At 54.1% G+C, this 218,651-nt stretch overlaps 61 protein-coding genes and 3 non-coding genes across 64 annotated transcripts; 28 read left to right on the forward strand and 36 right to left on the reverse strand.

Annotated features, from left to right (window-relative positions):
• Positions 1 to 936: 936 nt before the first annotated feature.
• On the reverse strand, positions 937 to 2,635 carry COL26b_005914 (uncharacterized protein; the record flags this gene model as incomplete). The annotated part of the gene is made up of 3 exons (XM_053178749.1): positions 937 to 948; positions 971 to 2,158; positions 2,447 to 2,635. The coding sequence occupies 3 exons, from the start codon at positions 2,633 to 2,635 to the stop codon at positions 937 to 939; spliced, it is 1,389 nt and encodes a 462-aa protein (XP_053037220.1).
• Positions 2,636 to 8,359: 5,724 nt separating this feature from the next.
• On the forward strand, positions 8,360 to 9,806 carry COL26b_005915 (uncharacterized protein; the record flags this gene model as incomplete). Its single annotated transcript, XM_053178750.1, has 2 exons — positions 8,360 to 9,718; positions 9,789 to 9,806. 2 exons carry the CDS (start codon positions 8,360 to 8,362, stop codon positions 9,804 to 9,806), a joined length of 1,377 nt encoding a protein of 458 aa, XP_053037221.1.
• A 2,070-nt stretch (positions 9,807 to 11,876) lies between these two features.
• On the forward strand, positions 11,877 to 13,364 carry COL26b_005916 (uncharacterized protein; the record flags this gene model as incomplete). Its single annotated transcript, XM_053178751.1, has 2 exons — positions 11,877 to 13,259; positions 13,335 to 13,364. The coding sequence occupies 2 exons, from the start codon at positions 11,877 to 11,879 to the stop codon at positions 13,362 to 13,364; spliced, it is 1,413 nt and encodes a 470-aa protein (XP_053037222.1).
• Positions 13,365 to 14,731: 1,367 nt separating this feature from the next.
• On the forward strand, positions 14,732 to 15,352 carry COL26b_005917 (uncharacterized protein; the record flags this gene model as incomplete). The annotated part of the gene is made up of 3 exons (XM_053178752.1): positions 14,732 to 14,870; positions 14,937 to 15,166; positions 15,215 to 15,352. 3 exons carry the CDS (start codon positions 14,732 to 14,734, stop codon positions 15,350 to 15,352), a joined length of 507 nt encoding a protein of 168 aa, XP_053037223.1.
• A 959-nt stretch (positions 15,353 to 16,311) lies between these two features.
• COL26b_005918 (uncharacterized protein) lies at positions 16,312 to 17,647 on the reverse strand (the record flags this gene model as incomplete). Its single annotated transcript, XM_053178753.1, has 3 exons — positions 16,312 to 16,824; positions 16,882 to 17,405; positions 17,470 to 17,647. 3 exons carry the CDS (start codon positions 17,645 to 17,647, stop codon positions 16,312 to 16,314), a joined length of 1,215 nt encoding a protein of 404 aa, XP_053037224.1.
• A 912-nt stretch (positions 17,648 to 18,559) lies between these two features.
• COL26b_005919 (uncharacterized protein) lies at positions 18,560 to 19,606 on the reverse strand (the record flags this gene model as incomplete). The annotated part of the gene is made up of 1 exon (XM_053178754.1): positions 18,560 to 19,606. The coding sequence occupies one exon, from the start codon at positions 19,604 to 19,606 to the stop codon at positions 18,560 to 18,562; it is 1,047 nt and encodes a 348-aa protein (XP_053037225.1).
• A 13,443-nt stretch (positions 19,607 to 33,049) lies between these two features.
• Positions 33,050 to 34,193, forward strand: COL26b_005920 (uncharacterized protein; the record flags this gene model as incomplete). Its single annotated transcript, XM_053178755.1, has 3 exons — positions 33,050 to 33,351; positions 33,419 to 33,796; positions 33,851 to 34,193. 3 exons carry the CDS (start codon positions 33,050 to 33,052, stop codon positions 34,191 to 34,193), a joined length of 1,023 nt encoding a protein of 340 aa, XP_053037226.1.
• Positions 34,194 to 35,480: 1,287 nt separating this feature from the next.
• Positions 35,481 to 37,256, forward strand: COL26b_005921 (uncharacterized protein; the record flags this gene model as incomplete). The annotated part of the gene is made up of 4 exons (XM_053178756.1): positions 35,481 to 35,594; positions 35,646 to 36,067; positions 36,123 to 36,701; positions 36,761 to 37,256. 4 exons carry the CDS (start codon positions 35,481 to 35,483, stop codon positions 37,254 to 37,256), a joined length of 1,611 nt encoding a protein of 536 aa, XP_053037227.1.
• Positions 37,257 to 38,231: 975 nt separating this feature from the next.
• Positions 38,232 to 45,029, reverse strand: POL2 (DNA polymerase epsilon catalytic subunit; the record flags this gene model as incomplete). The annotated part of the gene is made up of 3 exons (XM_053178757.1): positions 38,232 to 44,164; positions 44,211 to 44,353; positions 44,419 to 45,029. 3 exons carry the CDS (start codon positions 45,027 to 45,029, stop codon positions 38,232 to 38,234), a joined length of 6,687 nt encoding a protein of 2,228 aa, XP_053037228.1.
• Positions 45,030 to 45,821: 792 nt separating this feature from the next.
• On the forward strand, positions 45,822 to 46,514 carry COL26b_005923 (uncharacterized protein; the record flags this gene model as incomplete). Its single annotated transcript, XM_053178758.1, has 2 exons — positions 45,822 to 46,197; positions 46,276 to 46,514. 2 exons carry the CDS (start codon positions 45,822 to 45,824, stop codon positions 46,512 to 46,514), a joined length of 615 nt encoding a protein of 204 aa, XP_053037229.1.
• Positions 46,515 to 46,983: 469 nt separating this feature from the next.
• COL26b_005924 (uncharacterized protein) lies at positions 46,984 to 48,000 on the reverse strand (the record flags this gene model as incomplete). The annotated part of the gene is made up of 1 exon (XM_053178759.1): positions 46,984 to 48,000. The coding sequence occupies one exon, from the start codon at positions 47,998 to 48,000 to the stop codon at positions 46,984 to 46,986; it is 1,017 nt and encodes a 338-aa protein (XP_053037230.1).
• A 629-nt stretch (positions 48,001 to 48,629) lies between these two features.
• Positions 48,630 to 49,652, reverse strand: COL26b_005925 (uncharacterized protein; the record flags this gene model as incomplete). The annotated part of the gene is made up of 1 exon (XM_053178760.1): positions 48,630 to 49,652. One exon carries the CDS (start codon positions 49,650 to 49,652, stop codon positions 48,630 to 48,632), a length of 1,023 nt encoding a protein of 340 aa, XP_053037231.1.
• Positions 49,653 to 50,515: 863 nt separating this feature from the next.
• COL26b_005926 (uncharacterized protein) lies at positions 50,516 to 51,871 on the reverse strand (the record flags this gene model as incomplete). The annotated part of the gene is made up of 2 exons (XM_053178761.1): positions 50,516 to 51,616; positions 51,680 to 51,871. 2 exons carry the CDS (start codon positions 51,869 to 51,871, stop codon positions 50,516 to 50,518), a joined length of 1,293 nt encoding a protein of 430 aa, XP_053037232.1.
• A 2,523-nt stretch (positions 51,872 to 54,394) lies between these two features.
• Positions 54,395 to 56,091, forward strand: COL26b_005927 (uncharacterized protein; the record flags this gene model as incomplete). Its single annotated transcript, XM_053178762.1, has 3 exons — positions 54,395 to 54,698; positions 54,760 to 55,132; positions 55,185 to 56,091. 3 exons carry the CDS (start codon positions 54,395 to 54,397, stop codon positions 56,089 to 56,091), a joined length of 1,584 nt encoding a protein of 527 aa, XP_053037233.1.
• An 824-nt stretch (positions 56,092 to 56,915) lies between these two features.
• COL26b_005928 (uncharacterized protein) lies at positions 56,916 to 59,600 on the reverse strand (the record flags this gene model as incomplete). The annotated part of the gene is made up of 2 exons (XM_053178763.1): positions 56,916 to 59,353; positions 59,582 to 59,600. 2 exons carry the CDS (start codon positions 59,598 to 59,600, stop codon positions 56,916 to 56,918), a joined length of 2,457 nt encoding a protein of 818 aa, XP_053037234.1.
• A 1,243-nt stretch (positions 59,601 to 60,843) lies between these two features.
• Positions 60,844 to 62,638, reverse strand: COL26b_005929 (uncharacterized protein; the record flags this gene model as incomplete). Its single annotated transcript, XM_053178764.1, has 3 exons — positions 60,844 to 61,872; positions 61,921 to 62,441; positions 62,512 to 62,638. The coding sequence occupies 3 exons, from the start codon at positions 62,636 to 62,638 to the stop codon at positions 60,844 to 60,846; spliced, it is 1,677 nt and encodes a 558-aa protein (XP_053037235.1).
• Positions 62,639 to 63,523: 885 nt separating this feature from the next.
• Positions 63,524 to 65,428, forward strand: CCT6 (T-complex protein 1 subunit zeta; the record flags this gene model as incomplete). The annotated part of the gene is made up of 6 exons (XM_053178765.1): positions 63,524 to 63,565; positions 63,622 to 63,716; positions 63,771 to 63,792; positions 63,848 to 64,084; positions 64,141 to 65,140; positions 65,190 to 65,428. 6 exons carry the CDS (start codon positions 63,524 to 63,526, stop codon positions 65,426 to 65,428), a joined length of 1,635 nt encoding a protein of 544 aa, XP_053037236.1.
• Positions 65,429 to 65,756: 328 nt separating this feature from the next.
• On the forward strand, positions 65,757 to 67,071 carry COL26b_005931 (uncharacterized protein; the record flags this gene model as incomplete). The annotated part of the gene is made up of 2 exons (XM_053178766.1): positions 65,757 to 65,873; positions 65,947 to 67,071. 2 exons carry the CDS (start codon positions 65,757 to 65,759, stop codon positions 67,069 to 67,071), a joined length of 1,242 nt encoding a protein of 413 aa, XP_053037237.1.
• Positions 67,072 to 67,417: 346 nt separating this feature from the next.
• On the reverse strand, positions 67,418 to 68,427 carry COL26b_005932 (uncharacterized protein; the record flags this gene model as incomplete). Its single annotated transcript, XM_053178767.1, has 2 exons — positions 67,418 to 67,952; positions 68,261 to 68,427. 2 exons carry the CDS (start codon positions 68,425 to 68,427, stop codon positions 67,418 to 67,420), a joined length of 702 nt encoding a protein of 233 aa, XP_053037238.1.
• A 576-nt stretch (positions 68,428 to 69,003) lies between these two features.
• Positions 69,004 to 71,682, forward strand: COL26b_005933 (uncharacterized protein; the record flags this gene model as incomplete). The annotated part of the gene is made up of 2 exons (XM_053178768.1): positions 69,004 to 70,020; positions 70,072 to 71,682. The coding sequence occupies 2 exons, from the start codon at positions 69,004 to 69,006 to the stop codon at positions 71,680 to 71,682; spliced, it is 2,628 nt and encodes an 875-aa protein (XP_053037239.1).
• A 343-nt stretch (positions 71,683 to 72,025) lies between these two features.
• Positions 72,026 to 72,728, forward strand: COL26b_005934 (uncharacterized protein; the record flags this gene model as incomplete). Its single annotated transcript, XM_053178769.1, has 2 exons — positions 72,026 to 72,202; positions 72,393 to 72,728. 2 exons carry the CDS (start codon positions 72,026 to 72,028, stop codon positions 72,726 to 72,728), a joined length of 513 nt encoding a protein of 170 aa, XP_053037240.1.
• Positions 72,729 to 74,354: 1,626 nt separating this feature from the next.
• COL26b_005935 (uncharacterized protein) lies at positions 74,355 to 76,735 on the forward strand (the record flags this gene model as incomplete). Its single annotated transcript, XM_053178770.1, has 3 exons — positions 74,355 to 74,584; positions 74,658 to 75,864; positions 75,911 to 76,735. The coding sequence occupies 3 exons, from the start codon at positions 74,355 to 74,357 to the stop codon at positions 76,733 to 76,735; spliced, it is 2,262 nt and encodes a 753-aa protein (XP_053037241.1).
• Positions 76,736 to 77,095: 360 nt separating this feature from the next.
• Positions 77,096 to 77,570, reverse strand: COL26b_005936 (uncharacterized protein; the record flags this gene model as incomplete). The annotated part of the gene is made up of 2 exons (XM_053178771.1): positions 77,096 to 77,334; positions 77,483 to 77,570. 2 exons carry the CDS (start codon positions 77,568 to 77,570, stop codon positions 77,096 to 77,098), a joined length of 327 nt encoding a protein of 108 aa, XP_053037242.1.
• A 2,431-nt stretch (positions 77,571 to 80,001) lies between these two features.
• Positions 80,002 to 81,283, forward strand: COL26b_005937 (uncharacterized protein; the record flags this gene model as incomplete). The annotated part of the gene is made up of 2 exons (XM_053178772.1): positions 80,002 to 80,677; positions 80,742 to 81,283. 2 exons carry the CDS (start codon positions 80,002 to 80,004, stop codon positions 81,281 to 81,283), a joined length of 1,218 nt encoding a protein of 405 aa, XP_053037243.1.
• Positions 81,284 to 82,322: 1,039 nt separating this feature from the next.
• Positions 82,323 to 83,073, forward strand: COL26b_005938 (uncharacterized protein; the record flags this gene model as incomplete). The annotated part of the gene is made up of 2 exons (XM_053178773.1): positions 82,323 to 82,496; positions 82,579 to 83,073. The coding sequence occupies 2 exons, from the start codon at positions 82,323 to 82,325 to the stop codon at positions 83,071 to 83,073; spliced, it is 669 nt and encodes a 222-aa protein (XP_053037244.1).
• A 401-nt stretch (positions 83,074 to 83,474) lies between these two features.
• COL26b_005939 (uncharacterized protein) lies at positions 83,475 to 84,690 on the reverse strand (the record flags this gene model as incomplete). The annotated part of the gene is made up of 4 exons (XM_053178774.1): positions 83,475 to 84,149; positions 84,207 to 84,330; positions 84,392 to 84,441; positions 84,514 to 84,690. 4 exons carry the CDS (start codon positions 84,688 to 84,690, stop codon positions 83,475 to 83,477), a joined length of 1,026 nt encoding a protein of 341 aa, XP_053037245.1.
• A 1,061-nt stretch (positions 84,691 to 85,751) lies between these two features.
• Positions 85,752 to 86,700, reverse strand: COL26b_005940 (uncharacterized protein; the record flags this gene model as incomplete). The annotated part of the gene is made up of 6 exons (XM_053178775.1): positions 85,752 to 85,892; positions 85,921 to 86,046; positions 86,097 to 86,195; positions 86,249 to 86,360; positions 86,477 to 86,602; positions 86,666 to 86,700. The coding sequence occupies 6 exons, from the start codon at positions 86,698 to 86,700 to the stop codon at positions 85,752 to 85,754; spliced, it is 639 nt and encodes a 212-aa protein (XP_053037246.1).
• Positions 86,701 to 87,264: 564 nt separating this feature from the next.
• On the reverse strand, positions 87,265 to 87,352 carry COL26b_005941. The gene has a single exon. It is a non-coding gene; the product is annotated as a tRNA-Glu (tRNA).
• A 207-nt stretch (positions 87,353 to 87,559) lies between these two features.
• Positions 87,560 to 89,983, reverse strand: COL26b_005942 (uncharacterized protein; the record flags this gene model as incomplete). The annotated part of the gene is made up of 2 exons (XM_053178776.1): positions 87,560 to 88,029; positions 88,081 to 89,983. 2 exons carry the CDS (start codon positions 89,981 to 89,983, stop codon positions 87,560 to 87,562), a joined length of 2,373 nt encoding a protein of 790 aa, XP_053037247.1.
• A 3,601-nt stretch (positions 89,984 to 93,584) lies between these two features.
• COL26b_005943 (uncharacterized protein) lies at positions 93,585 to 94,542 on the forward strand (the record flags this gene model as incomplete). Its single annotated transcript, XM_053178777.1, has 3 exons — positions 93,585 to 93,612; positions 93,806 to 94,118; positions 94,170 to 94,542. The coding sequence occupies 3 exons, from the start codon at positions 93,585 to 93,587 to the stop codon at positions 94,540 to 94,542; spliced, it is 714 nt and encodes a 237-aa protein (XP_053037248.1).
• Positions 94,543 to 95,701: 1,159 nt separating this feature from the next.
• Positions 95,702 to 98,785, reverse strand: COL26b_005944 (uncharacterized protein; the record flags this gene model as incomplete). The annotated part of the gene is made up of 3 exons (XM_053178778.1): positions 95,702 to 95,996; positions 96,058 to 97,025; positions 97,076 to 98,785. The coding sequence occupies 3 exons, from the start codon at positions 98,783 to 98,785 to the stop codon at positions 95,702 to 95,704; spliced, it is 2,973 nt and encodes a 990-aa protein (XP_053037249.1).
• A 3,410-nt stretch (positions 98,786 to 102,195) lies between these two features.
• On the forward strand, positions 102,196 to 102,774 carry COL26b_005945 (uncharacterized protein; the record flags this gene model as incomplete). The annotated part of the gene is made up of 2 exons (XM_053178779.1): positions 102,196 to 102,722; positions 102,753 to 102,774. 2 exons carry the CDS (start codon positions 102,196 to 102,198, stop codon positions 102,772 to 102,774), a joined length of 549 nt encoding a protein of 182 aa, XP_053037250.1.
• A 1,097-nt stretch (positions 102,775 to 103,871) lies between these two features.
• COL26b_005946 (uncharacterized protein) lies at positions 103,872 to 104,420 on the forward strand (the record flags this gene model as incomplete). The annotated part of the gene is made up of 2 exons (XM_053178780.1): positions 103,872 to 103,891; positions 104,090 to 104,420. 2 exons carry the CDS (start codon positions 103,872 to 103,874, stop codon positions 104,418 to 104,420), a joined length of 351 nt encoding a protein of 116 aa, XP_053037251.1.
• Positions 104,421 to 106,740: 2,320 nt separating this feature from the next.
• COL26b_005947 (uncharacterized protein) lies at positions 106,741 to 112,125 on the reverse strand (the record flags this gene model as incomplete). The annotated part of the gene is made up of 3 exons (XM_053178781.1): positions 106,741 to 106,864; positions 106,916 to 108,656; positions 108,789 to 112,125. The coding sequence occupies 3 exons, from the start codon at positions 112,123 to 112,125 to the stop codon at positions 106,741 to 106,743; spliced, it is 5,202 nt and encodes a 1,733-aa protein (XP_053037252.1).
• Positions 112,126 to 116,339: 4,214 nt separating this feature from the next.
• On the forward strand, positions 116,340 to 117,250 carry COL26b_005948 (uncharacterized protein; the record flags this gene model as incomplete). Its single annotated transcript, XM_053178782.1, has 2 exons — positions 116,340 to 117,183; positions 117,240 to 117,250. The coding sequence occupies 2 exons, from the start codon at positions 116,340 to 116,342 to the stop codon at positions 117,248 to 117,250; spliced, it is 855 nt and encodes a 284-aa protein (XP_053037253.1).
• A 1,014-nt stretch (positions 117,251 to 118,264) lies between these two features.
• COL26b_005949 (uncharacterized protein) lies at positions 118,265 to 119,222 on the reverse strand (the record flags this gene model as incomplete). The annotated part of the gene is made up of 2 exons (XM_053178783.1): positions 118,265 to 118,279; positions 118,323 to 119,222. 2 exons carry the CDS (start codon positions 119,220 to 119,222, stop codon positions 118,265 to 118,267), a joined length of 915 nt encoding a protein of 304 aa, XP_053037254.1.
• A 79-nt stretch (positions 119,223 to 119,301) lies between these two features.
• Positions 119,302 to 120,126, reverse strand: COL26b_005950 (uncharacterized protein; the record flags this gene model as incomplete). Its single annotated transcript, XM_053178784.1, has 1 exon — positions 119,302 to 120,126. The coding sequence occupies one exon, from the start codon at positions 120,124 to 120,126 to the stop codon at positions 119,302 to 119,304; it is 825 nt and encodes a 274-aa protein (XP_053037255.1).
• A 352-nt stretch (positions 120,127 to 120,478) lies between these two features.
• COL26b_005951 (uncharacterized protein) lies at positions 120,479 to 120,925 on the reverse strand (the record flags this gene model as incomplete). The annotated part of the gene is made up of 1 exon (XM_053178785.1): positions 120,479 to 120,925. One exon carries the CDS (start codon positions 120,923 to 120,925, stop codon positions 120,479 to 120,481), a length of 447 nt encoding a protein of 148 aa, XP_053037256.1.
• Positions 120,926 to 121,027: 102 nt separating this feature from the next.
• On the reverse strand, positions 121,028 to 121,726 carry COL26b_005952 (uncharacterized protein; the record flags this gene model as incomplete). The annotated part of the gene is made up of 1 exon (XM_053178786.1): positions 121,028 to 121,726. The coding sequence occupies one exon, from the start codon at positions 121,724 to 121,726 to the stop codon at positions 121,028 to 121,030; it is 699 nt and encodes a 232-aa protein (XP_053037257.1).
• A 570-nt stretch (positions 121,727 to 122,296) lies between these two features.
• On the reverse strand, positions 122,297 to 123,574 carry COL26b_005953 (uncharacterized protein; the record flags this gene model as incomplete). The annotated part of the gene is made up of 1 exon (XM_053178787.1): positions 122,297 to 123,574. The coding sequence occupies one exon, from the start codon at positions 123,572 to 123,574 to the stop codon at positions 122,297 to 122,299; it is 1,278 nt and encodes a 425-aa protein (XP_053037258.1).
• Positions 123,575 to 124,444: 870 nt separating this feature from the next.
• Positions 124,445 to 124,532, reverse strand: COL26b_005954. Its single transcript has one exon. It is a non-coding gene; the product is annotated as a tRNA-Glu (tRNA).
• A 665-nt stretch (positions 124,533 to 125,197) lies between these two features.
• On the forward strand, positions 125,198 to 126,218 carry COL26b_005955 (uncharacterized protein; the record flags this gene model as incomplete). Its single annotated transcript, XM_053178788.1, has 3 exons — positions 125,198 to 125,265; positions 125,319 to 125,494; positions 125,545 to 126,218. The coding sequence occupies 3 exons, from the start codon at positions 125,198 to 125,200 to the stop codon at positions 126,216 to 126,218; spliced, it is 918 nt and encodes a 305-aa protein (XP_053037259.1).
• A 262-nt stretch (positions 126,219 to 126,480) lies between these two features.
• Positions 126,481 to 127,491, reverse strand: COL26b_005956 (uncharacterized protein; the record flags this gene model as incomplete). Its single annotated transcript, XM_053178789.1, has 2 exons — positions 126,481 to 126,888; positions 126,979 to 127,491. The coding sequence occupies 2 exons, from the start codon at positions 127,489 to 127,491 to the stop codon at positions 126,481 to 126,483; spliced, it is 921 nt and encodes a 306-aa protein (XP_053037260.1).
• Positions 127,492 to 127,936: 445 nt separating this feature from the next.
• COL26b_005957 (uncharacterized protein) lies at positions 127,937 to 128,665 on the forward strand (the record flags this gene model as incomplete). Its single annotated transcript, XM_053178790.1, has 1 exon — positions 127,937 to 128,665. The coding sequence occupies one exon, from the start codon at positions 127,937 to 127,939 to the stop codon at positions 128,663 to 128,665; it is 729 nt and encodes a 242-aa protein (XP_053037261.1).
• Positions 128,666 to 128,879: 214 nt separating this feature from the next.
• On the reverse strand, positions 128,880 to 133,176 carry COL26b_005958 (uncharacterized protein; the record flags this gene model as incomplete). The annotated part of the gene is made up of 2 exons (XM_053178791.1): positions 128,880 to 132,996; positions 133,058 to 133,176. 2 exons carry the CDS (start codon positions 133,174 to 133,176, stop codon positions 128,880 to 128,882), a joined length of 4,236 nt encoding a protein of 1,411 aa, XP_053037262.1.
• A 597-nt stretch (positions 133,177 to 133,773) lies between these two features.
• Positions 133,774 to 136,166, reverse strand: COL26b_005959 (uncharacterized protein; the record flags this gene model as incomplete). The annotated part of the gene is made up of 2 exons (XM_053178792.1): positions 133,774 to 135,679; positions 135,739 to 136,166. 2 exons carry the CDS (start codon positions 136,164 to 136,166, stop codon positions 133,774 to 133,776), a joined length of 2,334 nt encoding a protein of 777 aa, XP_053037263.1.
• Positions 136,167 to 138,050: 1,884 nt separating this feature from the next.
• COL26b_005960 (uncharacterized protein) lies at positions 138,051 to 140,256 on the forward strand (the record flags this gene model as incomplete). The annotated part of the gene is made up of 4 exons (XM_053178793.1): positions 138,051 to 138,177; positions 138,233 to 138,511; positions 138,574 to 138,903; positions 138,959 to 140,256. The coding sequence occupies 4 exons, from the start codon at positions 138,051 to 138,053 to the stop codon at positions 140,254 to 140,256; spliced, it is 2,034 nt and encodes a 677-aa protein (XP_053037264.1).
• Positions 140,257 to 141,334: 1,078 nt separating this feature from the next.
• On the forward strand, positions 141,335 to 143,727 carry COL26b_005961 (uncharacterized protein; the record flags this gene model as incomplete). Its single annotated transcript, XM_053178794.1, has 3 exons — positions 141,335 to 141,718; positions 141,775 to 143,025; positions 143,077 to 143,727. 3 exons carry the CDS (start codon positions 141,335 to 141,337, stop codon positions 143,725 to 143,727), a joined length of 2,286 nt encoding a protein of 761 aa, XP_053037265.1.
• Positions 143,728 to 144,753: 1,026 nt separating this feature from the next.
• On the reverse strand, positions 144,754 to 146,190 carry COL26b_005962 (uncharacterized protein; the record flags this gene model as incomplete). Its single annotated transcript, XM_053178795.1, has 2 exons — positions 144,754 to 145,318; positions 145,403 to 146,190. 2 exons carry the CDS (start codon positions 146,188 to 146,190, stop codon positions 144,754 to 144,756), a joined length of 1,353 nt encoding a protein of 450 aa, XP_053037266.1.
• A 4,272-nt stretch (positions 146,191 to 150,462) lies between these two features.
• On the reverse strand, positions 150,463 to 151,042 carry COL26b_005963 (uncharacterized protein; the record flags this gene model as incomplete). The annotated part of the gene is made up of 3 exons (XM_053178796.1): positions 150,463 to 150,621; positions 150,677 to 150,744; positions 150,853 to 151,042. The coding sequence occupies 3 exons, from the start codon at positions 151,040 to 151,042 to the stop codon at positions 150,463 to 150,465; spliced, it is 417 nt and encodes a 138-aa protein (XP_053037267.1).
• An 877-nt stretch (positions 151,043 to 151,919) lies between these two features.
• On the forward strand, positions 151,920 to 153,306 carry COL26b_005964 (uncharacterized protein; the record flags this gene model as incomplete). Its single annotated transcript, XM_053178797.1, has 3 exons — positions 151,920 to 152,116; positions 152,173 to 152,271; positions 152,337 to 153,306. 3 exons carry the CDS (start codon positions 151,920 to 151,922, stop codon positions 153,304 to 153,306), a joined length of 1,266 nt encoding a protein of 421 aa, XP_053037268.1.
• A 1,503-nt stretch (positions 153,307 to 154,809) lies between these two features.
• Positions 154,810 to 156,144, reverse strand: COL26b_005965 (uncharacterized protein; the record flags this gene model as incomplete). The annotated part of the gene is made up of 1 exon (XM_053178798.1): positions 154,810 to 156,144. One exon carries the CDS (start codon positions 156,142 to 156,144, stop codon positions 154,810 to 154,812), a length of 1,335 nt encoding a protein of 444 aa, XP_053037269.1.
• Positions 156,145 to 166,451: 10,307 nt separating this feature from the next.
• On the reverse strand, positions 166,452 to 168,026 carry COL26b_005966 (uncharacterized protein; the record flags this gene model as incomplete). Its single annotated transcript, XM_053178799.1, has 2 exons — positions 166,452 to 167,494; positions 167,585 to 168,026. The coding sequence occupies 2 exons, from the start codon at positions 168,024 to 168,026 to the stop codon at positions 166,452 to 166,454; spliced, it is 1,485 nt and encodes a 494-aa protein (XP_053037270.1).
• Positions 168,027 to 172,113: 4,087 nt separating this feature from the next.
• COL26b_005967 (uncharacterized protein) lies at positions 172,114 to 173,970 on the reverse strand (the record flags this gene model as incomplete). Its single annotated transcript, XM_053178800.1, has 1 exon — positions 172,114 to 173,970. One exon carries the CDS (start codon positions 173,968 to 173,970, stop codon positions 172,114 to 172,116), a length of 1,857 nt encoding a protein of 618 aa, XP_053037271.1.
• Positions 173,971 to 174,454: 484 nt separating this feature from the next.
• Positions 174,455 to 176,959, forward strand: COL26b_005968 (uncharacterized protein; the record flags this gene model as incomplete). Its single annotated transcript, XM_053178801.1, has 5 exons — positions 174,455 to 174,565; positions 174,631 to 174,932; positions 174,981 to 175,320; positions 175,372 to 176,310; positions 176,363 to 176,959. The coding sequence occupies 5 exons, from the start codon at positions 174,455 to 174,457 to the stop codon at positions 176,957 to 176,959; spliced, it is 2,289 nt and encodes a 762-aa protein (XP_053037272.1).
• Positions 176,960 to 177,573: 614 nt separating this feature from the next.
• Positions 177,574 to 178,714, forward strand: COL26b_005969 (uncharacterized protein; the record flags this gene model as incomplete). Its single annotated transcript, XM_053178802.1, has 2 exons — positions 177,574 to 177,679; positions 177,906 to 178,714. 2 exons carry the CDS (start codon positions 177,574 to 177,576, stop codon positions 178,712 to 178,714), a joined length of 915 nt encoding a protein of 304 aa, XP_053037273.1.
• Positions 178,715 to 180,637: 1,923 nt separating this feature from the next.
• On the reverse strand, positions 180,638 to 180,719 carry COL26b_005970. The gene has a single exon. It is a non-coding gene; the product is annotated as a tRNA-Leu (tRNA).
• A 6,882-nt stretch (positions 180,720 to 187,601) lies between these two features.
• On the forward strand, positions 187,602 to 190,333 carry COL26b_005971 (uncharacterized protein; the record flags this gene model as incomplete). Its single annotated transcript, XM_053178803.1, has 2 exons — positions 187,602 to 187,608; positions 187,671 to 190,333. The coding sequence occupies 2 exons, from the start codon at positions 187,602 to 187,604 to the stop codon at positions 190,331 to 190,333; spliced, it is 2,670 nt and encodes an 889-aa protein (XP_053037274.1).
• An 8,942-nt stretch (positions 190,334 to 199,275) lies between these two features.
• On the forward strand, positions 199,276 to 199,983 carry COL26b_005972 (uncharacterized protein; the record flags this gene model as incomplete). Its single annotated transcript, XM_053178804.1, has 1 exon — positions 199,276 to 199,983. The coding sequence occupies one exon, from the start codon at positions 199,276 to 199,278 to the stop codon at positions 199,981 to 199,983; it is 708 nt and encodes a 235-aa protein (XP_053037275.1).
• A 2,129-nt stretch (positions 199,984 to 202,112) lies between these two features.
• On the reverse strand, positions 202,113 to 202,691 carry COL26b_005973 (uncharacterized protein; the record flags this gene model as incomplete). Its single annotated transcript, XM_053178805.1, has 2 exons — positions 202,113 to 202,355; positions 202,413 to 202,691. 2 exons carry the CDS (start codon positions 202,689 to 202,691, stop codon positions 202,113 to 202,115), a joined length of 522 nt encoding a protein of 173 aa, XP_053037276.1.
• Positions 202,692 to 210,695: 8,004 nt separating this feature from the next.
• COL26b_005974 (uncharacterized protein) lies at positions 210,696 to 211,704 on the forward strand (the record flags this gene model as incomplete). The annotated part of the gene is made up of 2 exons (XM_053178806.1): positions 210,696 to 211,130; positions 211,198 to 211,704. 2 exons carry the CDS (start codon positions 210,696 to 210,698, stop codon positions 211,702 to 211,704), a joined length of 942 nt encoding a protein of 313 aa, XP_053037277.1.
• A 123-nt stretch (positions 211,705 to 211,827) lies between these two features.
• Positions 211,828 to 212,785, reverse strand: COL26b_005975 (uncharacterized protein; the record flags this gene model as incomplete). The annotated part of the gene is made up of 3 exons (XM_053178807.1): positions 211,828 to 212,078; positions 212,140 to 212,486; positions 212,538 to 212,785. The coding sequence occupies 3 exons, from the start codon at positions 212,783 to 212,785 to the stop codon at positions 211,828 to 211,830; spliced, it is 846 nt and encodes a 281-aa protein (XP_053037278.1).
• A 1,077-nt stretch (positions 212,786 to 213,862) lies between these two features.
• On the reverse strand, positions 213,863 to 214,927 carry COL26b_005976 (uncharacterized protein; the record flags this gene model as incomplete). The annotated part of the gene is made up of 1 exon (XM_053178808.1): positions 213,863 to 214,927. The coding sequence occupies one exon, from the start codon at positions 214,925 to 214,927 to the stop codon at positions 213,863 to 213,865; it is 1,065 nt and encodes a 354-aa protein (XP_053037279.1).
• A 1,889-nt stretch (positions 214,928 to 216,816) lies between these two features.
• On the reverse strand, positions 216,817 to 217,685 carry COL26b_005977 (uncharacterized protein; the record flags this gene model as incomplete). The annotated part of the gene is made up of 3 exons (XM_053178809.1): positions 216,817 to 217,011; positions 217,081 to 217,470; positions 217,533 to 217,685. 3 exons carry the CDS (start codon positions 217,683 to 217,685, stop codon positions 216,817 to 216,819), a joined length of 738 nt encoding a protein of 245 aa, XP_053037280.1.
• Between the last annotated feature and the right edge of the window lie 966 nt (positions 217,686 to 218,651).

Genomic DNA, 218,651 nt, shown 5'->3' on the forward strand with positions numbered 1-218,651 from the left:
GCGGTGGTGCGAAAGTGGCTTCAAATCTAGGGAAGATAGAAGGTGTCCCAGTCACGGATTATTGTTCTCTTGTCACAGATGAATACTCTGCACAAAAGAGGCTAAGGATCCTTCTTAGTTTGTGTGACTTCTTCGCGTAACACTCAGCTTTCAAACTCCTTTTCAAAGCACAAGAAGGGGAACTCTCATTTGGATAGCAGCAAGGTACCTATGTAAGAAGAAAACACAACGACATGACCAAACATCCAGTTTCATTGAGTCCAAAATGTGAGGCTTTCCATGAGTTAGACCTGGCAAGTATCCTTCAGCAAATCTCAGCCACACATCCTAACGACGTTCCCACGCCGGCCACCCCAGCAATCTGAAGAATGCTCAGCACAACATACCCAACGCCCTCACCAGCCACTCCACCTGCCGCAACAGCGTAAAGAAATCTCTCATGCGTTCTTGGGGAGTATCGCTTCCACAGATGTGCAGCCACAGCTCCGATAGTGACCGTCAAAGTCACTGAGGACCCTGGAATGGTCATCGCCAAACCCACAAGTGACATGTTCGGAACCCAAACTTGAAAAGCGCTCAGGCTTTTGTGACCGACAAGATATCGCTTCAGGGCAACACTCCCCATCCCAAGAAGCGTCATCAATATAGAAAAGATCCAGCTGGACTGAGATATGGGAAAGGTGTCCATGAAGATTGCCTGAGTGACGACGCGCCAGGATGTAACCGCTGGAAGGGTGAACTGGCAGGTCGTTGCCTCGGCATCGAGAATGCATGGGAATGCCTTTGCAAATAAGAGGAAGATCGCTGGCGACAGGAACACAGCGACGAAAGTGCCAATCATCTGCGCATGCCATTGGGGTCGTGCCGGAGTGCCGAGCAAGAAGCCAGTGCGGAAGTCTTGACATAACTCACCTGCCTGCTGAGCAGCCGCCGAGCTTATGACACATCCTGCGAGGTTGATCCGAGCTACTGATTCATAGCCTCGTTGGTGGATCTCGTGGCGCAGGATGCCACCTGTGATGAATTGAGAGCCCTTCGCAACGGTTGTGATGGGTGTTGTACCCGAGGCGCCATAAACCTGAATGACGACAAAAGACCACATGAAGCCGAGAGCAAGATTGAGTAAGTTCAGCGCTGGCGGGATACCGAAAACGTATTTGAGAGCCACAAGGGAAAAGATGACGGAGACAAGTGTCAATGATGACCACTCCCACCATCGCACTTGATATGCGGGAGCGACAGGATCTGGGATCTCGCCGGCGATATCCCCTTTCTTCAGAACCATCACTGAACCTGCACTTGCGTCTCTTCGCCGAGTGAACTTGGCTTGGACATTCAATATACCGTACTTCGCCATCCGTGCAAAGTTCTTTGCCTCGAGGAGAATTGTCGTGAGAGAGACGCCAAGCATCATGAATGTCGCGGGCCAAAGCATCCAGTAACGTGGGGAGGGGGTGGTGCTGAACTGAGTCGGAATGAAAGCGTTGTATGTGAGAAGCTCGGGATAGTCAGGTACATAGGGTATGCCAACGGCAGCGCCTTTGTGGACAATGATCGGGCCCACCACTCCCCAGGCGAGTACAGTTCCCAGTAAATATGATAGTGCCGCGTTCAAGTCAATGAGGGCACCTATCCCGATCATGGAGGGTGACCACGACCACGAGAACCAGCCCCAGCTGATGGCAGAAATGACAGACCGTCCTCCCCATTTGAAAATCCACCACAAGGGATTCCAGGTGTAAAAAATACCAGGCGCATATGAAGTAGCCACAGACCAAATCAGCGAGAAGACGAAGGACATGCTGATGGCCTTGACGTGTTGTCGTGCCTGTCCTGTGCTGCCTTCGATCGAATGCAGCGTCTGAATCGTGATCGCAGACGCCGTTCCAAGCGGGAAGTACAGGCTGAGTTGACGTGCAAGGCGGAGGATGAATAAGTTGCGCAGCGGCACGGTAAACCCAAGTCCCCAGAATCCTGCAACAAGGGCGAAGCAAATCATTTTTCCAAAGTCCGACTGCGGGGTCGGCCCCAGGAGATGTAGTTGGTACATGGCAGGGACACCGCTCATGAACATGAAGCCAATGCCGATGCATCCTAGGGCGGCGGCTTGAATGATGTTGTTCTCATGAGGCCCGAAATCACCGCTCAAGAAGGGAATCTAGTTCATGGGTAAAGCTTGGTTAGCTGGAAATTACATGGCCGGCCACATGGGTGAAAGCTCATCGTACCTTTGACTTTTCCAGAGCTTTGCAAATAGCGTAGCCGAAAATGGACGCAAATAAAGTGGCATCAGCGCCAAATCCGGTCATTAGACCTGCGAGCTCCGGGGATCATGATTAGTGCGGTTTCTCTGAGGCTGGAAATTCCATGTTGGTCACGAACCAAGATAAAGGTTTGAGCAGTTAATGACCGAGCCCAAGAATACGCCTGTCGCGACGGCACGCACCGTCAAGATTCTTCTTCCATCGTAGGGCTTCACTCCAGGAAGAGGTTTGAACTGATCCTGCTCCTCTGTGACGCCTTCAATGACGCTCTCGGCTTTCTCAATATTGGTCTCTTTCTTTCGTTCTCCATCATCCTTGAACCCAGTGCCGTCGAGCTGGCTCTCAAATTTAACTCCTGAGTTGGAACGCATATTGGGGCTTTGAGAGTTGCTTGCCATCATAGCGCATATGACAGTCGAGAGTAATGGGTTGCCTACAGGGTTTGATACCAATCCGTAATACCTTTTGAGAAGATTACTTTTACAGATGTGGGCGTCTTATGCACAGTCACGATGATACTCAAAAGATTCACAATCATGCTCAATGAGAGCCGGTGCATCAAGTGTATTATTATCGACCAGTGCCCTACATCGTTATCTCGCAGGCGGCATGATAAGCTGGTGAGGCCAACCAAACCCCGTGATAAGTTCTGCATTGCGGCAACGACTGTACTTTGGCTCCTGACTTCCCGTTGGAGTCAACAACAACGCTGCGTACTTGCGTCATGCCGTTCTGGAAAGGATCTTGTGGCTATCAACGCATCTGCATGGGCGATTTGACGGCAATAAGATAAGCTATGTGCGTCCCAGGTTTATGATAGCCAGTCCGAGTGTGCGCTAAGAGAAACCAACTGAATTTAGGATACCGGTTTTCACGGCAGCATGATAACAGCTTGGGGTGATCAGTTGGCTTACACGGTGTTCTTCGCCGTGCGTTCTCGTTGACCCGATTGGGTTAGATCGCCAACTCGAACACGCGTTGTCACATCCATGTAAGGTTATTCGCGGCCCAAGTAACGGTGACCGTTTCCGCGTTTTTGCCATTTTATCTATCGCATATCGGAGGACATGGATCCAGCCCGGATGTTTGCCTAGAACTATGCCTCTTAGTGTCGAGGTTTTCGATTTTGGTCTTTGCCGGTATTCCATGTTTTGCGACTCAATTCCGCACGCCATGTACTGCAAGGATATCCGCTGAAAGTGGGGATTCCAAACCAGGGGGCAGGGTAGCTCCGGGGAGGCAAACAAACAATGTAGAATCAGTTGTTTCCCCGCATTCACAATACTCCTATCTGGGCAGTGCCAGGTTCGCGGCCGAACTCTTATCGCTGTTGAGATGGCTATGTTGGTCTGTGATTCATCATGAACCTTGGATTCGCCTACAGCTACATCTCTGAGCAATTTTGTGTCTTCGCGTAAATGTGTATGAAGACTCTGGTCATCTGTCACACTCCTGGACCATCACTCGCCCAGCTTGGCACCCTTCCGTCATTATGTACGATCCCGCACCGGCTAGACCTAAGAAAACAGACATTACTCGAACGAAAACGGGTTGTCTCCAGTGCCGACGTAAGCGAAGAAAGGTGCGTTGTAGTGAGATGACAGGATTGGTGTGATGCAAAGCTCATTGAAAGTAGTGTGATGAACAGAGACCGGCTTGCCGGCGTTGTTCTGCATCATCAAGTTCGTGCGATTATGAGTTTGGCGCCTTCGAGTTCAAAGACGCAACACAGTGGGCTGCCAACAAGGTCCGCCGCTTGAAGATGGCTGGAAGTTCTGCTTCAACCAAAGATCAAGCTGTTGGAAAGCTGGCGACACGAGACCGCAAGCGGTCAAATCCTATTCATCCAGCTACATTCACAGTCAATCAGCTTGATACAGCGGATGCGGTACGGCAGCAGACAAGCACTGCTCCACTGCCGCCTACCCCACCAGTCCTTGAATTTGATGAGCACAACACATCATTGGTGTCCGGTGACCGACAGGAAGACATCAACTCAGCCGCCAATTACGACATTCATGGATGGCGTAGAGACGACTCAATGGATCAATTGTCACCCGAATTCTTCCTCGACGCAGAACAGCTTCTGACGTTGTCAATGACCGATTTCATACCTGTGTCTCCAATATTGCCAGGGGATACTCAATGCCTTCCGTGGGACTTATTGATGCCGTCTTTGCTGCCGTCCCCAACTTCACCCACAAGCCAACGTGGCGAGGGTTCCTGCTCTGCGTCGACGATCTCATCGCCGGACAATCCTACACCACCAGATGAAACTCTTCTGGCCTCAGAAACCTCCCGCCATGAGAATCAATCACCCTACTGCACAGCAAATCGGACTCTACGACGTGGATTACTTCCAGCTTCTTGGACCGGCCTTGAGAACCAACCAGAATTGCCATCTACGCGAAAGCCGGCTCCAATTCCCGTTGAAGATAGGCCATACCTAGCCCACTTCAGGTTGAACGTGATGAATAATCTTCCCGTCCGCCTCGACAACCTGTGGAAGATGATGCTCTACAACGCCCCTCTCCGATATGCAGCTATGGCTTTGGCGGCTGCCAGTCTCGCCAACCTACATGGGCATCACTCATCCGATCATAGTCAATGGGTACTAGCACCGATTCATTCGTCTAGAACACTCAACTATGTCAGCAAATGTTCAGAAATTCTTGAAACGCATCCAGACATGTCATGGGAGGCTCGTTTAACCATCATGATTCTAGCTACACTGTACGAACTAGAGACTGGGACGATTGTCGATCTCAGGCGGGCTCTCGCGGTGCTTGACAATGGCATCCGCAATCATCGCAGTCAGGTCCTTTCGCTTACTACCGGCAAAGACTTGGGACGCATTTGGGTACACCTCAGATACCTTGAATTGGTCTGTCGAGGGCCTCAACATCCTCTGGGGATCGAGTCGGCCAACGAGTCACTCCTCGTGGAACTTGTACCAAGTTTGGTACATCCAGCACAAAGGATCCAGGTCATTGGATGTCAGGCGTCAAGGATCAGTCAGCGGCTGCTCTTCTCGAAATGCTTCTATGAAAGGGGGGATTCAGCCGCGGAGACATTGAGTAAAGTGACGCAGTGGTGGGAAATCTTGAAGGGTACCTCCTTCGGAGAACCTTCAGACGAACAGACGGAGCCCGATACTGTGCTCCCAGATGAGGAGCTGTTCACAGAGCTCAGAAATCTCCAGTCTACCCTGGCTGGATGCGAAGCTCCGGAAGGGATACTGTCTGCTCTTTTACCCGACTCGGAAGCATTTTACGCCAGACCTTATGCGCCTCTCCGCCTTCCGACTCATCAGATGGCCATGACGTGGGCTGACTATGCATTCGCCCAGCTACTCTGTACCGAGAGCAACGTTCAGAGACTTACACAAGAGGTAAGAATTGCTGTGGACAATAAAGCGGACGCATTTGATTGCGCTCCCATGAGGAGCAACCCATGGCTGAATTTGTTACTTCGGATCACCGACGAACTCGACCCAGTTGAGTGTCAAAAGAGAAATACGTATAGAATCGGGATCTTCTCAGTTTTGTTTCAGGTTTCCATCCTCGGGGCCGGTAGGATCGGCTTTGAGGCCCTACAGCAGTTCATCCAGAGGTCGATGGCTGTCGGCGTGCTTTACGAGGGTCCATTCACGCCGTTGCACTCCGCCAGATCTTGCAGCCAGGCAATACTCAGGTACATGGCTGCCAAACCTGGCCGCGCAATATTTGCAGCCTCCTTTACATATTCGGCCTGGGAAGCCCGCGAAGTTCTTTTCTCCAAAGGCGGTGGGCAGCACGTGCTTCTGTGTGGCAGAGAGGCCGATGGTCGGTATCTGAACGACCTCATTCCTGTAGATGCATAATTTGAGCTCTGATTCATGTTCTGAAATGACATCCTAGCTCATTAGAGTTGAATTTGAGGCTATCTCCCTACATAAAAGTTCTTCCATGTATCATTCGATATTTTACAGTGCAGGTGAAAAATGGTTTATTACAATTTACAAAACGTCCAGCGCCAATAGTGACACCCAAATAATAGAGACAATTGGTCACGACAAGGACAGCGGAGACAACAAAAATAACGAATGCGATTCAATTAGAGTCCAGCCGCAGCCGAAGGATGCAACGTTTTGAATTTGGCAGTAATGAAAACATCTTAATATTGGAAAGATGTAACTGATCACCCATATTCGCGCCCGTGTTTGTCAACTCTCACTTCGCATCTACGGAGATACATGGACATAGCCTGTGCTCCCATTGATGCTTATCAGAGTCCCGAATGGTCTGGAGGCTTCTTGCAAATAGTTCAAAATGCGTTGGGCCTCGGCAGGGGGTGCCAGTTTTGGCATCGTCCGGTCAGCCAGCGATGTGTCGTTGGTGAGTTGGTTGTGTATTGTAGGGTAAAGTGCGACCTTAGTGACAGTCCCGTTGACGAACTCGCTATGGGCAATGAGACCATCATCCCATTCGATTGGCAACGAGACCCCGCGAAAGTGAAGCCCGAGGCTGTAAGTAAAAGAGCCGAGGCTGTAGAAAATGGGGCGACCCTGGTATATCTCAATGCCCCTGAGATGATGCGGCCCATGTACGAGCACCACATCCGCTCCAGCCTCAATTGCGGACCGACTGATGTTGGTGATATACGATGCGGGTACCGTCGATGCAGGAGGGAGAGGGATGATTGAGTCGTATGCGCCCGAGTCGCTCTCATGGGCGTGGAGTGAGAATACGGTGGCGTCCGAAGTGGCCTTTGCCTCCCGGATTGAAGAAATAATCCCGTTGAAGTCATCTTCGTTGGTGTTCCAGTCGAGTTTGGGAGTTGTCTCATTGGAGTCTGCACGCCGCCAAGAAGACCAGAACATGGGGCTTTGGCCGGTGTACAGTGTCACTTCTGCGACATCGTCCGTTAAATCCGATTGTCCCTGGGCACGAGCGATACGAAGAATGTTGGAAAAGGCCTCGCCATCAACAACTGTGGTCAGCGATGTGCGAAGAGCACTGACACCAGGTCGCGGGGCAAGGTTGTCCGAGGGCTCCCCGGCGCCAGCGACCGATTCGGGGGTGTGGGTCCCGGCGGCACAGATGAGAGAAAGGCGCGTATTACCGCGCTGGACGAAAGAGGCATTGCGAGCTTCCGCCAGACTAGCTCCAGATCCAGCGGATGTAATGTTGGCGGCTTCTAAGTTGTTTTTTGTTTCATGATAACCGTCGAATCCATAGTCCCAGACGTGGTTATTCGCTTGAGAGGCCAAGTTGAAGCCAAGGCCTGCAAGGAGGAACGCCTGACTGGGATCATAGGTTGGCCCGCCGCCAACGTTTCCATAGTCATTGTCGCCTCCGTTCTCCGAGGAAGGATATCCAGTGAAATCTGCGTCACGGAAAAGTTGGCCCTCCATGTTGAAGAAGGCGAAATCCGCCGATCGTGTGATGTCCCACAATACATGAGTTCGGGAATCATTTGTGGTGACGACGTCTCCAAGAAGGTCTCCAGTAGCCACCAAACTCCATGCATTGTTGCTGATAGATGCTGCCAAAGTTACCGGGAATGCTAGCTGAGCTGAATGTAAGATTATCGTGATAGAAGCAAGACGGTTGAGACCATCTTGCAGGGATCCCAGCATGGAGCCCACGCGTCCAGGAGACATCTTTGTCGGCGGTGCAGGATTGCAAAAGAATATTGATAAAGAATGACTGAGCGATCGAGAATCAAATTTTCTTGACATGGCTACTAGCTACTGTATGTATATTTACGTCCTCTTGGCTGCTTCGCAAAGCTAAGCTAAGCCCGATCGCCAGACGAGACCGCGTTCTTGTTGCCCGAATTAGGAAATGGGTTTAAAGCGTCTCCACAACCGATGACGAACCGTCATTTAACAACCCTTGTCGCGCTATGAGTGCCGGAATGCTCCTGAAGAATAACGATGATGTCTGAATTTGCGTGCAGTCTCAGAGGCGTATTTATTCCTCTGGCTGTCCATGATATTCTGTGACTATTCATCATGTTCTCGATTCATTAGATCCAGGCAACTTAGTCTCTTTGTTGAACCACTTCGCTTCTCTCCCGTCAACTTCGCCCTTCTCGCTAACCATCAAGCCATGAAAAGCATCTTCCTGGCCCTGGCCTTTGCCAATCAGGCAACCGCAGCTATATTCCCGTACATCAACATCACCCTTACTCCAAATTTGACTCCTGGTAATGGAACGAAGAGTCTGAGTGGTCAACTCACCACGGACATCTCTTTCAAGAACAACGAGACAGTGGTTGTCCTTGCGCTCACTATTGCTGGCCAACCGTCTGCGCAGTACGATTCGGAGTCTTTGACCGCAACCGATGGTGCTGGAAACCTTCCTCTCGTCACCACCGATGCCACCGGGTCTTCTGGCCTGGCAAGCCGGTTTTGGATCGCTACCCGAGACGTTGTCCCCCCTGTCGCAATCTCCTTCACCGCACATCCCCGTGAAGTCAACGAGACGACGAAAATGGGTCCTCTTTTCGATATCAGAGAGAATGCTGGTGGCATTCTCGGATCAATATGGGCTTTGGTCCCTGCCCCCGATGACGCTTCCACTAAATTTCAAATTGCCCTGTCCTGGGACCTGTCAGCCTCCCCCTCAGGGACTAGAGGGGTCTGGACTTGGGGCGAGGGGCCTCAGCCCGTCACTATCAATGGAACCACAGACGATCTTTTGAGTACGTTTTTCGCTGTCGGGCCCGTCCTCTCAAGCTCCTCTGCATCAGAAGATAGCCAGTTCAACATGTACTGGCTTGAGCAGCCACCTTTCGACGTAACCTACCTCGCATCATTCATCAAAGACTTCTACGATTACTCGGCAACGTTCTGGCAAGATGATGGCACCAAGCCTTACAAAGTCTTTATCCGATACAATGAGAACGTTGGAACAGGAGGCACAGCCCTTTACAACTCCTTCACGTTCGGGTGGCACGATCGCAACAAAACCACCACCAATGACACTGAGCTACTGCTCGCTCATGAGATCACCCACAACTGGCCTTACATCTACAACGGCAATCTTTCCGACCAGACCCGATATGCGGAGGGCACTGCCGAATTTTACTCACTTCGCAACCTGTGGCGCGCGGGGCTGCTCAGCACGTTGGAGTACGTGACGGCAATGAACACCAAGTCGATTGCCTACTACCAAAACCCGTCAATCAACTTGACCGACCAAGAGGCGGTGGATCAGTCTTGGACTGTATCAACGGCACAAACCGTTCCCTATGGCCGCGGTCTCATCTACTTGGCCAATGTTGACGCTGAGGTGCGCGCTCGCTGGAACAATACTCGGAGTTTGGACGACGTAGTTGTTGAGTTGATGAACCTCTGTCGAGGTGATGACTCCTCCTGTACAACAGACGCCTACTTTGATCTTCTCACCAAGTATGCTGGTTCATCAGCCGTTGATGAGTACAAAATTCTGGCGTCAGGCGACCCGGTAATTCGTCCAACAGAGGGAAGCCTTGGTCCTTGCTTCGAAGTGGTCCAGTCTTATACTAATGCTACAGAATGGACATGGCAGTTAAGAGATGGATTTAATCTCGACGACGACAAGTGCCGATTGTAGCATTTTCGTTTCCATAGTCAATAGGCATAGTACTTTGCGAAGACCTATCATATGGCTTTCCCATTGAAGTCAACAATATGCCATTGCAAGCCTGTCATTAGCAATCTATTAGGTTCCCATATATTCGCGTGATAACCGATGCGTCCTCACTGTGGTCTCGAAGGATGTTCACACATCATCTCTCAAGTGTAACTGGCATTTTCTCGCTTATGGCTTAAAATTACTTCCCAAAAACATGGTCCCGCTTCTTTCAGACATTCGCTTCAAGCCTTACAAGTGCCACGCCCATCCTCACGATAGCGACAACAGTGGCCTCAACATCTTTGGTAAATACCAGCCGAAATAAGCCTGCTTTGGTACTGCCTGCGAACTGAGGTACGGATTAGCCACTTGACTCATTTCAACAATTTTACTCTGTAGCTTACCTTTCCTGGATTGACGCCAACCCCTGAATCCACAAGATGTTTCCACAACTGCAACTCGAGGTCATCTGCGCCCTCAAATTGGTTGATCCACCTTCGAAGGTCAATGTAGATGAACAACCCCGCAGTTGCCGGCTGAAACGGAATCTGGTGTCGAAGGAGAGCTTCCGATACCTTCTCATAGGCCTTTGCAAGCCGGCTTTGGTATGTGCGTACATAGTTCTCAAAAGCCGCCTCGTCTCGAAGCAGGCAAGCGGCAAAGCTATCGGAGAACGAAGTCGGCCAGGTGAACCAACTATGATATGCCAAGATTCATTAACATGCGTCATCCAGGGACCAAGCTTCGAGATTCGTTGAAAGAGACTCACGAGATCCTAGCCAAAGCCTTTATCAATGATTCATTTCTAGAGACAATAAATCCTAGTCTCAGACCGCCCATTCCCAAATCCTTGCTCAAGCCCCAGAGGCTGTGTACATGGTTATCTGATCTCTGATCTGTGGCGCCCAGAACTGAGGTGAAAGGCTCCCGCTCGCTTCCAAAATGCGACAGGCCGTATATCTCATCAACCACTAGCTGCAAGCCCCGTTGACGGCACGTCTCGACCAAGGCGCGGAGGGTTTGGCTGGAGTAGCAACGGCCTTGGGGATTCTGGGGATTGCAGAGAAACACGGCACGTGCCCGACTACCGTGGATACCGTCCGCTGCCATGGCAATGGCTTCGGCAAATTCTTTAGCAGAAGCGGGACCAAAAGGATCTTCGAGGTGGTCTGTGGCGACTTTGACTACCTTGATTCCATTCCGCACTGCCAAGTCGAAGTCCAGCATGAAGAATGTCGGAACTGGTATCAATATTGTGTCACCTGGGTCTGCAAGAACCCAAGCGAGCATGTCGATTGCTGAGCTCACGCCATTGGTTGCGAAAACATTCGTGGCCTCGATGGGAAATTTTGGGCTGAAGAATTTGTTGTACATGTTGGCAACACCGTGCCGAACGTCTTTTGAACCATGAAGGGGGCCGTAGTTCAGCAGGGAATGAGCATCCATACCGCGGATCGCTCCGTCGGCGTATTCTTTCATCCAGTCGCGCATAAGGTTGTTCACAGACCCAGAAAGATCAATGAACCCATCTGGTCTGCTTTCTGCGTCGTACTGTGGCAGTTTCTTCACTTCCCAGAAGTAATCTGCCCCTTCGCCTAGGGTGAAGCTTTTGGTGGCACGTTGGGATAATACGTCGGAGATTGGAGCCATTGTTGCTTGACAAATAGAAATTGGTTCAACTGCATTGTCAAGATTTCCCCCAAGTATTCTGGCCCTGGTTACAACGTGGACAAGCGATTCAACTGAGGGGTGATGTCGACCAATCAACAAGAAGTACCCGCGATCCAATTACTAGATCGAGTCAACGGCTGCGCTCCCGCATAAGTGATAGCTTATCATGGTGTTGTGGGGGACCATTCTTGATAATCACTTACCCCCACGTCTCTTGATACTGAGGACACCTTTTTTGACGACAGGCTATCTTGTGGACTCCAGGCTTTTGATTGACGTTAAGGTTCTTTCGTCGCCCACTACACAAATTCTCACCTAAACGGGCACTTCTCAAGCTATGGCTTGCGCTCACTGTTCAGAGTTCTTTCTCGACGTATCCGAACAGACAGCCCAAAAGGCGACGGCATGTTCGACCTCTAATGAAGACGAATGGCATATCGTTTCGTCTTCTAAACTGGAACCCGCGCAGCGTTCAAAGCCGGAGGATAGCGACCTGTCATGTATCTTCGCCTACCAGCTTATTCCAGGCCGCGGCGACCCCATCTATCAAGCAGCCGTAGGAATATCGATCAAGTCAGGCACCATCACCTATGTTGGCAAACAAGCCGACATTGACGATGAGCTTGCGGCTGCCCCCAGAACCCACGTCGCCTGTCTTATGTCCGGTCTCTGGGATTGCCACATACACTACTGTGGCATTGGCAAAGTCGACTATCCCGAGATAATCCTCAATCATCCCGCTGCGGCTGGCGCGGCCATCGCCCGCGGCTTCTACGATACTCTCATGTCCGGCGTCACCAGCGTGAAGGAGCTCTCCGGTTACGGCCTCGAAGCGTACGCTGCCGTCAAAGCTGGTTACATCATGGGACCAACTGTTTATGGCGCCGGCGCTGCCCTCGGTATGACGGGCGGGGGTTGCGATGCTGTCACTCTACCTCTCGATACGGTGTGGTCGCGGCAAGGTACGGATAATGCCGGTCAACGACTTTGGCCTGGCCAATCCATTTTCGCGTTGGCAGATGGTGTTGAAGAGTGCCGAAAGGCTGTCCGCCAGCAGATCCGTCGTGGGGCGACTGTCATTAAGGTGCTAGCCACTGGCAGCGTGATGAGTGTCAACGAAGACCCCAGCTTTCGGTCTTACTCTGACGAAGAGCTTCGGGTTATTGTGAACGAGGCTGCAATGCAAGGGAGGACTGTTGCTGCCCATGCCCATGGCAAGCAAGGCATCATCGCTGCGGTGAAGGCTGGAGTTCGGACTATCGAGCACGGAAGCTACATTGACGAGGAAGTTGCCCAGTTGATGGTTAAGCACGGTGTGACTCTGGTAGCCACCGCCTACATCACTCATGCCGGTCTCAAGAAGCTCGATCGCATGCCCCCTGAGACAGCGGCGAAACTGAAGCACATAGCCAGCATAGCCCACAAGGCCTACCGTACAGCGGTCAATGTGGGGGTAAAGATTGCTCTCGGAACCGACATTTGCTCCAGCGACCCTCGGGACCTTCTATCCCCTGGGCACAGCTGTGAAGAAGTCTATTTAGCAACGAAGGCCGGCTTAACTCCACTACAAGCCATCGAAGCTGCCACCATTAATGCTGCGGAGACACTTGGGGCTTTCACACCAAAGAAGGGACTTGTGAAATTAGGATGGGACGCTGATCTCATTGCTTTTGATGCTGATCCCCTGGAGAACATGAAGCTTTTTGTAGACCGCGACAATGTTAGATACGTTTGGAAAGGGGGAAAGCTGGTAAAATCACCTGGGAAGATATTTTGGCCACCTGGCAGTACCTAGCTACGAGTCTGGATGCCTACGAAGATATGACACATCATACACGAGTCATATTCCGACATCATATTTGTCTTGCTCTCTACACGGCGACACTTCAACGGCGCCTCTCATTGGAGAGGTGGGATGCCTGTGGTCTCGCCGTCGGCCGCGGGTAAAAATAGGTAGCCATTTTTCTTAATGCTCATTGACCTGTCGACAGGCGCCCCCTTCATGCCATGCCTTATCTGTCTGCAGCAAGGATCGGGAAAAGGCTCCAAATGAAGTTCGACATCCTACGGTACATGTATAGTTGACAAGACTGCCCAGCCTCCAGACAGCAGTTCAACGCGTTATCTCGTAATTCAGAGCATAGACTAGGATGCCATCCTCAGAATACTCCACGAGCCAGAAGATCTCTTCATCCGGCCATCCAGTCCGTCCAGCGACACCTGATTGAGAATTTGCGGAACTTATTAAGCCTGATGGTCCAGCCGGGCCTGATCAGTAGGGCCAATTGTTGCGTAGGGATGCCGAAGTGTCGGCGGGGTACCCGTTAGGATTGGCAAAAGGCTTCCAGCCCTCCGGCAGTGACGGGAGCATCTAGACACGCAAGTCAAGTATTGATACTATGGATCGGCGAGACGGTGAAAGCAGTTCAGAGATGCACATGCAAAAGGATATCATGAAACCCTTCACCTTGGGTGTCTGGGATGGTGGTGTCTCCCCCGCAACTGGATGTTCTGGGCTGAGAAAGATCGGGCGAGACGCTCGCCGCAGATCGTGACAGCCTGGGTTGAACCCTGACGTTTGGTCTAGACCACTGCAAAGGCGGGGTAAAGAGTGACCGGAAGAGACCGAGGGTTGTGGAGGCTTGTCAGATTTGAACTCAGGGACTTGGACAAAGCTTCATCCATCCATCTTTTCGGGCTTTTTCCTATTCTAATTCTAATTCGTGAAATTTGATGAGTGACATCATATCGACATACCCCCTTGCTCTTTAGCGGAAGCAATGTTCTATGTGACGATGCAGCTCGTAAACATCGCGTTGAGGCGCAATTTATAGATATTGCACGGGGCTGCGCTGTGAAGAGGCCATCTCAATCTAGATTCAATTGACAGTCGCGTCCAATAGCCGACGGAATGAAATAAATGAGGAACACGCTATCCCAAGTATCGCGACATTTGGGTCTCAAAGAAGGGGTCCAAGGGAAAGCTTGGTGTAAGGTTTCGAACCTACGAAGTGGTTCTGTGAATTCTCCTCGAGATGAGGGGCAGCCCCATGTCGATCAGAGACGCGAGGTCTAATAAAGAGCATTTATCCCGCGAAGGAATACCGCGATTGCATTTGCCTCTCTAAAGTAAACCCTTCCAAATTCTTCACTAAGATTCATAGCAAGACACATCAATCAAATCTCTCCAAAATGGTCGTCGAAAAGGGCAACAGAATCCACGTCCCCGCCAGCGAGATCACTAGCAAAAAGGTCACGGTCGAATGGCAGCAGAGTCTCAAGATGCATTCCCAAGACTACTACTCTGTTCCTTTCTTCAACAAAGACAAAGGTGAGAGCTCTCTTGAGTCTCTGCGACAGCTTCATGCTTATGATGCCCCGGCTAACTCCACAACAGGAGATGAACAGAGCGTCCTCTTCATCCAGACAAGTTATCTTGACTCTTTCAAGAATAAGAACATCCGATCCTCGGCCGGTTGGTTCAGTTACATCTTCAGCTTTTTTTCCAGGAATGCCGACGACGGGGATTACACCGTCATTGTCGATGATTCATTTCAGTACGGCCAGAACTCCGACCAGACCTCCCGGTGGTTGGCGTATCATGACAAGGGCATAACAGCGTTCCAAGTAGGTTTCTCGACTTGCTAACGGGCACGAGCTGATATTTATTCATAGTGGCGCTACGTCGCAAGCCTTCAGTCTACTGTGGGCTCTGCATTGGCTGGTTTTGGCGGCGGTATTTTCAAACAGTACAGTGGCGTTGACGTCGGCAAACTCTCTGGCCTGATCGGTGACCCTCTTCATAACTTTTAATCTCGTGCTGCTGGTGATTGGTGTGCTCGGTATCTGTCTTTGCTTCGAACCTTTGCTTTGGTCTTGTCGATTCTTCGTTCACTCGCAACTATCTTGTCGCCTAGGTCACTGCTTTTTCCCTTCCTTTCCCGGGGCCAATGTCAGGCTTGGAGCGATGGTTAGGAGGACTCGATGTGTAGCGTTTTCTGATTGTCTATGGAAGGTCCATTGGGGGATCGCAGTCAGGAGGTTCGAGGCAGAAAATCAAATAATATGAATAAGCTTTCTCTAGGTAATCGAACCTAACGCAAGCCAAGTTGCCCAAAATATGCGCTCCCCGCACCCTAGAGGTTGCAGATTGTTGTATCCATGTCTCTATGGCCCCATCGCACGGCACCGAAGTCCACATTTATAGCCTTGCCACGGACAACTTGGGCACTGATGCCTCGACGAATTTCTCTCCAAATGTCGTAGGTTCTCGACAAAAGGGTTCAAAATTTTCATTGAAGATGACTCCGCATTATTCAGCTCCAGGACGTTACTGTTTCCCACAGACTACAACAAAGTCTTCCACTTTTGGATTCCTCATCTTCCACCAATATTCCCAGATGCGATAATGATTGTACATTGGTGTCGCGCCCGAAGGTGTCTGGAAAGATAATACAAGGTTAGCTCACGATTGAAAAGCGACCAGGGAATCAATAACCTTGTGGTAAGTTGCACAGCTGGACGATAGAAACGTTGGATTGCCACGATTTTCTCGAAGCCAGTCATTGTATCTCTTCTGTACTCCTGGCTCGGGGTGGATCGCGTATGGCATGTGTTGAGATCGGTGCCTAATCTCCCTCAGAACTTTACAATGCCATTTGCATTGTATCTCAACCACTGTGGTGATGTTTGACCAGTAGTTAGTAGAATTGGGTCCCAAAGTGAGGAACAGGTTTGGGAATCCTGAAACACCAACACCTGAGATGAAATCATCAGCGACCAGAACAGATCTCAAAGGCGTCTTGACACTGACTCCAATATGTCTCAGGATAGTCTCTCCATTTTTGAGACAGAGATTTTCCGTCTCCTCCATAGATCTGAAAGTGGCCACCCGAATCGTTCATGTCGAATCCAGTCCCCCAGATGAGTACATCGATCTCGCGAGTGGCTTCTCCAGTACGATCCTCTTCCTGTGTCTCAAGGTATGATCCGGTAGGTCCAGCAGCTCGTTCTTCGTCTGACAGTGACTGCGGAGTCTTCGATACTATGGAGGTTGCAGTGATCCTGATGGGCTTCTCGGTGACCAATTCCACGTTATCTTTGTTGAATAGAGAATACCAGTCATCCAGAAATAAAACCCTCTTGCACCCAAAGTCATTCTTGGGTCGAAGCTTTTCTCGTGTTTTCGGGTCTTCAACTTCCCTCTCCAAAAATGAGAGACAAGCGTCGTGCATGGAACGATTTTTCTTGGTCCCGTTGATCCACATGCCCTTGGTTTGGTCGAACTGTTGAGAAGGTCAGCATGGAGATTCAGCGTACTGTCATATCGTTTTGAGACTCACGAAAATGAACCAGCTAACGTGATATAGCCACAGCAAAGGATAGCAGATCTTGAACAACAGCTTCTTCCACGGCGGAATCGCATGGTTGTTGCGGGGAAGAACATGACCACAGCTCCTTTGGAAAACGTACAGCTTCTCGACATCGGGCTGTATATTGGGTGCGACTTGGGCTGCGCTGGGGCCCGTACCTATCAGACCTACCCGCTTTCCTGTGAGGCTTTTGTCCTTGGGCCACTCAGCAGTGTGCCACTGCTCGCCTTGGAAATTGTCGATACCCGGAATGTTGGCGTACTTTGGGCGATGACAGCCCCCACCGTTATCGTAAATTACGTTCGCAATCCAGCGTGTTTTGTCACCTGTTAACACGTCCTCGACGAGAACTTCCCATAGTCGATCTGATGTGTTCCATCTTGCCTCGTGCACAACAGTGTTGAAAACAGTGCTCCGTTCGAGATGGTTTCTGCGGGCGAAATCAACGTAGTACTGTTGGATCTCCCTCCCCTCCGCAAACTTCTTCGTCCAACCTTTTTTTCAAGCATTATTACCATGATCGAATGATTAGATGGTTTGGGACGCCAAAGAACCTACCTGGGTTGAGAAAGCATCTCATCACGTAAGCATGGCTGGGAATGTCACAAACAGCGCCCGGATACTTGTTCATCTTCCACACTCCTCCAAAGTCGGAGTTCTTGTCAATGATGATGAATTCGTTGTGCCTCAAAGTGCCAGTCTGAATTAGACGATCTCCTAGGGCGACTCCACACATGCCGGCACCCACGATCACGCAAAAAATGTGTTTATCAGTTACCGTAGTCATCATGAGGTTGTGGGATGCGATACAAAAATGTGATCTAAGTGCTGGGTAATAGGAATAATCTTGAATATGAGCGCCATCAACTGGAAGGAATAAATGCAAAAGATCAAGTCATATGAATACAAACTTGTCCGCGCATGTGTTATGATCTTTGGCTAGATAGCACTCAGCATCCAGTCTAAGTGCTCTACAAACACTCACTCGAAATCTGCTTTGATAAGTCATGAGAGCCTCAGTATGGATCAGGCAATTTTGCAAGCGGTGACTTCAGAGCAATCACAGACGGCATTTACAACCAATTGGGAAATTTCGCGTGGTCGGATTCCGGCCGGGTTCCAGGTTCCCGAGGGTAAAGCGGGCTTATCGAAAAGGTCGCATGGAAAATCGGAATCCGAAGGATCAAGCCCCACCCACGCCTCTCCTACTGCAGTACCTCGCCGTGCCCCTCTATGGTTTCTAGTTTGGAAAAGATCCTAGATAGGTGAGAACACGAAACGATGAACCAACCTCGGCGTAGATCACAACACTCAGAAAAATCAAGAGTTAGGTCTTCGGTGATGGCGGATAGGCGTTTCCCAATGCATGCTATGGTAAACGACCCCTCGCAACGAAGACAAATGTAAGATTTCAAGAGGGAATTGTTTACGAAACATTCTGTGTAGTCGTAAGGAATATTATGTCAAATGGAAGAGGAAAAGTAGTGGTCTTTTTGGAGCCCAGCAACGGCAGATTTCAAAAGCGTCAAATTTCATATACCCTTTTCAATCCCGAGCCGCTTTCTTTAGTTTGGGCCACAATCAGCAGCATGTGTACTAAAACTCAGACAAAGTACTGATTTCGATACGGAGTAGCTGTTTGTCTACCCTAGCTATGACGTCGACTTTTGAGAAGAATTTCAAAGTCCGGATCAGGGGCCACAAGTGCCTCAAACTCGACATTCTTCGGCCGGCCACTTTTCAAAGTAGTCTGAACATCGTACTCCATCAACAGTTCTGCCATCACTAGCTTGATGTTGAGGTGTCCCAGATACCTACCAGGGCAAGCATGTCTTCCAAAGCCGAACGATAGGTCGTTCTTTCCAACACTGTAATACATGTGCTTGTTCTCGTCGCCCGGTCTCTGACGTAGCCTATAGTATCGCAGTCCATCAAACCTCTGAGGGTCGGGGTAGTAGGCCTCGTCAACATGTATGGATGCTGTGTTTACTTCGATTTTCGTGCCCTTAGGTATAAAGGTTCCGTCTGGAAGTGTAAGATCTGCCGTAGCTTCTCGCTGAAATGTGCCTAGGAACAGCGTATCAGCTACTACGTTCATCACATGACGCGACAGGAAGTCATTACTCAGATCACCTGCAGATAGTCTTTGACTTTCTTTCATGAAACTGTCCAACTTCTTCAACGCCATAACAGCATCTTTCGTGAAGAACCCATCATGATCTCGAGACACCGACTGAATCTCTTCTCTCAGAATCGGAATGTATTCGGGATAGGTGGCCAGGTCATAGACGGCCTGGACAATGGATGCATGAGTTGTGACCGTCCCAACCGCTATCAGTGTCATTTGGTAGAGGACTTGGTCATCCATTCTCGTGGCAAGATGGCTGTTTTTGCCAGAGCTAAGAAGGTCCAGCATGGAAGGTGGATTCTCGAGGCTGTCGCCCTTGTGCTGGCGGGCTTCCATGGCCTTCTTGACATGTTTCTTGGCGCAGGCCCATTGCGAATTGATCTCTTTTCTTTCGGGTAGGAACCAGTAAACCATTGGCCGCAGCATTGGGTGCCATTGCTTGATCTTACGGATGCAGTCGAAGGTGGATAGTACGTAACCCGTAGAATAGCGGATCCAGTCATCGTTTTGACTGACTTCAGTGCTGAGAAAGACACGGGCATCGTTACGGCCTACGATTTGCAACATCTGATCGTGAACTTTTGTTCGTTTCCATTCTAAGATTGATCCGTCAGTTTTCCAGACTCAGCCTGGCCGCACAATTCAGATGCTAGGTCACCGGAAACGTCGTACATACCAGTGTGGTAGCCAAAGATTCGCCCCATGTTTTCTTTTACTATTCTGTGCAGCAGAGGTGTCAAATGAGCTTTCTATCTTTAGTAATTCATGTTTACCAAATATCCTGCAGCTTTTTACTCACGCAAGGAAGCCGTCATGCCGCTTTTGATGGCATGAATCAAGAATTCGGGAGGTCCTCCGAAGTTTGTGTACTCTTTTTGCATGTCCTGTTCCAAGTGTGAGGTCTCACTGTGAGCCTACAAGGCCAAACTCTACTCACGTTATCTATTGAGGCTTTGAAGCTAAGATGAGGATGACTTTTGAGGCCATCGAGAAACTCGGGTGGAATAACCACCTTGATTCCTAAACAAAATTAGCTAGGCTCTTGACGATTTTCATGGAACTAACCGTCTCTAGTATCCATGCCGTATGTTGTATCTCGAAACTACGACTTTCAGTTTTGAATGGCTATGATGCTCAAGCTGTAGTATCTTACCTGCTCATATCCCTTCCAAGCCACTTCGCGGGGGTGATAGCAGTACTCCAAGGCCCGAGATCGCGAACTTTTTATAGTATCGGCCATGAGGATTCGCACCTTTGGTTTTGGCGAGCAGGCCCATCGGAGCAATGAGACTGCGACGTAGATTGCTAGAACAATTGCCGCCAACCCTGCACGTGGCGTGACAGATAATATATCGCAGATAATCATCATCGTGTGTTAGAAAGACGCAAAAAATTGATTCGGACAGGAGAAACGGATGTTGGCAAATCTGTCTCTTGGGGATATGTTGCCTTTCGATCGAAGGGATATCAGCTTGTCGCCGTATTTGTGTGGTTTCTGATTGAATGGCATTTACCACACCCTTCCTTGAGTTTACTCTGGCCGCATTGGTGTTGAGCGAAGGTACATACGTACTGCCGATCCTCCACATTCGGCATAAAATTCCGGGAGACCCGTGATTGACGGCGGGGTGTGGATGCAAAGATCCGATGCAAGGGACCTTTACCACGCGGGACGTCCTCCGAAGCTAACGACGTCGGAGACTTGATGCCGAACTTTGGAGCTTGTGTCGGGTGGTCAAAAGGATCCCACACTCGACATAAGAAAAGGGGCCAATATTTGGTCATCAAACGACCAGGATGATTTACCCCCATCTAATCCCGCAAATATGCTGACGACTCCGGGAAGTCTCGCTGGCAAGACGGCTGTGATCTCCGGCTCTTCGGCTGGTATCGGTGCATCAATTGCAATCGAACTTTCTGCAAGGGGAGCGTCCATAGTTTTGAACTACCCACATGCAGGGGAAGATACTGCGTGTGTCGAAGTGGGACAGCGATGTAAATCGCCTTGGATCGCTGTGTGCGCCGACTTATCGACAAAGGAAGGGCCGGAAGCTTTGATCCGAGCAGCCGTGGGCCGATTCGGTGTCATTGACATTCTGGTCAATAACGCCGCCATCGTACCTCATTTCCCAACCTGGGACTTAGTTGTCGAGACCTGGGATGAGACCTTCCGCCTCAACGCTCGCGGCACATTTCTCCTTACCAAGGCTGCCCTGCCACATTTGACACCATACGATCCGACAACAAAGTCACGGCTCTCGGGGAACAAAAAAGGGGCCCGAATCATTTGTATTGGCTCTGGATCAAGTCGATTGCCTCAACCGGAACTTCTTGCGTATTCAGCATCGAAAGGCGCTTTGGATTCTATGGTGAAGGTGTGGGCGAAGGAGTTGCCTCCCAAATACGGATGCACAGTAAACTGCGTTGCGCCCGGTCCTGTCAATACAGAAACCTTTCGAAAGGGCGCCGCGGAACACCTTGATACCATACTGGCTGGCTTCTCGAGGGAAACTCCCTGTGAAGGGGCGGTGGCGGACCCGGGAGACATCGCTTGGACTGTGGCTTGGCTGGCAGAGGAGAATTCAAGATGGATAAACGGCCAATGTATTGCAGTGAATGGAGGACTCTCCATGCTTTGAACCATATCATCAAATTCGTATGATAGAGCAGCCTCATGAGTTGTCGGAGACTCGGGGATTCGGATAATCGACACGGACGCTCTCAACTGTCTTCCAAACCATGTATCCGTAGTCCAATTTTCTATATAAATCACCAAGTAATTATGTTTTGCTGTCGATGAACAGAACTCTCCTCAGCTCATCATCATGGGCATTGTTGCAGTAGCTGGTGGCCTTGGCGATCTCGGCCGAACCATTGTCCAGTCAATTGTTAGTCGAGGAAAACATCAAGTTCATATACTTTCACGCAGCGTGAGTGCCCAATGTATCAGTGGTTTCAGATCAAGGATGTTCTGTGCGATCATATTGCGTTGACGGTTCATATCGACTTACCCGCCCGTCTTAGGCCAGAGACCATCACATCGCCCCCGTCGTCAAGATCAGCTATGAGTCTGCTTCAGAGATCAGCGACACTCTTCAAAGGCTTGGAGTAGACACCGTCGTCTCCGTATTGAACCTCCATTGGATTGGAGCTGCTGACGCACAGATCAATCTCATTCGCGGTTCCGCAATGTCAGGGACTGTCAAACGATTTGTTCCAAGCGAGTTCAATATCAACTACCATTCGCCAGCTGAGTATGTCCTAAACTATTTTCACTCCTGCTCTTTCCTTTGATATTTAATTGTCCTTTAGGAACATGCCCTACCAGCCGCGCAACAAGTTCCTTCAAGCTGAAGCAGAGCTTGATCGTCACCCGAAACTTCGCTATTCATTGATTCGCAATGGATTCTTCATGGACTATCTAGCGTTGCCATATCTACCTACGAGTTTGAGCAGCCAGTTGTATTGTATTCTTGACATCCCGAGCCAGATCATGGTCATTCCGGGTGTTGGGGACCAACCTGTAGTATTTACTCATACGACCGACGTGGGTACGGCAGTGGCCTACCTCTTAGATGTCGCGGCGGATGAATGGCCTAGGGAGATGAGCCTCGTGGGTGATAGAATGACATTGAATGAGCTAGTAGCTCTTGTGGAAAGCAAATGGGGTAAGTGCTTTCTAATTTCGTTGACTCCGTCGTCTTTTGGGCGCAAAGACACAATCTGCGTGAAATACTAACCAGCTCTGCAACAGGCAAGCCTTTAAGGGTTCATCATGATAGCCTTGAGACTCTCCGACAAAATGTGACGACGGAATTGCCATCAAACAAAGCTTGCTATCAATTGTTCCCCTCAGGCAAGGAAGATCTCAATTCGGTCATCTGCACGCAAATGATAGGTATGGCATCGGGCCCGGGAACTAATCTTCCCACCTTTATGAAGACTTTGACGTTCAAAACGCTCGATCAGCTTCTTGAAAGCTGCTTGCTGATAACCTGTCGCGAGGATGGCCCTAGAAATTCAGTAGACGATGTATGAGATACATTCGTCGATGTCAATAATTATCTAAAGTGGTATGGAATTACAGACACATCGGAAGCTCTATATTGACCAAAGAGTTTCATATGTACGCTTCAAACGCCTGTGACAAGTGCTATATGGCGACTATGTCTCCTTTGGCTCTTCTGCGGAAGCTTCCGTCACCTGTACCATCGTCACTATTCTTCTACCTTGCTTCAAGTTCACTTTCTTGATTCCCCGTTCCTAGATTCTAATGAAACACATGACATCTGATCTTCATCTCTTGCAATTTTAATATTGGTATGGCTGCATCATTTTCTAGCTGGATAAGAAGCTCTGGACTGAATCTAGAAGTGCGTCTAGGCCGCCAACGTTTGCCGCCAGTTTGAAGATGTCTCGGCTTCTCTTCGCCTTTTCGTCCTTCAAGCCTACTATAGTGCTTGACACATCTTCATCACTTGGCCCGAAGACAGTCACTCTTTCCTGCTGATCGAAAAGCGGAAGGTCAACCTTGTTGTTGACGAATGACAAAAAGCTTTCTGCCAAGGCTCGGGCAACAGTCCAGTTCTTTTGTTCATAAACCCCGTTACAGTTTCCCCAAAGAAGAGCGACGTCCAGAAGATGATTTGCCTTGCCTTCGTAAGGCCCGTTCCATGGATTGTGCTCATTGAACAGTCCTAAGACTGCTCGTCCAACCCAAGCTTCGCTGAGCGCTATTGCTGGTGCGAGAAACATGATATCTGTAATCAGATTTATTATGTTCTCAACAGTCAAAGAGTCTGGAATGTTTCCCATGAGCTTGTAAGTCTCTATGACGATAGCAGCTCGTTTTATGCCAAAAGAGTCCTCAAGGTGTTGACGAAATGCATCTCCGACGCCCGGCGGCCGCAAACCAAGGTTTACCTGATCAAAAATTGATCCCTTAAATGTGGTCAGTGAGAGCAACGTATCCTTCGACTAATACTTACATCAAATTCACTCTGCACTAAGTATATTTTCTGACACCAAGTCTTTCCAGGAAGGACCAACTCATTGTTGGCCAGGTTCGAGAAGATTGGCTTCTGGAGAATGACGCTATTATCGATGACGGGCCCCAAGCGAACAACATCGGGAGTCATTGGTACCAGCTTGTCGCTAGGCATTGAAAGCAGCGCTTTCAATCTCTCATTCGGTGACATACTAGTCAATCCAAGAGTGTCAATAATCTCACCATACAGCACCTCTGCCTGCCTCGTCGATCGCGGTCTCATCATGAGAAATGTGCCGCCCAGAAGCACAGCTTGTCTAAATAAAGGCTATTCGTGACCAAGCAGGTAACAAAGCGAAGCTAAATTCAATGTTTAGAGAAAACTCATACCCAGCCATTCTTCGGAATGCTTACCAGCACCAGCACTCTGGCCCACTGCCGTAATATTGTCGGGATCCCCTCCGAATCCCGAGATGAATGTCTTCAACCATCCTAGCGCAACAATCATATCCAGCAACCCCCGGTTAGAAGGAATACCTGCCGCTGTAAGCCCCTCGGAAGATAGGAACCCGGCTATACCCAGACGATAGCTGGTGTTTGAGTCTCAGCAATGATCTTCATCGAGAATCTTTCGCTGACGTACTTGATGTTGACTGAGATAATCGGTTGGTTCATGATCGAAGAAAGCTCAACGACCTTACTTTGGTCGTAGTGTGAATAGCTTCCAGAGCCGAAAACGAACCCGCCACCGTGAACATACACGACAACGGGCAACTTGTGGCCGCCTTCCACTGGTAATGTGACATTCAAGTTGAGTCCATGCAAATCTGACATGGGCGGCTTCTCAAAGCCAGGGATTTCCATTTGAATGAAATGTTTCTCTAATTGTTCTGATCCGGGAGGAGTGAGAACAGGCGGGCCATGTCGAGTAGCATCGAGCTTGTCGAGAGATATCGCCAATGTTGGTTCCGCAAGGCGATGCTCAAGAGTTGCATACCTTAAGCCAAGGTATTGTACTACTCCCTTATTGAACCTTCCTTGGATTTGACCAAGCTTTGGGTGCAGAAGTGGGTTTGGCTTTGCCTGATGTGACCAGCTCCTGTCACTCATTATAGCGTGCCACCTGGTGATGTTTTCCTCAACTGACGCTTTCCTAATAACAGTTGCATGCGGTTACGCATCGCAGTACAACATTCCCGTCGATAGACAATACGGCATCCGAACAACATCTCAAATCATTGGGAAGAGGATCACATGGAAAGAACTCAGCGTTTTTGATGAGGATATGGGTGGGAAGTACAGGGCAGAGCATCAAGTCAAGGTCGGGAAATGGATTGCCGACGGCACATTGAAGGCCATTGAAAGTCGCACGAAGGGAATCGAGAATGCAGCGGAAGGTCTCATTGACCTTTTTGACGGAAAAAGCTTTAAAGACAGTAGACAGCTATCTACGTTGAGAAAGGTTCAGACACGGGGAATTCCCTAACTTCCACCAGTTCGCATGCCTGCCGCCTCGTGATCGAAAACATCCTTGGCGAAACTGACCTCTGGCTGCGCATAAAACAGCTCCCAGTCGCTCTGTTGCAGAAATGAGACATCAAAAAATGCAGGTGTAGCGAAGACACCTTGCCCACCGTACTGGTCAACCCCATCTCTTGGCGGTTCAACCCGATTGGAATGCCCCGTACAATGTTGGTAGTTATTTTCAAGACCATGCCTAGCGCTAAACCTTGACTCATCTCCACCCGTGGCTAGCATAGTATTATCGACAGAGTTTTGCCTGCTTCTGTGATAGTCGGAGGCATAGACAGCCTTTTCAGAGAAATCGGTGTAAAGATTGACCAACGAGGTACACAAGCGCTGAACTTCTAAGATTGAGTGGTGAGACTTTGCAGGACCGTCGAGACCCTTCGCAAGATCCTGGAGAATTTTGAGATCTAGTGCGTCCAAAGATTCGATGACGTTGCGAAACACGAAGTAGATAGGTCGGAGAGGGAACAATGGCGCTACCCTACATTCCATGACTTAGTTCATAGCATGAAAAGGACTTGGCTTGAGCAACTTACCATGCCAAAGAACTGAGAAACCTATCCGGTTGCTTCACACGTGATATTGTGTCCAGAAGACCTTTTAATGTAAGAAGACATCTGCGAGATACTTCTAAGCACTCTTTGTTTGACGCATCATCGTTAGCTGTGGAGCTGAGCCGGTTGATAGTAGTCATCAACGAGTAATAGATACACTCCATTGTCTGCCACTCGAATATCAAGAATTCATCGGGTCGAGAAGACTGCAATTGCTGAATTTGATAAGGTTTTATTTAGCTTCGCGGGTTATAAAGGCGTAAAGCTGATAAAACATTTTGAATGGTATGTGACTTACAAACTTGATCTGATCCCGTATCAGTCTCATCTTGTCCCTGAGCCTACCAACGCAAGAAGTGTCTATCCTACCAGCGGCTCGATTGGGCCCTGCGCATTTCCTCGTCTCGAGTATGATACTTCTCGAGACGAATGAAATGGACAGGAGAGTCTTGAGCATGGCATGTCCCGCATTTCTTTTCGTCAGAAGACCTTCGTTGATATCTAGACTGGCCAGACACGCAGGCTGATACATGTTCGCAGAAAGTGAAGTGTCGAAGATGAAACATTTGATATAGGAAATTTGCAGCTCGGACAAGGAGTCATCATCGTCAATGTCTAAATCAATGACTGCGCAGTCTTTCAGTAACACAGCGACTTTGCAAGCTAAAGTGTTCAATTTCCAGCAGTGTCGCATGTTGCCCGTGTCTTGCATGAGCATTGCCTATTCTGCGTTAGTGACGACGTCATCGTATGTTGTGTGGAGATTGATTCGTACAGCGGATAGCAAGGCGTTAAGCAACGGTACATCCGGCCTGGGAGTGGTGTCAAGATACTGAAGCGCAGCCACAACATTGTCGCGAAATCTCTGCTTTGAGCGCGCGAGCTGTTTCTGCATCCGCATGGTTGCCGGAGACTCCAAGCAACTGATGAAAGCATAGGCCGCGTAGTTGACACATATGATGAACTGCGCTCGACGCTGGTCGTGTACGATGCAGTCTACGAGGTCGAGTGCGTATGTCTCCACGGTAGCTGGCGAAAGACAGCCAAATGTCTCCATGAAATACTTGACTGAATCGTTATGGCTCCACTCTATCGAGGGCGTTAAGTTAAATCAAGACAGTAGATGCAGATAATCTTACCTTTCAGCAGCATGTGTAAGAACTTGGATACATGCTGGGATCGTAGTTGTTGACTCGCTGGTCCAAATTTGTGTGAAGTCCTGGCTCACGCATAGCCTTTCTTGCCAACGAGATTGCTGACTCGAGCACCTCTTGTCTTTCACTACTCAGATTGGGCCCGGCCCGTCTTTTGGGTGGCTGGAGATAACGATCAAGATCAATCGAGGCAAGCATACGATCTTCCGGCGTCTGGGCCTCTTCCGCGGCTGCACCATTTTCCTCGCGATGCTCGGAGTCAGGCGGACCAAAGGTTCGAGATCGTTTCCTAGGTTGAGAACTCTCTCCGTCCTCAACGCTGCGAGCCTGTGTCGACAACGCAGCACCTGCATCTCCCCGCCCATCATTGAAGGGTGAGGCTGGCGCAAGGTCGTCTTCGGGTGCAACGGAGATGGATGTTGCACGTCGACGCCGTGGCCCTCGATCTGCAGATGGCTCCGTATCCAGTGATGATGTCTCCATCGTGGCCGCAGTTGCTGTCTGTGCTGGCTCGGGAGGTGGAGCTGCTACAAGCTGCCTGCCAAGCATCTCTTCCAACTTTCCCATGCGCTGCAGGACAGCCTCGATGCTGTCAGCCGTTTTGCCTTGGGCATATTGCCGCGGGCGAAGTCGTGTGCAGTTTGCCTTGCCATCAACGCAATTTGAGCATGGATCCTGTCGGTCACATCTGACTTTTCGTTCGTGGCAAAGGTCGCACTGTGACAGGCGTCAGCAAAGATTCAATTGACAGACGCCAAGTGAGCCATTGAGGGGACGGACCGCTGGGAGAGACCGGGATGACTGAGAGTGCATCATACTCCACTAGTGGACAAGGAAGAAGGGTTCTGGTCAATAAACTGAAATAACAATCCCAGATAATACGGTCGTGCTTTGCAAAAATGAACGACGTGACTTGAAGAGAAATGAATGAGATTCCATCAAGACTCGGCCAGGGCGAACAAGTCGGTTGTGAGTAGGCCATTTCGCTCTCATTACCTCACCTAGAGATAAGAACAGTGATCTTTTGCCCCTGTTACCCCGCATTCCAGGCGTGCGTTAGCTTGATCAAAGCTAGTACATGATCCTGGCAAGACACGCTTAAAGCTGCAACACTTATCTCGCCTGATCTAGAGCGTATTTGACAACAACAGGAATAAGGTGATAATGATCAATCATCAGTGTGCGTGACATTTCAGATCACTATCATCATTTTGGCGCCGTTGAATTTGTCCAGAATGAGGGTCACTGGTGCTAAAAACATATGTCTCATGCCAACATTGAACCCTACCTTTCCCACTGTGATAAGGATTGATGCTCGACTGCATCCGCTCATCATCACCAACAAGAGCAACAGATGAGCCAACCAGATCCTCCCGATTTGACATCATGATTTATAGTTTCCTCCTTTGAATACAATTCAAAGAAAATTATGCCAATTCTCATTCAAATCAGAAATAAAGGTCCATTGAAAATGGCTCGAGGCAACTTTGGCTTAACAAGACAAGATCGCCGGCATGCTTGCATTTCCAAAGCGGGGCGGAAACTCGGTTTCCAGAATCCGAGGGGCCATGAGCCTGAACACAGGCCGGTATCCGCGTACCTCGGCCCCCGAGTCCGTATCGATCATCGATTTGCGCACCAAATAACATGCCTACTTCATGTTAAGATACAAGTCTTTCATTCTCGGGGGCAACCCTTGACCCCGTCACTGATTCTACTCCAATCCGAAGGATCCGCCATCATTATGCTCAGTTTTCTCAGGTCATCCCCGCCACCTAGACTAAACAGAGCTGCCGATAATCCCATCTTTTACGAGGATGGGAAGTCATGCCTTGAGTTCCGCAAAGGCTCGAAATACTTTCTGCGCAACTCGCATCCACCTTACGATGCCCTCAGCCCGTCAATTGTGAATCCCCCATTCCACTTCCATCTCTACCAGTCGGAGCACTTCAAAATTGTCTCCGGGGAGTGCCACCTCTACAAAAATACCAAAGATGCCCCCTGGAAGACGATATCGGCCGCAGATCCCACCGCCCCCAGAACGGCAATCATACCAAAGATGGAGTTTCACACACTTCAGAACGCATCGAGCACTGATCCGCTCGTTATCGATGTAAACCTAGCGCCTGAAGATTTTGAAGGCGAAGAAAGGTTCTTTCGTAATTTCTTCGGGTACTTGGACGACTGCAAGAGAGCTGGCGAGACCCCGAGCATCTTCCAGTTGATGGTGTTCTTGAAGCATGCCAATACTCCTTTGGGTTTGAGATTACCGACGCGTTGGCTGAGCCAGGTTGCAAGTCGAGCTTTCTTGAACATCATGGGTTCTATTGGCGAGTGGATTTTAGGATATGAGTCTAGTTATAGGGAGTACTATGTGGCTCGTAAAGGAATTTGAGAACATGATAGACAGCGCCTTCATATTTTAACAACCAGTTGTTGGGCTCGGAGCAATATTCGCATCTTTTGTGAACGTGATTGCCATTGTATGATCCAAGTCAATACCATTTTCTGGCATTTGCGGTGGAACTGTAAAACCAACGGACTTGGCGAAAATAGCAATCACAACGGCAAGAGAGATGACAAAAAAGAAGCGGAAGATCGAAGCCTGAGCTTTCACGTTAAGCATGCAAGCTACTCGCATACTGACCACCCGAATACTGCATTCCGCGGCCATCCAACATGTCCGCATCTCCCCCCGTGGCTTTGGGGATATGAGTCCGCTGTCCACAGCAAAGACAATTCGCCGTCTATCCGCTGAAGTGTGATATTTTGGGCCAATGCGCGCTAGATAGCCGTCACCTCCAGCTGATAAGAGCTTTCCGAGTTTCCGAAGATCAAAACCCTTGATTGTGTAACTAAAGCTAGTTTCCAGCATTGATATAAGCCTAGCAGCGCCTTCCAGTACATTGCTGCCAGTCCCTGACGTATTTGGTACTGGAAAGGTTGCGGTATTTTCAGAACCATTCTCATTTTATGCAATCTCTGCCAAACATGGGGATCGACGGAACTGAGAAATTCCATACACCCAAGACAAAGGGCTCGGGCGGTTCATCAGACGGTAGCATATCACTTTCCATCCCCCCCACCAGCGAAGACTTTCTAACAGGATCATCCAATCAGTCCCGCATGATGACACTGCTCGTCCATCCTCAGTCGATGATGGAATTCTAGTCGACAACTCATTTCGCAAAGACCTGAATTGGCTCGGGATTCTCTCAGCGGGCTTCAACGTCAGCAACAGCTGGCTCGTCGTCGCAGTCACTCTTACCATCTCGATTGGGTATGGCCTTGCAGTTACAGCCTGGGGTGTGATTGTAGTCACGACTATCTTCAGCTGCATTAGTATCACACTTGCAGAATTGGTTTCTGCGTATCCGACAACTGGTGGACAGTATCATTGGACTTCGATCTTGGCACCGAAGGCTGTAAACAATTTCACGGTGGGTCTGGACTCGTGCATTTGCAGATGGCTTCCTTGCTGATCGCATATATCAGAGCTACACTTGTGGGTTCCTGAGCTGGTTCTCGTGTGAATTGCCATGTCTGCTTCCAGCACGAGCGCTGTTTGGCCTTGCATCCACGCCCTCATTTTGCATTGGAACCCGAACTTTTCTCAGAGCTCTTGGATGCCGTTTCTTTGCTTTCAGGGTGTCAATCTATTGGTTTGTCTCTTTAATCTATGCGGGAAAAGACTCTTCTCACTATTCTATACTGGCGGATGTAAGTCCACACATGCTTCGGTATCGATCGTATCTCACCTTTTCTGAACAACACAGTCTTTCTAAGTCTAGGGGCATTCTTCGCCTTCTTAATCACTACGCTGGTGATGCAGAAGACCAAGCAGCCCTCCTCTGTGGTGTGGACCGAGTATACCCAAGAATCCGGCTGGTCTGCGGGCGTCCAGTTTCTCATCGGCCTGACGGCACCTGTGCTGGCATTTTGTCCCATTGATGGCGCCGTACACCTAGTCGAAGAAGTCAAAAACGCTCGACACGTGGTCCCTCGCACCATCATAACAGCCTCCGTCATATCTTTCGTCACCTCTCTTGCCTTTCTCCTAGCGACGTTGTACTGCATCACCGACTATCCCGCCGTCCTTGCCAATACGTCCAACTTTCCCCTTTACACCATCTGGCCACAGGTTTCGTCAGGAGATTTGGTGCCCGTAATTTTCACGTTGGTGACGATTGTTCTTCTGTCTATTGGAAGCGTCGTCTGTGCTCAAGTCGCCTCCATGATGACGTGGAGTCTCGGGAAAGACGGCGGTTTGCCTTTGGGGAAACATCTGTCGCAGATCAACGAGTCGCTTAACGTACCAGTCAACTCTCTTATCCTGGAGTATTGTGTGCTGTTTCTTATTGGATGTATCAATCTCTTCTCACAACAAGGTAAGTGTCACCAACTCTTCATACGTTAACATCATTGGAAAGTCTAACGTGAGGCGCAGCTTTCAACTCAATCGTTAGTGTGACAGTCATCCTACAGCAACTTACAATCGCATTTCCTACTTTCTTTATTATCTGGATTCGCCGCAGTAAGAAGGCTCTCCCTTGCTCTCGAACCTTTCATCCTCCCAGCTGGGTTGGTTGGGTTGCGAATTGTGTAACGCTGTCATTCACGGTGGTCACATCAACTTTCTTCCTGCTACCTAGCTCCCGCAGCGTAGACAACAGCAACTTCAGTAAGCCCTCCAAGGCTTGACATTGTCCATCGCCGTGAGGTGCTGACATATTTGCAGACTACGCTTGCGTAGTGGTGGGTGGTGTTTTCATCGCTGGAATGCTCAACTGGTTCTGTTACTCAAAGAGAGTGTACCAAGGTCCAACAAACGTTATCTTTTATGATTGATGTCAGTGTTACTCCAGGGTTTACCTGTTGGAATGGCATTAATCATATTGTGCAATATCATGTTTAATTGATTAGAGCAATCTGCATTCGATTTCGATACCTAGTAAAGTAAGGTAGTTTCGACGCGAACGATCAAATTTCGATATTTTAGGTATCAATCTAGTCGTGTCAATTTCTATTGTTCGCTAATTTCGTGTAAATGACAAGGGAAAGTCTCTCTTCAACGGTAGTACGGTAGTATTCCGGCTGTGCGTAGTCAGTCTCTTGTTGCCGTGTGGGGATGTCGTTCCCAGCGTATCGCAACATTGGATCACTCCACCAAGTCTCAGACGCTAGATATCGCGAACGATTTTGATTCGTATGTTCAATTGCCATCAAACATTTTACAGAGAAGCCGTAGTCAGAACGACTCAGTGACGGATCCAGGCGGCTAAGGGGAACAGACGACCGTACCCGCAGCAGACCCCGCACCGTGTCATGGTGCGCTACCCGACCATGCGGAACACCTGGACGGAACCTCCCAAGAGATGTTCAAACTAGTCTGGTTTACCACTATTTCTGCAATCCAAGTCAAAGCTACCCTGAAAGCAAACCGGGAACAGGGTCATGAAGCACCCGACGCGGAAAGAATCTCGGCGGCCCGGTGCATAGTCGCGTCTCCGGTGGGAGAGAGGGGGAATTGGGGCTCCCACGGGGAAGCATCTGTGCCAAGCGGTCATCCCACGGCCGTTTCGGCTTATGTGTGATGATGAGGTCGCATACAACCGGGAGCTACATCTACATATAAATGTCATCCGCGTGTCCAGAGTAGTCGAGCTTCATTCCAGGCTTCATCTGACTTCATCTGCATTTACACCCTTTATCCTCCTGTGAATCTCATACGACCTGCCGGACCCGATCTCATCTTCCTTTATTCGTAATTAGTAAAACCTTCAAAATGCTCGGCAAGATCGCTTTGGAGGAGGCCTTCGCCCTCCCGAGATTCCAAGAAAAGACCCGCTGGTGGGCATCTCTCTTCGCCGTCGACCCCGAGAAGCACGCCGCCGAGATCTCAGATGTCGCCGACATCAGACTGAACTACATGGACAAGCACGGCGTCGGCTTCACCATCCTGTCGTACACCGCGCCCGGCGTGCAGGACATCTGGGACCCCAAAGAGGCTCAGATCCTGGCCAAGGAGATCAACGACTACATCGCCCCAGAAGTCAAGAAGCACCCTAACCGTTTTGGCGCGTTTGCGTGAGTTCCTGCCGATTTTAGCGTTGGGGAAAAAGAAAGAAACGGCGTCAAGCTAATACGGTACCAGCACGCTTTCCATGCACGATCCCCAGGAGGCTGCAGATGAACTCAGACGCTGTGTGACACAATACGGATTCCTTGGCGCTCTCGTCAACGACACTCAGCGTGCCGGTGCTGATGGAGATGACATGATCTTCTATGATGGCCCTGAGTGGGACGTGTTCTGGTCTACCGTGACTGAGTTGGATGTTCCCTTCTACCTGCACCCCAGAAACCCGACCGGCACCATCCACGAGAAGCTCTGGGCTAAGCGCTCATGGCTTATTGGTCCCCCCTTGAGTTTTGCGCAGGGTGTTAGTCTGCACGTGCTTGGTATGGTCACGAACGGCGTCTTCGACCGCCACCCCAAGCTCCAGATCATCCTCGGCCATCTTGGCGAGCATATGTGAGTTTCCCAACATTCCAAGCATCCTGAATGCCTCAAACTAACGATTGCGAGCCCCTTTGACGCTTGGCGCATCAACCATTGGTTTGAGGACGTTAAGAAGCCTTTGGGGTTGTCGTGCAAAAAGACGATTCGCGAATACATCCAGGACAACCTCTGGATCACCACCAGCGGCCACTTCTCCACAACGACACTCCAGTTTTGCCTCACGGAAGTCGGGGCCGACAGAATTCTTTTCTCTATTGATTATCCGTTCGAATCATTTGCGGATGGTTGCGACTGGTACGATGCTCTTCCCATCAACGTTGTTGATAAGAGGAAGATTGGACGGGACAACGCCAAGAAGCTGTTCAAGCTGCCGGCGTTCAAGGACAGCGAGGCGAAACTGGCAAATTAGAATATGGAAATATCCAAGACTTAGTTATGGACGGGTTTTGTGGCATTAACTGCAGTTTAGAGAAATATCCTTGCTTCATTGAGTATGATGAGAATTCCAACATTTTGGAAACTCCCTCCCAAAGTCCGATAATACATGACCGCAAAATAAACATGGGATTTATAAATTCGATCAATAGTCCCATTTTTAAGAAACCCTCCCATCAATGACCGGCTTGCACATGTTCGTCGTGTACAACCCCCTTCAAGAGAGCTAGACACGTCATCATGCGGCGCCATTCCTCCAGCAGCACAGAGCTTGTAAACGATGACTAGCCATCTCTACCTGCATGCTCTTACTGAGCCCACGTGCCCAAAATCCTTCAACCCCAAATCTTCGTTATCAACCGGGGCGCAGTGACGTTGGCAGATGATGTGTGGGGTATGGGGTCCGGAATTCGTTAGGAACTTCCGTAGTGGGGTTCCGTACCGGCAGCAGGGAGATCCAGCGCCCCCCCCGGAAGCCGGCAGCCGACCCCATCCAGAAGGCTTGTCTGTGTAAGTCACCCCTCCAAACCCCAGATTTTCCTTTTCCCATTACTCCATGAAATTCAAGGGATGCGATTTCGCCATTCGTGCTAGTCGTTTCGCATTTTCTAAACACATCCCACCATGCCTCGCCCCAAAGTCCCTGAAAGCCTGCGCCAGAGGGCCGCGGAGGCCTGCAGCTTCTGTCGCGAGGCCAAGAAGAGGTGCAGCGGCACCGCGCCGTGTACGCAATGCGTGCGCCGCGGGCTGGAGCGGGATTGTTGCATGACGGAGCTGCCGCGAGGGTCGAGGACAAGGAAGATTTCAAAAAGCAGTGCGAGCGGAGGGACGAGGAGGTCCCGCGCGACGCCGGCGCTGGATAATGAGTCCATCACGGTTTCGGTGAGCTCGCCGGTTTCACCGAGGGATCGGTCGCGGAGGAATGGGAATGGGCAAAGACAACTTCGTCTGTCGCCTCCCGCTTCTCAGCAGGAGGATGAAGAGACGAGTATGAATGTTGACCCGCGGCCTTTGACGCCGCCGAGGGAAACGCAGATTGCGACGGATCCATCCTTGCTTGCAAACCCGTCGCGAATGCTTCGAAGTCTTCACGGTGAACAAGGTGCGTGAGGTCTCACGATAACTTCCCATACATGCTCACGCTTCATGAACAGTATACGTGGGAGGCGCCGCAGCGATATCCTTCCTCCAAACAGTCCGTCAAGTCGTGGCTGGGCAGATCGGGCCCTCTCCGTTCTCACACAACGATGACACCGAGACGATGCTCGAAGTCGAGTCACCAGAAACACGCGCCACGACCTCTCCAACGGCAGAAACCGCAGTTGAACTGAACGTGCAGCAAAAGCTGGCGTATCTGCATTGTTACTACTCTGCAGTAAGTAAACTCCTTCTCATATTCTCACACAAGCAACTCACCACGAAATAGACCGAAGGCCTCATCGACATCTTCGACCCGAGTGAACGCCAGCAGCTCTATCACCTAGCTCAGAGCCAGTCGTCAACAAACGCATGCGACGACCGTCCCTCAACACCGCCCAACATCCTTCCCGATCCCATCCGGGAAATGGTGATAGCGATAGGCGCGCAGTGCAGCAGTGCGTCCGAGGCGCAAACCATCGGCCGGAGCTGCTTCCGACGGGCCCAGCGCCAAGCATTCGCTGAGCTCCTCGAGGACCCCGACCTTCACATGGTCCGACTCTTCCTCCTGATGGCCTTCTACATGCTGGGCGAGTGCCGCAGGAACACGGCCTACATGTACCTCTCCATCGCCGCCCGCGCAGCCCTCGCTCTCGGCCTTCACAGTCCCAGCTCCTTCATGGGCAAACCGGACCAGAAGGGCCAACTCCGGTACGTCGTCCTTTCACTCTCAACCTCCCTCACCAATCTAACCAATACCCACCAGATTACGAGTCTGGATCAGCGTCCGCATCCTCGACAAGCTCGTCAACTCCCTCCTCGGCCGCCCCGCCGCCACAGCCGGCGTCCAGACCGACATCCGCGCCGCCCTCGACCAACTACCCCCCCACCCCGACGACTACGCAACCCAGTGCCTCACCGCGACCTGCGAGATCGTTGACATCATCAACGAGATCAACAACACCCTCTACCACGACAAGGACGTCTCCGCCACCATCGTCGAGCACCTCCTCCTCAAGATCGACGCCTGGAAGCGCGGCCTGCCCCCGTCCCTCAAGGGCTCCCTCCACCACCACCACCAGCCGTCCGAGAACGCGTCAGACTCCTCCTCGTCAACCCAGCGCGTCGCCATCGCAAAGATCCACGTCTCCTGCTTATACTACTTCGCCGTAACCCTCGCCACCCGCCCGATCTTCATCTCCTCCCTGAACAGCAACCGCCCCGACGCAAAGATCCACCACCCGCCTCTCGCCGCGGCCTGCATCGACGCCGCCGTGTATCTCGCCCAGACGTGCGCCGATGCGCTCAAGGCGGGGTTATTGCAGCGGAGCATGTGTATCATGAAGTATGTCTCTCCCCCTTGTCTATCCGTGTAATCCAACAATCACTAACCACCACCAACAGAGCCCTCGTCTTCGCAGCAGGCCTCGTCCTCGGCGTCGAAAACTTCGCCAAGTCCGCCATCGACATCGAGACCGACCGCGCCTTCCAGGGCGCCATCGACGTCCTCGCCTTCCTCGCCGCCCAGAGCCACCAGGCCGCGCACTACCTCGAGATCCTCACCTCCCTCTCCAACGCCATCTCCGAGCGGCGCGCCAAGCCCGCACCCGTCGGCGGCAGCCGCTACGTCTCCAAGCTCTTCAGCCTCGACCCGCCGTGTTCCGTCAGCAGCGGCAGCAACATGTTTTCTCAGAGGCACCAGGGCGAGGATGAGACCGGCTTCTGGCCGCTGATACGGTTCGAGCAGGGCGTGGTCGGCGAGGGCGGTACGAGCGGTGGTGGGCTGGGCGCGGGGGACCCGGGTAGCTGGCCCGAGGTCCAGCTTGACGATGATGATTTGAGTATCGACTGGGAGAGTCTGAATATCTTTCAGTGGGATAGCTTTCCGTTCAACGCGTGAGGTTAATGCGCAGCTGGAGTCTGGAGTTTCTACGAGGACGAGGTTTATGACATCATGTACATCTACGACTATATTACGATCTATCATTCTCACCGAATGAACCAAATCACGAATTAGACCAAAACCTTTCACAAGCCAAAATCTCTCTTACACAATCCTCCAAGACACGTAGAGCAGTTCATCCCAAAGTGACCACCACAACAACACCCCGCATCCGAAGCACCTCACGGGATCTAAAACCCCAACATCCGGCCCCTCCTCCGACCCATCCCTCCCCGAAAATGAAATCTGACGGATTCAATAGATAAACACCCAAACAGCACCAACCGAAACGCAGCTCCCGGCGCAGCTTGCGGCGGGTATGGGTGGTTCATCAAACACCACCAGCACCAACCTAAGCACAGCCGGATGGCGGGTAAGGGCGCGAGTGCGAGCCGTCGGATACCGCACCTCACCGCACCCCGCCTGCATACTGTACCATCGACGTCACCAGCAGCGATAAAGCGAACGCACGAAAGCCCGAAGCGCGAAGGAACGAGCGGGACAGCTGTTGTGCTCTCGGCTCCATCGTTCCAATCTACCCCAGCTGATGTGTTCAATTTGACGGCTGCCAGCCTGCCGCACTTGGTCGATATCCGCTTCTACCCGCAAGCCGCGCCCGGTCTCCGGCTCGAATGGTCGACAATGGTGGAAAAGGCAGTCTGTCAAATTAGACCGCGACCAAGACGCGAAGCAGCTCCGTGATCCATCCCGGTCACCACGGGAAGCCCGCCGACCCCGGGCCCGGATGAGAAAAGTGGGACGCCGGGCATTTCAACGGCGCTCGACACATAACGGGTCGACACAAAGACGTCAAAGTAATGAGTAATATAACAGACAAAATCTTAGAAGTTCATGCATTAAATTTGTATTCAATATCTCATCAAGTCCCCAAAAAACAACCATGAACGCCGTGTATATGCACACCAAACCCCCTTACAACCCCTTCTTCAGCCCCTCCGTGACCTCCCCCAGCATCCTCAGCCCAAAGAACTTGGCCACATTCCAATAGACACCAACCTTCCTGAGAATCTCCTGCCTCCTCACGCTCTCAACCCACTCTCCGGAGCACGTACAATGCTCCATAAACTCATTCAGCCGGAGCGCGCCGCACTTGGTGCACTTGAGATCCTGCGTGCTCCACTCCACCACAAACGCCTCGACCTGCGCCAGCAGCATCTCCTCGATGGCGTTGCGGTCGTACTCGGCCTCGCAGAACGTGCACCGCCACGGCCGCGTCTCGGCTCCCAGCCGCTTCCCGTCCGGCCCCACCTCCGGCAGCAGGTCCTCGTCCCTGCAAAAGTCGAGGTCGCGCGCCATCGTGCAGCTGTCGCACGAGAGCTGCAGCAGCTTGAGGCTCTCGCTCGGGTTCTGGAAGGCGCCCTCCTTGCTGAACTCCCTAACGTCGAACATAGCGAGTAGCTCCTTCCGCAGCAGCCGCGCCTCGAGCGTGATGTTCTTGTCCAGGCTGAGCACCTGCATAAGGGCCTTGACCAGCTCCAGCACCGCGTTCCGCGAAGACAGGTGCGCGAGGTGGCTGCCCGGGAGCTGGGGAAAGGAATAATCGCCCGCCAGCTCGGGGTGCAGGAGCTCTCTCTTCTGCAGGTTGACTAGGTTGGCAATGTCCTTCTTGAGGGGCTTCTCAAACTTCTTGCCGAGGATGATCTGCCCCTCGGCGCCCTCGGCTAGTGACTTTTGCGGGAGCTGCGTCAGCCGGGGCGTCGAGTCGAACTCACCCTGCGGGCGCTTGAGGCCGTGCATGAGCTGGATGAACTCAATGACCCAGTCTTGGAACGTGGGTTGCAGGCGTATGGGTAGGAAAGTGGCCATCTGCCAGTGCATAACCGTGTCGAGCTCCTGAACCTCCGCCTCGACGACCTCCTGGCACGCTTTGCCTCCGTAGTTGAACTCGTCGTACCACACCAGGTAGTCCCAGTACTCCTTGATCTCGAGATCGATAAAGTGAAATAGGGGTTTGCTCTTGATCGACTTGATAATGTACTGACTGTAGGCGTACGCCGTACCAACCTCCGCCTTGGTCGTCTGCAGAAGCAGGCGGTTCGAGTTGGCAAAGACGACTTGTGATCCGACACGGCGAAAGTCAGCCATGAGCTGCTGGAAGGCCTTGCGGGACATCATCTGCACGTAGTAGTGCAGCGCTCGGTCGTACAAGAACGAGTCCGGATTCTCGACCCAGCGGACAAGGTGTTGGACCATGACGTCTGCCATGGTATTCCCCTTGCACGCCTCCTGCCACCAACTCTTGACCATCTCACGAAGGACGAGGACGCCCGCGTTGGCAAAGGTGCCTTCGGACGTGATGACTTCTTCTCCGGCCGCAGAGTCGCCGGCGGGGTTGAAGGAGATGGAGTCGGCGCCCTCAAGCTCGTTGATCAGAGACGAAGTCAGAATAGTGTTGATGGCAAGATTCCTGACTTCCAGGTCAATGCAGACCGAGGAGAACGTGCCGGGGTTGTTGACGGAGGGCATCTGTACGGTTTGCAGCGGCCCCGTGATGTCGTCCTTCTCGTAGCCTGCGTGATCGGGGCGAGGGCTGCCGGACCACCAGAGAACAATATTGTTGTTCTGCAGACGGCGGGCATATGTAATGTCGATGAGGAAGCGGGGATCTTCTCGCTCCAAGTTGCAAAGAGGCACATCACCGTACCGGGCAAGGGTCGTCAGATGCAAGATCCAGGACCCCAGACCGAGGTAGTGTCCCACGAGACGCTTCGCTACGACGGCTTGCCAGCCAAGAGGCGGAAGGGAGCTGTCGGCAGGATCGTACTTGAGCGGAAGCACAGGGAAGTCGCCCAGGATCGGCACGTCAGTGATAAGCATATTGCGCTGTGACGACTGAATAACCATCATCTGCGGTCGCAGCTCGTCCTTTCTCATCTTCTTGACGACGTCGCTGAGCTCCAGGTGCGCCTTTCTCTTGGTCGTCACTTGCGTGATCTTGAAGGTGAGCTTCTCCTGGTATCGGAAGCAGTCCTGCCAGTTGGTGCCCTCGGCCTCCTCTGCGCGTCGACCAAGGAGTTCCGTGTAGATTCTGGAGACGTTGGGAAGGTCCTGTCCAGAGTCTCTACCCTTTTGCAGAATGATAACGTGTGCCTCGTCTCGTGTTGTTGAGAAGACTCCGAAGATCTGCTTGTCGCCGGCAGTAACGTGGGAGATGTAAATGTACGCCATTGGGGACGAATCGAGATACGTTCTGGGCTTCAACGGTCGCTTCAGGCCAGAGAGGTCGAATCCTTGATCAAGACCCTTTCCGAGCACAGCGTGCTGCTGCTCGTCAATTGTGCAGAGGTTACCGAGCTGGAGGACGGCCCTGATGTTCAGAGGAAGATGCTTCTCGTACACGCCCTCGACACTGGGGTGGTTGAAAAGCAAAGAGAACTTGTCCGCCTCGGCAAAGTAGGTGTCTTCGGGGACCGTAAGCTTGAAAAGATGCACAGAAGAGTGCCCGTTGGGAAGCGTGTGGTTGACTTGCTCCACCTCGCAGCCCGGGATGTCTACGTCCGGCATGTCGCCACTCTTCAAGTTCAAGAACACCTGCCGCGGGACCTTGATCTTGAGGGTGTGAATCTTGGCATCAATGAGGACGTGGGCGTTGACAACGCCAGGGGTCTCGGTGGCCTTGAGATGCAGAAGCTGCCAGGTGTTCATGAAGGTCATGTGCGCCTGCTTCATGAACGTAGCCTGGATATTGCTCTGGTTGCCGCGTCGGTCACCGAAAAGCTGTCGGCGTCGAATGCGGGCCTGCTTCTGAATCTTCCACTTTTGCTTCTGGTACTGGAGGAAACCGACATAGTCCTCTGAAGGGGATGGCATAACCTTTGGCAACGCAGCAAAAGGGTCTGCGTTCTCGGCGGGCTCTGGAGACTTTCTCTTTTGGGCGACAGGCGCCGGCTGCGAAGAAGCCACTACGGCTGCTACCGGCTTCGGCTTCAGCAGCTGGCTACCAAAGTCTTCCATGTCGTTCAGGTTTCGGCCATTGAGGTTGGTGATGTCCTCTAATGGGCCCTTGGTGAAGAGATCGGTGAGCTTCTTCTGCTTCATCTTGTCCTCCTTGATGTTGATCCTCCTCTGAAGCCAGTCCGGATGCGGCACGCGAGGGACGGGGTTGCGGACTTTCTGCAGCGCGGCTGGGATGGTGATGAGTTTCTGAATGACTGAACCCAGACGTTCAAGATAGTAGTCCCAGTCCAACAAAGCTCTTGGGTCCGTGTCCGCAGGCTCCTCCTTCAACCACTTCTTCAGGTAGAATCGTTTGGTGGTTTCCTCGGCGGAAAAGATGGCGACCGGCACGGCGCGCTCGGTGACTGGAGCATTCTTCGGCCTGGCGCAGATGATAAACTTGCAGTTCAGACCCTTGTCCTTGACCATCTGCTCGCCCAAGAAATCGGCCAGCCGCTTGGCCGTGGTAATGGACGTCGACTTCTGGCTGCCATACTCTTCGAGCGTCTTGGACATGCTTCTGTTTTCTGAAATGAGCTCCATGAGTTCCTCGTCCGCAAGAGTCACACCCTTGCTGTGCAGCACGTCCAGCCACTGGTTGGCCACCTTGGCGACCGCAGTGTAACATTCTGCCAGCGTCGTGCCCTCCAGGAAGAACTTGAAGATTTGCTGCTGGAAGATCTTGATGAGCTTCAGCTCACCTCTGCGCTTCACTTCGAAACCCTTCAACTCAGCCAGACTACCGTCGTCGTTGAAGACAGCGTATCGCTTCTTCAAGTTCTTGTCCTCCTCCTTCGACGTCGGCAAGATCATGGCCTTGTAAGGGCCGTCGACCTCGAAGAAGATGGAGTTGTCGCTGTGCGTCTCGTACTTGAACGTCTTGGGGTCCTTGAGCGTCTGGTACTGGTGGTTGGTGAACTGCGCGTGAACCAAGTGGTTCAACATGGTACAGGGGTAGGACACGGTGACTTTCTTGCCGTTCTTGGTCTTGAACGCAAAGTTCTCGGGAAATGTGGCTGGAAGCATACACCAGATACCGTCGGTATCCAGTTCCAGGGGGCGACCGAGACGCTCAACAAGGCTTCGGGCAAGTTGAATAATCGTAGCTCCCGTTAGGCAGGTCACGCCGGCCATCTCCATGGAGTACCAACGAGAGCCCTTTCTCATGACATAACCGTAGAACGAGTTCAGAATGACCTTGTGGGCAAGCTGCAGGGAATCGAACAGAATGATCATCTTCTTTGCCGCGTCCACCTCGGAGGACGTCGCGCCGGATGACTTAAGCGACTCCGTCTTGCCCTTCCACACCTTCGCCTTGCCTTTGTAGTCGTAGCGACGGTCACGGAAGTCGCGCACCGTGTTGATGTAGAAGGGGTTCTCGCGCTGGCAGATGATGGCCTCCTTGACAATCGTCGTCGAGTCGTGGATTTTGTGGTAGACCTTTTGCGAGTAAAGCTGCAGTCGTTTCCTCAGAAGAGCCGTCTGCTCGTCGGGGCTCAGGTCCTGGAATGTTCGCATCGGCGAGTTGGGCCACTTGCCCGGGAACTTTTCGTTTTCCAGTGCATTCCTGATCATGTTGTACTCGTCGCGCTTGGCAGGTAGGTACTCTCCTCTCCAAGCCCACGGCAATCGCCTGTCGCAAGTCTTGCCTGGCCTGTTGAAGTCGCACGCGGCGCAGTCCGACTCCTGGATCATGGAATCAGGCTGCAGTCGATTTGTCGTCATGATGTTGGGGTACATGGAAGCAACGTCGAGATGGTAGATTAGGGGGCGCTCGCTTCTGTTCGGTGTTTCCTTCAGTGAACGCAGTTTTTCCGCAATCTGTTCCTTGATCTCGTCGTAGTTGACAATGTCGTCCATGGACTTCTGCTCCTCGACCGTGATACTGAACTTGAGCGCAGCGTCCAAATCTTTCAAAAGCTCGTCTACTGCACCTGGATCGACTGCAAAGTTGACGGGAATATCTGCGCGGAAAACACCAGCTTCGATACTCTCAACGTGACCGCCGACGTACGTTTCTGAGTCAAGCAGGTGTCCTTCATAAAAGGCTTCTCTTGGTGCCACATGCTTGTTCGGCAGGACAATCTCCTTCTGGTACGCCTGGACCATCAACAACATCTCGCACAGGGTACCGGTACCTTTCCTCAGCGTGTCGTCACCGCCCAGCGGCAAAATCGTGCAAAGCGAGAAGATGAAGGGGTGGACGTATTTCATGTACAGGTAGTAAGTCGCCACTGCATCGGAAACTGAGTACTCTGCTAATGTCTGCGGGCGTTCTTGCGCGTAGGGTGTCATTAGCTCGGGATCGAGCTCGTCGGGGTCGTATCCAAGCTTCGCGACGGTAACTGCCTTCAAACCTCGAGATCCCTGCGGCAGGTAAGAGTCTCGATTGACCCAGTGGAAACAATCCATGTGCACGCTGTAGTTGCACTGGTACTGATCCTCGCTGTTCTTCTTCCAGCCAATCTCCTGGTACATGTCGATACCGTTGAAACTGGCTCTCGCCTCGACAAACGGCCAATCGAAAAAGTCACCGTTGTACGTCGCAATGACCGTGGGCCGCGCCTCCTTGATGTGCAGGAAGAATCGCTCGAGAACGGCCTTCTCGTCCGGCTCGTTAAAGATCATAAAAGGGCCGGGGTATTCTGGCTTGGGGGTGTAGTCGAAGTCGCCAATGTCTTCGGAAATGATCTCTCGGTTGGTGATGAGGAACCCCTGGCCGTCAATCATGTACGAAATCATCATGACCTGGTCGATGGCAGCGTCAGGAAACTTGAGGGGCAGCTTCGTCGTCTCGATATCGTAGGCCATGACCACGGGATCGGCCATGGCTAGCCTGTCTTCGTTGATTGTGACTTTTGTGACGCCATGCTTGACGTCCACGAAATACCATTTTCCCACCCGAATATCTACCAGGGTTAGCGTCATCCCGCTCGCGTTCGGAGTCAGACCTACCCATATCTATCATTACTCTTACATGGTACGGTACGTCGTACTCTCTAATATCGACAATGAAGTCGCTGGCGTCGGCAAAAGAAGCATTAGCTCGTCTATCGTCATCTCGTGAGTCGTCAAAAAGGTCAAAATCGCCGTTCGTCCTGTCAGATAGTCAGCAAAACCGCTCTCCCCACCAAAACACATACTCGCAGGGGCCAAAACATACGTCACAACCTCGGCATATGCGTCCATCGCATCCACATTCTTCCTGTTCTTCGCCGCAATGGGCATGATATCCTTCCTCGCCGCCATCAAGTCGTTCACGTTCGCGAACCGCAGCTCCAGAAACGTCCGGCGGTATCCCAGCAGGTGGTTCGGCATCTTCAGGTCCTCCTTCTCGACGCGCTTGATCGTCTTGACGACGCCGCCGCCCGGCACACGCTTGATCCACTCCTCGACCTCGCTCTCGCGACCCTTCTTCACGGCGATCAAAAAGTACGGATCGTACTCGACCGTCGCCTTGAACGTCTGCCCGTCGTCCTCGAGGAAGTAGCAGTCCAGCGCCGCGCGGCCGCTCGGGTTGCGGTCGTCCTCGACCGATGTCGGCTGCACGTTGACCAGCCAGCCTTCCTTGCGCTTACCGCCCTCGTGCCGCGCGAAGCCCATGTTCTCGTCGATCTGGTGCGCGAGCCGCGTGCGCTCCCACTTCTCGTCGGCCGAGGTGGCTTCGTTGCGACCTGATGCGGCAAAGGTGCGCGTTGTGCGGGCGCCATGGTATGCTTGTTTGCCACCGCGGCGGAAGCCCTTTTGCGGGCGCCGGAGGCTTGTGTTGGGCATCGTGGGTGTGTCTATGTGGTGGTCCTCTCTCTCATTCGGTAGCGGGGTGTATTCGACGGCGGGATGCTAGGACAAGATCGATGCTGAACTTTTCGTATGAGGTGGACTGGACGTCAAAGGGGGTATCTCAGGAGTTGTGGTGGCTTGGGGAACAAAAAGGGACGAAGAAAACAAATACGGTATGGGTATTGTCCAACACTCTGGAATTGGACGAGTGGGAGTTTGGCAATTGTCACTTTTGCGTACGTCTGGGGGGGGCCGGATGCACAACTTTTAGGTAGATCGCGGGCCGGGGTGGATGGTGGTCCAGAGCGACGGCCAGACGCGTTTCCAGGCGCGACTTTACGCGACGAATGCACGTCTCAGTGACGGACCCGCAATCAATTAAGCCAGCCGGCTGGCCAGGGGACCGGGGTGGGTGCATCTAGGGCGCTTCCATTGGGGAATTAGGTAAGCTTGTTCCAGTCCCGGACCTCAGCTTCAGTGCCGTCTTAATGTAATCGACCATGAAGGTTTGGTGTTTCAATTGGTGTTGAATAAGTTTTTAGACTCTACCAACTCCAAGGCAACTCATGTCTCTTCATCAACTTGTCAAAAGAAAATAACCAAATCAACTGTAACCCCAAGCCATCCATTCAATCGCATGGGGTGCCTCTGTCTCCCACCCAGACGCACAGACCATCTCAACCCAGAAATCCGTGGACGTCATCTCAGACCACGAACAGATTTTGAGTGAGTGAGAGAAGCTTAAGTGAAAGGCCGCACCGTGTTAGCCAAACCCAGCACGCAACAATGGCGCAAGGAACACCAGAGCCCGTCAGCATCCCAGACCCTCGTAAGGACGGAAAGGAGGGAAAGAAGCTGTACCTCTGGTCGAGGTCAACCCAAGGGCCCGTGGGCGAGGGCGCACCGGGCTCAGAGACATCACCACCGACGACAGCAGCGGCAGCAGCAGCAGCGCCGAAGCCCGACCCCAAGGATTTCCAGGCCAACTTCCCCGTGCAGGAGGGCGCCGCCGCGCAGAAGCCCACCACGGCCTGGGAGGTCGTCAAGAACATCAAGTCGGAGGATTTCACAACGTTTGCGCAGGCGCCTTGCGCGAGAGACGGCTTGCTCACGGGTATCGCGGCGGGATTCGTCGTGGGCGGGTTGAGGTTGGTCTTTAAGGGTAATGCTCCCCTTTCTCTTACATCTCATGACGCATCGGTAAGACGCATATGAGCTAGAGCTGACGCATATCTCATAGGCACAATCGGCAAGGCCTCAAACTGGGCCGTCGGCAGCTTCCTGCTCGGTGCGGCCGGCCGCCATGAGTACTGCCAGTACGAGCGCCTCCAGGAGCGCATCAGGATGAAGAGGACGGTCGAGGTCTACCAGGAAACCATGGCCGAGAAGCGCCGCAAGGAGGCTGCGGCGGCGTCGGAGCAGAAGAAGGCCGAGGAGGTCGTCAAGGCAAGCCAGAAGGCGTGGTATAAGTTCTGGTGAAAAAGCAAAAAACACACGTCAACCCCCATTTATGGAGGATCTCTTGCAAATCCTTCCGTGTACGAGTATCTCTTCTGCGAAGTGCAGAAGGCGTCGGTGGCATTGGGCATGACGCATGCGTCGTGATGGGAAGATGTAAAAGCTTTGTATCATCTCCAGTCCAATTCGTGTTTGGGGTATAAAAGAAAGACTATATCAATGTCGTCCACCCAGACTCCCTTGCTTGCTAGTAGCAAAATCGCAGTGGCGCTTCTCCTGCGTCGATGAAATAAAGATACCAGACTGGTCATCGTCTAATGACAGCGGTACACCCCAAGAGCCAAGCAGCGAATACCTCAAATGCAAGCCATGCCGTCGCCGCCGACGCCTGTGCCAGAATAACAAAACCATGTAAACGCCCATAAACACCGGCCTTCGTCCGAGCCATAAGTCAAGACTTCTCCAGCACAACCTCGTCGTGCCCACCGGCTCATCCATTCGTCACAATCGTATTCGGCTCCGAGTCAAACCGCACCCTGCGCACGCCGCTTCCGGAAGCTGGCTTCGTGTCAATCTTAACCCCCAAGCCCGCGCCGCTGCCGCGTCGGCGCTGACTCCGCCGGGCTCTTGCCTCGCTCTCCTCCCGCTTCTTATACTCGGCCAGCTGCAGCCGCCGCTTCTGCGTGCGCGCGTACGCCATCGCCGCCGTCGGCATGAACCCGACCCCGTTGATTCCCGTGCCATCGTCGTCCTCGTCATCCGGGTCGTAGATAGTAATCTCCTCCTCCTTCCACGTCAGCGCTGCCCTGACGGGATCCACAATCTGCATCTCCTCGTCCTCGTCTCGTGGTGCTGCCTCTGCGGCGTTCTTGCCCTTGCGGCCTTTGAGGGGCGGCGTGCCGGCTCGTCTGCGTCCTCTAGCCTTTGCGTCTTGTAGCCGGTTGAAGAAAGTCTGTGGTCGTTGCAGGCCCGGTGTGGCCGCCGTACTCGTAGCGGTAGCCGTTGTGCCGTCGGGGGAAATCTCCGCAGCAGCCTCTGCCTCAGGCGCGGCCACGCTCACACCCGTCGTCGGGGCGAGGCCCGGATCACTTCTGACCTCAGGGTCCGGAACCGCGACCGGCTCATCCTCGTCGGCGTCCTTCATCTCCAGCTCGGGTATCTTGACTCTCTTGCGGCTCGCAAAGGGGTCGTCGTCGTAGGCTCCGTCGCCGCTGTCACCCAGGTCGCGAGTCGGGTCGTAGGGGCCCTGGCGCTGAGGTTGTTGGCTACTGCCCTGTTGCTGGGCTACCCCGCCCCCACCACTACCACCACCACCACCGCTGAGCGCCAAACCACGGAACTTGTGCACCACCTTGCTGCGCGGGCTCGCGCTCCCGTCCTCGTCGCTCTTAGCATCCGGGAGCTGGAAGGAGAACTTGGCCGTGGTGTAGATGGGCGACAGCGGAGGGGCCTCTTCGTCTCTCTTGCGCTTTGGCGTCGCCGTCGGGGTCGGGAAGGCGTCTGTCATGATTGATGGATCGCCCCGTCTGGGCGGTGTTGAAATGGGCGTCTGACTCGTTGGGGGTACTCCAAGATTGTCAGTTTGAAGAATGCAGAGCGTCGCGGTCGCCGTGAGTCTTGAACCGCCTAGCCTGTAGAGAGGTTTTATTTCGACCAGGGGTATCTCGTGTGTAGAAGAGGAAAGTCGCAGTCGGTGAGGGAGTTGTCGAGAGGTTGAATTTGGCGTTCGTTGAGTACGTTCGGCAGTTACACTTCGGGGCGATCCTTCCTTGGAGGTTGGCAGTCCCTGCGCTAACCGTTGCGTTGGCGCGATAAGCAGCCAAAGGACGCTAAGATAAAGCTAGCGCCCCTCGGTGAGCTGCGCACCCTGCGAGAGCTCGTCTTCGTCCCATCTTTTATGCTTTCATCTCCATCATCAGATCAGTCACACCGGCTATTTTTTTCATGGCACACGGGCGTGTAACTTATGAGCCGAATCAGGCGCTTACGAATTCCCATCCGCAGGCCCAAGCATCAAGGAAACTCACCAAGGTCATGCACGATGAAGATAGCGTCTGGCGGGTGATTACGAGGCCAATACGTTGATATCATTACTTTCATCCTCAATTCTCATCAAGCTTCATTCCCAGCACTCAGTCAGTCGCTCCAAGCCTTGTACACGATGCGCGTTCCATAAGTCTCGCCCTTCTTCAGCAACATCTGGCTCTTCCACCCGTCCACATTGATCGCGTTCACCCACCGGCTCGGCTCAACACAGAATCCGCTCCTCTTGCCCCTCGCCGGCGCGCCCTCGACGGCGGGCACGTCGATGCCCTCGCCGGTGTAGAACTGGAAAGCGGGCTCGGTGCTGAGGACCTCGAGGTTGACGCCGTTCTTGGGGTGCTTCGCGTGCACGTGGAGCTTCAGCGGCTCCTTGCGCGTGTCGATGGGCACGGAGTCGGGCTTCTCGTTGACGATGAAGCAGTCGTCGACCTCGGGGCCGTCGACGCCGAGCTCGAAGGCCTTGCCGCCCTCGATGCCGGGGAACGGCGCGGGGCCGCCGGTCGGGATGCCGTTCTCGCGGGGCAGGTAGGCGTTAGTCGCCAGCGTGGCGATGGTGCCGGCAAAGGTCTCGTCGCCCGTGAGGTTGAAGTAGGAGTGGTTCGTCATGTTGATGGCCGTCTCGTCGGCCCCGTCGACCAGCTTCGCCTCGTACTCCATGCCCAGCACGGAAACCTCCTTGCCGTCGACTTCCTGGGTGCCGGCGGTGTAGATCACGGTGGCCTTGACGGTGCCAGGGAACCCCTCGTCGCCGTCCTCGCTGGTGAGCGAGAACTCGACGCTCTCGCCGCCCTTGAGACCCTCGACGCCGGGGATCTCGCGAGTGCCGACGGGCTTGGGGCCCTCCCACACACGCTTGCTCCAGGGTTTGTTGCCGCCGTGCAGGTTGTTGCCGCCGTCGTTGGCGGCGAGCTTGTAGGTCTGGCCGCCGTTGAGCGACTTGAGCTGTGCATTCTCGAGGCGGTTCGCGACCCGACCGACGGTGACGCCAAAGTAAGGCGAGTTGTGCTTCTCGTAGAGGTCCTGGGTTGGGAAGCCCTGGACGATGTTGGTTCCCTTGACCTTGAAGGACTGGAGGATGGCGCCCAGGGGCAAGAACTCGAAAGGAGCATCAGTCATTGTTACGGATGTAGGTGACGAGGTCGTGGGTGAGAGGCAATGGGGAATCCAATCCGAGTATTTGGGTCACGAATTGCCGGATTCAGGTAATGTTTACGACGTGTCCAGGTGAAATCACGCAACGCGGTAGAGGGGATGTGTCTTTTAAGTGTCGCAAATCTGCCTTGCTTCACTGGGCAACGCGACGAGAGTTGCAATTCAGGCTATTACTGCTTGTATTGCGCTTGTTGGCGGATGCAGTGGGGTGGTTGGACGAGGATTGGAGGGGGAAAGTGCTGAAGAGAGATGACGGCGTCGGCGGGGCACTCGCTCGTGGCGGGGTAAATTGGAGACACAAGCATGGGCACTCGCCCGCCCAAGCTTGCTCGTACTGCGGAACGCGCTCTGCTCACGCAACCATGGACGCCAAATCGGCCCCGATCAAGCCCCTAGCCCCGTCTCCAGCGGCCATGCTGACGTCTGACTGGCGCGTTTAAGAAGCCCACAAGCAGCTTTGAGCCGTCGGAACCAGTTGTTGTGACAGATGGATAGGCAGACGTACCTGGCCCTTGAGAGGTTCGCTTCAAGTGCGGATTCCCACCAGACTGGATATCGGCTCTGGCCGCAGGGAACTTGCCAAATGTCAGAGAGGACCCCCAATCAGAAACCAAATTCGCTGGATAAAAGCTACGCGTGCCGGGGTTCCTAATGGCATCCGACTCCATATTCATTACCGCCTCGGCCGACATTCCGCGATGACCCCCAAACATCATGACAATGCGTGCGCCAATGGTATATAGTACAGTACAACCTGCAGCAAGTGCAGTCAGCCAAATCATGCTCCAAGTCCGTGAGAAAATGCTCCTCTGTACGAGCGCCGGTGATCAATCCGACTCTTCATCGTCGTCGCCGAGGAACGCCAGGTCCGCACGCGCCTTGCCACGGGCACGCGACGACACAACTGCCTCTTCCTCTTCATCATCATCACCTTCATCGTCCTTCTCCTTCTCCTCGCCAGAGAGCTCTGGTTCCACAACCTTCTTCGCCGGCTGACCGCGCGCCTTGCTCCTTGACGATCGGCCACCAGCACCCCAGTTCTCGTTCATTTCCTGCACCGCCTCCAAATCGGCCTCGAGCTCTCTGCGCTCCTTGATCTCCCGAGCTCTGGCTTCCGAAAAGCGGCCGTCCATACCAATGTCCTTCAGCATGCCTCTGAGGTGCTTGATCTTCGCCTTTGAATTGTCGCCGTATTGCTTCAGCTCGAAGCCCCAAATCTTACGAATGCCGCACTTGACCAAGTGAGACTGTAGCTTCTTGATTTCAGCGTCGTCCGGGTTCTCCGGCGCGGCCGCCTTCTTCTCCTTCTTTTCCTTCTTCTCCTTTGGCGCCTTGGGAGCGCCGGCTTCCTTCTTCTTGCGCTTCGGCTTGGGCGGCTCGTCTATAACGTCAGACAATTCGCTGGTCGTGTCATCATCGAGCGTCGGGTGTTCTTCCTTCTTCTCGTTGGCAGCTTCCGGCTTCTCGGCAGATTCCTCATATTTAGCTTCGACAGGTGACTTCTCCTTGGCCGGCGCCTTGGGAGAAGCCTCGAGCTTCTCATCTTCTGCCTCGTCCTTGTCACTCCCGGCCTTGTCATCGTCACTCTCGGGCGGGGTGGACAGCGCATCGGAGTCGCTGTCTTCGACCTTTTCTGCTTTTTTGGCGCGTCCGTTCTTGGCTTTGGAGGGTTTCGCTTTGACGGAGCTCGGCTCCTCATCAGAATCGACGGTGGCGCGCGACTTCTTCCGTGGGGCTCCCTTCTTCTTGGCTTTGGGCTTCTCGACCTCCGACTCTTCGTCCTCAGGTTCCTCCTCTTTGGCGGCAGATGCACGCTTCCTGCGCTTCGCTGGCGGGGACGTCGCAGCCGACTGACGTTTTCCCTTTTTCGGTTTCGCGACAACTTCTTCCTCGGGTTCCGGGGATCCGGGCCCGGCGAGTAGTTCGTTCTGCCACGGGGTTCATCAGCTGCTGTAGATCGCAAGAGCACTTGCGCGCGCCCTGCCACTTACAGCGAGTTCCTTGATCAGCTTCTTGCTCTTGTCCTTCCATTCGCCCGTAGAGAAGAATCCATCCTCAAGATCGAGGTCGCTTTCGACGCGCTTGCGAATGGTGTTCACAGTGAGCTCATCCTTGTCGGACTCGAAGACCTCACGGACGGTCTTGAGAAGCTCCGTCTCGATCTTCTTGTCCGAGGAAGCCATGGCCTCGCGTGATAGGGATAAACAACGAAAAATGTCCCTTTTGTTCGAACAGAGAAGCTCACAGGTTCTCGATTAATGAACGTGGCATTGATACAAGTGTTCCGGCAGAGCACGAGCAGCTCTTCGCGGTTGTCGTCGCGTCGCAGAGAAACAAAGCCGGCGCGCTTGCCCGCATCTCAATTGAAACCGGGGAGCTGCTGCGACTGGCTTAAGTGGGGCTCAAGTCACCCGACACTGGTCTGAGCTTCTCGCTACGTACCTGAAGCTCTGGAAGCAGCGATGGGAATGATTCCCAAGTCATGGAGGAAACCTTGAGCGCTTCCAGCATGATGACATGCACTCATGATATTATGAATCTTCAGTGCCCCCATAAATTGAAAATATACTGTTACATGCCTTATGATTGCTTTCAAGGACAATGAACCAAGCGATGCACCATCAGGTTGGCTTGAAAGAATACAAGCAGTAGAAGATGATCAATTGAAATCACCTGAGAATATCCGTCTGATTAGATTATGAGGAACTGTAAGGAACTAGAATCTACCAACGAAGAAAATCAGTCTTTCCATGACCGGTGCGAGGGTCAATTCGGGCCGGGAACTAAAGCAACCCGCCCAAGGAAGTTTTGGTCCGGATTCCCGGGGAGAAAATGGGCCCTTCGATGCCAGCCTGCGGTCGCCCAACGGAGACCTTGTGGGCTGGATGATTGGGTTGGAGCGCTCTTGGGCTTCTGGCGGCCGCAATTGGCCAGCAAGACGGGTTAAACGTTGAAAGGTCGCTCAGCTGCCGGGGCGGAAGCTCCTTTTGAGGGCCTCTGCAACTTGTATCAACCTGGTAACACCTTTCTGGCTGGACCCGTTTCCTTGGATGCGGACTACGGTTCACAGATGACGGCACGCTTGCGTTATGTTTGGGGGGCCCGACAGGTCAGGGTTCACCTGTCAGACATGAGGCTCCCTTGTTGAAGATTTCCAGTCGTTGGCGCAGTGGATGGAAGGAAAAGTTCAGAGGCATCGTGAACATTCTGTGTTTTATCGCCGATGTGGTGCCCACTTCCTCGGCGCTGGCCTCTCCACCGTCGAGCGGGTATCGTCAAGGTCCTGGAAGTACCGGTACCTGATTTATTCGCTCTCTCCCTCGAGGCATTGGGCCTTTTCTGGGTCGTTGCAGTCGGGCGGCTGAGGAGATCCGGCTCAACGGCCCTGCAGATTTATATCGCTCACTATGAGCTCGGCGTGATTCCCTAATTGTCCGGTGACCTCCTCGGTAAGACGAGCAAATGGGCATCTCAAGTTGGCCAAAGAGAGCAGATGCATATGCCGGAGGAGGACGGAATGGCTGGAGGGGTCCAGAACGGGCTGCGATTAAATCAGCATAAAAAATGACAGAGACGTGGGAAGCAGTGACAGACCGGAATTTGGCCCCAGGACTAACACGACATGGGTCCACGCCAAAATTACGTAGATGGCACCTCAGTAACGCCAGGCCCCAGGTTAGTTGGTCAACAACTTTAGATACAGGTAAGCTAATCTGCAGTTTGGCTGCGTAAAACATTTCTCTGAGAGTCTCGCCGACGCACTTTACCTATGAACCTAAGGTAGCTTTTCCTGTACGTACATCACCTGCTTTGCCCAACCTGCCCAGCAAATCACACGAAGCAAGCAGGTACCTCTACTTCTGGGAGCAGCAGCTGCCCTGTCTGATTACCCGTTGTCCTTGCCTCCCGTCCCTCCTCTTCAACACCCTCAAAACCCAAGGCACTTTGTCACCTCTCACCGCACACCTCGCATCTCCCGTTTTCTTCTACTGCCACCCTGGCTCGGCCCAGACAGAACGAAGCTCCGTCACTTCAGTCAACAAACGGGTAATGGGACGTTACGAAAGCACGTTAGCCAACCATCGACTAGCCGCCCTGTTCCGCCTCTTTCCATCCAGCCATCCATCCCAAGCTACTTTTCTTCTTTTCCTTTCCTCCCAGACGAAGACCTCCTCCACCACGCTGTATTGCACTTGTTGTGCTGGCTTGTGTCACCCTCCACGCACTTGGTGTTCTCCTGGGATTCGGGCAGCCCGATCACTGTTGTTCTCTCCATCTACATACCGCTGTCTCCTCCCGCTGCTTGCTTGCTTCATTCACGGCTCCGGCTTGAGCAAGCGAACCACCCCCAAAAAAACCAGCTCCCCACCAGCAACAAAGCTAGGTAGGTAAGCTTGCATCTATCCCTGGCTCACAATCCCATCGCTTTTGGATTACAGCGACAAACACCCTGGCTCCTTATTGCGTCGCTTGCACATCAGGCACCTCATAGTGCAGGACACCAGCCGAACCTACATTTACCCCTCCATTCCCCCGCAAGCTCATCCCAGCCTGACAACGACTCAGCTAACACCTTTCCCACCGCCACAGGACCACTAAGCTAGCTGCTGCTGCTCCCCAAATTCCCACCCGAACGAAGGAACCCACGATTTTCTTCCCTTCCCACCTTTCAACTCAAACGCACCGCCGGGCAACCCATTCCCACCATGCCTGCGCTCGTCGACGATGACACCGCCCCCGGGCGCCTCTTGCTCCTCTCCAACCGATTGCCCATCACCATCAAGCGCTCCGACGATGGCAGCTATTCCTTCTCCATGTCCTCTGGTGGTCTCGTCACCGGTCTCAGTGGACTGTCAAAAACCACAAGCTTCCAATGGTACGGCTGGCCTGGCCTCGAGGTTCCCGAAAACGAGATCGCCGGCATGAAGCAGCGTCTCAAGGACGAATACGATGCCCACCCCGTCTTCATTGACGATGAGCTTGCCGACAAGCATTACAACGGCTTCTCCAGTGCGGACAATCCTCCCGAATCTGCCTTCTGCAACAGTGAAACTGACAATTCGCTCTACAGACTCCATTCTCTGGCCCCTCTTCCACTACCACCCCGGTGAAATCACATTCGACGAGAGTGCATGGAGCGCCTACCGCGAAGTCAACCGCCTGTTTGCCAAAGCCGTTGTGAACGATGTTCAGGATGGCGACCTGATTTGGGTCCACGACTACCACCTCATGCTCCTACCCGAGATGCTGCGCGAGGAGATTGGCGACTCCAAGAAGAATGTCAAGATTGGCTTCTTCTTGCACACCCCCTTCCCATCTTCCGAGATCTACCGCATCCTACCCGTCCGCGAGGCGCTCTTGACGGGTGTTCTTGACTGTGATCTTATCGGATTCCACACATACGACTACGCTCGCCACTTCTTGAGCAGTTGCTCTCGCATCCTGTAGGTTCACACCTGGGACTTACAGCAAAGTATTGCGACTAACATTTCCCAGCGGAACCCCAACAACCCCTAACGGCGTCGACTACAACGGCAAATTCGTCACCGTCGGCGCATTCCCCATTGGTATTGATCCCGAGAAATTCGTTGAAGGTCTCAAGAAGCCAAAGGTCCAGGAGCGCATCGATGCGCTCAAGCGCAAGTTTAATGGCGTCAAGCTCATCGTCGGTGTTGATCGTCTTGACTACATCAAGGGCGTTCCCCAGAAGCTCCACGCACTCGAGGTCTTCCTGACAGAACACCCCGAATGGATTGGCAAGATCGTTCTCGTCCAGGTTGCCGTGCCCTCGCGTCAAGATGTCGAAGAGTACCAGAACCTCCGCGCTGTCGTCAACGAGTTGGTCGGTCGGATCAACGGAAAGTTTGGCACAATCGAGTTTATGCCCATCCATTTCCTTCACCAGAGCGTCTCCTTCGACGAGCTCACCGCTCTGTACGCTGTCTCAGATGTCTGCCTCGTCTCTTCAACGCGCGACGGCATGAACCTGGTCTCGTACGAATACATTGCGACTCAGCGCGAACGTCACGGTGTCATGATTCTCTCCGAGTTCACTGGAGCAGCCCAATCCCTCAATGGTTCCCTCATCGTGAACCCGTGGAACACGGAGGAGCTCGCAAACGCCATCCACGATGCCGTCACCATGTCTCCCGAACAGCGCGAGACGAACTACCGCAAGCTCGAGCGCTACGTCTTCAAGTACACCTCGTCGTGGTGGGGCCAGTCATTCGTCGCCGAAATGACCCGCCTATCTATGGAAACAACCCAACAGAAGACCCTGAGAAACATTAGCGGCAACGTCGTCGGTCAGGTCAGCAAGGCTTTACAAAGCGCCGTCGAGGGCGTCCAGAACCTAACAGTCAAGGATGGCGAGGAGAGCAAGCAGGAGAAGCAAGAGGCGTAACGGGCCGCTGTAGGCGGCACATTTGACGAAAGCATGATGAAGAAAAGAAGAAACACATACATACCCCAACCTCTTAAACCACACACACCCAGCAAATACTCGTCACGCCGAAACATAGCTGTTTGGGAAATGGTAGCACATGAGCGAGGCGAAATCACCAGTTAACGTCAGGTTGGGCAGAGGGCATCGAGCCAAGCGGAGTTTGTTTTATTACGGGATCTTTCCTCTCATGCTATCGTGGGAAGGAGAGGGTATTCGGGAGTGTTAGACAACACAGGAACAATATCTCTCTTGTCCCATTTGTATTTTCGAGTTTATGTTGGTTTAGCATTAGACTATCTACCTACTGAAGGAACGGTTTTAACCAATGCAGCTCAAGTGTTGTTGTGAGACCACGCCTCCTAAACCCCATAACGTCAGTAAAGACAATTTGCACGAAACAACAGCGATCACCATAAGCACACTAGATAACAACGACACTAAGCAGGGAATTGTTTCATGTAATTGAATTTGTTCTGATGTCAAGAGGTATCTAAAGGGGTAAAGTGACTCTCTCATGTGAGCACTCGAGAGAGACACACAAAGAATAGAAGCAAGCGAAAGGGCTGCATTTGAATGGTAGCAAAAAAAGAAACACATCCGTGCCTTGGAAGGAGCAAAAAAAGAAACACATCCGTGCCTTGGAAGGGGGTTGGTGGTGCTGTAAATCCATTTCCGGGGAAAACGCCCGTCGTCGTGAAAAAGAGACGTTCCAACATCAATGCGTACACAAGCCTGGGAAACAACGCAGAATGTGTGTATACACACACAAGGTCGGAGGGAAATCAGTAAGGCGAGTCGACGATGTCGTCCTTGCCCAGCTTGTAGCGGCTGCTCTGCGGGGTTCCGATGCGGCCCGAGTCTCTGCTGCGTCCTCCGCCCATGCTCAGTCTGGCCCATCCGGGGCCGGCGATGCTCTCGCGCGTGGGTCGCTTGAGGCCCTGCTTGCCGACCATGTTGACCTCGTTGGGCAAGGCGACGATGACGTTCTTGTCGGAGCCGAACTTGAAGTCGTCGGCCTTGACCTCCTCAGCGTAGCGCTTGATGAGGTAGGGCGCCTTGGCGCCACGGAGGACCTTCTTGAGGTTCCACTCGACAATGTACGGTCCCGTGGCCGTGATGATGCTCTTCTCCTCTGCGTCCGTGCCTGTGTTAAAGCGCGCGGGGGTGAAGGAGACGGGCTTTCCGGTCTCGTGAGCGAACTGGGCCACGTGCTCAGGCGTAAGAGCGAGACGGCGCGGCTGAGGCTTGGAGTCGGCAGCGAAGGACTTCTCAAAGCCGAGCTTGCCCTCATTCTTGCCTGACTTCTGCATGGCGTCGATCAAGAGGATGTAGGTCCTGCAGGTGGCAAGAATCCAGCGACCGTCGGCGGAGACGTCGAGACCGATGATGGCCTCACCGAGGGCGGGAATGTGCGTCTTGGCGTTGATGCCCAGGCGATCGAACAGGCGGACGTCTCCCTTGTTGGACGCGACGGCAATGTAGCCCTTCTCTGTCGTGGAGATGGCGGAGAAGTCGTTCTTGGAGGCGTACTGCTTGAGCTGGGAGTCGACAAGCTTGGTGCCGGACAGACGGGGGTCGACACGGTAAAGGGCGTTCTTGGAGATACCCAGGAAGGTGGGCTCATGCGTCATTTGGGCGTACTTGTTCTCTGGCGCGAAGTTCAAGACGGGAATGTCCTCGTGAACGTTCCACTCGTCGACGACCTTGCCGTACTCCAGGTCCATGCGGTAAAGCTTATTGGGGTCCGTCTCATTCTGCAAAATCATGTTACGGTCCTCGTTGTGAAGCATGACCTTCTTGGGACTGAACAGTGTGCCCTTCGGCGTCTCGACCTTGGAGATATTGGTCGAGAATTCAAGGTTGTTGTTAGGCGTGTGCTTGAAAACACCGATCTTGGATCCGCGCACGACAAATGATCGGTCGTGCTTGTAGCCAACAGCAAGCTGTGAGTTAACGTTACCATCCTCGTCCTTGGTAGCGACGTCATCCTCCTCTTCATCGCTATCGTAGTGCTCGCTGCGCTGGGCATCATCCTCGGCGTCTTCGTAATCCTCTTCCTCCTCCTCTTCTTCCTCGGGGGTATCTTCCATCGTTAGGTCGTTGAAGGCATCCGTGATGTACTCCTGCTCCCTCTCCTTGATCTTCTCCCACTTGGTCTCGTTCAATTGCTCCCACAAGGCACGGAGAAGAGCGTCTTGGAACCGCTCCAAAGTTGGCTGGTCTTTGAACCGAAGAAGCCAAGAGTAAGCCGACCCATCAGGGGAGAACTGGTTGAAAATAAAGGACAAAAATTCGAAGTTGAAGACGGGGTTGATATCGGCTACGATAGGAATGCCGAGCCAAGCGCGGTCCTCGCTCTCGACCTGCAGCCAGTACTCCCACTTGCCGACCTCCGTAACAGTGGCAGTGACAGCGGCATCTTGCTGGACAAACGAGCCAGAGGGGAAGTCGAAGAAGTGCAACTCTGCCTTCTCGGCAGCATAAGTGCTGAGGGCCTCAGGAGCCTCGGCAGACTTGGGCGGGGCCGTGTCCTTCTTCTTCTCAGGCATGATAGGCGTCTTGACGGGCGTTTGCTCTTGTTCGGCGGAGGTGTTTGCGGCCTGGGGCGGGGTCTGGGGCACAAACAAGCCGTCGGAAGAGTCGATCGAGCGCGTCAGCGTCGGGCTGTGAATAGGGCTCGCCGGAGGAATGGGATGCTCCTCCTCAAACTCGAACTGGTCGAGGTCGGCGTCTGAAGCGGTAGTGTGTGGCTTGCGGTACTTGCGTTCGTATTGGCACTCCTTCGCGATGCGGTCGAACTGGGAGACTTGGCCGGGAGAGACGACGTTATCGCAAACAAACTCGTAGACGTCGCCGGTATCACCACTCAGATCACGCCAGGCAAGGATCTTGTCACTGCCGTCACGAAAGTCGACTCGGAAGTGGAGTGCCTCGTCGAGCAGGAAGGTCTTCTCGTCTCTCTCGGCAGCGGCAAGTGCGTCGATCTCGGCGTCTTCTCCTTCCTCCTCGGCCAGAAGCTCAGCCTCGCCTTCCTCGTAGACTCTCTGGATGACGAGCTGGTACTGGAAGTCCTGTGCGGTGCGTCGGATGCGGGCGGCGGCGTCCTTGAAGATGAGTTCGGAGTAGCCCTTGGGCGAGAGTGGGCGGACGAGGTAGAGTTGTCCTTGGGGGAGTTCCATCAAAGACTCTTGGTTACTGGATCCGAAGATGAGCTTGCCCACTGTTGAACGAGGTGTATTAGCGAAAATTTCGTATGAAGTGTGTGTGTAGTGCAGATGTCGCAAATGAAGGGAAAAGTGGAAAATGTCGGCCAACCTGTTGGTCGCAAACGGAGATGACGAACAGGCCCAACCAACAAATCTCACATGGAATTTGCGGTCGCGGCACAAGAGCAAACAGAGTGGCAGAACAGACCGTTAGCAACAGGTGGGTGGCGGGGTAAACTTACCGTTTCTGAGGACAAACATTTTGAGAGCTCGAGAGGGGAGGAGGGGCTCGGTTTGAGAAGGGAATCAGTCGCGGACGCAGTTGCTTGTATTTATGATCTTCGCAAAAGCAAATAATTCCCGTCGGCGTGGAATGAGAAAGAGGAGGAGAGAGCGGAAAGTGCCAGGCCTTGGCCACGAAATGAATAGAGAGAGACAGATCAGGCACTAAAGGTACGACCGGGAAGGAAAATGCGTCATAACAAAAAGGTAGCTTTCCTGGGTTTGGGGGTCACGGTCGTAGCTGCTGGTGCTGCTGCTGCTGATGGAGGGGACGAGGGGTCAAAGGTGGCTTGTGGCGGTGCACGTCCCTCTTTTTTTCCTCCAATTTTTCTCGCCACGGCAACCTGCGGATACGTCAGCCACAGCGGCAGGGATGTCACGGGGACCCTTGGAAGCCGGGGGTGGGTGGTCCTGCTTGGTCTGGGCCTGGGCCGAACAGCACCTTGGAAGGTAGGTACCTACCGGCGCAAGCCGTGAGTGACAGCAGCACCTTCCCGCCGCCCGGGTTCCCTCCCGTCTGCTGCAGACTGCAAGAAACTTGGATCTTGTACCTGCTTGCAGCAGGTGCACGAAGTATATTTTCCTTTTTGCTGAGTAAGATACCGTTTTCCGGCTCTCTGAAATTTGATAACGCAGTTATCATTCAGCCATGTCTTGAAGATTTGATCCCTAGCGACCTGAAAGTATGTGACTTCCCGGGAGCTTCTAACTCCAGAATATCAGCTCACTTTTTGTTTGAGTTGGGGGGATCTCAGCCGTTGGATGCACTCATCTGGGTTCTCAAACTCAGACTAAGCCATTTTGTTTGTTTGTTACCAAAAAACACTTCATCATCCGAGTGGTTCGGGAAGCTGAAAACTAACCACTTACTGATGTCGGGTGTCTCTGTCAAAGTGACATTTTGATTGTGCATTGAGGCTTATAGAAGGTTGAAGCTCGCCACGTCCTCCCCAGGGTGTTCCTCACCAATATGAGTTATCATAAATGAGCCGTGAAATTATCCATCCTCGTTCCTGGAAGTGCATTTGCGCATGTTACACCTCAACACACGTGTTGATACTGTAACATGGTGGGGCTCATCACTAAAAACCAACAAAAAAGAATGATCCAACAGCAGTTGTTCAAAGTCAGAAATCAATCTTACAGTGGTAATTCATTTGAAACGAGCGCTGTAATGAATAAAAACATGACCAATTACGCCCCAGCCCATAGTAAAGACAGCCTATAGCTCATCAGCGACAACCGGCTCCTTCTCCGTTTGCTCAATCACCTCCTGGGCACCCTCCTCCACCTTCTCAATCATAACCGCCTCCTCCTTGACAGCCTCAGTAGAGACGGCAAAGTCCTCCGCAATTAGCTTGGCAACATTCTTGCCCATGAGCGCGCTGGTCTCCATGCAAGAGATGAAGCTCTCCATGCCGGAGAGGTAGTACAGGCCGTCTCTCAGGATGGGGTCCTGGAAGGTGACGCGGGGATACTCGATAGGGTAGGAGTGGAAGACGTGAGGGTGGTACCACGAAATGGGGTCGACGGCCTCGGTCTTGTCCTTAGAGACGATGGTTTCGGGGACCTTTACTCCGAGAAGCTGCGAGAGGAACTCGGCGGTGACCTGCTTAGGAGAGAAGATCTTGTAAATGAACTCGTCCTTGAGGGTTTCTGGGTTTGTGGCCGTTCTCAGGGTGCTGATGGAGTAGAAGCCGGCCTTGCCGGCCCCCTCAGCCCCAGCCTTGGCCTCGTCGGCAGGGTTGAGAGTCGTGAGGACCGTGTCGGGCGCCTTGGACCCGGGCTCCATGCCAAAGTACTCGGGCGACAGACGGAATGGAGAAGCGAACAGCGTGACATGGAGCTTGACGTAAGGAATCTCGTCAATCTTGTGTTGGAACAAGTCCTCAGCAACGCTGATGTCGCTGTATTGCCAAGGGGTGGCAATGACGACGTTGTCGAAGGCGACGGGGTATTGATCCGCCTCGACACCAGCATCTGCGTGAGAGTCCTTGGCCGAAATAAAGTACTTGGAGCTTGTAGGGCCAGTCTTGACCTCCATGGAGGTTACGGTAGTGTTGCGGTTCACAGTCGCGTTAGTCTTCTGCAGCATGGTGTCGAAGATTTGCCAGTTGCCGCCAATGACTTGCTTGGCGCCCTCAGGCGCCATGGATACCATGGTCTCCAGACCATGTATGTACTTCAGGTTGGAAGCATAGTTGACGCGAGTTGCAGCTTGGATGATGTGGTCAGAGAACAGCTCGCCAATCTACATCAGGTGAGCGAGCGATCTAGTCTGACGCGTGTGATGACTTACATCATTGTTGGCGAGGAACTCCTTTCCAGTAACCGAAGTCGCCTTCAGAAGGTCCAGCTCAAACGCCCTTTGGGTCAGAGAGCGGAACGGGAAGTGAGGCGCCTCATACAATTGCAGGAAGGTATCAACGGTAGACTGGACGAGCTTCTGCGCCTTGTAGGGAGCCAAGCCGTACTTCCAAAACAGCTTGGCCAGGTTCCACCATTGCCAGGAGCTGTCGTCCTGGGTGTACACAAATTGCTCGCCGTCCCAAATGCCCAGGAAGCCGTCACTGCCGGACTCGGGCTCCTTGAGGGGAAGGCCGAACCGCCTGCTAGCATTGTAGAGAATCTGATTGGCCTCGATGAAGATGGACGCGCCCAGCTCGACTTGCTCAAGCGGGTTGTCGTAAGCTTCAACCGTCAAAGTCCGACCGCCGATGTGGTTGGTCTTCTCAAACACGGTGATGTTCACTTCAATGCCGTCTGCCTCGGCATACTGTTGCAGGTAGTAAGCGGCAGCAGAGCCACCCGCGCCAGCTCCTGGAGGAGGATTAGTCGCTACATTTTACAAATAATCCAAATACTGTTGAGGCCGGCGGTGCCTACGAACCAATAATGGCGACTTGCTTGACACTGCTGTCAAAGGCGACGATCTCGACCTCTGTCTCGGTCGCGGGCACGCCAGTTCCCGTCAAGCTGAGCGCGGAGAGCACAGCTGAGAGCTTGGACCCCCACATGATGTATTGTTGGATTATCAGTCAATCTCGAGCTTTAGAAGGATTATATGAAACAGCAAAAGCAAAGAGTGATGAAGAATTGAAGAGAGATAGATGCAAGATTTCAATACATGTTTTTGGGGGATGAAGAGGATGAAAGGGGGAGCATGAATGAGATTCGTAATTCGTACTGCCCGGGAGGTCCCCCAAATGAATTAAACTCTGGGTGAGTAAACAAACCGCCGCTTTATTGGTGTTACTCCTGTGGCTCCCTGCCGGACCGGGGTGATGCGTGTTCAGGGGAAGCGGAGGTCGATATGGGGCATCTTTCCGTACGAGAACAGAACAATTCGTGAGTTACCCTTCACCGACGATTTACCAGACGGACTTGGTTTGACAGAGCTGTGCCTCTGAGAAAGGCTGTCCTGGCGATGAAGCTCTTCCCAGCTCCTGATAAAGCAGCGGCTCATAGCTTAGTGGTAGAGAGAGTAGAGGTTTCACTCGGGTGGTACCCCAAGACCCCCAAAGTCCCTGCTCCCGCCTGCCGTGCTGCAGTAGCTATCGGCCACCCACTAACGACGCACAGACCATAGAACATGCCGTCAGTATCTGCTGACACATGTAGACTCCTTTAGATGCATATCCCTCAAAGGTCGATTGGGCATATGCAGCTAAGAAGAAGTCGCGCCAACGAGAAAGCACTCAGGCACTGAGCCAGCACCTTCCACCACTAGCTGACCGCCTGCCACCTCAAGGCAGAAAAAAAGTCACCACCAGAGTCCCGCATCTGAAGCTCCCCGGACCAGGCCAGGTCAACCCTCGAGAACACTCCACGTCAGGTCGCCAATCCAATAACCTCACCGATCGATACCCCCCTCACGAGCCTCTCGACGACCTCCAGCCATCATGTCTGCGGCCCAACTGCTCAACCCCAAGGCCGAATCCAGGGTGCGCATTGCCCTTTTTCTGCCGGGCCTTGTTTGTGTTGCTAATCAGCAAAGTAGCGGCGGGGTGAAGCCCTGAAGGTCAACATCAGCGCTGGTGAAGGCCTGCAGGATGTCCTCAAGTCCAACCTCGGCCCTCTGGGCACCATCAAGATGTACGACACCAAAGAATCTTTCTTGTTGCTATAATGTTTGCTAATGTCTCCCAGGCTTGTTGACGGTTCCGGCCAAGTGCGATATACCGCCCTTCCTTACCCCTGGACCGCTGCTAATGCGCGCCGAACAGATCAAGTTGACAAAAGATGGAAACGTTCTCCTCAGGGAGATGCAAATACAGAACCCCACCGCCGTCATGATTGCGCGAGCTGCGACTGCCCAGGACGATATCTGCGGTGATGGTACGACGTCAGCCGTTTTGTTGATCGGTGAGCTTCTGAAGCAGGCGGATCGCTACATCTCGGAAGGACTGCACCCTAGAATTATCACGGATGGTTTCGAGATTGCAAAGAACGAGGCTTTGAAGGTGCGTCTTCTGCAGATGGTACGAAGTAAAGAACGTGGAACTGACTGGATACACAGTTCCTCGATGGCTTCAAGCTCGCCAAGGAGGTCGACCGCGAGTTGCTCCTTTCCGTCGCCCGCACATCGCTGTCTACGAAGCTCAACTCCAGCCTCGCTGCCAAGCTCACCCCCGATATCGTCGACGCCGTGCTCGCCATCTACCAGGCCCCCGCCAAGCCCGACTTGCACATGGTTGAGATTATGAAGATGCAGCACCGCACCGCCTCGGACACCCAGCTTATCAAGGGTCTGGCTCTGGACCACGGCGCCCGCCACCCCGACATGCCGAAGCGCGTCGAGAACGCCTACATCCTGACGATGAACGTGAGCTTGGAGTATGAGAAGACCGAGATCAACTCTGGATTCTTCTACTCTAGCGCGGAGCAAAGGGACAAGCTGGTGGAGAGCGAGCGCCGATTCGTCGACGCCAAGCTGAAGAAGATTGTCGAACTCAAGAAGGAGGTTTGCGGAAACGACCCCAACAAGAACTTTGTTATCGTCAACCAGAAGGGTATCGACCCCCTGTCTCTGGACGTCCTGGCCAAGAACGGCATCCTCGCCCTGCGTCGCGCCAAGAGGAGAAACATGGAGAGACTGCAGCTCATCTGCGGTGGTGTTGCACAGAACAGTGTCGAGGACCTGTCACCCGATGTCCTCGGATGGGCCGGTCTCGTCTACGAGCAGACCTTGGGCGAGGAGAAGTACACCTTCATCGAGGAGGTCAAGGACCCCAAGTCCGTCACCCTTCTCATCAAGGGCCCCAACGCACACACCATTACCCAGGTTACCGATGCCGTCCGTGACGGTCTGCGCAGCGTCTACAACATGATTGTTGACAAGAGCGTTGTTCCCGGTGCCGGCGCTTTCCAGGTAGCCTGCGCGGCGCACCTGAAGAGTGATGCCTTCTCCAAGACGGTGAAGGGCAAGGCTAAGTGGGGTGTTGAGGCATTCGCCGATGCCCTGCTCATCATTCCCAAGACCCTGGCTGCCAACGCTGGTCTCGACATCCAGGATGCCCGTAAGTGTTTTTGTCCGTCTGTTATTACGCTTGAACTAACACATTGCAGTTGCTGCCATGCAAGATGAGCACGCCGATGGTAACGTTGTGGGCTTGGACCTCGCAACGGGTGAGCCGATGGACCCCGAGCTTGAGGGAATCTTCGACTCTTTCAGGGTGCTGAGAAACTGCATCGCCTCCAGCTCCAGCATTGCCTCCAACCTGCTGCTGTGCGACGAGTTGCTGAAGGCGAGACAGATGGGTAGACAAGGCGGCCCAGGCCCCGGTATGGATGGACCTGAGGAGTAATGGGTTTACCGGATTTTCGTTGTAAAGTATTGGCACGGTAGACAAAAGGCGTTGCTCTTAGACCTGTCAAAAGCTTGAGAACTGGAATGATATCCATTTACGAACAAGCCATGAGAATTTTAGCGTGCAGTGCCTGTTTTATGCGTTTGAACTGGTCCATGAGTGAGAGAGCTAGCTTAGGATGTTGTTGACCCCTCGCCCGCCACAGGTGCGATAAGATAAGCCCCGCATCGAACATTTTCGACGGCCAAAAATTCTTGACCCCACGTACGGCAGCAGCCCAACCCAGCAGACCAAAAGTCACATACACGCAGGCAAAGGAAAAAAGATGGCAGACTACGACAGCGATTCCTCGCAGGAAGAATTTACCGAGACCAATGTTCTACTCGGATACGCCACGAGCGACGCTGACGAAGATACCATCAGTCGCCTGGGCGGACGCCCTGTAAGTCCTAATCGCAATCCCTCTGATACCCCTCCAAAAAGCGCATCTCAAACTGACACTGCTTCTTCCACAGGAATGGCTGAACCCAGAGAAACCCGCCTCCGCGGCGCTCGCGCGCTGCAAGGTCTGTAACGACATCATGGTCCAGCTTCTCCAGCTCAACGGCGAGCTGCCGGAAAAGTTCCCCGGCCACGAGCGCCGCCTCTACGTCTTCGCCTGCCGCAAGCCCACCTGCCGCCGCAAGCAGGGCAGCATCCGCGCCGTCAGGGGCGTCAGGATATCAAAGGACGCACCCGCCGTCGCCGCCAAGAAGGCCGCCCCCGCGCAGAAGGAGGCCCCGCGGAAGGAAGAAGAAGAGCCCAAGAAGGAGGCCGGCCCGGGCCTCGGCAGCGCGCTGTTTGGCGGAAGCGCCGGTGGCTCTGCCGGAGCGAACCCCTTCGCCAGCAGCGCGAACCCCTTCAGCACGGGCTCATCCAGCAGCAGCCCGTTCAGCACCGCCGCGCCGGCGTCCAACCGCTTCTCCAAACCCGCCGAGACGAAGAAGCCCGAAGACACGGCCGCAGACGATCTCCCCAAGACCTTCGCCGAGACGCTCTCCCTAAACAACCCGCAAACGCCGTCGGGCCCGCCGCCCGCCCCGGAGCCCTGGCCCGAGGCCGCCGCGCAGCTGAAGCCGTACCGCCTGTCCTACCTCGCGGACGCGGAGTTCGAGACGCTCGACCCGGAGCCGGCGGCGATCCCGCAGAACGCGCGGATGGAGGTCGACACGGACGGGCCGGGCGGCAGCAGCGGTGCGATGGACACCAAGGACGTGTTCGAGTCGTCGATGGACGCGGTGTTCCAGAAGTTCGCGGACCGCATGGCGCAGAACCCGGAGCAGGCGATCCGGTACGAGTTCGGCGGCGCGCCGCTGCTGTACTCCAAGGCGGACGCCGTGGGGAAGGCGCTGACGGCGAGCGGGGGCCGGATGCCGCGGTGCGGGAACTGCGGCGCGGGCAGGGTGTTTGAGGTGCAGATGACGCCGAACGCGATCGCGGAGCTGGAGGCGGAGGAGGTCTCGCTGGAGGGCATGGACTGGGGCACTATTATTGTCGGGGTGTGCGAGGCGGATTGTCAGGAGAGGGGGGTTGAGGCGGGCGAGGCGGGGTATCTTGAGGAGTGGTGTGGTGTGCAGTGGGAGGAGCTCGCGAAGCGATGAGCGTTTGGTTTGAGGCGTGATGTCACACAACGGGGGATGGGAAAAGCATTGTTTATAGACACGTGGCAATGAACAACATCATACGACACTCTTAGACAGATCTTCTTTGTGGCATGTCTCATATTCGGGGATATCCTCTATGGCTCTCCCAATTCCAAAGTCACAATGAACGCCGGTAATTTTGCCGCCATGCTTCTCTTCCAGCCCTGAACTCCATTAACGGAGCCGTCAAGCAGCCAAGGGTACCTCTTTTCTTCTCTCTTTCTCTTCTTGAGAAGGTAGAGTTGATTCATCCTCTCACCCACAACATCCAGAACTGTTGGCCCTCAAACCTTTTTTATTCTTCTTAAGCCGTCTCCTCCCATGATCTGCGGAGAACCCTCGAGAACATGTCAAAGTTGACGTCCTCCCTGATCTCGGCCTTCTTGGCCTCGTTCTCGGCGTTGCGGGGGATGGAGACAATGCCGTTGTCACCGACGGTCCAGCCGGCGACCTCGGAGGCGAACTTGGCGGTGGCATCGGCGCTGAGGCCGAGCCAGGACTCGAGCTGGGAGAGGGAGACCTCGCGGAAGGCCTGGGAGACCTGGCCGGCGATGTTTGCGCGGATGAGGTCCTCGAAGCCGGAGATGTCGGCGATGAGGTCTGCGCAGAGGTCGTCGCCGTCGATGGTGTTCCAGAAGCGGGCGTACTGGGCGCCCTCGAGCTGGGAGTTGAGGGTGCGCAGCTTGGTGACGGCCTCGTGGAGCTCGCCCTGGGCGGCAGCGGAGGCGTTGATGAGGTGGAGGGCCAGAGTGAACTGGGGGGAGGGGAACTGGGTCATGGCCTTGACGAGGATGTTGGTGACGACCTCGTCCTTGATACGGTCGGGGTTGAGCTGGTACCTGTTGGCGGAGAGAAGAGAGACTTTGTTAGCCGATGGTCGTATTCGAAACAGTGCTGATGAAGATGAAGGTTGTTTTCCGGTGTTCGTTCAGGTATCACCACGGTTTGACTTCATTTGCGACGTTTGGTCGGTTCATGACGGAAGCCGGACCGGCGCAATGTCAGGTAATAGGAAACGTTTATGGTCATCATGTAAACCGGCGCAAGACCAACAAGATTGGGCAAGAGTAGAAGAGACTTGGTTGTTTCGGTTCGGAGGCGAAAGGGGGCCAACGACGACGAGGACAGGAGAAGGGAGCAGACTCACAGCTTCAGGAGTGTGCGGTTGGCATTGCAGTCGCTGGTCTTCTGCTCGCACTGCTCCTGGAGGTACGCCTCAAGGGTGACGACGGCCTCGGGGTTGTAACGCTCGAGGCCATTGATGATGTTGACAATGTAGTCGGGCCGCTCGGGCGGATCTTCGCCGTTCAACATGGCTGCTGGTTCTGAAGGGGGGGAGATGTGGTTGTGGTGGGCGGGGGGTATCACGGGGGTGTGAGGTGTAGGTCGAGGTCGGATTCGAGGTTCGTTCACGACGTGGAGGGGGGGCGGGCTTCGTGAGAGAAAACCGCCTTGGTGGGGCTGCACTCTTTTTCGCTGTGGTTTGGCTGGCCACACACACGCGCGCGCACACAGCAGCGGCAGGGAAAGATTTCTCAAGTTGTGTGAAAGTCGCTTGATGGAAGGGGCTTAGCGCCGGCGACGGAAAAGGGGTACCGCCGGTGTCCTCAACTCTGGAGACCCACTTGTACCTGATGACTAAGACGCCTTTCGGGAGCTTGGGCCTTCTGTGTTTGGATGGCTGGTGCAGCGTCATTGACTGAGGCGCTGGGCGTGCAGGGGACGAGGACGGAGCTGCTGTAAATGCCGACCCCAAAGTGACTTGTTTATCGACATGAAGTAACGCCGTTTCTGATTCTTTATTCACTCAAGACCTTATCCGAGCCACGTCATTCGTTATTTCAAACGGTATGATTTTTGCAACGGCTTTTCCCTGTTGATACCGCCGCCATGCCCAGCCCATCCAAGAAGCGGAAGCTCAACGACCAATCCTCATCCGGAGTGCCGTCGAGGGGACTGGAGTACTTCTTTTCAAAACAGAGGCAGAATGGAAGCATCACGCCCAAAGAAACGCCAAAAGATGCACCAGAGGCCACGCCGAATAATCACGCAGTGAATGGTGAGAATTCGGAGTTGACGGACGAGGAGCTTGCACGGAAATTGCAAGCCGAGTGGGATGCCGAAGTCCAGAATGAGAGAGCTGCCTCAACGCCATGTCCTGAGCCTGCAAAAGAGTCTACTCCAGTAGAGGTATCTAAAGCTCAGGAAGTACCATCAGCTGTCGCCGAACCGTCCAAGCCAGCTGTCGTGCTACCGCAGGCGCCCAAGAAGAACACTCTGTCACTGACTTCGGTGGCCAACGCGGAAGACACCGCATCAGCGACGATTCCCCTAGATCAAAGTCCACTGACGTTTGACCCATCAGAGTTTGCCCCTCAGCTCAAGGAGCAGTGGGCATTTGAAGGAGGCCATGCATCTTACGCATTCCTGACAAGATGCTTCGTGTTAGTGAACGGCACGCAAAGCCGGATTAAGATCGTCGACACCTTGGTCAACTCCATCCGGGTTCTGATCGAAGCAGATCCAGACAGTCTTCTACCCGCGGTTTGGCTAGCGACAAATGCCATTTCACCTCCCTATATCTCCTTGGAATTGGGTCTGGGTGGGTCGGCGATATCTAAGGCACTGAAGCAGGTATGCGGCTTAGACGGTCGGGCCTTGAAGACAATATACGACAGGTATGGCGACGCGGGCGATGTGGCATTTGAGGCGAAGAAGAAACAGAGCTTCACACTGCGTAAGCCGAAGCCGTTAACAATCCAGGCTGTTTACCAGTCCTTGGTTAAGATCGCAAATAGTCAAGGGCAGGGCAGTGGTGAGGCCAAGCAGAGAATCGTTGATCGATTGCTTCAAGATGCGCGAGGCGGAGAAGAGAGCAGATACATTGTGCGGACTCTGTGCCAGCATGTGAGTAAAGCCTCTCTTCACAGACGTCCCCAAAACTGACACGACCCTCAGCTACGAATTGGCGCTGTGAAGACGACTATGCTGATCGCCCTTTCAAGAGCTTTCCTACTCTCGCGTCCGGCAGGAGCAGAATTTCCTCTGCGGTCTGCGAAAGACTTGCAGAAACTGAAAAAGGATGAGTTGGCCGAGGTATGGAGCAAGGCAGAAGAAATCGTCAAGGCATGCTTTGCGCGGCGGCCGAATTACAACGACCTCGTCCCGGTTTTGCTAGAGATTGGCGTCTGCGACGAGCTTCTGATCCGCTGCGGCCTGACACTGCACATTCCTTTACGACCCATGTTGGGCAGCATCACAAGAGACCTCTCGGAAATGCTCACCAAGCTGCAAGGGAGAGACTTCGCATGCGAGTTCAAGTATGATGGCCAGCGCGCACAGATCCACTGCGATGAGAAGGGAAAGGTCACTATCTTTTCGCGGCACCTAGAACTCATGACCGACAAATACCCCGACTTGGTCGCGTTGATGCCCAAGATCCGCGGCGAAGGGGTAGACAGCTTCATCATGGAGGGTGAAGTTGTGGCGGTGGATAGAGAAACCGGAGACTTGAAGAACTTCCAGACACTCACGAACCGCGCTCGCAAAGATGTCGCGATTGGAAGCATCCAGGTCGACGTGTGCATGTTCGCGTTCGACCTCATGTTCCTAAACGGGCAGCCCCTGCTGGACAGACCGTTCCGAGAGAGGAGAGAGCTTCTCCGCTCCATGTTCATCGAGGTTCCACACCAGTTCACTTGGGTCAAGAATCTGGATGCCACATCGCAGGATTCCGATGCCGTCCTGGATTTCTTCAAACAAGCGACAGACATCAAATGCGAGGGCATCATGGTCAAGATCCTGGATAACCTGACAGACATCCCGTATCAAGGCGACGACACTGCCGAAGCCGACGGAGAGACAGTCGAAGAAACCAAAGCGCCCTCCAAAACGAAGCGAGGGAAGGGCACCAAGGACGAAGAAGCCCCCAAGAAAAAGGGCCGTCGCAAGCCTTTACTCGCAACGTACGAGCCCGACAAGCGCCTCGACTCGTGGCTCAAGGTCAAGAAGGACTACAGCTCGAGCTTCGACACCCTCGACATGATCCCCGTCGCGGGCTGGCACGGCCAAGGGCGCAAGGCCAAGTGGTGGTCGCCCATCCTCATGGCCGTGCGCAACGAGGACACGGGGTGCCTCGAGGTGGTGTGCAAGTGCATGTCAGGCTTCACGGACGCATTCTACAAGGCGAACCGGGACTTTTACGATGATGGCGAGGCGACGGGGGAGGGGCGCAACACTCGGGGGCAGAAGCCTGCGTTCGTGGAGTACTCTGGCCCGGAGCCGGATGTGTGGTTCGAGCCGCAGGAGGTATGGGAGATGGCGTTTGCGGATGTGACGTTGAGCCCGACGTACACGGCTGCTATTGGGCTGGTGAGCGAGGACCGCGGGCTGAGTCTGCGGTTTCCGAGGTTTTTGAAGAAGAGGGAGGATAAGGGGCTCGAGGAGGCGAGCACGAATGAGTTTCTGGCTGGGTTGTGGAGGAAGCAGGAGGCGAAGGCGCCAGTGAAGGAGGGTACCGCGGCGGGAGATGAAGATGAGGAACGAAGAAGTTATTGGGCGATATTGTAAGCATTTGAAGTCGAAGATACCAATATCAGATATGTCAAAGACGAAAGACGGTTATGGGAGGGGATCGTCGGAGCTGGCTTGTCGACTTCCGAGTGTTCGGAGATAACTCGTTGTACCTCCCACACTAGCCTGCAATCAATCATCGCTTGATCACACCCACCCAGAAGTTTAGCCAAGATCATTTGGGCAAAAAGATGACGCAGGTCTTCTGCCCGCGTGGAGCTTCCTGAAAGGGACCTGATTGCCGGACGTGTTGACGGATAAAACGATGGCCATGGGAATGGATATGCAGCCGCCCGTTTATTTGGAGACAACACCCATCCCACCTGAGCCGACCACCAATATGACGACCGCCGACGGAGAGCAGATCCAGCCGGAGACGTACTTTGTGAAGCGCACGGAACACTGTCCCAATAGCGATTTTCCTGTGCTAGTGTATCGTGGAGTGTTGGGCACTGGCGACGAGCTGGATGAGGATGAGGTATCAGAGAAGTTGCAGCAGTACGGATGGGTGAAGAAAGTCGGTCATCTAGATCTTCTACTTATCTACCATCAACTGACGAGGTGTTTGTTTGGCGTAGGGGACTTGGGGAACGATCACGTTGAAACATTTCCATCCCAACACTCACGAATGTTACGGTAGCCATTCATCATTCTCTCTAGACACATTCAAGGTCTCTCTCACTGAGTTACATCCAGGCATCTTCCAGGGCCGTTCTGAGCTCGTCTTCGGCGAGGGCGGCTCTGATCCCGCCGGCAGCGGCGTGCGGTGCTGGGTGCGACCCGGCGATGTTGTTGTCGTTCCGGCCGGTGTGGCGCATGCTTCCGTCGCTGATGAGAAGGCGGCACCGGGGGAGAAGGAGTATCGATATGTTGGAGTGTATCCTGAGGAATCTCCGCAGTGGCGGAGTGAGATGGGGAGGAAACCGTTACAGGAGAAGCAGGGTCTAGTCGAGGAGGTCGAAGGGGTGGGTTTACCGAGGATGGATCCTTTGTATGGAGTCGATGGGCCGTTGATAAAGATATGGAAGGCTGCGAGGGGTTAAGATTTGAATCGTACATTGTCTAGCTTCAATTTGGAAAGCGGGATTCATGTTCGGCATTGAACCCTTTTCTGATTGTTGGGTTTACGAGACATGATTTCTGACGAATAATTTACTTCAAGGGAAGAATAATTCTGACCAAGATCAAGTGTTCTGGTTGCCATGTTGGGGTCGAAACTATGCCCGTGAATGGGAAACAAACGTGGTATGCGTCGGCGCTTCATGTCCGTAGACCTGAAAGGCTTAGAATGCATTCGGATGCTTGAGTAATTAAAGTAGTCATTATTCATGCTGCTTTCCACAGCTCATAACTTCATGCTGCGAATAGTCCTTGTGAGCGGCGACTTTGAACAAACCCTTGTGGTTTGTTCAAAGCAAACAGTCTACACGGCTGTCTTATGATCCGACCTTTGGCCGTCATTCAGTCAGGTCGGCCAGCTGCCGCCATTGCAGGCCTGCATCGCCAGGTGCTAGAAAAGCTCCTGCCGATCCGAACGTGAGATCGGAGATGCCAAGAGCTGTTCGTGCAAAAGATGACCAGAGTTGATCCTGATGGATCGTCGACTCTGAGTGTGTCGGTGCCGTTCTCGCTGGACGTTGCAGGGGTGATTGCACTCAAGCCCATACGTCCATCGGGTGCAAACGCCAACGCCAAGACCCTCGGCATGTCGTTCCTTAATATGAGAACGTCTTGTAGCTTCAGCTATTCTCACTTGGTTGCGTTCATTCTCTGAGCTATCAGACTGAAGATTGCAACCGAGCTCATGAAGAGCACGGCGTTGTAGAACTGTAAACAGAGTGTGAGCAGAGTACCGCCACATCTTCTTGTCGTTGAACTTACCGCTTTCCTCGATACTTCTCGTTCTTCATCATCGGATCTTGCCTCGATGAAGAGACGACGAAGATTGGGTAACGTTGCCTTGACGACCTTTGTTAGAAATACAACAGTCAAGAGCTTCGAGGCTGTAACTTACCATGGTGATCCTGGTTGTTTACTTTGAGGTGAAGAGGGGTTATGATTATCGGGTCAACGAAGCCGCCAGATCGAGATTAAGATCTATAGATTGCTTGCTATTCACAAATAGTGTGATTTCTCTCTTGAGTATCAGAAAATAATCGAGACTCTGGTGATGAGAAAGTGCGGGAGGGACTGATGTAAGAGCACCAAGAAAGCAGGTACCTTGGTATCTCTGACGACGAGCGACCCGATACATGCATGCAGCTAAAGTGGGGGTTTCCAGGGGTGAGGTCCATTCACTTAGCGGGAAGGCGGCGCCTCAGCCAGGCATTGCCAGACTGCCAGGCTGGCCAGGCCGGGATTAAGGTTACGCTTGCCTGCGCAGTAGGGGGGCATTCCACTGACAGGTACTTCTTCGACCACCTCATCTTCTTGGCGAATTCCGACTAGGTGCACTCGCTGCATCTCCCGAAAACATTGACGACACAAAGAAAGCACCCGCCTGTCACATCGCCGACGGTTTCGTGTCGGATGAGCTTGTCCAGGTCCTGATCGGACTGGCCACCTCTCCCACTCCCCCGACCCGCTCCTGACGCGAGTTCACCGTTCCATCTTCCGTCCTACCACCGCACCCATCGAGCCCCTCGACGACACGCAACACACCCAGCACCATGGCGGTCAATCGCATTCGTGGGGCCTTTGCTCCCCCGAGGAAGGGAGAGACTTTCGAGCTGCGAGCAGGTCTTGTCTCTCAGTATGCTTACGAGCGCAAGGAGTCCATTCAGAAGACCATCATGGCAATGACGTTGGGCAAGGATGTCTCAGCTTTGTTCCCCGACGTTCTGAAGAACATTGCGACTGGAGATCTGGACCAGAAGAAGCTCGTCTATCTATACCTCATGTGAGTTTCCGCAGGGTCGGTCGCTATCACCAGCGACGACTGTGTCAAAGCAAGTTGCTGACAGGGGCCAAAGGAACTACGCAAAGTCGCACCCCGACCTCTGCATTCTTGCCGTCAATACCTTCGTTCAGGATTCCGAAGACCCAAATCCACTTATCCGTGCATTAGCGATCCGAACGATGGGATGTATCAGAGTCGATAAGATGGTGGATTACATGGAGGAACCGCTGCGGAAAACGCTACGAGACGAGTCGCCCTACGTTCGCAAGACAGCCGCCATTTGTGTAGCGAAGCTTTTCGACTTGAATCCGACCATGTGTATAGAAAACGGCTTTTTGGAGTCCTTGCAGGAGCTCATCGGCGACCCGAACCCCATGGTCGTCGCAAACTCGGTTCAGGCCCTCTCAGAAATCACCGAAACCGCCCCAGAGACGAGAGCCCTCGTGGTGACCCCAGCAACGCTCAAGAAGCTCTTGATGGCTCTGAATGAGTGCACAGAATGGGGACGCGTCACGATCTTGACCACGCTGGCCGATTACCCCGCGGTGGACGTTAAGGAGTCCGAGCACATTTGCGAGAGAGTAGCACCCCAGTTCCAGCACGTCAACCCTAGTGTCGTTTTGGCTGCTGTCAAGGTCGTCTTTATCCACATGAAGGCGATCAACCCCGAGCTGGTGCGGGCGTATCTCAAGAAGATGGCGCCTCCCCTGGTTACGCTTGTCGCCTCCGCTCCCGAAGTTCAGTACGTCGCTCTGCGCAACATCGATCTCCTTCTCCAGGCCAAGCCCGACATTCTTAGCAAGGAGCTGCGTGTTTTCTTTTGTAAATACAACGACCCCCCCTATGTCAAGCTTCAGAAGCTTGAGATTATGGTCCGGATAGCCAACGACAAGAACTTTGATCAGCTTCTCGCAGAGTTGAAGGAGTATGCGTTGGAAGTCGACATGGACTTTGTTAAGCGCGCAGTCAAGGCGATTGGACAGGTCGCGATCAAGATTGAGAGCGCCAGCCAGAAATGCGTCAATGCGCTGCTGGATCTGATTGCCACCAAGGTCAACTATGTTGTGCAAGAGGTCGTGGTTGTCATTAAGGATATTCTGCGTAAATATCCCGGCTACGAAGGCGTCATTCCTACGCTATGCCAGCACATTGATGAACTCGACGAGCCTACCGCGAGGGGATCGCTTATCTGGATCGTCGGTGAGTATGCGGAGAAGATTAACAATGCGGATGAGATTCTTGAGAGCTTCGTAGACGGCTTCATGGAGGAATTCACACAGGTTTGTCCTTCTTCCCTCTACATGTTGATTCCAGCGCTAACTACAGAAGACCCAACTTCAAATTCTCACAGCAGTTGTCAAGCTCTTCTTGAAGAAGCCTGGCAATACACAAGGCCTTGTACAGAAGGTATTGCAATCGGCGACGACCGATAACGACAATCCCGATATCCGCGACAGAGCTTATGTCTACTGGCGTCTGTTGTCGGGTGACTTGGACGTCGCCAAGAACATCATTCTCTCACAAAAGCCTGCCATCTCCACAACAATGACCAGTCTTCCCCCTGCCCTCTTGGAGCAGCTGCTGGCTGAGCTTTCCACTCTTGCATCTGTATACCACAAGCCACCGGAATCATTCGTCGGCAAGGGTCGTTTCGGAGCGGACGAGATCCAGCGGGCGGCCATCCGCGAACAACGGCAGGAGGCAGCCGAGAACCCTATCGCCGCGTCGGTGGCGGCAGCTGCCAACGGCAACCCTCCGCCACAAAACAACATCGAAAACCTGCTCGACATCGACTTCGACGGTGCTGCTCCTGCGTCTGCTGAGCAGAACAGCAATGTCAACACTCCAGACAGAGTTGCCAGCCCCTCAGGTGGCGCGCCATCAAGTGCTATGGCTGATATGATGGGTCTGTTCGACGCCCCGCCGCCGCAGCAGCAACAAGCAGCTGCGAACCCCATGAGCCCTGGAGCAGCAGGAGGTGGCGGCATGAACGACTTGATGAATGGGTTCTCCGGCCTTGACTTTGGCAACACGGGATCAGGCCAGCCCCTGCCGGCGGCCATGCAGTTGAACCAGACCCAGAACCCACCCGCACAACCAAGTGAAGGCAACGGAAAGAAGACGAATGAAGACTTGCTGGGGTTGTTTTAGATGTAGGACTAATGGGGGCTGTTTCGTCCGGAGTCCAGGCATGCTGTTTGGAGCAGCAAGTTTCAAATAGGTTGATATATGACAAAGAACGAAGCCACGAAAAAGCCTGCTTCCTTTTTTCAACTTTTCATTGACATTTCCCGCAAACCAAAACGTATATACTCGAAAAAATGGGTGTCTTGGTCCAAACACCTATCGCGCCGTCCGAGAGATCCTGATGATGTCCACCGTTTCATGATATCCGAACCTCGTGCCGCATCGTCAAATATGCCATGTTTCTTCCCCACAACCCGTAGACCGTGGAGAAGTGAAGGAAGGGGCTGGGTATGTATTTTAAGAAAAACGTTCCTCCTTTTCCCATTACTGCGCAACGCCCTCCACCCGTCCGCCGACCGTGCCGTCCAGAGGGGGACCATCGGCGGCGGCGGCGGCGCGGTCGCGCTCCCACTCGGCGGGGGTCTGGCACTTTGCGCTCCAGGCGTGGATGCGGGCGATCTCGTCCTTGAGGGCGGCGTTGACGAGGCGGTGGCGCTTGAGGGACGTTTGCTTCTCGAAGGCGGGGGAGACGATTAGCGAGGTGAAGGATTGGCCGCAGCCGCCTGTGTGAGGAGAGAGAGAAGAGGTCAGCTGTTGCGTGGCAGGTCATGTTGGGAGGAGGTTGCGCGGATCGCGGAAGCGGCACCGGCGCCGGCGGGGTATGACGTTTTGGGTATCGTGGGAGGGTGGAGGGGGGGTGGTTTCGCGTACCGGACATGTCTGTGACTTCGACGTGGACGGCCTGCAGGCGCTGGGCGAGGGCGTCGCGGAGGGAGGACTCCGTTATTTGGTCGGCCATTGTTTCCTTTTGACGGAGAGTGATTGTTGCGACTGCTTGGAGCGAAAAGGGAAGGAGGAGGGAGGAGTGAGGCGCCGACGATGGGTTGGGTTGGGTTGGGGGGAAGGAGAGGGAATGGTTGTCGAAAACGTGAGGTGCTGGGGATGTTTCGGTGATTAGATTGATAAGATGGTGGGGTTTTCCTATCGGGCGCTGGACTGAGGTGCAGCTGTGAGTGCTGTCAGCGCCTGGCCTGTCGGGTGGGTTCCACTGCGGCGGTCTGGCTCGGTGGCTTGGGCCGTGCGGGTTGGATTTGGGGGTACGTATCTTCGGTGTTGCCCCGAGATGTTTTCTCGTGACAGGGGTGTGCTTTGTTTGCACGACATCTGATGCTTGGGAAGTTAATATTGCTGCGTTGGATATTATTTCATGGCTGTGTGTATTTGCGGAAGGTGCTACTTCACCTTGAGCAACAGTCCTCAAAGCCATGGACGGCTCCAGTTCTCCCAACCGCTCCGAACGCCTATATCAGGGTACGGGACCCGAGATGATCACCTTGAAGTCTTCGCTTCAGAAGGTCTCTTCGAGCGTCGTCTTTCGCTGAGGATGGAGACCTTTGGCTCGCATTCACGTCTGGTTCGGCTCTCCAGCATGGTTCATCATGACTTGTTCAAATGTTTGCGTTCTTGAAGAAGACGCTTCTTCGCCTGGACGGTGTAAGCGACACCCGTCCCGATGCCATTGATGGAGATTGGCCGTGGCCGTGATCAAAGTATGAAAGACCGCGGCAAGGTTGTAATCTCATTGGTTTGATGTGTAAATACACTCAACAGACTTTCCTTGAAGAGAAAAACGAGAACACTGGAGATCGAACCGGAAGGCAGAAAAGCAAGAGGCAAGCTCCTTCCCCAACCTTGAAGGCCTCGAGGCCGACGCGATCGAAGGCAGGTGCCTGTGAATGGCCACATCCAAACTTTTCGCTCATCCTGGCCAAGGCTACACAAAGTACAGTCTTGGCCAAGAAGCACCTGACAACCAAGCCCTTCCAGTCAGGTAATTCGTAACACTGCATCCAAGCTTAGTTAGACCCATGGGTTGGGGATGCAGCCATCCAGTAGCCTGCCACATCTGCACAGCACAGCATTAAGCAACAACAGCACTACATAAGGGTGCTGCGGCTACTGTTCGATCTTCCTTGAAATATCCTGTAGATCTACTGGCAATTGACTGATCCAAGCAACCGGTTCTTTGCATGCAAGCGAATTGGACCAGCGCCGATCTCTCATTTCCTTCACCGGGAGAGGCATAAACCTGACTGACCATCGACGAAACTTGACGGGTGAGAGAGACAATATCCACCACAGACAATCCAAGTGCCTCTTCTTATTGGTTCCGAAGTTGTATGATGTAATCAAGACAGAACATCTAGCAGATACGACCATTCAAGCATTGGTACTTGTGTGCCTTGCTTTGTGCAGCTGTTTGATGTGATTCTAAATCCAGAAAATCCTGTGAAGTATTGAGGATCCTGAACAAGCATCTTCATCTTGTCTAAGGTGACAGCCCGGAAAGCAGACAGATGTGTGGAGACTTCCAGTAGGTGTGTAGATAGTACTGAAGGAGAGAGAGAATGCTCAACCAGAGACTGTGGACTCTGAAACCAGCGTCCAGCGAAGATCCGGAGCATAGCTCTCCTGCCTTCCCTCGCCCTCACAGACCCGCCCTGCTGTCTTCTCGAAATAACATCACATGAGCGCTGCTCGGCCGACAAATTTACGAAGGGCCTTGAAGGGTCGAGCAATCCGCAAAAAGATCCCTTATATTGTTCCCCAAGCGTTTTCAAGATCACCCGTAACTCCCTCGCCCCGAACCTGACGCGCAGCGAAGCGTAGCGGAAGGAGCTACGCTTAGGGAAATAGGCTGGAAGATGCCGGTCATTCAGTGCGTGTACATCCGTCTGGTCTCTTGATCAGGGTCCAGAATGTGACAGGAGGGCTTCGCAACGGCAAGCGCCGCCAAAGGGCCAGAGGCAACCGTTCCGGTACGCGGAGAGCTGCTTCTGGTTCTTTCCGCATTTTCATCTGAGTGGTGCGTTGGCAAAGACTTGCAGGCGCAGTGGAGAGAACATGCTAGGTTCAGGGCCCGCATCAACGGAAATGCGAGTCTCAAAGCCACGACGTCCTTCCACCACTGGATGGAGCGTCACAGCAAACAGTCGAACAGGGGTTTCGGCCACCAGCCCTGAGAATGATAACCCAACATTCACCATGTCCAGGACGGTGCCGTTCCCCTTCTCCCGAACCTTTTTGCAGTCTTCGTGGCATCGGTTTTGACCTCATCAACCAGCCTGACAATACTGTTCATTCTCACGACACCGTCCACTCTGACGACGCCGCCCATTCTCACAACGTCACCCCTACTCTCTCCTCGTCATCTTCCGCCAGCTCTCTCCATGGAGAACGATGCGTTTGCAGGGGCCCTCAACCCTGGCCGTCCAGAGTACAAGTACACGGATCGTGAAGGCGGTTGTTCGAAGATCAGTGAGGAGTTCGACAACTTCCACCTGCCGTTAGATGGCCAAGTCGAGTGGGAGGAATCAGAGAAGCTGATCAAAGAGGGTGTCGACCTGATCAGAAGCATCCAAGACGGCAAATACGCCCTAAAGAACCACGAATTGGTAGACCCTTCAACTGTTCGGCTCTTTCCTGCGGTGAAAGCCAACACCAGCCATCTGCCCGGCACCGAGGAGGACGCAATCAAGGTTGACGTCCGGCATTGGACTAATGCAGTGGACGAGATCATCCGGGCATCAGAGTCCCAGCTGCCCAAGAAGGTGTCGTGGTGGCTGAGCGAGTCCTCAGGCAGTGTGGCCGGAGTTAACAAGGCCAACACAGCGACAACGACACAGATTGCCATAGACAGCATCTTGTTGGCTATTCGCAACGTCATGGCAACCCAGCAGGACGGAAACTACAGCACCCCTGGCACTAGGCGGGCATCCACCGCCCGTAGCCGGCGTTCTTCGGCGGCGTCTTACCGCAACCGCTCGCCAATTCGCATGACTACAAGTCGCGGCAGCCCGAGCGCAGCCGGCGGTGGACGCGACGGTGGAGGTAGCCGATCCCGCGGTACGCGTGATCGTGAGCGGTCAGCTTGATAACCTTCGGAAGTGGGCCAAACGCGAGCCCGTAGAACCGCCAAAGCGAGGTCGCGGCCAATCTTCCAAGTTTCCATCGGTCGGCGATAACCCCAACATCACGGGAATTCGCAAAAACGCTCGTCAGGCAACTCCACTGAACGCTGGCAACTTGCACCTGCTGAAGCAGGGGTTCGGCTACATCTTTCAACACCGTATCCGATGTGTTGAGCTCACAGACAGCATTGGCTCAGTCTTCCTCGAGGCCCTAGGCCTCAAGATAGACGAGTTTACAACTTCGCCGGAGCTCTTCCGGCAGGCTCTCAAGTCTGGACCCATTGGAGCAGGCAAGCTGCGCGTCACTGCCATAGAACAGCATCAGCGCGAGCATATCATTGCGGCACGTGTCGCCTTCCGCGACAGGGCTCGACGTGGCGTGCCTGACAACATTGTCAGCGAGGGGCCCCAGCCCCGCCCTGCGGACCACTATAGGAAGCATGAATTCACGGATGATGAGATTCCGCAAATGGAGGAGTTGATGTACGGCGTGTGGCTGAGCCCGAAGAGGAAGAAACGGAGCGTCTCTCGTGAGGAGTAAACTAGGATCAGCTTCGTTCTTGGGGAGGAGTTGATAGGAACAGTATTGCGGACAGTAGAGAGGACAGTATTGCGGACAGTAGAGAGGACAGTAGGGAGGACAGTAGGGAGGACAGTGGAGAGGACAACAGAAGGAGAGAAGAGCAGACGGGTTTACATGTTACTCATAGAGCAGACCGCGAGGCCTCCCTGGTCGTTGCTGAATTTTTACCTTTCACTTGGCTCAGCGTTCAGATACCCTCTACTTTCTCCATCGTGATAGGCGTGATGCTGCGAAGAGGATTGCGATGGTTCCATTCCAATGTCATCCATGGAGGCGCACCGGCTCGGTGTGGGGCCGAGATCAGCTCCGAGTACACCTTTTCAGCAGGGCTAAAATCTCCTCCGCTGAGTGCCTGCATGAGGGCAGATGAGACTAGGTTGCCTCTTTCTCAAGTCTAGGTTAAGGCACTAAATGAGTTCAAGTGATTGATCCTTAGCTTGGTAACTCGGAATATCTCAGGTCAAAACCCTTGCATTGGGGGACGGCCTCGATTTCTGGGAATGACCTGCTTGCCAACTCGCTCGCCTCACAAACGAAACTTGGCAGGGCCAAAAGGGAAGGAAAGATTGACGATGGGAAAGTGATGCACCGTCTGCCTTTTGGCCCGTGTTAGCAAATCCAGACGGGTCCCAGGTTCAAAGTCCCCGCCACGTCGGCAGTTGTTCGGGGGACGTTGCAGTGAATGTGGCTTGGGGTCACATGCGGCAGTGGCACAGCACCGTGCCTATCGATAGAGAGATAAGATAAGACAGACGGGTCGCGATAACATAGAGGGAGGGGCCGTCAACAAGCGCGCTCTCAGAAGTCGGCCGACGGACCTAGACGCGTGCCGATCTAAATTGTACGGCCAGATTAGCATCGCGACCGGGCTGTCACCTCTCACAACGACCCCCGCCTCCGGCCGCTGACAGACGACTCCCTCCGGCGGGGAAAACAACAGCGTGTCTCTGAACTTTCGGTCAACGGCGAATAACAAAAAGGGGGGGCTACTGCGGCCATGGAGGAAGCGCACCGCAAAATCGAGCTGCAGTCCAACGAGGACCTGGCATACCTGCTCGACAACGTGCGCCGCGCCGCGCAGGACCAACTCGACAAGGCCTTCCCCCAGATCGAAGGGAGCAGCGCGCAGGAGGACGAGCTGAGGGCGCCCATCGAGCGTCTCGTCAACGAGGTAAGGGCCCAACTCCACCAAACACAAAAAACCACAGCAAATCCAGACGGAAAAGACACTAACCTTCTCCCACGAAAAACAGTACATCAACAAGACATTCACCTACGCCGCCCCGAACCTCTCCATAAACGGCCTCGACGCCGACCCCGCCGTCTTCCTCTCCCCCAACCGCAACCCCGACGAGCCCGAGGAGGCCTACGAGCCCTGGGACGCGCGCCTGCGCCAGCGCGTCGAGGACCTCGCCCGCGAGGAGGAGGACCTCCTCAACGAGATCGCCGCCCTGAAGAAGAGCGTGCCCGGCGGCGTCGCGGCCGCCATCACCCAGGACTTCAAGACGTCGACCGCGGCAGACGAGGCGGCGGTCGAGGCAGCCAAGAAGGCACGCGAGGACGAGCTGAAGGCGAGGGATGCGGAGGTGCTGCCGCTGGACGAGGTGGAGAGGCAGGGCGAGACGAAGGCGGCGTTCGGGGGCGCGGTGGAGACGCTGGGCAAGCTGAAGAAGGATATGCCTGCGACCGTGGCCAAGATGGAGAGGGCGAGGGTCGCCGGCGAGTATACCGTCACGGAAAGATCGTAGGGCGGTTGGGTTCAGGAGTTTTCGGCGTTGGGTTATACCACATGAAGTCTGCCGACGCGTTTCTACGCGTTAATCGTCAAAATCTCACTTCTATCTATGTTGGATCTGGTTGTCACGAAATATGCTAATTCACGACGAGAAGTTAAAGTGAAAGCGATAGTATGTATATTGTAGATAAGGTAACATTTCAGCCAAGGCCAACGCGTGTATGAGCGACTCTACAACAGAAGCTCTTATTTTTAACCATCCCCAAGCCCGCTCCAATTTCATCAACTCTCATGCAACAAGCCTCGCCAACGCCTCATCTTTGACTGGTGTCGTCCAGTATCAATAGCGCCTGGCCCCCAAAACAACAATCTCCCCGAGCTTCGACTCAAGCATGGCAATCTATCAGGAGACGCTTATGCCGCAGCAGGGGCCTTGGCGGGGTCGGCAGCACCGTCAGTGGTGACGGCGGTGCCGGCGGGGGGCGCGCCGCCAGCGGGGGCGGTGACGGTCTCGCCGCCCTTGTTCTCGATGACGTCGCCAGCGGCCTTGGGCTTGGCCCACCAGGGCTCGTTCGTGAACTCCTTCTCTTGCCACGGGCCGGCGTCGCTCCACTCGCAGCCGCCCTGACACTCGCACTTACCACCCAAAGACTTGGGCAGGTTCTCGGGCGGGATCTGGTTGAGGAGCTCCTTCTGGTAGCCACCGCCGAGGATGTTGATCTTGGAGACGGTGACGGGGTCGAGCCAGCCCTTGATAACACTCCAGGCGGTGGAGAATCCCCAGGGAGCGTTGATGATGTAGAGCTTTCCGAGACGCTCGGGGTAGTAGTTCTGGGAGATGACGGAGGCCTTCTTGACGTAGTCGTAGACCTGGGGCAGGCGAGTGATGGGGACTCCCTTCATGTCCATGATTGTGCAGCAGGTCTCGACAAGGTGGTTGTACTTGCGGGAGCAGGCGGGGAAGCGGGGGTCGGCGCACTTCTCGTACTCGACAGCAAGGTTGGTCAACATGCGCTCGGCCGTGGTGATCTTGTACATGGCGGTCAAGTCGATGCCACCGTAGTGCTCGATGTAGACGGGACGGCCATCCTGTTGTGATCGTTAGCGAATCTTGCCTATGGACCAAAGGTGTTTCTCAATTCGAACCTTGTCGGTCTTGTGGTAGTACTGGGGGTAGTACTTGAAGATGTCGGCCTTCTCGGGGTAGTCCCAGCCGGCAATGGTGTCGTCCAGGTTGGTCGTTTTACGCCAGGTCTCGAACTCGACGAACCTGGAAACGGAAGGTTAGTCGACGGTCTTGTGAATCGTGGAAACACGGCGGGCAAGCTCACATCTGCTTGGAGAGGTTGACATCGAACTTGCGGGCGCGCAGGAAACGCAGCTGTGTATGCCATGTTAGCCGGGACTGGACACGCAATCCTTATCTTGCGGTCTAGCTTCCGGGAAGTCGTACCAGAGTCAGGGTATCGAGACGCTTAGAGTAGCCCTCAGACTCGAGCATCAGACGCAGCTGGGCGACCTGAGCCTTCTGCTCCTCGGTGAGGTGGCCAGGGTGACCGGGCTGGGCCGTCGGGGCGACAGTCGGGTAGTCGAACTGGTCATACTTGGGGTCGAGTTCGGTTTGGGCCATGGTGGGGCTGTGTAAGGGTCTTCTTCACGAGGAAGAAGAACGGTGTAGAGGGAGGAGGTGGTTGTGGTTGAAGAGGGAATTTCCCAAAAAGGCGGGGTTGGAAGAAGAAGGGAGAGGCGGTGGTTTTGAATCAACACGACGGTCAGTCAGTTGTTGTTCCAAGGAAGAAGAGCACAGAGAGGGCGACCGGGATCGTAGGTGTTCAGGAGAGAAAAGACACTGGAGCTGGCCTGGCTGTGGGGAAGGAAGAGAGATCTCCTGCACAAGTGTAGGGGCGGCTTGAGAGGTTGAATTAAAGTGCACTTCGCTGGCCGTATGCCAAAATTCGTCATAGCGACCGGTCCCGCACGCTGTTGCCCCTGGTTGCCCCTCAAAATGGTACTAGCCAGCCTACACCGCACTTGCGCACCCGCATCTAATAGATACGAAGTACGTATGCTCTTTCCCATCAGCTCCATGAGCATCGCCCGCCACGACACTTACGTAACCCACTAAACCGCCGCCCACGCGCGGCCAGAGGCGCTGTAGATTGGTAGATTAGTGCATCTCGGCGAACGGCACCCAGCCCTGCCAGTTAACCTGGAACCCGGCCAGCCAGCGTGGTAGCATGCAGTGTTGCAGCACTGATTCGTTGGGCGACATGAGTCGAGCAACTCGAGTGGTGGCAGTGGCACGGAAAAAAGTGGCTGACTGGCTTAATTCCGGCCCTATGAGACATCGGATGGTTCTCAACGAGGTCGCTGTTGGGACGTGACATATGTCTGCTGGTGGGCGGTTCGCTGCGCTGGGACGATTCCGTCCGTGGTGTTGCACGGAACATTCTGTTAGGCTCAAGACACCATCGGCAGCCGGGGTCTTTCACAATCCGGACTATGTATTTGATGGCTAAGCCACGCTCATTAGGCCGGTTGCCCGTCATTTAACCCTGGGACTCGTTTGAGGCTCTCAATCTCCGGGACGGCATCATGACGAATCTTTTAGGGGTTGGAAAATCCGCACACGAGGCCTCCTGGCATTGCTGAAAAAATCATGAAATCTTTTAATTGGTATCAACTCTCCGACTAGCCACCGGCCTTGGTCTTGTCCTCGTCCTTTTCGGCGCCCTTTCCGTCTTCCTTGTCTTTGCGCTTCTGAACAACCTCCCAGTTGTAGACTCTCGCAATGGCAACTTCCATGGTCTGTTCTCTGTCAATGGCGGTGCCCTGGGCAGCTCAAGGGTCGTGAACGTACCGTAATCTGCTCTCTCAGGAAGTCCAAGTCCTCCTCGCAGTTTGATAGACTCAGTTTCGCCGTCGACAGCTTGGATTGCAGCAGCGTCTCGGCCTCGTCGATGGGGTACGACAGCATCACGTTGGCCTGGCTTCGATCAGCATCATCATTACGCCTTCTGTTCAGAGAAAACGCACGCCCAGCCAGATGTAGACCTCGTTCGTCGGCGGGATCTTCGCCTTGGAGTATAGAGTGTCGTTCAGCTCGAAAGTCGTCTCAATCGGTTCGTCCTCATCCTGCGCAGTGTCAATACCCCCTATCTTGTTGCCCTGCAATTGGTGACTCCGACCTGTCTGAGCTTCAAGAACTGCACGGAGTCGAGCGTCTTCTGGATGTCGGGAATCTTGTCCTTCAATCCAGCCATGCGCTTCTGAAGGTTCAGCTCCATGAACTGGTATTTCCTGCGCGCACACCAAGTGTTACCAAATTGTCCTGTCGTGTGCCCCTCTTTCGTCGTTTTGGTGTCCGTCCCGATTCGAAGTGCGGGCGGGCGCTCGCCTATCGCTGGGCGACTCACGAAATCATCTCCTGGAAGTTGCGCAGAGTGGGCTCGACATCTTCACGGGTCGTGACGTAGTCCTCGACCTTGTCGACGAACGGCGCCTTGGGGATTCCTCGAGGGTTGCTAGGCGTAGCATCCTTGCTGCATACAGAGAAAATCGGTCAGCTTCGTCGAAATGACTGAACATAAACTGGGGGCAATTACCTGGCCATCTCCGGCTTGTTTCCCTCTGCCGACATTGTAGAGATAAAGAGATGGTGCTTCAGCGCATCATCTGTTGGTTGGAAGGAGCTTGCGATTTTTCGCCAACGGTGTGGAGGGGAGCTGCAGTGACGGTCCGCTACTCACCCGATCTACGGTGGCCTGTTCACCGAGGTGAGGGGTACCTTCCCTGCCACCCAACTTGACTTGGCACGGGCGAATGGTGGGGTAGCTAGCTACCTTACACAGATGCCACACCGAGACACCGAGATGTAAATGGTCGCCTCAAACACTTCTATACGATTATCCTGTTCGTCAATGGGAATAGTGGTTTCAGATTTCTTGCAAGTGCGCGTTAGCTTCTTCAGCTGATTTAGCACCATGGTAAGTAATTAGACTTCGAATCATCAACCCACTGCCGTCTTCGTCGTCATCTACACGCGCATCGTTGTTTCAACTTGCATCGACTCTTATCTTTCACGGCCTCAAATATCATTAACCCATTTACAGCGCTGGAAGCCATCTCCCCATACCGCCTGGGAGCAACTCATAAGCTTATCCGAAGCAAAAAATAGTAAACAAAGGCAAGAGAAATGGTCATGTTCCGAAACCGAGAATCGAACTCGGGGCTATGCCTAACCTCGCATCGAAGATGAGAGGGCATCATGTTGGCCACTACACCATATCGGATTGAATTGTTGAAGACCTGTACCGTTGCGGAGACTTGTGTGTGGTGGAGCGGGGCCGCAAAGCCTGCACGATCCACGAGTGTCCCGCGATTAGGGCCAGGAGTGGAGGTGGCCGGATTGAAGTGTTCATTGGTCCCAAGATCTTTCGTTCATCATGATATTCTACAAAGCCTTTCATGCCGCCGTCGTATAGGTCTAATGCCCCCTTCTATTCCTTATTCTCAACCCTGCGCTGCAGAATGTGTCTCGCGTTCGCGGGGGTAAGCGTGTCGATGATCAGCTCTTCCAGCGTCTTCTTCGCCTCCGTGTTATCAGTGAACACCCTATCGCTCGCCTCCTTGAGCGACAGCCCTCCCTCGACAGGCTCGGTCGGCAGGTTGAGCAGTTTCAGTGCATCGACCAGACTAGTCATCGACGCGACGCCGTTGGGGATGTACCTCTCCACGAGGGCAAAGATGGCGTTCACGTCGCGGGTGAACTGCGCTGCACCGAACGCCGTGAAGCTAGCCCTCATAAGAACCTCGCCCCAGAGCAGATCCTGCAGTTTGTCGAGGGTGGAGCGCCATGTGCGGCGGAAGGCGGCGGTGCTGAGTGCCTTGACGAGGAAGTCGAGGTTGCGCTTCAGGATCCTCAGTGGCTCGTCCAGCTCAGGGGTGACGGCCAGTTGAGACGGGTCGACTGCGGCAATGTTAGTCCACGCTTCAGTGTTGGTATCACAGGTCCACTTACCCTCTGAGCCACTATCGCTAATGGTCGTCCACTGCGTTCTCGTCGCATAGGCCCTGAAGGTCTTGTAATGGGAGTCGGCAAGTGCGTTGACCAAGAAATCCTGCGCCGTCTTACGTCGCAGACTATACGCCGCAATCGTCTCGTCGAATAGGATGCCATCGTCCGTATCAGACCCGACGGCCGTGGACGTGCGATCCTTGACCTCTTCGTAGCTCATCTCGCCAGACATTCTGGAAGGCTCGCCATCTTTGGTCGCGCGTGATTGAAGCTGGTCCCACAGCGTGACGAAGAACTCCTCGTTGCTCCAGTCTTTGAGGGTGTTGACAACGTGATCGGCACTCCCGTAGACCTTGCATAGTGATTCGAGAGCGCCCGTACCTTCGAGAGCTGCGAGCTGTTCTTTCGTAACGCCGTGCAATGTCCTGCCGACGGTTGATGTGAGCGCTTGGTAGGCCTCGAGAGACCCGCGCAGGCGATCATGAAACTCGTCAAGGATGTCGAGCTGGATGCCGATCAAGAAGCGGATCTTGTGCTTGAACGTCCGGACTCTCTCGTACTGGGTCGTGATCGATCTCAGCAGGTCAGTAACCCGCACAGCGCCAAAGGTAGGCTTCGTCTTTCCGGTGCCAGTATAGTCGTAATCGATGTTGCGCGCGTCTGGTGTTGCCATGATGGCCTGGAAGCGTTCCATGGCGAATGCCTTCTCCGCCTGGAACCAGGGCTCGAACCACTCCTCCAGAACCTCGGACGCAAGACCAGGCCAGCCTTGTTCCGCATTTCCGCCGTCGTAGTTGAACTTAGAGCGGATGTTCTCATCAAAAGTCATAAGCTGGCCCATGAGACTGCTCAAGAATGTCGGGTTATTAGCAGCATCTGCGGTCGCGGCCTTGACCTTTTCCCTCATGACAGGGAGCATGCTCGTGATGAAGGCGCAAACTGGATCGACGTACACCAAGCTGTTTCCAGCAGGGGTATCGCGGAGCTTCGCAGCCAGAGTGAAGCCCAGGTTATCCCTAAAGAAGTCCTCCCACTTTTCAATGGTCGCCAGAAACCAAGGGAAGCAGTGCGTCCCTATCGCATCAGGCTTGCTTGTTGGTTTGTCGCTCATGAAGTGGAAGCGGAACTCTGATACGAAGATCTTGCTCATGACGTCAAACGGAAGAAGGCTGACGATTGACTTGTTCAGTATGACCTCGGGGATTTGCAGGTCGATCAGCTTCTCGAAGCATGCCAGCCATTCGTCGTCCATCTCAGATGTCGGATCAACCAAGGGCCACGACCTCTTGCTCAGTATAGCCTCTAGCTCGCCAGACATGATCTTCTTCATCTCGTCCCACAACTTGTCAGCGACGTTGCGAACATGGTTGACGAGGTGCACAGCAGCGTCGTCCGCCGGCCCAGATAGCTCCTCCAACCGCCTAGACAGCTGCTTCAGCTTCGAGTACGGCTCCAGCGCGGCCTTGGGGCTTTCGGGGAGATGCGACCGGGCTTCAGCCCTCAGCCTATCCACATCCTGCAGGAGTACCAGGTATTTTTGCGCCAGCTCAATCGTCTGCAGCTTCTTCATGGGCCTTTGCAGCCTGGCAATGGCCTGGTTCGGCGCATCAGATGCTGCGGCGATCTTGACACGGACGTCGATGCTGTGCTGCAGCTCCTGGAAGTCTTGTATACGCTGAGCGAGCGAGGACTGGCGATCGCCAGCGGTGCGGCGGGCTTCGTCGAGCTGTTTGACGGCGTTGTCGAGCTGGGACTGGAGCTGGCTGCGCTGGACCTCGACATTGGCGATCAGGGAGTCGAGGTTCTCGAGGTCGGTGGTGGATTGTAGCTTGTCGTCGAGGAAATCTTCGACTCGAATGTCTAGAGCGCCGCCCGTCTGGGCGCGCGCATCGGATATAGTTGCCATAGCGGGCTGGTCCGGTGTGGTGTTGCGACAGGGCGAGTCTGGATATTGAGATCGCAACGTATGTATGGTCTGAACAATGACGTGGAGCTTGAGCTCCGCTGTAGTGGGGTTATATGCATTTGTCGAGCTGTGTGCTTATGTACGTTATTTATGTAATTAGCCGATGTTCTCCAAACACCTTGTTGAATAGTGATGGGATGAACTCTTCACTCTGGGATCAATACGGAGGAGAGGAACCTTTGAAAATACTATTTGAAGTCTTGAAGAAATTAAGAGGACAAAAGCTTGACAAACCTCACGCTAATTCAACCTCTTGGGTTGCATTCGACACTTGTGTGTCTAACATTATGTCACCAGGAAGGACAGATGGCCCCAGAAGGAAGACTAACGGTAAAACTTTTGAACACTGGATCCGACTGAAAAATGAGAGCTGGACGTAGATTCTTGGTAGATGAGGACTGCTGCGCTGACCTCAAGCGCAAAGACTGCCCCACAATTGACGCCAACACGGGACGGAGCGGGCATGTGATATTGAAGCAGGCCGGGACCGGTAGACCCACAGTTCGGACCGGATGTGTGGAGGACGTGAGACACCGGAACCGACCGAGCTATAGCAGCTGGCATAGAGCTCGATGACCTTGTTTTCCAGGGAGCTATGCCCGAGACGGTCTAATTTTCCTGTGTCTGCGTGACTGTATTTCCTACGTATTTAACTACTTACATCACGAGCGATAGTGACGATAACGACGACGACGAAGACGAAGACGACGATAACGACATTAGTAACAAAAAGTCACCGGCGCCCTGCATTCCCTCCGTTAGAGTTCCAGGACCATATTGGACGACCGACAATAATTTCATCGTATACTCTCGCTCCTGTATGCCATTGGAAAGGAAATAACCATCTGATTAGAGTGGGTTGGACAAGGCTGGCCGAGGCCACTGCGGAGACTGCTGGCGATCGACCCGCGGATCGTGAAGACGACACTGGAGCTGCCGGGGGAATGGTCTGCATTGCAGATCCAACTTTCACTTCCGCATCGAAGACGATGTCCGCAATCTTGTCGACTGAATGGAAGCCGAAGCAGATGCCAGACTTTCGATAGATCCTGGGTCAAGAGACAGCTCAGCAAAGTGCACAGACTGAAGTTAGTCACCAGCCACATATTATTGTCAACAGACGCAGCGCTTCGGCACCTCCAACATCCGCCAGCCCAGCAACAGTCAGTCGCAAAATCTCATAAGGAGGCTTGGTAGCGCTTGGTGAGATGTGGCTGAGGGTTTTCACGGGGTGATAGTGAGTCACCATGGGATTGTTGTTGCACTGAACAGCTGGCTAGTGTACTGTCTGTGTATCCGTGAAGGAAGCTGAGAGACGCAGGCAGATTGCGTCAATGGCTTGTGGCTTGGTTCTGTGCGAACAGATGGTGATGGCGGCCCTTTGATGCTGTCAAGTACGCCTAAAGATAGCGATGTTATGGGAGATGGCTGGAAAGGTTGAACACATGGACTCCCGAGATCTACACAAATCGGGTGCCGGCGAGCCGGGCATTTTAAGCCAGTGGAGGCAAGACAGCGTTAGCGCCCACCAACATCCGTCCATGCGGGATCGAGAGACAGCAGTCAGCTGAAGTGACAGATGTCGATGGGATGGAAGATATTTTTGTCAACGGGCATCTTCGAACGATGCGTGAGAATGGAGATCGTTGACCGCCATCAGAGACGCAAGCGGTGTGTTGGGCAACGGCTGTCCGACTTTGTGTGGTGGAGTTGATAGGAAACCGATGGGTCTCGACGATGGATAAAAAAGCACGGAGCCGTCTGGGGTTCCTGCGAGAGGGATCCGCCCAGCAGGGGAGCAAGTCGACTGCGTATATCGTCCAGAAGTGGCAAGCTGTAGAAGATAAAGTAGCTGACCGTGTCTGTGGCAGGATGCGCCGAGTCTGTAAGGTCCCACGAGAGGATTCTTGGCCCGTCGTGTTGGGTTATGGGATCCGAGATTCAGATGCAGTCGCCGTGCCAACAAGGGGTGGGCAAAGACGGACGGGCTTGGGATGCCGGAAACAACGCATCACCAAGAATCGACGACAGCGAGTCGAAGAGGGAGAAAAGCAAGGCAACAGCTGGACCCATGCTCCGGGTGTCATCTTCAAATGCAGGAACCCCCGAGGCCTTGTTCCCGCGTCGAGTCGTGTGCATGCTTGGATTGGGTTAGGTGAGCGGCAGGCTGAAGCAAGCGACGGACAAACAGGGAAAGCTGCACGATGCGAGGCGGTTGGCGGCCACAATCCCGTGGTGGTGTCGTTACCCGCGTCGTTGAAGAGGAGCTGAGTGCAAGAGAGAAGAGAAGAGGACCTGAATTGCGCCCGAAAAGAGCTTGGGCTAGAATTCGATGCCAGGAACAACAGGTGCGCTAAGATGCAGACTTAGATTTGACGGGGGGTGAGCGCCTGGACACGATGGGCACACCTGGCACGGGATGGGGGGGACCCCTGGAAGAAGGGAAAGACGTCACCCAGCCACCGGGCTTTTTTTGCAGTTGGCGACAGGCTAGAGTGGGCCCCCGCCTTCCAAGTCGGGCAACGCAGCAGCCACAGCAGCTAGGGAAAGGTACGTACCCAACGCCTGGAAGGCCACCCCCGGACGAACCTGGGAGCCAGAACAGCGTCAAAGTGGGGCTGCCCAGGAACCGCTGCAACGCTGTGAATCGCCCGGACAACGCTCTCCTTGCGCCACGAGTAAATAGAGGAGGTTGGCGTAGCTACGTAACGCCTTGCAACAACCGCACTTCCTGTCCATCTTGGCTGCGTTTGGGTCCTAAGTGGGATGGCAGGACCAATTGCACCTCATCCTGGAGCCTTTTTTCCCATCCATCAAGATCCATCCATCACCCTTTTTCTCTCTTGCCCATCACCCAGCCATCTGAATATTCACCTCTGCAACCGCCTCTACGTACAAACCTCCCGTCCATCCCGAATCTGCGGGCACATCCCGCCTTCAAACTCTGGACACACCTTTTTTTGTGCGGGAACCTGATCCAGAGACAAAACTAAGTCCACCCTTCCCTCCCCTTGAGCTCCCCAGCCATCCCAATATCCACGAGAAGATCTACCTACCTACCTCTTCCCGCGCCCACCTTTGAAGACCTTACCCGTCACATCCACTCTACACTACACTCACTCAAACACTTTGCGTCCTTCATTCACCGTCAATTCCAAAAGAGACAGCATCCAAAAAGTGGTAGTTTGTTTAGTGTCTGACATACAGGAAAGAGTCTCCATCGCCTACCTCGCAGGTCCAACACCGTCCCGCATTCCTCGCGGTGTTCTCCAGCGGTTCGGTTTTTCTTCAACCCAGCTCTACATTCCTCACTCTTGGCGAGGTATCAACGCCATTCATTCCCGAGACCTCGCATTCCTCGCACCACGAGTCGACTCCCCGCGCGATTAGCCCTTCCCCAGACGACAAGGAAAGACAAGCAGCGTGCCAACGCTGAAGGTGCCTGGACCAGAACCCGACCGTCGCTCCGCTATCACGGAGGACGGGCGAGGGTTGTTTGAGACCTCTCGTTAGAGTGGAGGAGTAGGAACACAGAGTCAACATGGCGAAATTCCAGGTTGGCTGGTATCGTGAGTCCACCCCTCCCCATTCTGGAAAAGCGGCAGCTTGAGCTAACACTTCCACAGGGTTTGTGCCGTTCCTAGGATACCACCATGTCTTGATGATCTTGATCGCAATTGCCATCATCCTTCTTTGTAAGCTCCATCGGTCGCCATCTCCAAGAACCATCACTAACGCACCCGACAGCTCTATTACTGGCAGGCTGCTCATCGTCATCACCTTTGATCCCCGATATCTTCCTCCTGTCCCTGTACTATGACAGTTACACTGCCGTCCCCGACACGGCGCAAGTAGACTACAATGTTCACACCGCCATCGAGAACATCGCTGGCGACGCCCGTCTCGCCGCTCGTGTCGGCTACTTTGGTATCTGCATCAGCCCCGACGGTGGCAGTTGGCTTTGCAGCAACAATGCCACTGCTCTGGCCAATGAAGTCTCCGTCGACCAGGATCCTCTTAACCTGATCTGGCTCGCCGCCCAGTTCAAGGACATGATTGTTTTCCCCTACCTCATGTGAGTCCCCTCTGCTAACCACCTCTGAAACCGCCTACTGACAACCACCAGCATCATCGCCATTATCTTTGCCTTCGTCTGCTTCCTGCTTCTGGCTACCTTCCCCGGGTGGCACGAGGAGGAGGACTCTGAGGGCTCCGACCGCGAAGTGAAGCCCTTCCCCTCGCGACCCGTCTCCCAGATCTCCCTCGCCATCATCTTCATCGCCTCCATCTTCGTGCTGGTGTCAGTATTATGGCAGCACACCGCCTCCGTAGCAGCTTCCATCATCGCTCAAGACTTTGGCAACGGAGCCGTCAAATCCGGTGTCGGATCGTCCGCCATGGTCCTCGGTTGGTTCAGCTTCACACTACTCATCATCGTCACCATCGGTCTGCTAGTCATGATCCTGAGTATCCGCGTCCTGAGCCAAATGGTCGGCTAGTCGCGCCAACCGAGTTGAAGACATGAACAAGATTTGACGACGACGACAAGATGTGTAGAAGATGGGGCCCGAAGCCCGAAAGGAACACTTTGTACATGGGGAGAGCGCGATTTTACGCCTCACCGAGACCCATCAGCACATTCATCATCGTCCAGCACAAAAAAACACACCAAGCATCAGGAACATTGGCGTTTTCGTTTCGAATTGTGTTTTTGTTTTTATACTCTATTTGCTGTTTTGGCATTTCAATTTTTTGGGCCGGCAGGGGGCCCACGACACCAGGAAACATGTCGAAGTTTCCATGGGACCCCCCATGTTTTTAATGTTGAACGCTCCCTCGCAAGCGGCGGATGAGCAAAGAAAGAGAAGAGAGAGCATGAAACGTATAGACGATATCAGCAACGCCGCGCGGGTCTTTTCAGCCACTTCTCGCTCATGACCCTCAACTCTTACGACGACGACGATACCGAGGCCGTGGCACACGGTCACTTGAACTCTTTGGATTAGCACCCAAGGGTAATGAACGGGACGAGTCGACGAGAGAGGATTGTGGTATGTGCAGCACGAGAACAAGAGAAGACCGAAAAGAGAACGGCATGAGGGAAATGAAGGGAAACAAACTTTTTTTACTTGGACGGATCAATGGGATGGGAAATATGTGTAGGAGTATGTCGACCATGATTACGGGATAAGAGTGTCATGGCCTCGAACCAAAGATGAAGATGAGATGAGAGGAAATGAAATTGAACATGCCAAAACACACACACACCTCGTCTCATTCTGCTTGCGGTGACTCCACGATAACCTATCCCTTGAATAATGATCGACTTTTTGACTACGTGGAGAGTGGACAGGGAAACATCACTTAGAAAGTCACTGTGAAGCCAATTAGGTAGCTTTTGTTTTTGCACTTTATACAAGAAAAGAGTCAATCGACCAATACAACAAAAAACCCCGCGATTCAACACGCCCAAAACGCCATGTTTACCCAATTGCCTTGTCCCGCCGTGATATCTCATGCTTGACTGTTCCTCTTCCCCCCTCTTTCTTCTCTCTTCTCTCTCTACCATCTCTCTCTCTGTTTTTAAACGTAATCGTCTCCTTCTCGCTCCGCCATGCACGCAACGCAGCAACGCTTGCTAATGCACCAACATGACATCTACACAGGCCTCTTGAAAGGGTGCGCCTCCGTGTTGAGGACGTAGTCGTCGAGGCTGATGAGGTCGGGCTCCGAGTACAGCAGGTAAAAGTACTTTAGCGTCTCGGCGACCCAGAAGCTCTCCATCTCGTCGACGGGCTCCGGGGAGCTGGAGAGGATGTTGTCGACCGCGCTGGCGCCGTGCTCGGTGCGCGTCGCCTTGATGATGGCCTGCCACATGTTCCAGCCCTTCTCCTGCCAGATCGGGTCGCCGGTGATGCGGTACATGTACCACACCGATTCGATAGCTTCGGGTCTGGGTGAAGTGTGAGTAAACAGAGCAATGACAGAGTGAACGCGGTTTAGGGGAGACTTACCGGAGGATGTAACGTCTAGAGTTGATGTTGACGAAGCCAGGCGGGATCTTCTCCTCGTCGAGCATGATCTTCACGTATTCCTTGTGGGACTTGGGCTTGGGGTCAGGGATTTCCTCCTCGTACACGGGAATCGTGCCGACAATGCCTCCGCTAACGGGAGCATCGTTCGAGACGGTGCCCGAATCCGACGCGTCGCTGTTGATGTTGAGCTTGTCCTTGAGCGAGTTGCTGGCCTTCTCTTCGGACGTGCCCTTGCGGGGATCCTCTGAGGCGGGGGGAGCTCTCTTCTTCAAGAGGTGCTCATCCACGTTGGACGGCGACTTGTTGAGACCGGGCTCGGGGGCGGGCCACTCGGTCTTCTTGACATCGTTGACCTTCTTCGGCTGGTCCTTGGGGACCTTGACATCAGCGAGGGGGTCGACCTTCATCTCCTCCGCAGGCGGGGGCATGGCCTTGTCAACAGAGAGTCTGTCGACCGCGGCTGCTCTCCTAAGCTCCTCGTTCTTCTTCTCCTTCTGTCGCTCCTCCCACTCCTTCACCTGCGCGTCGCGCCAGGCAGCAGAGGGGTCAAGGTGCTCCCACCAGAGAGTCTCGTTCCAGGGGCAGCTCTCGAGAGACGCGCAAGGGACGACGGAGGCGCCCTCGGGCATGATACCGGAAGGCATGGATTCGTACGCCCAGACGCAGCCATCAGTCAGCTTCTTGGCGATTTCCAGGTCCTCGGGTCTGTCAAAGATCTTGCTTCCCAAACCAAACATGCCACCAATGAAGCAGGTAAGGTGAGTGACCTCATACTCGACTCGGGCATCGTACTCGGGGTCACCAGCCGTGGAGACCTTTGCGGAGAACAGAATGTCTCTCTCCTTGGGGACCATGGGCCTGTAGAGCAGCCACTTCTTGACAGCTGCGACTGTCTTCTCGTGCATAATCTTGTACTTGGGTTCAAGACCGCCAAGCATGAGATATTCCTACTACATTAGCTCAAGCTCTGGGAAAGCGCTGTGATGAGAAGACTCACCTTTGGGAAGTATTCGTAGGTTGAGTCCTGGCTTCCACCCATACTGTACTGCTCGTATCCCCAACCGCCGGGCGCAAGTCCCTGAGGGATGCACTCCCATTCGGATTTCTCCTCGGGAGAGGTGGGAGATGGTCTACGACCGCTGTTTCCGGGATACAAAGGCTGCTCGTTCACGATTGGCTTCGGGAAAGCCTCCTCCTTGTCGACATTGGCGTTCTTCACCACGGACTCCCCATCCTCGGTAACTCCTACAGCCCGCTTCGAGAGGCCTGTCTCACGAGGTGCCACGGGCTCGTCGCGCTTCTCGTCCACGGCAGGCTTGTGGCCTTCGGGCTCTTTCATGTGCGCAGCAACGGCCGCGGCGCTTGCAGCCGCAGCCGCAGCCTGCTCCTCCTGGTAGCGAATGGCCTCCGCGGTCCTGTTGCAGCCTGAAGCGTCGAGTTGCTCGGGGAAGATGCCGTTCAAGGTGGTGCCGCGGTTCTGGAGATCCTCGAAAGCGTCGGTGATGCGCGCAATCGCATCGTAGTACTTGTTCTCTCCGGTCAACTGAGCGAGACGCGTGAACTCCATAGTCATGGAACCCAGCTCAGCGACGCCGACGTTGCCAGCGCGGTGCGGCTGGGAGGCGTACTGGGGCTGCCAGTTGTAGTACAGAATGGGCATGCGGTTAGGGGTATCAAAGACGCCCATCAGGATCTCGGCCAGCTCAACGGCCTTGTCCAGCAAAACGTCGTAACCACCCTTCTTTCCTCCGCTCACGTCGTACGCCGCAAGCAACCCGCCCAGATATCTTATAATGGTTTCGAACACGGGAATGTCGCGGCGCGTGGGGCTGAAGGTGAAGTCGATGTCCTTGACGGCCTTGGCAGCCTCGTCGAACTCCTCCTTCATGCCCATGATCCAGAGGGTGTCGAGACCGTCTACAAGCGTAGCAGCCCAGCCACAGAAGGGGTCACGATAGCGAGCGCTGACGGGGGAGAGCTCGTCGTGCATCCAGGCGTACTTGCGGTACCCGCCCCAAGAACGAACCATCTCAGCCTTGATCTGCGCCAGGCGCCTCTCGCGCTTCTCCTTGACGGCGGTCGTCTCGGGCTCGAACTTGTACTGGATCCTGGGGATGTCCTTGGGCTTGCCGGTCGGAAGGGGAATGATCTTGTCGGTGGGAACGGGAAAGTGCTCCTTGACCTTGTGCCAATGGATCTGGGAAGTCGTCGTGGAGGCGCTGGACTCGGCGTTGTCGGCGTTGGGTCGGCCGGGAGGCTTCTTGGCGTGGAACTCGTCCTCGGCCGGGATCTTGGCGGCTTTCGTGACCTCGGGCTCGTTGTCGGGGTTGTAGACGGGCATCGTGGGCGTGTTTGCGGACTTTGTGGGAATGCCCTTCTTGGGGGTCTCGGTCTTGAGCTGGGGGATCTTGACGACGGTCTGCTTGGCCGTCTGCCGCATGGGGTTCTGCTCGGGCTCATCCTCCTCCTGATCGTGAGCGTGTTCGCTGTCCGGGGGAGGGTTGTTGTTCAGAGGCTTGTTGGCGGGGGGTTCGTTGACGGGAGGCTGCTTCGCGGGCTCGGTCTTGCCCTTGGCAGGTTCATTGGGCTTGATGCTGCCGGTATAGCCTGTCGCATCCCATTCAGGGTTTTTGAAGACTTGGTACAGCATGAAAGCCATGACAAAGGCCACCAAGAGCACATAACGGCTCCTCCTGCGGGGCATCATGATTGCTTGGTTGCTCGCCGGGGCGAGTCTCTGGGGCGCAAACTTGGGGGAGTTGGGTGTAAGATCGGTCGCGTGCTACACTGCAGGTAGCGGTTCGACCGTCGATCGAGGACCCAGGGGTCCAGGGAAACGAAGAGCGGCAAGGATGGCAGTGAGTTAACGCAGTGTCATTTCTCGGTATTTGGGTGATGGTCGGATTCGAAAGGGCCCTTGAGCAGGCGGGAAGAGTGATTCAGTGTAAGGAATGGAAGAAGGGAAGGAAGGAGAGTAATTGGAGTGTGATTGAGGCAAGGCAAGACGAGGAGCAGGAAGAAAAGATACGTAGAGAATTGGATGGGATGCACGACAGTTGAGGTAAGGTGCCTACGGTAGGTCAGCAAGCAGGTAGGTGGCATGTACAGATTGGCTTTCGGCTCCATTTAGGGGGGCACACGGAGCTGCCAGGATGGCCAAGATGAACTTAAGTGTTCTAGTGCAGCGCCTCTGAGGGGAACGCGCTACGGATACAGAGCAGGGCAAACTAAGCCTTTAGGTAATATGGAGGTGGGAGGTGGGAGGTGGGTGTGTGGATGGCACGCGCATGAGCAGATACAACGTTCAGCAGCGCCGACAACGCGGCACAGAAAGTATTTCGACATCAGACCAGCACTGCACAGTTATGTACATACGCAGTAGGGCGAACAGGCCGCCCGCCACCTGTGCGCCGTGGGAGGTGGAAGCTGCCCGAGAGCAGCAGTCAGCGCACATGAGGCGAGAGAAGAGCAGACGGGCCGGGAGAGGCTAAAAAAGGCACGACAGTTTACAGACGCCAAGACGCGAGATCTGAGCTTTCCCCGTGTCGGATTGAAGCATCTGGCTCCAGCAGGTCAGGGGTTCAAGACGTCTTTTTCCCAGTGGTGCTGTGCAGAGGCCCGCACCCGTACACTGGTATCCGCCCTGTATGTATCCAACCTTTGTACGACCGGGTTCTCCTTAACGATAGCTGTCACGGATTCGAGATTGCCCGTATGGATGTCTGAAGATCCTCTCTGTCAAAGACGTTTCAACCCGTCTGGCCAACTCTGTCAACCTCTCATTGGTGCAAAGTTTCGCCCTCAGCCGCAGATACGCCCGCCACTTGTCTTGAAGTCAAATCATTCTCAGAGTGGAAGCCAAGTAGGGAGAGAAATTACTAGACACTTTTTTTTTTCCTCTTGTGCACAAATGTCTCTGTCCTTTGCCCCTTGCTTGCTCAACCGATTGCTACCCCAGACACACATGGGCAACTTACTGAACAGTACAGAGTAACACACAAAGAATGGCGCATGGCAATTGGCTCCCGTGGCGGGTCACACCTTAAGTGATGAAAGGCCACGGCGGCCCTCCCAGCTCGCAGCCAATCCGATGGCAGGGGACCGGCGCACCTTAACAGCGGGGCGGAACGGATCCAGATGGACCTTATTTTTCCAGGGAGTCGGTGGGCAGCTGCTCCTCCAAAAGTCGTATCCCAAGATGGATGATCCTCGCAGTAGATTGCACCAACCTTTGGGTACGAGGACGCTGGAGTCCGAGGATGATTTTGGGCAAACTATTCGTCTCGACTATCCAATACTCTTAGTAGGTAGGTACACAAAAGAGACAGAGGCGTGCCCATCAAGTCACCCGACCTCCTTTACTACTGTCTGTAAGTAGGTACCTAAGGAAGCCAAGCCGGATCCCCGCCGTCTCTTTAACCGTGCTATTGTCTTGGCACGAACAGCTGCCAGAGCTTCTGCTTCCGGCAACCCATTCAGCCCTCTCTCTGTCTCCTCCCAGGCTCTCTCTCTGAGACTCTCCACATCGAGCCCCCTTGCGCCCCTTGGCAATCAAACGACGGACAGCCGAACAACAACCGGTTGTCAATCGCTTCTCCTCGGGCCAGAAAGAAAGCCTGTGCGACGATCGCAGTCTTGTAAGCGCCAGCCTCTGTTGACGTGCAGTGCAGTGACACGAGCAGCCGCAGCAAACACGCTGACCGACCGGCCGGCCGTGACACGGGGGGCCCGCTGTTCAGAAACGCCGTCTTCAAGCCGAAACACTCGAGCCTCAAGACATGACTTCAGCGTTCCCGCATCGCATGAGGCGCGATTGACTGGAAAAAAAAAAGAGACGAGCCGATAAGCAGGTGCTGGACAGGTCTCCGCGGCATGCAGAGAGAAAGGGAAAACACGAGACGAAAAGGGAAAAAAAAGAAGGTTTCGGGTTCCTGTCTTTCATCACCGCCCCGAGCAGCAACATTTGCCGAGCATCTCCAGGGTCCCGCCCCGTCTCCACGAGATCTGCCTTATTAAGATGCGAAAAAAAAGAGACAGTCCGAGAAGTTTAAAGATTCCGTCATTCCGTTGCGCAGGTGCATTTTTTCGTAGTCAGCACCGCCCGGAATGCAGAGGGCCCTGCATCATACCCCATTGAGAGACAGGTCGGTCGGCTGCCGGGCCTCCGATGCCAACCTCCCCAAATATGCGGGCGGAGCGCGAGTGGTTCAAATCGGGCAGGTTACCCTCCGCCCGCATTTGCCGGGCCTGCCGGAGGAGGGGAGGGGAGGAGGGGCCCGCACGCGACTACCATGTGACCTGCAAGAATGGCGGAAGAATTCCAACGACGGCAGGAACGTTAATTGGACTTTGGGGAAGGTGGTGTTCCCAACCGGATATTTACCACACTGCGACGTGAATATGCTTAATTGATCAGATATAGCACGAAGTCCTCGGTTCGACGGTTCTCGGCGGCAATGGCTCTCAACTCATGAGACAGCTCCTTCCCAGATCTCCCTCCTGCAACCTCCTGCGAGGCACCACATTATTGAGTTACGTTTCTTGAGAGCTTCTGGGAACGGTGCCATGGCTCCACCTGATTGAAGTTATCGTGAAACTCAAAGACACTGGGGACTTCTAGACAGTAGATACCAAAATGGTTCATGGCAAGAGAAGGTCGCTAGGGTTGTGCAAGAGTGGTGGCAGGTAGCGATGACATGAAAATGTAGTTGAATGAGTCTCCTTAGGTATTCCATAGATGGGCATCTTTTCAGACTTTTGGAGACAAGCCTCGTCATGAACCCTGGGGGCTTTTCTAAAACGAGCACGGCATTTAAATTCTGCTTCTACCTTGATGATCATCAAAAAAGAGTTTTACTAGTCGGGCAGTGTCCACATACGCGTGTTTCCTCTCAAAGCGGCTATCGTCGTCGTTGTCGTCATTATTATCATCACTACCCCTACTGCTTTCTCTACTGTTGTCGTCCGTATAGAAGCATTGGGTTTACTACGATACTGCCGAGTAGCTGACTGACACTGCCCAGCTAGCAAAACTCATCAAAAACGCTTTTCATCAATCTAACGCTTCTCAACTCCTACTCGATCGCCAGCGAATGAGCAACAAAATCGGCGGCCAATATGTACGACGACGAGTGGAACCGACTGACTCCCAACGAACAGCACAAAAGGCGCAGGGAGCACGGAACATGGCCCGCCAGATTCCTCAAAGCCCTCCGGTTCAAATTACACAAGAAGCAGTCCCCGGAGCAGAGAATGGGTGCCACCGGCGAGCTCACCCGCCGCCGCCGTATCCAGCTTCACTTCCTGGAACTGTACTTTTCTCCGGCCATGGTCGCGAGGATGCGACTACACTTTCAACACTTTGCCGAGTACCAGCTGTCACTCTCTAGATATGTCAGGTACCGTTGTAAAGACATGCTGCCCCGTGAGTTTTGGAACCTGCCGGCCAACTCGCCGAGCAGAATGACGAAAGCTCGGCTTCTGCTTGTCATCAGCCTGGTCTTCCATCCGGATGTCAGCGCTCAGATTGCTTCCAACATTGAAGAGTTCGATGAAATTGCAGGTATCGAGTGTACGGACGCGTTCATTGGCGAGACTAAGTTGCGGGATTGGTTGAAGTACCTGCTTGACTACACCCTGTCAGGGTTGGCTGGCGCAGGTTGTCCCTTTCTCAGATATGATGTAGGCTCCGGATAACGGCGCATCTTTGTTGCACATGCTGACGATTGATAATAGAAAGCAGCGTGGTCTAGTACTGACGATGAGGGGAATCCCAAGGAGCTACACCCGGGACCTAATCCGGACTTTCTCAAATTTCTCAGGCCTGTCGCAGTCGATATTGAGCAGATAAACTTGAAAGGCACAAACATTCTTGAGGCATGGAGGAGTCATCCAGTCACACGATCTCTGAGCCGCCTCAAAGACGGGCAGGATGAGTTGCGACACGACCCGACTAACTTGGGGCAAACATGGACGCCCGCAACACCAGGCACCAACTGCGTATACACCAGTACAAACGAGCATTTCCTACGCGAGACATGGTACCGACCTTTCATTCCCTTGAACAGAGAAATCGAAGAAAACCAGATGACGCCCGGATTCGTCGATGGTGCTATCACAAGATTTAGCCCTCTCCGAGAGTACCTCTGGACAGCCTTCCGAACGCACATGGTATCTCTAAAACCACCAGTAGAAGAGCTCCCGCACCTCAGAGCTCCATGGACTGCCCGAGATCGAAAAATCTACCGAGGGGTGTTGTTGACCCGGTACAACAGCACTCAGCCTGCGCCAGCGGAGCTGTCCCACTACATTGTCCCCGAGGGCCAGGAGACAGCCTGGGGGGACTTGTCGCTTAACCATTGGGTCGGAAATGCAAAGGCTTGGGATCATTATAACCAGATACACGGCCAAGGCCATCGCGAGTGGCCTCATGTGGTTCATGTAAAAGCATATCCTTCGCCATCACCCACAACACATCAAACTTGCACAAACATGTGGCGAACGGCTTGGAAAGATGGGTTTTACTCAGAGCACAATCGTGACCAAAAGGCAATTATGTACTTGAGTTCGCAGTACAAAGCCACGTTTGCCGTTTCTTTCGAGAGGACAACAACTGGTCCCCGAGCCAGCTGAAACCACGCGAGCTTACCAGGTTTCAGTGAAATAGTCGCAGGTGGGAGTGAGATACAATTCAACGCGATACCGCAAAATGCGGCTCAGACATCAAACTACAACAGAGGCCCTAGAGCATGTCAGAGCATGTCTGCCGTTTGACTCAAACAAACAGCTTCGGCATGGCACGCTTCAACGACAGGTAAGTGTCTCGCGAGAATGACCCCAAACTATCGAAAATGGTATCAGTCCGTTCCATTTCCACAAGTTTAGAGCTAGAGCACCTGTGTATGCGGGGGTGTTCCAGCGGCATCGCTGTTGTTCATCTAGGCCGTCGGTCTTGGCCTTAGGACAATACGAAGCATCAGCAATGCTGGAACACATCTCGAACGGCCAAAAGGATTGCACTTAAGTTCCAAACAGTCCAAAAGCGCTTAGCCCGCGTCGTCATTACGGTTAAGATTGTGCCTGCTGCGAAGCAGGCCTCCTCTTCGAAAGGAGAGTCATCGATCAAGAAACCGCCCTATGAAGACGACGAAGACGACGATGGCGACCAACCTAGGGGCACCAAGAAGAATAAGTTCAAGACGTTGCGAGGCCTCAAGCAGGATGCCCCAGAATCCGAATTTCGACTTCGGCAAGAGGCTCAAGGCATGGTCCAACCAATCCACGGACTAATGACTTCGCTGCGGCTTTCCATACACAACTCGAGGGTGTTCGGTCAGGTGTAAGAGTGTCTGTTCTTCTAATGAATGATACGAATAATCACTAAGGAACAGCCAAAGATAACGGAGGTCTTACCAACCAAGACCTCGCTCTATAGCCCGCGCACCTAAAGCCCCCTCCCCTGGCTCCACGGAGCCTGAGAGGGGACGGACTGCACGAGATCATGTAAGCTATCATACGCAAATGTGAGACTGAACCCCTAAAGAACAGTGGTAGATATAAAATATCCCCTGACTAGTATCTTGAACAGCATGGGCAATATTGTCCATGCCTTGAACGCAAAACCCGGCGCTGTCGATGATACTAAGCTCAGAGGAGAGGCAACCTACATCAACAAAAAAGGACCTCCTGCCTCAAAGAGCACCGCTTCAAACCTCCTTTCTTCATTCTCCTCAAGGTATTGCCCCCATATCCCAGGGTATTCAGACTACAGTGCTTGCAACCCGACCGGAAACCTCCAGGAAAGTTGCCAGGCCCAAGCAGACCAGGCTGAAAGCACCGTAGCTCGCGTTTCTGTTTATAAACACACACAGGTGGAGAAAGGAATCATAGATTGGCTGTGGCGAAGCGTTCTTCGCTGGTTATCAAGTCGCGCCCCCTTTATATAGACACGTTCGCTCATCACTTTACACAATATTTATCCCCTGTTGGTTGGTTCCTTTCTCCAAGAGCATACAAAGCCATTCAAATTGCTGAAGTAACGAGGTATTTCAATACAAATGTTTACCTTCAGAGTCATCTCTTCAAAACAGCAATAGAAGTTTCGGTTGTGATAGGCGAAGGGCCAGGTCAGCGGTGATGCTCTTTCCACAAGTACGAACCAACCAGCTCTCAGACATCAAGAAAACAACCCCATTCTAGTCCGTCGCTTTCCTCCCCTTTCCCCCTTCGTATTCTGCTACTTATCCACGTCCTTAAACCACCCGGGGCAATCCCGTATCGCTCAGGTATCTCACACCTTGTCATGAGCTTAGCTCGGTGACTCCATCCAAGGCAAAGCCTTGAATCAGACGGTCTCGACGAATCATTTTTTGTGCTGCGTAGAGAACATACGCCACGCAAATTCCTTAACTAGTGAGTCTAAAAATGCCACCAATCGACCGTCCCGATTATCGATCCCTTTGCTAGGAGAAATTCCATCTGACACCAGTGTCTGTATAAAACCACGCCTAAGTTCTCATAGAAGACCCAGCAAAATCAAAATATTTGTATTACCCGTGGTCTGGCATCAATGACCTTAGCTTGACAAGTAACTTGGCAATAGCCATGACAAAAGCCCCATCTACAATGTTCACACCCACGAAACGTTCCACCACCGCCACCCATACTTGTTTTCCTCCGTATATCTGACCCCCTCTCTAAGCGTACTGAACAAAAAGTGGTAGGAAACATTGATATTTACCTGAGTAGCTATAACCTTCTCGAGAATCTCAACCAACTTACACTACCACGCATGCAACCCAACCCCCCTAACCGCAAGTCCGCAACTCAGAACCTTCATCATCTCACAAAGTACCCCAACCCAAACGGTATAAAAACCCCACACCCTCCCCTTCTTCCTAGAATCTTCAGCATATCAGTTTTCATGCTCGATCGGTTCCTGCTGACCGAAACAATCCCACAAGCCAAGCACAAAATCACCCGCATCGTAAAGACAGACAAGCACCACCTGACATCCCGACAACCCTTTCATCGTCCATCGTTTCTCGCCAGGGATACCGTCCAAATCCCAGATCAAACACCACAGACGACCCATAACCCGAGTTGAACCTCCACCCGCAACGAGATACCTTGAAATCATCGTGCGGACCCATGAGACCATCCACCAAAGGGTTCCATTTCCTCGCCGCTAACCCCTGAGAAACGATTAGTCCGTTTCGCCGCTTTATCGCATCTTCTTGGTTTAGATCTCCGTAAGACGGGCTGGCTCAGATGGCTTACACGAGACATACACACTCACAACAACACCATCACAAGGCATCTCACAATGCGCCAACCAACTCCATCAATATATTACCCGCCTCGATATATACCTCCCTTTCCCCTTGCCTCGGTGCACATCCACCAAACCTCTCCATCCCAAATACAACCAAGCAAAGCTCAAAAAAAAGCGCTCCGCAAAAACAGCAAAAAATCCCCCAAGCCCTTGCCATGCGCCATCGCTGCAACAACGAGCGTCCAGTGTTTTGCATACAACGAGAAGAAATGTTTCACCGCTACCTCGTGGCCCAAGCCACGTCTCCCCCTTCTTTTCAATGTTTCCCCTCCTCCTCTTACTTGTTTTCACCATCGGGTACTGAGTTCCCCTCGCGCTCTCCCCGTCAACTAGACGTCTTTGCCGCGAATTTTGGTGTATAGCCCGGTATCGAAAAAGTTGTAGTTGGGATCCAGCTCGCAGAAGGGGTGCTGCGAGAGCAGCACGTCTGCGGTAGGCCGCTCCAGTGGGTTTCTATCGATTGTTAGTCTGGCATGCTGACAGAAGAAGTCGCAAAACACTTACACAGTGAAACAGTCCAGCATAAAAGCAATCGCCAGCGGACTGATAGTTTCACGGACCTCATCTGGGATAGGCGGCGTCTCTCCGTTTGCAATCTTGTAGATGGCGCCAACGGCTTCCTCCTTGGACCAAGGCCGTCGACCGGCAAACATCTCCAGCACAACGCATCCCAAACTCCAGATATCGACCTTGGCGCTGTATCCCTTGCCCTCGGAGCGGATGACCTCAGGCGCCATCCAGAACACGGATCCCTGCATCGAGTTGGACTTGTCATTGCCGTAGATGTTGTCTGTTTTCTTGGAGATACCAAAGTCGGAGATCTTGCAGGTGCCATCGAGATCCAGCAAGATGTTGTCGGCCTTGAGATCGCGATGCAAGATACCCTCTCTGTGGAGGTATGCAAGACCAGACAGCATCTGCCTGGTAAGCGACGAGACTACCGATTCCTCAAACTTGCCGTGCTTCCGCAGGCAGGATCCGATACTGCCACCGGAAATATACTCGAGGAAGATGCTGATAGATGTCTCCTTACGCTCGCAACCAAGGTACTGGACGATGTTGACGTGGTCGAGATGCTGCATCGTCTCGATTTCCTGGTCAAGAGCAGCCACCAACTCCCGCATCTTCGCCTTGTCGCCCTGCGCCGCCTTTGGGTTGACCTCGACTTCCTTGACGGCCAAGAACTCTCCAGTCGTAGCATTCATACCGAGGTAGACGCGACCGTAGGTACCCTTGCCGATAAGTTGACCCTTGAACCAACGGAACGTAGTCTGGCGCTTGGGCAATGTATCCTGGGGAATCTGGGGCATGACCATGCTGCCTCGTTGATCGGGCCGGATCTGCACAATGTTGGCGTTAAACATCTTTGTGCTCTTCCTCCTCATCAATGCCGATGTGTTCTGGCCATTTTGGCCCTGTTGCGTTGTTGTGGTAGTAAACCGCTTGTTGGCCTCGTGAGCACCACGAGCAACTTCACGGATGGACTTCATACGGCCGAGACCTCCAGAACGTCTCACGCTGCGTTGAGCGACCGAGGCTACGGAAGCTGGACGCTCAAGCGCCTTGAGAGTAGACTCATCCGAGCCCAGGGTATCGCTCTCGTTGTAGAATGACCGATTTGCCTGGCCCATAGCCACGCGCAAGCTTGGTGGAGGAGATTGCGGAAGCGCCGAGGGTCCAGGGGCAGCTTCCTTCTCCTCGGACTCGGAAATAGGAGACGGGGGCGATGCATCCGCTCCTCCCTCTTCGAGCACCGGCTGGTCAAGATCCAAGTTCGGGAAGAAGTCGTCGAGGTTGTTGATAAGGGCATCGGTGGTGGGACGGTTTGCCCAGACGTCCTTCTCCACAAACGACTTTCTTCGGCTAAGCTTGCTGTCTTCCGACTCCCATCCCTCTGAACCAGGTGTGTTGGGCGTCCTGCGTGAGCTCTTGCCGCTGCGAGCACTCATGAGAGCCTCGTCTTCTTCACCCTCCTTGCTCGAGCCGCCGAACGACTTGGGCGAGTTGAATGATACAGAAACCTTCTTCTTCGACTTGGCAGTGTTCACCGTCAGGGTCGGTCGTTTGTCGTTGGCCTCATCAGGCGAATCATCGCCATCGAAGATGCGCGTAATCTTGGTAGGCTTCTTTTGCTGGCTGGTCAGAGGAACGGCAAACAAGCCATCATCAGAATCGTCACCAGAGTCGTCATCACGCTGTGCAGGAGGCTTGTCAAAGCTGACTTCCGTATCGAGGAAATCAAAGTCTGGCCCATGTGATTTGCGGCGAGGGGGCTGGGGTTGTTCAGTCGGGGGGATTTGGGGCGGGTTGAGGGAACTGGGGCTTATTTCACGCGAATGTACCCGTTGTGCTGTTGATTTGATTTTAGCGACCGTACCATTTTGAGACCTCTTCCTTGACAGCGGAGTCCCGCCGGGAGAGTAGTCAGGCACGACGAAGGGCAGATTTCCACGGCTCCATGTGAGAGAGCCAGGTGAGCCAGACGCCGTGCGAGGACTACCTTGATCCGAGCAGGACTTGCCAAAGTCAACCGACGACATTGCTCCCTTACCTCGATCTGAGTAATCGCCGCTCATGTTAGAGTGCGACGACACTCGCTTGGGCGACTTGGACCTGCGGTTGTTCGAATGGCCAACCGCCCCAAGGCCTCTGCCCATGCCCACGAGGGCTGCACCAATGCCACCAACAGGCTGGCTGTTTGTCTTCTTCTTTTTGTCCGGATTTTGTCCGGGAAGCTCCATATCCTCAAACAAGGTGGATGGTCGTCGCGGTGCCGACGAAATGCTGCCGTCGGATGACCGCATGGCGTGTCCAGTCTTTCTGCTTAAAGAGTTTGCCTTGAGAAGAGTAGCAGAAGGGTCGCTTGGCGGCGCAGGTGGCTTCCGCACAGGGAACAGTACTTCCGGCTTCTTGTCCTCATAAGGTGACTGTCGGGGCTGATCAAAGTCGACTGTGCGCCCGTGTATGCCGTATGGGGTGGAAACGCCTTCCGGCGCGTTTCTGCCGTCCTTCATGGCTGCTTGTCTTCTCTTCTCGAGGTATTCGCGCTGCTTGCGTTCCATCTCGGCACGGTATTCACTAGCTTCCTGTGCGAGCATCTTGTCATCAACTCTCTCACCGGTCAGTGTGTTTTGCCTTGATGTCGGCGGCGACGAGCTGGATCTCGTCCTCGATAGACCGTTCAAACGGTTGTACGCCTCCTCGTCGAGGGACGTGTGTGCCGGAGCGCCATTAGCCTGGCCCGAGCCTTGGGGCACGTAACCGGAAGGACGGATGAAGAGCTTCAAAGACCCTGTAGCATCAGCTCTGACCTTGCGTTGTGTCGTCAACTTCTGATCGTCGAGCGGCTGGTCGTGGTCAAATTTGCCAAGCTCGGTCAAATATATTTGAGAATTCAAAGCATCCATCAAACCAAGGCTGCTGCAAACAATCTGTCGAAGATCTGTTGCCGATTCGGCTTCAGTAATGTCGCACATGCGGTAGTTGTAACCATCCATGGTAGCCAACACATACGTTCTGCCAGGGCCAGAACGTCTCGACTTGTCCTTCTCATGCAGGAGATCAAGCGATGTCTCACTGTTGTTGCCAAATCGAGAGCCGAATGAGTGAGACTTGAAGTTGAGAGCTGGTGACGTCGGTGACTCCACATCGTCGGGGCTGGGGAAGGCACCGTCTTCCTTTTGCTTCTTCTTCCTAGATAAGAAGCTGAGAAAGCTCTTTCCGTCCTTTGCAGATGATGGGGGTTCGGTGCCAGCCGAGCGATCACCATTGGACTCCTGAGGCGATGGGCGCCCACCATCCTGACCCAGTCGGCGACTCTCTGCGTTACCGCGAGTGGCCTGGATCATGTCCGCGATGTTCATACCACTGCGCAACATCTGGCTAGCCTCGGGAGGAATTCCAGAACCATATATGGCAGCGTTGGAGGACAGAGAGTCGGTGCTGTTCCGTGACCGATGCCCAAATTTGGCTGAGTGCGGAGAGGCTGAAAGGTTGCCTGCCGACGAGGGAAAGAGGGACGCGCTCTGCGGGTTTGGACTCCCATTGGGGCTGTCGGTTCGTAGAGGCGGCGGGCGGAAGCTGTCGCCGGGCTCGCTGGCGTTCGGGCTGTGACGCCGGCTGCCGTCGATGTCGATTTGCTTCAGGATGTTCCTGTGGTTAGAGTCTGAGCTCATTGTGCTGTTGAGCGTAGGCATAGTAGTAGACCTGGTCTGCGAGAACCGTCGTCCGCCAAAACCAGGACCAGGAGCCTTGATCGGCGTCTGCCGGTCATCAGTCTTCGAGAGTTCACTCGGACGAACGATCATACTCACGTTGGGAGAGTCTGCGCCATCGGTCCCTGCGCTGGGCAGGTTGTTGCCGTGGTTCACAGACTCTTTCCTCCCGTGCGAAGATACTTTCGATGGGTCAGCCGGCAGACCCTTGACGATGTTGCGAATGAGCCGTCGCATTCTCTTTCCTTCCTCTCGCTCTCGTGGCTGGTCCCATCCTGTCCCGCTGTTGGTGCACTCGACTGCCAGTCTCGGATACACCTGTTGGTGCATCATGCCAAAGTTCCCTCGTCCTCCTAGGCCGCTCCCGAGCTCGAGGAAGTGGGTTCCGTGGATGTTGAGGCCCTTGAACGTCTCCTGCCAGTCCTTTGAGAATTGGTTGGATGCGAGAAACAGCAACACCTTGTCCAGCGGCCACTGCGCAGCCAGATCCGGGTGAATACTCCAGGTGGTGGCGTTAGACTGTTGCGACAGCCCTCGAGTGTGCATAGCCTGGGCGTACATCCTGTCTCGTCCAGTAATGTCGTCCTGGGGTGTTGTCATGGTTGTGTCAGCGCTGGTCTGGCTGTTCGTGGGCCACGAGCTTTGCGACGTTGCAGAGAAGGTGGATGTCTCGTCAAAGCCGCCCAGGCCTGGTATTCCAACTCCTTCGCCATAGGTATCGCCTTGCGGTATGTAGGTCGCAGACATGCCGCTGCCATGGTCATTCGGGGGAGGCGGGGGCGGGATCGATAGTGTCGTGCCGGTCGCAACCTGGGCATGCAGCTTCGGATTGTAGGCCTGATGTTGTCCTGGCGGGGGAGGGGGTACGTTGAAGCCGTTGCGGCCGTCGTACATTCGTCCAAAGGCGCCATGCCACGGCGCCTGGCCTGCCATCGCACTCCCCGGGGGCGGACCGGGAGGCGGCGGGAGCATCATGCCGCCGCCGCCCGTGGCGCCGGGAGCAGAGGGAAAGCGCGGCGGGGGAGGAGGTATGGACATCATGTTGCTCATCTGGCCCTGGACGGGTGGTGACATGGGCGGCGGCGGCGGAGGGACCTGGAAGGGCCTGGAGGAGTCGGCGGCGGAGACATGTCGTTGGTTGTTTTGATACATGGCTTGTGGTTTCGGAGGCGGGCCAGCTCGGGTAGCTGGCCTCGCGGCGTCGGGGCCGAGGAGGAGAGGAGTGGTCGGGAGGCTCGTGGGGATTGAGCTCGCGGTGGCGGCTCTTGGGCGAGCACCGCCGGGGGAGAGGAAGCTGGAGTTGGATGCCTTCGTGTGCAGGGAGGGCGGCGGGAGTTTGGGGGTGGAGGGCTGGTAGTTGGAGGGCAGGTTTGTGAAGACGAGGCCGTCGAGGTTGTGAATCTCGTCTCTAGATCGTGGGACACTGGGAAAGGGACTCGAATTGCGGTCGTGGGTATCAGATCTGGTCGCAGAGCGCTGGCGCGAGCTACCACTACTCATGGTATGCCCAGGTAGGTACAGTGCCAATGTCGTGGTTCCAGTTCGGGTTACCAGCAGCAGATAGCGTCGCCGTTGGCAGGGCCAGTCCCGTCGTGGTAAGGTGTTGATGGATGGGTTGGGATGGGATGGGTACGCGGCACATGGCAGGGGTGGTGTGGGCTGCTGCAGTGGGCGGCGGTGGGCCTCAGACCGTGGTCATGTCGGTCGGGTTCAATCGACTCGTCCTTGTCGGCTGTGTCGTTTGCGGTCGCTTGTTCTTCGTCGGGCTGTCGTCGCGGGGGTATTGTTGTTGGTGGTGTGGTTGGTGTTTGGAGCAAATGCGGTTTTGGGGCGAGTAGGTAAACCAGCGACGGGATGGAGACTTTTTTTTTGGAGGGGAAAGGCAGGAGGAGGGGTGGGCAGCCAGTGGTATGCGCTCCAAGGTAAGGTAAGGTCGCAGCCTGTCGGTCGGGTCGCCTTGTCTGTGTTCTGTCTCTGTTTCTTGTCTCTGAGAGCGAGGTGAGACGGGTTCCGCAGAGGACGAGAGACAGCAGTAGCGCGCTTAGAGCGATCGGGCCAAGGTGGTGTGGTGTGGTCTGGTATGGTATGGTCGTCTGGAGACTGGGGTGGGAGGTTGGGACTTGCGTCTAACAGGCTACCTAACCAACGCACGGCACCTTAGCAGACGGGAGAGTAAGAGAGCGTACGCAGGTCTACCTGTCGAATCATGTTCGAAGTATCAGGTATCAAGCATCGTCTCAATTGCCCAGATGCAGCTTTAGCGGGGCGGATGTGTGCCGTGCGGGCGTCCCGGCCAATCAAGACAATGTGACGAGACGTGCAGGTCCCTCGAAAGCACAGATTACCAACTTGCTGACCTACATACATACATACATGATGCTCTCTGTATTCAATTAAGAAAGCTCTTCTGATAGCACATCATCGATGCGACCGGGGACGAGAAGGCGAGGTGTCGGTCGACAATTTAATTGTCGTGGAGTGCCTAAGTGTTGCACCTGTGCGAGCCACTCGTACAATCAATTCTACGTCTCGCAGAATCGAACGCCGACAGGAATTCAGTGTCACCACCCACTTCATCTTGAATAAAACCCCCAATCATCCTTCTCAAGCCACCTGCCTGCCTTCGCCGTTGCTGCGCCTGGCCCGCCCCGGTCGTTGCGACTCTTTCTCATTGAACCCGGCTTCGGCCGCGCCTCTATGCCTTGCCATTTCCTCTCTGCTGTCTTTCCAACACATTTGACTGCCATCCCAATTCGACCACATCCAGTCCAGCCTCAACTTTTAGTTCAACGCACCAACACAAGACGGAAGACACAGTATTCTTACCCACCGGGCCAGACCCGACCGCAATGCTCCCTCTGCGACCCGAGGCAGGACCCCGTCTGGTTTATTTCGCCTTGCATGGGGTCGGCTCAGGCGCGTCCCACCATACGCTCCTTGCCGCACACTAACACGAGCAACTCATCAAAGCCTGAATCCGCACTCACTCTGCGCAACCCATGAGCCTTCATTTAATTCCGCGTCCAAAAGAGACTTTATCGGTTTGGGAAAACCTCCTGACCTGAAGAGTTTTCCCACAAGCAGAGATGTTGACAGTTGTTCTCTTTCGAGTCTTGCTCCGTCGATAAGATATGGTCAGGAAGTTGACTCGTCGAGACTCCAGAGGCCGGCCAGACTAGTAGTAGATACGGGTCAAACCCCATCTCAATAGAAGATAGCATGTTCGGATTGACAACTCAATTGTCTGAACGTGGCCTAGCGAGGGGGAAGAAAACTCTTTCAACTCAAGTCCTTCCTGCGAAAGACCCTTATCCGTACAGCGGCGCTAAACCCCAGCCACCTCGCACAACTCAAAAGGCACCAAATCGTGCCTGGGCTAAGACAAGCGGGGGAAACGCATCTCGCAGAATGCACCGCCAAAAATGCAAGCAGCCGCCAGTGCCTCGTCCTGATTCGCCAGAATCCGCATTTCCAGCAAATGGAAGCCCACAATCAGCCCAGCTCAGCTCACACCGCTCTCGGTCTAGCGGTATCCTGCTTTGCTGCATCTCGCCCTCTCGATAGCCGAAGATCCCTCAAGAATGCCCAAGTCTGTCCTGGGCTTCTTTCAACGGGCACTCGGTCTGTCTCGCCAATGCGCAGTAGCGTGTGGAGATCCCATTTTCAGCCTCAATCATCCTTCAACGTCGTCGTCAACATTGCCGTCGTTGTTGTGAGACCCGTGTAATTTCCAGTCAAATACCAACCTACCTTAGGTATGCACACCAAGGTACTGCCAACTTGCCTATATCACGCTCAGATATACCAGGAGCAGCCTGTCACACCGGCAAACGGCGCCGCCAAACGACGTCATCCCCCACCGCTGAAACCCCTGTCCTCAAGCCGCCCATCCTTGATTCAAACGATTTGTGTGTACATCGTCGACCACATTTCCCAAACCCGCTCTTCTCGTGACAGCTTCAGAATACAGATGCAATGCCTACAATCCACACTGGGAAATCCGATCACCATGCGGATAACTTCCCCAGCAACCAACACTCGCCCGTTCACACAAAAAACAACGTCGAAACTGAAAACAATCCAATGTGGCCGTGCATGAACCCCCCTCCCGTCCAACGCACGTCACAACATGAGAAGACTCTAAATGCGCGCCGGCCGCCTCTCCCTCCGCACCGCATAACCAAGCAAGGCCACCGTTGTCATGGGCTGCACGCGGCTGCACCCTCGGCCCGGAGCTGTAAATTGCATGAACATCGGACGGGAGAGGTCGGCCGACGAGATGCCTAACCTCGAGAGACTGCTGTTGTCTCGTGCCTGGCAGGGACCAGGCTTCGAGCGTGGTTGTTTCGACGCCAAGACTATGACAATGAACAACTCCGTCCCCTTGTAGAAGCCAGGCAATGGATCTTCAGAAAGCCACATGGGGAAAGGTGACATGAGACCCGTATGTATTGTCAATTCCTGTTGTACCTGGATCGTTTGTTTAGCTTTGATCATTTTGTCCGAACGAGCGGCGCACTCCGGCCCCGCAGCTTCGGAGACGGCGGCCAAGACCGGCCCTGTCAGTCTGCGTAGGTAGGTACCTCGTCATGCGTCTCTGTCTCTGCCCTCACTCACCGTCTCCGCCCCCGGAGTAGTATTCGACACTGTCCATCTCGAATAAATCTTCGCCTCCAGAGTCTTTTGAAGAACCTCCTCATTATTCGGGGCGATGGTCGTTCTTCAGGTTGATCGACTCTGCGAGTCTCCGAAGCCGCCTTCCCAGTTTCACCGACTGCTTGTTCGGCCTCACTGGCTCCTCGACCGGTCCTTGTCGTCTGCGTCGATGTCAGATTTGGGGTTTCTCAGGCCCAGCGCCAGCATCAGGGCATCAGTTTCCGCCGCGGCTTCCGTCTCTGCAGCAACGACCTTTTCTTTCGTCTTCTTCTGCTCATCATTCGGTCGGGTCGAAGCCCCGAACACAGCCAGGAGGAAGGTCAGCTGGGAGTGGATTTGGAATATAACCCTTGACGCCATAAGGATCGACCGGTTTATAGGAATAGAGGTTCAGACGCTGCGTCGGGTAGTAACGGGCGACTTCCAGTTCGATGCTGGACTTGAATTTCCCGGACATACTGGGCTACCGATGTCGCGGTCCACGAGGAGTCTGAGGGCAGGTTGGCGATTTCGCAAGACGGGATGGTTGTGAGATTAGGCCGATGATGTCAGGAAGGAGTTGATAGCGATCGAATCCCCCCTCGATAGCTAGTTGAGTAGGGATTGGGATGGGGTTTGGAAGTGGTAGGGGGCGGACAGAACCGCGATGGTCTCAAACAGAGTCAAGGGCAGAGTAAACGAGTTGGGTTTTGACGTACCTAAGCGGCCGCTCAAGGTAGAGGTATGTGATCCAAAAGTCACAGAACCTTTAAGGAAAGATTCGTGTGCTGTTCCTTCCGTAAAGGTTTCCAGGCTGAGCAACCTAGACAACGAGAGGCGCTGTGCCCATGGTCGAAATCAGACTTTCCGCTCATTAGATTTTTTGCTCCGTTTTCTCTTCGGCACTCCAGGTAACCTCAAACCGTAAGAACCGCTCTTGCGCAGCCGCATCTCTCCAATCTCTCTTCAAAATCCATGCAGCTCTCTCCAAAGCCTTTCTAGGCATCCTCTGTTCTTCGTCTTACCATCCTCTTTTTGCCTACCAAACCACAATCGACAACGCAACATAGCACTTCATCATGGAGGGATTTCTTGAGCTTGCAACCTGGGATAAGCCTGAGGAGATGTATACTGTTGGCAAAAAGCTGACCCTATTTCCATACGAGCCGGTACGCCCATATAGCACGCCCGCATACCATTCACCTCGAGGCGTGCGCAACTTCGACCCCAAGGCCGACTTCGCCAAGACTCAAGCCAAGGTTCAAATCGAGAAAATCATACGCGTTGGTCCCGAACGAGAGTCTCAAATCTTCAGCTGCAAGGTACTGGAGGCACCGGTCGAAGAACGCCCAGCCTTCTACCAGTCACCTCTCAGCCTGATCCCCAAGAACAAGGACTCCAAAGCCCGCCGCCCGCCCCTGACTAGGAAGCTCGTCAGCAAGGTCTACGACAACACCTGGCTTCCTAGCTGCTTTGTTAACCCTAGCCCTGATACAGGTTACTTCAGCCGTGAGCATGCCGCCTACGCCTACTATCGCTGGAATAAGAAGACGGGCTACGCGCATACTATGCCACAGTTCTACGGTGGCTGGGTGGCGAAAGTCAAGTATGGTACGAATATGACGGGTGAACCACAATTCAAGTACGTTGGTCTTATCGTTATTGAGTACATCGACGGCCGCTCTATTGAGGACCTGTGTTTTCGCGAAGATATCGAAGAAGGATATATTGGCGAGCTCTGCCCTTACGAATTTTCTTTTGGCATATCTGGCGAGGGCAACCAGATTAGGCGTGTTACCTTTGACGAGAAGAATCGACAGCTTGTCATCCAGATAATGCTCCACGGTATTTGCCAAGGTTTCCAACTCGGGGTCGAGCATCACGAAATTTCCCCGAAGAATGTATTCGTTACGTTGAAGAACGGTACGCAGGACTTGAAAGAATTACGAGTCGTATTTCTTGACCACGATGATACTCAGGTATGGTTTGAGACAAAATATTCGGAACGACGCGGGAATTCAAGCTACTGTTTACAGAAGCTTCCTTTTCCAACCCACCCTCGGGAAAGATGCAGTGTCGTGGCTTTGGAGAAGTTCCAAGGCTGGTGGCCTCCATCTGCCAACGGCCGTCCTGAACACGAGGTAGAAAAAGAGTTTAAGCAGTGGCTCAAGTGAAGAGGTCTTTGGTCCCCTGATTGAGGCGACGGACAAGAAAGACTTGGTCAAGCAAGACAAGATGCGGCCGTACGCCAACCAAAGGTATTCTACCTTCGACACGCTGGACTTGATTGGGGAGAGACAGGACGCAATGCTGGACGTCATAATTCCTCAAGTTCTCACCCTTCTAGGCAACCTTGAAGACAAAGATTCTTTGGGACAGGATTTGGAGAGGGCCATTCAGAGGGCGTTGGAAAAGGTCACCTTGCATAACACCGTCACAGGCTCGCGACACCCACCTTCGCACCATAAACTTCGGCGAAGACGTCTCGATTAGGACTGTTCTGATTCTGGTATCGCATAAAGGCTACTCGGTAATGAATATCCACTGTTCGATCCATGTTATGATCTCACACGGCTGTAAGCCGGGATACAACTCTCACCCCAAACATACCTGCATCCACTATTGTCACTTGCACTAAATGCCCCCGCATCCCTTCTCACACCTTATCCCAAGACGCACCGTCTCCTGCCAAAACCACTCATAGTGCCATGCTGGCCGTCTTTGAGAATTATCGCCTCGCAGACTCATACATACGTAGCGCACCTGTGAGTCAGCCTATCAAGCATTTACCAACTCAAGGAGCAACCCACCTTCGTCCTCCTGAGCGGACACTTTGCGTTTTCCATGTGTTTTGCTTCAAAACCTTGCTGCAAACTCACTTTCTAGCAAAAGACTGGTCTTCTATTCTCTCTGAGTGGACCACGATGGTGCTGCGGTGGGCGACGCAGGGGATGACGATGTCAATGAATGGAGTATCATGCTTCTCTATTATGCTGATCAAGTGTCACACTTCCCCTGACTGGTCTTTCTTCTTTGGCCTCTCGATGTCGTCGAGCCCGTACCAATTTCAGAACGCCTTGAAACTGCTCAACGTCTGGTAAGTCGCGTGAGCTTCCGGCGTCTTCCGCCCGCAGATTTCTCAGAGCGTCCTTGAGGTCGCGAAGCTCTTGCGCTTTTTGAAATGCCACAGCCTCTCTAACCTCTCTATCCTCATGAGCCCCGAAGAACTGGGGGAAGTAGTCGATCTCATCCTCGTTGTCATTGTCGTCCTCGTCATAGTCATCATCATCGTCGTCGCCGTCGTCGTCGTCGTCGTTGTTATTATCATCGGCGGTGGCATCGTCCGTGACATCAATGGCAACATCCTCGATCTGTCCACCCTTCTGCTCCTGCCTCTCTTTCTCCTCGTACCACTCAGCGTGCGCATCTTTAAAGGCTCTCTTGGCCGCAGAAACCACTGCATCCATCGCCAGCTTCATCGATTTCTCCTTCACAGCGGCCCACTCTGCTGCCTCCTCGGCCTCCTTCACGGGGTCCCTCAACCAGTCCCGTAACGCCTTCTCCACCGCGAATGCCTCCTTCGCCGCTGTCTCCCTCGCCCTTTCCTCCGCCTCTTGTATCAGGTACAAAGTCTTGTAGACTGAGTATCTCCCCTCCTCAAACGGGCCGAAAGTCTCCACGAGCCATTCATCACACTCGATCTCGCATTTATGGCGGAGCCGACCATTGTCGTCCCTGATGCGAATCCCTTCGGAGTCACGGGCCCACTCGGCCTCTCTCGCCTCATTATCGTTCGTTGTCTCGTAGCAGTACGACGAAGGCCAAAATCCGATGGTACTGTGTAGCTCCTCAAAGTCAAAAATCTGCATCGGGTGGACAGGCTTCGGGAGCTTTTGCAGGTCGTAGAGGCGATGTCTGTCGACAGTTTTGCCGACACGCGTCATACACCATACATCGCTCATTGTATAGTCCAAAACCACCGCTCGGGGCACTTCCAGGTCGTGTTGGCTATTCTTGATGGTAATCATGATCTGGCGGGCCTCAATGGCCCCCAAACTCCAAGCCCACGTGCAACATCTTGACCAAGCCATCAAGCACTTGTCTCATGACCTCCTTTCTGTTCTGCTTGTGAAGTGCAAGGGTGACTGGACTACCGTTGGCATCGTAGTGAAAGATGGGGAGCAGGTTGCGGGGGACGAGCTCATGCGTGGTGTCATGACGGGTGCGTAGGTTCTCCATTGAGAAGCCTTCGACATGCTCCATGAGAATGACCGGAACGCACCTGTAGGCTTGGTGCTTGTCCTCAAGTCCAAGGTCGATGAGGTCATCGTCTTCAAATCCAAGGTCGAACACTGCGACATATGTACCATAAAACTCGGGCGTCGGGTGAGGGAAGCCGGTCATGTTGTTTGAGTAGAGGTATCGATAGGCTCCAGCCTCTCTGCTCAGCGCCGCCTCCGCTGCCTTATCCACACCACGACCCCCCAGGATTGGGTAGAAGGGGGGGTCAAACGCCTTGCAGACAACGAGGTCGGGCCACTGCTGACTCTCGCGAGGACCCTGGACACTGGGGTCATGGTGGTTCTCGAGATTCATCACAATCCTGCATGCGGTGATCTGATTGCACTTCTTGATGCCCCATGACAGGCCCTCGAAGACCTCAAGGATAAGATCTGGAGTCGGAGGTAGATTGGTCGGATCAAAGCCACGGACCCAACCAGGTGTGAGGTCATCCGGCAAATTATTCAGCAAGTACTTTGTGGTTCCGTGGGGATCAACGGGGGTGTACGAATACAGATTCAGCCGGCGGCCTGCCCTGTAGCGCCGAACCTCCATTTCTATCTGAGGCCAAAACTTCTGAGACATGGCGAGTGCTGAGTTCTGGAAGCTGGAAGTGGTGGTGTGCTGATGATGAAGGGTTATTGGTGATGAACTGTGTTGGTTGTGAGTGATGGCAGAGTGGTGTGACTTGTCGAAGCCTGCGAAACAGGCGCGTGAAAATGGACAAGTATGGAGTGTGTTTTCTGCTGTCATGTGTTATGAGAGAGGTCAAACGGAGAAAACGCTTTGCATTGCGATACCTCTCAAGGTTACCCGTAGAGCTTGTTTTTGGAACCTGCTTGGTTTTGAGCCGTTGCCGCTAGGAGGAACTGTCCTATCGTCCATTTTGCGTGTCCTTAGGGCTTTGTTGCTGCTCCGCAAGTCTTCTTTTCTCTTGTCACTGTCGAAGAAGGTCCTCTTTGACCGCATCAAGCGACTTGAAGAGCGAATATTTGCCATACGGGTATGGCCATTCAGCGCCGTCCTCCAAACCCTCCTCGACTTCCGCGGCCTCTACGAGCGGACCGAACACCTCTTCGCTAACAATCCAATCTTCGTACTCCTTCTTACTGTTGAAAGTAGCTGGTTCATTGCCGTACCAGCCGTCCGGAGGCGACGGAAACCAGCCGACAAAGTCGTCAACAGCCCTGAAGCCGAATCGAAGCCGTGGATGCGGCGGGTATGCCAGGTGTTCAAGAAGCTGTTTGAGCTCTAACGGCCCTTGTGCCTCCGTAGTCTTCGACCAGACCTGCGCTAGCATATGCCCAAGAAGGACAGCTCTTGGCTTTTCCAGGTCGAAATCCCTATCACGCATCGTGAGATAGATGTTCTTCGGTTCAAACATCTCGTGTTTGACGCCGACGTGAAGATGGCACACGATTCCGTGTAGAGCCTGCTTTAATATGTCTTGGCAAACTTCTTTCTCTAGTTCGAGACAAACCTGGCCCTATTCCGCATCATCGGAATCGTGAAAGAAGACACGACCCTCGAAAGGGAGTAGCTGACCATATTTGTCCCTATGACAGAGAGCCTCGATTGAATGGCCGATTATATGCTCCCTCAGAACAACACCAACGAAGCGTTCAGTCACACGGCCAGTAGATCTCTGTCGGGCTTGGATGCGTGCAACCCAGCAGCCATAATACTGAGGCGCAAAGTGGAGATGACCTGTTAAGCCCTTGGTGAAGAGATGTCTGAGAGCTGCATCTGCGCAACTCAGATTTCCGTCAGCTTGCTCGTCATTGTCGTAGGGAGCACCTGTGCTACCAGGGTAAAATTCTGGATCGAAGATCTCTGCAGCAATTTGCACCTTGACAGGCTTGCCGTCCTTGGTCAACTGAGTGAGTTCTTCCGGTGATTGTTGATGCTTGGGGGCTTCGACCAGATTGCAGGCAAGGATTTGGGCAAGATGATTGTCACCGCCGTGAATCATGTCGTCAATCTCGATGACTGCGGCTTCCTCGGCTCTGTTGTTTAGAGTTGTTGGGTCAAAGTTTCTCATCCAACCTGGATGGAAGTCGCGGGGCAACGGATTGCGCGTGTACTGTGAGCGTCCGTGGGGTTCTGCGGGCTTGTACGGCCATAGTTCTAGTTTTGTTCCCGGCTGGTACTGCTTCGTGGGTGATATGTATCGGAATGTCGACATTTTGTTGCAATCATGCTCCGGAGGTTCTGCAAAGAAATCTGGATTGAGAACTACTTTTCGACTCTGGGACAGGTTGAGCTGGTTGATGGCTGCTGGTCGAGAAACGCAGGGTGAGATGAGGAAAGGGATGGAGGTGAGGGGAGTTGGGTCGGTTCGAGACGCAGTAGACACGGCGCACAAGAATGAAGAGAAAATGAGGAGCCGCAGAGGTGGGCTTGGGATAGTTATGGGTGCCCTTGCTGGGGTTCACAAATGGTCGATTTGGAGGAATTCAATATTCCCTCTGGATATCCAATGTCAGCATCAGGACGTAGAAAAGGGAGTCATGATTTGGGCATACTTCTCGCAGAATTGGTATCGATTTTGGGACCAACCATGTTTGCCGTATTAGCTCGACTGCTTCTCGTCTTTAACCTACCTTACCGTCGTTACCGTTACTGCTATCGTCGTCGTCGTCGTCGTCGTCGTCGTCATCGCCGCTCACATCGTCTTCGATAAGGGCAATGAAGCACACAGGAAATATAGCCGCGCAGACACAGGGAAGTTAGGCGATCTCTTAATTTATTTCTACTATTTGTAACCTTTCGTCCGCGCAGTGGACAGATTGATATCAGCAAGAGCCTGCACATTTGCGTCACTATCCTTCTTGAGCTCTTCCTCCTCTAGATTTCTGCGTCTCTCCTCTCGTTCCTCTAAAAGTTTTGGCTTAATTGGGTCAAGCGTCTTGAATAGAGAGTACTTCTTGTACGGATGCGGCCACTCAACGCCCTTGCCCAGCTCGGCCTCCACATCCGCAGCCTCAACCAGTGGCCCGAAAGCCTCGTCACTCACAAGCCACTCATCGAATTCAGCTTCGTTATCGAAGTCACCTGGCTCGTCGCCCTCCCAGCCCACTTCAGGGGAGGGCCACCATCCTATGAAGTTCTCAAGTCCTGTGACACTAAACCGCTGGAAAGGATGAGGTGGATGGGGAAGATGCTCCAGTAACTGTACGGGACCCTTGGGGCCCTTGGCCATTTTTGTCTTTGACCATACCTGTGTGTTCGTGAAGCCAAGCAGCACAGCCCTCGGCCAATCCAAACCCACCTTTCCGTTGCGCAAGGTGATGAATACCTTGCGCGGCTCGAAGACATTATGCTGAACGCCGATATGCATGTGTTCGACGAGACCATTGACGGCCTGCTTCATGACTTCTTGGCACAGCTCCTTGGAAATTTCCAAAGTGTGGAATCCATCGTCGACATCTTCGGGCATGTGGAAAACGACGTCGCCATCAGGAGGAATAAGTTCGTCGTATTCATCGCGGTCGCAAATATCCTCAATTGAGTGGCCATTGATGTACTCCTCGAGGACAAGGCCGACGTATCTGAAAGCGTTCTTGTCGTACGTATCAACACGGGTCGCCCAGCAGCCGTAATATTGGGGAACGACATGTGGGTGTCCAGTCTTATTCTTCGAGAAGAAATGCTTGAGTGCGGCGTCAGTGCGGCTGAGGTTGCCATCGGCCTGTTCTGCGTTGCTGTAAAATGTGTACTCGTCGCTGGGGTAGAACTCGGTGTCGTAGAGGAAGCCGACTACCTGCGTGCCATCTCCGGGAAGCCTGGCAGCATCGCCCCGATACGAAACTGGCGGTTGAATGACGTCGAATAGAATGACCTGAACCGTGTTGTTGTCGCCTCCGGAAATGACCTTGCTGACTTGAAGCACGGCTTGCTTGTCGACATCTTCCTTGCGTGTGCTGCGAGTCATCTCGAGATCGAAATCTCGAAGGTGATCAGGGGGAAGATCATTCGGTAGAGGATTCCGAGTGTACTCAGACAGGCCGTCTGTGGGGCTGCACTGGCTCATACTGCCAAAGAGTCAACCGCGTCCCGGCCTTGTACTGCTGGGCGGCCGTGATGTATTGAGATGGGAACATCTTGTAGCTGACAGAGATTGCGTTGATAGTTGAAGAAGGTCGGGCTGTCGCACGTGTCGAGTACGCTTGAAGACGCGGTGGCAGGCTCGGCAAGAACAAGAAATAAGGGTGATGCTGGGAACAGAGAATTTGAGTAATTCTGAATTCAGATGGTGCAGGTCAGCAGGCTCAGTGTGTCAATTTCATTCTAGCAGATAAGCCATTTCTAATAGGGAGAAGGGTTGTAGTGGCTGATACTCATCAAGGTTACCTACACACGGAATTGGGGGCTTAAACACATAAATAGGCCGACCTTGACATCGCATAAGTAGTTATCTTGAAAGGAAGTAGCGAGTTGTGGGTAGCACTGTACACTAGGAGAAGTTCTTGATTGTCTTCGCTTTTGAAGACATTGTGAAAGGCATGAAAACAGTCAACACGCCCCCGTCAACTCAACTCAACGGACGGCAGAGATGGCGACGATAAGGACGACAACGATAGGGACGACAGCAGTAGACACGTATTGAGCATAGCACATGAAGGGTAGGAGTTGCTTTTCCCTCGTGTGAAGTGGACAGAGCATTTCGGCCGTCGGTGGACCGTTTCCCCCAGGCTTTTGCAACATTCAAGCGCACTTTGGTGGCACCAAGTTACCATGAGGAGGGTTATGGCTTTTCTATGGCCGCTCCTTGTTCCATCGCCTTCTTAGCCCACTTGGCGCGAGGTAAAAGGTGGTTGGTCTTTCGCTACGAAAGCGAATAGACACCTGAGCTGTGAGAGTGTCAAAAATTCAAATTGTCCAAAAACGGCAAAAGTATATGTTCCGAAACCGAGAATCGAACTCGGGGCTATGCCTATCCTCGCATCAAGGATGAGAGGGCATCATGTTGGCCACTACACCATATCGGATGGATGTGTGATTGTTGAAGTGGAGAGACGGCAAAGCTCTTCATCAACGAAGACGCCAAGGTGGGGCTTCTCTCTTCGCTAGCCAGGTTGGCAGGACAAGCACAAATTTCGCGCTAGATGGTCCTTCGGGGTCAAACAACCGCCTGAAGCATCTCATATGGTTGAAAATCAATGATAACATGAGAGCAAGTTGATGAAGGTGATGAGCAGTGATGCAGGATGTGAGATTGAAGAGCTGGCACGAATGACGTGGAGGTGGATTGCAGTTCTCCGGGGCTTACGTCAGAGCTCCAATGACTAATCGCCGCTCGGTATCGATATGCATGTAACAGGGGCACAAACAACCTTTGAATTCGGCTTCGACATCTCATAGACACAGCTTCATACGACCGCCACGACTTCGAAAAACTGTCAGGAAGGTCAATTTCGTCAATTGGAAGAGTGTGTTCAGATACCCATATGCTTCTCATCACACTATGCTCACTAGCCTTGGCAGCACCATCCCTCACATGAGTACCAAGCTTCCAAGGGCATCAGCGCATATAAGTCGACGAGTTTGCGGGGCAACGTTCACACCTCGAATTCGTCTCCCTTCAACAACACACGTCCCTCGAGCTCACTTCACAACAAGTATCCGCCTGCGACAAGCACAAGACGTTCTCAAAATGGCCGCCAGCAACAAGTACTCCTCCCCTAGCTTCACCAGCCTGGTCGTGGATGCTATGAGAAAGCAGTAAGACCCCGCACCCCCCTCATTCATACATCTCACACTCACAACCGCCACAGCTACCCCGAAGAGCTCGCAGACAGACGCTGGGACAACGTTGGTCTTCTCCTCGGTAACATCGAGACCCCGGCTTCCCGCCAACCCAAATCCCCCGTCGTCCTCCTCACAAACGACCTCACCTACGCCGTCGCTGAGGAAGCAATCCAGAAGAACGCCAGCGTCATCGTCAGCTACCGTACGTCTCACGAATCTCCCATCCACCACCAAATCTAACCATCCTCCCAGACCCCTTCATCTTCTCCGGCCTCAAGTCAATCACCACAAACGACCCGCAACAAGCAACCCTCCTCCTGCTCGCCGCCCACGGAATCGCAGTCTACTGCCCGCACACCGCCGTCGATGCCGCCCCCAACGGCCTCAACACCTGGCTCGGCGACATCGTCTCCGGCGGCCCCGCCACCTCCTCCACCACCGCCGCGCCCTCCGAGCGCACCGTCGTCACCCCAATCTCCTCCACCCCCGCCGGTTTCGAGGGCTCCGGCTACGGCCTGCTCTGCACCTTCCGCCAGCCCGAGTCCCTCGCGGCCATCATCCGCCGCGTGGCCGAGCGCGTCGGCATGCGCCGCGTCATGGTCGCGAGCCCGGACCCGAAGCGGGTGTCGACGGCGCGCGTCGATGCCGTCGCCGTGTGTGCCGGCAGCGGGTGGGACGTCGTCAAGGGCGCGCGCGCAGACGTCATCGTCACGGGTGAGATGAGCCACCACAACGCGCTCAAGGCCGTGCAGGAAGGCAAGACGGTCGTGACGGTGTTCCACAGCAACTCGGAGAGGGGGTACCTGACGGAGGTGATGAAGCCCCTGCTGGAGGGCGAGTTGAAGAGTAAGGAGGCGGGTGTGCAGGTGTTTGTAAGCGAGGCGGACCGGGATCCGTTTGACATTATTGACATTTCGGAGTTGTAAGAGGCGGGGTCAGGGATTCACATAAAGGAGAAGCAGGTCTAGAAAAAAGTGAAGAGATTATGAATTTTTGCGGGGAAACGATTCCTATAGCAATGCAAAGGTATTCTACCACCGGATATGGGTGATGTGAGATGTGCAAATCCCCTGCTGTATCGTCCAGTTCTTCCGATTTAGTCTATATCAAGTATTTCAGCCCAGTAAGCAGTCAACTAACGCCACAACACCCTCGCTATGCCTTTAAACAACCGCACCTCGGCCTCCCTCAAGACCTTCCACTGTCTTTCGAAGTCCTCACGCTGCTCTCCCCTGTGCCCCTCAACGCCGCATCGCCCTCTTCAAGACACTCCACCACGTCCGTCCCACCGACGCCCTTCTCTTTCCAAACCTCGAGCAACCGCCTCGGCATTTCCCATAGGCTCCTCGCCTCCTCAACCTTGCCATCCTTCACCAGCTTCCGCAACTTCTCAGGCGTCCCCAGCACCTCCTTCGCAAGCTGCCTCGTCCTCCGCCGCCTCGCCGCGGCCTCCTCGTCCAAGCGCTCCTGCGACCCGGGCGGCGCCACCGTCTTGCGCAGCGCCTCGCGGATCGAGCTCGCCTGGGCATATATCCCCGCAATAGCCGGGTCAAGTGTCGACGCCATGGGGTTCAGGGGGTCCATGTTCGCGCGCATCTAGAAGCTCAGCGTCAGCAAAAGACCACATCTTCAATAATTCACAATACTCCAACGAGGAGCGGAGGATGGCAGAGAGAGCATGCTCACCTTTCGAATCGTCTCCGTGGCAGATATCAGCTTCGAGTAATTGTCGTACACCAGCGCCTTCTTCTCCGCATCCAGCGCCCGGATCTCGCCCAGCACGCGCGTGTACACCCTCAGCAGGTCGTCCAGCGTGTTCTCCGCCAGCGCCTTGCGCACATACGCCTCGGCGTCGAAGCTCGCGTTGTCGAGCTCGCTGGGCGGAACCTCGCTGTGTTCCGCAATGCCGCCGCCGCGCTCCGAGGAGACGTCGTCTGCGTCGGTGACTTCGAGGGACGGGGTGGTCGTCCCCTTTTTCAGGTTGTAGTACTCGCGGAGGGCGGCGCGGTTGGCGCGTTTGGAGGGCGCTGCCGCGGTGCCGGGGGCACCGAAGGTTGCTGAGGAGGACGGGTTCGGGGAGGATGTCGCGGAGCGCGGGGCGTCTAGGGAGGGGCGGGTTGAGGATGTTGGAGTGTGTGGCTGCGCGGAGACGCGGCGGGTGAGGGCGGGCGGTTCGCGGGGGGAGGCGATTGAGGCCATTTTCGGGTGCCGTTTTGATTTCTAGTTTCGGTTATTGAGGGGTAGGTTGCACTTAAAGAAGGGACGGAGCCGATTGAGGCTGTGGTGGTGTGATGCGTAGAGACGCTGCTGTGAAGCTCGTGATGGTTGACGGTTGCCGGTTGCGGCGCGAGGCTGCGCTGGAGGATGACGGGGATGCTGGCGATAGGTCGACAGAGCTCGTGTGGGGTAGCGGCCCCTTGGACTTCAGCTGTTCAGCGAGGCTGCGCTAGCGTGCACATGCAGTGGTTCTAATTTTGGAGATCTATAGTGGGGCCGGGCCCGGGAAGTTGGGGGTAGGTAGGTACCTTAAGTGCCTGCCAGCTTTTTACCCCACTGAAGCTATTCTTCAAGAACCTCTCTTCCAACACTGCAAACCCAACAATATCAAAATGTAAAATTTCCTACCAAAACATCGGGCATGAAAATGGACGCAACCACACAAATCCGCAACGCCCTCCACTCCCAATCCTTCCCGACGCCCTCCGTCCCCTGGACCACGACCCTGACCTCGCGCGTCCCGACCCCGCCGCTGCCCTCCCTCATCGCGACCGCCAAAGCGCGCCTCCTCGCCTCGGACCTCACGACGCCCAACCTGCTCGATCCCTCCTCGTCAGCGACATTCCCGCCCGCGGCGACGGACCCGCAGACGCCGGAGACGACGCTGCCCCGCGACGTCCCCTGCCAGGTCGTCGACGTCGAGAACCTGGCCCTCTCGCGCTGGGAGCAGGTCGAGGAGCTCGAGGCCGTGGCGCGCGGCGAGATGACCACCGGCCGGCGCGTGGTGCGGCTGGCTGCGGCCGAGGAGCAGGCCGAGTACGATAACGTCGACGAGGGTGCTCCGGGGCGGACGCAGGCGGCGGCAGCGGCGCCGCAGCAGAGGAAGAATGCGACGCACAGGCTTGTGCTGCAGGATTGCAAGGGGCAGAAGGTGTATGCGATGGAGCTGAGGCGGGTGGAGAGGATTGGGGTCGGGGTTACGAATATCGGCGAGAAGGTCATGCTCAAGGCTGGGACGGTGGTGGCGAGGGGCACGGTGCTGCTTGAGCCGGAGAAGTGTGTGATGTTGGGAGGAAAGGTTGACGCATGGCAGAAGGCGTGGATGGAGGGGCGGATTGCGAGGTTGAAGGAGGCTGTCGGGGCTGATCGGCCGTAGAGGGAAGGGATGTGATGCATTAGTTGGAGTTCGGGTATACCCATTTGACTAGAGACACGATATGCATTTGCTTTTAACTTTTTTTTCGTTTTATTCGTCCGTCTGGATCTATTTGATGGACACGTCCTTCACTATCATGAGCAACTTCATCTAGCCCTATTTGCCCATGACTTAACATCTAGCCTTCAGACAAATTCGGCCACGCTCGCCACATCTAGTTCCCGGAAACCGCCTCACGCAAAGAGTTCCAGCCGGCCACCGTCCACGGCGCCAAGAAAATGGCCGTCTGGGCATGCGCAGCAACACCCGTGCCGGCGTATGCCTTGGCCAGGTCCTCCGCCTCGAGCGTTCCCCGAGGCGGAACGCCCTTCTTGGCCACCGTCAACGCCATCTCGGCCGGGTACTCCTCGCCGCCAAATTCCGCCAGGTTCGACCACCCGTGCGGCAGATGTGGGTACAGCATGATGTCCGTCTGGATCTGGGTCAATACATCCTCGTCGGTGCTGTTCTCGCCGAGCTTCGCCACGGCGCCGAGCACCTCGCCGATCTGGGACTGCTCCGTGTCTGCAATCTTATCGCTCGTGCGGAGGCCCTCGAGCTCGGCGACGACGGCCTCGACGGACTCTTCGTCGTTGTCGAGGACAGCAATGACGCCGAGGAGAAGAACGGCTTGGACATGATCGGGCTGTTTCTCAATCACTTCGAAAAGGGAGTTGCGAGCCTTCTCGCGGGACTCTTCCGAGCCGTTAGCCCAGAGCACCTGAGCAAGGAGGCAGACGGCATCGGCATTGCCATCGGATTCCTCCAGAGCCGACTCGAAGCAGAGAAGCGCCTCGTCGATGTCTTTGCTGTAGTATTGCGCCAGGCCGACGGTCAGGTGAGCCGAGAGACGTGCCTTCTTGCGCTCCTCCTGTGTCAGCTCGTTGTCAGACTCGTCGCTGCTTAGCTGGAGCGCCATTTCACCGCACTCAACGGCTTGCTCGTACGAGCCGGAAGCCAAGTACGATCTGGCCAGGTCCGTCTTGGCGAGAGCGAATTGTGCGAGAGCTTGAGGCGACTCCGTAACCTCGAAGTCCGCCTCCAGGATGCCGCAGATCTTCTCAAGAATCTCGACGGCCTTGACGTTGTCGTGCGTCCGCTCTAAGAACATAGTCGACAAATGTCCGTATGCCAAGTCCTGCGGCTTCAAGTTGTTCAGTTGGCCGAGCGCGAAGATGGGCTGGATGAGCGACGAGATGTTGGCGGACGTCGCGGTCAGGATGTAGTCAAACACGGAGACGGAGAACTGGCGCCTCGTAAGGACAGACGACGACTCCGCGATTTCCATGGCATGTGTAAACAGACCCCTCGCCTCTTTTGTCTTCCCGTAGAGCAGCGCGACGAAGCCCTGACCGAGCCAAGCATGCGCGTAATCGGGATCTGTCGACTGCGCGCGGTTGAAGGCCTCGTTGGCAAGTTGCATGTCGTTCTGCAGCAGGGCCAATGTGCCCAGGTTCGTCCACGCCGCAGGGCTTCGCTCGTTGAGGTGCAGACTTCTGACGAAGGAATGCTGGGACACCGCCGGGCTGATTTCGCTCGTTACGACACCCAGCGAGTTCCAAAAGTCGGAATTTCCTGCCTCGAGCTCGATGGCCCGCTTGAAGCATTTCATAGCGGTCTTGAGATACACACTAGACTTCTTCCGAATGCTTGATGGGAGACAGATGTGAGCTCGGTGCTCCGCCCAGCCCAGGTTGTAGTACGCGACGGCCTGCGCGTGCAAATCGTTGGCCGAGACATGGATTGCTCGCTTGTGGCAGAGGATCGTAGCGTGGATGCATCTGGTCAGGTCGACGCCTAGTCTCTCATCTTCAGAGAATAGACCCTTGGCAGAAATGACACCGGTGCCAACATTGTCTACATCGGCAAATATTTCATAGGCCTTCTTGTCGCCGCTGTCGATGAGCGTCATGATGGACTCGGCAGGGAACTCAATAGCCTTACTTTGCACCGCAGAAAAGACGGAGCACGCGTCTGCAAGCGACTTCCAAAAGTTGAATGTCTCGACGACGGTCGCATCTGCCTCGGAAGCAAAAGCAATGGTGTCCTTAGCAAGTTGAATTGACTTGCCAAAGAGGCCCTTCTCAACACAATCAAGCGCGTTGTCAACCATGGTCTGCATAAGTGCGATGGCGACGCCATCTTCATTCGGCCGGCCATCGTTGACCTCCTGGTAGAGTGCAATGGCTTCGTCAAACTCGGCCAGCTCACGCTTGACGTTAGCAAGCATGTACTTGGTGAACCAAGTATCGCCAAGAACTTCCTTGGAAGCAGTTTCTTCCAGCCTCTGCGCATTAAGAATAGCCTTGGTCGCGGCGATGTAGCGACCTGATGAGTAGTAACTTTCTCCTAAGCCCACCCATGAGTGGTAGTCCTCCGGCGATATCCTCAGGGCTGACTGGAACGACACGATTGATTTGTGGAAATCCTGCTTGTTCAGCTCTGCAACACCAAGTGCTGCAAACGGCCAGCTGATGCCTTTCCTCTTCGAGCCTGGCGGTGGCTTCACCTTGCCAGAGTCGACCACCCGCTGAGCGACCAACTCGACTCTGTCCCAATCACCTTCGTCAGCGAATGATTGAGCCAGGCGCTTAGCTGCCTCGACTTCTGAAGATGAGAGCTCGACAGCCTTTTGGAAGCACCGTCTAGCCCTCTTCTTGTCTTTGGCGTAGTCGGCATAGTAGATGCCGAGACTTGTGTACGATGGTGCGAAGTTGAGGTTGTTTTTGAGAGAATCCAGGAAGTATGCGTAAGCACCTGTGCGACTCTTGCGAGCGGCCTTTGAAGAATCTAGGTTCCACAGACAGGACCCCAGGCGGTACTGTGTCTGTGCAAGAAGATCCTTTGACGGAGGCGTCATCTCCTCGATCAATGGGAGGGAGGCCTCCAGTTCCACCTTGGCCTTCTCGTAGTCACCCTTGAGCGCCTGTACCCAGGCAGATTCAGTCTTGACACGGAGGTTGCTAGGATCTCTCTTCAGCGCGCGCCCAAAGAAATCGATGGCATCATCAAAGTCCTCCTCTTCCTCGTAAATGAGACCGACACCAATCAGCGCCGGGGTAGATGATGGATCGTGTGTGAGAACCTCTTCGAACAGTCTCTTTGCTTCGCCGTGGTTTCTGGGAGACTGATAGAATACCAGAGCTGTGCCCAGGTATAGCGAGAAAGAATCGCTCGTGTTCTGGAATGTCATACCGGTCTTTGTCCTCTCCGACTTCAGAAGATCCATGGACTTTCTCATCTGTTCAACAGTGCTCTCGTATTCCTCTAGATGCTGGTAGTACTCTCCCATCAAACGATGAGCGAACAACGAGTCTGACGTCGTGATACCGTCCGTCATCATCAGGATTCTATCCTGTTCTGTCAGCGGCACCATGGACACACCGCCACCCTCGTCGTCTTCACTCTCGGTCTCCTCTGCCTCGAGTGCGGCGGGCGTCGGTTTGGGGAATGGAGAGATGCTGCTGGTCAAAAAGCCAGTGATGACCTTGTACAGGTCGGTCTCAGGGAAGAATGTGCAATAGTCCCTCAGCATATTGACGTCCCACTCCTTGATCTCCTTGGCGTCCTTCCAGTTGATGGCAATCTCCCATGCGAGTCTGTAAGGGTGCTTGATAATGACCATGTCCAGGGCCAGCTTCAGAACGGCTTGAAGAGCGAAGCCCTTTTCGGGGCCAAGCGGCGCAACCAGCAGGCGGTCGTAACACCACTGGAGGAGCTTCTCCTCATACCTCCGCCGGAGCTCGTCATCGTTTGTCCAGTTGATGAGCTGTTGGTAAATGTACTCGAGCTTGCTCTGAGCAATGACCTCACGCTTCACCTCGAGCGTGACCTCGTTCAAGCGCGCTCCTATCCTCGTCCTGCGCTCGCCGATGAGCGTGTTGATGCGCTTCTTCTCGTCGGTCTCAATGATCTGCGCCATGGTCTCGTAGGTCTTGGCGGGGTGCGGCACTCGGCCCTCAAGTGCAGGGTAGATGGGGCTTCCTGGGAGGATGACGCTCAAGGCGTCGATGTACTGGGCAGTGTCACCCTGTGATCTGGCAAAGTCGACAAACTTGTCGATGACATCCTGGCACTTGTACATGTCCTCGGCATCACGGTAGATTTCTGCCAAGCTCACCGCAGCCTGGTGGTAGGCCTCTATGCGCTTGCGGTCCTGTTTCTCGTAGAGCTTGATGAGACCCTGCCACGCCGCGGGCTCTTTGGGCTTCTGCGCAGCGGCAGTCTTGTACGCCTTCTCAGCCTCATCGACGCGGTTTTTCTTGTCAAGAGCGAAGGCCAGCAAGATGTTTCTGCGAATTGCGTCAGCAGGCTTGCAATGGAAATTGTCATTTGAGGAGAGAAGGTACGTACGCTTGGTAGTGCTTGGGGTCGCGCTCGAGGAACTCAGTCGCCTTCTGAATGGCGTCGTCCCATTTTTGCTGTTTGACAGAGTCGCCAATGGCCTTCACCGCAGCCTTGGAGCTCGACATGGTAGTTGGCGACTGAGGGTGTGAATCATGAAAGTGAGGTCTTCTTCCGATGGCGGGGCATCACCAGTGACCAGGGTGGTGAGAGCTCGCAGGAGGTACTGTTTGTGAGACGACAAGTCCAGGTGCAATGTGTGGTGAGCGCTACAAAGTGCAAGCCCCACCACAGCAGCCACGGCGCCTCCCTTATTACATCATGCCCCGCTTTGAGCGTTTGTGACGACCCGATAAGATAAGACGCCCGCTAAGCTCCACATCGCGACCTGCGTGAAGTGGCTTGATTAATCTAGCTACGAACGCGGGCGCGCCTGGCTACAAGTGGTGTGGCCGATCCCTTACGTAAAGACGGGATTCGGGACGGGATTCGGGCCTCCGGCCCGGGGCCGACTTCCGTCTCGCACGACCCGTCTAAGGTAGGTGCCATGGACCTTAGTTTATCGCTGCTACTGCTGTCATCAACACTTCGAAGATGGGAAAACACCATTTGTATCGACGGAAGCTAACAGATCAACTCGATTCATTTTTCGCTCGCATACAAGGGTATCTATAAGTGCACAAATCATCGCATCCGCCACAATCACCTTTTCCAATCCCGTGCACCTACTCCCCCTCTGGGACCGAATCGACGCCAGAGTTGTTCGAGTCCGTCTTGGTCAGAAACCTCCTCAGTCCCCGTCTCTGCCCCAGCGGACCATGAATAGCCTCGCTCGACGTGGACGACCTCGTGAAGACTGTCGACGAAGAGGCATCGCTGGACTTGCGCGTCGGCATTTGTGCATGCTGCTGCAGAAGTCGCTTGATCTCCGACCCTGCCAACCCAGAATTGTTCGCGGCCTGGAAGGCGTTCCTCCCGTTCGCGTCCGTCAGATACGGGTTCGCACCGTGGGTAAGTAGCATTTCTATCACGGTGATCTTTCGGGCGCTTCTGGTCGCCACTACTTGGATTGCTGCAATCAACGGGGTGCAGATGTTGGGGCTCTCCGTGCCGGATGAAGCAGACCCCCTCCTTGCCTGGTGGCAGATGTTTGGATCTGCCCCTCGAGTCAGGAGGACCTTCACCATTCCCTTATTGCCCATCTCACACGCCATGTACAGAGCCGTTTTTCCCGAGTTGTCGATGAGGTTCAGCAGGCCGGGCGTGTTGTCGAGGAGGAGCTGGGCAACGTTGACGCCGCCGGACTCGCTCTGGCACTTGTGGAGAGGGCTCTGTCCCGCGCTATCCCTGACGTCCGCTCGAGCATTGTGCTTAAGAAGTAAGCCGACGCTTTCGCGGTTTCTTGTCGAGGCGGCAAGCAGCAGCGGCGTTGGGAGACCAACGTTGCCCCCGTTCTCTAGACTGGTGACGTGTCCCATCATCAGCTTCAAGATCTCGACATTCTCGTCTTGGATCGCCTTGTGCAGAGGCGATGTGCTGGTCAAAAAATCGCAAGCGTCAAAGTGGAAACCAGTTGGTGCGTCAATATCGAATCCGTTCTTGCTACACCAAGCGTACACCAGCGACAGCTCTCCCATGGCCGACGGGCGTCGAGGACCCGGTGTTGTGTCTGAAGCGGGGGGCGAGGCTGGTCGACTGGTAAGCGGGATGACATCCGTGTCGACCCAGTTTTTCACCCCGCGAGCTTCATCATAAGCCTCGGCGAGTTGCAAGGCCTTGATGTATAGGTTGGCAGTATCCAATACCAGGTCGACCGGCATGGGGGCCTGATTCTTTCTCCCCTCAAGAGCGCGGCTTAGGAACGTCTTTGCCTGCCTCAAGTTCCCCAGCTTGATGTAAAGGCTCCCGAGGTCATGGTAGAGCCTGCTCCTACGCTCGTCATCCCGCTCGTTCTCGGGTTGCTTGACTTCCTCCTGCAGCAGCTTTTGGAGAATCACCTTTGCCTCGGCCGTCTCGTCCTCGGTCTCACAGTACAGCAGGATCTCGGCGAGGCGCTCCTTCATAGCCGCTTGTTCCGAGAACTTGAACGCGTCGTCGTATCCCGGTTTGCTGAGCTGCTCGCGGAGTTCGATGCCCCTTTTCTGGTACAGCGACGCTCGAAGAAAGATGCCGCATTTCACCAGCTGATTCACGATATCCTGGTTGGCCTCGTACTGATGCTTTAGGATTTCCTTGCTTGGACCGTCCTTGCGCTCGGGTTCCGGGTCCCAATCATCGGACTCGACATCGCTGAGGGACTCCCTTGAGCCAAGGTCCTTTGCAGTCGGCAGTTTGGGGAAGGAACCGCTGAAGGAATGCAGAGATGGGTCCCGGCCGATGTCGTGGCCAACATCGTGGAGCGTCACTGCCGCTGCGACCTCGTCTGCTGACATGCGCCAGGCTTGGATCTCCTTCGTCACCGACAGAGAATCCTCTACCCGGGTTCCATCGTCATCGTCCCATTCCATCGATGGTCGCCGATGGACGCTGGTCAACTTCGAAACGAGATTGGCAGAACGAATGGCATCGGTCAGCTTTCTGATCTCAATGTGGACTTGGTCCTGCGACTTTTGCTGGTTCCAGACGGAGCCGCTGGTTACTGTTAGCACTGATATGCTCGGAGAACTCGCGGGGACTTTTGGTTTACTTACAGAGATAGAGTTATCAGACTCAGTTGAAGAACCTGGGTATACGACGTGATGTGCGACACGAGATCTCGAATGACACTCTGCTTCAGCGTCGCGGTGAAACTGGCGCGCGCCCTCGCGATGGGGCCGGAGTTCTGGGCCAGCTCTGGCAGCGCCGACCTCAACCTCTCAAGCGCTCCGCTGCACGACTTCAAGATCCGGTAAATATCTTGGTGGTGTTCCCTTTCGAAAGGAAGCTGTGTCGGGTGTTGGTCCAGGATCCGGGCGACGTTCCGTAGTGCTGCATACAGATTTCGGATCGTCTCGTGGAAGTCGCGAATGCTAGAGTCAATCATTTTCGTCTCCTCCACGAACTTTGCGGTCCCCTCGACGATCTTGCCGGCCACGCCGACAAGCGTCATGGTGAAGGCCGAAATGCTGATGGGGTCCATCATGTCGGTGTGCCTTCAAGCCTTGTATTGGATATCGAGCTGTTGGTCGACGGGTCAGTCGTTCGGGACGCAGCCGCGCCCCAGTGTTTCGCGGGAATCAGTTGACGCTGGCCTCGAGCGTTTGTTCAGGCACATGTTATGCAGCTTGTGAGAAAGTCCAAGTCTGACGTGGGGAACACGAGACGGGCCAAACGATGATGTGTCAGAACTTGCGGTCGATAATAGCGATGAAGGAGTTTTATTCCAGACCCTCACCATCGATGCCGGACCCCCTGTCCTCCCCCGCGATCGACAGGTTATGACCCGTGTTTAGTCACCCCCCGAGACACACACACGGTACACTCTTCCTTGGGAATATGGGGGGCATGGCCACATCAGCGGCCATCACGAGCGCACAGCAGGCAACCGCTGCGGTGTGTGTAACAGTTGGTCGCCTTGGGATTTCCTCACCGAGTACAATAAAAACACCCACGCGAGCCCTGGCACTGGCCAGCTAACTGTCGGTGGCTCAGTTTCGAGTCCGAGATGCAATACTTCGAATCCGTTTGTCTGAGCTTCCTTTCTCGGGCACCATCTCATCTCCAGTCGGTGGGCATCCCCGCGGGGTATTTCATTGGAGACCTGGGTTAGCGCCGCCGTCTTTGCAGGGGGGTTGAAGTCCAGTCCAACCTCCAGTTCATCCCGTCAACCCGTCCCCGACTTTGCCAAGTGGAAAGTTGGAGTCGGGGCCGCACCCGCGTGGCGCAGCGGAGACACGGGACGATTTGAGCACTCGGTTGGGTCTTGAATGTTTGCTCATCATGACAACAGCAGGCGTGTGTGATCTGCAGCCCTGCAAGACAACGACACATGCGAGCTGGACATGGCCATTGGCTCGCGGGGGTAAGCCACCCGCAAGTGCTGCCTGTTCGTGGTGCATTAGCCGTCTGGCTGACCTTTTTCTTCTTGCATCCATCGGTGTAGGAAATAACCACGGGAAGCCTTCCATCTCGAGAAAAGAGAGGCGTTTGTTTGTGTCCGAAACGAGGCTCCGATATGAGCCATCTCGCTTGACATGGGAGGTCTCTCCCACACCACGTCCGGTCAGGAACCCAGAGCCTTGTCTCCCCCAAATCCATTCTCGGTGTGGAGAGAAGTGGACGTGCCACTTCCCAGCGCAATGGAAAGCAATGTCACGGCATGGGCAGCTGAAGTCAGACATGCAGCTCTCGCACCCGAAAGAGGGTTCTTGGAGGGTGTGACAAGGGAGATTGGAAAGGATCGGCTTCGCCACCTATGGCGGCCCAGCCAGCCCTACATAGGAATTGCCAGGACTTTTTTTAAGGCAACCAGGACTCCAACCTCTCTCCCCGCTTCTTCCTCCCTTACGGTGCTCACTACTCCGCATGAGGAGTATGCGAGTTCACCGGTACTTGTCTCGTCGTTGGCTGAGCCCGGAAGGATTCACTTGGGTGACGGCCTCATGCATGGTGCGCGCGACACATTGGAAGCGCAGTTCTTTCTGCTGCTGCACAGCCTGCCCACACACGGGGGAAGAGGAAAACGTTGGCCAAGCCAGGGTCTCATTTTCCCTTTCCTAGACGCGGAAGTGTACTTTGCGTTCCCATTGGACTTCTCCCCCGCTCCCGCGGGGCGGCGGGATGTGCTGGGGGTCTTGGATTCTAGGACCATGGTTCGTGCCATTTCGCGAAGCCTTGTGTGGCACGATGGGCGGGAGGGCCTTAAAATGATTGAACGTCCCGGGTCGCCCTTCAATTATGATCCGGGATTGGTGTTTGGCCTTCTGGGACACTTCAGCCCTACGTTCGAGGTCTTCTTTCCCACATGGTTCCTCTCTGAAGGTGATTCGCCTCACGCGAGCAGGGAAGTAGCCTGATCATCAAGATGGAATTGACATCGATGGACACGCTGGGGCACGCCGAGTCGTACTCGGGCCGCGAACGGCCGACGGCCCAGGCCCTGGCGAGGCGACGACAGATTAACGATCGTGCAGTGATTGAGAACCCGCTTGGTCAGTTAGGATGCTATCTGATGTTCGCAATTGCGTGCTGACTGTGAGGGAAAAGCCCACTACACGGATGAACAGCTTGAAGCAGACGTAAAGTCGTTCGCTGAACGGCTGACGGTCGACACGACTGCCTTGCTTCGGGCTGCTCGCGTGGCAAAGGATATCAAATTGTACGATGAAGTCGCGCGAAACACCTTCCCGGGCGCAGGCAAAGATCTGCCGGTACAGTTGACGGCGGAGGAGAAGCGTGCGCTGAGGCGGGAGCGTGATGTTCCTTTCAGCGAGAGGGGCATGTGGACTATTATCATCACCGTCTCTCTTGCGGCATTCCTCCAAGGTAAGATGACTCTTTGACAATCCCGCGATCATGAACCGGAGTGTAAGCTTATTGTATCGCAGGCCATGTTCAAGCATCTCTAAACGGCGCATCTCTATACGCCAACGAGTTCGGTTTGAACATGACACAGCCTCTGGAGTCAAACGACGAGATTGTGAGCGGAAACAGATTCGACGTCCGGCCAGATGATTGGAAGCTAGGGGCTGCCAACTCGTCACCATTCCTATTCGCCGCAGTACTCGGCTGTCCGTTGGCACTGCCCGTAAATCACTATCTGGGTCGTAAAGGTGGAATGATTGTCGCCGCTATTTTGATCTTTGCGAGCTCACTGGGTTCTGCATTTGCTCATACCTGGCAGGAGCTGTTTGCTATTCGTCTCGTCAACGGCATTGGTAAGCTCCCCGTTTGCTCCCAAGACACCTGCACTGGGGCTAATGGTTGTTCAAGGCATGGGACTGAAGGCAGTCAGTACCCCGATCCTCGCCAGTGAAACTGCCGTCGGTTTCTGGCGAGGTACGTCCATCCTCGCCTGGCAGCTGTGGGTGGCAGCAGGCAGCATGATCGGGCTCGCATTCAACCTGATATTCGATGTATCCGATAACAAGAGGCTCACGTTTCAACTCATGGTCGCCGCCCCTCTCGTACCTGCACTCGCACTCCTTCTCCTGGTCATTTTCTTCTGTGACGAGAGCCCGCGTTACCTGATGCGCGTGTCGAGTCCCCGCTACAACCCGCAACGGGCATACCAGATTCTCAGGAAGTTGAGGAATACGGAGTTGCAGGCCCTTCGGGACATCTACCTCGTCCACAAGTCAATCGAGCAAGAGGAAATGTCGAGCAAGACCGCCGAGCCGGGCATGATCCCTGGATTTATCAAGACAATGGCTGGCTTCTTGCGCCAGTACAAGCAGCTTTTCCTCGAGAGACGCCTGCGCAACGCGCTGATCAGCAGCTCAACGGTCTCGCTAGCCCAGCAGTTGTGCGGCATCAACGTATTGGCCTTCTATAGCGGAACGCTATTCAGCCGCGCCGGTCAGGACGACCGGGCTGCCATGTACTTCAGTCTCGGGTATGGGGCCGTGAACTTCGTCTTTGGGCTCCCCGCCATCCGGACGATCGACACTCTCGGACGCAGGAAATGGCTCTTGCTCACGCTGCCAATAATGGCGCTCTTCATGCTCCTCGCGGGCGTGGCGTTCAACATCAAGGATGACACTGCTCAGATCGGCGTCGTGGCTCTCTTCCTCCTCCTCTTCGCGGCGGCTTACTCGCCTGGCCTCGGCCCGATCCCGTTCACCTACGCGTCGGAAAGTTTCCCCCTCTCGCACCGCGAAGCCGGCGCTGCGTTCGCCATCGCGGTCAACCTCGGCTTTGCGGGCCTGTTGTCCATCTTCTTTCCGAGCATCAACTCAGGGCTGGACGATGACGGCGCGCTTTACCTGTTTGCGGGGCTCAATATCGTTGCGTTGGTTCTGGTTTTTCTGCTGTTAGAGGAGACCAAGCGACGAAGCCTTGAGGACTTGGACTTGGTGTTTGCGGTATCGAAGCACAAATTCATGCGCCACCAGGTCGCCGAATACCTGCCGTGGTTCATCAAGCATTACTTCCTCAGGAGGCATGACATCAAGCCGAGCTTGTACACCGATCTGATATGGGGCTCTCCTGAGCCGAGTCCTGGGGGAGGGACGTTCGGGGTTGGGCAGAGGTATAGCAGTGATACCGACAGGAGCAGTATTCATGCTTGAGATGGGAGCAGATAGTTTGACTGAATGTAAACAATTGTTCACTTTAACCGTCTGATGTCCGGAATGGCCGGTGATTATGCGGCGATTTGAGTTTATCCTCCGGACCCAGAGTTCGTCCGCATCGTCAGCAACGCCAACGCCACCGCCAACGTGCAATTGCGATTAAGCTGACGACGATGCTGTTTCACTGAGCAACGCTCCCGGGGATTAAGCGGCGCATGGTGGACATTGCCTCATCGGGTAATCCTCTGGGTAAACTCGTGGTTCATTCCACACCAGGTTTCGGTGGCGTGGTGTCTCGCCACCGACTCACCGCTCCACGTCCCTTGCGAAGTCCAAGCTCGACGGCGACGTGCTCCTAGCCCCGGGGCGAACGGCCGCTGTCCCCGCGATTTTGGCGGCGTCGACCCGGAGTTCAAGCGGGATTCGACGCTACGGGCCCCGCCATACCCGCTGAAAGCCTTGGGTGCCGACGCTAATTGGCTCCCGGGTCGGTTCTGGAACACGAAAACGAGCGAGTGTGGCCGGTGCAAGTCACGCTGGCGCTCTTCAGACAGTTGATGAGGTGTTGGAGCAGGTGTCGTGGCTGGTCGTGGTCGCTTTGTTAATTATGTTCAAAATTCGTGTTTATAAAAACTGTATTACTCTCCCGAATCCCAAGTTTTAAATGACTGAACTCTCTTATCTTGTTCCGTTACTCATCGACTAAAGGTTACTTTCATGTTCAAGAGCACTGGGTGCCAACGTCGTCAGAAGACCCTTCCCGTCCAAATTAGCGCTTGGCGATCGCTAAAGCGTTGCACTGGCGTGATAAGGCACCCTGTCGCGGTCCACTAATCCCGGCCCCCCATCAGGACGTCATCGAACCGTCCCAATTTCAATCTCGGACCTTTAGCATCCCGTCCGCCGCGGCTCTGGACTCGACCTCGCACCTATCGTCCCTCGTGCTCTCCTATCTGGACCTCTTTTTCTGCCAAGCAGCAGACCGCACAACCTCTCGACACCGCATTACCCGGGCGCTGTCAAGAGCCGATTATCACACTGCCCAACGAAACCATTTCGTAGAAAGCCCGTCGTCATGTCTTCGTTGCGATTGACCATCGAGGACGGCCAGTTCCGCGACGGCTACGGCAGACAGGTCGTCCTCCGGGGTCTCAACGTCGCCGCCGACGCCAAGCTGCCCAGCGAGCCAGACCAGCCCTCGCACGTCGGCGAAGACTTCTTCGACGGCGACAACGTCAAGTTCCACAACAGGCCCTTCCCCAAGGAGGAGGCGCACGAGCACTTCTCCAGGATAAAGCGATACGGCTACAACACCATCCGTTATGTCTTCACATGGGAGGCAATCGAGGCCGCCGGCCCCGGACGCTACGATGAGGAATGGATACAGCACACGATTGAGATTTTGAGGATAGCCAAAGAGTATGGTTTCTATGTCTTTATGGATCCCCACCAGGACGTGGTATGTCTCCTCCGCTCCCCGGCTACCCGCTCCCACCGCATACTGACGTCTTGAAGTGGTCCAGGTTCTGTGGAGGCTCCGGCGCGCCCATGTGGACGATCTACGCCTGCGGCCTCAACCCCCAAAGTTTCGCAGCGACCGAGGCTGCCATCGTACACAACACCTACCCCAAGCCAGACGAGTTCCCCAAGATGATCTGGTCGACGAACTACTGGCGCCTGGCCGCCGCCACTATCTTCACCATGTACTTTGGCGGCAGGGACTTTGCGCCCAAGTGCATTATCAACGGTATCAACATTCAAGACTTCTTGCAGGGCCATTTTGTCGCTGCTTGTGCGCACCTCGCCAAGCGTATACACGAGGCCGGCGATCTCGAGAACGAGGTGGTCGTGGGTTGGGAGAGCATGAACGAACCTGGGTGCGGCCTGGTGGGCTACGCCGACGTCAGCGTCATTCCCAGCGCACAGAAACTGAAAAAGGGCTCGTGTCCGACCATCTGGCAGACTATTTTGACGGGGTCTGGCCGTGCCTGCGAGGTGGAAACTTGGGACATGGGTGGCATGGGCCCGTACAAGGTCGGCCGCTCGTTGATCGACCCCCACGGCGAGATTGCGTGGTTGCCCGCGGACTACGACGACTCGAGGTATGGATGGAAGCGTGACGAGGGATGGAAGTTGGGAGAGTGCATCTGGGCCCAGCATGGTATCTGGGACCCCAAGACGGACACGCTACTCAAGAAGGATTACTTTGCGAAAAACCCGAACACCGGAAAGACGATCGACCACCCGGAGTTTACTAACACCTATTTCATGCACTCTTATCGTCTCTACAGAGACGCTATCCGCCCTATTCACAAGAACTGCATCATGCTAATGCAGTATCCTACACTGGAGTTGCCGCCACAGATCAAGGGCACCGAGGACGACGACCCGTTGATGGGCTTCTCGCCACATTGGTACGATGGTATTACCCTGATGACGAAGCGATGGAACAGAGTTTGGAACGTTGACGTCGTGGGCGTGCTACGCGGGAGGTACTGGCATGAGGCGCTATCGGTCAAGGTCGGAGAGACTGCTATTCGCAACTGCTTCAAGGACCAGCTAGCATCGCTGCGCCAGGAGGGAATTGACCGCATGGGCAAGCATCCTTGTGTTATGACTGAGTTCGGCATTCCTTATGATATGGGTGACAAGAAGGCATACAAGACGGGAGATTATACGGATCAATCACTAGCTTTGGACGCCAACTACTTTGGAGCCGAAGGCTCGGGCATGGAAGGCCACTGTTTGTGGGTCTACGTTGCAAAGGTACGCAGTTCACCTTTTTGGCCCTGACGGCTCAACTAACTCTCATCCCAGAACACACATCAACACGGCGATTTATGGAACGGCGAAGACCTGTCAGTATTCTCATTAGACGACAAGACGCTGCCCATGTCGCCCCTCCCCCGAAGCCCGGAACCCAGACAGTCGGCAGAAAACCCCCGTACCTCCATCAGCAGAGACGTGCCAGACGAGACAAAGGTCACTCCCGATAACCTCCAGAGGACAATCACAAACCCGTCCATCTCAACAGAGCCAACCAAGGACCCTACCATCACCAACGCGCCAGGCCTCCGCGCCGCCGAAGCCTTCGTCCGCCCCAGCCCCGTTGTGGTCTCAGGCGACGTGCTGCAGTACGGCTTCGACCTGCGCAGCTGCACCTTCAACCTCAAACTCAAGGCCGCCGCGCCACCCTCAGACCCCGCCCCGACGGTCGTCTTCCTCCCTGAGTTCCACTTCCCGCAAGACAACTGCCAAGTCGAGGTGTCGTCCGGCAAGTGGGCCATCAGCATGGACGACGACGAGGGCCCGCTCGTGCAGAAGCTGAAATGGTGGCACGGCGATGGCGAGCAGACGCTCAAGGTCAGCGGCCTGGTGAGACAGCACAATGTCGCGGAGGGGTCCGAGGAGGATATGGGCTACCTCGAGCAGTGCCAGAAGAACTACGCCAACTGCAGCGTGATGTAAACGAGATTCAAGACTGGGGGTTAGCAGGCATGTTTTAATGGGAAAGAGGGGGACTGCGGCTTTTTGTTTTTCTGTTCCATTATGACTTATCAGACGGCTCACCCACAATATCGACGTGTGCCGAGCTGGGTCCTCGAGGGGCTAAGTACTAAACAATGCCTACATCTAATCCAACTTCCGTGACCACTGAAAACAATCTGTGTGTGTATGTATCATCCATTACCAACATCTTCCGTCTCTGATCTCTCCTTTTGTTTTTGTACCTGACCAAACCAAACCCATGTGCCCAACAGTATCTTCCTCTGAAAACTCCCCGGCTATGAGACGGCAGTGGAATAGACGTGGTCTAAATGGACTGTTAGTAATCAAAAACACGACCACAATAGATCCAACATCCATACCGACCAAAACGATGTATGCGTGTGGCTCGCTAGTTTGCCTCGGCGTTCAACGTCTTCTCGCCCAGGGAGGCGGAAACTCATCCTCGGAACTCGTCTCATCGTCAGATGGTGGTAACTTGGGCAAGTTTTCCTGGCCCGCGGGCTGTGCAGATGAGGACACGGTACTCATCTGGCTTGGAGAAGCGAATCTCTGCCTAAGGGGCAGGGACGGGCTGGCGGGGGACGATCCACGTGGGGGGTGTATCTCTGAATACAAGGGGGACTGAGGAGCGCGTGAGAAGGTCGGGCGTTTCGTAATTGAAGCCAGCTGGGCCCGAGAGGAACCTGAAGAGGTCGGGCGGCTAATCGGGTCTGAAGGAGAAATATTGGCATCCACAGATAAGGGTCGATGCTGACGCCGGGTTGCTGGAGATCCTCCTGAACCTGGACGGTCCACGGAAGGTATGGGAAGTTCGACTTATTGCTCCTCAAGTCGAGAGAGATGGTCGAGGGTTTCTTGATTCATGGGTCTGCTATACACACGAGTCTGGGGGGGACGATTCTCCGTGCCGGCCGGCGTAGCACTATGGATGGTGCTGGCATGGGACAGGTCTTGGTGCGAGGAATCGATGCGAGTGATAAAGGTCTATTCCTGTGAAGTCGGGCTGAGAGCCTGAGCCTGGGCCAGCCGACGACGCTCCCGAAGCTCGCGGACTTTGGTTCGGAACCACAGAGTGTACGAGTCTGAAGTCATTGCTGACGTGGCGGCGCATTCTTCAACGCCCTCCGTGATGGCCCTCTCTCTCTCTTCTCCACGGCCGTCCCGGTTGAGGTCTTCATTCATGCGTACAAATTGAAGGATCTTGGAAGCAATCCCTGCGTTGTACACCTCGTCCTCTTTCGCCTCGATAGCGTCCAAGGTCGCGAAGGTGGAGTACTTGTCGTAGCTGTGTGGCCACAACTTCTTCTGCTTGAGCAAGGAATCCAGGACGCTTTTCGCTTCAACGTGAGGCCCGAACACGTCCTCGCTGTACAGCCACTCGTCAAACCTGTTCTCGTCGTAATTATTCGGAGGCCACCACCCTTGGAACGTGTCAAGGGCCGTAACGCTGCATCTCTCGGTGGGGTGAGGAGGGTAAGGAAGCTTCTGGAGACACTGAAGATATCCTTGGGTCTCAGCGTACTTGGTTAGAGACCAGACTTGAGTGTAGCTGTGGTCGAGAAGAACGACTCGAGACTACTCTAAGGTATTGAGGCCGTTTTGCATGGTGACGAAAAGGTTCCATGGCTCGCACTCCTGGTGCTCGACTCCCAAATGCATGCCGACGACGACGCCATGGATCATCTCCTTCACGACATATTGCCGTGTCTTTTTGTCGAATCTGACTTTCGTCACGTTGTCGTCCCGATTTCCCTGTCTCCGCTGGTTCCAAAAGTGGAACTCTCCCCTGATGGGTTCAAGCGGGCCGAAATAGTCGCTCTTACGCCCGGGGAAACGCTCACGGAAGCACATGTTCTCCACGGAATAGCCGTTGATGTACTCAATGAGGATCAGACCGACATATCTGAACATCGGCTGATTGTTTTCATCGTGCCCGCAATAGATCTTGCTGACCCAACTGCCGTAGAATTGCGGTATAATATGCGGATGCCCAGTCTTGCCGTTCCGACGATAGTGCGCATAGACGGCGTGCTCGCGGCAGTGGTTTCCGTCAGCCTCCTCTTCGTTGGGCCAGGGGGCACAAAAATCGATTGGATAGTAGTGGACGTCGAAAACCTTGGCAACCAGTTGCCCGGGAAGAACTCCTCCATGCTCGTCTCTGAAGGGTGGGAGTGGCTCCTGGAGAGCAGCGGGCCGTTCTTCCTTTGGAGGCTTTAAAACCAAGCAGCGGAAGATCTGGGAGTTGCGATTGACACCTTGACGAATGATCTCCCGAATCTCGATCTTGGCTTTGGTGTTTTTGTAGTCGCCGTTGGTGTTGAAGTTGCGGATATGGTCCTTCGGAAGATCCTTAGGCAGAGGGTTGAAATGGTACTGCCCCGAACCATGCGGGCGGTCGGGCTCGTATGGATACAGGGTCATTGATTTACCCTCCCAGTATACCTTATCAGGCCTTGACCAGGTTGAAGTAAATATGGTGGGCGATGGGGTGCGATGGTTGGTTCGGCGGGAGTGTGAGGAGATGGAGATGAGAGTGGAGGCAGGAGAGGCGATTTGTGGTTTCAAGGTCAAAGTACAGCCGAGCCTCAGAAAGCCGAGGAGCGCAATGGTATCATTAAGACTGAGAAGAGATGTTTATCAGGGTGGTCTGTTGAAAGGGACAGGAAAGACCGGCAAGACCTTGGGAAGCTGCCCATTTGATGTGGTGGTGGAAACGTTGAGACAGGCGCGAGGACATGGCCGCACACATCCAGATTCTTCGTGCAACCTGGCGTAAGGTGGGTAGGTAGATTACACATAAAGGTGCTTGCCAAACTCGGATAGTACCACGGGCTAGGTAGGTTGATCGGATTGGATAGGCAGCCATCTAATAGCCTGCCAGTCGACGAACAATGCAAAGTCAATATCTACCTAATGCGCCATGGGCACCGTTTTCCCCTCGCGTTTCGACTTGCCAAAGCCAACCACAGGCCATTCACTTCTTGCTGACTGCCGGCAGGAAGGTAGACAAGACTGCTAGCTATCTTCAACTAAGCGATTCAACAGAGACCGTCTACTTTTCCAGTGTCTAGGCGACTTCATTTCCTTCGCACTTGGTGACTTTTATGAGGACATGGAGGAGGAACGACGACGAGGATGAGGGACGATGACGAACACGAGGGACGACGACGACGACAAAGCAACAATAATATTATTAATAATAGTAACTAGTAGAAAGCACATAGGAAAAGTAATTGCTCTAGTATGGAAAAAATAGGGTATCTAATTGAATAAAGTTGATTCAAACAGGCATTATTTATGTAGAAGACACATCGCTCTGAACAAGCAATAGACGTAGGACTCTCTGGTCCATCATCTAAAGTTTTGATGAGGCCGAAAAGTGCCTTGCGTTACTGTGGGATGTGGTAACAATATCGGAACATGCTGGGGCATACCAGACACAGCAAAAAGCAAGCAGACGTGCTGTAGACATTGCAGCTCACGATGATGAACTCGATGCACTCTCCCAACATGCTCCTGCTTACGCGCACTGTGCCCCTTGACGTAGCAAACCCTGCCCTCCTCCTGTCTTTAGACCATCAAACAGATAATGGAAATACGACAGGTGGACGAGGTATCCACCTTTCAACGGCATCAGAAGCAGACTTCCCATATACATCCGTATCATGCAGTGAAGACAGAGAACCCATATCAAAGTGCCTAGAACATCACAAGAGAAGTACTTGTACGAAGACGTGGCACATCTGTTGACCTTCACGTGAGTAGCAGATCACCGGGCTAGGCAATCGTGACTGCACAAGACAACATGCAGCACGGAGCAACAGCTTAGCTTGTCATCCCTTGTTCAGGGCCACCTTTGATCCAACTAATCCCCATCGCAAGATATCAGCTCAGGAAAAGGACTTTGATAATTTGCCTCTCACACGGGCAGGATTGTGCCACCTCGCCAGGAAGGAAACTCCTTGGGATGTCGTCGCATGAACGGGAGAAGGGAACGCGGGGCAGGGACCGCAACATAGATAAGACAGAGAGGCGAGGGACAGTAGAGCGGCAACAGAGATAAGCAGATTTAGGAATGAGGGCTGAAGATGAGTGGCATCGAGGTGGTAGTATGAGTGGTACAGTCTGTTTAAGTAATCATGAAAAATTTGTTTCGTTTGTCGAGAATCAGACGTTGTCCAGACTGCCTCTTCCCCCTTCGTAAAGGTGAAATGTGATGCCACAGAGAAAATCGCCACACCATTGTCTTAGGTATGCCCCCGGTAGAACATATCAAGTACAAACGAGAGGAGGAGACAAGACAAGAGAGGGCAGAGGGGATGGGTTTAGAAAGGTGCCGTAGAGTTGGCGGCAAGGTCCTCTCGTGTTGTCGTAAAATTGTAACTTCCACTTGCATCGGCGACCGAATATCAATTGGGTCCGCCATCGTAGGAGATGCAATGCCGCAAAGAGCGTTGCGATGGGTACGATCCCATGCCATGAGGGCGTACCGGCTCGGCGCGGAACCAGCATCAGCTCTTTACCGACAGCGCACGCGGCGGAGGACGAGACGGAGGTGGTGCTGGAAAAAGAGGAAGCGGGATCTGCGTCAGACACGATCATAATAACGACGAAGACGGCGACGAGGGTAAGGTAGAATGAGCATAAATCTACATGAGAAGTTGTCGCTCACACAGGGAGAATAAGGTAGGTAGGGTAGTCTCTTTACCCCACCCTTGCCAAGGTAACATGCGGAACCCATTATGTGCAGAGAGAACAACAAACCAGATCCCATTGTAAATGCTCCAAGCCAAGTTGGATTGATTGATGGGTCGGAGGTGCAGCTGCCCAGTGGCCTTCGAGGCTACGAATGCAGGGGCCGTTTTGGTGAACAACGAGAGGAGTGAAGCACGACCAAGGCTGGAAACGATGCATAATGGGGGCTGATGACAGTTGAAGAGCAACAAATGGGCGAAAGTAAACATGACAACACTCGCGCTGAATAGCCCAACATTTGCATAATCAAGGAGTGCTGTATTGTTGTTGCTGTTGTTGTTGTTGGCCCCATTACCCACCTTTCACACCGAACACTGGCGTCAAACCCCCAATTGCCCGGCCGGCAACTGACAACCACGGTTCAATTCACCTGTCGTCGCCGTCGTCGTCGCCAGATCCGCCAGGGATGATGCCTCTCGGCGCTATGACATCCAAGAACCAGGACGGACCTGCATGGGGTGAGACCACAGCGTCGAATCACACAAGCGGGGGGATCAGGCCCAGCCCCACAAGGTGCAGTCCGTCCCGACGGCCGTGAGGCAGGCGCGGGGGCGGATGAAGGACCGCACATACAGCGGCTATCTCCAAGACACACAATGCGGGCTCTCGGTGTGCGGAACGAACTGTCGTCGTCGAGAGCCTTGGTGTGTGCAAAGAACAGCTGGGGTCCGCAGCGGTATTGAGCGGGTGGTTGGGGGCGCTAACTACCTACGGCGCTGTGCTGCATGCTGCACCCAGCGGTAAGAAGGTACCATTTTCGGCTGGACGGGTCGGAGGGTCGGAGGGGTACCTAGGTAGTGCAGTGTGAGTGTGTGGTCTGGGACGTGGACTGGGACAAACTGAAGGTGGACCCTCTTTCTCAGCTCGACGCCATCTGGGACGGACATGGCGTTCCATCTACCGTACGGACTGTGCTAGTGCAGTAACAGGGCCGCCAGAGGGGCCCGTTCGAAGGGATGCCTGTTTCATCGCAGCTTTTTTTTTTTTTTGGTAGTTGATCTCGACTCGACCTGGATGCACTTTTTTGGGGGGGTTTCCTACTGTGCTGCAAAGAGCACATTTGTGCATGCGGAAAGGGAAGGATGCGAAAGACGTCACACCAACACACCCGGCAAGTCAGGCTGCGTACTTTGTATGTACAACTCGGAGGGGATCGGCAGCGACTGACCTCCGACGGAACCCGTGGGACCCCTTGTGCAGCCGATTCGTGCCACCTTTGCCTCCCGAACTCTCGTAATCCGGGAGGAAGGGATCATGCTTGATGGCCCGGTCTGCGTCCTATCTCATTGCAGGAGCACAAGTCCCGGATTGTGGGGCACAGTGGTGACGGAACCTAATGCCATGAATAGTGTCCTGGTGACTCTATTGTGACTATGTAAGGTTGGTGGGAATCAAGTAAAACAGGCCCGAGGAAACCGCAGTAAGCAAACGAGGAAAAAAGGGTACACGACCGAATGAGAGAAGAGGGTATGTGCTGTGAAAACCGAACGAAACGAACGCCGCAATCCAATCGAGAAAAAGAGTCCAAGATAAAGGCGGCAACAAACAAATGAGAAATATTGCTCTCAATGAAACCCGTCTCGCCACAGTATTCCCAACTCCTCCGATGACCCCCCTTAGCCCAGGTAACATTGGAAAAGGAAGAAAGGAAAGGGGGGAAAAGATGCGTGCCCCTCGTCCCTTGAGACCGACGGGTAAGAAATGCGAGATGTGCTGTTACTCCCACCCAGGCTCATGTCCTTGTGTTCGTCCCCAAGCCCCGACATGGCCTTATCCGCTGCCAAAGTGCGTAAATAATTGTCGAAAGGGTGTTAGGTCGTATCCGGACGCCGTGGTATAGAAACAAAAGGGGTTTCTCGTGAGAATTCATCGGTCTAAAAACACTCTGGACGTTGTTGTTCGTGTGGTCTCGTCATGGTGGACCCCGCAGGAGCACCGTTATTGGGGGAACATGTTGTTGATCTCCTCGTCGCTCAGAACAATCTCGTGTACCGGCTCCCGTCGGTTTTCGAGGGGGACGTAGTCGCAGTCGACGTAGGAAGGCAGGAAGATTTCCGGGTTCCATGCGAAGCCTTGGCTGGAGGAGAGGTAGGAGATCTGCGGAGTCATGTTAGTCGGTGCCCACATGTCCCCAAGGGCGGAGTGGTGTTACCAGGCGGGGAGTGCCGTTGGGCTCGCCAATATTGATGACGGTGCTTTCTTGCTTCGACAACGCCGTGCCTGGTTCTCGAAGTCAGTAAAGGTTCACGGGTGTAGTCCAGCCGCCCGGAGCAGAGCAGGCCGTCATGGCCCGGGCCTCGGAGCCCAACTCGTGGTGGGATGACATACTGAGCAGGCTGGGCCGACGCTGGTGGACCGACTTCTGCTTGGAAGCGGAAGGCGGGGAAGACGTCCGCGGGGAGCTGGAGTAGGTTGAAGAGGAAGAGCTGGTTGCACCCCGGCCTTGGGAGGACTGGTGGTGGTGGTGACCGTAGGTGGCCGACGACGGGGTCATCGGGATCGCAATCGACGACGACATGGTGGTCGGGCGTTGAGGTATTGGAGGGGGAGAGTAGAGGACGCCAACGTGAGACGATAAACCCCAAGAATGATTGGAAGCGGTCTGAACGATAGAGAGACGAAAAGAAGCACACCGGACGGCTCGTTGGTGGAGGGAAACCAGCTTGTTTCGGCTGAGGAGTCGAGAAGTTGAAGAAAGCAAGGAGGATTAAAGGTACAAGACCGAAGAGAAGTGTGCCTGTGACTGCGTAGAGTGACTGATACAGTGTACAGTGCTAGGTTGACTGCTGGGACGAGGCAGGCCTAACGAGGCATCCGGTGAATCACGCCCACATCATCCCATACAGTTGACCTTGGGGTCTGATAAGAGATAGGTGCCGGCACTGGAGGGACTGCTAAGACGGGGTATGAGCTGCCGCGGGGACCTGCTAACAGTGGATAGCGGGAGAGACCCTCACATCATCATGGCAGGGATGCTGGCAGTCGCTCCCCACTGTACATGGGGGGAAGGCGGCCCCCACTCGCACCAATCGGAGGCCGTCGCTGCCTACAAGCTGGGTAACGTGCTGCAGGCACTTCGCCCTGCTCCATGCCGTCCTCTCGACCAATCACCCGCTGGTGGGACTTTGAGGTCACGTGTCAGAGACCAAGCTTCGACCAGATTCCTGACTAAGCCGGGCTGAAAGGCTGCTGGCTGCATGCGTATCCATTGACGCCTACAGGCCGAGCTAGAGCAAGCAAGCAGCACCACACCCAAGCTCTGTGAACAACAACTCTCCCATCACCAACAGCACCTCGTCATCCTCACGACCTCACTCTCGACACGGTCCGTCAAGCCACTCGAGTCTGCTCCTTCCCAAACCAACGCTCGCGAAACCCCTCCTCTCCCCGACAAAATGGGTGACGTTTTGGTGGAAAACCCGGCCAACCACTTCGTTTCTCAGAAGAAGACGGCGCCCTCAACAATCCCTAGTATTGAGAACTTCGAGGGCATCTCTTCGGAAGGAGGCGACGACTATGCCACACTCAAGAAGCTGCAGAGGCAACTGGAGTACATCCAGCTCCAGGAGGAATACATCAAGGATGAGCAAAGGTTCGAATTGCCGCTTCGTCACCACAGCTCGCCGGTTTGCTGACACGCCGCCACAGGAGTCTGAAGCGTGAGCTCGTCCGAGCTCAGGAGGAGATAAAGCGTATCCAAAGTGTGCCCCTTGTCATTGGGCAGTTTATGGAGGCTATCGACCAGAAGTAAGTTGACCCCGCGGCACAACTCAGCGCCGTCGAAGCTGCAGACAGCTAACGACCGCCAACAGCACCGGAATCGTCCAATCATCGACCGGTTCGAACTACGTCGTCCGCATCCTCTCTACCCTCGACCGCGAGAAGCTCAAGCCCTCCTCCTCCGTCGCCCTCCACCGCCACTCCAATGCCCTCGTCGATATCCTCCCTCCCGAAGCCGACTCCTCCATTGCCATGCTGGGCGCGGACGAGAAGCCTGACGTGACATATGCCGATGTTGGTGGCCTGGATATGCAGAAGCAGGAGATCCGCGAGGCAGTAGAGCTGCCTCTGACGCACTTCGACCTGTACAAGCAGATCGGTATCGACCCCCCTCGCGGTGTCCTGCTGTACGGTCCTCCCGGAACCGGAAAGACCATGTTGGTCAAGGCCGTCGCCAACTCCACAACTGCCAACTTCATCCGTGTCGTCGGTTCAGAATTCGTGCAGAAGTACCTTGGTGAGGGTCCTCGTATGGTTCGTGACGTCTTCCGCATGGCTCGCGAGAACGCCCCGGCCATTATCTTCATCGACGAGATCGACGCCATTGCGACGAAGCGTTTCGATGCGCAGACCGGTGCCGATCGTGAGGTCCAGCGTATTCTCCTCGAATTGCTCAACCAGATGGACGGTTTCGACCAGACCGCCAACGTCAAGGTCATCATGGCCACCAACCGTGCCGACACTCTCGATCCCGCCCTGCTGCGTCCCGGTCGTCTCGACAGAAAGATCGAGTTCCCCAGTCTCCGTGATCGCCGCGAGCGCCGACTCATCTTCTCCACCATTGCCAGCAAGATGTCTCTGGCCCCCGAGGTCGACCTCGACTCCTTGATCGTGCGCAACGACCCTCTGAGCGGTGCCGTTATCGCCGCCATCATGCAGGAGGCCGGTCTCCGCGCCGTGAGGAAGAACCGTTACAACATCATCCAGAGCGACTTGGAGGATGCCTACTCAAGCCAGGTCAAGGGCACGAGCGACGAGAACAAGTTTGATTTCTACAAATAAACGACGAGCTACGAACGGAAGGGCACGGACAAGTCGAAGGCGGAGGAGGGGTCGAAATACTCGCTGCAAGGTTGGCGATGTAATGGGACGGACATGGCCGGAAGGCAGCGGGCAGGGATAGACTTCCTTATTATCAACGGCTTCGGGGGAGCGAAGCCCGGCGTCGCGTTGTACAATATTCTTGATAAACAAGCTTCGTTGGTACCTGCTAGCCACACGACGGTGTTGCCGAGTGATTACATACGTGACATGCCATTCACATCCTGGTCGAGCCCTCTCAGGTAACCCGCATTTCAAGATGCAATACAATCCCATGACCAGGGTTTTCCGACCGAGAAAGTAAGTAGCACCATCAATCCTTGACGTCCAAAATTGTCGAGAATTGGGTTCACAAGCCGAGGATCAACCGTTTCTCAAAACCTGACGTCGACGTCCCGGCCGAGTCCGGAACAAGCCGAGTTCGATCCTCCGGACCGGGGCGATGATGGATGGGTAAAGGCCTGAAACTCGGTTTCTTCCGATGGTCAATTCCCTCATCAGTTGTCAATTTTTGGGGGGTGATCAAACAGGAGGGCGCTCGACGAATTTCCACCCTCCGAGTCCCGTTGCCATGTCTTTGGATCGTCTTCAATTGCATCTCCAAAATTTCAAGGGCACAATCATGTAATCTCCAAGTATTGGCCACTCTGCACGAAAACGTTTTCTCATTTTCAGGATCTGATCCCAGTGTCTAAAAAAGAAGGAAGAAAACTGCTTTTTCTTTTTCTCGCCATCATCCGGTTGTCGTTTCCGCCGTTTTCCCTGACTTTGATTTTTTCCTCTCCTTTTTGTTTTCCGTGCCGTGGCTCGAAGGCCGTGTTTGTGTGTCTTGTCTCTCTGTGTCCTTTGTCTAATAACAAATAAAGACAACGCTGCCATGAAAGAAGGGAAAAAAAACAAGCAAGAAAGGAAGCCGTGAATCATAGCGTGGATCCCTGTCGTCAATAAAAACCTGCCGCCGCCGCCCGTAATCTATCAAAAATGTTACCCTTCCCTGCCTGCTTTGACTCGTCGCAAAACGCTTCAAGACATGTAAAATAAACTCCACAGATGCTAAACCGTCGCTGATGCAAAAGTCGTGATGCAATACCGGGATGGGATGCGTCAACGCTGAGATGCCGCAATTCCTCATCGCCAAAGGTGATTTGGTTGGTTGTGTGGTTGGGTATATCCTTCGTCCCAGCGCAAAGTCTTTCTCCTCCCCCGACTCCTCCTGTCCGTTCCGAGCAGTGGGCAGAGTGATTAGGTATTATCATTACCCATTACTGCTTTTCGTATAATAGTACCCACGACCTGTTGCGTAGATGCAAAGGCCTTCTCTGGGATTTGCCTGTGTATGGACAGGTGAACGTGGTGGCATCTCTCTGCCTGGGTATCTCTTCTCGATCGTCTCTCGGGTCTCTGAGATCATGGCTCAAGCCATGTCTGGTTTCGTAACGTATATTGCTGCCACTGTAGAGGCAACTAAGAGCTCAGGATAACGCCAAGCTCCAGCATCATCTTCACGAACTTGGCGTGCAGCTCGATAAAGAAGTCCGGCATGCCAACAAGCTCTGCCAGGCCTCTCGCTTTGAGGGAAACACCGCCGGGTCCGCCGCCCATGCGTCTGGTGAAGCCGCCACCTCCGGTCAGAAAGCTGCTGCCACCGCGGTCGGGTCCCTCCCTCTCGTGGATGTTCATCATGGGATACGGGTTGTGGTGCTGAAGACCTCCGATGGGGCTGGACTCGGCTATCCTCTCGGCCTCCGCCTCAGCAAGCTTCTGGATCCATTCTGCCAGGCCTGCGAAAGCGGTTGCCATGAAGCCGAACGTCTTCATGGCGAGCCGCTCCTTATGCGTGCTGAGAGCCAGGAAGGCGTAGACCCGCTTATGGCCGCGGGCGTGCATGTCGGAAATGCGGAAGATGTATGCCGTCGTGTAGCCGTTGACTGGGTCGCCAAAGAAGATGGGCCCGCCAGACGCGGCAGCTCCGGCGCTTTGTGTGGTTACGAAGGGCGTGGAGCTCGATTGTGGCGAGGCGCTCGGCGTCGGGTTCGCGGGAGAGCGGGGGAGGGTCTCGAGGGAGAGTGTCCGCAGGCATGAGGATCGCACGATCGAGAAGGACGTTGGTATTAACGGTTCATGTGTGGATGTGTAGTCGAGGTAGTGGGTGTGACTGGCATGCCTTCCCGAAGACATGCTAGATCTTGTCGTAGTCGAACCAGTGGCTCTTCGGTGCATTCGCTCGGGGCGTCCCTCACTGTCGGTATCGCTGGCAGAGGACCCTTGCGAAGTCGGTGGCGACGCCTGGCCGTAGACCCTTGCGTACGGCGCGCGAGTGCGCAGTGTCGGGCCGCGCTCTGCTTTGAAATCATTCTTGTCCTTGCCACCTTGCCGCTGCGGTAGCGTGAGCGCGCAGTTTTCGCAAGGGCCGGCGCGCTTGGTAACGTTGTCGTCGTAGGTTCGGCGGAAACTCGAGTCTCGTCGCGGCTGCTGTTGCTCCGATATCCGGCGGGGGCTTTCGGGTGGGGTTTCGATGGCGGAGGGCGACAGAGGCGAGGCCGGGGAGGCGTTGGCGGAAGCGCGTAGCAGGGCGGCGCGCTGGGTCTGGGCCTCGATTTCCGAGGCGGGTAATGACGAGCTGCGGTGGGCATTGAGGTGCATCTTGCGCAGAGCATCTGACATGGCGACGGTCTGGTTCAGCGAGGCGGCCGACGTTGGCGCGCTTGTCTGGGGTCGGATCTGGTCCTGATCGGCGTAGTTGGCGGCGCCGTCATCGAAGCATGTGGTGCATGGAACGGGCAGGCCCTCGGTGACCATTAGCGGGGTCGGGCCATGTTGGTCACAGTAATGAGCGAGGCAGAGCTGGATGCCGGTCATTAGCGACAACGAATTCGGTTGTGGTTGATGCATCGTTTCAGCGTGTTCGCGAGGCGAAGTGAGTGTGTCCTCGAACGACGGGACACGCATCGTGAGGGATGCAACGGCCTCGTGTGATGAAAAAAGGGAGAAAGGCACTGCTAGCCAGAGAAATCTGGCGGCTCGGAAGAGAGAGGGCAAGAAGGGGAGCTCAAAGGACGAGGGCAGACATGGTGAAGATGCTCGAAACTATGAGGTTGTAGGCGCAGCTTATACAAGATTTAGTTCGGAGTAGGTACGGGGAAAGAGCACGATGCTGGGAGGGCGAGTGCGAGTCGTGGCATGCGACCGTGGGTAGAGTTATATGTGTAAGAGACAGGGTTCGACGAGAAGGCGGCAGGAGGCCATGGCGGCGCAGTCTCCCTTTCTTATGGGAAACTCTGAAGGGGGTCTGGGTGTGAAGGAGAAAAATGTGGGAGGACGAGAGGATGAGATGGGAAACACAAGAAAGTTGCGTCTGCGTAAGGCAAGAACAGAACCGCAGCCCAAGGGGGTGGGCTAATTAGGGGACGGGCATTTCGAACATGGGAGGGCATAGACAAGGACACCGGACAGGACAGGCATGGGAGTAGAGCAGAGCAGATAGGACGACTTCGATGAGGAAGTTGGGCAAGGTGAGGCCGGTTGCAACAGGCCGGGCCCCGGTCGTGGGGTGGGAGGGGGGATGACTTCCTGATTGCCGGTGTCTCGTGTCTGGCTCTTGTCTGAGTGTCTGGGAGGACGGGGAAGACGGAGAGGATGGGGATGTGCACTGATATGCGGGAAGCGGTGAGGCGGTGAGCGAGCGGCTCTCGTCGTGTCTGCCAATTACACGACGGACGGGAGGCTTTGGTGACGGCCGGGGACAGCAGTGCTGCAATCGAGATTGGCTGCACGAGGCAAAGTAACTTGGAAGCTTGCAACTTTGCAGCCCGAGATGAGATGCAACGGCAGCGTGACGGCAGCAGGGCCAAGCAGAAGCAGGCCAGGCGCAATGCGGTGCGGTGCGGGTGCGGGTGCAGTGACAGCAGAGACAGCGACAGTGACAGACAAGACAAGACAAGTCAAGACAGACGGTTGAGGGAGGAATAAGCAAAGGTAGGTAGGTAGGTAAACGGAAAACAAAAATAATACTCACAATGAATGCCATGACGTATCACCCTCCCCAGCCGAATCCGGATGTCGCTGGTGTTTGTTTCGCCAATGACGAGAAGAGCGCAATCAAGCCAGACACCTGAAGGGGAGGGAAGAGAAAAGAAAGACCGGCTGTCTGTCTGTTTCTGGTGGTAGACAGCTAGCTGCAAGGGTGTGTTTGCGCCTGCAAGTTGTTTTTCTGCGACTCGGATTTGCGGGACGACAGCCCAAAGACGACGGAGGCGAGGTCGAAAAGGCGAAGGTCAGGTCGGAGGGGGAGGAAACAAAATAGAAAAAGACATTAAAGTGGTGTTGGGCGAGGTGTATGGATGCGATGGCAATAATAAGAGCTCTCCTCCTTTCTCTCTCCGAGTGTGTGTGTGTGTGTGCGGTTTTTGGTGTGCGGGTGCGCGTGTGAGTGACGGCGAGAGTAGTAATTTGCGAGCGAGAAGGATAAAAGAGTAAGAGAGTATCGGCAAGTTCGAGTAAGTGGGCGTGGATGAATAAGTGGGTGTGGTGCGGATGCAGTGCAGTGCAGCAGCAGCAGCAACCAAGTCAAGTGCGATGCGAGGCCGCGGACAACAAACAAGGGCGAGAACGAGGATGAGGACGATGATGGGTAGGGTAGGCAAGGCAAGGTAGGCAAGGTAATGGGTGAGTGATGATGAGTGACGGCAGACGAGCGAGTTGGCTGCCGCGAACGCTAAGAAACCGCAGGCCGCACTAAGCAGTAACGATGGGCGGGGATCCCGGAAGGTGCAGGTTCGTGTCGTATGAGGAGCGTGGGAAGTCCCGGCCGCATGCGACGAGGCGATTCGATTCGATGCTGATGGACCGGCCGGCTTGGGATGGGATGGCTGGTCTGGTTGGTTGGCGGGTGAAGCTCGTAACTCGATGTGGTAAGAAGCAGCAACACTCACTTACTTTCTGCGCCGGTGAAAAGAGTAGCACCAACGGCGGGAGGATCGAGTCGTCCAGTCTTCCTGTTGGTGTGTCTTGTCTTGTCTTGGGGAAGCAGGCCGACTCTCTCGGTTGCTTCTAGCACCGCAGGTTGACAGCGACAATGACACGGCCGCTAGTAATGACTCGACGCTGAGTGGCCGACTTGCAGAAAGTGAGGAGGCCACGAGAACCTCAACGGGCTGTCAGGAAAAGGAACAGAGGGGTATTAGCGGTACGTGGTCGAAGGTTTTACCAAGGCAAGTGTAAGCTCGGCGGGGTTGGTCGGGGAAATACGCCCATAACACCTTTTTTATTTTTTATTTTCTCGGCCTGCTTTTCCCCTCTCTCAAATCTGGCCAGTACGTAGCCAGGAATCATCGTCGCCTCTCGAAAGCCAGGTCCGCCTTGAGTTGGAGTTTGAAAACACTGGGACTTGGAGACAAAGAACACCCCCAGGGTTCAACGGGATTGGGCGCGCAACTGGGGTCGCTGAGACCTGGGACGGGGATATGGAGTCCAAAGTCTGGGACTCGGGAATGGGAACAAGAGGGCAACAAATGGGAAAACACCGAGAATGAGTGATTACTGGCTGGATGGGGGCCGGGCTGTTGACTCGCTCTAGAACCGGCGACCCACCCCTGGCCGAATGAAGAAGACTGAAGGAAAGGACCACGTCCATGTCCCGTCCACGTCTGCAACCCACGACATTTCGTGGAGCTCACGATTTTCCTCCCAAAAGCCCCCTCTCTCGTGTCTTTTTTCGGCTTCGTCGTCGCGTGCCTGTGGGGGCCGCTTTCGAGCCGACGCCAGTCAAGTGCAGCGGTTTGATGGAGACGACGATATTTTGTATGTAATCGTAAACAACTTCCTCTGTAGCGGCGCCACGGCACTAGCATAGAAAAAAGAGGCTCGCAGCGCAACGGAGCGGAGCAGAGCGCCGATGCGAGTGGTCACTTCGTATGCCAATGGAGCATTCGGGCCCAAGAGTCAAACGGCACAATATTGGAGGCTTGCAGACGGACACAAAAGCTACTTCCTGCATAGGACCGCAATCAAAAAGCTTCTCAATTGCAAATACCATGGCAATAACAATAATAAGCTGGCAGGACAAGGTTTCCAGGTCAGCAATGGACAGAAACACTACCGGTGTTAGATGGGACGGATCATGGAGCCGCGGTGGAGGGTTCGGAGGGCCGGTGGGTTCTGGGAGTGGGAGTGGGAGGGGGAGCGGTTCGAGGGGCCAAGTGGCGGAATCAATCTGCATTGGTGAATCGAACGTTGTTCGAGATTGAGTTGGAGGTGTCGGTAATCATTTCAATAAAATAAAAATGGTCCCGGCCGTCACTCCCCTCCGTAAAAGATGCCGCCGCCGTTGTTCTCCGTGGTACTCCGCTGGCGCTGCAGTCACTCGCTCCCAGAGTCCAGTTGATGCAGGACCATGGAGGTGAAAAGAAAAGGGCCAGGATGCGGCATCTCGAGTTCCAAGCTGCTCCGAATAACGGCCCATGGTTGCGGTGCAGCTTTCTTTTTTTCCTCTTCTGTCTGTTGCCCGACTGACATGAGAACAAGGGTTTCCTCCTGCTCCTTCTCCCCTCCGACGCAACCGTCCCCCTGATCGGAAGAGCCAGTGACGAGAAAAAAAAGAGAAGTGGCCCCCTCTCCCCCTGTCGGAGGCAGGTGCAAGCAGAGACCCAGTTGGACGGCAAGTGCAGACACAGACAGGCCCCCGTTGGACAGTCAGGGGTGTGACAAGGAGAAATCGAAGGAAGGAACGGGGGCGTGGGTTGGCTGGGCCGTCCACACCTTCCAGAAGACTTCGAATTCCTCTAGTGGGGGCCAAGAACAGCAGTGTGGTGCCAGGAACAGAGGGGACCGGACAGCACGGTCCAGAGCGCGCACAGGGCAGGCAGGCACGGCAGGGCAGAAAACACCACGAATCCCAACACCAATACCGAAGGTGCAGCTCGAGGTCGAGGTCGGGTGCAGGTACGGATACTTGGGAGTCCCACCCAAAGTCGGTATGCCCCTTCCGCTGTTCTCGACCGAGACGACGGGAACGGGTACTTTCCCACCACTTCTAGCGCAGGGAATACCTTCTAGCTGCCCGAGCCAAGGTGCCTTGGGAAGGGCTTGGCAAAACGTGAGCGGCATGTGAGGTATCGCTAATCGGCCCAGCAGGAAAGGGGCCCAAAAGGAAATGGATGGATCTCTTTTACCCGTACATTTGGCGGTGTCGAGTTGTCTACGTGGCCCGGGTTTCTTTCTATTCGTTCTGTATGTGCCGTTGGTCAGTAATGCTGCTGCTATTCCAGGTTCAGATTTGGTTCCAGATTTCGGCTGTTTTGCTCGGTGTTTCTTTCATCCTCCTGCCTTGCTGCCTCAAATGGATGGAAGCCAGGTTGTTGTTCGTTTTCCCGGACGCTGGAGCTATTTGCGGCGACCGAGGCGACCGAGGCAGAGGCAGTCGCAGGTGCAGCTAAGGTAGAGACCAGCAACAGTTGCATACGTAGACCCAACTCGACTCGCCTCGCATCGCCTCGACTTGGTCGCTCTATTTCGTGGACGGGACTGAATCAAGGCCCAGACCTGAACATCGTGAATAGCACGTGCATTGCACTCCGTATGTGTGGCCAGAACGCTGCGAGTTCCCCTGATTGCATCTTAGCGCTGGCCTCGTGATGCCAGGTCTCATCTCAACACGCACCGCTCCTTCCCTCTCGAGTTCGTGCGTCGTCTGGGGTTGAATTTTGCGCGAGTGTCACTTGGGGAAGGAGGGGATGAGGTAATGCGGGGCTCTGCTCTTGCAGCCCACGCCTCAATGTTCCACGTCCCTTCCTCCCTTTAATTGCCTTTAGTACAGGCAGGCAGGATAAGCAGGCGCTTCCTTCGCAGCAGCTGATTCCTAGGTAACTGCAAGAAAAGCCCCCATGGCTGCGCGTGCCATTGGCCGCCTCTGCTTCGCTTCCACCGGTGCAGCTGCAGACGAGGCGAGGCGAGGCAGTGAGAGGGTGCATCTGCAGTGCAGTGCAGTGCAGCAGGGTCCCAAACGTCCGGCCACCGCCCGCGCTTTCCACGTCGGAGCGGAAAGCCAAGGTCAGGTCAGGTAGCTACTTCCTAATTACCAAATACCTTCTAATGGAACTAACTCTTGGCCTGGCTGTCACTTTTCAACAAAACCACATTTCCTCCCGTTGTCTAATGTAGAGACCCTGAACTTGCAAACTTAGTCCGAGACAGCGACAGCCCTGCTTCGCCTTGCTGCAACATCGGAAACAGTACCGGCGGTAATATGTGTTAGCGCACCTTTCTTGACTCGCCGGCAGCAAAAGGACATGAGATCTTACGTATCAAAACACCAGACGAAAGAGGGACGAGAGCCTCCAACGGGGGCCAGTGCCTGCCTCAAACTCAATCCCTTCACTTTCTCTGCCTCTGTCCTTTTTTTCTGCCTCGTCATCCTACATCAAACCACGGGATGACACCTAGAGCATGTGATTGTGTTGCTCGGCAGCCCGGATGGCTGGTTGACTGAGACCACTTCACATGGACCAACCTGGACCCGAGCTCGGGATGCCTACCTACCTACGGAGCGACAGAAACATCGTCGCCTTCGGCATGGTAACGACACCGAGAGTAACGAAACAGGCAAAAGACAAATGGTTCTGTTGAAATTGCCCGCGACGGGACGTGTTCAACTGGGACCAGCTTCCTTCGCTTCCAGTATCCCTCCGCCCAAGGACCCGACTAATACTCCGGGCGGGTCTACCTGCCTGCTTCCCAACCACACAACATCATCGTTATTCTCATCATCGCCTCAGCCTGTCTTCTACACACCTCGCATCTCGCACCGACCTCTGACCACTTCCTGCTGCAAGCTTTCCACTTATCTCCGCCAGGTTCGAGCCTCAGATTTCACCCATGCGATAATGGTGCTTAGCAGCGCACACCGACCACTCCGCAACGGAGGCGGTCGGCGTCATGAGGCTGCGCCCAGACCTACCAGCGCCGTGCGCAGCTGTCAGTTCCTTGGAATTGCCTTTCCCCGGATCCAACTCCCTTCGCTGCCGGACAAGTCACATCTCGATGGCTTATCTCCCCTTATGCTTTTGTGCACTCCGCGAATCAAATTTCCGCAGCTATGACTTCGAACTCCAACTCAACCTCATCCCAAGTCCAGTGCTTGACCCCATACCTGCAATGAAGGAAGGCCTCACTTCTCTCCCTATGTCGTCTCACCGCCAGACTCGACATCAACGCCAGCAGTCCGAGACACCTCAAGGCTCCAACCCATCCATCCTCCCGGACTTGCGGTCTCTTCCCGTCTGAAGCCCGCCAGCAACCCTGCCGGATGGAGCCTCGCTCTCCTCCTATCCCAATCCAGCCTCGCTTCTCTTCTCAACTGCCGCCCGTTGGGCCAACTCATCTCTCACCCACACCACTTCTCAGCGCATCCACACACACACACACACACAAACAGACACACCAGGTTTGCGCTGTCATGTCGCACCCCAAAGCTTGCGCCGACCTTGGAGGTCGCTACTATTTTCTGGGGAAACCGCCTTGCTTTCTAGCGGTCGTTGTAAGAACTGACTCAACCCATGCGACACGAGAGATGCGCTTGTCCCGACTGAGCTCAAGCTCAATGAACCGTCGCTCGGCGAGGGTGTCATCTGGGATCCGGACGTCAGGAAAAGCCACAAAAGAGACTTTTGACAGGCATCGTCATTTACCAGGCCTCGCTGTATTGTGTACACCGCGCACTCGGGATTGCAAGAGGCCTTTCGCGCCCGTTTGGCTCTCCGCAAGCTTGATGTTGGCCACACGCAATAATATCCAGGTACACCGGCATTTGCACTCGAACGAGTAAGTGCCACAGCATTTCAACTCCATCAGCACAAGGCGCCACTTCGCATGGCAATGTCCGTGCCCCGGGATGCAGAGAGCGAAAGGTCAAGCTCGGCGGGTGCTCCAAATGAAAAGACCCCCTTAGGCTCTCACCGCAACCCTGCAGCCCTCGATGCGCCTCTACCATGTGTCAAGCCCACGCTTCGGTCAGCCAGCCGGCCGCTTGCTGCCAGTCATGATGGGCAGCGGAAAGAAACGCACAGACACGTCGGATACCACTTACACCATTTCGATGCATGCGAATCAACGTCAACTTACACCTGGGAGTCGCATCCACTACATCATCAAGCCCGGCACACCAACCTAAACAGCCGGAGGGAAACTCTGAAGCGGCAGAGCTTCGTCGACTGGCCGCCCGCCATCACACAACGCGCGTGATGGCTAAATTGATGGCGCCCGAAAGAAACCTCCGCTGCGCCTTAGAACCCCAACTCCAAACAACCACGCGCCGCACCCTGCCGTGCTGAATCTGGGGTTGTCGACGGACCCCTCATTTGCCGGTTCATCTTGTCTCGTTCCCCAGCCTGTGGTGCTGAGTTGCGCTGCACCTCGCTTCAGCAACCCGACTTGCTCCGTGCTCTGCTGCCGTGTAACGACGGCACAAGATGTCACTGCAGTAGGCGTTCGAATCCTCGCAGCCTTCGCACACCACTCGAGCCGCTCTCGAGAAGATACCACGTACGTCTGCTGGTTGCACAAGCGTCATTCGAGTCACAGAGTAATCCGCGAAGTTTTGAACGACAGGTCGCACGGCTAACGACAGCATACCGCATTTCCCGAGAACGGCGCTATTAATGGAACCGTCGACCTCTCGGGCACGTCAAAGTCCGGGGAAAGCGGCCATTGAGATGCCACTCTACACGAAGCCACGGGGACGACAACTTGGAAACGGCACTTTCTTAATCGCCGGACTCGAAAGCGATGGGCAAAAACGGGGCCCGAGAATACCAAGACCAGCCGGCCCCAATTAGCCGCGCCGGTCCGAACTGCCTCCATCAGAATCGTCACATCAGATCATCCAAGACCCCTTCATCTCATCTTTTCCCCTTTCGCCCATCATGCCGAACTAGAGATTTTCGAAGTTGATAACCTTCGCTCCAGAGGCCTGGGTTGGAAAATGTGGATTTTGCTCTTTGCTTGAACGACGGTCTCGGTCTCGGTTGGCGACCTTCCTCGGTGCATTCTACCGACGGATCCTTCAGGGGCATGGACTGGACTGGAAGGCACACCGGGCAACCACCATCGAACCAGGGACCTTTCCTGCAGTGGCCATGTGCTGTTCGTGGCCTTTGATTTATCCGCTAAACTTCAAGGATCTTCAGGTCTTCCCGCGCATCTTTACCGTTTCTCCAACTCTGTTGATCCAGTAGATGCGTACATCTTCTCATCTTCAAGCTTCCGCGAGAGGTTGTCCGATCTCATGGCCAGCGATCTGTCAGATGCAAGCCCTCGCAACATAGCCAATGACGCATCCTGCATCCTGGCCGTCTCGTCACCGTCACATGGCCAATAGGTACACATGCAAGGCAATCCGGAGTTTGATCGGAGAACTCATCTTTCTCATATCGCAAGTCGCAGATGACAGAAAAGCGCGGATGTCTCATTCGACGGGCAAATCGAGGGACAGGCCCGTACCTCCCTCCCTCCCTCCCGAACCCCGGCTTACCACACGTGTACATCTCCACAAACCCCCGGTCAGCAATCTCACACCGAGTTGCGGGAGGCCCCGGGACCGGTCAAGAAGATGACTGCTGTTTCGCGCGTACTTGCCCCCATGTGACAATGACATTCCTCCTTCGCCGAGAGATGGCCCGGTGAGGTCGACAACATGCTCCCTCTCCCGAGGATGGATGCCGACCCTGGACGTTACCGGCTGAGCTGTCGTGCTGAATCGGACCGAGTCCGGTATCGCAGAACGCTCGTCACATCGCACGTCTAACGTTCAACCTCGGACCAACGGCCCCAAACCATGCTGCAATGCCGGTTCATCAAAAGGACTGCGCATAGATTGACCGCAACTCTGTGCACTGTCCAGATATCGACCTCCTCGTCCAGGAAAGAGCGAGAGAGGCATGGGAGATTTGGACGTGCGCGTCCCTCGCAAGGTTGCGTGCGCCGTCACATCTCACCTTTCGGCAGCTTCCCTAAACCTTCGAGCCCAATTTCTTCTTCCCCTTCTTGAGATCTGGACCCGCGATGTGCAACTGCCCAATCATCGTGTCCCAAAATTGTTCTTCAACAACTGATTGACAACCTGACGTGCTGAAGAAACGATACGTCATATTCTGCAATCATTTAGCCTTTGCGCCGGCGCCGGACTGGTCCGCAATGTTGCGCTTAGGCGTTGAGGCTTTTTTATATGCTTGTCCCGCAGGTCTCAAACTTTTCTGCTTTTTTTTGACTATTGCCCTGGCGTCTGCTCTGTGACCAACCCCTGGAGAACACCGGACTTTCGAGTGAATTTTCAGTCTAGATTACACGATATAATTGTGCGGCGGTCGGGTGTAAATGACTGCGGATGCCGGACCTCGGACCTCGCTCCGAGACTAGGAAAAGATTCAGGGCGGGAAGGAATAGGGAACACCAAAAAAGCCAAGAGCCCAGAAGTCAGCCCTATGGCTTGGACCCCCGTGGAATCCGCGGACTGTCAAATGAACCTCATTATTGCTTATGTTATGCTTCCCGTGGTAGGGTTTGTTTGCTATGAGGGATGGATGGCCACAAGATCAAGTCATATCATGTCAATGAAAGCCTTCGTATAACACTTTCCCGATGCCACAAATGTCACTTGCAAGACGAAGACACACTTCTGGATGGTCAAAAAAACACCGGTGATGAGGGTATCTGAAAACATATATTGGGTGCGCACCGTCGCTCTGCGCGGCTTGCAATTCTCCCGCTAAAACCTCTGTCTCCCGCCTCCAAATGTGTCTGTCCTGTTTCCAATATAGCCATGTTACACGGGTATCAAAAAAAAAATTCAACGTCTTGGTATCGTATTCTTACACGCCCTGTCGAGTGTGTGTGTTCCGTTCATGCTCATGCTACTTCCCGCCCCTTGAGAAACGCCGCCGGTGATGCTTTCTTCTGCTGCTGCTGGTCGCTTTCATGTGATTAAATAAGAAAAAGAGAGGGAGAGATGGTCTGCATCTCCCATGCTGCCGCCGCTCTTATGATTAGGTATGGTGTTATTCGTCGTCATCGTCTTCTGGTTCTCCCGTTCTCCTGGCCGTGACTTCAACCGGGCGTCAATCCATAGACGACAGGGACGACCGCTCGTCGACCTCGAGCCTCTTAGCCGCGGGCTCACTGTCGCCGTCGCTGCTGTCCTCCACGTCGTACTTTTCCTGCCACAGCTTACGCAGCACCTGGTACAGGAACAGGTACTGCGCCTCGGCCTGCACCATACTCCGCCTCTGCTCGCGCAGGGCGTCGACGGTCGCGTAGATTAGGTCCTCGCCCGCGCCGCCGGCCCCCGCGTCGTAGTCCAGCAGCGCGCCCTCGTCGAGCTCGCGCATCAGGTGCTCCAGTGTGATGAAGGTGCCGGTGCGGCCGACGCCGGCGCTGCAGTGGATGATGCGCGGCTGCGTGTCCGGGGCGGGCGCGGCGGTGTTGTACTCGCGCGAGAGGCGCATGAGGGTGAAGAAGCTGCCGAGGTCGTCGACGGCGGGGACGCCGAAGTCAGGCCACTTGGTGTAGAGCATGTGCCAGACTATCCTGTCCTCGTCCTCGTCGCCGACGCGGAGCCGCAGCTTGCGCACCTCGATGGCGCCGTTCTCGAGCGTCTCGAGGGAGTCGAAGGAGAGTGTCGCGGTCCAGCCGTCGTTCCAGCCGTCCGTCTCGTTGAGGACCCAGCCGCCGCCGTCGGCCTCCTCGTCCATCGGCAGGTAGGGGAAGCACTTTGCCTGGTTGTTCTCGAACATGCTCGTGAGCTGGACGATGACGACGGGGGAGGAGAGCTGCTCGGCGACCATGCGCCAGACGAAGTCGAGGGATGCCTGCGTCGGGCCCTGCATCGCGATGTAGCGCAGCGGCTCGAGGTCCTTGTTCGAAGGCGAGGTGAGCGTGATGGTGGAGGCGTTGACGTAGTCGAGCTCGTCCTCGGGGACGCGCAGCTTTATGCGGTTGTGGTTCCAGGGCTTGATGTTGAAGTAGCGGTCCTGGACGCCGCGACTCAGATCGGTCTGCTTGAAGGAGCCCCATTTCGAGTTCTCATCGGCGTCGGGGGCCATGCCGGCGGCGAGGCGGTTGCGTTCCTGCCAGACGAGCTCCTGGAACTTGTTCTCCAGGTCTGTGGGCAGCCGCGACATGTCATGGTCAGCGCCTAGTCCTCGTTTTCTGGAGGGCTTCCAACGCGAAGGGCTCCGCGAGGGGCTCCTACCTGGTGTGGAGAGATCCAGGAAGGCCGGGATCTTTGGCTTGGGGTCCGAGCTCGCCCGGCTCTCCCTGTCCGACGACGCTCTGGCGGCCGCATCGTCCCTGCCCTCCTTGTTTTTCGTCGACGGCGGCGAGGAGGTGATGCCGTCGTGGGAAACGATGGCGGGCGGAGGCGAGGAGGGCAGGGAGGCGGGCGGCGGGGAGCGGACGCGCTTGCCGGAGCTGCGCAGGTGCAAGCCGCGGAAGGCAGACTTGCGCAGGCCGGGCTTTGGGGACTGTCGGCCGCTGCTGGTGACGGTGACGGTCGTGGAGGGGTAGATTTGCTGGGGCGAGGGGTGCTCCTGCTCGATGATGCCGCTGCCGTTGCGGGACAGCGGGGGTTTGACGTCGGTGGTGGAAATGGTTGGAATCTTTGGTTTCCTGCGGAATTTCGGGAGGTGGTCCATCTTGTTCGCGCGGGGTGGTTGTGGTAAGGCTGAGGATGTCACGGTGGGTGCGCGGGGTGCGCTGAAGAGGCGTGAAGCTGTTGCGACGACGGTGGGGTTTCGGTGGCTCGTCGGGTAGAAGTCGGAGGATGACCGCGAAAGCGATGAAGCTGACGGAAGGAGCGACAAAGAAGTCGGCGAGATGGTGCGAAGCACCGCCCGGCGTGAAGGGTTGCTTAAGTAGGCCGTAATGTCGTCAGAGCTTTTGGGGGCCGTGGTGGTGAGTATGGTGGCAGTCGGCGGCCTGCAGGAAGCTCCTTTCTTTTTTTGGATATAGCGTGGCGGCCCGGCGAGACGGAGAGCTGCAGCGAGGGCCAAAGTTGGGGTAGAGCGAGTCGGGCGCTTGGTGCGGCGTAGCTTAACCGTGAGGCGGGCTCGGAGTTTTGTTGGTTTGTCGGCTTCCCTTGGGATGGCGAGGGGTGCTTGCTGCCTTTTGCGCAGGTGGAAGGGAGAAGAAGATGTTTGCACCCCGGAGGAGGGATGAGGCAGAGAGAGAGGATCAAAGGAGAAAAAGATATGTGTCGCCGTTGGCCAGGAGGCAGGCAGGCAGGCAGTGTGATGTGCGTGAATCACAAGTCCAACGACAGGACAGGCGCGCGCGAGAGGGTGGACTCGACAGATGACGAGTGGCAGGGCACTAGCTGCGTTCCTGGCGATCGGGATGAGAGACGCGCATGGATAGGCCCTCGGTGGTGCTCGCTGCAGAGTCGGGGGGCGTGGACGTGGACGTGGGCGTGTGGTGCGTGGACGAGAGGGCGTGCTGCGTCCTAGTTCGTGCGTCACGAGTCGGGTTTCTTTTTTGGTTTGTGTCACTCGGGAGGCACGTGCCGTCGGCCAGGAAGGGAGTCGGGTGGTGGGATGATGGGGGAAAGGTTGTTTGATATTAGGGGAGAGCAGAGGGAGACAAGTATTGGTTTTCCTTTCTTTGGAGGAAAGGGGAGAAGGAGGGAGGGCGGAGGTATGTATGGAGAGGGAAAAGAGAGAGAGCGAGGAAACCCTGACAGTGGAAGAGAAGAGAGACAGCGTGTGAGCGGAGGCAGCAGAAGAAGAAAGCTGTGGAAAAAAAAAACCGACAGCTTGAAGAGGGTTGGTTGGCCTTGCTTCGGAAGCGGAAATTGCCACGATTAGGACGACAATACGGAGTAGAAATTTGATTATAATAATCAAAAAAGGCGGGTATCGCAAGCTCTCTCTTTTCGGTAAAAGCTTCCCGTCCTTTTTCCCCACGAACGAGAACGTGGGCAGGCAGGGCGAGCAACGTGGAGCCTGGCTGAGCAGTGGGAGGAGCTGTGAGGTTGACGGAGGGAGAGAGACTGAAGGAGAGGGTGAGGTCCAGAGGGAAGAATAAGGAGAGCGGCGCAAGAGGAGGCTTCCGGATGTGTGGGCGGGTGTTATCTAGGCATGATCGGAGCAGGAGTTAAGGGGCAGAAGACGTGAGATGATGACAGCAGCGAGAGTCCAGACGTTCAGCAGGTTGGTTGGGAAGTTCCCTGGATCCTGCTTCGTTGCACGTTCTGTTTCCGGCCGAGGGGCGGACTTTGGCGATTGGACGAGACGGCCTGGACCCGATGGAATTCGATACAATCTAGCCGTCCCTTTGGCCCTGTTCCTGCAATCTGCAAATGCGACTTTACTTTGGCCAGGGGGCTTTATTTTCTCTTCCCGGCTTCCGGGCAGCTCGTCAAACTCAGGCCAGGGCAGCATTCACTAGCAGTGTTTGCCTGTCTCTCTCTCTCTCTGCTGCCCTGCTCTGCCCAGGTTCAGTGTCTTTTTTGCCTTCCGCCCGCAGCGGCTGACAGGGGCCTTCAAGGCAGTGCACGGAGGTTTTGCTGGGTTTCTAGGGGGCAGCACCGTAGCACCTGCTTTGGGGGAGGGGGGCTAATGGCGAGGTGGGGGTATTTTTGCTTCTGGGCAACACCAGTGACCACGGCGCCAGGGGGGGGCCCCGGGGCGTTGTGGCCCCACTAGCCTCCGCCTTGCCGCCGCGTCCCGAGGAGCTGGATGCCCACTTCCACTGATTGGGCTTCCATGCCTCACTCACTCACTCACTCACACTGCCAAGGTCCCGTCCCCGATGCTGTGCTGCTGCTGATGCTGCCGTTGGTGCTGCTGCAGGGCATCGCAGGGCAGGCAGGTTGGCACCTCAGTTAAACCACCTCCCTGCAGCTCACCGTACAGCGGCAACCGTATCCCGAAACGGGGGGGCTGCCCGCCCTTTTCCACTCCCGCACGGCATAATCCCCGCCGTCTCATTGGCCGTTTCCACTAACTTTTCGGAAAACTTCCAGCTGAACTGTGAGGTGAGCAACCTCCACCACAAGCCAAGATTGAGAAGATTGAGATCTGGCCGCTCGTATCTCGGCATCTTCCCTCTCTCAAGAAATTCTATCTTCAGACTTTTCTTCGGGAGAAAGTCAAAGAAGTTTAAGTGAACATCCCATTCAACCTCTCTCCTCTCGAGTGCGACTGTCGGACAGGCTCGGTCCAGCGCTGCCGAGTGGGTTACCTCTTCGAGGAGGCTGTGGAGGAAAATCAGTGTCCATCGTAGGTTCTCTCTCGCTTCTCCCCCACGGGCACATCAAAAGTCACCCCATTCGTCCGCAACCTCGTTCGTCTGTTTTGGCGGAACCGCCAGGTTCGACGAAACTTGCCGATCGCGCGAGCGCCACACTCCTATTTCAAGATGGGTGGCGGACGGGACGGGCCCGCCGTCGTCGCCGCCGCCTTCTGTGACCTGTCACGGCCGAGTGTTCGTGTTCTGCCGAAGAAAGTAAACAGAAACCGCAAAAGCCCTTTTCGGCTTGTTGTTCCACCCCGACGGGTTTATTTCCCATGGAACAGATCATCCGCGGCATTGCGTGCGTGTTTGTTTGCCGGCAAGTCATTCGGCTATTCGCCGCGCATGCGCGTGTATGTGTGTGTGCTAAGTTTAGATGCCCTGCTGTAGATGATCACCCAGCACGAGCGGAATGGGAAAGGCTTTGCAAACTTACTTACTGGAAAGGGCGGAAAGCAAACATGATGGAAGGTGACTCGTCCACAGTCCTCAAGCGTGTGTGCGTGTTGGCCTCACATCATCAGAGACAACTTTCTCGCAACAACACGCACACACGGGCAGATCCGTCAACACGAGACCGAGATACTACCACATCGGTACTAATTTCCCTCTCCCCCATCCAACGCTGCCCCCGTTCCGGATGACAAGCTTCTGGAATAACTCTATCGGCTGCACAAGGCATCCAACCTAAGGTCTGTCACTACCAAGCCGGACCGCCAAGCCCGAAAGCCCACGCCATTCGCTCCAGTGTCATCGTCGTCTTCGGCAAGTCGTTGCGTTAGGCGTACGACTCGAGATGGCGATGGTCCCATGTAACATACATCACGTAATGCTTGCGACTCTCTCTCTCTCTGTGTGTCTGTCGGTCGTCACAAGTTGCCTACATTGCTACTGATACCATCGCACAGCCCTTTTTTTTACCCAGACTTTCGCCGAGAAAGCCTTTTCGGAACGAAGCGACTTTGACCGCACACCCACCCCCCTTTCCTTCGAAAACAACGCCAAGCACAGACCAGACTTCAGATGATTCACGTTCTGCAGCATCTCGCGGACGATCTACAAAGCCCCCCACCACCACCATTCCACACACAAGGATACACCAAGATGCTCGAGCGAGTAAGTGAAAAGAAGGTGAGTTGAAATTTGGCCAAGCAAAAAATAAAGGGGCAAGCCTATTGAGGCTGATGATCCCCTTTGATAATATCTCCGACTTATCGACGACGTCCAGCCTGCTTTACCTACCTCCGCGTCGAGTATCCCTGCCAGAAACGCCCTCCCCCCATAGCTCGTCGACCTCAGGCCTTATAGCGGTCATGTTCTTGGTCTGCGTGTAAAATTACATGGTTATATCCTTACAGTTTTCCTTCCCAGTTCCTTTAGTCGCACAGCTCCCTCTTCCCAACATCGTAGTGACGTGCCCCCCTAAATGGTGAAACGTGTAACAGTCGGTCCGCGTTGACGTTGCCGTCGCAGAAAGGGCACAAAGGCCACTTACACGCCCGAGTACACGGCCGTCACGAACCGCCCACACTCCACCCGCTGCTCCAAGCTCACCTTCCTGCCCTTGCCGTCCTCGCCCAGGCGCACCGTCTGCCGGGGCGTCAGCTGGAACCGGTGCGTCTCGCCGCCGCGGCCCATGAGCGCGTCGCCCGCGCCGCCGTCCAGCGCGCCGATGTAGCCCGGCGCGTTGAGGTTGTTGCGCTTGCCCGTGCCGAGCTGGTAGTGCTCGTTGCCGCCCCAGAAGAGCACGTCGGCGCCCCAGTTGGTGTCGTTCTCGGAGCCGCGCGCCCCGGCGCCCACGCGCGTGACGTTGTCCATCGTCGCCGACACGTGCGTGCTGCCGACCGAGATGTTGTGCAGCCGGATCGGGCACATGCGGTTCGCCTGCTCGTCGAACTCGAAGAGCGAGGAGAGCGCCTTGACCTTGGCCGGGCCCGGCGTGACGTGCGTCCACTTGCCCGTGCCGAGGGAGCCGTAGACGCCCTGACCGCAGGCCCAGAGGTCGGCTGCGATGCGGGGCATGCGGCGCGCCGGAGCGAGGTCGCCGGTGGTGGCGGTGGTCTGGATGCCACCGGCTTCCGCGGCGTCGACGGTGAAGAAGGTGTTCATGCCGCCGGCGGCGACGGAGGTGATCTTGGGGATCATGCCGCTGTTGGCGTAGAGCTTGGCGGTGGGCAGGAGGGAGGGCACGTCGATCCTCTGGTAGATGGCCTCTGCGGGCAGTCCGAGCTGGCCGTAGGTGTTGTCGCCAAAGGTGAAGAGCTTGCCGTCCTTGTCCAGGGCCGCAGAGTGGAGGTCGCCGGCGGCGATCTTGGCGATCTTGAACCCGGACAGGCCGGTGATTTCGTGCGCCTGGTCGTACGGGCCGGCGGGGCGGGATGTCCAGCTGAGGCCGGGGATGCCCATCTGGCCGTTGGACGGGAACTCGGAGGTGCTGGCGGCGGCGGAGAAGACACGTCCCTTGGACGTCAGCAGCAGGCAGTGCTGCAGACCGCTCTTGACGTCCGTGACCTTCTCACCGCGGCTGAGCGACTTTGGCGTCAGGATTCTGAAGTTGACGGTCTCGGGGCCGCTGGAGCTCCAGAAGGGGATCCAGGACGACGACTTTGACTGCGGCTCCAGCTTGGCGCCGGACTCTTGGTCATTGCGGGCCGCCGGGAGTGAGTATACCGATCCATTTGCTGAGAGAGCGATGATGCGGTCGCTGGAAACTGTAATCTTGGAAATGTCCTTGCCCTTGAGCGTCTCGACAGGTGAGGGGTCCGTCTTTGAAAAGCCCAGTCCCCACTGCACAATGTCGCCCTTTTCCGTAACGGCAGCGCCGAAATCCTGTGTCAGCTTAAGATCCCTCAACAGCTTCCCGTCAAAGTAAGGAATCCTCCGCGGGAGCTTGACGACGCTCTCCTTGGCCTTGGGGTCGATGACCTTGCCCACGTTGGAGCCCCAGGCGTAGACGCCGGGGTTCTCCCAGCTCTTCTTGACCTGGAGGTGCTGAGAGCTGATGAGGTCGCGGTTCTCCTCCTTGGATCCGGACTGCGACTGCTTCCTCGACTTCTCAAACTCGATCTCTGCTTGCTGGTACTTTGGCTTGCGGGCATCGGCGTCCTTACTCTCGCCGCTGAGCAGCTGCTTGATGGGGCCGTTCATCGAGTCGTCCAGGTAGTAGAGACCACCACCGACTCCCGCCGTGAGAGCCAATGGGACGAGCTTCCCGAGTAGAGACTTCTGCCCCGGACGGCGAGGGCCTCCGCTGGCATGGCGACGCCATTGCTGGCGTGCGGCGGAGGAGGAGCATCTCTGCGCTGTAAGAGACGCGCGGGCTTGGGTGACGGTTCTGCAAGCCTTCATCGTGAGGCTTCCAGGATGAATCAGATTAAAAGATGGTGTAAGTAAGGGATCGGATTGTATCGCAATAGGTGCATTGAGACAGCCAGAGGAACACCGCAGAGTGAGGTGCGGCCGGGAGGTCGCTGACAGGTCGTGAGGTCATCCACGAAAACTAAAAGTTCGATTCGCCAGCACTAAATCTAGACTTTGGACCCCTGGCAGCCCGTGCAGGGACCGTGCGCCCCGCAGCGGATGGAACATGCGGGCCCCACCACGAAAAGCCATCGCAGCTGGGGCCAATGATTTTCCGCCCAGTTTATGGCAGGGACCTCCACTACGGGCAACTGAAGCTGAGGTGAGGTGAGCTGGCAGCAGCACCACACCGAACCGGACAGCTGTGCTGCAAAAGGTGGGAACGTCAACCGGCGCCAGACCGGACACGGACAGCTTGCCCCGATCACCACCCCCGAAGCTTCCCTCCACCGTCCCGAGCAGCCAGCCCACCATGTACGACGACTCCTGGTACAGCTTCGTGCCCGACGTGGCCAAGAAGGCCGCCTCTGCCGCGCAAGGGTCTGGCCACCGTCGCAAGGAGTCGCTGCTGCAGCAGCCCAACGTAAGCCGCGATGCTTCCACCCCACCTCGCTCTAGACAGCTTTCTAACTGTAGCTTGGGTCGTAGGGCATCGCACAAGCGTCAGATACCCCCGAAGCTCTCGACGAGATCTTTGAAGAGATCGAAGACACAAACACGCCCCCGGAGGCCACGGTTCTGCGCCGCGCCAAGTCGTATTCCGACTTCTACCACGTCGTTCGAGCTCATTTGGCCAAAGACGAGCAGAAGAAGAGGAGGAAGCGGAGGAAGGACAAGAATTGGGATGCCCTGGACGTCGCGGCGCAGGTCAATGACCCCAGCCTGAGTCGCAGGCCAGTGCTGGACCATTGTGACGAGCAGCTTCTCGAAGCCAGCCAGCAGGAATACTTGTGCGTTCAGCATCCTCACTTTCTAGGAAGGTCGCTAACAGAGACCAGGCTGTACAAAGACCAATTGACGCTGACTGAACGACACCTCGATGCTCTCATTGACGACACGAACGCTGCTCTAAATCTCCTGACGACGCTCTCCGACTCGTTCCAATCTGTGGAGGCCCAGACTTCGTCGTTCCAGTCGCAATGCGAGGAACTGTTGTCCGAGCAGCAGAGACTCGAGAAGCTTGCGGACGAGGTCGGCACCGATATCCACTTCTATCTGTATCTGGACAACGTCACAAGACGCCTGAACGCGCCTGGTGCGGGCCGTTTGGTAGACGACGACTCGTTCGGCGAGGTCCTGAGGAACTTGGATTCCTGCATAAACTTCATGTCTAAACATGTACGATCCCCTCGTCTCTGATCTGCCACTTTGTCTAACCTCAGATATCAGACAACATACCGTGATGCTGAATCTTACCTTGCGCGCTATGAGTCTCTGCTCACCAAGGCGCTGCATCTGCTCGAGGTTGGCTTCACGAACCGACTGGACAGCATCTCATCCGAGATCGCAGGTCAAATTGCAGCGACAAAGTCGGAAGCGACGCGGCATGCGATCGCCTACGGCCGCTTCCAAGATATGATTCTGGACTCGTACTCGTTGATCCCGAACATCCACAAAGTCGTCAACAGCGTGTACGACGAATACGGTCTTCCCATCGCTGGTGTCGCCAAGGAGATATACTCCAACACCGTCAGCAACCTCTTCCAGTCGTATCTCGCCGTCCGCGATCGCGACTTGAAGCTCATGATGCAGCATGATGTGGACGAGTTTAAGAAGGAGATCAAGGACCTGTCTGTGGAGACGGCGTCGAGAAACTACATCAAGCAGACCTTCGAACGCGCCTTCAACGAGTCTAACCTGTTTGCTAAAATCTTTGGCCTGGATCTCCAATGGAGCTCAGACCTCGAGTCTGCCTATATGGTTCTGAAGTCAAACAACAGGTCGCTCGTTAACCCGGCCAACATTGTGCACCTGGCTACAAACCTGCAATCCGCCCTGCAATCCGCTGACCTCGATACGATCTGCAGTGTCGTCGGCTGGTTGACGAATGAGTACCTGGTTCTCGACTACGATGAAGAGGAGTCTCCTTTTGCTCGTCAGTGCCGAGAACTCAGTGCTAGGCTGTTGACGGAGCACCTGTGGGTATTCACCGACAACTCCTTCGAGGCGGAGATCACCAAGACGGTTACCAAGGCCGTGGTGAAAGACGACGCACTCACAATCGGGCCCGTTATTAATGGCCTGTCTACGTCCAACGCGTACCCCACGGTGAAGCAGGCGTTGACGCTGCTGTCCATGTACGATCAAGCCATGCCGAAAGAACGAAGCGTAAGTCGTACCGTCCCGATCCATTCGAACCGCAGACTAACACCGTCAACAGCAAAAGAACAGCCAAGTCGTCTTCAAGATCGTCCGCGAAACGATTCAAATTCTGCAACGCGCCGAAGCACGCATCAAGTCCATCAAAGCTGGAACCGACGCCGATCTCTTCATGGTCAAGAACCTCCTCATCATCAAGAACGAACTTGTGTCTCTCGAGATTGGCGACATCCGCAGCGACGCCGCCGCCATGCAGCACTTTGGCCATATCTGGGACCACCTGAGCCCTCAGAACTGGGTCGGCCTTGTCAGCAACATCATCAGCATCGGCTCGCTCTGGTCACGTGGTGGCACGCAGCAACCGTCGGTCACGGCGAAGACGTTGACGGTGGAAGACATGAGCGAGCAGCTTGATGAGCTGCTGAGGCAGTCGATCGTCGCCTTCACTCAGCGTTGGGGCAAGCTGATGAACGACGCGAGAGAAAGAAAGGTGGGAGTGAAGCCGATTGGCAAGGTCGAGAAGGAGCTGGACGAGGTGTTGCAACGGGCATTCAGCAATCAGCCTGAGGTCATTGGGAAGCTCAAGGAGGCTATCCAGATTAATGCGCAGGCGCAGGAGGCGGCGAAAGGGGAGAAGAAGGGTATCAGGCGGTACTAGATATTGGACATTTCAGCGGAAGCCAAACAGCATCGGGCAAGCAAGAACATTCTGGACTCGATTAATATTCCGACTATACTGATGCATAGCTAAGCATGATATCAACGATACTTGTTTCTTATTGTTATGTCTTTCTCAGATGGTCCGCCTGTCTGAATGCGATGATTGTCTGAATTGATAGGTAGGAAGTTATTGCAGATGATCACACCTGACATCAAAATCTCAGCATATTGCGTCTACAAAACTGACTCTATTGTGCTCACAACTGTCGGGAACGCAGCTGAGTCATCAAGTTGAGGACCACAACGAGCCAAACGGTAGCACGCCATTCGCGCCTTGGATGCATGCCCCACACCAGCTATCTGGGGAACCGGCAGCTGATAAATAAATCTCACCTAAACCTAAAGCTACTCAAGCTCAGGGTCCTTCAACCAACAACCACCATTTCGCTTCTCGGTCAATTGAAGCCGCCGTGCTCTCACCGCAGTTCTGCTAGCTAGTCTCGCATCCAGTCGCGAACAAAAGACTTTTCATCAAGTCTCTGTCGCAAAAGAGCCGAGGGAGGCCCCGATAAGCGATTGGGCGCGGGGTTAGATCCAGACCGAGAACACACAATGGCGGACGCGGCAGTCGACCCCGAGATCGCTGGCGGCGGAGCGCTGCAGACGGCCAAGGATCTCTTTGCCGGTGCAGCTGGTGGTATTGCGCAGGTCCTCCTGGGTAAGTTGCTCTGAATTGAGCTCATTTTGTATCTTATCGTCGAGGAAATCCAAACGGAGAGAGCATGAGTTTGTGTTTCCCGAGTTGAAGCTTCGGCACGGGGCCGACTTCGGAAGAACATCCGAGCTCAACGACATCTCACTCCCACCACCGACATTCTCATGATATCTCATCTCAATGAGCCCAATTGATCGGTACAATGATTTGACATGCTAACCGTACTCAGGCCAGCCCTTTGACATTGTCAAGGTCCGCCTCCAGACCTCCACAACCGCAACAACAGCCGTCGACGCCGCCACCCAGATCTACAAGAACGAAGGCCCCCTCGCCTTCTACAAGGGCACCCTCACCCCCCTCCTCGGCATCGGCGCCTGCGTCTCCATCCAGTTCGGCGCCTTCCACCAGGCGCGCCGCTACTTCGAGGCCGCCAACTCCGCCAAGGTCGGCAGCCCCGCGCTCTCGTACGGCCAGTACTACGCCGCGGGGGCCTTTGCGGGCGTCGCCAACTCGGTCATCTCGGGCCCCATCGAGCACGTGCGCATCCGCCTGCAGACGCAGCCGCACGGCGCGGCGCGGCTGTACTCGGGCCCGCTCGACTGCGTGCGCAAGCTGTCGGCGCACGGCGGCGTGCTCAAGGGCCTGTACCGCGGCGAGGCGGTGACGATCTGGCGCGAGGCGCAGGCGTACGGCGTGTGGTTCCTCGCGTTCGAGTGGATGATGAACGCGGACGCGGCGCGCAACAAGGTCGACCGCAAGGAGATCCCCAGCTACAAGGTCGCGTGGTACGGCGGCCTCGCCGGCGAGGCGCTGTGGCTCGGCAGCTACCCGTTCGACGTCGTCAAGAGCAAGATGCAGACGGACGGCTTCGGCGCCGAGCAGAGGTACAAGACGATGCGCGACTGCTTCGCGCAGACGTACCGCGGCGAGGGGCTGAGGGGGTTCTGGAGGGGTATTGTGCCGACTCTGTTGAGGGCCATGCCTGTGAGCGCTGGTACCTTTGCGGTTGTCGAGATGACCATGAGAGCTATCAACTAGAGGGTCTGAGATGTGTGTTGTGTTTGGATGACAAAATTTGGAAAAGGCGGGCGACTGTCTAGGCGGAGCATATATCGGGCAGGATCTTGGGTAGAGCAATATAGAGGATCTTCTGGACTACTGGCAACTCCAAAGGCTTCTCTATCTGGTGAGACTGGTGAAGTGATACGAAGTGAAACCTTCTCAACGCCTCATACTGAAGCCCGTCTTACTGTCGAAGCGCATCCAAGGCTTTAAGGAGTAACAGGGGAAACCAACGGTCAAGGAGCGGCGATGAAGCTTGGCTGAGTCATAGACAGCACCGGATTGGATAATTTGTGCAGTTCTACGCCAAAGTCGAGAAACATCATACGTAGAATCCCCTCTTGCCTGACACGAGGACGATGGTCGATATGGAGCTGATATAAAATGGGTCTACAGCTCATATCGTAGACCTTCTCCGCAAGAATGTCACCTTCTGCTGACACTTTTCCCTCGTCATCGTAATCAGGGCCACCGAAAAATGAATACAAGCCGTGATTGTGGTAGCATGCGATGCAGGAGACTATTCCCCATTGTCCGACAACTTTTTGACTTGATACACTTCGAATACTGGAGCTGTTGATACCAAAGAGGGCTTCAGAGCGCCTTTTCTTTGTGAAAAGGATTCGCGCTGGTGGCTGCAGCACCCACTGGGGAATGTGCACACAGCACTCCGGAATCAACCAGCGAATTCTCGAAGGCAAGATCAACGCGTTGGATTTCCGCGTTGGCTGTTGAGTTCCGCAGAACGTCTATTCAATTTATACTGTACGGTCTATCCGAAACGTATGTATTCTGCCCAGAAGAGGCAGCTCTGGGATTATAAAAGTGAGCCACTCGGGCATACAACTTGCCAGCAAACCAATGGGCAAAGACTCCCGAGACCACTGGTGTCTTATCAGCAGAGGTGATTCTACCTTAGGACAAGAGGCCTTGGAGAGCCCAAAATATCATCCCCTTTAACCAAGTCAAAATCTTGCGGTGTCTTACTGTCTTACGTCCGTCCCACTCGGCCTATTCAAGCTGAAGAAACCGCCTACGACGACATGGCGAGCCCCCGGGAAGTCCAATGGTCACCCACTCTTCGCCAGCCGGGACCTTGGATGACGACAACAACAAACACATGCCGCACACAAGGAGCCTCCTACTGGGAAAGATTCCAGCTAAGAATCGATTGGTGTAACATCAATCCAATGCGAGAACACCCCCTTTACGCGACCGAGGGACCGGAGGACTCGTAATTCCGCGACGTAGCTGAGTGAAACGCAGGCTTCTGGAGTTGAATATCCAAACGTCAAGAGGCATGGGCATGATTGGAGACTGGGATATAAGAACCGCAAAATGGGCGATAGCTTGTGAGTAATGCCGCAGCCAGGGACTGTGCGGTGACTTCCGGATTTGGAGCCCGAGTGCCACAACTCTCAAGATCATTTACCAAGTGTACTAACTATGTATTCTCGACAATCCCTCAGCGGCGTATGCCACCCGCATTCTCAGAATATTCCTTAGAATACACTTACGACGGCGACAGCGTGGTAGTTTATAGCACACTGATTACACAACCTAACGGCTCTTCGTAAACCTCAACCTGAAGGGCCCCAAGGGAGGTGTGTAACGGCGAATCTCACGGATCTCCATTGCTGGCATACTTGACGATTTGCCCAGCAACAGTAAGGGATACCAACAGGTGCAGTTAAATAGTCCGTCCTTAAGTAGGCAGGCCCTAACGCCATTGTCTGAGCCTTCTGAAGGCAGTCGCACAAGGCACAGGATCACGACATGACTGGGAACTTCCACACGTGTCGGACGACATGCCTCACGACGTATGCGTGCTAACAAACCTCGCAACAACAAAATTGTCTCAAAAACACTAAAAAGAAACGGCTCAGTGCCGTGATATTGTGACAAGAGAGGGATTCGAACCCTCGCCTATTTCTAGACTAGCACCTGAAGCTAGCGCCTTAGACCGCTCGGCCATCTTGCCAGATGTTGTGGATGCCGAGTTGTGCGGATGTTCGCAATCATTTACCCTAGGTGGGGCCGCTGGCGGTTGGTTGCGTGGGTGGGCCACGACGTTGCGAAGGGTGGATGCCATCTTTCAGCCGCCTCGAGTTCGAAGATTGAAACTTTCAGGGTCTTCTTTGCGATCCACTTGCGGGTGGGAAACAGAAGAAAGCCATGAAAAAAACAATAGGAAAAACGGGGGTCGAAGTTGACAAGGGCTTTATGATGTTCCCGCAATGAAGCCGCCGCGATGTTACACCGCCACCCGGCAGGCAACGCACGCCGGTCGAAAATGTCCGGCCGGCGCCCCATCGGTTCTCCCCCAGCCCGCCTCGGAGCTGTCTGTCCGCTCCCACAGACACGCGCCCGCCAGGGGCTGAGATCTTGGATCTTACCGTGAGCGCCGATCAGGAACAGGAACGAGAGAGCTGTTCGGATGGAGAACAAGCAGTTTGCCACGTCGATCCTCTTTATCAAACCAACGAACTTCATTACATTCAGAACTCGGTCGGACGTTTGCTCCTACAGCAGCAGGAATCCCCACCAGCGCTTGTTGGACAGGGACAGGTGCGTCCAGCAGTGTGGGCGGACGTTGGCGTACGACCGTTCCATTCGTGGCCGCTCGTGGAAGGACCCTGACTGACCAGTGGACGTGTACCGGGCTCCTCTTGGCCAATAAGGGGGCGTCGAGGACCTGAACACTGGCACCGATAGCCCCGTCAGGGTTTGGGCAGAAGGTAGAAACCTGCCATCGGAATTTGCGAAGGCGAGTGCGAGCAGAATGCCCAATAGCCGACAGACTTCAGCCGTGCATGCCCGTCCAGAGATCGGCTCAGTTCTCATGTCAAGCCCGCCAGGGTTGTCTGACGGGCGTGCCGAATCGGCGGGCTTCCTGTTCGTCCCTCAACCTCCACAAATTCCCTGACACTTCTGCAATAATACGGAAGCTTGTCTGCGCGAAACATGTTTATCGTTAATATTTAGGGGGGATAAGCGCACCTTCATATCGGTGTGGTGGGTGGGATGGGGTGGCACACCGAGCCTGCTCTGGACTGTTCGAACAACCACTCAGGGGCCGAGTAGGGAACGACGGATTCGGGCACCCCCCGTTGCTGCCCGCGTTCACAGATCCGCGGGAGCCCCGCAAATCTCTGAGATCGGATAACCATCAGTCGCTAACCAAGCGATGAGATGTAACGGCAGAAATAAGCTTGTTCGGAGGCTTGGTTCGGCATATTCGTCCTCAGAATGCGAGTTGCAGTAGGGGCCGAGCCGTTGTTGTCAAGCAGGGCTGCTGCGGTGGGCGAACAGTCAGCCAGCCAACCCCTGACCGTGGCAAGATGCAATAGCCGCCGTAGTCAGTCCCAGCACGCGACTCTTTGTCAGAAAGCAGTTGAGCTTCCAGGGCCCATCGGGAGCACCCTCACGTGGGCACGGAAGAGCTGCTGCGAGTGGCCAATCCGAGAGAGTACACCCACAGCGCTAGGGGTAATGTGTGGCCGCGCGGGAGGAACACAAGGTAAGGCAGCACCGTGCCGCAGGGCAGGCGATCTGCCCTTGTTTCTTCCTCTCGCTCGCGTACCTGATGGCGTGCAGAATCGAGTCACACTCCCCTCCATGTTGTGCGTGCCCGAGGCTCTGGATAGATTTCTCCACATCAACGGCCAAGTGGTATGGTTGGACCAGAACCCTTGTGGTGAAGGCGCGGTGGTGGGAACGGGGGCGTTTCCCAGATCCGCATGGTTTTGAGATGCGGAAACATCGCGTCGAAAATGGGAATCTGCTGAAATGCGCCGAACGGTCTGGATCGTGAATTTGTCACATTGCGACCTGTGGTGCTTTCAATAGTGGCTCAGACGGCGATCGAGGCCAGCCGGGTATTGCGACGGGCGACGTGGATGCGGCGGCGCGAGCTGCACGAAGGGTCCCCCTATGCTCCCGATCCACGCTAACGATGCGGCTCGCAGAGATCGAGGGGCGGAACCTTAATGGAGTGAAGAGGGACGCCTCTGGCTGATTGGTTGACACCCGCTTAGCGCTGTTTCTCTCTCCCACAGGCATGGCCAAACGCCCGGCTCCGATACTGAACACCGGGCGGAGCTGTGAGAGGCTGCACGAGGCGGGCCGTTCGTTCGTTCGTTCTTTCACTTCGGCACCGGCCGTCCAGTCATGCCGTACATCTCCATCGCCGGCCATACCCACTCCGATACTCCGGGTCGGAGTCGATGCACACCGTTCTGAGGCATTTCAACGACATGTCTTGGGTTAAGGCGGTCGAAGAACCGTGTGTCGTCATTTTGCAGCCCTCAAGCCGAGACTTTGCCGAGTGCCGCACGAAGCTTGGAATGTGACCGGGCGGCTGCACGTCTGCCTTGATTTTCGTCATAATCGTACCTCATAGAAATTGGTCGAATTTTCTCTCTCTGCCCGTGAGGACCCTGAAAAAAAAAGCGGGAGGTGACCAGGGTTTGTGCCTGAGTGACATTTACTAGGTACGTACTGCAAGAGGAAAAAGATCTTCATATGCTCAACTCAGATCAGACCAGCAAAAGGCGTGGTGCGGTGGCAAGGGAATGTACCGCGCGCTCTGGCAGCGACGAGAGAAGGCCCCTCCTCCCTTTTCGACGTGCTGGCGCGCTGAGTACGGCGGCAGAGTAGTCAGACGGTGACGTGCCATGGTGCAAGGGCTGGCCTGTCGATCAAGCTGCAATGATGCGAGAGGAGGACTGTGCAGCCAATCATCGGGCTCCTTGGAACGGAGGGCGAACACGGACGCGCTTCCGGAGACGCTGACTGGTCCAGCGAAACGGTTCTGGGTCTGGCGGGGACAGTGAAGGAAGCCTCAAGGGTCCTAGGGGTGTACGCAGTGCTGTGCTGAGAATGAAGGCCGACATGAAGGTTGGCAGATCCCATGACAGTTGATTGACCGGGTGAGAACGCTTTTGGAAGACTGCATCGAATCGAAGTCGCGGTGTGATGCGTGCCGGTGGGTGGTGGTAAGCAGGCGGTGGGAATAACCTCGTTCGTTGGCGCTCGCTGATTCCGACGTCGATGATCAGCCTGACTGGCCGAGTCTGTCTGTCTGGGCCGGGCGATTTTTCGAAAGTCGGCTGGTTGTAGAAGGATGGTTGGGAGCCACGGGAAAGGGAGGGCAACGGATTCGTTGTTCTGGAGGGCCGCGAAAAGTCATCGGCGATGAGAGGTGGCATGAAATGAGACCGGGCGGGCTATGCGAGTGTGCTCAGCCGATAGTTATTTCATTAACAGCGAGGAAGGCCAACTAAAGCTGTAAGTCGGAGCGGCGGCCGGGTGCTCGAAGCCTCGATGACACGGCAAAAGCGAGATCGTGGGCTCACGGAATTGCGGACTCGCCCTCAAGCGACGGAGCACTATGTGGCCCGTGTAATCAAGCGAGGGCCGGGGATTGGCTGCAGCAACAGGGCCCCGGACTCGGGGATTCTCCGTTGACGAATGCACGGCCGGCTGACCACCTCCAGCACATAGGAGTATGGGAGGAATCTACCAAAAGCAGCTGCCAGCCCAGCAATGCTATGCTATGCTAAGTATGCTGTGCCATTGGATGGTTTTCGTCCAAGGCGCCGTAAATCCCCGCTGGGCCCCGAAAGGTGACAGAGGGATTCCCAGCGACGTAGGGCAGAAGAAGAAAGCATAGCGCGCCGTCCGCAGAGTGCCGACTCTCAGTCGATGTGGCCCGCACCGGCAGATGATCGGGGCCCGGGCTGGTCTCGCTGGCGATGAATGAGTCGGCACAGAGGCAACGATGGAGCCTGTTTGGGCTGATAACATCCGAAGCCGACCTGGTTTGCGCGGTCTGGCTGCGAAGTTGCAGTAGGATTAGCGTGACGTAAGCGAGCACTAGCGGTGGTCGAGATTGAACGGCTTGGATGGCTTGGCCTGCCCTGCCTGTTGCACTCTGTCTCGGTAAAGGCATGTTCCACGGTGCAGAAGTTGTAGCGACCCATCGTCAATCGAGGTGTTCCAGGTCGTGTCAGTCCTTACTCTGTAGATTCCGGCAATCACGCACGACAGGCTGAACGTCGGAGAGCTGTGGGTGTGCTGCCGTTGTCTCCGGAGGGTGTTCTGGCGTGCATACGGGAAACGAGCACAGCCTTAAACGCCGGGAACAAGTGAACTTCTTTTTGGCCTGCACCGCGATCAAGCAACGATCGGCTCTCGAATTCTTCAATCGCAGTGTGCGATGATTGGACGAGCTGGCCTGAAGCCACCCAGAGTTCGGGGTCTGGTCGTGAGCACATGGCTTTGGCTGACGGACTGCTTCAGCTGGACAACTGATCCTTACCGCGGATTCCCTTGGACAAGCTGAGCACCTAGTAAAAACGGCGAAGGGTACGGTCGGGCCAGGACAGCCAGCCGGCTTGGGGTCCACGACAGAAAACCTTGGCCAACTTTGCTTGCTGTCAATATCGACCATCGACAGGTTTGCACCGGGAAGTTCTGGAAGTTGCCACCGCAATCAGTCAGGTCGGGTACACGTGACGTCGGCAGGTGCGCCCGACTCTGGCAATGGAAGTGCGAACGAAGTGAGTCGCAGAAGGTAGGAGAGACTGGCCACAGGGCATTGAAGGGCCTGGGTGCTTCCATTCCATGCATCCATTCTTCTTGCTGCTTGCTGCTTGCTGCCAAATACGCCGGGTACGTACTCCGTGTGGTAGGTGGTGCGTCCAGCCGCGGAAAGAACAGCCAAAAAAGCAAAACACACGCCCCCTTTCTCGCATCGCACCCCCCATCAGTAGCCCCGCCGTCCTCTTCGATTGACTCCGATCCCAAGACCCCTGGTTTTCCCTGGAGATCAGACCAAAGAGCATTCGAGCTGGTGTGGGGCCGCACCTGCCACCTGCGCGTGGGGAACTGGCTAGACCTCTCGAAACGTTTCGCAACCTTGAACTCGACCTCGCTCACCACTGCCTTTTTCCCGTCTCTTGTCTCTTGCAGGCGCGCCAGAGTGACAGAGCAACCACACTCACACTCACACTCACACTCACTTCCTCCCACAGACACAGAGAGGTGTAGGGCAAGGCATGGGGTGGTGCGATCCATTGCTGTGGTCCCATCCTGTCCTATTCATGAGCCCTTGCCTCTTGCTGCCTTTGCCCTGCACCCCCTCCCCCGACACTAAATCTAGGGTATCGGCGCTGGCTGGATTGATTGATTGATGGATGGATGGATGGATTGCCTGCTTGGCTGTACCGTATGTAAGGTCAGGTAGCTCGTGAATGGTCCCCGGGGCCAGGGTGTGCCGTTCGTGCCTTCTTCCGCCCTCCCCAAGCTCATTTTCCTTGTCTTTGACCCAACGCAGATTGGCCTTGTATTGTCCGATTTTGTTGTTCGTCGGAGAGGGGCGTGGGGTCCATGTGCCAACGATTTCCCAACACCAGGCTCGGCTCTTTTCTTGCCTTCTCACATCTTTTTCGCCCCTCGCCGTCGAGGTTTCCGAATTTCAGCATTCAAGAGGTACGAATTCGCAACGACCTCGTCTGTTCCTCCATATAGCCATCTGGAACTGGCCCACGACACCTACAACACATTCGCCCTGCATACGCCTGTGAAGCCGGCATCCACACGTCCACGGCCGACGCGACGACCAACAGAATCCACCCGCCAGGAACCCGACCTGAACCGCTTTGCCATCTTAAGAAACCGATTCCAAACTTCGAATTCAGCCTTTCTGTCACGGTTCCGGGCCAGCAATTGAAGCTCTGTTTACCTTCTTGGACCGGACGTCTGCGCTGGTCTTCTGAATGACCCGACCCAGGAAGCGCCCCATCGCCACTTTTGAGTGATCCTTGGCTTCCCACAGGGACGCGGAGACGATTTCTTTCGCACCGAACCCCACCGAAATACCCACACGGCGCCTCACAACTTCTCTCGACAGCTTCCTTTTACTTCGACCCTGAACTATTTATTCCAGCCCCTGACACCCGACCAAAAGGCGAACGCAGAGGTCTGCGGCCTGTGTGGCCTCTTTAACGCCGACGACGACTGACTGCCACCGCGCCTATTCCCGGCGATTGGTCTCACGAGACTGCTCGCGACCGTGGGATTTCGCCTGTTTCAACGGTAGCGCGAACAAATCTCGCGGCTCACCACTGGGCTTTTGAATAGTTTTATCTGTCGTCTGAGGCGCAGGTTGTTGCCAATTTTGTAGGTGCTACCGCCCACAGTGTCGACTTCTGACGAAGGTTGTCGTCATACCTCGCTCTGAACCTTCGATCGATCGATCGATGCTTCAGCCAATCACAGCCCATCCTCAGCCTTGACATATACAGCCTTCCACCTCGATACGACCAAACCGCTGTATTCACTTCGACTTTCCCCATACTGACAAACTGTCAATCCAACAGAAGCAACCGCAACTCTCACGACTATCTACACTGTTCTTCCACTTGATCAAGTGGAACCAACCGACACCACGGCTACCACTACGAAGACGAACTCACCACCAACTCCATGCCGCACTTATAGCAGTCATTATAGCAATAACACCAACCGTATACCACAGCAAGCCATAGACCGACGACTTCATGCAGCCATTATGCCTGGCATCAAGCACCCATCGGGGCAACCGCCGACGTCGCCGAAAGGTCACCCGCTCCCGCGCCGCTCGTCACCCGAGACCTCAGTAACATTGCGCCATCATCGTCTGGCCCGACAAGCGAGTGAGAGAGCGGCGTCATCACGTGCGGCAGCAGTAGCCAGCTCCGGATCCTCTTCGTCAGCCCGTCGGCAATCGTCTGGTGAATCTCATAACACCGGGCCCAGCGATCCGAAGACATGGTTCGACCAAAACAACGAGAACCCCACAGCCGACTACTCCAACGCCATGGATGGTAAGTAATACGGGTTGAGGTGTGGGTATCAAAGGGTCATTATCTGACAAGATCTGGTTCAGTCGACCCCCCTTTCTTCCAAAAGGAGAGCGATTCCTCCAACGAAGACCAGGCGAAACCAACTAGCAGTTATCCTCAACACCTGCTAAAGCCTCCCGTCACTGGTAACCTTAAGCCTAGCGCTACACACAGCAGCAGTGCCGACGACTACCGGAGCGTTATCGACGACTTGACCATTGAGATCAAGAAACTCAAGGATGAATTGAAGCGACACAAGCAGAACGGACCTCAGATGATGAAGAGGGATAAGCTGTTCGAGATCAAGGTACACGGATTGCCTAAGCGAAAGAAGAGGGAACTCGAGAGCACCCTTCGCGAATTTGCGGCCGGTTTAGAGAGCAGCACACCGAGTGCTGAGGCCTCTTCAGCGCGGAAGAAGTCACGGCACACCACCCGACTCGATTCCGGATCCGGATCTATGTCAAAGCACGCATCGTCATCTTCCGGTTCGCATTCTCGACCAGTTGATTCTGCCTACGCATCCATGTCAACGGGCGCCAACTCATCAGGCACATCTCTTGCAAGACCATCGATTAGCTCCAGGGCGAGATCATCGGAACAGAAGGTCCAGAATTACTTGAAGGACATTCCAGAGGGGCTGTACCCGCGCCACATGGTTATGACGGATAAGGACAAGAAGAAGCTCATTGTGCGACGACTGGAGCAAATTTTCACAGGGCGGATTGCTGGGAGAAACCTCACCCGCTCCCAACCCAAGTCTGCGGCAAACATTGCACAAATGGCGCCCATCATGGTGGAACCTGCGACTGGTCACACAACTACCAACCACGGTCCTACTAACTCACTAACGACCATGAATGAGCCTTCCCGAGAGGCTCGCATTCTCGCATCTGAGGAGAAGAGAGGCCAATCCAAGGACAACAATTCAGCCACAAACTCGAATGAGCAACCTGAAAATTCGAATGACCAGCCTGATTCAGGAGGCAACTCGGCTGTCACGCAAAATAGCACATCGCCGCCCAATGCCCCGCCTCCGGAGCAGCGACCCACTCGGCCACGGGATTTGGATCCCGACCGTCTACAAAACCCGACTGAGAACATGGACTACATCCGTCACTTGGGCCTCGCGCCCCCGCATTTGACAGGTCTCGCAACCTACGACGACGTTTCTCCCGACGCTGACGGTTGGGTCTACCTAAATTTGCTTTGCAACATGGCTCAACTTCATATGCTCAATGTTGCGCCGGACTACATTCGCAGCGCCGTGTCGGAGAGGAGCACAAAATTTCAGCTATCGCCAGACGGCCGGAAGATCCGCTGGCGTGGAGGCACAGAGGGAACTAGGTTTAGCAGTGACAGTTCTGGAGACACGTCTCAGATGAGTCGCTCGGACGAATCAGAAGAGGCCGAGGCGGATGGCCAGAGAAAGAAGCGCAAGGTCACTCAATCCAAGAGCGGCCACTACTCAGCTTCGTCAGGCAAGCACACCTCAGACCAGTCCAAGCTGGGTCAGCAAGTTTCCTCGGCCGATGGTTTCCACTACAAGCCCATGTTTCTGCACCAGTCGTCCTCTGCAGAGCAGACCTCTATTGACGACACCGGATCTTCATTCGGAGCTGGCGGTGAGGACAGTAACAACGGCGAATCGCGCTGGGGAAACAGCGGATCTGGTTCATTGCGACGAAAGCGGAAGCGTTTGGACGGTGCGATCATTTACTACAGTGGCGCGCCTTTCTGCACGGACCTGTCCGGCGATCCAGGCGATGCATCTCCATCTTCTTACATCACATCGACTGGCCAAGAACAACAGCAGTCTACCAGTACCGGATTTCTCAGACCCGAACCCCCCCACCGTACTGCCTCAGGCTCTGCGCTCCCGTATCGCCCCCTTAGCGACGGAAGGCATGTTCCCAGTGTAGCCGTGACCACCGAGGAGACGGACTCTGACGAAATGAGCGTGGAAATCGAGGCCGACTTTCCCTGGTCGGACGCAACCCAGCATACTCCTGAGAGCACTTTGGATGCATGTGGTATGGGCGGCGTTGTTCCGGATGACCACTTCATGGTTGTTGCAACAACCAAGCGCGCAAAGAAAGACACGCCTGCAACTTCATGCAAACTCCGACCGGAAGATGTCCCCGTCTTGGTGCAGAGAATTACATCACCGTTGAACTCTTCATCAGATGAGAAACCGCTTCAGCCGCAAACCACGAAGGCCCTGCCCAGAAGCCACATTCACTACACCGCAAGAGTTATCAAGAAGTTGAACCCTGCGCCACTCCCCCCTCCGGGAATGTTCTTCGCCTTTGACAGTGACTCGGATGATTCGGAGTCATCCGACCTCGACTCCGACATGGACGCCGAGTCCAGACCTCCCACCGGTAATCGTGTATTCCCGCACAACTTCGAGAACACTTACCCTGAGGATGAGGAAATGACCAGTGGTGACGAGGAGGGGGAGGAGCCAGACGATGGGGATGAGCCCAGCGAGGAAGCTGAGGATGACAGTAGCGAGGAGATCAAGATTCCGATTCAAAGAGACGCTCGCCGCACCAGCAGCAGCAGCGCAGTCGCCGCTGCCGGTACTGTGCGAGGTCGAAGCAAAAGTTTGAGCGCTGAGCTCCCAGCCGCAACGGGAAGCTCTGTTGCTACAGCTGGTGGAGCTGAGAGCGGCTACAGCAGTGGTCGCGAGGAGAGTGGTTGAGAAGGGAGATTGTCGGAGGAGGAGCATTACCTGGAGGAGGATTCACCATTTATTGCTTAACCATTTGTGTTGAGCTTTGGAGCAATGCGTGGAGTTACATCGGGCGAAAGCGTTCAAAATCACAAAGTTGCACACCTGTCGCATTTGTTTTTTCACAGTTTGGTTGGTTGCACGGAGGATGATTCTGGCACGTCTGCAGATGAAAATCCTCATCCCGAAAAGTGCTAGGGGTTGGTCATAGACATGAGGAGTTTGGAAAGCGTTACTTACAGAATCAAATGATACCCCTTTCAACAATCTGTCCTCGTTACTTTGATGTGCATGCCAAGCTGATGATAAACTTATCCTATTCAGCGTGAAGTCTCAAATCTTCAGTCTACTATCTAATGTTGTACAGGTGCTTAAAGCAGGTGTTGTTCCATCATCACTGCTTATTTGAGTGTTGCAAGCGTATGGGTATCTGACGGCGGTTTTACAGTAACAGGCGATGATGAGGGAGGTGTGTTTCCGGTCGATCTGGGCAATGCCACCCAACGGTGTTTCCATTCTTTTAAAAAGGCCCATGCTGACCTCGACAGACCACCAAACGCAGACAACCAACAAAATACGAAGTTCCATCGTGAGGTTTGACCAGAAGGATTAGCAGCTGGGATTCACAACTCCGGAGTGATTGCGGTGCTTGATGACGTGGAAGATGGGGAGTCCGGGACTTGTGGCGCCCGATGTCTGCCATCGCTACCGTCGTCTTTGATAGGGTATTACGAATAGTTTAGGAGCAGTTTTGTGCGGATGACGAATCTTGAGGATGGATGGCTTTTGAATCAGCGGGTTGGTAGCGGTAAGTGTTTTGGGGGCACGAGGCCTGCCATAGGCGGATTCCTCGCAATCGATGATACTGATGAACCTTCTACCACAATGGGCGATAATTCTCTGGGGTGTTTAGCCTGCGGGCTTGGTTTGTGGTATTTTAAACACCATGGAGATTTGGCAAGAGGTACTTGTGCTATTCAAAGGGGCTATATCGTTCTGAATGGGGGGTTGTCCTTGGCACTATTGTCAATGGAACTTCATCTATAGTTCCGTCCTTGTTGTTGGTTGTGCAGACTGCGTACCAATCCTGGGATGTGAGTGATCTCGTCCTTGCCCGGTCTTTCAGTATGGTGTTCTCGCTGAAAAGAATTGGATAGAGTTGATAGTCTACCGCCAATGATATCTAGCCCTGACTTCTGCTAGGTGCCGTTGTCGTCCTACTATTCGGGTCATCGGCGCAAGGGTGACTGATGGAAAGATTCAGACCGCATCAGACTATGGGGACAGTCCCGTTCGCAGGGCGGGGTTTACAGCGCCGACGACCGTTGGTGGAGGTTTGTCGAAGGTGACGATGGCGAAATAGTTTAGCATTTGCTGTGAGGTCTCAACACTGAGATGGTAGGTCTTCAGAATATATACTTGGTGGCGCCGGCGTTACGGTAGTTTTGTGTGGCGAGAAGCACAGGTTGAAAGTCCGTCTGACTCTGGGACCGACTTCGTGCCTGGAGTTGGTACAAAAGCATCTGTGGGGAGGGAAAGACGACCAGGACCGCCAAGACGAATGGACCATCCCTCTGTTGTTTCTTGCTTGTATCTAATAATATCCCTGAGATGGCATTCTCCGGCGGTGCTGGCCTCAGAACACGTGTGACGTGGCCGTGATGAGGGGGTTCGCTTCTAGGCACTCAGCTGCCTCTCACTGTTGTAGTCATGGTATTCGCAACGTATTCTGCCTCTGATGACCAGAAATATGTTGCGGTTTGGTTGATGGAAGCCTCACTCATTTTTACTAGAGACGGACGGGTGTTCGGCATTGCCATCCACAGGGCCCTTTGCATTCGACCAGACCAAAGCAACATGGACAATTCTGGCGGGAAGATTTGAATGCTTGACTTTCCGCTGGATTCATATCCATTCAAATCATGGCCTCTGCCCAGACTGTCGTTTCTCGGAGTCCAGTCTATTTAATTACTACTGCCCACACGTAGATTCGACTGCGGCGGCAATGAACAGGCGCTACGTTCTTACTGAGCTTGCGGTTGGAACCCTCGCTTTCAAACTTTCAGATAATGTCCGTCAGTCACGGTTATGGTAGTTTAGACTTGATGAAGATTCCGGTATTTGATGGTGAACAACAAATGCGTAGTCTATGGTAAGATAGAAATGGGTGTATACTCTCGAGACGGAAGACACGATGGACGCCCGAGGTACGATTTTAGATAATGACGAGCGATTTCTGATCTCAGTCTTAGCTGTTCTCCTGATCACAGCACGCAACGGGAACACCAAGAAGCAGGTGCTGTGACACTTAGAAAAGCATAGCCCCAAGCTAGATTTGCTGGGTCAGGCTAGCCTCATCAAAAGCGAAGGGCAGCTACTTATATCAGATTTACGTTGGGAATATTTTGTATATTGACTGTTCCTGCATTATCAGCGTGTGTTACGTGATCTTATGTCTCTGAATAAAATTCAGTCCCAACATCAGGTGCGCAGAAAGATAGCAAATCGCCGAAGAGGGCACCCATGTATGTGTTGAAACCTGGACTCACGAGGAAGCCATCCGCGATGCCCTTTGCAAACAGTAAAAATGTTTGTGGACTACCACCTGTCAACCATTTTCGAGAAGCTGCAAGGCGATAGAGAGCTCAGACTGAATACTTCGCAGGTGTGCCTCCTTGTACAGCATATGTTTGACGTACGAATTTTGAACCTTCGCGAGCTTCTTGGGCTCAATTGTCACTGGTGCTGGCTCCTCGTCAGATAAGACCTTCTCAGTGTCACGGACATGAACGATCATGGTTTCTACCGGCGGGAATGTATTGATTGGTGATGCAAACATCAAGACACCAAGAAGCTAGGTAAAAAGCAACGATAAATATATGTCAATGTATTGTTCTACTGTGAACCTTGGCCTTAATTATGGGTTCTGGTCGGGACATCGCCGGCGCTAGATCTCGGCTGCAGCCCGTGGTACTCAGCAGTCTTGCTGATCGGAAAGCCCATGATAAAAGCTTTCTCGATATGCGGCGTCTAGTTGACGCTGGAAGTTGGCCTCAACGAATGGTACCCCCGTTTTCTCATACTTCACGTTGGACAACGCTTGAAGGGCTTCCTTAGGAAGAGACTCCCACCCTACTAAAACCCGACTATAGACTTTATCTCCACTAGCGCCTGTGAAAGGTGCTATAGCAATATCATGAATCTGCATCTGGGGATGGGTTGGCATATCGACACCAACTTCGGAAATCTGAACGAGATACCCTTAGCATCGCTCCATGTTAGATGGTCAGTTGTAAAGGACACTCCAACTGGCCAGGTCGAGGTTATGTCGTCTACTCTGCAGCCCCAGCGGTTAAGCCAAACAACAATGCTTGCCCAGTAATGCCTGTGACCGTTGTTGTCTCCCTTGGCCCAGCGGGCCTTAGGAAAGTAGTAGCTGTATAAGATACCGACGTGGCCTTGGCTAATACCACGTCGTACATATACTTGGCCGCCTTTGCCATCACCACAGCCGCTTCTTCCACCACCGGTCGGCTTCAAGCCAGCCCTATGATACTCAGTCATCTGCCAGCAAGTAATGGAGACAAGGCATTAGTGCTTACCCAAGACTTCCAAGGGCGTCTACTGCGGGATAAGGATCACAGCCACCTTGTCATGGTCGATCCACGAGAGAGCGCCGTCATCAGTGCTCGTACTGGTTGGCCGCGCGGATGATGCGGTAACAGATGTTCGCAGTGTTGTGCTAGTCGTAGCCAAGGTGTCGGATTTGGTGCCGTCGCTCTTACTGGTTGAGATCGGGAACGACACTGTTGCGGACGTTTGTGGAGTTGTGCTTGTCGTCATGCCGCTGACATCGGATTTAGTGTCGTCGCTTGTGCTGGTTGAGACTGGTGACGATGGCTTTACGGACGTTTGTGGCGATGCGCCTGTCGTAGTGTCGAAGGCATCGGATTTGATTTTGTCCGGCTCATTGGTACTGACAGGATCGTTGGGATCGTCAGCGTTGGTAAGGTCGCCTGGGGCAGAGGCCGATGATCCCGCGACAACAGATGCGCCTCCGGCGATAGGCGACGTGATACCGTTGAAAATGAAAAAGCCACCTATACCAGTACCGACAACGATCGCGCCGGCCGCAACAGCAACAGTTTCGCCGTTGCTTACATGCACGATTGCGCGCGCGGCTGAAGATGTCGCGGAAAAAGGAATTGTCTTGGAGGGAAGAACCGTGGTCGTCGAAAAGGTCGTCAATTGGGCGATACCAGTTGTGTTGTGATGAGCCGCAAACGGTGCAAACATAGACTTTCTTGGTTCCGCTCGCTCAGAGTTGCTCACTGAGACGAGGGCAAAGAAAACAACAACTCTCAGAGCATGATGCATGACATAGAGAAACGGCTGCGATACTCAGCAGGCGAGAGAATACCTTGAGATGGGCGAGCTGACACTGATGTTGCTGGGCGTGTTGGAGCAGGTGGTCTCAAAGACTTCTGAGCTTTTCCCTAGTATGTGATGATAGTTTGCACGGCAAATCGCCTCCTCTCTTACTTACATTTGCATAAATAGGAGGTCATAAACCCAGAGATCGGAAGGCTCCGTTGCACTCAAATTGACGCAATGCCAGAGATTTACGCGACTTTTTGACCCATTTCGGTGATTAGAGCGGGCATTAATATTAGAAATGAAAATTAGACTCGGAGATGCCATCATTGAACTTTGATTTTAAAAGACAGCACCATCGAAATCCAGCTTCTCGCAAATGGCTGAGAATTGGCAACCCCACAACTATTTTTACTGTCAGCGAAGGGCATCGCGGATATCTTGCCCAAGGAGATCATCTACTTTCACGACTTTGATGTTGTCCGTAGAAACACTGCAAGAGTTCATGAAGTTTCCAACGTCGAGACTGGTGGTCGGGATTGGAGAAATTTGCACTGTCGTCACCCGCTCAAGACCACAGCGGTCGTGCGTAACCGTGAGGGCGTGATCGGAAAGTAAGACTCTGTAGATGATCCTGTCACAAGGAGCACAACAACGAAGTATTCAGTCTGAGCGGTTTATCTACAACAGGCTGACCACGCGACGCTTCATTTTCCATACGCCAAGAAAACCCCTACTAGGTGGGCTCAAAACTTCCTGAACAAAGATCGACTCATTCTTCTTCAACTAATATTACAGTAACAAAATTTCTTAGTCCAGCGTCTATTCCTTCCGGCCACGCTGCTTCGTCCAAGAGTCATAATTAACAACCTCCCAGTAGTGCTGGCTGAGTTCATATTGGCTCGCAAAACACCTGGCATAGAAATCCAGTGCATCGTTGTTAGCCATACTTGTGGGAATGAGCAATTGCTCATTAGGCTCATTGAGTTCAATCAATCCCAAGCGCAAAGAATTGTCCTCATCTTCACCAGATTCCATTTGTGCCCTCACGTAGTTCAAAATCGTGCTTTCTGATGCGCCCCACAAATGGGTGCCAGATGCCGAAATTTTTGGAATCCAAGTCTTGGGTGTCGAGTCCAGTCTGCTTTCGTCTGCCTTAACGTAACAGTACCTATTGTCACATTAGCTAAGAGTCCCTTCCAAGCATGATTGAATGACTTGCCAACTTGAAGAACTTGCGTGCCATCCGACTGGGCTTCCAGATAGATAAACTCCACGTCCTATCTGGGTTGATCCACGTCCCTCAGCCAAATCATCGTACTCCGAATCACGGAAAATATTGGACTTGTCATTGATGATGGCAGCCTCTTTCTAAAATGGCCGTATTAGCACAAAGGGAAGAATATGAAGGGCGCTGTGACATTAGAATCCATGAACTCAAGCAAGGTGATCAACGTACTGCACTGACCACTCGAAAGCCAATCAGAACACGATCCGCGGCGACACAGCCAGCGAGAACAGAAGCAAGGATGGCGTATTTCAGAGCGTTACAAAACATTTTGAATGGGGAAAAGAGTGTCTTGACTTCTGAGCAGGTGGTACGCATGTGGCAAAGGTCTGGACCTTAAGTAGAGAGCAAGAAGGGTGCTGTCTATATCCAAAGGATTCGCTCTGTTACTGCACAACGGACACAACCTCACGATGCACAGACTGGGAGATTACCGCGGAAGAATCCGTGATCAAAGCCATGTGTAATATTTCGCCAATCCCGAAATTTGTTAAACCATTCTAAACCTTCTTTGCGTTGTTGCGGACCAACCCGCCGGGATGGGAGCAACAGCCACCGGATGACTCCGCCCAGTACTGATGTGCGAACCCTAGTCTCAACGAACATTTCCCCGTGAGAGTCATAAGGCAGCCAAAAAGAACTGTGAAGAAGAAAATTTAGAAGGGAAGAAAGATTGAGCCTTGCCCTGCTTAGAGAAACTCGCCCCGTTGATCTGCAATATTCATGGGTTCTTGAATTTGCTGTGCCAGGTCATGGAAAGGCACGCAGCACCCGGAAATGCCGTCAATGAGCTGTTGATCTATAATCTTCTTCTTCGGTGTCGTGAATGAGAGAGTCTATTCAGCGTAGGTAGCGGATCATCGGTAATAACCGAGCCACAGCTCGACATCAGCTGTGCATCTAATAAATATCCCGTTTTCATACAGCAAAGTTGGTCATGCTCTCATGAGTGCCGCTACTACTTCTTCTCAGAACACAGCTTGCCTATCGTGCACATCCCTAGCTGCTGCCGATCTACCCCTAGGTCAGGGCCATCGAACTTAATTCTTCATCCTCATCTGAATCAACCACCAACTTCAGCATGATTCGACCCTTTCTTAGCTTTCTTTTTATCTGCGGCTCCCTGTCTTCTGTTTTGCCACGGGGTGGTGATGACTACGGGGGTCATCCAATAACTGACCACAATCATGTCACTGCGTACACACAAAGCCCTTCGCCAGGGATCGACGGACACTTAGAACTTCGATTCAACCCTTTCCTTTTCGTTTCGGGCGGTTGCGATCCATACCCAGCTGTTGCTTCAGATGGCTCTCTTGGGTAAGACATACCTAACTTGTTACATATCAAAAAGTAATCAGTGTTGAAATGCTAATTTCGAAATATAGGGCTGGGTTGAAACCAACAGGTGGCGGCCGGAGTGGTTGCGACGCTGGAGGTACTGCTCAAGTCTATGTCAGGCGTGGTCAGAGTCTGGATCGCACTGGGATCATGTATTCCTATTATATGCCCAAGGTTCGCTGGGGCAAAGATAATGACGAGGGTCATCGCCACTACTGGGCTAGTGTGGTTGTTTGGGTAAATCAATTTGGCTGTGAAGATGACGATGCAACGTCTTACTTCCCCGTCGGTGTGTCGTTTACAAGCGACCATCTCAGCTGGGACACTGCTACTACCGGCAAGATCTCATTCAGTAGCTCACAAGTGGGCGTTGACCAGGCGACACATCCGAAAATGCAAATTCACGACATCGCATTGTCCCCATTTGCTGGGGCTGATGGGGATAAGTTATTTGAGCGTACCATTGTTGGTTGGGATTCTCTCTCAAAGGAGGCTCAAGATGCCCTCTCAGACGTTCGCTACGAGAAAACGCAAGTCCCGTTTATCGATGCCAACTTTCAGACTCAGTTGAACGCCGCGTATAGAGAAAGCTTTTATGGTGGGATTGTGGACCAAAAAGGCTGTTCTGGTTCCACCGAACCTCTTCCTAAGGAGGCAGAGGAACCAGACATCATTCCCGAGAAGGAGGGCAACGAGCAGCTTCCTAAGCCCCCGCCATCTTCGTAGAGTAGACTTAGATACTACATCAAATAATTTTATCAACACGAGTTCTCAGATATCTCATATCCACAATCAAAAGTATACAGAAAATCACACTCCCTTGATCAGGTCCTTAATGCTGAAGGTGAAGATCGCCTCTTTCAATGCTATTTTCGTTAGAACTGTTTTGAATATCAACTGTCTCAAGAGACTATCATCGACATATGTTATGAGATGTGAAGTAGCCTACTTAAACACGATTCCAACAACAAACGGTTTCAGAAACACAACAGCTAATTGAGTAACTCGTTAAGATGGCGTGTGTTGTAACTTGAACACACGTATTGGGTTTCAAGTCGAAGGACATTTATCTATCAATAGACTACATCGAGTCTTCGTTCTCTATTCGAATCGACATCAAACGCCAGTCCCGTGCTAGAGTCCCTAGAGTATTCGCGTTCATGAGGTAAGATAGGTGGAAGGGTTTATGCCTGGCTAGATTGATGCGTTTGAGAGGTCGAACAATCTGGGATCTGGGCTTGACTTTATGTCGCCCTAAAAAGAAGAGACGCACGCAAAAGAAACTTCCGATGACCGCACTAGTCAGCAGACCATGCCAAAGATGGCTGCGGTCGCAAGATCTACTCGGCCAAAATTATTCCGCAAAACAATAGAGTCATTGTTACAGACTCGGTCAAGTCTCAGGGGCACAGAAATTGCGGGCAAGGTCTGGCTGAAGACCCCAGCCAAAGCAGCTTCGATCTTCATGGCCGCCTCTGTCGAAAAAGGTGCCCTTTTGTCACATATGTCGTATGCTATAGTGTGGATAAAGGCGATGTCACTTTGGTACGATTCCATCGAAGTCGTTTTCGGATCTCATTGACTCTGCTGTTACAGGTGTGGTCGCATGAACCAGCAGCATGAATCCAACATTGCATTGTCGCAATAAGCCGTATCTAGATCAAAGGAAGGAGGCGGTGTGACATACCCAGAATGTCATTTCTTATGAAATATGATAGCTGTGATAGATCGGACTTGAATGTTCTCGATGAAGATGTGAACCGCGTATAAAACGATCAGAAGCCGGCCTATCTTGGACTTAACACAACATCATAGCAATCCAATCACAATAATCTTTCCTCGAACAGCAGAAACGCACCACGAAATCAAACAACTCTCTCCAACTTTTCGAATCTACACGTCAAACAACACGATGATTGCTGAAACTCTCGCGAAATTCCTGCCATACTTGAGCTTCATGGTTGGCGCTTCCTTGTGGTACAAATCCGGACGCAAGCCCATTGACGACGCACTCATCATCTTCATAATCGGTCCACCCGGCGCAGGCAAAGGCACACAGAGCACCTTCCTGGTCAAGCACTTCGGCCTGCAACACCTCTCGTACGGGGACCTGATGCGCGGTCTGCGCAAGAGCGGGGACCCGGGAGTATCCGGACTGAAGACCAAGCCCAACACCGGAAACCCCAGCGTCCCCGACGATATGGGCGCCTGGTTGCTGTGGCGGGAGATTCGCAACGGAGGACTCGAAGGTAAGGAGTTCTGGCTCGTGGACGGCTTCCCGCGAAGACCGGAGCAGATTGAGGAATGGCTTCATTTACTGCCACCCGCGGTCTTGACGGTATACCTGAAGTGTCCTCAGGATATCTCCAAACAGCGTGTAGCATCCCGGGGTGATGAGGCTGGGGCGGAGGCGAGACCGGAGGACCTGGATCCTGAGACTGCGATGCGCCGGATTGATGAGTTCTATAACAATGTGGATTTCGTGGTGGCCAAACTTGAAGAGAAGGGCATGAAGGTCTTTGAGGTGGACACAAATCGCAGTCCAGAGGATGTTCAGAAGGACCTGGAGAAGATTATGGAACCTCTGATCCAGTCAATTTTGTCAACTCAGCGGTCGTAATTCGAGTCATGGAAGGAAGTTAGCCATTTGCAGGTAGATTGAGTCCTTTAGACGTAGGGGTTCAGAAAGACGTAGTCATATCCCAGAATAGTGTCACAGCTTCAGTTATCCCACTCTTGTCGTGAAGTTGGTGAATTTTGGTCCACCAGCGCACTATCTCTTATAGCTAATATCATTTCTAACGAAGAAAGACTCTATGATATCATAACAGAAACCTTGTCTGACCAGACTCGCTCTAGGCCTTCGAGAGGCCTACTTTCAAGTTGACCCCGCTCGCAGTTCATGCAGATGCCTGATTATTTTGATCACCCTCTCCCTATCTGAAAGGTCCTCAAAAGACCATTTGGCGCCTCTGAACAGTTTCAGACATACCCATAAAGCCAGGAAGACGAAGATCTGCAATCATAGAGTTAGCGACATAAAAACCCCACAAGACGATTGTCTTCTTACAGCGAGATACGCCGACAAGAATGGCAAGATGTTGAAACTTTTCCATAGCGCTGCGCCATTAGAGACTAGTAGCAGAAACAAACAGCTGATCAGGGCCATGTAGGCTAGGAACGGCTGTCCATGGCTTCGATAAGGGTAATCGCTTCTTTCGTAGTTCCAGCGCTGAACTTGAGCAATCTTTCGGCTCTCAAGAGCACGTCGGTGCTTGTCGATGCTACGCCAAGTTAGATGACCGAATTTGCATCAGACAAAGGCTACATACCAGTGATAATACCGAATAAAAGCCAGGCACTGACATGCCCAAACAATAACAACACCAGCAGAGCCCATCTGGGCTAGAATCTCGATAAACTACGCAAGGAAATTAATTAATTGCTCTCACTGGACTCCCGAATACGTGGGCGACAAACCATGCCGATGGGAGTATTTGTGTCAGTGCCTCCTGAAATCTGGAGGAAAGGTACCCACCAGAACGCGATCGCCGAGAAGACCATCGCTCTCAATGGCACCTTGCGTCTGTTCGTCCTTCCGAACCAAGCCAGGGTTCTCAACACCCATGGTTGCCCGGCACCTCCATCTAAGCGACTTGTCAAGCCAAACAAACTTCGTGAAGCCACGTAAAGGTTCGTGTTGGCGCATGTGAGGGCCGTGAAAACCAGGAAGAAGTTGAAAACATGGTCTAGAATCCGGGCGTTGGACCGGCCCGCGATGACCACAAAAGCAGAAGATGTCGCGTTCTTGTGGTGGGCTCTGTCCTCATCAGAATACCATTTGCAAGCCGTGGTGTTTTGGACCCAGCTAAGATGCGGAAGGGCGCAATCATCGGGCCTAATGTTTAAGGAGACGAGCATGCCGCTGAGTGTATATGCCACGCCCACAAGCACTGAAATAAAGATGGCCGAGAACTTGACAGTGCGTCCGATGAGAGTTTCGGCATTTGTTGGTCGGGATTCAGCAGCTGAACCTTCTTGGGACGGGCGATGACGAGGTTCTGGCCATTTCGCTTCTAGGGCTGACGCTGCGACTATTTCGACGCCAACATAGGCAAATGCTGCGATTGATAGAGACATACTGGTAGGTCTAATTAGCGGGAGGTTCAGAGAAGATTTTGATGGCAGACCAACAGAAGAGCAACGCCCCAATCTGGTGCTGCGTCGGCATCATACTGGAAGGGATCCTTGAAAACTGGAGTTTTGATTAGACATATGACCATAGCGTATAATAGGCAAACTGACTAGGTACGGCCTCTCCGCCTGATGCAGAACCTGTTGAGGAGGTCATGAGTCAGTGCTGTTGAGTCGATCAATGTCGGGAATGAGGTGTACCTTCTCCAGTGATAGCAATGAGAGCCACCACGATGACGATCAGAAAGGCGATCTTGATGCCTCCTGTGACCACTTCAACAAGCCCATATATCTAAAATGATGTGAGACGAGCATGGTAAGACGACCAGTAACTACTTACTTCAATGCCGAATGCGTTTACAAACACCATCATGATGGGAATCAGAACATAGACAATTCCTACTGATAGACCTTGGTTCGACTGGTCTATCCAAAAGTTCATCAACGCAGAGCTAGTTGCAATGAGCGCAGAGAAGCTGACGGCGTACGTAAACCTTATGCGGATTAGAATCATCAAACTCAATCTTGAGGCGATCTTAGGTTTGATGGAGTCGCTTACCAATATGCAACGCCGACAGCGATCCCAAGCTCGTGGTCCACAAAGGTGCCAACGTAGACAGACAGCGCACCTGGTACAGGCCAGATGCATAAAAGCTCCGTGACGCACTGCATGACAGCCCAAGCTAGGAGACCAACGAGGACGAAAGAGAACAGGACAGCGAGAGGGCCGCCAATTTCGAGAATCTGACCGCTTCTCCAGTAGAGGCCTGTTCCCAATGTTCCATTAATGGTAATCATCTTGAAGAATTTTAGCAAACTACAACTAGATACGAGATGACCAATAGTGTCACTTACGAACAGATGTAATCCCTTCAACTTTCTCTTGACAGTACGGTCCGGCTCTGGCTTCACCAGAACCTCGATCGGGGGTCGCTCGGTGAAGCCCTGGTTCCCATCGGAAATTTCGGATGGCCCATAGTCACTAGCTTTTTGATGGATAAGAACGTTGGAGGGACTCTCGGGAATTGCGCTCGGGGACAGAGGTGATACCACCGGCCCCATTTCCGTGGAACCGCGAGGTATCCAGTCCGGCATCCAGTCCGAAGTGGGGGTGGCCCCGTTCGGGTCCGTCATCATCGGCATCACAGCAATTGAGAACTACAACTTTACATGTAATCGCAAAACGCCTGGCTTATGGCAACACAAATAGTATGAAGGAAGAAGTCATGCGAATCAAAATCCAGCGTGACTGAAATGCTCAGGTGTTTTGACAATCTTTCGCGATCTAGGAGGTAACCGTAAATTCGCAGCCTGTCGCTGCCTTCCCGCCGGGCGCAGGGCAAACTTTCATCGGCCAAACATGTCTTATGTGTTTTTTTCTACTTCTAAGAGGTTGCAGAGGGCTGGAGCATCAGCCACAGTTAGGCTTCCGCCCAGAGATCATCTTGGAAGGGTTGGGGCTGGGGCTGTGACCGCCTTATCTTAGGCGGTGTCGACCTCGGCCTGCTAAGAACTGACCCCATTCATCTTTAATGAGCCCTAAACTTGTATTCTACAAGGACACATTCCAGAGTGAGGCTGCCAACTGTATGTCTTATCCATCATCACCTGCCTTCTCACCTTCCTTATCGGGTTACCTCCGGCATGCTACATGATATGACGGCACATGTTTGCTCCCGCCGCATTCCCGAGCATACTCTTAGCCCCGACGTATTAGACATGGAGAATATTAACCCGAATTTGGAAGGCAAAACAGCCTGCGCATCTCGGGCCCGAGCCAGATGGGTCTGAAGTGTTCTGGGCAAACATCTTATTGCGGCCGCAGAGGCAGCATATGCTTGCCTGCAGGTGCCAGGAGGTGTGTTCAGCTCGGAGTCGAACCACCTGTTATTCGCCAAGGTCTGGTGTCACACACTCCATCTACTGTCACAGGACTGGTGCGCGAACCGCGGAAACAGTCCTGGACACAGTCAGAGTAGCAGCCTGGGCCTTCGGTGACGTGTCGTTTGTCAGCGGTTTGCTACCGAACAAAAGTGTGCTCTTCTCCTGCCACTGCATTGCTACCAACAGCGACTGGCGACTTATTTGTATCGGTTGATTCTCTAGAATCTTGATTATCTCTGTGCACCACACTGCCCAAACACCCAATAGCCGAGGCGCATTTCAACATGGGCCAGGTTGAGCAAAACGTTGCTAATCGGTATCTGAAGAAGGCAAGCCTGCAGAGGCTCCTTGAGAGGCTCTTCCCGGGGCAGACTGAGTTCAATATTGAAGTATGCCTTGCCGCCAAGCCCCTCCCTTACCCCCTCCTCTGGACCCCTGTCAGCTGAACCGTAGCCTGCAGATGAGGGATGACGTATGGCACTTCAAGGCACCAAAGGAGGTCGACAGCGTATGTCAAACGCGCCCATTGCTCAAATGTATAAGATGAAATGGAATTTCACTGACTAGTGTCACCTGTAGGCTGAGATTGAGTAAAGAAACAGCCCGAGGTAGACTCGCGTGGTTCGACGATTTGCTAATGAAAATTTTGCAACCAGTGCCATCCGCGATCAATGAGGTGATTGAATCCCGAGAGCCTCCGGTCGGCAGTGCCGATCTAGCGGTGGCAGCGCATGTAAGCGCTGGAACATAGGTTGGGCGCATTACTTTCGGGGTACATAGAACAGCCTGCTGAGGTCGGGAAGTACATATGAGCACCTATGTGTGCAGAGGATCACAGGACTGTATTTTCTGTTAGTTTTACGTTGTGGAATTCTCAGTCACTGCCTAGCATTGCATCAATAATGACATCGCTACAACAATGTTTTGTCGACGAAGCCATCGAGCCGGTCAAACTGATTGAAGTCCCACCTTCTTCAGCTGAGAATGACAAGAGCGACCTGGCTGTTCATGAGTTCTTGGACCCGCAGAGCCTGAGTTCATACATGGAAGATGGCCGAAACAGAGACTTCACCTACCGCTTCATGTACGCGATCGAGCTTCACCACCTTGTCAACTCACTCACCTTGTTCCTAGATCGATATGCCAACGCAACTCATGGAGACCGCTGCAGATCACCAAGCCTATGATGGAGCTACTCATAGACGGTTTTGAGCTAGGCGACTCACTCTGGGAGTTGGCATCATGCTTTTACGTCCGGAACATGGATGTCGAAGAAGTGTTTTGCATGCCTTTCACGGAGCGCAGGACTGGGTCGGTCGTCGGTATGTCATATGCAGAGAGATGAAGAATTCACACTCCTGACACACAGCTTTCGATCAGAGGCGGCATACACCATTCGATACCCCGAATTCAAGCCGGAGAGCAACAAGTGGGTCATTAGACAGACCGGTGTCTACCATCGTACCAATTTCAAGACAAGCCAAAATCTCTGCATATTATTCAACCCGATGCCCGGTGCGAAAGCAAATCAAAAAGCTCAAGAGTGGCTGTTTGAACATTCCAGAAATAACGAATTCGATCCCTTATGGCTGCACAGAGTTCTTCATGAGACCCATCTGCCGTCGTGGAGGTTATACATTGCTCACTTTGAGCGACAGTTCTTGCCTATGGTTAGAGCCTCACAAAAGAACCAAGTGCTACTGACAACGAAAGATGCTGACTTGAGCTAGGCGCTTACAACATTTGCCACATTCATCGAGGAGCCATCTACCCAAACGTCTAGTCACCTCACGACACTGGCCAGAATTGAGAATCGTTTTCTCCAGATACCAGCCATCCTTGCTTCGTCAGAGGATGTTCTAAAAGAACTGTCTGAGCTGTGTAACTTCGGGCAAAACAACAAGACCCACGCTGCGGCGAGCCCATCGTCTGTAGACTTTGAGAACTTCCGGCGCCAATGTGGTGCTTTCTCTCGAACGGCTTCCTACCTTCATCAACGAGCCCAGACGACAGCACAACTCCTCGCCAACACTTTGTCTTTCCGAGAACAATTAGACACAAGAAAGCAGAACGAGAATATGTTAAACCTCAATAAGTCGGTGGTCTTTATTACTACTCTGACCTTGCTGTATCTACCGCCATCGTTCATTGCTGTAAGCCTTGCTCCTAACTCCGAGTACCAGGAAAATCATTTGCTAACGTCTATAGACCTTCTTTGGTATGAACTTCTTCGACTTGGATGATGAGAACAACAGGATTGTTAGCACATCGATGATCTGGATATACGTCGTTGCTTCGGTTATACTTACTGCTGCTACATTCATCATCTACCACATGCTCCTGGAAGGAGGTCCCTTTGGCAAACGGAAGATGGTCTTGCCAAAAGCGGGGGAATGGAACCAGCTGAAGATATGGGTCCGAAAGAGAAGCACATTTGCCGAGAAGAATTCCCTTGCTGTTTGATAGCCAACCTCCCTAGGAAGACCGAAATGTCGATGAGGGTTGTAAACCGGTAAGAGTGATCTTGTGTATCGCATAACGGTTCCCCTCAACAAGCGCAGCTACAAGAACGTGACGATTGGCCTCCACGTCGACTAGTCTGACCGTGAACTCATCGTAATCAGAAAGCCCGGGAAGTTGCACTAGTTCTTTAACGCCGACGGGATCCTTCGTGTTCGGCATGCTGATCTCAAGTAGAATGATTCTGTGGCTTGCTCTTTTCGTCCCGAAAGCGAGGAGCTTATCGTCTTTCTTGTTTACCATGATCTTCAGGATGCGATATTTGTCAATTATCTTGTGCAGCTGACTTGGCCTGTCCCTACCCAAGGCATTGGGGAAATCAAGCTTGTAGAGATGTCTTTCTCGAGAGACGACTACACAAGATATTTCGGTGTGAAGTTCAGAGAGGGCTGTGAAAAGAGGAGCTGTGTTACTGTCGAGCCCCTACGATTGTGCACTGCGATCAGCAACTTGCATGACTAGGTAACAGCGCATCCTTTTAAAGTAGATTGTGTACTCACTTGCGGTATGAGATCGACTCTATCAATACTCTTAGTCTTGAAAGAGAAATGGACGATAGATACTTTGTGTATGTCGTGCTTTGTCAGCTCAGGCCGTACAACCATGTATCCATCGGTTTGATTGCGGAGTGACATGCTGATTGTATCTTCAGCCGGCCAGCTCAATTTCAATGGTGATTGAAAGTTCAGAGGCGTATTGGTTCTATCTGAAACCCAACCTGTACTTTCAGGGTTGACCTTCCGTCTGAAGAAGAGTTAGTCATGATCATCATAGTCTCAGCCCGTAGAAGGAACCACTCACCCGGACTCAATCAGGTCTAAGATTCGCGCTTGGAACAAAGATCCCGAAAGCCTCTCATTCTCAATATTCTGAAGTGTACAAATCATAACCTGATGGTCTGCTGAAATAGCCAAGTTATTGACTTCGGGGTGCGGTAGCGTCACATGATAGCATGTCTCCAAATCTGCATTGACCGATTGTCCAGCTTCGAGGTCAAATATATAGCACTTGTTAACCGATGTTAGAACCATTCCCTCTGGTTTCTTCGAAGGTACCTGTATGGTGACTCACGTTAAATGTACCGCCAGTAGTCGTGGCAATCAGGTACCTCTCAGTCAAAGCTACCGCTTTCCAGTAGAAAGCGGACCCTGCAAGGGAGAATTCGGCCGCCGGACTCAAAGCTTTCTCACTTTCAAGTGGAGCAGAAAGAGAAGTAAAGAGTATGAGTTTGTAGTCACCCCAATAGACTAGCATAGTCCCATTTGGCGAGATCTTGCAGCTTTTCATTGTGTCATCGGCATCCTGAGCTAGACGCCACTGCTGAATAGAACGGTCGCCTTTAGGTCTCGCTTCCGGTGATTTGCTCCGGATTCTGGACGTGTGTTAGCTGATTAGAATTTAGAATAGAGTATTGCAGGACAATTTAATGATTTACCTCTCTATAATTGAAAGTTTCCTTGTTTTCTTGGGCTCTTCGGGGACTGGAGAGCTTTCAAGATGACGATATGCAGCCATTGCTTCTTTCAGAGCGTTCTCGACGTCTTTTGCCGTACACCTCTTCTCCTGGTCCAAATTCAGAGCCTTGTGCTCAAGGAAGCTGAGGATTGTGTGAACCACCTTTTTCTCTCCTGAGCTTCGTGCGCCGGCTTTGTTGGCGAGCTGATGATGCCAATCTAGGACTGCATGGTGAAGAGCAAATTTCCCAAACGACTTCTCCCAGACAAAACTATCCGAACCATCATCCAACCCTTTGCGATCTTTCAGCCGGTCAATTGTGTACTGAGTGACGCTGTCCGCACCACCTTCAAGATAAGCAAAGAAAACACTCAGTACGCAGCCAAGAGACCAGACATCGCTCTTGGTGTTCATGACTTTTCCAGCGAGGAAGGATTCTCGAGGCAAGTAGGTTCCTTGTCCTCGCCTATTCTGCGTTCCCGATGGAGCATCCTCGTGTACTTCCGGCCGTGGTCTAAACCATACGCTAAAGTCTCGCTCCTCGGGCTCAGCATGATTTCTCCGTCGAACCTTGACTCGCGACATCCCAAAGTCGCTCAGCTTCCAAATTTGACGATGCTCCCGATCTTCGCCTGGAAAAACAAGAATATTGCTGGGTTTTAGGTCCATGTGGTAGCACACAACATCTTCAAGGTCCGAAGTCTGTAATTCGTGGTGGAGAAAGTTGAGTCCTGTCGCCAGACCCATGGCGGATCGGATAAGATTCGCTCGCTCTTTTGGTATCTTGATGGAAGTTGAAATGTCCTTTTTCATGTAGGCGCCAAGGTCACATATTGCCAGCGGCATGAAAAGACTGTAGGTTGGCGAATGGTCGGTCCCTAGAGGCGATTCGACGCGAAGGGTGCCAAGATTCTCCAGGATATTTTCACAGGTTTTTGAGGCGCTAAGGATCATCTTCATGACGTTGCCCTCATCTTGAGAACTCATGTCGCTAGATGACTGAACGATGTAATCCTTCCGCGCAACCTCTCGTGGCTTGTTTGAAACCTCATCGGTACGGTGATCCTCAATATGGCCTCGGGCGATCTTGACCATGTAAACTTTTCCAAACGATCCTGAACCGATTTGCTTTTCCTTCAAGTAGGGAAGTCGCTGAGTCTCAGAGTCATGAACGATCACTTCTTCCCTTTGAAGTAGCACAACGGTGCAAAAGATTGCCTGTGAACCGAAGAAGATATCTGCATCATTTGAATCGCATCCCACGAAAAATTCTCGTAGACTGTCGCGATCAGCTGGGAGAGAAGTAGCATCCTTGATGTGCGATTGCTTAACAGGCCAAATGTCTGCGGCAGCAAGCTTAGTCGTGAAAACCCTCGCAGCATCAATACTACAACCGGCAAATGCAATGATAGCTATGAAGTTATGTAGGCTTCGTGTTCGAATATTCCGAGTAAAGTCGTCTGCCGAGATTGAGAAATGGTCATCGTTGATGCTTTGGAAAAATAGTCGGAGGTAATGAGATTCTAGCACATTGGCTGCTGTATCCCGAGTGGCGAACCGAAACTTGTCCGAGTCCTTCCTCTCCAGATTGTCCAGGAGGCGGCGGCGAATGTCGCGGCATAAGTCAGTGTACTCCTTGGAACCCATCGTTCGCGCGGGGATACCCAAGCCGTCGGAACGGCTTCCACATGGCCCCAGGCGATGATCGTACGAAGAGAATGGCGTGCTGGATTGGAGTGAGATGCGAATGGTTCGCAGAAGTAAGCATGAATGGGGTTCTTGAGACAGAAATGGACTGTTGGGGCGCAGTAGCCCGGCCCAATAGCAGCAGGGGTAAATCGTGATTGATTGGGTACGGGGCAGCGCCCGACAGGCCTCACTCTAGAGACATCTGCAGGCTGTTGATAGTTGCAGAGCAAGGCAGACATGGCTGCTGCGCCTCTGAGAGCCTTCCCAACTATCTGCCTGCTGTTGCATCGCGATCGACTGTTTGCTAAGACTGGAGCATGATGCATCTAGGCCCTTCGAACCCTTGGCGGAGTGATCTTGGAATATTGAGTCTGGAAACCCCCTGGCCTCCAAGAGAGATTACTGTGTCAGCAGGCCTAGCCCGCTGACATCTCCCAGGCCTTGGACGGCATTTTGCACATTCCGTGCAGTGGAGCACTCCACCGAGACGTCACCGGCTCCGTGCCGGTGTCCGACAAAGTGGGACCATGGCAGAATCGGCGTCGGAGCGGCGCCGGTGTGCTTGTGGCTTGTTTTGTGCTCCAGATCAAAACAAGATCTGGTCGAAGTACCAAAAAGCAGAATACGACAATGCAATAACAACGTCCAATCTGTCTGTAGATGCTAAAGCACGGGACTGCATCTAGCCGTCGGCGATCTGCATAATATTCTCTGGCCATGGATTGACATTCGGATTGAAGGCTGCATGCGTGAGCTCGTGCGATAGTAATTGAAGTTGATGATGCTCACCGCGAGTTTTGGGGTTAATTGAAACAGGGGGCGGAAGACCGGCACCTCTCCCACTCATTTGTTGAACAAGCCAAGCTTTGGAAGATAGACTCTCGGATAAGCAACTCCTGCAATCGTTAGGTTGGTTTGGTTTCTGTCCTTCGTGCGGCTTGTTTCCGAGTCAAGGAGGGGTTTACTTTCCCCTTTTGTTCTGCGATTTCAAGGGGATCGGTGCATGGTTTACATGAGTCACTTTCGCTTGATTGCCCAGTCATCGGCGATATGAGAGATAAGGCGCGCCCATCGTTTGACATCGAACACTACGCGGAATCCTTTTCTGTGTTGTCACACAGCAAAGATTAAGTACTCCTACATTCAATTGACGTTTATAACCGTGTTATGACGCCCCAAACAACGCCAACAATGCCATTGAGCCCAGAGATCCAGCGGTCAAGCTCCTCTGAGGAGCCGGTGGGATATCATCGGCACGAGACTGCCGATCCCGAGAAGAAGAGCGCACGGAACGACCTACGAGACGATGAATCATTACAATCTCCTCCAGAAATATTGACATTTCCCGATGGAGGCGCACGAGCTTGGTTGCAAGTCGTCGCTTGCAACATAACAAACCAAATTTCGTGGGGTTACCCCTCTTCATACGGCGCCTATCAAGCCTACTACACAACAACGCTGGGCCTGCCGTCAGCCCAAGTCTCGTGGGTAGGCTCGGTTCAAATATTTCTGGCCTTCGGAATCTGCGCTTTTTCGGGACGATTGGTCGATGCTGGCTATGGAAGACATGCTGTCATCGGGGGCTCTTTCATGGCCGTGACGGGTACGCTTTTGACCAGCTTCTGCACCAAGTACTGGCAGATCTTCCTGGCACAAGGGTTGTACACCGGTATCGGCATGGGTATCATGTTCATGCCAGGAATTGCCATTGTGGGGTCGTACTTCAAGCAACGAAGAACATTAGCGCTGTCAATTGCGAATGTGGGCACTGGACTTGGATCGGTCACGTTTCCGACGCTTCTCAACTACACGATCCCTCACGTCGGATTCCCATGGGCGGTCAGATGCCAAGCACTCATGATGCTTGTCCTCGCCGTCATCGCCTGCACACTTCTCAAGCCTCGCCTCCCGCCGAGAAAGTCAGGGCCAATCCTGGAATTGGAGGCATTCAAAGAAAGAACCTACTCCTTCTTTGCTGCTGGCTCTTTCTTCTTCTTCCTTGCACTTTACTTCAGCTTCTTCTACGTAAGTAAACCGTGTCTACAGGTGTCATCTCTTGGAGATTAGGATCAGGTAAATTAACAGCCACCAGATCAACACCTTTGCTCAGGTCGCTATCGGACTTTCATATACGGACTCAGTGGCACTTCTTCTCATTCTCAATGCTTCTGGAATTCCGAGTCGTGCTCTGGCTGGCATCCTAGCAGGATACGTGGGCGCGATCAACACATTCATTTTCAGCAATGGTCTCGTGGGTGTGATGTACTTCGCGTGGATCGGAGTTCGCAACAGACCTAGTTTGTATGCTTTGTCTGTCATATTCGGAATTGCGAATGGCTTCGCACAAGGAATCTTCACCCCAGCGCTGGCGAGCTTGACGGAGGACCCCCAGAAAATGGGAGTCCGCTTCGGTATGGTGGCGACAATCGTCGGTGTGGCATCCTTTGCAGGCCCACCCATTGCTGGAGCGATCGTTGACGGAACCGGAAAGTACATTTGGGCGCAGATTTGGGCTGGAGTGGTCACTTTTTTGGCATGTCTCTTCCTGGCTGCTGCTAGGATAGCTGCTGTTGGATCCGCATGGACGGCGAAGGTGTGAAAGCAGTGCGAGACCAAACATGGAGATTGCCATACAAACATGTTTCTATGAAATAGAGATCAAAACTCAATCTGTACTACCCCTTAAAGGACCACTGGAAGCGTTCAGGGGTTAGTTATAACCTTAGTTCTTAGCCCAAGCCTTCGCAAGAAGCTCTTCAACTGTCGTCAGGCGCAGCTCAGGAAACATGTCATTCAAGCGGCCCTCCTTAGGCAAGGCGCAAACACCGCTGACAACCATGAGACTGAATGCAACTGTCATCTGCTTCAAAAGCGCCACGGGGATACCGCTTGACTCATCGGGTATCGACACGAAAGTTGCATCCCCGCTCTTGAGCTTCTCTACATCGTCATAGATCACCTCGAACTTGGCGTCTGGGCTTGTGTCAGTCTGGCGATCTCAAAGCTCGCGCTATTTTACAGGCCCATTACTCACTGTGATACTTTTCGAGAAGAGCTATTATCTCGTTGAAAGTAGCGTCTGTGCCGCTGATTGAGGCAGTCTTGGGCCAATTAGGTTCATCAAGAAGGCGAACAATGAAGCGGGCGAGGTCGATGGTGTATGTCATGCTCATGACGTCGTTTCCTCTTCCCGGAACAACTGCTTTCTTGAGAGACATGTCGATGCCAGGGCTGAACGGCATCATGTAGGAGTGGACGTTGGGCATGGCCCAGTAGTCCATGAACAATCCTGCATAGATGCGGATGTACTCCAGGCCTGACTTCTCGATGGCGATCGCATTTGCCAGACGGTATTGCTCGCCAAAAGACTCATTGAGGTTACTATTTCAGTTAGTTCCAGGTATCTCTACAAGACTTTGCAAGTGACCTTACTTCTTATCAACAGGCGTGAAATACTCGCTGGGAACGAAGCGTTGAGTCGTCTTCGATTTATCCGCAGCAGCAATGAGGTTGATCTGAGCGTTGCTGGGTTTCTCGGATTCCGGGTTCAAGGCGGAAATAACGGTGTCGATGCTGTGTTCTTCAAGGACGTTGACAAGAGCATCGACATTTTCGTAGTCTACCTCGAGAAAGGAAGGAGCACCTGGGAGGGCGGGGGATGGAGGCTTGAAAAACATCATATCAGCGTGAATTCGGTGAATACAACGGATGAAAAGGCTGGTGTAACAGCCCCTATGAGTAGGTAGTATCAATCATTGCAATGGGTGTAGTTACCTTGCGCCCCAGCACGAAGAACTGATGTTTTCCGCTGATTTGCAACTGCTCAACGACGGCTCTACCAACTCCACCCGTGCCTCCAGCTACAGCAACAATAACCATTTTGAAATGAAGTTTGGATAGACGGAAAGCACGAAAGTTGTGGTTGCAGAACGGTTGCAGTTGTCGTGATGTATCGGATTCGCAATCCAGTGGTTTCTCGTTGTGGAAAATTCATCTTTGTTTATATACCGTTCTGCGCTTGCTGACAGCGGCTTTGAATCAACATGTAACTCGGGACAGATCATTCATCTCAACAGTTTCGCGGAGCGGAGCGGAGCCTGAAGCCTCTCCGCACTTCATTCATCGGCGTTGGGAACGCGCGGGATCCGCACCCGAAGGCCCGTGACTAGCTCCAGAGATTTTCGACCGCCGGCCGGTCTCCGCACCGGAGTGATTGAGAACCCCGATGAATCAAGTATGATAACATAAGTTGCAAAGGCTCATATTCTGAATCAGGCTACTGCGAATGTGGCTGGTCCTGAACTCAATAACTGGAACTCATCCTGGCCCGGATCTAATCCAAGTGTCAGCTTGCGGGGCCCCAAACCGGCACCTTCCGTTTAACTCCGGCAATTCGATGACACTGGGTCTGTTCCCTTGTGTTCAGGTGACTGGAATGGCCGCACAGATCCGCAATGCCAAGAGCCCCATGCAGGTGTCGTATTCACTCAAGTTGCTTTTGCAACTATTAAATAATTGGATGCTCAAACGGCAAGCCGGACGAACCAATAAAGAAAAGAGCCAGGAAACGTGTGAAAATTAAGGAATCAATTCGCATCTATTTTGTGTGCCAACCATCTATATGCAAACGCCTTGCTATGCTACTTCCCCTGAGACCCGTCACCCCATCGCTGCTAAATGCTATGAACCAGCCTGAACACAAAGAAAAGAAATCCAAAAACGCCATGATATGCAATGTTCAAGTCCCCTTATAAGACTTAAGAAGTGTAGCCGGCAGCGGCGTCAGCAGCAGTAGCCTCAGCAAGCTTGGCAGTGCCGACGGAGACGGTGGGGATCCAACCCTGGGGGTTGACATCGGTGCCGGTGGTGGCAATCTCCTCACCAGTGGCGTTGACACCGATGGTGATGTAGCCGACGAGGCCATCCTCAATGCTGTCACCAAGAAGAGAGACGCTGATGAAGGGGTTGTAGCCATCCTCGCTGGCGCTGGAAAGGACAGAGTCCTCGTCGTTGGTGGTGCGGTTCAGGGTCTCCAGATGAGAAGAGTAGGGGCTGACAGCGTAGACTTGGGAGAGCAGATCCTCCTCGAAGAAAAGCTGGCCGACGTGCTGAATGGCGCTCTGGCTGTAGGAGATACCGCTGGAGGCGTTGGCCTGGACGGCGACGTGGATGTGGGTGGAGCGGGAGACGTAGTAGCCGGGGAACTTGGTCAGGAACTCGATCATGCCGTTGGAGTCGGAGACCTGGACGCCGCGGAGGAAGGTCTCGTCGTCGGTGGTGCCGTCGGAGCGCTTCTCCCAGCCGTCGAGGAGCTCGGAGGTGTCCGGGTCGATGCCGGTGAAGGAGGCGTAGGATCCGGTGGCGTTGCAGTGCCAGATAGAAGCGGAGGCACCCTCCAAAGGCTCGCAGGTGTTGATGTCCATGACGCCAATGTCGAAGTAGAAGTCGATACCAGGCTGGGACTCGCGAAGGTCGTGACGGTTCATCTCGCCGTCGACGCCGTAGGGGCCGAAGATGGTCTCAGGGGCCAAGAGGCAGGTGTTGTTCTGGATGGAGGTGTACTGGAGGGTGTTGCGTTTGGACATGCCGTGGCTGCTGGGGACGATGTCGCCGTTGGCGACGCGGCGCTCGTAGAGACGCTGGGAGCGCTTGGCGATGATCTCGGCCTTGCGCTTCTCAATGGCGGCGGCGCACTTGTTGGTAGAGCGACCGGCCAGGGCAGCCTCGCGTCTGATGTTCTCCTTGGTCAACTTCTCAGGGTGAGCAAAAACCTCGGTGGCTGCCAGGGAGAGGGCAGTGAGAGCGAAGGCAGTGAACTTCATTGTTGCGGTTGGCTGGAAAAGAAAAACCTGAGATGAAGTTGTTGAGACGGTTACTGGAGGAAGTGGCAAAAGTGAGAGTGGTTAAGAAGTGATTGGTAGAGGTAGTGAGTGAGTGAGTGAGTTGTGAATGTGAGTGTGATGAGGATGATGAATTGAATGATTACTTTGTCGCGGAGAACCCTCCTTTACTTATACAAAATCCCTTCATCTTGAAATCGTCATGGTCTATGAGCCTCGTTGCTAGCCTCTACAGTCCAGCCTCTGCCTTACGCCTCCTATCGCATGACGCCTAATTACGACCGTCCCCTGTACCGTCGGTGTTGTCCCGATAGAGTGCTGTGGGTATTGCTGCGGACGGTTAACTGGGGTGACGATTCGTAATTGACTGACGTCCCATTGGCCGACCAGCTGTATTCTCGACCTGTAGAGGCTCTCCGTGTGGCCCAGAATAGAGTGTGGTAGTAGCTTAGCATGAAATTCTACGGGCAGAATGGTAAGGGGCCGGTATAAGCCATCCGGGAGGTGGGAGGCCAAGCCGTCGGGAGGTGGGATTCGGACCCGCTCCGCGGGACTCAGCCCACCGGGGACCGGGCCCATTCCCTACCGGAGCCGAAAATTTGGACCTCGGCGACCACGAAAAGCCTCCATCGCCATCATCTCACTGACGCGTTTCCCGGTCTTACGTGACCTAGAGCCGGAATTGGCGATCCTCCTTACTCTATCCAAAATAGACGCGCCCCTCATGCACCAAGCTTTTATATGAAAGGGGGCCTTATGAGACGAACTTTTGACAGCCAACAGGTGTAAACGTCTGATTTTTTTGCGTCTGATGGCGTATGCTGTAAGGATCTGTCTGAAGCCCAGGCATTTTGTAAGTCCAAAGGGTTCCCTGGGGTCATCGATGTGAATGGCATCTTGGCGTAACGGCATTTCCGTCTGTGCTACCATAGGGCTGGTAGACAGACCCAAGAGCCCCTTCGACAATGATATGTTGATTTTTTTTGATGTTGGAATCTTCCTCGAATGTAGTCGCGTTGGCTGTAGCGTTGCCTTTTTGAGTCCAAATAGGCAAGTTTCCAGAAAAGGGATGTAGATGCTTGGCATAATGGCATAACAGCCACATGGTCGCATAAATCTTCTCAGTCGGCCTGCAATTATTGCGATTACTCTGATGTACCTTCCATCGACCGTTTCGAGGCATTCTAGCCAGCTCCATGGTTTGGTGATGCGTGTTGAACGACGCGTCGTCACAACATCCGGTGGGATGGATAGGCTGAGTAGCGTACGTAACTGTTACTAGCACCAACGACCACACGTTCCCCAAATTTGCCCTACGACGGAAGAAAAGAGCGTGGAGAGTGGCGGAGTAAGTGATAACGCCCAATTGCATTTCACTACATCAACGTGACAGGATAGCTGTAGAGAACGGAAGCACCGTGATTGGCGGGTAGGTCTCTCCCACACCGGGTTCACCCTTGTGAGCAATCAAACCGAGGAACACCGTTGTACGTCTCCATCTCTGAGACGGAAGACTCCGATGGCACATATAGGACGAGGATAATACGAAAGCCCAACGCCAAGTTTAAAAGGAGTCTAGAACCCGGAAGCAGACTGACTGCGCTCAGAATGGAGTGAAACCTGAGGTTAAAGGAGTGCGGATCTGCACACCAAAGCCTTCACAAAATCCAAGAGGGCCCCCTCATGTCATGATCAATCACACAAACACCAATAACTTTCTTTGAAGAAAAAAAAGTGAATTAGCAGAGCCGAACTAACTATCTACTGCTAGAAGAAAAGGTTGTCTGATGACAGGTGGCCATCCAATTAGCTGCCCACCAGGGGTCTTGAGCCATCAGAATCTCAAAATCCGTCCAAAGAAATCTGGTCGCTTAAGCCTCGAAGTCAACCTCGCGCTTGGCAGCAGGAGCGGCGGCAGCAGCGCCAGCGGGAGGGATCTGGATGGCCATGACGCCACCGAAGGGGCCGGCGCCGTTGTTGTTGGCGATCTTGACCAAGCAGACGTTCTGCAGGTTGCCGGAGGTACCCGTGCACTGGGTGCCGTCGGGGACGGAGAAGGCCATGGGCTATCGGGGATGAGACGTTAGCACCTGGACTTTACCACATTGTGCAGAGATATTGAGGGTGTTACTTACGAAGTCCTTGTTGACGTTGGCAGCACGCTTGTAGATGGCACGCTCGAAGAGGTCACGGGCGTTCTTCTGGCCGGGGACCTGGCCGTTGGGCCTGATGTTTCCGTTGTTGCCGGGAACGTTCTGGGTGGCGGTGAGCTCGACGCCGTTGGCGAAGGAGCCGGTGCCGGTGGGGTCGAGGACAGCGCGGAGAGGGCCGGCACCGTCGGTGGTGACGACGTGGAAGGTTCCGGAGATGCTGCCGCCGGTGGAGGAGACCTGGGGCAGGGTGCCGCCGGACATGGCGTTGGCGGCGTCGATGTCGGCAACCTGGACCTTGCCGTTGCCGGTGGTGCGGCCGAGACCGTCGGTCATGATGTTCTTGCTCTTGAAGACAGTGGTGTCGACTTCAGTCTGTATTGCGAGGTGGTTAGCGCGCGTTTCGTTGGAGTGACTACTGTTGTTGAGAGACTGACCTTCTTGTTGGGGCCGGTGAGAGGGACAACGCCGCCCTGGTTGGCCAGAGCAGTGCCGTTGCCGCCGAGGTTGCCAGTCAGAACAACAGGCTTGCCGTGGGCGGCGACCAGGGGAGCGGCTGCGAGAGCGAAGAGGAGGGTCTTGGAAACCATTTTGATTGATTGAACGTTGGACGTTGAAAAAAGGATTTTGAGTTAATTAAAGATGGCGGGATGGCGATTAGACTGGTTTGAGAGAAATTGGAAGCGACGGAAAGTCTGACGCACGAATCAATCGGCGAGATAGAAGATAAGAAGTTAATAGAAGAGAAGAAAGAAGAAGACACTGCTGAAGAATAGAGAGGAACATGAACTGAAGGGCGGACGATCTCGAGATCTTTATACTCGAGCTTAAAAGGTGATGTCTACAGTCTCTATTCCTTGGGGGAAATGTTTGTACGCCAAGAGTCGCGTCCCGAGAGCTCGTAGCTCCGCGGCTAGACATGCCGACCCATGAACCCTTCCCTAGTCCTTCGTCCTCGATTCAGACAATTCGGCGAGCCCTTCAAACCAGACCTATCCCCAATAGGGTCAGGGACGAAGCGACAGGTGCCCCCCATCGTGTCTGAGGCACGTGAAACGTCGCGAGATCGTCAACGTCGCTAGCCCTGCGGCGGGTGGTTGTGGGGGGGAGGGGCGCGCGGGGAGAGGCGATTGATGTGAGTGAGCATGTGTGTAGGTCCATCCCAATATCGACAAGGCTCTTTTTCGGGCGACATCCGTGGCATTCAACGGCGCAGCGATGGCAGCGCGCTAAAAAGACTCAGGCAAAACCTGCCGTTAGAGGGGCCTACCCTACCGCAGATCCTTCAGCTGAGCGACACACGCAGCGCATGCAGGCCAAACACACCTTATCTGCATGTCCTAAGAAGCCTGACGTGCCAACGAGCGAATCACAGCTCTTTCCGATGTAGAATGAGGGAATGTCGAAAGCATGATGTTAAGATTGTCAATTGTCATATTTGAGCCCATGTCTTTTGCTCTTCCTACCTTAATGTTAAAAGGAGTTTTAATTATTGTTGTTGGAGTTGTTAATGTCTGTTACTGACAACCCCAACCCCGCGCGCGTGAACCGTGTCA

This window comes from Colletotrichum chrysophilum (assembly GCF_026319265.1).
Source record: "Colletotrichum chrysophilum strain AFK26 chromosome Unknown scaffold_42, whole genome shotgun sequence".
Taxonomy (NCBI): domain Eukaryota; kingdom Fungi; phylum Ascomycota; class Sordariomycetes; order Glomerellales; family Glomerellaceae; genus Colletotrichum; species Colletotrichum chrysophilum.